Source organism: Colius striatus, chromosome 20 (assembly GCF_028858725.1).
Source record: "Colius striatus isolate bColStr4 chromosome 20, bColStr4.1.hap1, whole genome shotgun sequence".
Lineage (NCBI taxonomy): Eukaryota > Metazoa > Chordata > Aves > Coliiformes > Coliidae > Colius > Colius striatus.
The window spans coordinates 4,192,922-4,473,784 of record NC_084778.1 but is presented as its reverse complement, the minus strand read 5'-3'; the positions used below and the strand labels follow the sequence as shown (position 1 = coordinate 4,473,784).

At 44.0% G+C, this 280,863-nt stretch overlaps 17 protein-coding genes and 1 long non-coding RNA gene across 43 annotated transcripts in view; 7 read left to right on the top strand and 11 right to left on the bottom strand.

Moving 5' to 3' along the window:
- TRPV1 (transient receptor potential cation channel subfamily V member 1) overlaps positions 1–13,537 on the bottom strand; it is a 14,316-nt gene extending 779 nt beyond the window's left edge. Inside the window, exons 1-17 of the mRNA XM_010202359.2 lie at positions 12,750–13,537; positions 10,463–10,662; positions 9,430–9,460; positions 7,782–8,097; positions 7,088–7,254; positions 6,632–6,784; positions 6,107–6,247; positions 5,358–5,656; positions 4,578–4,754; positions 4,183–4,347; positions 3,805–3,900; positions 3,242–3,312; positions 2,658–2,823; positions 1,859–1,925; positions 1,129–1,445; positions 427–554; positions 61–176 (exon numbers count right to left, since the gene is read on the bottom strand). Of these exons, the coding sequence (XP_010200661.2) occupies positions 61–176; positions 427–554; positions 1,129–1,445; positions 1,859–1,925; positions 2,658–2,823; positions 3,242–3,312; positions 3,805–3,900; positions 4,183–4,347; positions 4,578–4,754; positions 5,358–5,656; positions 6,107–6,247; positions 6,632–6,784; positions 7,088–7,254; positions 7,782–8,083 (2,365 nt within the window). The 5' untranslated portion in view covers positions 8,084–8,097; positions 9,430–9,460; positions 10,463–10,662; positions 12,750–13,537. The remainder of the gene's footprint in view (positions 1–60; positions 177–426; positions 555–1,128; positions 1,446–1,858; positions 1,926–2,657; positions 2,824–3,241; positions 3,313–3,804; positions 3,901–4,182; positions 4,348–4,577; positions 4,755–5,357; positions 5,657–6,106; positions 6,248–6,631; positions 6,785–7,087; positions 7,255–7,781; positions 8,098–9,429; positions 9,461–10,462; positions 10,663–12,749) is intronic.
- A 154-nt stretch (positions 13,538–13,691) lies between these two features.
- Positions 13,692–23,080, bottom strand: SHPK (sedoheptulokinase). The gene is made up of 7 exons (XM_062012598.1): positions 22,270–23,080; positions 20,895–21,036; positions 18,025–18,208; positions 16,670–16,822; positions 15,231–15,406; positions 14,956–15,156; positions 13,692–14,109 (listed from the first exon to the last, which is right to left on the bottom strand). The coding sequence occupies exons 1-7, from the start codon at positions 22,444–22,446 to the stop codon at positions 13,715–13,717; spliced, it is 1,428 nt and encodes a 475-aa protein (XP_061868582.1). The 5' UTR covers positions 22,447–23,080; the 3' UTR covers positions 13,692–13,714.
- On the top strand, positions 22,870–30,600 carry CTNS (cystinosin, lysosomal cystine transporter). Its single transcript, XM_062012599.1, has 11 exons — positions 22,870–23,018; positions 23,456–23,529; positions 24,594–24,672; positions 25,872–25,956; positions 26,049–26,152; positions 27,123–27,254; positions 27,974–28,073; positions 28,168–28,287; positions 28,969–29,139; positions 29,302–29,419; positions 29,751–30,600. The coding sequence occupies exons 2-11, from the start codon at positions 23,466–23,468 to the stop codon at positions 29,879–29,881; spliced, it is 1,104 nt and encodes a 367-aa protein (XP_061868583.1). The 5' UTR covers positions 22,870–23,018; positions 23,456–23,465; the 3' UTR covers positions 29,882–30,600.
- A 392-nt stretch (positions 30,601–30,992) lies between these two features.
- TAX1BP3 (Tax1 binding protein 3) lies at positions 30,993–34,529 on the bottom strand. The gene is made up of 4 exons (XM_062012600.1): positions 34,420–34,529; positions 33,166–33,285; positions 32,797–32,874; positions 30,993–32,572 (listed from the first exon to the last, which is right to left on the bottom strand). Exons 1-4 carry the CDS (start codon positions 34,456–34,458, stop codon positions 32,432–32,434), a joined length of 378 nt encoding a protein of 125 aa, XP_061868584.1. The 5' UTR covers positions 34,459–34,529; the 3' UTR covers positions 30,993–32,431.
- Positions 34,530–34,809: 280 nt separating this feature from the next.
- Positions 34,810–35,672, top strand: EMC6 (ER membrane protein complex subunit 6). The gene is made up of 2 exons (XM_062012452.1): positions 34,810–34,959; positions 35,102–35,672. Exon 2 carries the CDS (start codon positions 35,144–35,146, stop codon positions 35,474–35,476), a length of 333 nt encoding a protein of 110 aa, XP_061868436.1. The 5' UTR covers positions 34,810–34,959; positions 35,102–35,143; the 3' UTR covers positions 35,477–35,672.
- Positions 35,673–36,347: 675 nt separating this feature from the next.
- On the bottom strand, positions 36,348–58,496 carry P2RX5 (purinergic receptor P2X 5). Of its 4 annotated transcripts, XM_062012167.1 has the most exons (16): positions 58,390–58,496; positions 57,494–57,595; positions 56,941–57,036; positions 56,230–56,340; positions 54,974–55,859; positions 53,620–53,851; positions 43,555–43,674; positions 42,580–42,655; positions 42,129–42,225; positions 41,686–41,766; positions 40,843–40,981; positions 39,895–40,031; positions 39,521–39,614; positions 38,951–39,016; positions 38,575–38,657; positions 36,348–38,091 (listed from the first exon to the last, which is right to left on the bottom strand). In XM_062012167.1, exons 6-16 carry the CDS (start codon positions 53,761–53,763, stop codon positions 38,016–38,018), a joined length of 1,113 nt encoding a protein of 370 aa, XP_061868151.1. In that variant the 5' UTR covers positions 53,764–53,851; positions 54,974–55,859; positions 56,230–56,340; positions 56,941–57,036; positions 57,494–57,595; positions 58,390–58,496; the 3' UTR covers positions 36,348–38,015. The 4 variants fall into 4 exon arrangements, with proteins under 4 accessions (XP_061868151.1, XP_061868150.1, XP_061868153.1 ...); XM_062012166.1 differs by having other exon boundaries at positions 53,620–55,859; XM_062012169.1 differs by having other exon boundaries at positions 43,603–43,674; positions 53,620–55,859.
- An 80-nt stretch (positions 58,497–58,576) lies between these two features.
- Positions 58,577–61,508, top strand: HASPIN (histone H3 associated protein kinase). The gene has a single exon (XM_010201014.2). The coding sequence runs from the start codon at positions 58,586–58,588 to the stop codon at positions 61,235–61,237; it is 2,652 nt and encodes an 883-aa protein (XP_010199316.2). The 5' UTR covers positions 58,577–58,585; the 3' UTR covers positions 61,238–61,508.
- On the bottom strand, positions 61,344–67,474 carry LOC133627400 (integrin alpha-E-like). Its single transcript, XM_062012660.1, has 11 exons — positions 67,372–67,474; positions 67,108–67,256; positions 66,440–66,568; positions 65,007–65,077; positions 64,216–64,351; positions 63,831–63,932; positions 63,472–63,548; positions 62,545–62,622; positions 62,023–62,089; positions 61,829–61,936; positions 61,344–61,349 (listed from the first exon to the last, which is right to left on the bottom strand). Exons 1-11 carry the CDS (start codon positions 67,472–67,474, stop codon positions 61,344–61,346), a joined length of 1,026 nt encoding a protein of 341 aa, XP_061868644.1.
- Positions 67,475–68,218: 744 nt separating this feature from the next.
- On the bottom strand, positions 68,219–84,571 carry LOC104556958 (integrin alpha-E). The gene is made up of 21 exons (XM_062012659.1): positions 84,532–84,571; positions 81,234–81,348; positions 80,217–80,314; positions 79,791–79,861; positions 79,199–79,316; positions 78,480–78,593; positions 78,029–78,150; positions 77,237–77,388; positions 76,456–76,606; positions 75,883–76,018; positions 75,245–75,355; positions 74,881–75,002; positions 73,766–73,917; positions 73,209–73,383; positions 72,040–72,163; positions 71,889–71,956; positions 71,609–71,744; positions 70,450–70,580; positions 69,797–69,937; positions 68,700–68,921; positions 68,219–68,353 (listed from the first exon to the last, which is right to left on the bottom strand). Exons 1-21 carry the CDS (start codon positions 84,563–84,565, stop codon positions 68,219–68,221), a joined length of 2,628 nt encoding a protein of 875 aa, XP_061868643.1. The 5' UTR covers positions 84,566–84,571.
- A 3,631-nt stretch (positions 84,572–88,202) lies between these two features.
- LOC104550585 (transient receptor potential cation channel subfamily V member 2) lies at positions 88,203–100,842 on the bottom strand. 5 transcript variants are annotated; one of them, XM_062012496.1, is made up of 17 exons: positions 100,138–100,842; positions 99,767–99,885; positions 98,114–98,409; positions 97,330–97,463; positions 96,874–97,026; positions 96,074–96,214; positions 95,305–95,603; positions 94,702–94,878; positions 94,159–94,317; positions 93,927–94,022; positions 93,389–93,459; positions 92,539–92,704; positions 91,749–91,815; positions 91,357–91,664; positions 90,929–91,047; positions 90,056–90,150; positions 88,203–89,323 (listed from the first exon to the last, which is right to left on the bottom strand). In XM_062012496.1, the coding sequence occupies exons 3-17, from the start codon at positions 98,350–98,352 to the stop codon at positions 89,193–89,195; spliced, it is 2,355 nt and encodes a 784-aa protein (XP_061868480.1). In that variant the 5' UTR covers positions 98,353–98,409; positions 99,767–99,885; positions 100,138–100,842; the 3' UTR covers positions 88,203–89,192. The 5 variants fall into 5 exon arrangements, with proteins under 5 accessions (XP_061868480.1, XP_061868482.1, XP_061868481.1 ...); XM_062012498.1 differs by having other exon boundaries at positions 100,528–100,842; XM_062012500.1 differs by having other exon boundaries at positions 89,230–89,368.
- A 6,165-nt stretch (positions 100,843–107,007) lies between these two features.
- Positions 107,008–109,123, bottom strand: UBB (ubiquitin B). Of its 2 annotated transcripts, none has more exons than XM_062012193.1 (2): positions 109,019–109,123; positions 107,008–108,315 (listed from the first exon to the last, which is right to left on the bottom strand). In XM_062012193.1, the coding sequence occupies exon 2, from the start codon at positions 108,307–108,309 to the stop codon at positions 107,164–107,166; it is 1,146 nt and encodes a 381-aa protein (XP_061868177.1). In that variant the 5' UTR covers positions 108,310–108,315; positions 109,019–109,123; the 3' UTR covers positions 107,008–107,163. The 2 variants fall into 2 exon arrangements, with proteins under 2 accessions (XP_061868177.1, XP_061868176.1); XM_062012192.1 differs by lacking the exon at positions 109,019–109,123 and adding an exon at positions 108,830–108,939.
- Positions 109,124–109,343: 220 nt separating this feature from the next.
- LOC133627347 (uncharacterized) lies at positions 109,344–115,162 on the top strand. 2 transcript variants are annotated; one of them, XR_009820104.1, is made up of 5 exons: positions 109,344–109,400; positions 110,432–111,859; positions 112,679–112,851; positions 112,935–114,520; positions 114,644–115,162. It is a non-coding gene; the product is annotated as an uncharacterized LOC133627347 (long non-coding RNA). The 2 variants fall into 2 exon arrangements; XR_009820103.1 differs by having other exon boundaries at positions 112,935–115,162.
- Positions 115,163–115,928: 766 nt separating this feature from the next.
- On the top strand, positions 115,929–119,152 carry CENPV (centromere protein V). Its single transcript, XM_062012517.1, has 5 exons — positions 115,929–116,173; positions 117,087–117,185; positions 118,007–118,076; positions 118,451–118,565; positions 118,892–119,152. Exons 1-5 carry the CDS (start codon positions 115,929–115,931, stop codon positions 119,014–119,016), a joined length of 654 nt encoding a protein of 217 aa, XP_061868501.1. The 3' UTR covers positions 119,017–119,152.
- An 825-nt stretch (positions 119,153–119,977) lies between these two features.
- Positions 119,978–178,310, bottom strand: PIGL (phosphatidylinositol glycan anchor biosynthesis class L). Its single transcript, XM_062012516.1, has 7 exons — positions 177,947–178,310; positions 173,650–173,749; positions 140,439–140,529; positions 134,642–134,709; positions 126,770–126,801; positions 121,684–121,817; positions 119,978–120,814 (listed from the first exon to the last, which is right to left on the bottom strand). Exons 1-7 carry the CDS (start codon positions 178,230–178,232, stop codon positions 120,716–120,718), a joined length of 810 nt encoding a protein of 269 aa, XP_061868500.1. The 5' UTR covers positions 178,233–178,310; the 3' UTR covers positions 119,978–120,715.
- NCOR1 (nuclear receptor corepressor 1) lies at positions 178,175–245,557 on the top strand. Of its 8 annotated transcripts, none has more exons than XM_062012509.1 (48): positions 178,175–178,294; positions 179,506–179,577; positions 192,840–193,017; positions 194,110–194,249; positions 196,288–196,483; positions 197,725–197,907; positions 199,662–199,775; positions 202,260–202,316; positions 202,770–202,822; positions 204,604–204,670; positions 204,866–205,038; positions 206,985–207,075; positions 207,610–207,788; positions 208,254–208,308; positions 209,082–209,183; positions 213,897–214,027; positions 214,514–214,731; positions 216,240–216,302; positions 217,003–217,142; positions 217,843–217,969; positions 218,863–219,418; positions 221,256–221,385; positions 221,676–221,871; positions 224,353–224,526; positions 225,428–225,588; positions 225,969–226,089; positions 226,194–226,295; positions 226,746–226,843; positions 227,634–227,802; positions 228,229–228,369; positions 229,745–229,828; positions 230,341–230,597; positions 230,941–231,301; positions 231,822–232,046; positions 232,285–232,494; positions 232,742–232,891; positions 233,441–233,614; positions 234,049–234,214; positions 234,488–234,984; positions 235,417–235,545; positions 236,052–236,209; positions 236,456–236,679; positions 237,115–237,252; positions 238,734–238,876; positions 240,115–240,168; positions 241,226–241,447; positions 242,305–242,487; positions 242,715–245,557. In XM_062012509.1, the coding sequence occupies exons 3-48, from the start codon at positions 192,910–192,912 to the stop codon at positions 242,900–242,902; spliced, it is 7,608 nt and encodes a 2,535-aa protein (XP_061868493.1). In that variant the 5' UTR covers positions 178,175–178,294; positions 179,506–179,577; positions 192,840–192,909; the 3' UTR covers positions 242,903–245,557. The 8 variants fall into 8 exon arrangements, with proteins under 8 accessions (XP_061868493.1, XP_061868497.1, XP_061868494.1 ...); XM_062012510.1 differs by lacking the exon at positions 178,175–178,294 and adding an exon at positions 178,342–178,525; XM_062012511.1 differs by lacking the exon at positions 178,175–178,294 and adding an exon at positions 178,631–178,913.
- Positions 245,558–246,516: 959 nt separating this feature from the next.
- TTC19 (tetratricopeptide repeat domain 19) lies at positions 246,517–250,331 on the bottom strand. Of its 8 annotated transcripts, XM_062012089.1 has the most exons (10): positions 250,243–250,331; positions 250,113–250,186; positions 249,929–250,039; positions 249,713–249,751; positions 249,109–249,165; positions 248,780–248,841; positions 248,131–248,225; positions 247,784–247,938; positions 247,345–247,507; positions 246,517–246,826 (listed from the first exon to the last, which is right to left on the bottom strand). In XM_062012089.1, the coding sequence occupies exons 3-10, from the start codon at positions 250,028–250,030 to the stop codon at positions 246,693–246,695; spliced, it is 807 nt and encodes a 268-aa protein (XP_061868073.1). In that variant the 5' UTR covers positions 250,031–250,039; positions 250,113–250,186; positions 250,243–250,331; the 3' UTR covers positions 246,517–246,692. The 8 variants fall into 8 exon arrangements, with proteins under 8 accessions (XP_061868073.1, XP_010194839.2, XP_061868067.1 ...); XM_010196537.2 differs by having other exon boundaries at positions 250,113–250,287; XM_062012083.1 differs by lacking the exons at positions 250,113–250,186; positions 250,243–250,331 and having other exon boundaries at positions 249,929–250,106.
- A 173-nt stretch (positions 250,332–250,504) lies between these two features.
- Positions 250,505–262,553, top strand: ZSWIM7 (zinc finger SWIM-type containing 7). Of its 3 annotated transcripts, none has more exons than XM_062012091.1 (6): positions 250,505–250,549; positions 250,981–251,066; positions 252,807–252,828; positions 256,368–256,470; positions 261,550–261,654; positions 262,275–262,553. In XM_062012091.1, the coding sequence occupies exons 2-6, from the start codon at positions 250,991–250,993 to the stop codon at positions 262,389–262,391; spliced, it is 423 nt and encodes a 140-aa protein (XP_061868075.1). In that variant the 5' UTR covers positions 250,505–250,549; positions 250,981–250,990; the 3' UTR covers positions 262,392–262,553. The 3 variants fall into 3 exon arrangements, with proteins under 3 accessions (XP_061868075.1, XP_061868076.1, XP_061868077.1); XM_062012092.1 differs by lacking the exon at positions 250,505–250,549 and adding an exon at positions 252,338–252,521 and having other exon boundaries at positions 250,978–251,066; XM_062012093.1 differs by lacking the exons at positions 250,505–250,549; positions 252,807–252,828 and adding an exon at positions 252,338–252,537 and having other exon boundaries at positions 250,978–251,066.
- A 3,304-nt stretch (positions 262,554–265,857) lies between these two features.
- Positions 265,858–279,651, bottom strand: ADORA2B (adenosine A2b receptor). Its single transcript, XM_010210929.2, has 2 exons — positions 279,147–279,651; positions 265,858–267,040 (listed from the first exon to the last, which is right to left on the bottom strand). The coding sequence occupies exons 1-2, from the start codon at positions 279,473–279,475 to the stop codon at positions 266,347–266,349; spliced, it is 1,023 nt and encodes a 340-aa protein (XP_010209231.1). The 5' UTR covers positions 279,476–279,651; the 3' UTR covers positions 265,858–266,346.
- Positions 279,652–280,863: the final 1,212 nt, after the last annotated feature.

The window sequence follows — 280,863 nt, the reverse complement described above, 5'->3', positions numbered from 1 at the left end:
GTGCTGCTTCCATCACCAGTCTGTAGCCCATACTAGGATTTATGTTCCCAAAACCCTCACCTCTGCCAGGCTTAATAGAGTAACTGGGATTTCGTTTGAGGTCCCCAGAGTACCCAGGGTCTTCGTTGATTATGCCCAGATTGGTATTCCACGTGGACCAGTTCACTTCATCAACCCTGGGGAGAGAACAACAAAACCCATATCTATTCTAAGGATCACCAGACGACTCCAGGATGAGTTTACATCACAAACTGCTTCCTCTGAGGCCTCAGATTTGACCCAGAAAACAGATTAAATTGACTACTGTAGACAGTGCTAGTGTACTCCTTTTCACAGTGCTCCAGGGAGAAAGTTCTGCTTCCCATTACCAGACACCTTAATGTTGTTTATAAAAGATTGTTCATTTGACTGATACAAACAGGTTACCTAAAGCACCATCTGTAATCATCTTGCCCATCAGGTGTTACCCCCACCAAGACTTGCTTCCCAGACCGGAAGGAGCGCCTCACACAGTTCAAGTAGCTGTTTTCAATATCCAGGGTTGTGATGGCTCTCTGCCAGGTAAGAGAAAGCAGACCACTGAGAAGCTGCTGTTCCACAGTCATACAAATCCTGAATTACTTTCAGTTACTTTAGCCTTTATTTTAAAACCCTTGACCTTTTGTCATTGTCACCATCTTAGAGCAGGCATCATACAACCATCTCTGAAACATCACCCTCTAACGACATGTCATTCAAAATGCTGCATTACTGCCCTGTGATTAGAACTATAATTTCCCCTTCTTACCTCAAACAAAATCCCCTTTTCCCCTTGCATAATCCCTGACTTCACAGTTTGATCAAGCTTTTACATCATCAAAGGCCCAAATAATTCTGTCTAATTACAAAAGTACTTCTTTCCTTAAATTCTGAACATCTGTGGAACACTGGGAACATCTGCTCAGGCAAAACACCAAATATGCATGGAAAAGGAATTACTATACTTTCTTTTGGAAGTGTTCAGGGGAATCAGAAAGAAGCAGTGAGCTGTTATGTAGAAACATGTCAGTTCCTGAAGATTCTCTCTGAAATGTCTTATCATTCCCCACATATTCTTTCTTGGAGAGCAGCCTCACAGAACCAACATACCTGGAGTTTCCAGATGCTCTTGCTTTCCTGTGCAATCTTGCTCACAGTTTCCCCCATGAGTGCAATAAGCATGTTGAGCAAAAGGATGTAGGTAAGGATGACATAGAGAACCAAAAGGATCACAAACACAGACTTGAACCTGTAGTTCTCTGTAAACTCCAGGTCCCCCATCCCAATAGTGAACTTGAAAAGCTCCAAGCAGGTGTAATAGAGACTATTGTAAGACGTGCGGCCTCGTTTCATGTGGCAGCATCGGGCATGTTCAGAGATGTTTGTGTCTTGTCCCTCATTGTCATCTTCAATCAAAGTCACCACAGCTGTTGCAAAAGAGGATTCACACAGGATGAAAATATAATTTGAGATTGTAATTTCACTGAAAGCAAAGAAAATTAGCATAAAGGTAAAAGACATTTTATCTTCATGGTACATTGTCCCCAGTGACATTGCTCTATAGAATATTCCCCATAACCGACACCCTCTCAGGTGTTTGTCTCAGTTTTATCTACATAGAATAGGATGACTGCTCCTCCATTCATCTGTGCAAAGGAGTACAGGGATGAAAAGTTGTATGAAATTATGATACATAATTGTTATGCTGAAGAGATTTTTTTTCAGTAATGAAGCGAATTTGTTAGTTTTTAGTTGGAAACAAGAAGTCTAAGCCACTTGAAAAATGTATTTTTCTGAGATTCTTGAAGATAACAAAAAGTAAGTCCAAGCATGATATTACCTGTAGAAAATCCCAAGAGGAACACTAGATAGACAAACATGAAGCGACACAAATCTCTAAGGATCATCTGTAACATGGAAAAAGACTATTTTCATATTGATAAAACTGGAATATAAACTGCAACAAAACTAGTAGGAAATACTGCTTCAGCTCAAGAAGGCATTTGCTGTGAAGTAGCTGTTCATGCATTGAACTGTGGTTTATCCTGCTGAGATATTCAACTTTAATACAGAAAACATTTTTCTCTGTTTATCATTCAACAGTTTACACACATATGCAGGACATATGCAAGCCAAACAGTTTCATCTTTGTGACTATAAACCACATTAAAACAGTTGCATCTTTCTTCTCCCTCTTGGGCTAGCTGTCTACATCATACACAGAGATTTATTAGCCAGCTACTGCCTCTTAGATAATTGCTCTGTTTGGTAGCATTTAAACTATACCTAAAGGAATTCTCAGCTGGTAGAAAGCTGTGCCATTTCACACCAGAGCAATCTGCACTGTTCTCAATCTACTTTCATCCATGCCCATCCAACTGCAGTTATTTGGAAGAAATAATATCAAGATTGCTATAAAATTCTATAGAGATGGATGAGGAGCAAGTGGTTTTTCTACACAGCTTAAATTATATCACTTCACTCAGAATATAATGGGCAACTGTACTAGAGTGATATGAGATTTCCCTATGGCATCATGAAGGTACATATGGCAACTTGTGCCCTGGAACTGGGGCTGTTGACAGCACTATCCTGATCTCAGAAGTCTGCTGTCCTCATCACCCACTCACTGGACTGACCTTGGCAATCATGACAGAGTAAATACCCATCTGCTGGAAGCCACGGGTGTAGTACAGCATGTTAGCCCAGCCCAGAGCCAAGGAGAAGACCATGGAAGCCACGTACAGTTCCTGGCCACAGAAGTACAGCACCACAGAGCTCAGGAGGAGCAAGGAGTGAACAAAGCTGAAAGACAAGCATAGTCTGAATGCAGAGTGCTGAGTTGGCCACAGGTGGAGGGAGCAGAGGAGCCCTACGAGGTATATAGCAAAATGAGGGATTCTCTAAAGCCCAAGAAGCCCCGGCAGATACATCCTCTCTTCCCTTCATTCTTTCCCTTCTCAAATCCTACAGTTCCAGTCCAGTTTGGGAATCTACTCCTATCTCTGCAGCATGACACAGTCACTTCATTTGCTGTACCTTCAAAGGACGTTACTGATCCAAACCCACTTCTTCAAGTGCTATGATGTCCACTGGCAAGTATTTTGTAAGGACCCAGAAAATTATAGCAAAGCGTCTACATGTTACAAGTGGCTTCAGCCAAAGCTACAGATCTCACACACTCATCTGTTTCATATTGAAATGCAAAGAGATTTGAGCTTACAAAAGAACCTCACTGTAGCTGTCAACTATCAGCGTCTTGAGTGACGGGCGCCTCTGCATGAAATACTGTATCTGAAAGAAAAAGAGAATGAAGGTCAGGGAATGAATGATGCATCCAGGGAGGGATTAGGCACTGATACCTATACCAGGGAGCTGGTACCTACAAAATATCTCCTAAGAATAGCTTAAAAACAACACTGGCACAAGATTTACGGAGGGCTCTTTTAGTAATGCTTTCTCGTGCATCTGATGTCTCTTTTGAAGACAACAACCTATTCAGTCACTGGTGTGAGGACCTGTGATCCACTGGACACTCTCCATTGTCTGCCAAGAAGCAGCAGGAGACTTTAAGCTAAGACAGTTAATTTTTAATATGAAGGCCTGGCTATTTGCAATACTAGCTAATTATTCATTGACTTGTAAGGATTATCTCTTTCATACAGTAGATAAAGCTATACCTTTAATTCATTAGCAACCTGAGAAATCCTAACCAGGCCAAGGAAATAGTTTTGTAGCTCCTACATATACCTAAACAATAAAAAGGAAAAATTTCAATTATCTTACCCCTCTGAAAAAAAAATAGAGACCTCCCAGGACACTCAGGATCTCTCCAGTCACTCGAAAATACTCCCCAGTGCTGTGACCAAACGTGAAGGGAGGCTGTGTAAGACAGGAAGATAGATAATATTCAACAGAACTGGAGCTAGGGAAGACCTGGCCTTTCCACCAGCTTAAAACAATTACATTTCTGGGGGAAGAAGTTAAGTTTCTGAATGTGCTGCAGGAAGGGAGTAAACCTGGAAAGCAAGCAGGGTCAAAACCTCCCTCCTGCCTTCAGGAAAGAGGAAAATTCTATTGTTAGGAGCACACACTCACAAACAGGAGGCAGACCTGGGATATCAGGCACTGGATGTTTCTTTGGTGTTCCCAGGAGTGACATACCTTTTCCTTCTTCTCTACAGGTCTGTAGTAAGCAGCTGCAGTGAGGATGGTGATATGAATGGTATAGACAAAGAAGTTGAAGTAAAATAAGTGTTTGACAAATCGGTCCCACTTGTCTTGCAGTAGCCTGTTAAGGGGTTCCACCAGAAGCATCTCATGACGGTTCTGAGTGGAAGGAGAAAGAGGAGAATCTCAATGGGATCAGTATGTACTGGGCTTTGAAAACAGCAAATGATATTCATCTTCAGCAAATGTTCCCTTTAGCACCCTTAAACTCAGGAGGGGAGATTACTGGTTTACAGAAACAAGGCATAAGATGCACTGTGTGGAACATGGAGCTCTTCCCTGAGAGTCCCCCAGCCTGTGACTAAAACACCAAACAGGTGCATACTCACTGGTGTTTCACTGCTGTAGGCAATAATCTCAAGCACTGAATTTTTCTCACATGTGTCTATACAGGACAAGTCATAAAGAGACGAGTGGACAGGTCCATAAGCCCATTCAGTGAACTTCCGAGACAAGTGTCTGCACTCAGGATCTTTGATCTCTCGTCTCAGGATGTAAGCAAAAATCTAATTGAAAAAGAACAATACAACCAACATTTCAGTGCTAATGGACTTCTAGTTCTTCAGTATCTTCACAAGACAGGATGGTTGATTTCTCCCTAGTTTAACTGTGCTGAAGTCAAAACCAATGAAGTGCTGCAGAGACCAAAGTCTGAAGTAAATACAATTAATTTTCTCACTGGGTGCTGGGAGATGAGAAATACAAATATCACTCACAACTTGCCATTATCTGTTTAAAAACTGCAAGAGAAAGGCAGAGATGTATGTCACACATCTCTGAGCATGCAGTCATTTTGAGTGGTGACTGACAGAAGATGAGTTATATCAGCCAGTCAAAAGTATAAGGCCTTCAGTGGTTCAGATTATAGCAGAGACTTTCTGTTTCCACTTGAGCTGCCTTGCATTCCAGTGATGATGAATAGGACCAGCTGGGCCCAGGCATACACACTCTTTAAGGACAGTTTTGTATGTCAAGCTGCAGCATCAGTTGATCTTAACAAAAAGGCTCTAGCAATAAGCAGTATGAAATTCTTCCTGCATAGCTGTTTTGCATGTACTCTGTATACCTTGATACAGTAATGGGACTGTTAAACACATTTGCTCACCTACCCCTATCTTCCCCGTTTTGGCTGCCAGAGTTAATGGAGTCAGCCCCTTCTTGTTGGTGAGTTCTTCCAGCTTCAGCATTGGATTAGTTTTGGCACCAAGGATCAATATGTTATTGTACATCTTGGTAACAAACTTGGTATTATCCTTAGTATTATCTGCAATCTCCACCAGTGTGTGCAGGACCATATTGCCCATGGAGTCCTCCGCAGCGATGTCGGCTGCCTGGTAGGGGTTCTCCAGGAGGAATTTCACAATGCAGAGCTGGTTGGTGCAGGCAGCCAGGGACAAAGGCAGCTCCCCTATGGGCAAGCAATGGCAATGAGGAACAGAAAGAAGATCATGTAATTCACATCTTTCACCAGGAGAAGAAGAGGTGTATTTCTCTGATACCGCACCAATTCTTGTGACAGATGTTAGAATCACATTTTCTCTGGTTTAACTGCATCACAGAAATGTATCTGCTTAAAAAGCACTGAAAGCACAGAGCTAACAGAGGGTTAAAACCTTTCAAAGGATACAGTGCCCAGAAAACAAAGGGATGCAGATACCAAGCTCACACTGAACACCATCAACTATCAACTGTGTTTCTTTGTAGTCTCAGCCTTTGGGAGCAAATATTTGGACTAAGTGGTGGAACGGCCCATCTGGTACTTCTGAGCCTCCAGTCTCACATAAACAGGATTATTTAACAGCTTGAGACAATGCTAGGATAACTCAATCAATAAAGGCCACACTGTGCTCACTCCTACCAAAATAGAAGCCAGGTTTCCCTTTGATTTTCCTGAAGAACTCCCCACAGGCTCTTGCGTGAACATCTGCTCCATTCTGGACCAAGAGCTTCACCAGGTACATGTTCCTCCTCTCAATGGCAATGTGAAGTGCAGTCTGACCTACAGAGACACTCATCAGACAGAAATCTTTTAAATTAAATTCAACATTTAATGCAGACTGAGAACTTTCAGGCACCACAATTCATTCAGCTCCATGTAAGAAGATGTAAGTGAGAGCTTTGTAGACTAAAAGTTCTAGAATTGAAAAAAAACAGATGGCCCAGATGGCAAATGCAAGTCCCCTGAACTTTCTATTTAATCACTGTACATAAAAAATGGAGCATATTGCACCTGACAAAACACTGGCCTAGCACAAATGCACTCATTGTTAGTCACACACTGGAACTTTGGGATGTTGCATCCTCAGCCATGAGGCCTCATGCACAAGACTGAGAGCCCAGTCCAACCCTCTCTTCAAACGAATACACCAGCTGTTTCTCTCACCCTTGTAGTAGTTGTCAGTATACTCTGCATTAACAAACTCTTTCAGAGTTCCAGTTTTCCTTGCAATATCCAGCAGCAAGGGAATGGTATCATTTTTCCCATCATGTAGATTCAGCATGGCTTTCAGTAAGCAGGTTTTCCCAGTTTCTGGCTCTATAACACAAAAACATTGCAGCTATAGAGAAGTGGTTACAATCCTACCATCTACTCCCAGGCATGCAGGAATTAATGAGGCTCTTTTCAAAAGACAAGAAAACTCCTTCAGGGTTTCACAGAATGTCAACTTTTCTGAATTCTCCTGTAACCTTATAATCACTGAGCTGCCCAATCAACAGGGAAGTACTGCCTATCACCTGGCCTTCTGCAGACAATACAATTATGCTTTGTTGTTTTCATCTCAGGGGCACTACTGGAAGAAGAAGAGGGTAACTTCAGGTATGTGACACTAAAGGGTACCTTTGAACTCATCATCTGTGAGATGCTTGAAGGTTCTATTAAGGTAGAGTAGCAGATCATCCAGGTCCCTCGTGTTGCCTTGAGCTACAGCATCAAAGATCCTTCTGCGGTCATAAAATTTGAAAGCTTTTTCTGAGCAGCCTGTGATGGAATCTGTTGATAGGAGCCTAACAAGGGTAAATTTCAGTTACTTTGAGTCAGATATTTAGCTGATCCTTTATAAATTAACAGTACTATTTTTCAACTGCTTGTGTGAAGTAGCCAGCACTACAGATTAGCATTACATGGATCTGCAAAGTTTACAAGATCAAAAAAGTCTGCAAGCAAGTGCCCTGCTAAAAGGACATCTCAGTTGCTGAAATGTTATAAACAAGATTGAAGACAGGCACTGAAGTATTGCCTGGGAGCCAGGCAATCCCAGGTACTCACTATGAGTAATGGCCATTCCCTGCACAGTCTCAAATTAAAGCCCAAGGCTAATTTTGGGCAAAATATCCACAGACTGAGTTTTCAGAGATGCCAAGTGACAACAGCTATTGTCACTTCCAGATGCAATACTCCTTATTTTGGCATAGAAAATAATGCAACTGAAAAAACAGGCATGCTTATGTGGAGAGGATAAATGCTGCTCTAAGAAACACAGTCTGCAGCTGTCAAACTGTTCTTTACAACAAAATCTTACGCGCAAACTTACTTGTGAAGTTTCCCCCTCTCCAAATTGGCATGAAATTTGATGACAGAAGGTGCCATCAGGTGATCCATCTGGTAAAAGGAGTCCATGGGAGCCATATCCTTGTCACTATCCCCCATCACAAACCGCCCACGTCTTGCAAAGATGTTGCTTTTGGGTGGCTGCACCTTGGTGCTGAGTGTACCCTGGAGGCTGTCAGGCATTTCCAGTGTGGAATCCTCCCCATCCGTGTGTTCATCTGTCATTTCAGATTCCTCCATGTCGTAACTGCCAAATTTCTTCATCTTCCCAAGAATGGAAGACATGATGAGCAGGCAATCTGTGAGGAATGATACAAACACCTCAAGTCAGCACTTTAGAGGGCCTTTTTGCCTAGGACTCCTCTCCAGAAACAATAGGGAATGAATAGGTTGCTCTCATCCCAGACATGAAACAGATGGACACATATTCACCATGCCCAGAGCTGGAAGAGTTTAGTAGGTCATTACCTCTATGCTGTTTGTTACTGTCCTCACTGCCCTTACCCATTTAAGAAAGCAGGAAACAAGCCAAACAAGCCACAGTGTCCTAGAGCTTGCCAGCCACCTTACTGCAGAACTGATTACTTCTGCTTAGAACTAGAGGCTCATGCTCCTCCAATCATTGTTAAAGCCTGAACAATCTCAAACCTGAACAATCTGGGCTTTTCTTCTAACCAGTTTATGCCACAATATAGCCTCAAGATTATATCAACCACGTGAAAAGAGTCTCCTTGTGCCATAACCATATCTCAGTGATGTTGAGCACAGAGGGCTTCCTACATACAGGAAAATTATCACTTAATGGCTTTACCAGAGTTAGAGCAGTGCTAGATGAAAACTGGGGCTGTGTGATTATTGGGAGATGAGTGTCACCTCAAACATGAGACACGGAAACAGAAAGGGAAAGGTTACCACAGATAAGAGATGACTGTGAGACCACATGTGTGATCCTGTCATATCTACAACCACAATGAATTTGACACAAGTTAACAAACGCTATACCGAAACTAGAGCAGTGGTTTGAGGTTCTTCTCCTTTCATATCAAACTGTTTTAATCAGACAAATGTTGGTCTTCAGGCCACTGAATGCAGAATACTCTGGAACTCCAACAGTGGAGACAAGAATTCATCATATTTGAACTGCTGCACAACTGGCTTTTAGAAAGAGCTCATCAGACTTACAAATACACTCTGAAGTCTTGGATTCCTTGGAAATTTTAAGGCTTTCAGCACAGGAATGTTAGAAAACTCTTTAAAAAATCTTCAGTTACAAACCAAATTAGAGTGGTCAGTAATCTTCTCTGTACATTCAGTGTGAAACCATCATCATACACATGCTTCAAGGCTGTTTGTCTCCACAAAAATATTCTGAGGGGTTGTCTGCAAACTTACACTGTACATTACAGATTTCCAGTGCTATGGACTACTTCATATTTACATTAAGGGTCACTTAGATTTTCCTGTGCAAGCAGGAAAGGAAATTGTCAGGCATTTACATTTTCTACTATTTTGTACAAGACACATGTAAAGAAAACATCCATTTGCAAATTTGTACATATAGAGTATGGAAGTAAACCAGGACAGTAGAGATAATATACTAATGACTGCAGTTTAACTCACTATGAGCTCACCTTTCAGGTTCTTTGTGTCCTCAGAAGCCCTCTGAAAGAATAACATAAGATCTTATTAACTGCATTGTTGTAGAAATAAGAAATTAAATACAGAAAAATACTTCAATTTGAAATATAATACTAAACATACAGAAGGAAAAACATTCCAGTGGCAACACTGTAGTTTTATTAAGAATGGAAAAAAAATACACTGGGAATCATACAAACACAGAATGGTGGGGGTTGGAAAGGACCTTTAGAGATCACCTAGTCCAAACCCCCTGCAGAAGCAGGTCTCACCTAGATCAGGTCACATAGGAACGTGTCCAGGCAGGTTTTGAAGACCTCCAGGGAAGGAGCCTCCACACCCTCCCTGGGCAGCCTGGGCCAGGTCTCCCTCACCTCAGCAGTCAAATAGCTTTTCCTTATGTTTAAATGGAATTTTCTGTGTTCCAGCTTCTTTCCATTACCCCTTGTCCTGTCACTGGATGCAACAGAAAAAATGCTGCCCCAACCTCCTGACACCCACCATTTAGATATTTGTAACTATTAATGACATCCCCCCCAATCTCCTCTTATCTAGCCATGTATCATTTTAAGGTTTTGTCTTATTTAAATTAAGGTAGATTGAGCCAAACATATCAGAGAAAATTGAATAATTTCTTTTCCACAGAACAGGTGCAATGTTAAAATCCACAGAATAGACTCAATTCTGCCTCCCCAGCAATTTGCTCAGACTTGTTTATTCACTGCATGTGCTTTTGTTTTTAAACCCCTTTGGTAGTATCTTCGATAATGAAGACAAGGACATGTTTCCTCATGATTAAAGCAAATAACACTGTAAAATTCTGTGGAAAGAGTCTTTAAAAAAACCCCAAATTACCCTAAAAATGCATAACCTACTTGAACTCTTTGAATCCTGTGCACGTTGAAGTTTGACACAATAAATGAGATACGGAAATATTTCTGACAGAATGTCTAACCACATCACAACTTAAAATACATTTACAAATAACTAACAACAGTGCTATTCAAATACACATGCAGAACTTACAAATACTGCAAAAAATCCTGTCTTCTGCAAAACAGTCCAGTCTCAGTAAACACTCTCTGATCTACAGGACTCTGGTGACGGATATTCCTCCTCCAAGGTGCCTGGACCGAGAAGCCCTCAGAGTTTGCTTCTTCACTTCATTTGTCTGCAAAAGTGTTCTATGTATGGGTTTGATGATTTTTAGAATCAAAGGTAGTTTGCTTGAAGAACAGAGTAATAAGATAATTAAGAACAATTCTGAAACCAGACCATCATTGTCTCCTATTCCCAGGAGTTTAGCAAAGCTCTTTACAAGAATTGCAGTAAGTTGCTATTGTTTTTCCCTCCCCTTTAATTGCATTTAGTAATGGATACACTTCTCCAGATTTCCTCTTTGTGAATACACTCAAGCTTACAAAAACCCCAAACCACCACACAACAATTTCTGTGGGTCACAGTTTCACTTCCATTTACAAAATTTTGTAAAATATGCCACAGAACTTCTCTGAGATCAGTCATCTTTCTGGACATCTTTCTTGTAAAGCCCCACCTAGCATTTTAAACATAAGCTGATTCTGAACAGAGCTGAGGCAAAGTCCTAAGGCCATTCTATTGTTCCATGTTACTACTATGTTTCATCTCAATAATATATATGTAACAGTCAGCTTTTAAATATTAATGTTTGGGGAAAAAAAATCTTGTCTAATTCAAGATAGATCTAACACCCTTTAAAAATGAAGAACCATGTCATAATTTACATAAGAACTTTCTGCCAAAAAGTAGTCTACAGAAAGGGCTTTTCCAGAGACTGAACTGACAGGCTGTTGCTGTTAGGCTGGAAGCAATCTCCAAACCTCTGCCTCGTGGGGTTTCAAGAGATTATCATAGAATCATGGAACGGTAGAGGTTGGAAGGGACCTTTAGAAATCATCTAGTCCCACCCCCCCCTGAATTATTCAATGAAATTATCTGGTTTATGTTTTGCAAAAGGTAACTATCTTTATAGCCTTGCCATCTATCCTTTTATGAAATAATAATATATTTGCCTATTTAATAGCAAGCTAATTATACTACTTAGAACACCCTACAGCATTGCACTCAAAAGAAATAAAACGCCTTTTTATTAATGCATAAGTATAGATTACCATTAAGGCAGGTCCTCAGTTGATGCTACTGGAGCTTTGCTGAGCAGAGCATCTCATTCAACATTACAATTAACTCATTCACCATTCCAAAAGCAGAGACTCAGTAAGAAAACTATATGGAGGGTCTCCCTTAGCCTCAAGCTTCTTGCTGGTCCTTTTTGCTAAAAGTTCCTTCTATTTCCTTCTTACCAGCAGCACTCCGTTGCTTTTTGCAACAGTTGTTAGACATATCATATTCCATATCAGCAGAGACATGGTTTTAAGGTGTAAGCTCATAAGAAGATGTGAGTGCCAGTAATAAACAAGAAGGAATTTATTCCTTTGTCTTGGGCCTGCATCCAACACCCTGCACAGGCCTTGTGCAGCTCCTGTGCTTGAGTGATTTTACCCAGAGAGCCTTCTCCATTGCTACAAATGGAAAAACACCAACAGATGTGCCCGAGACCTTAAAGATGTATCCAAAGTTAACCTACAGGTCAGAGACAGTCTGGCCTTCACTAATAGAACGTAAGAGCAAGCCACAATTTTACCTGCTTCTGGAAACAAATACCACTTGATTTCATCATTATCAGTAGGCTGGAATAGAATTATCAGCTCTTTCCAGTTACCCAATAAAAACAAAAGTAGATCTGCTGACACAAAAATATGTTAAAGCAACATAAAAGGGAAAATGACATAAAACAAATTCAGATTTTTTTGCAAAACCTTTAATCTACTCTATACTTTCCCTGTAATTCCTGTGTATGCCAACAGTTCCCTAAACACTTCATGGAATAGATGCATGGAGGAAGGCTGGAGGGAGACTAATCCATCTCTGTAATTAAGATCCTCAGAAGAGCTTTCTCACTACAAAACTGAGTCAGTCCTGATGTTGCTAATGTGCAAGATAGGAATATGCTTCCACAGTTCAGTCAAAATGTAGGCTTCTAATTAATAAGATTGTATCTACATAACAGGAACCTATCTTGCTTGATTGCCATTTGAACAAAAAAGGTGTACATCTATCTTGGTTTAGACAGGTAAAGTATAAAAGTTTTCATGTTAAAATGAAGAGTAGTGGGAGAAATCAATTCTAAGAGCAAAAGACAAGGGATAAAAACCTGGAAATTCTAGGGGAATTCACATGAGCAATACTTAACATTAAAAAGAAATTAGAGTCTAACCTGGCAGCTGCTGTATTAAAGCTCCATTTGATCCAATATATAAAGGGCAGAGTCGGAGTCATCTTTCAATCAAACACACTAAAACAGCTATGCACTTTATTACAAGAACAAATTATTTCAGGACCATCTCTCCAAATGTTAATTGTGCTTGGGCCTAAAGGGGAAATCAATGCTGAAAGAGATGAGAATTGGGCTTTTCTAACTCTGAGTTTGCCAGCTCCTCCAGTTTATCACAAATTCTGACCATTTCACAGGCCCTGATCCACTCCGCCACCTAAAAACCAAACATGAAATAATTATGTATGTTAAATAAGGAAAATAGTTACCTCTTACCCTAAAAATCTATCTTCCACTCATATTTAAGCCCTGCATTCCAGGCATCTCCAGTCATGGCCCTGGCCTAGCCATGCCTTTGACCCAGCCTAGGTAGACACAGAAGCAATCGTCTGTATTTTATTTTGATTGTTTTGTCAACATTCAAGCCAAGATTCTCTCTTTTACAGTGACAACATGCAGCGTGTAAGAACTGGCATTCCTCTGTGCAGGAGCCACCCAGCTCCCCAGACAAAGCCTATATGTATGTATATTGTGAGACAAGACATCTCTAATGAAAGCATCAGACTAAGTTACAGACAGCTAGTCCTTCTAAACATATTTCCTACCAGGAAAATGAGCGTCACATGAAGTATCATTTTATGCAGAAAGTTAATGGATCTCTCCTAGTCACTCAGTCAAATTTAATGTGATAATTACTTCTCATTTCACAAATGAGAATGACAGAGCAATGAGATGTGTACACCCAGAAGCAGACATTAAATGCAAGCTTTTTTTTTTCCCCACTGTAATGAGCAAGATGGTATGTTGAATATAACTCCAGAAAAAGGAAATGAAAGCAAACACTGTACAGCCAGGAAAAAAAAAAGGACACAATGAAGCTGCATCTCAGGCCATTCCAAACAATGACTTTATTTTGTGTGGAACATCACCATGGCAGCCCCCACAGCAGCATCAACATCCTTCCCATAAACCACAGGGAATGGAAAAATCCTTTCCACTTCCTGCCTCAGCACCTCATTCCTGGCGAGGGCACTCCCGCTCCCCAGAATCCTCCTCACTCCCATCTCCATCAGGCATTGCACAGGCAACATGGAACAGAGGTTTTCAACGATGCCACGGCACAGAGCTCTGGTTATGTGACCCAGGGAGAGGTCAGAGACAGCAATATTGGTCACTGATGCCAACTGCTCAGGAACGTGTCTCTCTCCAAAAAGGGTTGGGTGGATCGAGAGTTTGCTGTCATTCTGAGCCAAGGCTGCTTTGATTATCTTTGTATAGATGGCAGACTCCTGGACCTGAAGTCCTGCAGATGGGAAATATGATGTAAGATACACTAAAACCCCTTCAGAGAGAGACTTAAAACAGATACTGATCCATCTGTTAGCAAAATATTGCTTATCTTTTCCCGTGTCCCAAAGGTAATTGGTTTTCCAGAATTATGCACCACAGGTCTCCCATCCATCCACTTCTAGAAGCTGTGACACTAGAAATCTTTTTTCTGGCTACAGAAACTGCCTTTCCTGATGATACAGCTATTCCTCTTTGCCTATATTAGGCAAAGTTACACAAAACATCATAGACTCCATTTTCAGTGGCTGGATTGCACACAAATGCAAAGTTCACTTCAAGTACTCACTGAGAGAACAATTTCAGAGCTTATTTCTGTACTACAAAGTGCAAGAGATTATTAAAAAGTCCTGTGAAGACCACGTCTCGAGCACTTAGAGGGCATTACATGAGTTTGAGTCTTAAAATCCATTAGTGCTGCGAAGCATGGAGCAAAAGGCAACAGATCTAATCAAGGGACTCTTTTGGACTGCAGTCATACAAAATTAGAGGCTGTCTTCAAATTTGCTGCCATCTCCTTTTGAAAAACAACTAGCAAAAATAATTCTCTTGTGTTCTTAAAACAAAATAAACCCCAACACCCAGAGGCAATGCGAATGTGGAGTCCAGGCATGACTGTCTCAGCATGTTCATAAGCTTCAGCAGGAAATTACAGAATCTGGGAAGCGTGACACAAGAGCTACGTCCTTGTTCCCTATATGGCATGACAAAACAGCTCTAGGCTTGTTCCTTTGCCTTAGCTTCCTTTTACCTTGCTGATCAACCTCAATTTTAAGCTTCAACTGTCCTTGAAATAGCTTACCTAGCTCTTCTGTCCACCGTGCCACCATGTCCACAAATGTTGCTAGCACATTGCCTCCATTAAGTGATGCTGCCACTGCCAAGAAGTCACCATTGAAGTAGGGGAAATAAGTAACAGCTGAGGAAGGATCTGGTGTCTCTGGAGGCTGGAAACCCGGAGGCATTGAGATAGTCAGCTGAGCAGAAGTACTCATATTAAGAACTAAAACACAAAAGAAGATATAGAATCAAATCAGGAGGACGAGAAGACCAAATAAGATACCAAGATAATCATACCTGCATCAGTCCTCTCAGTCAGACAGGAATAAACAGAGCACTGGAAATCTCCCAGAGCAATTCCTACTTTTGCTCCTTTGGGTATTCCATGCCATGCACAGCTTGTCCTGCCTGCAATACTGCCAGGGTCTCCCACCTCTGGAAGCAAGTGGACAGGAAAGCCGGACTTTTCCAGTCTGCAATCAGAACAATACAATTGCAGGAAAGCACTCTGGGAATGTGGGGCATGACTACAGAGACCTCTTTGAAGTCACAGATGATTCTGGCCCTACACTTGTGGCTGCTGAATGTATGGATGTTTTCATCTATTTAGAAAGCTTTGTCTTGGACAGGGGCAGCATTCCAGTTCAACAAGCTGGGTAAACTACAGTAGTCTAGAAGAATAAACAGCTTTCCTTCATAAGCAGTCTGATTACCTGAGATTATACAGCAGTACACATTCAGCAAGTTGAACCTACTGCTGTCATATGGACAAGCAGTTCCAGGGTAAATAAACTATAACCAAAACGGGAAAAAAAACCCAACTTCTAAGTGTCACTTTAAGCTGTCATGCAGTTAGTGGTTCAAAACCAAATCATAATGAGTTAAGTTCAACAAACTCCTCACACAATCAGCTGCAAGATAAACTGCATTGCTACAGCAACCACAAAAGATTAGTAAAAGTTACGTAGGCCAAATCCAAGTTTCTGTCACTCTTTCATACCTTCATAAGCAGATCTTTTCACCTTGGAGTCCTGGCCTAACCTAAGCCCTGAAATACATAAAGCCTTAGCACTCAGCCCTGAAACAGCAAATCATTAAAATAAATAGAATCATAGAATGGTAGGGGTTGGAAGGGACCTTTAGAGACCATCTAGTCCAATCCCCCTGCAGAAGCAGGTTCACCTAGATCAGGTCACATAGGAACATGACCAGACGGGTCTTGAAGACCTCCAGGGAAGGAGCCTCCACAACCCCTCTGGGCAGCCTGTTCCACTGACAAACAGATTCCCTGTAAGACTCCTTGTAGCCTAATAACTCTCAGTTATTATCACAAGTAAGTCTTAGTAGTTATGAAGCAGTTCAGATGAAAGAACTGGAGAGTAAGAACTGTCTTTTACTATCACAGAGGTCATACCTTGCTTGCAGCATGCACTTGTCCATCCCACCACAGAAAGGAAAAGAACAGTTTGGTACACAAGGACTCATCTGTGTGTCTCTCACTTCTGCTGTCTTAGATATTTCTAAAAATACTATGCTAGATTTTATATCATTTAAACATATATACCTTACAAACCAGAGCAAAATCTCAATTTGGTACAAGCCATACCACAACTGATTAAGAGTAATTTTCAATCACTTTTTAATCTGTAGCATACTCATACCTAGGGCCCAAAGAGGTATTCACATTGCTTCACACAAGCAATGCACAAAACCCACAGAATGACCTTAGCACTTACATGTCAGTATTCCAGCTTTTGGTTCTGGAATTAAAATATCCCCAGCTGGCAGCATTCTGGATGGACATGAGTGGCTTCTTCAGGTCACACAACATGGCAACCACATAGTCATGGATAGTGCCAGCTGCATCATAGGACTTCAGAAAATCTGGACTTTTAAACAAAATATTTTAAAATCAAAACCAGTGAAGAGTGCTTTAAAGCAGTGGGAGCAGTACTTCCACTGCTACACAGAACTTCAAACATCTGCAGTCCCATCTGAAAATGAAACAGCCATTTCAGTGATCAATCTGCATTCTACTGGTTTGGTTTCTTTTTAAAACTGAACTTCCTTTCCTAGCTATTACCATGGCAGCAAGACCTATGTCCTGATGGAAGAGGGAAAGACCACTTTAAGGAACAAGTTGTCTATGTTCAAAAGCAGGCCATTGCAAAATTTATCAGCATGATAGGAATTGTTTAGGAAAAAAGAAATGTCACTTTGTTGACCCTGAAGCATTTGAGAAAAATAGGTAAATGTCTTCAGTTGCTCTGGGATCCACAAATAAAGTGAATGGAAATGTAACAAATGGTGAAACAAAACAAAGAAGCTGGACTCATGAGTTATACAGCTCTAAAGCAAGATCATGCCATGCTCCATATATTTGCTGGACATACACTGGAACAAACCAAGTTCTACCAAGGTCTTCCTCATTTATTAAACATGAGCTCACTGCAGAGGAAGACATTGGCTCTTTAAGAAAAATCATACAGCAGACGAAACTGAGCAGCAAACCTCAACGATGCCAAGTCATAAGTGAAAAATTATATCCTCTGCAAACATGCCACAACAAAGCAGATCATTCCTAACACCTCGTAAGGATACTGGGGTCTAAGGAAGGAAGGAACTGAAATTAATTTAGAGACTGTTTGTTTTAGCATCTGGCAGCAACCACACCAAGCAACTCTGTTACTGTTTTAGGCATGTTTGTACTTTTCACAATCTGTACAAGGCAAAATTGTAGGGTTCAAACTGCATTAGCAGAGCTCCTCTGAGTGGCAGGACAGCCTAGAATTATTCTGTGATATTTGAAGGCCACTATATGGTCAAAAGCTTTTCTTTTTATTGAAGAGAGATGTAGTATTTTTATGAGGCCAGAGGCTCTTGTGTGTTAAATGCATGTAGTTTATACTGAAAATGGCCATTTTAAATATTCCTTGACTACTCAATTAATACTGTGATTACACAGAAACACAGCCCCTCAACCTGCAGTGGCATTAACATGCCACAGGAATACTAATTGTCCCATACATTCAAGATGAGAAATTGCCAGGGAAACAGCCTGATACAAAAGTGCTTTTGACAAACAATGTACCTCTTCTTTAAATACCAGTAGACTGTGGCACATCCAAATCCTGTAGCCAAGCTGGTATGTGACTGTGGCAGAGGAAGAGAAGAGAGGAAGGCAGGACTGCAGCGGCCATCTTGCCAAGTAATCAGATGACTGACCTCCTCTGGCTCAAAGGCAGGGCCTGTGCCACACTCTGTCCACTTGCAACCTGAAATACAGTATCCAAGAGATCCAGTTGTTCCCTGCAGCATACTCTGCCTGGCATTTTTCATTTCTGGCCACTCTTGATGATTCATCAAATATATTGGGCAAAGAGCAGAAACAGAGACAGCAGTGATTGTAATCAAACTAATTAGTCACACTTTTCAGGCCTAGATAACATCATAATGCCAGTCATCCTCTGCTAAGACATGAAATGGTATCCAAGACCACCTTGCTCTATAAGCACTCCTAGTGCCTAAAGGAACATGCAACTTGCACCTTGAGATACTAATGACACAAGAACAGAATGGCTATGGGAGGTAATGAGCTGATAAGACAGCTTTCATACAAACCTTAACTGTGATTTGCCACATCATGACCTGGTAATAAACTGCCTAGGATGGATAACAGAGTTTAATCACCTTTGGAGCCAAAGCAACAAGAAACCTGGGTCTGTAAGTATTAAACAATGGACTGCAAAGTACTAAGAGTATCCCTCCCCTGTGCCAGGCAACAAAGCTTCACCAAAGGTAGACAAGGTTTAATTCAGTTTTCAGTTTTACCAGTCCAGCACATTTCTTTCAAACAGAGAACACTACACCTTTGATGAAAGCTTCACATTCTTTCATGTGAAGGTCTCAGCTAAATTATGGCAACTTCAGGAGAACCTTCTCAGCAACATCTGCTATTGCTGCGGTCCAGCACGCTACCTCCTGCCTCAACACGCTCACCAGGAGCAGTCTGCAAGGGCAGCACCTGGCCCTGTCAGGGTAGCAGATGAAGCAGAAGCTGAGCTCAAGCACTGGCAGATGATGTCCAGTAGCACACTCTGCTGGTAAAGCTTTGGCCTCTGACAGCCACCGCTCACCCAGGCGATGCCTGGTCACTGTGGGGATCAGCACACCGTTTCCAGCTGGCTCTGTAACTGAGAAACGTTTGGCTTTTCGGCTGGGGATGAGAACAGAGTTGCAAGCTGTGCTGTGCCACTTGTCCTACAGGTCAGAGCACAGGCCCATCTGCTTAGCTGACTAGCATAGGTATGGCTAAGAGAGTCTTTCTTGGACTGGATATAGGCATTTGAAGTAAAAAATACAGTAAAAAGTGGCTATGAAAAGCTGATAAGTACTATGTGAACCATGCAGAGCAGACAGATACTTTTTCTTCTTCCCTCAATTCCCTGTTCTATCAAGCCTGTTTGAACTGCATTTCCAATTGGTTTGCTATCCTAGTTTTAAATGGATTCTAAAACATGTTATTGACCATAAATCTAACCCTAAAGGATGCTATTAAAAATGTAATTTGTGTCCCAAAGTGCATGGATTCACTTAGTCTACTCAAAACAAATGAGAGCAGACACCCTCTTCCACTTGATAGAAATGAAACAAAACTAGCATGTGGCTTTAGGAAATAAAATATTAACCAATATGACATAAGAATCTATGTCTACCACAAACCCATGAGACTTTCTTATGCAGCCCTTGGGACAGCTGGAAAGCAAGTAACAGCTCCTTTGGTCCATCAGCCTTTTGATGTCTGTCTTTCTTTCTAGTCATTTTAGCATTTAACATAAAATTACAGCCAGTAATGAATAGTACAGTGTCTCTTAAAGCAATTAAGACCTTGACAACTTTTGACAGGCAGTGACTAGCACTTTTGGGAAATCTATTCTGTGGTTTACAATAAATCTTTGCTTAATCTGCATAACTCCTATTCTTAAAAGATTTGTACAATTGCTCAGATGTACAGATTGAAAAGCAGAGAAAGAAGCCATGAAACCACATTTGAAATCTAAATCTTGGACTTCAGTAGGTTTACAGGACTTCAGCCAAGAAGATAATCAATCTCTGTCTCACAGGGCTGGCAATCCAAGACCTGAACTTTTCCAAACAACCTCACCTTCACAAAGATAGTATCTGAATATTCACACAAACAAGCTTCATGTGACTACCTCCCCGTGGTTCATTTTGTTTCTGAGGCCCTCTATTCTACAAGCAGCTGAGTATTCAAAAATCACAACCATAACCCTTTTTCAGCTCCTGCTAACAGAAGCATAAGCAGCAAGAGAAATGCAACGTGACAGTTTGTAACTTGCAAGGAAAAAAATTATTTGAGATTCTTTTCCTTTGGGGGAGGGGGGGAAAGGAGTGTAAAAAGGAGTGAACACATCATTTACTGAACTTTAATTTTTCTTTTGTACTTTTCAACAACCTTTCAACATACCATGGCAAAATTCACTGTCACATTCTAACACAAAGTATAGCTTATTTCTCCATGCCTTCACAAAACTGCTAGTACTGCCACTGCAGAATCATTAGGTGGTATTGAGATACTGGGAAACAGCTAGCTAGCTGTTTTATGAGGTGAAGAACATCCTTCCCCACAAAAGCCATTCACATGACTCAGAAGTTCATCTGGCAGCACGTAGCATATGGTGGGCAACCAACAAACCACAAACAATTGTGCTGACTTTGCAGACATCTCATAAGTCTAAATCCTTCAACTGATCTGTGTACACAACATGGTTAAATATAGTCAGTAGCTGAAATTTCAGTAATTAAAGCAAAATTCCCACAGAAGAAGACCTGTTAATTCAGACCAAAGTGAAGCAGTTTCCTACAGACCATTTCAGGGTTAAAATTTTTATTTTCTGCATCATAATACTCTGAACAGGGATGAGAAAGAATTCATGTTACCTTTATCTCTTTTCCAAAATACAATCCCATGCATTTGTCCTGAAATGCCAATATGACTGACTCTCTGAAGCTGCTGCTGAGGTAGAGCAGCAAGGCATTCATTCAATGCTCTTATTATTCTCCAGACATTTTGCTCCATTCCCTGCAATCATAAAGCATTATTCTGAGCACAATACCATTAGGATTCACTCAGTGTATTTATTAAACAAGGCTGCTCTTGTCAGAAGTGAAGAACAGAATTCATTTAGCTTAATAGCATGTATTAGAATAGCATTCACTACTAGATTGAAAAAAAAAGAGCAAAATTACCCACAAAACCACAAGAAGTAAAATCAAAGGCCAAATAAATCCTAATTTCCTAAGTTACCATTCTCAACTACACCCTTTTAAAAAAATCCATTAACACTACATGCTTTCATTAGTTCAACTTGTACATTGCTCTGCCTTTTCCTCATAAAGATGATTATCTGTGTGTTCTAGCTGACATTCAGTCTCCTTCACACCTTCATGAAGCTCCTCTGTATCTACTCATTGTTGATTTTGATGATGCTGATACATCAATTCTGGATACTCCATTCCCAGGACTACCCATCAAACTGATCTACTTGCCAAACCGACCAAACCATGTCACATGAGAAGCTGTATTCCATTTTTTAACACTTTTGAAGATTCAGATTACTTTGTGACAGATCAGTATGAAGACTATAAACAAAATATTCAAAGGTAGTCTATATACAGATGTAAACTATTCTGCATGTACATACTTCTGGCTGCATAAACACACCTGTCGCAAGGAGGGTTGGCCTGTTTGGTACCTTTGCTTGGAAATTAACCCCTGGACTCATTACAATACCAGGCCAGAGAAACGTTGATACTTATTTTTTATGGTTCTGATTCATCCTTTGTTAGGCTGACCAACACAATGGATATAAAGACCTTTAACAGTAGTATATGTTCCTGGTTATTTCCATGGGGAGTTTCCAGTTATGCTTCTAATCTCACATTAAAGTACAAAATAACCTTCCAGCTGATAAATGGCTGCTGCTTCCTGACTGGAAACATCAAAGACTAGCTGATCATTCATGGGATGATAGTTTTAGATTGTCATATGCTTAGATTGTCTTTAGATTGTCTTATGTCCTTCAGAACCTAGATATTTCTTAAAGTAAGCAGCTTTACTTGACTTCCTTGAACAGTAAACAGAGAACATTTTAATTCTGCTTTCAGACACGTGCAGCAACCACCTCCATCATTCTAGGCTCAAAAATAATCCAGGAATGCCATGATGTCTGCATAACACAGCAACACAACCCAGTCATGACAAAGCAAGGTCAGTATCCTGAAATTGCTAGCAGTGCTATCTGCCACCCCTTACCTGTGGTCCAGCTTCCAGGCTACTGGTGTATGCCTGTGTCTCCCTGGAGCAGCTCTCTGCCACCGCCTGCCCTCCCTCTGTCTCTACCAACAGAGCTGCCTTAACCGACGTCGTGCCCAGGTCGATGCCCAGCACGCAGGGAGGAGCGGGCCTGCCTGCCGCCTCACTGCCCGCCATGGCGAGAAGGGATTGCTTTCACCTTCCTCACCACACACAGGCCTCTCTATGCGGTGGTCTCACCATACCAAGTCCCACACTGCTCCTTGCTGCCTCCAAGGCAACATCTGCCCCAAGAGCAAAGGGTGCTGAGGGCATAGAGCGCATGGGCTCCCACCCCAGCAGCGCGCAGGGCCTGAGCAGGTTGGGCCGGGAGCGCGGCCTGGACTTTGCCCTGTGGCTGAAGGCCTCTCCCCTCAGCACTGCCTGGCCACTATCCCTCCATCTTGAGCGTGACAAAACATCCCTTTCCACAGCCCTTCCCGGTGACCTGCGCAGACTTAAACGAAACTTCACCAAACGACGAAGGCGCGGCGCGCGGCCCGCTCCGCCTCGCGGCTCTCCCTCCCCTCAGGCCCGCCGCCGGCGCCAGCCCGCGCTGCCACACCCAACATGGCAGCCGGGAGCGGCCGCCGCGGCGCACAGCGCGCCATCCCCGCGGGGCGGGGAGTTGGTCAGCGGCCGCCTCACGTGAGGAGCTGAAGAGGGAACAGCCGGGGCTGCGTGGGACGGAGCCGCGGTGCTGGAAGGAGGTAGGTGCCGGCTCCTCAGCGCTCCTTCCTCAGTATTAGCGCATCCCGGAGCGTGGGGTGGCCCTGCTTCACCGCGCCTCCTCAGGGGAGACCGGTGGGGACTACGAGTCCCAGCGTGCACCGCGGCACGCTGCCGGGGCGGGGGGCTGCTGGGGGCGCGGAGGCTGCTGAGATTTGTAGTCCCGCGCCAGGAGGGGTAGAGGGGCGATTCCTCAAAGGCCGGGAGCGGAATAAGACTTGTGAAGTAAAGATGTCGCCAGGAGAGCCTGGGCAGACAGAGAGGCTGAGACTTGTGCTCTCTCGAGGGTGCTCAGGGTCCCTCAGCCGGGCTGGGGGCTGTGGTACTATGGAGAGAGCCGTCAGCTGAGCGGATGGGAAGGTGTCCCCTCAAAACGTGCAGGTCCTGAGAAAAGCCTTTTCCCCCACTTTTTCTGCAGTTTTTCCACCATGAGGATACAATACCTGGTCCCCACTCTGCTGTACCTCTCACTTGAGCTGCTGAGGCCTGGCGGTGAGTGTTTGGTCGTCCCAGCTTGGGCTTGCAGCTCAGGGCCAGCTCCAGACCAATCAGAAGTGGAAGAGGGCTGCTCTGTAGCATCCCTGCCATGGCTCTCTGGCGAGTCCTGTGCCATTCTCCCCATCAACAACTCTTTCACATTACCTTGGTGTGCTCATGCACAGATGGTGTTACACTGAGACACTGAACCTGATGAAGCGCTTGTGATACAAACTCACCTCTGTAGCTTAAACACTGCCTGTGCTGCTGTCAGTGAAACTCAGTTCTTCTGCACTTGAATAAATTTTTACAGACACTGTGTGTATGGCAATAAGAAAAAAGGTCTCCAGGGCAAGCTCTTTACCTCTCCATTTCTGAATGCATTTTTACATAGCTCCTTGTTCTTCCTCTTGTGTCCTTTAAACATACAGTGAATAAAATAGACTTGAATCCTAAATGTCAAAATTTTTGACGTGAACAGCTTGAAGCTTTTATATCAGTTGTATTGGCACTCATAATCTCGTCCTCTCTCAAAGCATGATGTAGTACCACACTGCTAGATTGCTGTGAAGTGTACTCAGTCAGTAATAGCAACATTTCATAGCACCATAGCAAGGTGCTTGTGATTCCCGAAGTGTTAAGAAAGTAAATGTATAATTTGTTGAACATCTGGGTACCTGGTTTGATTCTGTGACCTAAAAGGCAATTTTAATTTTTGGGCATGAATGACTCCAATGTTACTAGTGTCACATCAAGAAAAAACAGTGTGTGTTTCAAGTATCCTATAGCTTTCTCTCAGCATGAACTTTTCTTGCACTTCAAATATTTAGATTGCTTCCTTGTAACGTGTTAAAGCAACAGTTATTTGCTTCTCCTTTTAAGTTGTTTAGTTGCCTTGAAGTAAGCTGTACTTCCTTTGCTGTTTATCATGTGTGTAATCTACTGCTACAGGTATCAATGCACAAAATGTCTATATCTCAAAAGCAAGCAGGTGTTTCTTCTGAAGGAGCTATTCATCATTCACAGTAATTGAGATCTGTGTGGGGTTTTGGTTGATTGGGTTTTTCCCCCCCACCCAGACGGAGCCATCGTATTGTCTGTCCCTGAAGTGGTTTCATTAGAAAGTGGAAGTTCAACAAACGTCACCATCTCTCTGAGGTAAACCCATGATTGTATCTTTATTCTCTCTTTGAAAGGGGAGATGAGCAAGAGGGTAGGAGTTGGCTATATACTTAAAACTTTCCTACAGACTCAATTATTCATACAGAGTGAAATTCACTGATGTGACTGGTCATTTCTAGCCTATTACACCACTTAGTACCAGTATGGACCAAGTTAGCACAGCATCCTCACAAACAGCCTTGTATGGTTTGTCTCTGCCAATATCCCATGCCATTTGTATGGGAAGTTGAGCAGGAAAAGATGTTTTATACTCGCTGCCCTCTATTTGCTTATTGAACTGTCTCCATCAGAGAAGTTCCCTCACATCTAAAAATTGACACTTAAGAGGCACTTACACTTCCTATAAGGATCACAAAAAACCCCTTTTCCAAGCAACCAGAACTCACCATTTCTAGCAAAGAAATGCAGCTACTCCAGAATAGGGGCTGATGCACCTTAGCTTCATTGTTTAATACAGGGCATTGTTTATCCATGGTTTTGCTACGTCAGCCTCTTCCCAGGAAAGGATTGTTAGTCACAGGCACACCTCTTCCCTTTGGGAACTCAAAGTTTGAGTAAAGGGAATGGTCAGATGAAAATGGAAGAATTTGCAGTAAAGAGGAAAATAGTAAAACATGTCTGCAACAGTCCAGAACTTTTGCTTTGGCAAAGAAAGATGCAATACTGTAATCTCATTCAGGGACAAGGACAGGCATTTGGATCTTATGGTGTTTTAAATACCACTGTGCAATTAAACCTCCTGGACAAATGCCCAGTGCAGTTCTCTGGGAAAGCTGTGTGGGGCTACATCACTTGGAAGGTTTTTGTTGCTTGTTTTTATCTTCTGCATTGCTATAATTTCTGCTCCTCATCACCCCAAGTATGCTTCTGTCACTTCTGCCCCTCCTTACCAGCAAAGAGTTAATAAGCACAATGATGGGATGGCAATAACTTTGTTTTCCCACTTTAGTGGAGAAGAGGGAGGTAAAATATGGTTGTATAACTAGTTCATGTAAAAAGAATGTTATCATTCCTTGGTGCTGGTGTTCCCATGAGTACTAAGTAGGTACTGTTGTGCAGGGACTGTTTGTTATGTTTGCAGCAGCTGTGAGGATTTAGCCAGTACTCCCCCACAGCCCTGAAGCAATCTTTGTGAACTCCAGCACTGGTCTAACTTGTTGTTTCTGCTTTCACAGAGCTCCATTAAATGAGACCCTGGTGATAACTCTTAATATTACACACTCATCAAAGAACAGCACCATTATTGAGCTGCCTGATGAAGTAAGTGACAGAACAGACTTCTGACCTCGTGCAAAAGCTCACAGCTAGTGTGATGCAACTCTCCTCTTTCTTCCCTCCTCTTTGCCTTGCAGGTACAATTGCCAGCAGGTCACACTAAAGCAGACTTCCAAGTGAAAGCAGATGATGTTGGACAAGTGACAGTTTATCTTTATACCCTTAATTCCAACATAACTGGGTGAGAGACTGATTTTTAGTTTGACTTACTATCCTACAGCTTCCTAAACTGTAACTGTTCCCTCCTTATAGTTAAGTAGTTAATGGGACATGGGTGATATGTGGTTGAGAAGATGTTGTGACCCTCTAGCAATCTCCAAGGTGTTCAGATATATACAGGGTGTAGAAGCAGAGTGATAGTATCTTGGATTTCATTACTAGATGACTGTGAGTTCTTGTGACTCCTCAGTCTGGTTTCAATAACCCCTCCCAGCAGCATCAAAACTACATGTCAGCTTTTCTGATCCAGGAAGCATGTGGTAGTAAATGCCCAGTGGTATATTATTCTTCCTGTGCAGAACTTGGGAGTGCTAATGCCTTGATGCAGCTGTGTGCTTACATCACCACTGTGAGTTAGAGCTGTTTTGCTTTCTAGTTTGGGGAACCCTCTTGTCACAGATGCCAGTCTTCCCTAATAGGAAAACAGTCCAGCAAGATGGAGAAAGCTGGATTGTATTTCCTGGTTGCCCAGATGCTACTGAGCAAAGAAACTTCCTTGTTTCACTTCTGCTTTTAAGACTCAAAGCAAATGCAGAGGTAAGCACATGAGCTGCTCAACAGGACAGGAGTGATCATGGGGCTTCACTGGCAGAGTGTGAACAGTGAAACTCTGCTCTTGCATAACAGCCCTCGTGCTAAGAGAGTGGAAGCCATAAGCACAGTGTGACCTTTGTGAAGATTTCTGTGGTAGAAGAATGGAAAGGGAAAAGGGGGGCAAGGAGGAAGGGAGAGGCTGAGGGTAAGAGTGAGAGATGCCATAAACATAACAAGGACACTAAAGGAGAGCAACTCTACTGAAACTGGCTCTAATCTTTATCACCTTGTCTCAACACCTGGACTCTGTTTTCTCTCTCAAAGCAGAACAAGGAAAAATCTGCTGGAAAAGAGTGTGACCAGACAAATTAACTAACTCTGTTTGCATTAACCATCAGACCTAGGATTCAATTTCAAGTGATTCATAGCATCATAGTGAGATATGCTGATGAGGTGATTGGCTGGATCTATTTCCTCGCCTGGTCTATCTCCTTTTATCCTCAACTCTTTGAGAACTGGCGCCGAAAAAGGTAAAGAAACTTAAGATGTGTTTGCAAATCACTGAACTACTACTGCAAATCCTGTTCCCAGCTCACTTACATCCATCTGGGTTATTGGGAATTGTTCATGGAAAGATGGGGGAGGGAAAAAGGCAAGGATAAGGCCTGAAGGTATGCATCCCTAGGGAGCTTTTACACCTTCAAGTCAGAGGAAACTAAAGACACCCAATCCTATGGTTTGGCATTCAGTACTAATTTGTAAGAGAGGGGACTTCTCCATTCCCTCTGGTGTCACGTTGTAAATCATCTGAGCCAACTGTGATGACCACCTTCAAAGATTACTTACCTTGTAAGCTGCTTTTCAGACAGCTCCCTGTGTTGTCCTTAGGCCAGCTCCCTTTACACCAAGTGACTGAAAGCAGAAACATCATTATATATGAAAAAAAGCACATTTGTTTGGGTAAAGATGCACTACCTCTGCCATGGATTCAGGCTGGAATGGTTTTATCAGGCTATCTGAGCTCCTAGAGGGGCCAGCAAGGACACAACCTTGTCAGCAAGAGCTATTCCAAGTACCAGCACATGGCATATGAGGGGTGTTTCTCCTTGTTTCCACGTGGACTCACAGCATTGTGTTGTCACAGTGCCTGAAGCTCTGGCTCACATCAAAATTTGGCTATAAATGAGCACATTCTAGGGTTAAGCTATCCCTGTGTATTTCTCATCCTTTTTTTTGTCCCTTTCCCCAGTGTTGTTGGACTAAGCTTTGACTTTATAGCATTAAACCTTACTGGCTTTATAGCATACAGTGTGTTCAATGTTGGACTCTTCTGGATTCCCTTGATCAAGGTAGGGAAGATTCTCTCTTAATACTTGCCTGGGGATGGGTGTCTACAGAAGGGAGTTAAGGCATTTGGCTGGTTTTGGTTTCTCTTGCATCTAGGAGGAATTCTTGGTCAGTTATCCCAGTGGGGTGAACCCTGTGGCCATCAATGATGTCTTCTTCAGTCTCCACGCAGTAGTTCTAACACTCCTCACCATCATTCAGTGCTGCATCTACGAGGTAAGTCTCAGTGCTAAGCTGACCTGCCAACTCTGTCAGAACCCATTCTCCAACACCTCACTGCTCACCATCCACTCCTGGGCTCCAAAGTCCTCTTCCTTGCTGGTATGGGCTTTGCTGTTTCCTTACTACTTGGAGCATTCTTCAACCTTAGGGACTCCTGCAGCTCAGCCTTCAGCTTTTTTTTTCAACTGCAAAGGCCCTTTTATAGTTCCCACCCCTTTTCAGGTGAGACTGATGGTTAGGCAGGTGGTTCTTAATTCTCATTGATTGTTATGGTCATGTGGTTCTTGAATTCCCTTTGTAAAAATCTTCAATAGCCAATTTTCTCTAGATGGCAACTCATTGTCTCTTGTCATAGAATTGTTTTGGTTGGAAAAGACCTTTAAGACTGAGTCCAACCATTGCCCTCACACTGCCAAGCCCACCACTAAACCATGTCTCTCAGCACCTCATCTACATGGCTTTTAAGCATCTCCAGACATGGGGACTCCACCACCTCCTGCAGCTGGTTGCTGTAACAGTCATTTAAGTTTAAAATTCCTTTGTGGGATGAGCCTAAGTGATACACCACCAGGTTAGGACTGTAACCTTAGCGAGCCCTGAGCATATTCTGTATCTTGGTGTGTCTGGGAATGGGTGACCTAGGTCAGTCTAAGTATGTCTGCATTTCTGTTTCAGAGAGAGGGTCAGAAAGTATCCAAAGTTGTTGTTGGACTACTGGCACTTGCGTGGATCTTCACATTTACCATCCTGTTTCTTGCTGCAGCCGAGGAGATGACGTGGCTGCAGTTCCTATTCTGCTTCTCTTACATTAAACTGGCAGTCACACTCATAAAATATTTTCCACAGGTAAATCTGAACTTTTCTGTAGTATTCCTGTCACCCTAAGCCTGTAGTGTGTGCTCTTGGAAGTCTGACCAGACTAAACCAGCAATGATGAAGTCCTTTAGTTGCCAGAAGCAGCCAGAGCTGTTAGGCTGAGCTGCTGACTGGCACCTTGTCACACTCCAGGCGTACATGAACTTCCGTCGGAAGAGCACTGAGGGATGGAGTATTGGAAATGTGTTGTTAGACTTCACTGGTGGAAGCTTCAGCCTTCTCCAGATGTTTTTGCAGTCATACAACAATGGTAAGGCTGGAAGTGAGGTGGTGAGGCCTTTCTTAATGGGGTGGGAGAGTCCTGCTACAAAGCAGTAGGTTATCTTGGGAGAACGGTGGTTAATGTGGGTAGCTGCTCTTGTACTTAAAATAAAGAATCTGTTCGTATTCCTTCAAGACAGAAAATAAAATAGCTCTTCTGAAGAAACCACAGGGACAGTTGTTAACTGGCTTGGCATAAGATGTACACTCGAGTCAGTCTTAAGGTGTGACTAAGCAGCCCAGGCAATAAACATGAACTCTGTAGTGTGTATGGCATGTATGAGATGCATCAGTCTTAACTCTCTCATTTTGTTTGACAGATGAATGGAAGTTAATCTTTGGGGATCCAACCAAGTTTGGCCTGGGTTTCTTCTCCATCATCTTTGACATTGTTTTTATGGTCCAGCACTACTGCCTTTATAGGAGACGAGGGTATGAACCTTGTGAATAACATCCCTCCAGAAGACAAACACTTTCAACTGAACTTACCCCTACCCTGGCTGAGGGCTCTCAAGCTGCCTGCTGCCAGAAAAAAAAGACAGTTCTGATCTCTGTTTATTCTTCAGTCCTCTCTGGTGTGGAATATGAGCTGTTGCTTCACCAAATGCTGATTGCCAGGTGCCTTAAAGGACAGGAACCTCTCTAACCACCACTTGCAAAGGGGTGACCTGTTGAAGCTACAGACAGCTTAGTGTGAGCTAAGCAACACGTGGCTCTTTTTCCATTAACAACAGGAAAGAGAAAGAACAGAGTGATGTCTTTCTGATGGGAAGTGAAGTACAAAGAGCAGAGTTCTGGCTTCCAACCATGTGAGATCGTGTTTAGGCAACCACTTAATATCTCACTGTAATGAGTGAAGGCTGCCTGTGGATCTAAGTGCTGCTGCTGCCTCCTCACTGCAGAACATGACTCGGGCTGGCTAACAGCTGTAGTGGTACATAAAAGAACAATGAAGTGGGCAGCAAATACACAAATAGTAAAACCTGAACTCTTACTGATTATTATACTGAAACTGGATTACTACTGAAAGCTCTTTCAAAGGTGCCAAGACAAGGGCTCAGACTTATCTGAAGACTTACAGTGCACTAACTTGATTTTGCACACTTCTGCTGACATGCCTTCAATCCTAAATGGTGGATGGGAAAAAGTAAAGATCTATTACAGGGGTTATTTCTCAGTGGTTTGTTTTAATAGCCCTACGATTGAAGTTTAAACATGTTTTATTCCTGGGCAACTGTCTTAACTCCATGTGGTATGTTGTAGGTAGAGATCCAGAGGGTTAGTTACTTGAAGGTAAGTTTATACCCTTTAAAAGAACTCAAAGGGAACCCCTGCATTTGTCTTTGAATGCTCAAAAGCCAATATGTCTTACTAGGTGTACATCTAAGGAAAACTCTCCCCTGCTAGAGCCTCAGTGAGCAAATACCAGGGAAATGAGACCTTACTGACCTCTGACTGCATTGTGGTGATAGAGTCCACCATCTGCTTCAAGCCAGAAAAAAAAAGGTCTCAGCTGGAGGCATTGAAGTCATGTGGCTTTCTTAAATGCAAGGAGAAGGAGGTCAGGAAATCAAACGTTTATTGTGTGTAAAATCAAGTGAAAGAGCAGTACAAATAGCAGTGTATCTTTTATAGTAACAAAAATAACTTCAACTTGAAAGCCTTAAAATTTCCCACTGAATTCTTAAGTTACAAAAGTCAAAAGCAGTATTGTGGTAATTCCATAGCTATAAAAACAGTCAATAGGCATCTGCTGGAGTGTACAGAGGAGGCTGAGATGCATTCATTACAGCTTCTGTACACAGCAGAGCAGCAAGGTACTGAATAAGTTAGTCTGCCACCTCATCATGTTCTATTTACAACATCTTACCTGAAGACTGCTTAAGGAAAGGACAGATATGTATAAACCAACTGAAGGGGATTGAGCACTCCAGTTTTTGGATAGCTGTAAAGCTGTCTGGTTAACAAGCCACTAGGATGCTAGGTAACTAATGTAGTGTTGCAGCAACAATCTTAAATCCTGTGGCATGTTGGTCTGAACAACTTTGGACGTTATCAGAAGTTTCAATTTGGTCAAGAGGCACTTTGGCAGCTACTGGCATATTCATCTCTTCCATCCACTGCATCAGTGATTTAGGCAAATGGTAGAAGGCAGACCAAAATCCCCTCCTCTCAGTTCAAGTCTGATAGAAGTAGAATGAATAACTGAAGACTCCATGGCTGGGAGCAGCTCTTTTGGCAAGTTCAGCCACATTTCCTTTCCTGCTCCCCATTCCTTTCATTGAAACTTGATTAATTTGCTGTTACAAATCCCTTGGTAACAAGGAGAATTAAGGTTTTACTCTGATGGTGAAGCTGAACTGTAGTGTGCAGGAACTTTTGGTGTATTTACAGGCACCTCTGTTATTTGGATTTTATCTGAAGAGCCTGCTTTGTGCCAGGAATTGTGCAGTAAAGCATAATGCCCCAAACCTTTCAGCACTCTCTGTCTAGCTAGCACACAGTGTAAGGTTAGTACAGCATTTCTCCCCACAGCAGTGGGCAACTCTTCATTCTGGCACTTTAATGTGACAGCACAGAGGGACAGGACAACTTGCTTCTGAAAGCTTAAGCACAGCAAACCTTCTCAGCTTCTGTAGCAGAAACATTTCATCTTAAAATAGGAAGCTTTTGTGCTACAAAAGTATCTTGTCCAAGTTAAGGCTTCTGTGGTTGTTTCCTTAGAAAAAGAGAGTTTGTCCTGTCCTTCTGAAAGCCATGACTACAGTAAAGTCTTACCATGTACCTGCAGGGAAGACTTTAGAGCAGCCCTCTGCTGAGGGGACTAAAGTTTTACTACTGCCAGTTATACCAGAGGAAGGAAAGGAAAAAAAGTGTGTTTACCACAGTTAGGAACATGCACTCCTGCCAGCAAACCTGTTCAGGCCTAGTATTTGCTTCCTTGCTTGATACCCATCAACAGATCTCCCTCCCCAACCCTTCTCCCCAGCTGGGTGATGGATTAGGGGGCCAGCATGGATTGTTGCACAGCCTTCTGCAGAGATTGCCTGGTCACCAGCAGCCGTACCACTTCTTCATTCCTTTTTGTCAGCCTCTTCCTAGCTTGGTCATGGGTCACCATTGTCATGTCCCAGCCATTCACCTGGGAAAAGACCATGAAGTGAGGCAGGTCTGTGGACTCATGGCTGTCCTGTGCCTGTTCCATCCAAACCAGGCAGCAGATAGGCTTATGGCACAGCTCAGGTGGTTCATAAGCCCCACAACCTGTCCCACAAAGCACGTAGAACTCAGTGTTTCCCCCAGAAGAAAGTTCTCTGCAGCATGCACTCAGCTCTGTATTAGCATGTGTCGTATCTTGGTGCTCACCTGCATGATTTTATCTCCAATCTGAAGTCCTGCAACTTCTGCTGGGCCTCCTTCTGTCACCCTTGTTACATAGATACCCTGGGGGGGGAAAGATATTAAAAATCAGTGTTTATTTACTAAATCTGGAAACATTAAATGCTCAAAGGCCTTTCTGTTGCCAAGGCAAAGATACTTGGTGAGTATAGAAAAGGTGGAAAGCAACTTAGAAGAAGCTTAGTCTGCAAATAGTGTGGCAAGTAAGTAACCTCTTGGTAGCCAGCAATGTGAGGGGACAGACTACAGCTGTGAGGGCATGGAGCTCGCTGGGGGAGCTGGATGTGTGCAGCCTTTTGCTGAGAAGGTTGCTACAGGAGACAAAAAGCATCTGACCTTGTCAGTCTTGTCTTCAGAGAAAGGATTCTGAGTAGGATCCTGATCAATGCCACCTCCAATGCTGAATCCCAGGATCAAATTGTCACCTTGACGGAGTTTATGTATTTCAATCCTTTGCTGAAAAGGGATAAAGAGCAAATTGCTGAGCATGGTGATCACTGGAAGGAGCTCAAGTGTGTCTCAGCCACAGCTACTGCAGATTGTCTTTCACAGAGGTACCTTGAGCCCACTCCCACGGGCTGTGGCATGTCTCAGTGAGCTCACACACCCTGGTCAGGCAGCTCCAGCCCCTCAGCAGCACAAGCTACTACAGGGCATGTGCTGTCTGTACATCCCACGCAGCCTGGGTGCTGACAGCAGTTGGCTCTGCACTGTTCTCAGCCCTACAACCACACGGCAGGACAGGCAGCCATCTGCAAGCTCACACCAGGATGCAGCCAAGCTCCTTGATTACTCAGTGCTTTACCACTCCTCAGAGCTATAAAGGGAATAGACTAAAACCAGAGCAGGTCTCTTCAAACATGAGTCACGTCTTGATAACCAGCAGTCGCCCACAGCTAGGCTCAACTTGTCCTTCACCCATGTGCCACGTCTCCACTGCCAGGGCTGGGCAGGAACAACAGCCTGTTCTGAGGACAATTCATTTTCAAGATAACTTATCAAAATGCTTTGGTAATCCCGAGGCAGGTTCCTCTGGCTGATGCCCACAGGCAGCTGACAAATCTTATGCGTTATCCAGGCAGGGTATAAATACGGGTGTGTGCCAAGACAGAGCCAAGACCTAGACTGAACCAATAATCGCTCCCCAGGCCGGGCCCTCGCTCGGACCCGCCTGTTTGGGCGCCTCAGGGCAGCGCCCGCACCCCGGGGCCGTGCTGGGGGCTGTGTGCTCTCCCACGGCGAGTTAACGGTCACCGCGGCGCAGGAGCCGTTACGCTCAGCCTGACCAGGGGCACAAACGAGCGCTCCGCTCCTGGTTTCCATCCCGCCCCGCGCCGCGCCCCGGCCGCCCCGCGCAGGTGCGTGTCCCGCTCGCTGCCCCGCGCCGCGCCGCGCCTTCCCGCTTCTCCCGCCCGGGGCCCGACACGCGGCTCCTCTGGAGCGCCCGGCTCGCCGCGGGCACCGACACGCGCGGGCACCGACACGCGCGGGCACGGAGCGGGCGCGGCCCCGGGACCCGCCCGCGGCACCGCCACCCCCCGCCAGCCCCCCGGCCCGCTGCCGGCCCTGCCCCGTGCGGCCCCGCCTCACCACGACGGCGGTGACGGGCTGTCCCGGCACGTACGACATGACGCTGCCGCCGCCGCCGCCGCCCGAACAAAAGCGCCCAGCCCGGCCCCGGCCCTCCGCAGCCACCGGCCCCCGCCAGCCAATCCGCTGCCGCCTCGCTCTCGGCTCCGCCCCCTCCGCCGCCGCCGGCCCTCGCCAGCCAATCCGCTGCCGCCTCGCTCTCGGCTCCGCCCCCTCCGCCGCCGCCGGCCCCCGCCAGCCAATCCGCTGCCGCCTCGCTCCCGGCCCCGCCCCCGCCGCCACCACCCGCCCCCGCCAGCCAATCCGCCGCCGCCTCGCGCCGGGCGGTGCCGCGCGGGCCGGAAGCCTCTCTTCCGCTGTCCCGGCGGCCCCTCGCGGCAAGATGGCGGCGCGGGCTGTCCCGGCGGCGCGGCGGCGGCCGTAGGTCGGGCCCCGGCGGCCGCTCCCGAGCGCGGTGTCCGCGGGCAGCGCGGGCCGGACGCGCCACGCTCGGGCCCCGCCCAGGGCCCCGCGGAGCCGGCGCGGCGACGTGCATGAGAGGTAGGGGCCGCGGCGGGCGGGGCCGGGCCTGTCCGCGGAGCTCCCGCCGGGCCGCGGGGCCGGGCCGCGTGGGGGCGGCGGGCGGGGCGCAGCCGCGCGGCGCGGCCCGTGCACCGCGTGTGTGTGTCTGTGCTTCCCGCAGTGCCGCCGGCAGCGCGGAGCCGCCCGAGCCCCGCTGGGAGCCATGGCCGCGGCGGTGGCCAAGCGCGACGGGCCGCAGTTCATCAGCGAAGCGGCCGTGCGAGGCAACGCCGCCATCCTGGACTATTGCCGGACGTCCGTGTCGGCCCTCTCGGGAGCCACGGCGGGGATCCTCGGCCTCACCGGCCTCCACGGCTTCATCTTCTACTTCCTGGCGTCCGTCCTGCTCTCCGTGCTCTTGGTGTTGAAGGCCGGGCGGCGATGGAACAAGTACTTTAAGTCGCGGCGGCCGCTGTTCACGGGCGGGCTGGTTGGCGGCCTCTTCACCTACGTCCTGTTCTGGACTTTCCTCTACGGGATGGTTCACGTGTACTGAGCCTGGCGGGAGCCACCTTAGCTGCGGGGGGTGTAACGAAGCAGCGGGACTGTTGCCAAAAGTCACCTACACAACTAGGCCAGCTCACCCTTCAGACCCTTGTCCATCACTTGTATTGTTCAGAAAGCCCCTAAATTATATCCAAGTACAAACGGATCAGTAGCACTGTTCTAATTAAACTCAATGTGAAACGCTGCTCGGGTGCCTCCTGTGAGTGTTTGTTTGGTGGTTAAGGACAAAAAGAACCTCTGGCCCTCAGTGCAGGCAAGACACTGGGGGCTGGATAATGCACTCCCTCCTCTCCTTTGTGTGTTGGATAAGACACAGCACTTAAAATCCACCCTGGATGTCCCTGCACACAAATGACTGATGGAAGCAGCATGTGACACAGCACTCTTAAAAAGAATTCCCTGGCAGGAGGAAATGCTGGTCAGGAGCATGTGATGAAGTGTTTGGTACAGAAATGTCACTGAGGTGCTAGTGCAAACATTTTCTTCTGCAATGGCTGTATGTGCACACCCTGCATGGATGAGATTGGCACACAGAAAGGTACAACATGATGCTCACACTCATCAAACACTGAAACACAGCCAGGCAAGGGCAGCATCTTGCCCACTGTACACGCCCTGGCACCTCCTGGGAGGGCAGTGCTGTGGTTGCCTGGGTCTCTGGCAGGAACAGAAAGGAAAATCACCCCCCACACAGGTAAAACCTTTGCTTGTGCAGCCCTAAAGGTAAGTCAATGCAGCACAAGTACTGCAAAGAGAAAGTGGGGTGTGCGACCTGGGAAGCACACTGCAGGGGAGACCAGTGGCCTGCAGGGACACAGTTTATTGCTGTACATCAAATACAGGCAAAAAATAAAGAAACAAGCTCCTGGGCAGGGATGGGGCTTGTGTTTTATTAACAGCAGTGGCTGTGGGAGCTGTGTTGAACAGGGAGTACAACGAGGAGAAGCAGTCAAGGGACTTTTGGGGGCTTGAAGCCCCTGAAGCCTTACATTCAGGAAATCACTTTGGTCATCTGACACGAGAACGTTGCTTTTTCAAGTTGAAGTGTTAAGTTTCAGGAGAGCAGGCTCAGCTTCATGGGCCAGGATGAGCTGCTTGGTCTGCAGCTGTGCCCTGACCTGATGGCACCTGGGGGGGTCACCCTGTGTCTCAGCAGCTGGAAACAATTCACACAGAAGGAAGCTCTGACACTCACAAGCCTGGGTCTGGTTACTGAGTGTCCTAACAGACCTGACTGGTGCAGTTAAACCCTGGGTGACCTGTGTTTGCTTAGAGGAGAGACTTTCTGCCATGAAGGGAGGAGGCTTTGGCTGTAATTATCACTTCAGAGGTACACAGTGTATCCCAAATTAAGTCCACTGTGTGATTCTATTTTCTAGCTGAACATTTGACTCAGTAATCACTGGCACCTGAACAGAAGCAGAGGGAGGGGATGAGGCTGCCTGGAGTTTGCCACTGCTAGCAAAGGTGAATGTTAATTTAGAATCACCCTGTACCTCAGAGTAACCCCCTAAAAGTGGCCAAAGATCTGTGTGTAACCCCCAGTCCAGCAGCTCTCTTCACTGCCACTGTCCTGGCAGCAGACCAGTGTGGAAACCTCCTGAGAAGGAGCCTCCACACCCTCCCTGGGCAGCCTGGGCCAGGGCTCCCTCACCTCAGCACCAAAGGAGCTTCTCCTTGTGTTCCAGGGGAACTGTTTGTGTTCCAGTTTCTGTCCATCAGCCCTTGTCCTGTCACTGGGCACCACAGAAAGAAGTGTCACCCCATCCTCCTGACACCCACCCTCTGGGTACTTGGAAGTGGTGATGGGATCCCCCCTCAGCCTTCTCTCCTCCAGGCTGAACAGTCCCACAGCCTTTCCTCATCAGAAAGATGTTCCTTTTCCACCACAAAACCATCTGTCCCTGCCTTGTTTCACCATTCTCTGCCTGCTCTTACCTCTTCTGAGATGGTTGTGTGGGCCAGCTGGGAGGGGATGCAGTGGGCAGCACCTGAGACAAGCTGAGCTCCTTGAGCTTTTCCTGCAGGAGCCTCAACAACTTCACCTCCCCCGAGCAATGGGAGTTACAGCCCCTCTGACACAGCAGCCCTTTCCCCTGCACTTCCCTGTGTGCCACACAAGCAGCAGGGGCAGCCATCCCAGGCTCAGCCCTCCTGGAGATGGGGTTTTCCACATATCCCAGCTCTACCATGGCTGGAAGCAGAGCAGAGCTGAGGCACAGCACTGGCAGAAGGATGGACACAACGAGCAATGGATAGAAAAACATTCACTTGGTGCCTTCTTTTTCCTTTGGATAAAATCCTCCTGTAAATCCATGGTGAGGACACACTGTTGCAAGCTCAGGACGCCAGAGAGCAGCTCAGGGAAAGGTGAGTGTTCTTTGAAGGACTTTTTTTTTCCCCTCTGGAAATCCCAACAATAGCCAGCAGAGCTGATCTAGGGCAGCTGCACCTCCCAGTCCTGCTGTGATTACACACCTCCATGGTTCCCTGGAGCATGAGTCCAGCTGGCAGAGCCATCGCTGTGCCTAGAGCCCACCCAGCTGCTCAGGGCTCTGATTCCCATTCAGTGTAGGGCTAGACAACGACTTCCTGGAACTGGACCTGAGGAAAGAGGCAGAGGGGTGAGAGATCAGGCAAGCAGAGGTGAGAGATCAGGCAAGCAGAGGTGACAGGCAGGCAAGCAGCCTGTTTCAGTTTCAGGAAGCAACGTGGGCAAGAAGTTGCCACCCAGGCCTATGACACCTTACCACCCTCTGTACAGCTAAAGCCTGAGTTCTCAGGCTTGTGAAGCTCCAGAATTCTTGGAGCTGCCTCAATTCCATCCTCAGTCATTACAGACCAATAGCATGAGGCTGTTTCTAGTCCAGCCATGAGACAGCAGCTTCCTTTGCTCCCCAGCTAACTGCAGCAAGGAATTATGGCAGGAGGGAGTAACTTTAGCTAAACTCACTTGGAGGAGTATAATTTCCTGGATCTGGCCTTTGTTTACCATTAATATTCACTGTGTTCCCCTATCTGCTCCTGTATCTGTTAGTCATCACAATAAAGCCATTCCATTCACACACCACAGCCCACCCCACTTACTTTACTTCCTCGTACTTTTTGCCTCGATAAAAGTTACTCTTTTTAATCAGATACAGCAGCACCAGGTCACAAAAGAAAGCTCCCTGCAAAGAAAAAAGAACCTGTGTTTTGTCTTTAGAAGAGGAAATGTTGTGGTCTACTTAAAAATGAGCATTAATTAACAAAGATTAACTTGTTTTCCTTCACACTTCACGGAATCTTCGGGGTATTTATACCAGAGGGTACATTAACAAATGCCTTAAGACAGGACTGAGCAGTAGCAAAAAGCTCTGCTGGAAAAGACAGAAACCAACTATCTCATTTTCTCCTTCTCCCAGCTAAATGAGGGGGGTCTGAGCCCCAAGATGTTACTTTTAAGAAGACACCAGTCACTTACCGCTCCCATGAGAGCGAGCCCCGAGCCGATATTGATAATGGTGGGAATGATGTTAAATTTCCCTGCCTGCAAGACAAAAAGGTCATGAAGCAGCTGCTGAAAGGACACAAGAAACAAAAAGTCAGGGGCATTGCACAGGGGCAACTACTCCTGCCTGTGGGTGTGATTCATTAGCAACAGGGACACACACCCAGAGCTTTGCAGTGAACACTTGGAGGCTGAAGGTCCGTGTGTGTCTCAGCCCTGACTGTCCCTGGCTGCATTTCTGAGCTTGTGTCATCCCTGGGTTAGGCTGCTTTATTTTTTCTGCAGCACATACACATGGAGAACAAGTCTCTGGGGCATATTTACCTGTCAGACTTTACATGAGGCTGGTTTTAGGCAGAAGAGATACAGATTTACTGCGGGGCAGCTCCGGTAGGGTTAGTTCCACATGAAGGGATGGCAAGAGCCCTTTCCAACAAACCAGAGAGGCTTTTCTCATCCCAGAGTTGCCTTGCCACTGAGAAATGTTCCTCACCTTTTCCTCCCCACCTCCAGGCTCTGAAACACTCTGCCCTGGGAGCTCACCTTGCCGTTCACCATCACGTCGAAGCGGATCCCATACGCCTTGATGAGCGTCCGGTAGTCGACGCCCTCAGCATCCCGGTAGTATTTGGCAAACCTGGAATACAACAGTGCTCATTTAACTCCATCCCCTGTGTCCCCAGCACAAGAACCCATCTGTATTTCTCCCATCTCTTCCAAAAGATCTATTCCCCCATCCAAACCAGCTTTATCTTCCCCAGAGCACAGCTCCCTGCCTCTCCTCCCCTGCGTAGCAGTGTGCTTGGCTGGGGCAGGGCCTGGCACACCCTGGTACCATTTCCCTGCCAATCTCCAGTGCCTGTGAGTGAAAGCAGCTCAGCCCAGCTGTGCTACTGCCTTGTGTTCTCTTTGCTCACCTGAAGTTGTACCCAGAAGAGATGGACTTTTCTGTAAACTTGTTATCCAGTCGGCTAAAAGAATATTGAGGGTTACATTCAGATGGGGCTTTGTCAAGATCACAGTTCCACTCAATCTGAATTCCTATCACACCACCCTTAACAAAAGAGAGAGACAGTGTGAGTTTTTGAAGCTCTGTTCAATTAATATGTCTTCAAACATGTCATATCCTTGGGAGGTGTTCCCCAGGGACAAGAGCAGCTGCACTTCTGGCCACAGACATGAGCACAGACACTCTGCTGAGTTTGTGCTTCTGCTGCTAATCACACTGCACCCTCCCTAAGCTTTCCTTATGCTGGTATCCTAGGAGGAGGGCTCTCATCCTAGGACACTGATTTCATTAAGTGGTTTTAACATAGTTCTGTGAAGAGGCCCTTTCATGCAGGGATGAAGTTCATGAGTGCAGGAGCCAGCACAAAGCCTGTACTCTCCTCACCCTGTGCTTCCTGAGATGCCTCAGATTGGCCCCATCCCCTCCCCTCTGCTTCACACTCTGGTCACAGCCCGTTTGGTGCTGCAGCCCCAGGGCTCCATGCACAGGGTTTGCACAGGGAAAGCCTCCTGAGGTGTTCTCTGAGCAGAGGAGCCCCACTGACCTTCCAGTTCTGGGTTTAAACTGGTAGTGTAGTATTATTGAAACAAAAGCAGAGACAGAAGTCTTTCTGGCAGAGCAGCACTTTGGGGAGCCCTGAGTAACAGATAACTGACCCAACCAGAAGACCCCCATTGTCCTCCCCACCATCCCCTGGGGACAGGATAAGCAGCTGTGATTTGAAGAGCCAGCACCTCTCCCCTGCACCCTGACCAGGAGGCAGTTCCCTGGGCAGTGGCCAGTGGCTCTCCTCATGGCCACCTCAGCCAGGGGGCAACCAGCTGGGAAGCCCCAGGAGCCCCAGGGCCCCTCCTACCTCCAAGGCCATCTCCTGGAAGTCGCTCCCAGCCCAGCGGGCGATGCTGCCCAGGAGGAAGATGGGGCAGTAGGGATGTTCCCTGCTGTAGCGGCAGCTCTTCAGATACGACTCGTTTTTGGTTGCCAGCACATTTGTCCTGTGTGGAGGGAAGAGGGAAATCCACCTTGTCTGTCTCTTTGCTTGCCTGCACAGCCTACACCACCAAGACTGCAGAGGCAAGAGGTTTCTCCAATAGAAATGGCAGCTTGGCCACCAGCCCTGTCGCCCCACGAGCGTCTCTGTCACTGGCATAGGGAACGAAGCCTGCTCACACAGAAATGCCCTCCAGGCCAGACAGGGCCTGAGCCATCTGAATCTGGGCTCAAGAAAGGCCTCATGTGGAGCAAGTTACCCAAATGCTCCAGGGCCAGCTGGTTTACTCAGGGAGAAAAGAAATCAAGATGCAGAAATGTCTGTCAGCCTGGGAGCAGAGCAAGAGCAGACTCCTTTCTACACTTGAGTTTGCTCATGTTGTAGCAGCAAATGCAAACAAGTGGGTTTAAGTTTGCAGCTTCCCAGCCTTGTCCAGACACCATTTTTATGGAAGAGGAGGAATGTCTGGGAGGAGAAGCAGCTCTGCCCTATGCACTGCCTGCTGAACAGAGCCCTCTGCTGAGGGACAGCCTTACCCCAGTCACTCCCTGAGAAGCTCCAGGCCCTTATCATCTCCTTGTTTCCACACAGCATGAAGCCAAGAGAGAACATCCACCTCCTCACCTCAGTCCTCAGGACAGTGGAGCAAACTGAGGTTTGCTGAGGTTCTGTGCTGGAGAGGACAGAGATCTCAGCACCTGCACTTACTTGGAGAACTGAAACTTGGGGAAGCGGATGGAGTTCTTGATGTAAACAGTGAAGTTTTCTGCACTGGCCAGAAGTGGTTTCCTGGAAGAGAGGGGTTTCTTATCTGTTTTAACATTTAAGTTCTGCCCACATGCTAAAACTTGAACTGCCATTTTAGAAGCAGGTAGGCTTCATCCCATGGTGCTAAGCCAGCCATGCCACTTTCCCCACAGTGCCAGCCAGGAGTTGGTGAGGAGCGTGCAGGGGAAGCACTGAGAGCTGGGAACAGCCCTGAGACAGCCAGTGAGCCAAGCAGGGGGAAGCAGGGACAAGTCCTGCCAGGGCACTATGCAGAGCTCCCTCCAGCACTGGCATAGCCACCATTCAAGCAGGCACCCAGAGAGAACCCAGAAACCACCCTGAACGACACACAAGCTGAGCAACAGCACAGGATGGGCACGTACTTGGGCTTGGCTCTCTTCTCCACTGGGCACCAGGCCAATACCTCACAAGTCCCTCTGGAACTGTCCCTGTCTTTCAAACAACGGCCAGTCCTAACCCCTGCAGCAGAAACATCACAGAAAAGGTCACAGAGAGCAGCTGCCTCCTCTCTTTGCCTACAGGGCACACAAAAATCAGATGCTTTTCACTGCCACCCTAAGCCCTCCTCCCTGCTGTGAAAGAGCCTCTCAGCTGCAACAACCACTCTCTTGTTGCCTCTCTGAGCAGCCTGGGGTGCTCTGACCCAGCCCCAACAGAGCTGGGAGCAAGGCATCCATCCTAACAAAAGCTGACCAAGGAAAGAAAGTCCTTGGCACTCTCAGTAATCAGAGATCGGGGCTGTAAGCAGGCTGGTGCCTCTGAAGGAACCTGCCTGTACCAGGAGGAGCCCGTGGGGAGGGTCCCTGCCCTTACCATTGCCAGCCACCACCGCCTGCCCCGGCGGGCAGTCCCCGTCCTCCCAGCACAGGGCGTCAGGGATGCTCACGCTCTGCAAAGGGGAGAAGGACAGGAGTGAGACCTGGGACAGGACACAAGGCTCAGAGGGGTCAGAAAGGGCTGCAGGTGGGGGGTGAATCCTCTGCAGGATGGTGCAGCTCAAGTGGCAGCTGCAGGGCACGTGCTCGACAGCATCACAGCACCAGCCACCACGTCCTGCTTTTGGGCTCTGCTCAGTCTGGAGAGGGACAGGCTGTGGAAAAACCCAGCCACCACCTACCACTCACCAAACCGAGCAGGAGGCCACAGTACTTCACCTTTGATTGACATTACAAGCTCTCTGAGCTCAAAATCACAGCTAATGCAGCCACTAGAGGCCAGCTGTGTGCTGACCAAGCCAGCCGTGCTCCGGGCCTGGGCTGCCCTCTGCTTGGCACGTGGAAAATCGCCTCTGCTATGTGGACACAACATTGCCTGGATGGGCAGTGCCCTCCTCCCCCAGGCTCCAGCCCGTTCTGAACCACATCTCCACACATGACATTTCAACATGACACAGAAAAGCCTCGTGCCTCTGGCTCATAAGGCACTAAACACCCTCCCATGTCCTGAAGGTAACAGGAGTCTCAATGTTCCGCTGTCCCCAGGATGAAAATCTCCTCTGCCCATAATGGGGCTGAGTCACTTCAGAGCTGGCTTCCTATGGCCTTCTCTGACCCTGAGCAATCACTGCTCTGGACTCATCTCCAGCTGGGCAGATGGCCAACACCTTCAACTGAAGTCAGGAAGGCTCTGCATCATCAGTGCCTCTGGAGATCAAACCTGGACCCCCCTCCAGATTAGCAGTAACCCATCTGCTTTCCCCAGCTGATATCACACTAGAGAGAAAAAAAGCGTTGGCCTTCCGTCCTTCCCGTGTTTGCTGCTCCCCAGGTGTCCTCTGTCAGGTCTTACCCCTGGTTTTGTAGGGGTCTGGGGGCCAAGGGGCTCAGTTCTTCCTACCTCAGGACACGTGGCTTGCCTCTGGTTTGGAGTCACGATCAGATTTGTCATGACAAAGAAGACATTTTCACCCTAGGACAAACAAAGTAAGGCAGGGAGTTAGAAAACCTCTTTCACTCTTGAAGTACCCATCAGGAGGCTGCAGAACACTCCTCTCCCTCTCTCTCTTTCCAGGCTGAGATACAACAGCGGCTGTTTGTTTGGATGGGGTCAGTGGGTCTCTGTGGCTTAAGGGTTCTGCTCCAGAGGCTGTGTCTGTTTGGTGAGCAGGGCTGCTGAGCCTGGCTGCCTGCTCAGGGGGGCTTGTCCTCCCTTTCTGGAAGGACATGCTGCCAGCTCAGGATCCCAGTGTGTTCCCAGCAGGGTCAGCTGTGCTGTCAGAAGCCTGAGCTCAGGGAGCAGGGCATGGCAGGGGAGCAGACTTGGTGCAACACAGTGGACATGTGAGAGAACAACACAGAGCACATCCTGCAGGGCTGTAAGAGAGAGAACACACACTCCTCTGTCGAGCCATGGGGATGACTGACTGTCTGAGACATGCAAGGAGAGCCTTCACTGCATTTCCATCCCTCAAACCCTTCTTTCTGGCAGTGTTGTGTTTCCTCTGTATCTACACAAAGCCACAATAAACATGTCTGGCTCCTGCTCTGAAGCCTTCCTTTCCTTGCACACTTACAGCTTCTATTTGGTCCTTTCCCCCCACTCAGCAAAAAAGTTGAGGTAGTCAATTTCTCCCCTTAATGGTTTCCCCAACCAACCAGCAAAGGAAAACACAGCTAAAAACGAGCCTGAAGCCAGTTGTAGAGTCAGCAGGAAGGAAGAGAGAGAGCAGCTTACCGTGGGTGGAGGCTGGAGGTGCAATGAATGCTGAAATAAACCCAGAGCTTCTGCCTTTTCTGCTCCATAGTGTGAGCACATGGGAAAGGGAGGAGGGTCAGTAACAGCACCAGGCAGCAGCTACAGAAAGAGGGGTTGTCCCCTGACAGCCCCCAGCACTGGAAGCCTGAGCCCAGCCATGCTGAGGGGGCACATGGGACCACTGGAGCCAGCCCATGGTCCTGTGTGAGGCTGCACAGTCCCAAGCACCTCAGACAAAAATGCTCACCCACAAGAGGAACTGGAGCAAGCCTTGCCATGTGGAACACTGGTTGTGTGGGTGGTGAAATACCTGATGAGGAGCAAACTCTGGACCCCTGACCCCACAAGGCTGCTCTGAACTGGGACAGGGAACAAGATGTTTCTGCAAACTTGTCAGAGAACAAGCCCCAGAAGGTAGGGAGGGAAGGATTCACCAGGTGAAACCCTCCTCCACATTAAGCTTAACCCCAAAGTGCCACTGGCTCACCCTGTCTGAGGGCATTCTGAGCCTTGAGAGTGAATTTCAGCACACTGAGTGTCTGCTGTTTACTCCACAGCCTCTCAGAATACCTCTTCTAACACACTAAAGATCAGAGATCTCAGGTTTCCCTCCATGAGAGCAGAGCTCAGTGCTCTCACACTCTCCTGGCTCACTCTCCTTCCCTCCTGCATGGATTTACCCCACATCCCACCAGTGCCCTGAGACACAGATATGTCTGACCTCAGCACAAGGGATGTGTTGGTTGGCAGCTGCACTGATGGGCTCAGGAGAGCTGCCCAATGCTTTGTGGAGGAGATGGGGTTTCTCTCAGCCCTCCTGCTCCTCCTAAATACAAACCAGCCCACTAAGCCCCAGCAGGACAGCCCAGGACTCCTCCTCCAAAGAGAAATGAGCAAATCACTTAATGCACTGATAGGAGGCATTGAGATACTGCTAAAAACCCACACAGGACACATCCCACAGCTGACCTGAGATGTTCAGCAGACACAGCTATGGGGCAGGAAAGTTCATCAAAGATCTACATTTACACTCACAAGTTGCTGAGTTTCACTGTGAGCCCAGGGTTTAACATCACTGTGGTTGATGGAGGCTGATGTATGCCAGGGCAGACTGCAGCAATGCTGCACTGAACATTGTAGCCTGGTTGCACAGTCGTGTTTAGCTTCACAATGCCCCATCCCAGACACCTGTGTGCAGAGCACAGCAGCCCAGAGGCAGAGCTGGCCCCATTTACTCAGCACAGCATGCTGTGAGGCCTCCCAATCAACACCCAGCAACAGCAGCACTGAGACCATTCACAGGAGAAACATCTGACAAGTTGAAACATCTGGTCAGCATCACCGTGTAATTCCTGGGTGTGCACACCAGCCACCTGCCAAGTGTCCCAGGGCTTCCACACAGCCTGGACTGAGGCCCCACAGCACAGGTTGGGCTGACACTGAGGGTTTGCATGGAGCTGCAGATCCACAGCTCTGCAAAGCCATGGGCTGCAGCACAAGGAAGGTGAAGTTTTATTCTTATGTACAGACATTGTTCTATTCATAGCTTTCTGTCTCCTGTCAGCTCAGGACCCTGGTTTTCCCCTCACACCTTTCCATGCACACAGTGGACACCAGCAGGGAAAGCACAAAGAGCCCCTGGCAAGCACAGCTGGGCCATTTCCAGCCTGGTGTTGGGCCACATCTGCTGCCATCTTTTCCCCTTAAGCACCAGCTAAGCATCTCACTTCATCCAGGCCAAGGAAGCAGCAAGGCAGGTTTAGCCAGATAGATTCCAAGCCTGATCACTCCAATTGCACCACATTTTCTGCCCATCTCCCACCTGCTCTGGGCTGCCTTGTGCATGCCTGCTCTAGCCCAGGAACACAGACAAGTACTTTGCTGAGTTGAACAGTTCCACTGAAGTCCACAGGACTTCTGCCTGCAAGGTTCAGCTTGCCAAGTATCACAGACCTTTGTGAGAGAGACAGGGCTGCTTTGATATTTGCTGGAGAGACCTAAGAGAAGGCACAGCATTGCTTTCTATTCACAGGAAAGCCCTGGTGCATCACTTCAGCCTTTGCACCACAGACCACACTGGGAGATGTCTCTTTAGCCAAACAGCAGATCACAGCAGAGGGGTGATGCCCACCTGGGGAGGGATGACGTAGTCTGCAACATCCCACAGCCTCTCTCCCAGCTCTGAGGTGTTGGTGAAGGCCACCCCTTTCAGCTTAGTGATGACAGAGCTCTGGAGGGATGTGTCTGTGTCCTGATAGCCTTTCTTGACAACAAACACCCATCTGTGAAGACACAGCAGGCAACAGCATTAGCAAACAGGCTCAGGGAACAAGTTAACCAGAGAAGATTTACACTGAAGCCAAACACTGCTCATGGGCAAATCAAAACATGCCAATGACACCAAACCCCTGCAGCTAATGCTGCACTTTGAGAATAAACTTTTGACACAAGCTGTGGAGGAAAGGTCAGGACCAAGACCCCACTTACAGGGAAAGGTGTAATGACCATGGGGTAAAAAAGCAAACCTCCTGCCTCCCTGTGCTGGGCTACACTCAGCAGCCTTGATGGAAAGAGGGGAAAGCAAGATGGAAAATAACACAAACTGTTGGAAGTTGCAGTGAAGAGTGTGGTTGGTTTAGCAAATCCATGGCTGGCTCCCACTTTAGCAGCCAGGCACCAGCCCAGCCACAGCCCATGGCTGAGGGGGTGCAGTTCTGAACTGTTTGTCCCTAACAGCAACCTGCAGAGAACCCTCTCAGTGGAGTGCAGGATCTTCTGTACCCCAGCATGATGGTAACAACCTGAGTGCACCCAGGTTCAGGTTTCTGAGAGCACACCTGGACTTGCTGCTGGCTCACCAAGCACTCCAGGGAAGGGTGTTGCTTACTTCTTGCCACTGGAAGCAGCAAGAGCTCCTTATCATAGGGTGAACCTCTCTGAGTGCAATGAAATGCCTCCAGCTTCTCCACAGCAGTGTCAAAATCACCTGGCAAGACAACAAAATCACCCAGACCCTTGAAGAAGCTCAGGCTGCCAGGGCAGGTTTTGGGAGAGGGACACAGGCTGTTTGCTGGCACAGCTCCCCTTTGCAGAGCAGCACTGCCTGTGGGAAGGGAAAGCAGCAACCTCAGGATGAGCAGCACTGCCAAATGCTGCCCTTCACCTGCTGCTTATGATAAACCTGAATAATCCCATTGCCCACCCCTGCAAAGTTTCCTCCTTTCCTGTTTTGCCTCAGAACAACGTTTTTCTCTCATGATCATGACTCCTGAGGCAGCCTCTGAGCAGGTCCAGGTACATCATCACCATCAGAGGTGAGACTAACACTGACCACCTCTGTCATACCCAGTCAGGAAGCAGCCACTGCAGTCACCTCAGTGATGGTGGCAAAGGTTTGTGGAAGGCAAAAGCTGCCCAGGGGAGAAATAAAGCCTGTGTGGCCCAGAAAGTCCTCCAGCACTCACAGTCACTGGTTGTGCTGTATCCCTCTTGGATGGAGGATGTGTCCTCAGCAACGTTATCTGCAGGATTCCTCCTGTAGCAGCTAATACATGCCAGACTGCTGAGACTTGGTCTGTGCCCTGCTAACGAAAGCAGGCTCTGGAACTGTACACCTGGCTATAAATAAACCCAGCACGTAAAAATGACTCTGCTATATTTAATCAGGGAAAACACGAGCTACAAGAAAGGTGAAGCATGGCCAGGGAGGGTAAGGACCTACCAATCACACTCTGCAAAGCTTCAGAAACTCAGGAAGCAACGGCACAGCCACCACATGGGCTGGATGATGCCAAGTCTGACTGCAAGGAGTATTGCTGTGTCTGTTGTATGTCAGGGTGACCAGCTTCTTGCAGAATTGGGCCTTTTCTGAGAGGCCCATATTCTTTTCCCTAGCTACCTCCATGCCAGCTCACCCTGCTCTGACACAAATGCAGGGCACACAGCTCTTATGCTGCCCCAGCCTCCACAACCCTGGCTGCTGCACCCCCCTCCAGCAAACTGCCACCTTGTGCCTGGTTCCCTCTCATTTAGACTTGAGCATGTCACACAGCCATGCAGCCAACCCAGGTTTGTCCCAAGGCTCAGCAACCGTGTGTGTAACTGCTATTGTTTGTAAGGAGTCAGGTGTCAGGGTCTGGCACCGCTCCCACGGAACCCAGAGGCAAAGGAGTAAATCGTGCAGTGCAGAGCCATAGTGCTGCTCCATCTATTTTTAACCCAAGGTTAATGTGGAAGGTAGAGCTGAATCTAGCAACCCCCAGCAGGTGAAAAAAGAAACCCCACCAGCTCTAATCTATTAGACATTACAAAATCCAGCTGTATAAAGAAGCCCAACTCTCTGCCTTAGAAGCCCAAGGCACAGCAGGCTGTCCCTGGAACACAGAGCATCCTGCGTTCACCTTCAGCACAGCCCAGCCAGCGCCCGCGCCCGCAGCGGGAGGAGCTTCTTACCCCACCAGGTAAGCCAGGATGGAGAGCTGCACCACTCGATACAGGATCCCCACCTTCTTGTTCTTTGCAATGACGTATTTCTCCGTTTTATAATCAAAAAGGGACAGGAACAAGCCCTTCCAGGCCACCTGCCCCATGCTCCCGGCGCGCTGCGTGCCGGCGGCTGGCGCGGGCGGTGCTTGCAGCTCGCATTATCCACACGTGCTCTGTATGGAAACCTGACACACCAACCCCTTCAGAGAGAGGCTCATCTCCTCCCTCCCCGCAGCTGCTCGCCAGCAACGGCTCTCAGGTCGGAAACCAGCTGCTGCACTAAAAGCAGATCCTTGCTTTGCTGCTCTGCAGCTAACTCCTCCTGTCTCGGCTCTGCTCCCAAGCTTCGCTCCCTCCCCAAAGGCTTGGAATAAAACATATCGTAGCATGAAGCTGTGTTACAGCATCCAAGGAGATACAGCTACAGCCTCTCACTCCTGGGCATTAAAGCCTTTCTCCAGACCTGACATGATGGCAAAGCACTTGGTTACATGTTTAATTTCTTAAGCATTCACCTGAGCATCGAGACCTCGGTTCCTGAGCAAAGGACCCGCCTGGCTCCTGCCCCCCCAGGCAGTAAACCCTGCCTGGGGTAAGGGGTCAACCACCATCACACCTCACCTGAATGCACAGTGAGTGCTGAGCACACAGTGAATGCACAGTCTGATGAAATACCACAGGGAGAGTTTAACTCTCACTGAGATAACAGTTGTTAGGCAGCAGTGTAAGAGCTGAGTCCCAGTCTAACAGAGGCATTTGCAAAGATACAAACATTGCTGAAATCAAGAAGGGTGAACACTGTCTCCTGGCTAAGGAGGGAACAGAATGAGCTCTGAGGTGGAAAATGAAGCCAGCCAGGATGTTCCAACAGCCTGGGTAAAGGAGACAATGTACCTCACCCAGAGGAGGTCCAGCAGCAAGTTGGGATCCACCCTGGAGCATGCTCTTCTTGAGGGATCCCATGGCTGTGCTCTGACAGGTCTGGATCCCTATGGGGGGAATCTCTGAATGGGAGTCTAACAAAAACCTAATCATCATCACTCAAAGACAAAAACACAGTAGTTTCCCTTAGTCCTCCTCAAGGGACTGAGGCTGGATCTCTTCTGCAAGATATCTCCCTTCTTGAGCCCAATATTCTCAATTTCCCATGGAAAAAACCCATTCTGCTCCTTTCCCATGAGGGCTATTTGCTCCACCTGGAAATTCTCACAGGGAGGACTTCTCCTCCAGTACCAAAACTCAGCCCAGTCACAAGCCCATAAATGCCACGTAAAGGGATTGTGGATTAAACTTGAGACCTCTGCCCTGACACAGTGACATGTGAAACACAGCAAGGTCCCATCTGTGTCTCTATGGTATTGTAGCATACAAACATTTCAAGGTCAGCCTGATAATGTCTTTAAATTGCACCCAAAAAACCCCACATGTTTTCTAGGCAATGGCAGACAGCCCTGGCCAGTACAGAGGTGATTCACTGGTGACTGACCGATAAAAAACTGCTGCTCATTTCAGGCCCTTGTCTTGTTTGCTCCCAGTTCCAAACAACCACCCCCAGGCATCAATTCTCCCAGTGATCTCCACTCTGTCCTTTACTGATCTATCGAGTGCAATAGAAAACATCATCTCCCAGACACATGACAGCTGACTCAGGAGGTGCTGAGACATTTCTCAAGTGCTGGAAATGCTCCTGCAGCAAATGCATCTGCCTTTAGAAACAGGCGCCAGAGCAGCTACTGAAATAGACAGGAGACAAGGAGCAGGGGATGTAAACAGCAGATAAAGCATTTTGGCAAGGAAATAAACAGTGGGAAGGGCAGGGGTCAGCTCTCTCCATTAGTGGTTTTTTCTCATAGCATCATACTTGTATATCAACATCTAAAAACCCCTAAAAACAGAGGAAGAGTTGAGCAGGTTGAAAGAGAAACTTGTTTTGAAACCACAGCTCATGCACCAGGAAACACACTGAAGCCAGTAACAAGCAGCAAAAGCTGCTTTCTGAAATGATGTGTTTGGGTGCAAGAGTAAGGAAAAGTGTGTGCAGCCTGTAGTGAAAAATGCTCTGCTCAGCTTCTCCTTTAACCCTGCTGGGACTCTGCAGTGTAAAGCAGGTGCAGGCTGCCACTTTGTCCTCCTCAGAAGCACTGCTGCACACCCAGCACAGCCAGCCACGGTGCAAAAGGAAATCTCTCAGGGGCTTGTAGAAAAATGGGTGGTTTATTTTTGCCCAGAAAGGGAATCTTTTGAAAGAATCTGTCATTATCCACAGGAGCATCCAAACTCATCTGCAAGAGAGAGCAATGGAAACATGACGAAGTTCCAGAATATATTCCCTCTTTGATTCAACTCATCATTTCCAGGAGAGTCATTTTCAGCCTCTGAATGTTTCAGGTTGCCCTCCAACTCTTGAATCTCCCATACAGTGTGTGAGAGGTCTCATTATCCTTTGCTGGAGTGTTTATCTGCTCCCTTCCTCCAAGCTGAGACATTAAAACGCTTGAGGAACAGGACCAGAGAGGAAATAAAAACACTGCACATCTCATGAAACTAATCCATTGTGTTCTGCTCTGAGAGCTGGCACTGCATCAGAGACCAGCAACTAAATAAAAAGGCAGATAAAGCATTGCTAAGAGCTGGGTGCTGTGGCAGCTGGAACAGCAGTGTTATGCAGTGCTGTGTTGCAATGTTTTCACCCTCAAAGTCAGACAACAAAATCATCATCGAGGAACAAGAGGAGAATGTTAAATGATAGCCTGAAAGCTGAAGAGCTTTAATAAAGCATGTATTCACATTAGTCAGTGAGCTGAAGGTGAAATCTTTCTCTTGAATATACCTGACATCAGGTTTTTTTTTACTTCTTTGCCAGTGTGTATCATTCCTGAACTGAAAAGACATGAACCTGGCGCTGGCTTGAAAGCTCTATCAGAGCCTACCTTGCTGCAAGTGCTGAGGAGACACCTTCATCCCCTTCCCTAACCTTCCTCACATAAACTGCTAGAAAGTCTAGGCTGAGGCCTCTGCCCTTTCCTCCCTGGAATTACCAGCTGGTAACTCTTTCCAGCCATAGACTACTACATCTGCTACTCAGACTTGACCCCCAGAGGAAAAGGTTTCATCAGCAACACTCTCAGCCTGGCACCTGACCTTGTCTCGGCTCCAGGGGCTTCTGTGTTACCACTTGCATGAGGCTGCTGTGTCAGAGCCCTGCTGTACAGATACCCTGGAGTCAGTTTAGCCAAGCTGGCTGAGAGTTGGAGCAACCTCCTTGCAGCAGCACAGCTCCACTGCAGCTCATCCATCCCATTATAAGAAGAGCCAGGAAGTTTCTGTTTAGCTGCAATCCAATTAGCCTCCAAATAAAACTGCCCCAACAGGCTCTCAAGCCCAGCAAAGCACTTCATGGCTCCTATCTGATGCTCTGCTTTTAATAACAGAGAACCACTTATGCCCTTTTCCTGATAAGCTTTCCTGAGCAGCAGACTTCCACTTCACTTTCTCCTAACCACCAGGCCACCACACTCCCACATGAAGCTGTCAGCTTCTGAGCACACTGGGGGAATTATAACCCAAGGGTTCTGAATCTTCCTGGCATATGAGAAAGACATAAGCAGCTGGCCTCACCCCTGATTAAAATAGCATCACAAAATGCATCCTGTCCTCCCCTTCCAGGATACAATTAAAACGTTATCTCAGATACATCAGCTCTTGTCAGTCAGCATCCACCTCCTCACTCCTGCCTCTGGGTCAGATCACCTCCAAAGATAGCCCAGATGAATTGGGCCAAGCTCACCAACCAGAATCTAATAGCCAGACCTGGAGTGATGGAGCTGAGCTAGGAAATGGATGATCAATCATGGATGACCCTTACAGCTCAGAGGCCTCCAGGGCATGAGGAGAGGAAAAGGCATGAGGGACAGAGGAGAAGGCCTCTTCCTCTGCCCATGACACCTGGGCCCCAAACAGCCTGCCAACACCTTCGCCTGTCTGGGGCCAGATGTTTAATGACTCTGAAGAGCCATTTGCAAATGTTCTGTCACTCAGGGAGATGGCATAGCTGCACCAATGCCAGAGGGCACAAAAGTCAGGGCCACACAGCGAGACCACAAATGTTGACAAGGCTTTTGCACAGGGGATTTTATTCAAAATGCAGACTGCAAACAAATTTAGCAGCAGACACAGCAAGGCTTCCATGGAAACAGCACAAACCCCCAGCTGTGGTTTGGATGACTGCAAGTCTTGGCAGTCTTAGCTAATCCCTTAAGTGCCATCCAATTACTGCAAATGTGTTTGGCACCTACTGCAGCAATTGCAAAGAATTAAATGGTGGATGGCACTCCTCGGAAATGACAAGTCACAGAACCCTGTAATGCATTTAAGGAAAAAGCATCTAAAAAGGAAAACAGCATTACCCATTGCAAGAGCTGCCCTCTTTCAGAGTCATAAGGGACAAGAGAAAGGGATCTGAGTAATGAGGGAAAGTTAATTCAGAGAAGAAACAAGAAAAACAGAAAGGAGGAGGGAGAGAATCAAGGCTGAGTGAAAGAGGTGAGTTCAGCCTTGAGAAGACAAAGCTCTCCTTGCAACACCTTATTCTTAGCACAGCTTCTACAACTAACATTCATCCCCTTAAGAAAGCAATCAAAACACTACAAACAGCTTCTTTGTGCCCAGACTTACCAAGTGTGGTCTGATTGTAGAGATCCCCAGGCGCTTCAGAACAGAGCAGGACTTTGGTGTGAAGTGGAGAAGGTCTAGGAGGGAGGATGGGCAGCAAGGGCCTGCTGTATGTGCAGTCCTCAGCCCAGCTATTCTGCTTTCCATGTACTTGATCCCACAGGGACATACAAAGAACAAGCTGGTAACACTTGTGCCAGGGATGGAGAGCAGCCCCAGTGACTGGTTGTGTCACCTGGGAGAAAGTATAGTAAAACCCTCAAGCCACCCTCTGCCAGCAGCTGCAAGACACAGTCAGGCTTCTCTTGCAATAACTGATTTTCAAAGAAGATGCAACTAAAAACACTACAAAAAAACCCAGATGGTTTACACAGGGCTGGTGACAATAAAGGCATTCAGACCAGGCAAAGCACATTTCTTTACAAACAGTGTAGAGCTGTTATGACCCCAAAAAAGCCAACACAGGTGGTTCTTTGGTTCTGAGCTCTAATCTAGGAAGGCTCATTACCTTAACCTCTGGCATTGGGGAGCAAATCTGGAGCTACTCCCTCTGTATGCAGCCCCAAGGAGCTCTACAACCAGCCAGGGAGGAGAGAGAAAGAAATTCAAGCAAGAATGGCTGTAGCCACCGACTGAGTTGGATCCCAGCAGGAGACCTCTGCTCCTCTCTCTCTTGAGAGTCATACACGGGCCCTGTATTACTGAAACAGTATCTTGCTGTGCTAACTTTCACTTTTGTCCCAGGCAGGCAGGCCAGTGTGCTCAGCACCTTTAACTTCTGCCTGTTTGACAGCCAAATTTAGAGCTGGGACACACCCAGGCTTGCACAGCCTGTGGCATGCCCATCCCATGAGGAAGGTGATCCCTGCAATAGCCTTGAAGACATGTATAAACAGAACTATCTGGGTACCAGGCAGGAATTTTACAAGAAAACTTCAGTGAAGGTCACAACCTGTTTAACTTCAGCTTTCCATCAGGCAACATTGGTTAAACCAAAGGAGACAGGAACTGTTTTGCCTTCTGAAGGTCTGAATGAAAAATCTCTGTTTAACCTACTGCAGTGTGTAAACACACCTTAGATCTGTGGGGTGCATGGTTAGCCACACCTGACAGAAATAAAACTACTACATCATTAGGGACAGAGAAAGCCAAAGAGAGGAACAGCACCAAGTGTCTGTACAAGTTCTTCTTTGGAAACAGCAAACACCTGAGATCATTTCATTGCTCAGGAAAGAAAACATGTGGTCCTGGCTCAATCCAGCCCCAGGCCTTGGCTAGGCACCTTCCTCTCCCAAACCTTGTAAACTGCAATTACTGATAACCTGCAGCTGATAAACTGATTTTGCTGCTGATTCACCTTGCTTTCTGTCATACATCCAGCAGGGAGGATGGCAACACTGCAGCTCAGGCTGGGCTCTGCCTTTGGTTCAGGTGTGGTGAACCACGATAACCTGGGGAAGTATCTCCTGGTGTAGGAGGAGTTTGTCTGAACTGGCAATGAGGTCCATGATACAAGTTCTTATTTGTAATCAAATCAGGACTTGAAAAGAATACAAAATGAGAAATAAAACTTGAGGTACAATAAACTAATTGCCACATATCCACACTTCTGATTCCAAGACCCAGAGACATCAAGGGATGTATTTTACTGTATTAAAATGCACAAATCTCTATACATGTACACATACACACATCTGTATATGCAAAATACATGTCTCTCCATTTTCACTGACAGTAAGCAGGATGGGAAGCTTCCCCTAATCCACGTTTACCAATCCATTCTGAAACTACTCAGTCCTCAGATCAATTTAGGAACCACTCAGCATCACAGCAACTAAGACTGCAATCCAACACATAAACCTAACAAGGCTCCAAGATTAACTTTTCCTAGCAAATCTACATTAAAGCAAAATTTCTTATGGACAGTCTAGTTTATCAACAGCAGGCAGCCCCTCTGTGATAAACAGTCTGTTCAAATTAAACAAGTAGGCAATAAAAAAGCTGAGTCCCTGTGGTCAAAACAGCAATTTGGGAGAATCCCAAGATGTGGAGTGCAATAGCTCTAAAATGGAATGAGTTGTTTTCCATCTTAGCCAGACTTTGACTCTGCCAAAGACAGATTCTCCCTTTTTTTCCAAAAAAACAGAGAAAGAATACAGAGCTTTCTGCTTTGGCCAGCTTAGTCTTCAGGAGGTGTCTTCTTGTTCCATCATAGTCTTATATTTTCTTCTGAAAAAGCCACACTAGGAGAAAAAAAACATGACAAGAACTTATTAAGTCTTTGCTTTTTCTTTAAACAACTTAAAATGTCAAGTTTTTCCTTCTCAGGGTTGCAATAAGTGAATGAGTGACTCCTGGCAGAGCTGTAAACCTCAGCACCTACACTGTTCAAAACTCTTCAAAACACCTAGAAACCCTTTGTAACATTCAAATGTTCTGCAAAGTACTTTAAGCAGGACTGGAGAGGTCACACTGCAACGCTAAGGACGGCTCAAAACCTGAGGTTTAGCAACAGGAAGCAGCAGATGTCCTCCAGTGCACATCTGAAAAGAACACTTTTGTTTTCAAATAGCATCTAACAAAACAATTTCTGGCTTGGTGTGTGATACCCACTTTCCAGAGGAGCAGAATAATGAATGCCAGCAAGAGAAGTGCAGCAACACAGCTTCCTATAACAACAGGTAAGGAAACATCCACTTCATCTTTCAGGAAGACAAGAGTAATCTGGAACAGAATGAAGGATAACTTAGCATACACTGAAACCCAGTGATTTTCTTCTTGGTTAGCTTTTAACTGAGAAAGCTGAATATCTTGTGCTAGTGTTCAACCTTTAAACTACACTAGATGCACCATCAACCTGCCCATGCAGGTACTTTGCAATACAAGATGGCATTATTTCATCACAAGCCCAGTCAAGAGAGTTAAATTTACTGAGTCTTCTTTACAAGCCATCACAAGTGACAACCTTTCAGATTAAAAAGAATCATGAATTCACTAGGGAGAGATGGAACATTCATGTTGAAATCCCTGAGGGAACAGGGTCTCCTGTGTTAGCCACAAGTGTCTGATACACAGAATCCAATACAGAACTCTCAAAACTTTTCTGATGTGCACTAACAAATATCCTCCCTTTGCTTTCATCCTATAGTCAAACCCTGATTTCACTAAATTCAGTAACAGAACACATGTTTGCTTCAAAAGGTCCAGAATTTAACTCTGGGAAATTGATCAGTTCTCTAGATTCAGATGGTCAAAACCATCTGAATTTCTTGCTTGTTCCTGCTCTAAGAGAAGGACCAAGCTACCTACACAACACTCTGATACCTCAGTGTTATGGTTCTCTTCATTCAGGCCCAGATATAGTTGTCTGTCAAAGGTGATTTTTCCAGGGACCAGCAGAACAGTTCTGCTTTTTAAGAACTACAATAAAAGAAATAAAAGGAGCAAAATATCAGTTGCTTGTCAGTTTTTTCAGAAAAAAAAAAGGAAGTTGCAACAGCAAACTCTTATTCAGACAGTAAGAACCACCCTGTACAGTGCTGCCACCAAGCTGGGTCTCGTGTATATAACCTCATGTGTAACTCATGAGAAATCATTTAGAGTGCTGAAAGCTTGTGGTACTGCAAGAGTTGTTGCAAAATGAGTAATTTCTGAAGGAAGGGAGAAGTCTGGAGCATCTCTTCAAAGTGTCAAGTGCCTCCTGGGAGACATTGCCATGAGTAAAACAGCTCTCTTGCACTGCAGGGTCAGGAAACAGTATCAACGTGTGGGAGAGCAAAATTTGCAAAGGGATGCAGGAGAAATCCTTACCCTGGACCTCTGGCAGGTCACACATTTTAGCAAACAAGGGCAGTGGAGCATGGTCTTTGGTGTATACCTGGTGCGTGTTGCTTAAAGACAGTTCTGCTTCCACGGTGATGTTGTCTCCGTCGGTTTGGAGGGAGCAGTGCACATACTGATACTGCACATCCTCAACACCCTACAACCACAGCATCATTTTGGTTGGAAAAGACTTTCATGATCGAGTCCAACTACTAACCTAACACTGCCAAGCCCACCACTACACCGTGTACCTCAGCTAGACGCTTGGAAACATCTCCGGGGCTGGGGACTCCCCCACCTCCCTGGGCAGCCTGGGACAGGGGCTGATAACCCACTCAGGGAAAAAGTTCTTCCTATTGTCCAATTTAAACCTCCCCTGGCACAACTTGAGGCCATTTCCTCTTGTCCCGTCACTTGTTACTTGGGAGAAGAGACTGCCCCCCACCTCGCTATGACCTCCTGTCAGTAAGCAAGAAAGTCTCCCCTCAGCCTCCTCTTCTCCAGGCTGAACACTCCCATTCCCTCAGCCCCTCCCCAGCACACTAGTGCTCCAGCCCCTTCCCCAGCTCTGCACAGCTCCTACACCTCAGTGTCTGTCCTGTAGTGAGGGGCCCCGCACTGAACACAGCCCTCGCGCCGCAGCCTCCCCAGGGCCCAGCACAGGGGACAATCCCCGCCCTGCTCCTGCTGCCCCCCAACTGCTGCTCCCAGCCAGGCTGCCCTTGGCCTTCTTGCCCACCCGGGCACGCTGCTGGCTCACGTCCAGCTGCCGTGGCTCTTTTCTGCAGGACGGCTTTCCAGCCCCTCTGCCCCGGCCTGGAGCGTTACATGGCGGTCGTTACAGCCCAAGGGCCCGGCACTCGCCTCTGGGCAACCTGACACCACGCAGCACACGGCTGTAACTCGGGCCAGGCTGTGTCCGCGGCCCCGGGCTCTGTGCCCTCCGCTCACCTGTGGCTCCGCGGCGCCGGGCCAGCCGCGTGGCGCCGGGCCGTGCCTCAGCCCGCAGCGCGTCCGCACCTGCAACGGGACGGGACGGCGCCGTGACCGCGGGACCGCCCTCAGCGCGCCGCCGAGCTCTCGCGAGACTTGGTTTGAACGGGCGGCGGGCGGGCGGCGCCGAGGCCGGGCCGGGGCCGCCGCCGCGATGCCGCTGCAGCCGCGCCTGCTCCGCACCTACTCGCGCCGCGGCGGCCACCTCCGGCCCCTGCCGCCGCCCGACCGCTGGATTTCACCGCCTCAGGACCGCAAGCGGTTCTTCAGCTCCACCTCGGCCGGTTCCAGCATCACTTCGGCCGGTTCCAGCGCTTTCTCCGCCCATTCGGACGACCCCGATTTCTCACCGCCCGGTAAGCGCCGCCGGCAGCCGCCGGCCAAGCGCCCCGCCCGCCCCCGACGCGTGCGGGCCCGGCGCGGCGGCGGCGCGGGGAAGGAGCGGGAGAAGAAGGAGCAGGAGAAGAAGGAGCAGGAGAAGGAGGAGCAAGAGAAGGAGAATCGCCCGCCGGCCGCCGCCTCCCCCTCGGCCGCCCCGGCCCCGCGCGCCGCCGGCCGCCACCGCCAGGGGCCGCTGTACGCCGCGCGCCGCCCGCTGCTGTGCAGCACGCCGCAGTGCCCGCCCGCGCGCCCGCGGCCCCGCCGCCGCCGGGGCTCGGCGCCCGAGCTCTGCTCCCCCTGCCCGGCCTCGCCGCCACGGCTCTGCTCCCCCTGCCCGGCCTCGCCGCCCGAGCTCTGCTCCCCCTGCCCGTCCTCGCCGCCCGAGCTCTGCTCCCTGTCCCCGCTCCTCGGCTGCCCGCAGCTCTACACCCCGCCGCGCCCGGCCTCGTGGGGCAGCGCGCTGAGCTCGCCGGCCTCATCGCCGGAACACGCGGCCTGGCAGCCGCCCCTACCCACGGCTGAGGGCGCGGGGGCTGCTCGGTTGCGGCCCAACGGCTCGGGCAGGAGGAAGGAGCGGAGCCCGGCGTTGCTGAAGGCTGGCAGGGTTCTGAGGGCATCGGTGCGGGGAGGCCGCGGGGCACAGGCTGCGCTGTCCCCACACGCAGCCCCAGCGGCTCCTCGGGCAGCGCTGGCACCCGTTAATGGCGAAGCGCAGCCCTGTGTGAGGGAGCTGAGGAGAGATGCACCCAAAGCCAGCTTGTGTGGTCAGAGAGGCAAAACCAAGACCATGACGCTCACACCACAGGTGGTCTTGGATCCTCACGAAGTGTCAGTGTTGCTGTCACGGATGAAACTCAACAAGAAGGCAGAGCCTGAGCCTGTCTGCCAGCAGCCAGGATCTCCTCCACGCCTACAAAGACTCAACCATAACAGAACTAAAGTTGTTGCTGGAGAGGGAAGTACCTGTCGGAAAGCCTGTATCAGTGGCTTCAGTGCCAGCCGCTGGGGGAGGCAAATAAGGCTCCGGCCAATAAGGCACAAAAACAAGAGACAGCAGCAGCCTGCTAACTCCTTTGTCAAACCACAGAGGAGGCAAAAAGGAATGAAGAAAGGTATTCTAGAGCTGTCTGGAGGTGTAAGAGACAATGACTATTCACTCCTCAATAGCTTCTGTTCCTGGGGTAGAGTTCGAGCATCTTTGTCTTTCCATAAGAAGAAGAAAGTTACCGCAGAAGAGAGTTTCTGCAACAGCATCCTCTCTGTCCCTTCACTCAAAAGCCAGCTTTCAGGGCACCAAGGAACCCTATCTGCTGGTAAGGCTCAGGGTGACATTTGGTCTGCTTCCTCCCTGATCCTGCTGGCTCCCAGCCATAGCTCTTCTGTCCTGGAGCTAATGCTTACAGACGCGGAGAAGGTGTTTGGGGAATGCCAGCAGGAGGGACCTATCACTTTTGAGGAATGCATTCCTTTAGATAAGATGAAAGACTGCAAGAAAATTGGAGAAGGGGTGTTTGGAGAGGTCTTCCAAATTGACAGTGAGAGGGGACCTGTGGCCTTAAAAATAATTCCCATTGAGGGGACTGAGAGAGTGAATGGTGAGGCTCAAAAGAGCTTTGGAGAGATTCTGCCTGAGGTTATCATTTCAAAAGAGCTCAGTCTTTTGTCTGAGGAGTCTGTAAACAGGACTGTTGGGTTCATCAGCTTGTACTCTGTGCACTGTGTTCAAGGGGCCTATCCTAAGTACCTCCTGGAAGCCTGGGACAAATACCACAAAGACACGGGATCAGAAAACGATCGGCCAGACCTTTTTGGGGACAAGCAGCTCTTCATGGTTCTGGAGTTTGAGTTTGGAGGCAAGGACTTGGAGAATATGAGAAAGAGGCTCGCCTCAGTGGCATCAGCAAAAAGCATTTTGCACCAGGTCACTGCCTCCCTGGCTGTGGCAGAAGAGGAATTGAACTTTGAGCACAGAGACCTGCACTGGGGGAACGTGCTGGTAAAGGAAACAAATGTCAAGGAGCTTAATTATGTGTTGAATGGGGTAACATACACTATCCCCACAGCAGGAATACATGTCAACATCATAGATTACACCTTGTCTCGGCTGGAGAAGGATGGGTTAACTGTATTTTGTGACCTTTCCACTGATGAAGAGCTGTTTCAAGGCACAGGGGACTACCAGTTCGATATCTACAGGGAAATGAAAGCAGAGAACTCCAATAGCTGGACTGACTATCACCCACACAGCAACGTCCTCTGGCTGCACTACTTATCAAAGAAACTTTTGAAAGACATGGTCTACATGAAAAAGGAATCAACTGCTGCCATGAAGAAGATAAAGCAGCAGCTCCTCAAGTTCCACAGAGAAGTACTGGCCTTTGAGTCTGCCAGTGACACTTTACAAAACAGCAGCCTCTTCCAGTGAGCAAGAGGCTGCAACGATTCCAAGGGCTCACCAATCCTGCCTTTCTCTTTTGCTGGTTTTCTGGATGATCTTGTGAAATGCTGACACAGGGAAGTGTTATGATGGGTCACCCCTGTGTATAATACCTTAACAAAAATGTCTAAAAAAACCCAAACCCTCAAAAAGTTCCTCTCTGTAGTGTCTTCATCTGTTCTGCTTTTGAAGGGAGAAGGGAGAGAACAGTTGGCCTTTGAGAAGGAAGATTTCTTCATGCTCAATGTTTTAAAGTTACACAGAAGCTTTCTTACTTTTTTCAGTCTTGGACTATTAAAAGTTCTTTCCTTAATATGTTGTCTTTCTTCCAAATTATTTTTTAAAGAATAAACACCCCCCTCCTTCTGGATAGTGAGGACAAAGGCAAATATTGTTAGTCCAGGTGAGGACAGAGGGGAAAACTCACCCTTCAGTTTGGCAAAATTTGGACCTGTCACGACGCTGCAAAACGCAACGTTTCTGTAGTGTGGGTTTTAAAACCACTCTGGCCTGCAATGTTTTGTTCCCCTCTCTTAAGGGCCAATGAAGAGGTATTTGATTATAAAAAACAATGAGTACCTGTGTTCCTGATGCATTTTTGACTGTTATGATGTTGTGCCCACACACACTGACAGGAACCCAGATGTGTAACTCGATGGTAGCATTAAAGCGATTTTCTCCGTTTATCTACAGAAGAAAATGCACAAGGTCATCAGTGCTCTTCAGTCCTGAGTGCAGAGGGGTCACATCACCACATTTGAAGCTATACTTACATTAAATCTGAATTCTTTGTTTTCAAGAAGTCCCTCGCTAACATTCACGTACATTAAAGGAACTGGTCTAAAGAGAGTGGGAAATCAAGCTTCAGTGAAAAGGGAATTAAATGGTTATTAAGGAATAGTACATCCAATGAGTCAGATGCATTAAGTAATTAAGAGCTGCCATCATCAGATTTATTAGAACTGGGATGCTGTCTGCGCAGTCTGCCAATAGATGGGTGTATATATGCAGTCTGTCCACTAAATGCATCTTTGACCCTATCTTGAAGTCGAATTTTTACAAGCTAAGCAGTTATACACCTTAGGTACCCCCCATCTCTGATGCAGTTTTATTGTTCTCTCTTCCAGACCCTTTCTTTTGCTGTCTAGTACCACAGGAATTGATGTGACAGTCTGCAGTGCTTGAAATTATTAAGATGGAAATGGTATTGGAATCTTACCAGGCATCCTCTCAATCATTTCCCCCCTCTAATTGCCTGAAGTAATGCAATAGAATTGAATGTTCTTCAAACTTACTTGGTGAGGACTGCAGTCAGTGAGTATCTGACATCAAGGATGTGTTCTTTAGTCAGAATGGTGCTGTTCTCATTTATGCTTAAAAAAAAAACAATGGATGACACAACGTTATTTATGTGCCTGTCTTGGTGCTCTGTGATTTGAGAACTGCCAGTGTTGGCTGTACAAGAGGGATGGGAACAGGATGGCAGTAATTAGAGAGGTGCCAGCCCCCTCTGTGACATGGTAAGTGGTGTTGGAATAGCCCTGTAGCTGCAGATTTTGAAAGCTGCCATTCCCTTGAAATGCCTCCCCTGCAAACCAACAACTAACCTGTGAGTTTGTGGCACTGCTTTCTTAAAATGTAAAGCTTCTACCCCTCACAAACCCAGACATTCAATTCTGAGAGAAACCTTTGCCTTCAGCTGTGCTTGCAGGGAAGTGTAGCTGCCAGACTTCTCGTTTCCTTTTTAGAGATGATCTCTAAGTGCTGTGAAGTTGTCTGTCCCCATACATTTGAATGGGAGGTGACAAGAAAGGAGCCTGAATGGTAACTTGCCCCTTATCAAGAAAAATGCCCTGAACATATGTTTTCATCCCAATCAGCTAGAGTGAAAGCTTTACTTGGATTATTTTAGTCATCTGTTCTCTCTGCTAAGGAAGGAGGATGCCAAACCCAGTTTGCCATTTCAGAAAAACAGAAGCATGTACTGCACTTTAATTAGGACCTCAAAGGGTGCCCCATCTTCTGCTGAAATAATGAAGTGTGAGCAGAGCTAAAATTATCATGAGGGAAGGAAAGATTTGTCACAGGGATCCAACTGCTTTAGAAGGCTGAACAAGTATAGTTTGTGTAACCAGTGGCTGAAACAGTATGGACATCAAGTAGGAATTCTGCTGTTTCCTCTCTAGTTCAGTGTATTTTGTGGTGAAAGGATCAATACTCACTTAGTGATATTAAGGGTGATTGCAGCCTTGTTTTGGAACATGCGTTCATCTAATTGCCAAATCACTGAAAATGTTGCCTGTTTTGAGGGAAGAGGAAGCAAATACTCTTTAACTCACCAGGATACTGTTAAAATGTGATGTCTGACATGTTTTCTGCTTGTTGCTCCCTTCTGGACAAATTAGGCATTAAGGCAAGTACAGGAGTATGAAAATTCTCCCTTGCCTTGAGAAAAGGCACAGCAGCCATAAGCTAAATTAGAGAGAAGAGCTGCTCTGACCTAATGGTAGAAGATACAAGAGCAGCTACTCAAAGTACCATTTAGAGGTAGTGAAAAGGGAAAATAATGATCTCTACTTACAGTTGTCTTTTTGAACACTGGATGCCCAATTCTACAGTTACAGGATAAGACTACAGAAGTTAATGGTACTGGTTGGCCACAGTGAACAGCAGGAGAGGATGGCTGCCAACAGAAGAGGAATGCTCTTAATGTTGTGTAAAAACAGACCATGAAATTCATCTCAGTGTGTGCCTGCTCCCATAAAAGAAATTAGGTACAAATAGCCCAATAAAAGATTGGAAGTCTTAAATCAGATAAATCCAGTATTCAGTCTCTAGTTTTAACAACTGAAATGTTCCTTCCCTGGACCTTATTTCAATATTTAGTTAGGTAGTAAATTAACAGGAGCCTGCCCTGGCTTTTCTCCTGGCAGTCTGCTGCTAGCTGCATTGTTCTACAAACTTACCTCAACAGTCACCATCTTAAAGTGGAGGTTTTTAGGATAGTTCACAACCATAGTTGTCATGTATGAGTCATCTCCACTGTTTGTCAGTGAAACATTCATGGTCACTTCTGTAGTCTGGCCCACCACTAATTCCTTTCTAGAAGCAGATAGAAAAAGAGATGAGTGACACATCATTTCTAGGGGTTGTCATTGGATAAGAGGCCCAAAGTGTTCTGGTAATTACAGTCTGGAAAATGCTTTCACACACAGGATAATGCAACAGCCCAATTAATTATTCAATAGTCAGGGTGGGTAGGAAATATGCTTCCTTAATATCAAAAGCAGTCATCTCCAAACTGTATGTAACACTTGATCATTTCTGTTTTATTTCAAGATAGGCTTTAAACACTGTTGTGCTTGATGAGCTTTTCAGTGAATCCCCAGGGTAAATCCACAATGAAGCGATGCCTACTGCTTTGGCTAGAGCTATGTACACTGAGCAGCTCTGCTGGAGTGCTATCCTGTGCATCTGCCTAAAACAAAAGCACATCTTGACAATTAAATGCCAGAATTGTGACTGTAGGATGATGGTAGTTGTTTAAACCTCAGTCTTTCAGATTTCCCAGCAGCGCCCATGGAGGCAGAGCAGTGCATGAATGAGTGTTACAGACAGGGTGAATTGGATGGGAGGTAAGGTAAACAAAGGGACAGCAAATCTCTGAGAATTTCAAGAAAAGGTCTTATACAGCAAGGTGACATTTCAATATAAAAGCTACATGTAAAATCTGGATCATACAGCTACTGTGACTCACTGAATCTGACTTGTCAAAGTTAAGTGAGCGGTACAGACGGTCTTGTCGTTGCAGTCCCTCTTGTAAGGCAACTGAAAGCAAACAGATCAGGTCAGATTTTCATAGTCTGAATTTTTCTAAGGTAGCAAACTCAGAGTGTCTTTATGTACACACACACATTGTCTGAAAAACACAATTCCCATGAGCTCAGTTGAGGAGAAGTTGGATCTAGAGACAAAACTGATGTGTCCTAAATCGATGGTGTTTTGCAATTCAGCTCCCAGCAGAAGGTCTATTAGCAATGACATGAAAAGTCTTCACTGGGGACAAGACCTTGTTAAAGAAATGCCAGTTGTTTACCCCTAGATTGCCATAGGGCCATCATATTAATTTGTTTTCCAGAGATTATAGGGGTTTTTTTTCCTTGAGTAAGTATGTTCACATCCTGTGCCACCTTATAGAACACTATTTTGTACAGAGGGGGTGACTTCCTTTAGCAACAGTTTTATTCACAATAAAAGTCTACTGTTTGTGGCTGATGTTTCTGGAGAAGTTCAATGATATTTAATAACCAGATGTTGGGTGCATAAACACCAAGCAATGCTGACCAGCACTCAAGGATCTCATAAATTATTCTTAGGAAACAAATGTACCATCAACATCATAATCATAAGAGTACTCTGACTATAGTAATTAGTGTTCATTATTGCCCTAACTTCTCTGCCCTGGGCTTTATGGACAACTAATTAAATATTGAATGGTGGTAAAGACTTCTATTAAGTAGCAAAAAGCTGCTTCTTCACAGAGCTTTGTAGATTTTTTCCCAGAAGCTGTGCTTTGGATTTCAGACTAACTACAAGTCAGCTGGGTTAGTTTGTAGGAATCCTGCTACTCATCTGCAAGAGAGGAGACAGAATAGCAAACTTAATCTTGTTAGAAGTTTGCAGCCTCCTGAATATTGATTTAAAACAGACAACTAAACCAAAACAGGTCTACATGATCAGAAGTCATAACAATTATATTTCATCACAAAATTGTACAGTTGTCAGCACCAAATACAGCATTCAGGTAAGAATGTGAGTTCCAATGGAGAGCTCAGTGTCTGAGAAGTACTTCACAACACACACAAACCATCTGCCTCCTTCACAGGTAGCATCTAAACTTATTTTATACAGAGGCACAGGAGAAATGTCATGGTTAAAAGTAAAGCAGTGTGTAGCAGATCTGAGGTTGGACCTTAGAGGTGAGATTCTCTTGACAAGATATGAGAATCTGCTGGGAGAAAATTTGTGCCTAAAGTCCACCTAGATTACAGTATGGGCAACTAGAAAAGGAGCAGAAGGAAGAAGACAGCGTGCAAAGGCTCAGAAAACACTTTCAAAGCCCAAAATAATAGTAAAAGCTTTGCATCCTGGGAAAAGAGAAAGCTCCTTGCCAGTGTTGTGTTTTGTTACCTGAAAATGCGTTTCTGATGGCTGGTATCTGTCCAGCACAGGAACAGCAAACTCCAGGTTATCCTTTTTGTTGTAGAGTTTGTGTTTGACTCTCAGGAAAACACTGGAAAAACAGTCAAAGTCACAGGGCTACAAGAAAGGAAGAACAAGGAGTTGAGAAAATATCTGGGCATTAAAGTGCAAAAGCTTTCAGACAACATCTGTGTTGCAGCTTCTATAACCTGGCACATTTAGGGACCTTCTGGCTCAGATGTTTTCTCTGGGCCACTGTTTAATAGCCATCAATGGACCATAAGCTTGTCAGGTTTTTGGGGTGATTGTTTTGTGCATGACTCCCATGACATGCCCTGAATAATGTGTTTGGGGATTCACTTCTGCATGGTGAAAAACTGCTTCCTTCTGTTTGCTTTAATCCCATAGAGCTTCCTGCCTCTCCCACAGTTCCAGGATTAGAAATACTTTACACACACCCAAATGGTTGAAGGCAAACCAAAATGGTCCATGGCATCTCCTGCCTCAGCTGTAAAACATGCTCAACCACACTGAGAACTCTCCACCCCACTGTCGTACTTTTACGTTTCAAGGACTCATCATCATGCAGATTGTGTCACAAAATCCCATCCTCTCAACCCTGCTTTCTGTAGTAAAACCTGACCAACGTCACCTACCAGAGTGTGAAGCTGCAGCTCAGAGCACATGTGCTTGCTGACCATCAGCTTTCCACTTGTAGTGCTGTTCTGATCTTCGAACTGTACTCTCTCCTTTGCCATTTTCACATCTAAGTCCACCGTGTAGAGAATGTACAACTGTGAAAACACTGCGAGGTGTTCAGCATCCTTTGTTGGATGCACCAGAAACTGTCCCCAGTGCCAAGTCTCCGAGGACTGGCTGGGACTGGAGATTTCAATCTGATCACAGTTCCCATTTCTTACCTTGTTGAGACACTGGTAAGGCTGAGATTGTGTCAAAACACAGTTTTGCTGTAACCACGCTGCTATTTTGGAGAACTGGGATTCTCTCAGGGTTGAATCTCATGCTGCTAAGAAAGTGGGCAACTGGTCTCGAGCTAGTCAGTGAAGAAGAGATAAGGAATAGAGTGAAATATAACTCTTTGAACTGAAACATGACAGGAATCATGTTTTAGGAAAGCCTGGCAGCAGGAATAAGAACTGCTCAGTGTTTCTGTGGCATTTCACCTGGACCAGGCTGGCCTAGTTACAGACATTCCACTTGCTGCTGGGAACATTCAGAACACACCAAATCCCAAGAGTCTGAAGGAACAGACAGCCAAAATACACCACTATGGCTAGTTTCAGAATTAAACACGGGGTTTATCTTTCCATTAGATAAACACATTATCTGGCAGCTCAGATTCTCCATCTACAATTTGTTTTCATATACAAAATGCACGAACACAATCCAATCTGTCTGCCATGTCTTGGCTGTTGGGAACTGCACAGGTCACTCAGCTACCAGATGGCTGATTGAAAATGAGGCACAGTATGTAAGGAGGTTGCCTTAGTCCTAGATCTGTGTTAATCAGTTGATCTATGTTCACTATTTCCTGTTTATTCAAAGCTTTGGACATACAAAGGCCAAAAGCCTTGGCAACTTGAACTAAAGGCTTTACATTTTACATCATTTCTAGCACTAGGAAAGGTTCTTTTTTCATGTCCCTCTTATGAATTAAAAATAGAATGATTACCCAGAGCTATTACACAGATGCTTTATCTGTCTTTGAAGCATTTCCCCAGCACACTAAAAAATATCACTTATTACCTACCGGAGCACAACCACGTTCTTCAGGGATCCCACTGTGATATCTTGGAGACCATCATTAGTGAAGTCAAAGCCACCATCAATGGATTGTCCAAAATACTGCAGTCCTGAAGAAATTTCAGAGGCTTTTACTCTCTAAAAGAGGGAGGGAAACATCAACAAATATAAGCCAGGATCTTTCTCCTGTCCTTAGGAAAACAGACTTCAGGAGGCTGATGGGAGGATGGTTTTGGAACGCTCCTGAGATACAAAATACTGACTCAGCTTGCTGTAATGGCCAGGCAGGCTTGCAAAGGCCACACAGTTCTACAGGCAGCAGCTAAATCCAGCTCCTTTGGCTAAACAGACAGGTGAATGATCACATTTGAGGTGAATAATTACAGTTAAGGAGCGGCTCAGCTGCAGAAACCCATGGAATTGCATATGCACAAGCTTTTCCCTCTCAAGGTGCACTAGAGCCAGTTCCCAACAAGACACTTACTTGAGAAAAAGAGCTCTTGATGTTGTCTTTATCACCATTAAAGATGTAAATGCTGCCAAAAGAGGAACTGTTTGAAAGCTGATCTTCAAGGGGGGCTCCAACTGCAATATCCTCATATCCATCCCCATTGATGTCTCCAATGGTAGCCACAGTAAACCCAAACCTTGCAAAAGGAGAGGTCACCTGCACATTTAAGTGTCCTTGCAAGGTGAATAAACCAGTCTGAAAAACACACAAGAGGCAAATCCATTTATTGCAGATGGAGCATGAGTAGCACTTGGAAAGAGAAAAGTCTTATTGCACACTTGTAAGGCTTAAAAAGTGAACAATAAAGCTCTGAGCAATGCGATACAAAGTTCAAGATGCCAGCTGGCTCTCAGCTCAAAAGCTTCATCCTTCTGCATGGAGAGCACACACATTTTGGCACGGAAGCAGTGTGTCTACAGCCCTATGCAAGCAGACACGGTGAAGCACTGTCTATTCTGAAATGAACAGGAGATTGAGCCGAGCCCCAGCTGCTTTCACAGCAGAAACCATCCCGTCTGCTCCGCCCTAGCTCACAAAGAAGCCACGAGAGGGGGCACGATGTTTGATTTGCAGCAGATGCCCAGACTGGTTTTCTGCTCTGAACGCATTTCAGCAGCCACCAAAGAGGCTTTTCTCCTGCTCTCATTCAAAATGACACAATGAACGTATCTCCTGTATATCGTGTAATGGATCCTGCCCACAAGACGTTTTGTTTTCAACAAGTCCCAGGAAGCAGGTTCAGCAGCTACCCATGCACACTTTTATTGCAAAGAGTACTGCTTGGCAGAGCAAGGTCTGCAGCAGCAAGTTGCCTCCGTGCAGGGGAAAGGCAGGGCTGAGTCCCACAGTGCTGAGAGCACACCTCAGCTACAGAACAGCTCCATTCCTTTAGTTATTTCTCTTTTATATTCTGATGACTAAGAAAGGACTGCTGGCTTCAGCCTGCAGTCCTCTACCATACAGGGAGAGCATATCCAGTGAGAGCACAGAGGAGGAATGCTTTATTTGTCACTGCTTAGGCACGTTGGAAAATCCCCAACATGGAGTGTTTACGCTGCCAGTGTTTTTACCTCTGTCTCCAGGCGATAGACGTAAACCCTTCCTTCTTCCCCTCGGACGTGGTAAAACGGAGCTCCAACAAGGAGAAGATCTGTCATCCCATCATGGTTCACATCAAGTGGGCAGAGCTCAGATCCAAAATAAGATCCAACCTGTACTCCAGAAGAAGACAAGCAGCCCTTTTCCCTGGAATTCTCTATATATAGCTCTGTAGAATTGGTGTCCTTTGCAGCAGTAAGGCAATTTTTAGAACAAAACATCACTTATCTACTTATATGTGGATCATTGCCTGTTATTTATTTTATTACAGCCATCCTCAGGGACAGATCCTGTAACCAGTTTAGCAGTAACTAAGTCATTATTCAACAGTTTGACAGAGGAAAAAGAGTACCACTGCTGCTGACCTCTCTCCCCATGAGCCATGAGAACACAACAGAAATACACAACACTCCACTTAGCTACATTTTTTTCTCAGCCTTTTTCCAACTTTCAGCATTGTTTCTGATGTTCCCAAAGCAAAAAAACTTATCTAGGTAGATCAGATGCTTGTGTAAATGTGTCTGGAGGAGAAAATGCAGTTGCTGCTTGAGCAAACGTGATGTGCAGGTCGCACCTGAGCCCTCTTCCCTCACCTGGCAGCCCCTGGGTGAGGGAAGCACAGTACCTGTTCTCCTTGCAGGGTTTGCTTTAAGTGGCCATCCTGAAACACCAACACCTTCCCTCTCATGCTGTGTCGTGGAGCTCCAGCCACATACAAGGGTCCATACTCTGTGTGTGCCACTGCCACGCTGTACCCTGGTGCATTCACAAGGGAAGCAGAAGGAGGATACATTAGCAGTGTCACACCTGATATCTGAAGGAAAAAGCCCACAGAGTCTGGTCTGAGACCTAGACCTACATATTCAGTGAGGCCCAGGAGTTTGCACCACCTCTAGTTGATGTGGCTCATGGTTTTGATCACAGACCATCTCATAAGAGCACTGATTAGGACAGAGCAGGTAACTTTTATAAGAGCCAACAAACCCAAGGTTTCCTTCTCTGAGCAGTTTGGAGAGTAACTGAATCAATTGCTGCTTTGAAAAAAAACACATGCTTGAACTCTGGGTGACTTTTCTGAGCATTTGTCACAGTTTCTGAGTGATTATCCAGCACACATGCCTGTTTTGTTTTAACTATTATATCTGCAGGCTGGAGGGTTTATCATACTTCACAGAGGTGAAGAAAACACTACACTGTGTATCAAAAGCAAAAAGAGATCTGTTATGATGCTTCTGTAACGTGGACATATGGGAAGAAGGATTATCCTGACACCAACAGTCCACAGCACCTCATATTACCTGGCAAGGCTTTATGGCCAAGGCTACAGTCAGAAGATACAGAGCTCATGAGGTGCTACAAAGCACGGGGTGAATAAGCAGAGCTTTATTTGTAACCAAGCCAAGAGCAATACTGATTCACAAGCTATTTCTTCTGCAGACACAATGAGTGAAGTATTTATCCTTATCAGCTCTCAACAATCACCCTTCATTACAAATTGTCTTGCAGAGAGAATCCAAATGGCATATGCTAACAGAATGCCACAAGGCATCATGACTCATAGGAGAAAACAAGTTGTATCTTCCCCCAAATAAGAAAGCAAGGAGTGTTTTCATCAGAATCTATCCCCCTGCTAGAGAAACTATTCCCAATCCAGTAAGATGCTGCAGGAGGCGGCTTTCTTCAGGTAGATGCTGTCAGCATCATCACACAGCACTAAACACATACAAACTAAGCAAAACCACACCAGATGGACATTTGATCTCAGAGGAAGGTAAGCTGATTACCTAGGTAACTGTATTTAGCTTTTTTGGCTTCTTCTTTAGATTCATTCAGGAAAACAGCAGTGCTGGTTGCCAGATCATACAGCAGAATGCCACCAGACCAGTCGAAGGCGCCCACCGCACCAAACACCAAGACTTGCTGCAGAAGTAACATACTGCAAATTAGAGGAGATGGACACAGGGCAATTGCCTCTAATACTCTGTAAAACACTTTAGGAAGGAGCAATATTTTCTGGCTTACAACTCCTATACCACTGAGCAGGGTTAAAGGCAGAGCCCTCACCTTATCCAAGATCTGCACGTTGAAACCAGCTTGTGCAAGCTCAAATTCCAGAGCATCACCCTGGGTACCTGAGGGTGCAACAGAAACAGGGTAAGCTACTCTCTCCTCCTTTCTCAAAAGGTGCTAATGAAAGAGAAAGGTTGCTGTTTACCTTCTATACCAATAATACTCTGCTGCAGGGTTGAAAGCAGCCCATCTAGGGCTGAATAATTGGTCACCTGAAATACATTAGAGTCATCTGGACCAGATGCAATTAACCGCAATTCATTTAGGGCCTTTGGTTTTTTGAAGGCATCTCCCACCTGCAGAAGAGATGTAAATCAATCAAAAGAGACAGTCTTTAGAGTCTCCTTACCCTCACCTACTTCATTCAGCAGTTTATGCTAAAATCCTCAGCTTCAGCCACTATGTATAAACTCAGAGTAGCAATGGTTTGGGACAGTGAGTTGGACAGTGACAGTGTCAGCATCTAGAGCTGAAATCTGTACAAAGCCTCTTCATGTAACAGGCTGCTGCTGCATTCAGTGTCTCTACCTTTGTTATACCAAACAAGTAACTTTGGAAATCAACAAGACAGGAGATATCATAAAATTGAACATTTTCCTGTCCTGAAAGAATGAAGAGAGAGAGCAGAAAGATTACCTGAGGAGACACAGTGCATGTGTGAAACCAAACTCCAGCCTCCAGGACAAAGCCTTGTTGACCAACACACACAGGCTACTTTGCTGGCCAAGTTAAGGATATATCAGAAGTTTTGTTCTGGAAATAACCTTAAAAGCCTAAGCATATAATTCATCTCAATGGCAGCTTTAAATCCTGGCCTAGTTCTGGGTCAGGGTCAAAAGCAAGCAGTGAGCCACAGCCCCTCATTCTGCTGCTTTGTCCTTGGCTGGGTTGGTCAGAAAATGTTTTCCTTTTTATTTATCACATTGGCAATTCCCAGAATAACCAGGGTAAGGAAACACAAATCACACCCTGTGGAGCTAGGCCTGACTGAGGTTTTTTGCCACATTCAGTCATTCTAGGAAGGTTTTTCTTCACTCTGTGCAATGAGGAATGAGATGGTCTGAGGCACTGAAAGCATGGTTCTGGTCTGAAAAGGCTGAGAGTAAGCAGATACAGGGTGCTGAATGTAGCAGGTGTAGGAAGGAACAAATAGGGACATATAAATGACACAACATAGATTACAGGATCAGTTCTTACTGCATTTTTTCCTTTCACTTCTTTATTTTATACATGCCTCTTCCCTAATTTAGTGCAACCACACATGGATCCGTTTCTCCTTTTCTCTGCCTCCAAGGAAGGGAAGGAAGGTAAGACCCAAGTAGATTCCCAACTCACCCCGATGGCATAGCGCTTGATTCCTGCCATTTGGGGTGAATTTATCACTGTTGTCAAGTTCATTTCATCCAGGAGTATTTCCCCATCTGTAAGCACAACCATGACCTTGGCTGCATCCCTGCGGGACCCGTGACTTTCAGTGAAGATGGAATCCCTGGTTAAACATCAAAATAAAGAGCTTGGGAGGAAAGTTGAAGCTTCTTTCCTTGGGATAAAAGGAAAACTCTTGTTGAATTATTGCAGTGAACAGCAAGAGGCATGGGAATTTATTTCATGTTTACACAGCTTAAAAGCAGCAGGTGCTGCCTCCCTTCTGTTGCTTCCTGAGTGCCCTCACACCAAGAATTAGGCACCAACCACTGGCTACAATAACCCTCTAAAACATGGCAGGGGAGCTGCTCCCTGCCCCTCAGCCACTGCCAGATAAATGGCTGCTTTCAGGAGCTCAGTGGCCATACAAGTTCCTCTCCCTTACTCACGAAATGCCTCAGAAATTCATCCCTTTCACTTCCCTTGCTCTTTTCTGTGTAACTCACAGGACATGCTGCATGGCAGATGCTGTCTTTGTCACGTTGCACACCTGCACAATATCAAGGACTTTCTGGAGGGTGGCACGAGGATCCAAGTTTTCTCTCAGGTCAAACTCGGTTCTGATTTCAAACCCATACTGCACCACTGCAAAATCACACTGCAAAGAAGGAGCAGAAAAGCACCTGCTTGTGACAACTGTTGATTCAGAGAAAGAGAGTTTTCTGTAACAACCAGCCCAAAAATCCCAACAGAAACATCAGCCAGATCATGCAGAAAGGGAGGGGTTTTCAGGAGAAAATGGCTTTTAAATATGCCCAGTGCAGACAGAGACATTTGTATCACAGGAACATGAAAGCACTGTCACTACACACAGCAAAAAATGTTTTGGGGAACACTGATTTGTTTTTAAGGCCTTGCATTTCCCTGCAGTGTTTGACCCATGTGCAGGCTGCAGAGAGAAGTGTCTGTGATGTTATTGAATTGTCCCTTTGCTGCTCTCTGCTGCACATTTTCTTTCCTTGGAGTGCTCCTATTCCACAATGACCTTATTACCAAAGGCTGCCTGGGAAATGGAGCTGTTTCTTCATTTTGTATTTGCACAACACAAAACATCATGTTTCTTCCTTCCACTATGGAAAGAACAAGTTAATATATGCCTGGAGCATCGGAGAGGCAGAGGCTTTCCTAAAGTGGGTGTGTGGGTCACAACTGAGCAGCAGAGTGTCCTCGTGCAGAATCCCTGAGTGGAGCTGCTGAGGCACGTGGCTGAAGAGACAGGTTAATTGGAGCTTCTCTCATTACAAGAGAGGAATAGAGACAGGAGAGCAGGAGAAAGTCATAAAGCAGAGGTGGTGTTTTCTGGGCTCCAAGCATGGCAGTGAAGCAGAGCTGGGTATTTCTGAGCATACAAATCAGACTTTTTATACCTACAGTGTTCTTGGGGCCAAGGCTGGGAGTGTGCTGCTGGGATGTAAGCAACATTATGCTGGGAATACATTGAGGTTGTGGAAGTGCTTTTCCATCTTGATGGAAACAAACTGCTTAATCCCACATTCTAGTGAAGAGGCAGCTTAAAGAGCACAGCACACTCTTTAGTCTGCTAAAGAAAGTAAGAGAGTACCTCAAAGCACTTCTTATACAGCGTTTTCATCATCTTGTGGATGAATGCTTTTGCCCTTTCAAAATCTTCTGGTGTAATGCTCCCTGATCCATCCAGGATAAAAGCAATCTCTGTTCCAGAAGCTGCCCAGGATATGGAAAGTAAAGGAATGAGGGGAAGGCAATTGTCAGTCTTGGGCAGGACCAAGTTCTTTATCCAGTGTTACCAAGCAATGTGCAAGTAATCTCACTCAAATTAACAACCTAACTGCACCAAGACTGCTCAGCTGCCATTTCAGCACGAGCTCCAGCTCAGGTCTGGAGAACTGCAACTCCCCAGACTCTGTCCATGGCATGATTCTGTTAAAAGCTACTTCCCCACGTACGCAGGTCATCTTCCTCCTCCTCCTCTTTGTCCTCCTCCATCCAGGGAGGGAACTTGCTGTCACCACTGTCAGTGTCTCCGTGCTCTGGTTCTTCAGTTGGAATATTTTCAGCTGAAACAAGACAAGAGTTTGAGCAGAGGACAGGGCAGTGGGAGAGAAAGCAAAAAGTGAGCTAAACCCTCTCATTATTGTCCATGGAGTGTTCCTGAGCCTGGCTGCTTGACAGCTGAACTCTTCCTCATCCCTGCTGTCAATGTTGCTTTCAAATGCAAGACTACAGATGCTATGGAAATACCTGTGAGCTGTGAAAGTTGTTGGGATCATGACTGCATCTTAAAACTACAGCCAGTGCCCAACAGAAATAAACTGCCCTGAGCACACCCAGAAGTGTGAGTAGCAGAAGGTGTGTGTTGTAAAGCACCTATTTCCACGCTGATGTTATGGCTGCAAATACGACCTCTTGTCCTCATTGTTGGCTGCCTGAGGAGCAGATATCACTTTTGTTGTTGCTGGGCAAGTGACTATGAGAACAGGCAAGATCTGGAGGTTTGTTTCCATTTCTTGAGCAATGAAACCACCATCAGAGACTCCCTCTGTAAGTTACAAAGACAGATGTATCAAGAGTGGGATTTCTCTACCTGGATCACTCAGAGTCTCTCTCTCCAACTCCAGAAGGAAACTGTCAAAATCTTCATATGTGGACAGCACCAACCAGTCACCTCCAACTTTTTGCAGCTCTTCTGGGACCCACTTGTTGCTTATGAACTCTCCAATCTTGGGAGAAAACCACCAGACAGGGAGATGGACACATTTCTTACACAGACCAAAAAACAACAATGCCCAAATTGCCTTTAAAAGCTTGGAAAGAGAGAGGGGTTTCCTGAGAGCTTGGTAAAGCAACCCTGATTCCATACAAAGCTCTCATTTGCAAAGAAAAAACCCACATATTACTTTATCATCTTTGTTTCTAGGCTATATTCCTTAAGCTCCTTCACAGTAAGCTCTCTGGCATCAAGAAGATGGAGGCCTGTGTGAATTAAAGGAGCCAGGGCACCTCAGATTGGACATCCTGCAAGTCTAATGCATTGCTACCTTTCTGTCACCCTCTGCTACAGTCTCAGAGCAGACACATGGGATGCACAGAAACAGCACTCCCCTACATATGTACTTTGATGCAAAAGGGTATGGCTTTGCCAGTGCTTCACACTCACCCCAGGAGCATAGAGTTTGACCAGAGCCATTTCCAGGGAGTTCATCACATTTCTCAGCCTATGGTTTTCCACAAATACTTGCCCAGATGCCATGACAATGATAATCCTCTCAACATTCTGGCTGGAGCTGTGGCTTTCAAAGACTTTATCCCTGTAGAAACAGAAGCCTGGAAGTATTTCATGGGACAAGCCATGGCTGCAGAGCTAGGAACGGCAGTGTTGGTGGCAGGGTGCTCTCAGCCCACATAGGGATGTGCAAGGCGAACATGCACAAGGATTTGTGCTTTCTGGGGATATTGGCTGTCCAAAACTGGTAGCTCTCACTTCATGAGCACTTTCACAAGGAGCACATGGGGCATGTTTATGTTTACAGTGCAGGTCAGTACAGCTCCAGTCATGCTACTGAGAAGAGAATGGAGGCAATAGGAAAAGCAGACTCCCAGAGATGCAGCAGAGCAGTGAGAAAGATGGGAAAGATCTACAAATGAATATATGCTTAAAGCAAGACCCAAGTGACAGAATTTTCATTCTGAAGCCCCAGTGTCAGCCAGGAATTGCCTCTTGGCAATTTTTCCTTGTAGACCTGATGGCTCCTCAGCCAGATCCGTCCACAGGCCTCAGCTGGCAGAGCCTGTCACTGCGAGAAGCAATGGAAAAGTGAAGGCTTTGAGAGCATGAGGTAAAGAAGAGAGGAGGGGAGATGTGAGAGGCTGGGCTGATGCACATGGAACACAAGGGATGAGGTGAGTGTTCCTGGGCTCCTTGAGACAGGTGAACTCACAACACATGCTGCAGTGTGGCTGCCACGTCAGTCCGGGAGCTCTGCTGCTTGATGTTTCGGACTTTGAAGAAGGCACTTAGTCTGTTGCAGCTTTCTTGCAGGCTCAGTTCAGTTTGGATCTGAGCTCCATGCTGCACCACAGCAAACCTGACCTGGGGAAAGCAGATGGCAAAGCCAGAGCTGGTTGGACAAGACCTAAGGCAGGATCCCTACATCGCTCAGTGTTGAGTTTAGTCCCAAACTTTGCAGCACTAACACAGAAGGCACACACTGCCAGTAACAAATATATCTGTTGTCTTTATCTTTCTGTCTCCATCACGCATTTGCATTCTGGTAATCCCTTTTGGATCAGCTCCAGGAACTGACTTCATCTTCTTTGGCTCAAGACAATGATTTCTCTGTCTGAAGTTCCTGTATTTATCTATCTAGCCAGACCTTGTGTGACCACATGGCTCAGCCTCACTTTGTCCCCAGATTTGTTTAAGTAACTGAAAGTAATGGTCTATAAGCCCCATTCCTTATTTTTGTGTGTACTGTTTCAAGCTGCCCTGAGAGATTTGTCTGGTAAAACACCTAAGCACGCTTCTCATGCAAAAACCCACTCCTAGCTCTTCCACTTCCCTCTTCAGCTTCTCCTCCACCTTGCCTCACTACATGTTGACTCTTGCATGAGAGTGCAGAGAACCATTACCATTGTCACTGTGCAGTTTGAAAAACAATAATCAGGAGACTTTCCATCAAGCTCTGATCCACCCTGCCCATCAGATGATGAGACTGAGGAGGTTCACACACCTTTGAGCATTTCTGCCACATTGACTTCATCAGATTGAGGACAGAGGTCTTGGCGTTTTGGAAATCACGGGGCTCGGTGTTCTCTGATCCACTCAGAATGACAGCAATCTCTGCTCCCACCTCTGTCAATGCAGTTAAATACCAAAGGACATTTGAAGGACACCTAAGCAGCCTAACACTTAGCAAGGGTTCAGGAACATTGACATATTATTAACCAGCCAAAAAGTTGACTGCAGCACCATGCAGCCGTTCCAAAGGCAGGTCTGGCTGGTGACGTGTGTACACTGCAGTGACAGGCTTCATTAGAAAGACTCAATTAATGATGACTGTAGCAATGACTGAAATTTACCATTACAAATAACCTCCAAAACCTCAATGTCTTCGCTCCCACCAGCTTCTTCAAGCCCAGCAGGCACAGAAGCAAGCAATGCTGGCTCCTACCCAGTCATACCTTTGCAGCTGTGGTTGTTTCCTGTGCTGCCGAAGAGCTCACCACAAGCACTGCTGCTGCCAGCAGTCTCCTCGTTGCTGGGTTTCCTCTGAATGCCATTTAGTTTGGTCTCAACTGAAGCATTTAAAAAGCAAGGAAAAAAAATCCACTCTTAGCTCTTGGCAAATACTCAGGATCTAACTCAGTGCTGACTTAAACTCAGGATCTCTCCACCCGAGTTGCTGCATTTGAGGACTAGACTGTCAGCAGCAGTTAGAGAACTGAAGGTGTAACAAGAGCATCTAAGTGTCTGATTTAAACTTGTGAGCTTCTTTGCAGTGCCAGCAAGAAGCAGAGCAAGGCTGGACAATCAGCTCTCTTCTCCCTTGATGGAACACCCAATACCCCAGTTAAGTTGTGGGAAAGAGACTGAAGTTTGTGGATGCTTGTCACATCCCTCCACTAAAAGTGTCAATGCTTCTCCAAATTCTAGCTTAAAAGGTGGATCTTTTGGATGTGTGAGACACCCCAGCAGGAGATCTCTGCTGCTGTGTGTTAATCTTCGAGGCTGAACCTTGTAACCCTGTTGAGTTCACTACAATACATGGTAAAATCCATCTCTAGGTCTCTCCCTGTAGACAATAGACCTTTGCTGGTTAGGAACTCTGCTGTTAGAGCAGAGCCTTGTGCTGTTGTGTCTGGCCCTCTCTGAAGGGACAGCCCTGGCTGTGCTCCTGTACCCATGTTGGTGAGGTTGAGGAAAGCCGCGCTGTGCAGGTCGCTGGTGAGCAGGGTGCAGACTCCGCTCATGTCCTCGGTCGTGGTGAAGGCTCGGCGGTGCTTCTTCTGCAGGCAGGCCTGTGGGACAGCCACGGGCAGAGGAGGACTGAAGATGCCATCTGGCAAACATTCAGCATCCCCTGCAGAGCATCAAAAGTCTAAAGAGACTGAAAAAGCCCCTTCCCTGATGGGAGCCCTCCCACACCAGGTCGCTCAGGGCTGCAGCTCTGAGCTGAGGCAGAGTGGGGGCTCACCAGGCTGAGGTGTTACCCTCCAAACCAGTGGCTGTCCTAAGCCTCCTCTGCCAATCCTCCCTTTTCCTAGGAGTGAGGATGGCTGCAGTGAAGTCCAAGGTCTACTGCAGTCCTCAGCTGATGAGAAGGGCCCTTCTCAGTTCTCCCTCCTGGCAATGCACCAGCTGGCTTTGCAAGCAGCCAGCAGCCAGCCAGGAGCTTGCAGCCTGTGTCCTTCTGTCAAAGCTGCTCATCTGCATTTCCCAGCAGTTTTGGAAAATACAGTTGTTCCCAGCCATGGATATTTTCAGTCTCTTACCAGGATCCAATCTGAATTCCTGTCAATAGCTATGCCACCATCCTGGACATTTTTGGAGCCTTTAATCTTTCCTGAAATGGGATGAATCAGACAGACAGAATGAATGAAAAAGGAGAATAGAACTGAAATGGATATGGTACCTGTCAGCCTTGGGCACACAGAGCAAATGCAGAGAAAGGCTACAGCTACTGAGGTCAACTATATCTGCTCTCCTAGAAAGAGGGCTCAGGGTTAATATTATCAGCAACTGTAGCAGTAATGGATGTTGGAAACAAAAGAGTTTGCCTTGTATTCCAACAGGGTTTAGGTGAAGCCTTAAGCTGTGGCAGAGGAGGTCTTGCAGCGTGTCCACCTCTCCCAGAAACACTCAGCCTCTGCATCTCCTCCTGCCTGTGGCAGAGCAAGTCTTGGGAAGGGGAACTGTACCTCTCAGAGGTATCTCCTGGCACTGGATCTCCTCCTGCAAAACAGTGCACTTCCTCAGCCTGCCCAGGCCTCTGTCTACTGAGGAAGTTGCCAAAATCCTGTGGAATAGAATAAAAAAGGTAGAAAAGAGGGAAGGTGGCACAGCCAGGCAGAGTCCTTTGACAGTGCAAAACGATCATCTGCGTGCCAGCATGGCCACCCATTATCCTGACAGCATCTCCTAACTAACTGGGCAGCAGTGTGGTTTTGAGCTGAATCAGCCACTAAGAGGAAAACAATTTTCTCCTACAAATCATCATCCTTCCTGTTGTCTGAACTATGAATTCAGGGGAGCTCTCCCAGATCAGGGGAGAGGTCTGGAAGTCGCTTGCCCCTAAGAGAGTGGGAATAAAGGGAGGCTGGAGGTGCAGTGAGGGAGTCCAGCCATGGTGCTGGGGAGTGGCAGCACTGCTGTGTGCAATGGAGACTGTTCTGTGAGCCACAGCTTCTGCTCAGGGGCTATAAAAGTTTCCCAGAAACTTAAAACGTGCTGTCTACTACACAGCCTGAGCCATCTGCTCAGCCTGATATAGGTTATCCCCATAGCAACCACTTGTGGTTGGTTTCTGCTCACTAGCCTAACCATCCACTTCTCTTCCCCTGCAGACCCAACAGTCAACATACAGCAGCTTCCAACTCTTTATGGTCTTCAGACCAAGTTCACAATGTAACTCTTGCCAGCTGGTGGGTGCTGTGGCTCCTGCAGCCCCAGAAATGATGCAGGATGGCAGGAGGTACTGCAAAAACCCACCTGCCTGTTTCTGCTGTTTGGTTAAACCAGCAGACATTCCCTCTGTGCAGGGCCATGGCTGAGCATTAGTCAGGGGAGAAGCACGGTGAAGGCTCCCAGGCCAGCAGTGCTCACCTCACACTGAAGCTCTAACACTGCCAGTCAGCCTCTGAAACTAAGGAACAGTTCTGTTCTAAATGTCTGTGCTAATAACTGTGGAAAGGGAGAAGCTTCCTTCTGTTCCTTACATAGCTGTGTTCCCATCCGAGTGCTGAAGAACCGTGGGCCACAACAAAGAGGCCGTGTGTGGGGTCATCCACGTCTTGCCAGTGTCAACATTAAAGCTCCTTGAGGGCTTGACCACTGAAAACAAACAAACACATGAGTGCAGACTGTGATCTGTGAGTTAGAGTCAACAGGCTCTTGAGCCAGCTATCCCTGAACCCTGCCCACCACGGCAGCAGAGGCACTTGGTGAGGAGACACCAAGCTACAGACAGAGATTCCACAGACTGAGATGAACAAAGGATGTTCTTGCCCAGACCAGTGAAAAAGAAAGTAACACAAGTCCTGTTATTCTGTTATCAAAGTTCATCTTGGATATCACAAAACATTCCTATTACTTGAAACTCTAGGCAGGAGAGGAAACAAAACTCCAGAGCTTGTGCAAGTGATGTGCCCCTCATGTCAGTGGATTCACTTCTGGTAAAGCTGGTATTCAACAGACCAGGGCACTGAGACCCCTTAGATTAGAGAACAAGCAGTTTAGGTAGCAGCAGGGCTTGTTCTCCACAAGAGTAGCATTGCTGTGAACCTGGTAAGAAAAGGAGGACATAGATTCTGTGGGATGTCAGCAAAAAGCTCAAAGCTTGGCAGCAAGGGAACAAGCTGGGGCCAAATGGGATGGGTTTGCTGCTGCTGATGCAGGTCTGCTAAAAGTCCAAAACCTTCTCAAAATGGGTGTAAAGCTGCCACCAAAAACCCTCAGCAGCTTCTACCCATTATTCACAGAACTGTGACTGCATCAGCATCCTAAAGGCAGCTCTTTTCTACCCATGAATTCACTTCCTTCTTGCAAGGCAGCCCACAAGAAAAGGGGCTGACAGTGGTGTTTGAGCTGTAAGACTCTGTGGCAAACCAGCCTTTATTTCTGTTCACACCTCAGATCTTGATTTCTGTAAGTGTGTTAACACTTGAGTAAATGCACAGCCTGGGAAGAGAAATACACTTGAATCTGACAGACTGAAAATGTCACAAAGCAGGATGCATGAAAGAGAAGCTACTGTGCTAAATGCTGTACATGTGGCTGATCCTGTTCCAGCTGAGCTCTGCTGTATCACCACACCTCTGCCAATCACACAAGTTTGAAAACTTAACACTGCTCTCAGTGTTATTCTCAGGAATAAGCCCAAGTGATGCTGATCACAAACTCTGTCCCTGCTTGAAGCTAGAATAAAAGTACAACATCTGAATTTTACAGATTCCTCCAGCCTAAAATCCTTGCCCTGAATGCCCAGCCTGCACCTCTGCCAGCCTCAGGCTGAGCCTGCATTTAAACATGCAGCCTAGTGACTTTAATAAGTCACAGCAGACATCCCTTTCAAAGTGTGAACAGACCATCCTGAACTACTGCCCTGCTTTGCCAATCCCACTTCATCAGTTAAAACACCCAAATTAACTCTGAGATGCTCCCAGGCATCTGGGTGTGTTTGTACTCTAAGAGTATCGGCCTAACGAGACCATGCACTTGAAAAGGCTCCCAGCAAACAGCTTTAAAACTAAACCAGAACTCCAGAGATGCTAGAACAAGCTCCTTGGAAAGTTCATTCCTCTTTGAAGCAAGAGATAATTCTCAATCAGGCAACAAAATGAAGAAAACCCCAAGTGCCAGGGGCTGACGTCACTCCTGTGCTTGTGTGGCATTCAGCCTGGGAACCAGAGGCTCCCCAAGCCTGGGCCAGCCCACAGAGCTGAGCTATTTGAACCCAACTCCCTGCTCCCAGGGACGACTCAGGGAGTTTTAGCACTTTGGTAACTGAAGTTAAACTGAGAAAAAGTGTGTGTTGCTAATTATAACCAACTATACAGACAAATTCTCTGTAGAGGTTAGATCAGTATAGATCTGTTAGATTCATCCTTAGAATGTCACTGAGACCTGCCAGGTCAGACAACTGCATTTTTCTGTGCTGCCACTTTCATCAGTAAAAGCCACAAATACACACACACACCCCAAGGCTGCTGGAGAAGAGTGGTAGCAAAGATCTACAGAAACACCCAAGGACAGCAGCCTCCCCCAACGATTCCACCTTCGTTTTGCATGAGCCAAACGCAGAAACACCAAGATGTGAAGGAAACACCAGTAGCTTTTGTGTGCATATCTGTTAAGGATTGCTGTGTTTGCAAAGGTAGAAGTTACCTAATGTAGCAGCAAACAGGAGAACAAAGATATTAGCAGCAGTAGTGCATCATCACACAGGGGGTACAAGTCCAGCCCAAATAAGGAAAAGAGTAAAACATAAAACCTTGATGTTAAATCTAAAATGTCAGCAAAGCAACCTACAGAGAGCTCTGATGGGCATCTCATTCAAAGAATACAACCAATAACTGTGTTATTTTCCCAAACACATTGGAAGTGAAAAGCTTGTCAGGAAATTTGTGAGGCTGATGAGTGCATGAGGTGAATACTTAAAGGATACTCTTTCCACACAGACACAGCAGGTACCCACAGCATCGAGCCTTTCCATAAGGGAACCAGACAAACAGCAACTCTGTCATATGAAACCAAACCAGCATTTCTTTGTGAAGGGGTTGGAAGAGAGGCTAGTAACATCCCCAGTGCAGCTGCCCATGGCATTAGCTCATGGAGTGGCAGTGTAGGGCTGTTACTTTTCCTGGGAGAGGGAGTTGAGGATGAATTTAGGGCAGAGTTGTCCCCAGGAGGCTGTGGGACACGATGACGTGTGTCATTGGGACACTGACTCAGGAAACATTCCTTCTAATTTGTATCTGTGCATTACTTCACACAAACTTCCTCCCAAATAAAGGTCTTCTGAATGTTAATAAATCCTACATCTCGTCATGGAGATCAACAAGGCAAAAGCTGGTGGGTATTATATCTCTGACAGCACAGGCTGCTTAAGCCAGGAGTTACCTAAATGATGCTAGAAAGGGAATACAAATAAAATTCACCCACATTCCATGCTGTCCTACTTAACTACAAGCAAACAAACAAACATAAAAGACCAAATGTAGCTTGTTAGCTTTGTGTTAGAGACTCCAATTTCACCCAACAGTCTTTTTCCCTCACACTAAGGACGAACTGTAAAACTTTCTCCACCCAAAGGTACGGATTTCTCTGAAACAGGAGAAAAACACAGCACAAACTAAGGACTTCTCATACAAGTCCAAACATCCTGAACTTTCTACATCAGAATCATTTATTGGCTCACATTAAGGGACCAATCTGAGACTCCACAACTTACTTTGTTTCCAGACTAAGACTTTCATTTTCTAATATGTGCAAAATAAGTATAGAAATACGACTCACTCATTAGGAAGAGCAGATACAGGAGCAATCTCATCGTTCCCAGCTTTAAGGTGAAGGAAGGAGGAGGAGTGGAGACACTAGGCAAAAGCTGCTCTCTTCCTCTGATGGTTCTTCAGATCTGCATGTCTCATGGTGCTTTCTGAGACAAAATGACTATTGTGGATTTCCTAGCTGAGGTTACGGCGTACGCCGGTGACTTGTAATGAAGCTGCAGATGCAAAGACCTATTACAAGGTAAACCCATGTTACTGAAACGTGACCCTGAGCTGTGTCTCCATTTCTGCCCATCAACACCTTTACTGTACCTAAAACAGCAGGGTCTGTCTGGAAAAGCCACAAGGGTCTATGTCCACCTTGTCCCTTGGTGGTTGCCAGGTGGACGTGGCCCATCACATTGAAATGTGCAAACAGATTGATTTGAGTGAACTCCCAGCAGGGATTTAAGAGAGACATCAGCTCTCAAATACTCCTCATAGGAATTTTTTAAAGCAAGAAGTTCCCTCCCACCCTCACACACACACACACAGAGCACTTGGTGTTCCCCTTTTATTTTGTGTATAACTGATGTCAGAAACATTGACATTTCATGCCCAGGGTGTGTTAAGGGATTCTGCACATCTCTTCACCCCTCTACCAACAATTCCTTGGTGTCTATTGGTACCTTATTTCTTTCTAGTATTGATCCTAGTGTGGACTAGACAAGCACAGAATTACTCCCTAACAGCTCACACTATCAGAGCACCAAATCTCATTTGGATGCAGTGTGTTGTCATCACAGGTGCTACATGAGCTGAAACAGCAAATGCCAAGCAATCAGAGGAGTTAACAGCAAAGCAAATCACTCAGGGGAGGTGGAGGGGGCCAGAGAAAGCCCTTTGAAAGACACAGCTCTCTTGGCTCAGGAAGTGTGCACTTTCCAAGCATTCCCAGAAAAGAGTGCAACAAATCACAGGCGTTTTCTAGCCACCCCCAACTCTTTTCTTCTAAACACTCCCTGTGTTGAACAACCATGCTCACAGTTCAGAAATACTGTAGTACTTCACATCTCATGAATCTGACCTGAAACAAAGATTACATCAAAAGAGGAAGTGAAGAAAACACTCTCTGCATCGGATTTCAGTACCAGGTAGGTGCTGGCCGTGAGGCTGCCACAGTCACTGCTTTCTGGGGCTTTGCCTGGACTGGTCCAGCCCCATTTTAACTTGTGCTGCTGAAGCAGATGTGAGGTTGCAAAGTGGAACAGTCTTCTTTTGAAAGGGCTTTCCCCCCACTCCCCAGCTTTATTTTTGTCTTAGTCCTGAAGCAATAAATGACATTTCTCAAATACAGCAAAGAATAAAAGCAGCCAGCCAGGCCCAGGAGCAGAAACCTGCCAGCTGCAGTGCTTCACAAACAGCTCTGTGCAGCTTATGTGGACTTACAGAAAGCATCTGTTCTTTGTCTGAGGCCTTTTGCTTGTCACATTTCAAAGGCTCCTTTTGCTAGCTACAGAGACAACGGAAAGTATGCTCAGTTGCAAGTGAGGTCATAAAGAGATGAAGAGAGAGAATCAACTGAGACACAGATACACTTCCCCATACTGGCTTCAGCTTCTGAGCACCCTTTGAAAACAACCAACCACAAAACCTGCAAAGCATTTGAGGAACAAGAAAGTCTTGCTTCCACCTACAGCCCTGAGGAATATGGCCTTACAGGGAACTGGCAACCATATGAACCAGATATGATGTTTCTTTTAGCAAAATTACACAGATAAGAGGCAAGACAGATCACTGTGCAGCGGGAACAATCTGGAGCCTCACCAAGAGGCCACAGAGAGTAATGACCAGGCAAAGTGTGCTTGAGTAGAGGAGGGTTTGGGAACAATAAGGTCTGCATCCATCCCCCAGCCCTGCCAGAAGCCAAGCAACTTTGACCAAATCACACAAGGGTGGGTTTGAGCAGCTGTAACTCTGCATTGGAAGTAATGAGCTGCTGTCTTCATGGCATGGCTGGGCCTTCAAGAGTCTCCATGGCTCCTACACACAGAGGAGAGAAACTGCAGCTATCCCTTCACTGACATTTGTGAAAGGTTTCCATCTGCTCAGCTGAGAGCCCTGCAAAGCCTCTCCATTGCATGGGGGTGGGTTCACATGCAGGTGGGGTTACCCAGCACAAGAGGCAGGAGGAGAGAACAGGTCAACTGTTGATAATGTCCTGTGGAAATGACTGAAGTATTTCCTGACAAAACCTTATGATCTGTTGGAAGTGGATCCTAAAACCCTGTTGGGCCTTCAAAGCTATGAACCAGCTTGTAAGTCCTTCCTATTACAAGGAACTGCAGACACCTCACAAAATAAACCCAGCCAGCCTTCTCATTTGTAACGTGACCAAAATGGGAAGTGGTTCTGATGGTGAAACCAAACAGGAGCCATGTGCACTGACAGTACAAAAACCTGGGAGGTTGCTGACATTTATCTCAACAGTGCTGACTCACTTCTCACTGCACAGAGGTGGTAACTCCTCAAAAATCGTTCTTTTCCATAGCACAAAGTAGTGTACAACTGCCTCGGCACTGCTAAATCTTCGGACCAACCTGACATATCTGTGTGCAGCATGTGCCTGTCTCTGCTGTCCATCATCCTTCATTCAGGAGCTTGAGGGCTGGGATGAGTGGTCTGTAGCATGACTGTTGAAGCACAGGGGATGCCAAAGCTCTGTTTCACAGCACACATTAGATGCTTAAGAACATTTCTGATGGGGATCAAAAGATAAACTAGCACTGCAAGCTTTAAAAGGGGATTTAAAGAGCAGCAGGTTCAAGGAACAGCTGAAGAGGCAGGTTATCTTGAAAGCAAGCTGTCACAGCCCACAGCTATCAAAAACACTACCAAGAAGCAAGATGTCTCTTTTGTGTTGTTTATTAGACTCCAGACAGGGATGGCAGGTCTGACTCTGCATTGAGAATCTCAAAGTGTGCCTACCACAGCAGTGCATCAAGCACAGCAATAGATTACCATATGCTAGATGATCTTTTAGTGCAATATGAGCACCTTGCCAAATCTTGGGAACACTCAGGACAAAGCCATAGATGGAAAAAGCAGCTGAAGGCTTCCCAAAGCAAGGAAACAGCAGAAGCTGAAGGGAGAAATGTTACTTGCAATTCAGAGACCCAAAACAGGGCAGCTGCAGAGGGAGTGGCCCTGCAGAGGGAATGGCCCAGCACAGGGAAAGAGCCCATTTGAAGTGACAGAGTAAGTTTTACAAGCAATGCTTCTGCTGCCAGGCACAGGGAGGTAGTAAGCAACAGGATGACAATGACTATCTCCAGAAGTCAAACCTTATAGCTTCACTTGCTCAGGGTAGAAATGAGAGACAGGAGTTGCATAGTTTATCTTGGTGGAGGGAAGATGCTGCCAACAGGTGTAGTCAGTCTGCAGCTTTTTCAAGGTTATCACTAGCCCTTCCCTATATGAAAGATGCACCAAATGCAACATCAGCTGTTACACTGTCAGATGTGGCTGCAGAAACTGACATGAAGTCATGAAAAACAAGAGTTAACTCATGTTGCAGTGAGGTCAGCACAGTGGTGAGTGAAACATAGTCAGGGATTTGATAAGGCTTTATAATTCACACTGATCCCATCTTCTCCTTTTCCAGAGGCTGAAGAATGAGAATAGATGCAAGGATGAACATTTTCAATAAGGTAAACTTGATATATTGACAGTTTACAGAAGTATTACATGTTATTGTTTTAAAATACAGGCAGAAAGGGAGACAGCTCATTTTTATCTCTTTTCCACAGTCTCAAGTTTGCTTCCCCTCCTGCCTGAGGCAATGTGCATGTTACAAAGAGCCATGAGGTCCTTGCAGTCGGTTACAGTGAGACAGGATGCCCACCAAGACTGACAGGAAGCATTAACCACACCATGCACTTTGGCCCATCTGTCTCAGAAGCCATGTGCAGGATCCTGCTGCTGTTTTCTACCGAGACAAAGCAACCTGTGAAAGACAAGATGTTTCAGCAGTTCACTATGTGAAGTTACAGGTCCAGGAAATCCACATCACTTTTGTGCTCTTAAGCAAAGGTGCACCTTGTGTAAATGATTTCATTGTAATGCTCTAAGGCAGGAATTCTGATGTGGGTGAGACACTGAGCACAGCAGGTGCTGGCACAAGGACTCTGGATGGCTCTTGATGACTGAAGACCATTTGTCCACTCGTGTCTCACACCCACAGTGTTTTGCACAGAAGACAACTCTGTCCTTGGTAAGTTTTTATGCCTCTACAACACTCTTTATTCCAAAGCACTTCAGTGCAGTCTCTTGTGCACAAAAAAATAAGTCAGCCCATTCCAAGATAGGTCATTCATCTTTTGGTTCTCTATGGCAAACAGCATCATTCCCATGCAGCTCAGAAAGCACTGTCTCCCCATTGCCCTGTGGTCTTGCTCTTGCACCTTTAGACATAGTAATAAGAAAGTGTCAGGCAGAGAAAGTTGAGTAAAAACAGTTTCCCCAGAGGAAATGAATGTTTAAAGTGCATGAAAATACTTAAAGCCACAGGCTGAACCAGAGTCTTTGATGAAATGCACTTCAATACTGATAATGCCTTCAGTTCTTCCAGACACTAGAGGAAGAACTAATCCTTTGAAGATGAAGCAAGGTTGCAATCTAGAAAACCTACTAAAGGTTTCTGGTTTGTCTCTCTAGAGACACCATCTCAGTTGCTGATGGCTGGGGCTGCAATAGTGACTGCTCCTCTGAAATAGCTGATCTCAGTTGCTTCTGTGGCATCCGTTTCCATGATCTTGTCTCTACAGCAGGGGACACAAGAAGAGCAGCCCTCTGTCAGCAGGAAGCTGACAAAGGGATCCAGTTTTTAGAAGAATGCAGGTTTAGGGAAAACCCAACACACAACAGAGCATTATAAGTGTTGCAACCTCCTCACTCCTAGAAAACTGGCATCTAGAAAGAACCTGGTACAGCTTCTGCCCAGGCTCTGCCAGGCTGAGCAAAATATCTCTAGAGAAACTAACAGCTCTCCATTTTCCACACAAAGTTGCTTCCCAGGTGTAATATGAGAAGCTATCATGGTCATCTTGGGCAGAATTTGACAACAAAGTTGTCAGTGTCAATGCCCTGATTTATGCTCTAAAAGTCTTGTGATTTTAACACTTGAATGGGCCTTAATTTCACCCTTCTTAGAAAAAGCATCATGGACTTGGGCTACTGAGCAAAAGGGAAGAACAGCCCTTGCTCCTCTCAGCAGTGTTTCTTTCCCATTTCTAGCAGAGGTAGGTAAGGAATGGCATCTCCTTTATTCTCTTTTCCCCAAACTCTGCTCAGGTCCATACCCACTCTAACTTTTTATTTTCCACCTCACAAGTGATGCTGCTACTATTGAGGGATGCTGTGTGGAAGCAATCTCATGAGCAAGTTGGCCTGCCTAAAATTTCTGCTACCAAAGATGCAGTAACATGCCAAGAGCAGTTGCTGAACAGGAAGCTAAAAGGATACTGAAGACCTTTCTTCACTGTTTAATTTACCTTCTGGATTTATTTCTAAATCACTGTTGTTTCCAGGGTCTTCTTTAAGAACTCCCACATCTTTTGCCCAACTTGTCCATTTCACCTCCTCTACTCTGGAGAGACAAAATGTAACAGACACTGATGCATGGGGCACAGCATTTCAACCTAGATCACATTGTCCCACAGCATCCCAACTCAGCTCATCCTGCCAACACAATCCTAATCCTGGCTGTAGCAACAGCACCCTAGAGAGCTTTGCTTTGAGTAAAGATCTTATGTAGTTTAAGCTCCATGAGGTAAAACCCCCTGCACATTGTGTGCTGGTTTATGTTGTTCTAAAACACTCCAGTTCTTCCCTAAGAGCATACTGCATAGAAAGGAGGTTCCCAGGTTCCACTTTCTAGACATGTTCTGTAACATCCTGGAGTGACAGAAGTGCTGCTTGCAGTTGGGTTTGCTGGGTGCAGAAGGGTTGACCTGCTCTCTGAGCCCTAAATGGGAGGAAGAGTGCTGCCACCTCCTGTTGCACTCCAGTTGCACGTTCCTGAGTGAAGGGGCCACCAGCCCTCAGCCCTCCCATCACAGCCTGCTCTGGGCAAAGCTCTGCTCCAGCAGAAGAGGAAGCACCATCACAAACACCCTGCCACCATAACCACTCACACAGCTGTGGGTTTAACAGGACAACCTTTGGTGACAGCATGTCTTGGGGACAATGCTGGTGGCTCAAGTCTCTCTCAAACTTCCAGCATTGCAAAAACCAACCAATCTTCATGTATCCAGTGACATGTGGTTGAGTCAGTGCTGAAATGCCCTGTGGTGGTTCAGGGTTACCAGTTGTGAGTCATGGCAAGCTGTTACTAGGCTGAAGAGGTAATGGTACATCTGCCTTACCTGAAGCACCACCTCTCATCTTTCTTCTCACGGCCCAGTGACATGAAGTTGCCAGTTCTCCTCTTCCCACCTTGCCGCCAGAGCCAGGCCTTCTCTATTTCTAGAATAGCAATAGCCCTCTGAAAGAAGAAATCCATGTCAGAGAGACACAGGGTATACAGAGCCCAGGCCCTCTTCTCCATCCCACCTTCCCAAACTGGCCAATACATGGTATCTCAGTCCCAAAGTGCTCCTTAGCTTAACAGTACTCGTCAGTTCCTCTCTCCAGTTCCTTATGCACGTGGCTCTGGGCTGAATGGCAGCCATGCAAACAACATGAGTTTTAAATACACCTAAAAATGGTGTTAGGATTTAACCCCAAGTGATGTTGTGAGGCTCAAGTAGGAGTTTAGGCCCCGACATAACCGGTGAGCAGCACCATCCCTCACCTGCAGCTTCCAGACGCTTTTGCTATAACCAGAAATGTCTGTGACAGTCTCACTCATCAGTGCAATCAGCATGTTGAGCAAAAGGATGTAAGTGATGATCACAAACAGAAGCAGCAGGAGCATGACGAAGTATCTGAATCTGGCATGCTCATAGAAATCCAGGTCACCCATCCCAATGGTGATCTTGAAGAGCTCCAGGGAGACGCTGAGCAGCCCGCCGTACATAGCGTGGCTTCCAGCACCCTCCAGATGAGCAAGAGACTTGTTCTGAGAGGCTGAAGGAGCATCTCCCATCAGTGTAACCAGAGCTATGAGACAAACAGAATTTGAATCCTCAGAAAAACTTACTTCTTGCAGCCCAGCCTACAACATAATGCTGAGTAAGTCCTCACCTGCAGCAAAGCCAAAGAGGAAGATCATATAAACCAGGAGGAAACGCAGCAGATCCTTCAGAATGGTCTGAAACAGAGCAGGAGGAAGCACCACTGCTTATCTCACACGAAATCACCAGCATGGTCTCCCATTCTCACGCATCATAAACCACCCACAGTAACAATAATGAAAGCAAGATGGAAAATGGTTTTATCCAGTTTAAGAAACTAACACATATGAAATTACTTCCTCAGGTAACATCAGTGGTGGCTTAGTCTGAGAGCACTCCCTTGACATATTTGTTATGTTTGTATGAGTAGGTTCTTTGAAACAAATATCATGTCAGTTCCTCGGTACAGCTGTCCCCAAATTGTTTTGACACACACCTCTCTCTCTTTCATCTCTACTGGGCTTCACACAAGCAGTGATTAGAATTCTTTCCTGGCACCTCATTTCACCTTTGCTTTGTCTTGTCTTTCTAGTCCCAGACTCCTCTATGGACCTGGAAACACTTGTCAGTGCAAGCATCACAGTTCCAGGGAACTCACACTGGTTTTGTCTGCTAGTTTGGAGTTGTTTTATAACAGACAGGGAAGTGTCAGCTGCTGTCACTTGTTACACTCAAAGATGGCAAACTAGCAGTTTTCCCCAATTGTCCTTCCCTGAAGACACTGATCTAATCTCCTTCTGCCATATCTTTACTTCCATAGTTGCTACACCACTGCCATTTATGGTTTTCATGGTCCTGAGAGAAGTCTTTGCAAGACTTCCATTAGTTTCACACACACAGAGTTTTATCTGAGAGCTGACCTTCTGTATCATGACACTGTAGATGCCAGTGCGCCGAAAGCCCCGGGTGTAATACAGCATGTTGATCCATCCCAGGAGCAGGGAGAACACCATCACTGCCACGTAGTTTTCTGAACTTGCACCATAAAGGACTGCTGACAGTAGCAATGAGAAAGCCTGGATGAAGCTGGAGAGAAACAGGAGTGACACAGTGACTTACCTCAACAAAAAGGCCCATTTGCAGATTTGTTCTGTTTTGCAAGGAAAAGTGAATACATTTTAGGAGGGTGCAGAGGCATATACATTGGCAATTAATCAGTTTCTATAAGCAAATCCTGTTCTAATCAGACCCACAAATTGTTGCAGTTTTGTTATGAACTGCTTTATCTCACAGCATGGAAACTCTGAACTGCTTGATGTAACTGACATGAGTGGCATTAAATGGGAATCAAAGGTGACAGTAGCCAACACATGCAGACATACATGCACACACATGTACCTACTCACAGCAACAGAGATGTTATTTTCCTTTCAACCAGTTCTGAGCCACAGCAATAACATGATTAAGAGCCTGAGCTCTTTTTCTTACAAGCATGTGTGGAATAATTGAGAGTCTGCCCTCCACTGTGCTCTACTACAGCTCCAAGGACAGACTCCCTGGTGAAGTCTGTTACAACAAAGGGTTATGAGAAGATGCAGCAGGTAGGAGAAGCAAGCAGGGGAGGGATGTGAAGAGGAGACAGTGGCAGAGAATCAACCTTTTCTGCTCACCATCTCTCTAGTAATGTTAGGGAAATTTAGCTGCACACACAGCAGAGAACCAATTTCACCCATGCTTTCATTGTGCACAAACCCCCTCAAGAGGACATACATCAAGATCTCAATGCAGCTGTCAGAACACATAGTCTTCAGGGACTGGCGCCTCCTCCGCAGGTACAGACTCTAACAGAGAAAAATCAATGGTAGCCATTCATCAAAAAACCAGGGCATGCTAGAGTGATTCCTGCCCAGCACAGCCTATTGCTCAGGGGAAAGGTTTGCTCCATAAGCCCCTCTTCATGCTTTCATATTCAAGATCCTAAATTTCAGCTAGTCATCCTTCCAAGATGAAAGAAAAGGCCATAAAGGGCAAGGATAAACAAGGGCTGAACCATGGTTCAGCCCCATGCCTTTATTAATAGACTGCTTTAAATGCCAAGGGTGCATTTTAGTACCATAAATCACAGAAATCTCTCTTGTGTGAACCTGTTCTTCCTCTTGCCCAGCAGCGTGGCTTGTGCCACACTGACACTGTAAGTCTCTCAGAGCAGGATTCCCTCCTGACATCTACTCGTGCACATCCTGATGTCAAAACTGAATCTGATGCCTCCATCCTTCTTACAATGAAATTAGACAAGAGACACCCTTACCTGAGCAAAGATTAGGTAAATGCCTCCTAGCAAGATAATGATCAGTCCAGAGACCCACAGGAAGCCTCCAGCTGTGAACTCCACTGGAAACTGAGGCTGCAAGATAAAACCAAAACACTCACAACCTCAAAACATTGAAGACAGGCAGAGACAGTGATGATAACCACCCTGCAGCCTTCAAACTCAGCTCCATCCATCCAGGCCTTCCCACATAAAAGAAGACTGGGCCTACCTTTACCCGTAAGGGCTGATAGTATGCGATGGCTGTAAAGATGATCATGAAGGACAAGTAGGAGGCAAAACTGAAGTAGAATCTCTTGGAAGCAAATTTTTCCCATTTGTCTTGAAGCAGTTTGTTAAGTGGCTCCAAAACTACCATCTTGTACCGATTCTATGGAAAAACAAACACCACAAAGGTACCCACGTGGCCACTGGGAGGCAAATCCACCAGAGAGTTGTCTTTTTCAGGGTTGGAGTTCAGTGGCTCCAACTGGGGTATATTCAGGGTTTATTCAATCTGGCCTTTCAAGGAAGAAATCAACCATCCCCTAAGAAGCTATTTCTGCTCAGCTACATCGAGGTATTTGGACACCTCCAGGCTTAGAACAAGCACAGGATTACAGACTATACCAGGATGCCTATGAACAACAAAGCATGCAGGTACTGTCATCAGGCATTTCTCACGTGAAGCACCACAGGGACTTGATGTTATTTGTATCATTTTAAAGCAACTCTATATATTTGCTGCCTTTGACTTTCAGTTAAAAGCACTCACTGGTGTGTCACTGCTGTATGCCAGAATCTCCAGCACAGAGTTTTCCTCGAAGCTGTCTATAGAGGACAGGTCATAGAGAGACACGTGGATGGGTCCGTAGGTGTATTCGGTGAACTTGCGGGACAGGTGCCTGTACTTTGGCTCTTTGATCTCTCTTTGGATGATGTGCTTGAAGATCTGAAAATAGATGCATACCAGGAAAAAAAGGTGCCTGTAATGAAGGTGTAGTATGACAGGAACACAGCCTGGCTTTCTGCATTATGCACTTTGCTACACCCAAACACCAGAAGACTTGGCTAAAAGCAGGCAATCTAACTGCATCTTGTATCAGCTTTTCCAGGAGCAGAGCCAATTTCAGTCCACACCAGCTATCTTGGCTGGGACAGAGAGCAGCAGCAGCCAGCTGGGACTCTGTAAAAAGCTAAACTAGAGTGGCCTGGATGAGACTACCTTCATTGTCCTCTGTGGCACTGCCACTGTCAGCAGCATTACTATGGACTGGGTGCAAGATACTTCCTAAATTAAACCCTGATGCTATGATGAGGATGTATTCTACAGCCTTGTTTCTCAGCAACCCCAGGGATTCCCTCCTGTTGCTTTTACCTCCACTTTTCCTGTCTTGGCAGCAAGCTGCAGAGGATTCAATCCATCGTAATTCGCTATCTCCTCCAGTTTCCATGTTGGGTCAACATTCACACCAGCCTTCAAGATCTCCACATACGTTGTGCTCACAAACTTGGTGTTCTCCTCTGTGTCATCTGCAATCATCACCAGGGCATGCAGGACTGTGTTGCCCTGTGTATCTTGCTCCTGGAGCCTGGCTTTCTGGTGGGGATTGTCTATGAGATATTTCACCATCTCAAACTGGTTGGTACAAGCAGCCAAGGAGAGAGGAAGTTCACCTGAAGAGATTAGGACAGTATTTGGAGGTGAAGCAGAAGGGGATGAAAAAGAATCAAAGAGGGGAAAAAGTAAATCTAGGAAAATATATTTAGCCCATAGTTTTACCACTGAAACACAGACCAAGGGTTGTTTTGGGGTTTTTTCCCTCAGAGTCTCTAGATTCAGAAAGGGTTTTGCAGTAAACAGTTACTGGGGGCAGCTGAAATACTTTTCCAGACCATTAAATCGGCTAAACCAAGTATTTGTCTCTGTATGAAGCCATTCAGGTGGCATTAAATACATAAAATCAAAGATGATAGCAAATGCTCATTGGACACCTCAGTCTGTGAAAGGATTTTGCCAAGAGCTTGGTTACAGGGCAGTGGAGATGGCAACCCACACACAGAGGGACAAACCCACCTGGGAATTAGTGGCATCACATACAGTAAGGCAATAAAAAAGCAAAGGAACATGTTCCATATTGACTCACCAAAATAAAAGTAAACTCCTTCTTTCTTCTTCCTGAAGAAATCACCATAGGCTCTGGCATGGACATCAGCTCCTTTCTCTACTAGAAGTTTCACTACTTCTAGGCTCCTTTTCTCTATGGCAATGTGGAGTGCTGTCTGGCCTAAGGAAACAGGCAAAACTCGGTACCACCATCAGAGGGAACAGGCAAAGGACCTCTCAGGAAAGCTCCATCCCAATAACCACTGTGCATTCTGCACACCGATGCCCAGTTCTGGGCAGGGAGTGGGAGGCAACTGGTGACTTTCCACAACATTCATTGGAAATGCACATTGCAAACACTGAGTCAGAAAAGAAGCTGCAAAACTATCAGACATTCAACACAAGACTGGGCAATTGCCCCTGCCTGGCATTAAGATCCCAGGTAGCTATGAGAGGATAAAGACAACCACACACATACATGACTACACTGCAAGTCTGCCAGTAAAGGAATAATGCAATAATACATTATTTAATAGTTACATACTATTTCTTTTTCACTTTTAGGCATGCTTTTTAATCTTCTCTAAGCCAAACCTCTCATATTCTTGAGTCATTAAACACAGATCGTTTCTGCTTTGTAGACTAAGAACAAAGTTGCAGAAGTATAACTGAAGGCTGAAGATGCAATACCAGACTCAGAAATGCAAGTTAAGTCAGCTGTTACTGTAACTGTTACTGTACAGTGCTGCATGAGCTCCATTTCCCCTCTTTTTCCTTGTACCTGCACAACTCTCTGAACAGAGAAGCTGCTCTGACACAGCATCAGAACAGAAACCTTACCTCCGTATTTACTGTCAGAGCATGCCACATTGACAAGAGGCCTGGGATTCTGTGTCTTTTGGTCTATTTCCAGCAAAAGTGGGATTGTGTCATTTTTTCCATTTTTCAAGTGATACAGGGCTTTCATTAAGCAGGTCTTCCCAGTCTTTGCATCTAGTAGAAAAAGAGCATTGAAAGGGTTGTGCTTGTACTTTGCACCCTGCTGTATTACTTGATTTGGAAATAAATTGCCACTGCAGGACAAAAGAATTATTTTAAAGGCCCTTCTCAGTATTTTTAGTCTGCAGCAGAGGCAAAAGCCTTAGGACATATATAACTATGCCATCCTCCATCCTTGGGCTGACATTAGGGAAACTAATGGACAGAGGGCTGGAGAAAGCAAAGAACCACAAGCAGGTTCCTCTACTTCCCTCCTACATCAACAACCCTGTTATGGACAACTGAGCAGGAATCTACCTGTGTATTCAGAATTGGTGAGAAATTTGGAGGTCCTCCTTAAGTACTCAAGTAAACCATCCAGTGCCTCAGGGCTGCCACTTGTGACTGCTCTGAAGAGCTTGTCTCTGTCAAAGCGATTCGGGTCCTTTTGGCTAGGCGAGAAATGCAAACTGTTAAGGACTTCTAGAGAGCAGAAGACAAGAGCATGCAAGAAGTTCCAGTGGGACAGTGTAAAAGGAAGGAGGCAGAAAAGTTTTTCAGAAAAAAACCCAAGTACTTTATTTTTGAGTCAAGGGAAAAATAGAAACAGTTATTTCCCAGCATTCTCTTAAGTGGCTGCTCTTTCCATCAGCTGGAGCTCTTCCCAGATTCAGTCTGATGTGCAACCCTGGAACACGTCCAGAGCATAAAGACAGAGAAGCCCAAGATAGCTGCAGGACCAGAATCAGTCCCATAGTCCCATCACATGGTGTGAAGCACTCCATGAGCTGGTTTACATCCCTCCCTGGCAAGAACAGTTCAGTTGTATAGAGCTCCATGCTAAGCTCCTCTTACACCCAGCTTGGCTTATTTAGTGTTAGTTCAGACATACACCACATACACCACGACACACACCATATATGTGTCTTCTAAGCATAGAATGAAAGGGCTAACATGTCCCCTTTCTGCTTTTAACTGCCTCCCATCACATGCCTGAATTATTGCCACTTTTAGTATAGACTTAGTAAAGTCTACAGGCCCTTACTCACAGGGATCAGTACAGATCAACAGGGATCACACCCTTACCAAATACCCAACTCACTTGCTGATGAGACCTGGCCGATAGTTCAGATTAATCTTGACTTTAGGAGAGAAGTCACTGCTTTCCTTCTGATAAGGTGTCTCCAAGGGTTGTGACTCTCCTTTCTTTCCATATCCCGATCTTTCTTCCTTTTTACTAGATGCAGGTTTGTTTTCTTGGACACTGTCATCTGTTTCCAGCAATCCCATCAACCTGTTCCTCTGACCTGGGCCTGGACGCCCATTTGTGAAGTTATCCATTTCCAGCAGAGGTGGTCTTGCAGATCACCAAAGACGTTCCCCACTGGGAGAAAAAACCTGTAAGGGAGTGGAGGAATTAACACAGTTTGCTCACTAACTTAGAATGTGTTCAGTGCAGCACAGAGAGGGAAGCATGCTTTGCTAACAGCAGGTCCAGTGGTGCCCTCCCTCGCTGGCTCCTTCGCCAGCTGTGTCTGGAAGCTATGTCCACACACTCCATGAAACCCCTAGACTGTTTCCTCTCTGCAGTACTGTACTTCCAGCAAATATCTAGTAAGTTGAAGTCTTCCATAAGAACAAGGGCTAGTGACTGTGATACCTCTCCCAGCTGCTTAAATCTCATCCTGGTTGGGCAGTCTGTAACAGACTCTCACCATGATATCTGCTCGCTGATCTTTCCCCTGCCTCTCACCAATAAACACTAAACCTTGTTGTCACCACCACGTAGCTCTAGATAACTGAAACTGAGACTGCCTCACCACCTCTTTTTTTGCCTATCCCTTCTGAAGGGTTCTGTGAGTCATCCCAACATGTTCCTGTGATGGCACCTTGGAGAGTTTTCCTGCTGCACGATGGCTTCCAGCTCCTTCTGTTTGTTGCTTATGCAGCGTGTTTTGGTGTAGATGCACTTCAGTTGGGCTACTGATCCCACTACCTTTCTGTGGGGAGAAACCTTAATTCCTACGTGACTCTTCTCAGGCACTTCCATGGCTCCTGGCAGCTCCCTCAGCTTCCCTAGGCTCCCCTGGTTAGGGAAATCTCTCTGTGCACCATGCTGCAGCCCTCCACTGCAGGTCATGCCAGCACTGGAACTGCTCACCTTGGCATTTGCCTCAGCACAGACAACACAGGCTAATCACCAAGTGGCCAAAAACGTTAAGATTAACTGTAGGTTTTGTCTGGAACAGAGTGATAAGTTCCTGTTCTCTGTTGGTAAGCATTATGCTATTTCTACAATAGAGAAAACACAAATTATTTCCCCTCCAGCATTCTTGCACTTCATCCTGGAGCAAAACCAGTGGGATCTCCCTGATGTTTGAGGCTGTTGGCTCTCCATGTGAGCACAGGCTTTGAACTTCCAGCTTCACAGCACAGGCAAACATATCCCCAGCTGCCATGTGGGCACTCATAGCCCTCAGAGCCAGAACAGAGCACAGTTCTCCCAAGATCAAAGCTGGATCCAGATCTGCTGTACAGAGAGCATCAGTATTCATCAGAGCACTCAGCCAGCCCATTTCTCTCATCTAATATGTCCTGTACCCCCTTTCTACTCTTTTCAGACATCTCTTCATATCTATCTGGATACATCTCAGATCCACACCCAATACAAGCTATCTGGAGTCAGCAGTCAGCATTTGACTGCAGTTTCACACACAGTTTGTGAGGCAGCAAGGAAGCAGTCATCATTACCAACCTGAAGCACAGGGGTTTTTTAACAGCTCTGTCTTATCCACATATACTCCCTCCAAATGGTTAACAGGTTTTCTCTGAAGAGAAATCTCCCTTGCTGGGGCTACAGTCAGACTCCATAGCCTGTACCAGTAAAGAGGTAAATTGACACAGCACTCTGTCTTAGATTAGGATGTGAAGAAAAATAGTTCTAGGCAGAAAACAGCCACAAAACATATTTATGCAGCTCACAGCAAGTGCTGACTTAAAGATGAACCATTATGATAACTCAGCCACTCAGTTTAGTCTGCACTCTAATGACAAACATTCCTTTGCACACATAGCAAATACCCTATAATCTCATTTCAGACTTATTTCCTCCCGCAAAACACTTACTGGTGTGTTTGCTGATCCTTTAGAGGGCTATTTGTACTTCCATAATAGTTTGGTTGTGTTTTTCTGTCTTCCTTTCCCCCAAATCATTTCTCAGCTGCAGTTTCCATCTCTCCACGGTGCTTGAGAGTTATTTTTTGTCAGTCTTGTACAGACAGACTGTCTGGTTTAAAAGCAAGAGCAAAACGGTCCTATAAAAACAGGACCCTGCAATACATACATCCACTTTGTGTGTCCCTGGGAAACACAGAGAGCACTCTGTCTGCCAGCTCAGCTTTCACTCCTCTACTCAAGAAGCCAGATGTTTCTTTCTGTGACTTTACCAAGCCATTTTGAGTAGTGCAGCACAAAAAAGAAGCCCCGCTGTCAAAAGAGGAAGGGCACAGCACTTACCACAAGTTGCTGCGAGCTCCACCCAAGAACTGATGTGACAAGAAGTCCCAACGGATCTTTCAGAGGGTAAATAAATCTCTCAGTCCACACGAAGTGAAATACCAACAGGAATTAATAAGTGTGAAAGCAGATCCCAAATGATTTACATCCATGGGTGAGAGTTCTCCTGTTCTGCAGAGACCAGGCTCATGTCAAGCAGTCTATTCATGGCACAGCGTTGAACTCCTAGCTGGTGCTGATCCATGAGGGAATCCAAGCTGCCTGTGAGAAGGAATAGCCACAGATTATTTACTCAACTTTACAGCTTTTTGCAAAGTGAAGAAAGGCTTGCACAGGAAATGACTAGATAGATTTCTCAGTAAAACAGAGCCAATGAGTGCAGTGCTCTTATATGGGAAAGCTGGCAGGCTATCACAAATTCATAATGCTTAACCCCTGCCTGGACATACAGAAGCAACATGTCATGGCTTTCAACAAAAGCCCACTCAGATTTCAGGGGAAGCAGCCGACAGGCTGACGGGGTCAAAACCCTGACAGTCCTACAGCCCGTGGTTTAGTCGTGAGGTTTGTCACGAGGCTCCCTCAGTTAGCCCCAGGACAAGCAAATATACATCAAAATATCTGAGGCCAACTGTTTCCATGGGAAGGCTGTTCTCCTCCTAAAACTCCTCCTAAAACTTCACACCCCCCAGTTATGAGACAGTGCAATTTGTATGAGACAATAAACGAGCCAGAGTGTTGCTCTACCAAGCACAGCATCAGCTGCTCATCACAAGCACAGGAGGCTGCACAAAGCAGCCCTAATTCCAAAACACTTAGGCCACTGGTTACTCAGTTTACAGTTAGTGTCCATTTCTTAATGGGTTACTTCTCCAAAGGAGTTCAAGTCTTGGAGTGGCTACTTGTGTGAGCACAGACTGGCTCTTCCTACAACTGACTGTTGCTGAGACTCTGCACACACACTAGTACCACTTGAATTACCACTCACAAAACAAGATCATTGGGAAACAGAGGACACCAGCCCACAAGGTGTCTTAGCTTTTTCTCTCCCACTCCTAAGAGAACTGTGGCCTGAGGAGACAGCGTGATGATTCTTTCCCACAGCATCAGTGCAGGATGACATTCAGCCCCCACAGTCTCCACAGCCTTCCCCAGCACAACGGTGCCACTGAGAGATTCTCATCTGTACTCTGTAGAGGACTGACAGTTTACAAAGGCATTTATGTGATTAGAGCTCATCTAGAGAATCTCAACAAAATGGTAAAGAGCTCTTTCCAACCAAGAGCTTGATTCCAGGGGCACATTCCATAAGAAATCTCAAAGGTTTAGTTAATCGTTGGTCCAAAAACACTGAGAAGGGATGTCACATTGACACACTGAACTCTGCCTGTGGTTTTCTTCTTATAAACCTACTACAAGCCAAAAGAGAATCTGAAGCAATCCTCTGTTTGACAGGACTGTAAGATGTGAAGCCTCCTGGAACGTGGTCGTCACCCATCGAAACATTCCCAGATGGCTTCGACTTTGAGTCATATACAGCCTAAGAGACAACCTCCCTATAAATACACCCTTTAAATGGCAGGCTGCCTTTTCCTCTTTCGTGGTTTTGCACAAGATCACAAGCTTATTTCTCAGATTCCTGTGTTTCAAAATTAAGCTGATCCAAGAACAATGCAAAGCTACTTGTTTCTAAGCTTAATGGTTTATTAAGAACCACAGAGAGCTCTACGAAGAGCAAACATGAGGATAAATGCAAGACCAGATCTCATCTCTCCTGTTCCCCATTCCAGCCTTGCACTGACTTGGTTCAGTTAGCTTTAGCTGTGTTACAGTTGATTTACTGTGATATCAACAGATAGATTCAGCAGTTTAGCTCAGACTTACAGGTTTAAATCCTCTGAGGCTTTCCCCCCAGCTTTCAAGGGAGTCAGTCCATCATTCCAGCCAAGGAATGAAATCAGCCCACAAAAGTGCATCATAACAGAGCTCTTTCTGTGCAGCTGGTTTTAATAGCTTAGAGGAAGGAGAATGTGCAGCTTGCTGGGAAAGGAATCACTGCCAGCTGAGAGGTCACCACAGCAAAACAGCTACATGGAGCTGCTGAGGGAACACAGAATCGTTGGTATGCAGACACACATGCGCACACACTCTCACAGGGAGCACATTAGGGTATAAACACTTGCACTTCCATTTCAGAGAAGGGAAAAGCAAGGCAGAAAAAAGGACAAGATCTGTCCAAATGTGTATTTGCCCATGACAGTGTTCTGAGGTCAGTAATGGGATGATGTCACTGCTGTGCACTAGCCAGCTGGGCTGGTTATGATGCTTAACAAGCATCTTGACACCACCATTTAAAACCCTGATAGCCGTTAGGTCTCAGTAGAAGCCATACAAAGTGACACACAGAATAAAAGCAGCAATTTCACTCCACCTATCTGTCAACCTGAATTTTCAAAAGCAGTATGTGATTCTGCCTTTTGAAACTTTTGTCTGGGGGAATAAGAAGGAATTTTGCAATTGCTCAAGTCTTATTGATGCAAATGTGTCTGATGGCTTTGAGTTTCTGCTGACAGAAAACCTTAAATCTGGGGAGAGAGACATCAAACTGTTGACTTCTAAGTGAAATGTTAAGTCAAGACAATGATTTTCAATTACTATTACAAAATACAGTCATTCAAATTATGATATAATTACTGATTATATATGAAGGAGCACAGTAATTAGTGTCAGGAAGAGCAATGACCAGAACCTGCCTAAACAGAATGCAAAAGGAAGAGTGAGGAGGATGGCACTGTAAAAAGCAGCACATTTCCCAACATAAGCATTCTGTTCACATAAGCACCCATTTTTAGCAAATATTGAAAAACTGTAATAGTCTGATGATGGCTGTTTTCTGTATGCTGAAAAAGCAGATCAAAGCCATGTCTGTAGTTGAATTATAGCCCTGATCTACAGCTACCCTAAGGAGTAGCAGCATAAGATCATCTTCACAGGAAGAGGAAAAAGTCTGTAACACAGTACCCAAGGTGGACCATTAAACTTCTCTCCAATAGCACAGGGAGGGCAGTGCTTCACCCAAACCTCGTGAAAGCCACGTGGTTAAGAAAATAACGCTTCTTTTAAAGGTGTGCTTTCACACTTGGAAAATACCTTGGCACAGGTGGGATCCTACACCTCTGCAGGTACCAGCCAGTGCTACATTTAAATACAAATATTCTTAAATATCATTCCTTGTCAGAACTTGTCTGACAATTAATTTACATGACAGTGTTTCTGTAACGAATAGTTTTATAGCACTTAAAGGTTCCTATATATTTCTCATGCCTTTGCAAGAACCGTCCAGCTCTCTTAGTCCTTAAATGGAAGTATCTTTCTACTCAATGTATTCCTTTCTGTAGGATTCCAGGCTGAAGGAAGGAGTGCTCCTCTGACAATCAAACAGCAGCAAAATCCGAGAGCCAAGGCTGTTGCAAAACACTTGTGTGGAGAAACAGTGACACCGAGCGGCCAGAACTAATCCTCAGCTGCTGCCGGTGACTGCCTCGATGGGAAAGCCTTCAAAGCAGCGAGAAGAGAGTTGCCGAGTGTATACTTGTCAGAATCGCAGCCTTTCGCTTACTCTTTGTATCAAAATAATTAAGAGAAGCTTGTCTAATTTAAAAACTCAAGTTCCAATAGGGCTGGGTTTGATGATGCAGCAATGTTCCATAACGAAAGAACTGTGCAGACAGGATCTTTGAATGCAGCTCCTACTCTGGAACTGCAGACAAGACTGCAAAAATGTTGCTGTGTCTCCAATGTTTATCTGCCTTAACCCTCACTTTCCTTGTATTTTATTTGGGGTAGTTGCTAACAGAGCAAAACACTAAATGTTTTCAAATCCCAGCATAAAAGTGTTGTTTCATTTGTTGTGTTTAAAAGAGAAGCATTTTAAAAGCATGTGAGACAAAAATCCTGAGATCTTGGAACAGACTAGAGACTTACTGAAGCTGTAAGGAAAAACCAGAGGCCAGTCACAAAGCTCATCTTGCAGGAGGATCAAAAGATATCAGAGTCTGTTGTGAATATGGGAGCATTAGGATTATGCTTTTTTAAGAGCATGTGGATTCTGGCTGAAGCCTGTTTCATTCTTATTTTAGTTATGAATAGTTGGCTTAAGCAGATTGAAATGAGGTGCTATCAGATTGTAAGGAAAACAAATGTTGTATCTTATCAACACCAATTATTCATATTGCCTGGTACCTCTGTCAGTTGTTTATAACTTCCTCAGTGTGAACAATGCATGTTACGCAAATTCATGTTTACATTTCCCTGTAATTTATGTGATTTAAGGAAATGGACGTAACTTAAGGTAAATTGCAAAGATTTTTCTTTATTAGTGAAGAAATCTCTTGCAGTCATCTCTTCCAGCTGGTGACTGCCATCTCCCCAGTAGCTGCAGGATGGGAACCCTCAGTCAGTAACAGCTCCTACAAGAGAGGCACAAGCCCAGCACAAGTGCCCCTGTGTCCTCGCAGGGAACCGTCCCAAGTGTCCAGCCCCACACCTCACCAGGTGCTGCTGCAACACTGCAGTGTCTGAGGATTTCACTCCTTGTGCTTTGGCTTTAGGGATATGCTGTTCTGTGCTATCTCTAGTAAGCCAAATGCTGAGCTAATTAACTTTCAGCAGCAGCCTCACCTAAGGAATCTTCCCACAGGGCTGGGAAAAAGGCACATACACACATTCAATTTCACACTGTCAGCCAAGGCTGCCTAAACTAGGCCTGAGCTCTTCCTCATAATCACGACAGGCTGAATATTCCTCCCTCTTCCCACTGCTTATTCATTACCTCAGGTGCAACACACAACTGAAGCAGGCTCCACACAGGGCTGATGGCCCATCCCCGCACAGGAACACCAGCAGAGGCGATGTTCAACACAGACTTGGCTCAGGCTGAGCAAAGCTAGAGTAAGCACTGGGAAGCTGGTACACACCTACTCAGACAGCTACACATCACCTTCCCAGGGTCCCTGTTTTTGCCAAGCAGACCAAACCCCAAAGACAGCTCTGCACAAAGCCAGCTGTACCTAACATTGCCTACAGAGCCTGAGTATACCGTATTTGAGCAACACTCCTGCAGTGGCTCTCCTTCAGAAACTGGCCCTGGAGAAAGGCTGCCTGCCATTTACAGATTCATATTTACAGGACCTCAGATTTCTGCTGGCACAGCCATGTGTAACACAGGGAAGCAAGCCCTGCTGCTAAAACAACCCATCATCACTATAACCATCAAAACCACAAGGAACTTAGTTAAAATGTGCAGTTTTCCATGAAAACAGCAGTGAAACTTTTTGGCCAGGACTGCATCCATACTAAGAATGTGCTGCTAATGCAAGTGTGTTACTTACCACAGGCACTGAGTAAACCCAAAGCTGAAATCCAAGAGGAACAAACTCTCACAGCAACACTCCAGCAGATAAAAAAACCTCAAGTGAGATAGTGTGTAATAAAGGGTTGTCAGAGGAAAGTGAGTGCACAAGCACTGAAACACTGTGCACACAGAACCCCATTTCAAATTAAGCAGCTGTCAAAATTCAACAGATTAAGAGATTGGCAGTCACAATCCCTACAGCCCAGTTGAGTGTCTGTGAGAAGGAACATGGATGATTATATCCACCTTTTAACACCTATCACTAGGCAGCTGAACACTCTAACCCCTCACATTTGGCCAAGTTTAACCCACCCCATTAAACAGACAACCCCAACCTCAGTGGGAACTCCCTAATTTTGTTATAAAATGATTGTGTACAGACCCTTTACTTGCAGCACACCAGGAAATTGTTGCTGTGCTCAATCCTCTTAAAGGCAGCAGCTCCACCGGAGTCCACACACAAAAGCAGCCCTCCCATCACCTGCCCCACACACAGCCCTTCCTCACTGCACCAACCCTCCCCAGATTGTGTGTTCAGCCACCCACAAAACACCCCACAACCACTCCTGCAAAACTTACTCTGAACAGGCTGTCACACAGCTTCTCCCACTCTAAAAAAACACAGCATTACCTTTATTTGCTTACATAGCCCACCCCAGAGCATACTGAAGCTCAAGTCACTTCACGGCAGTGTCAGGCAATGAAACCACTCCCTTACCCCAGGACTACTAGAGTCCATCTAAATACACTCAAGTCACATTTAAACCCACCCTCCCCTGTATTTATAACATCCCTCCCTTCAGTTTGTGCCCACCCTGGGTATCAACAATCAGCTCTTTATTCAGCTTGTGACTTTGAGGTCTTTATTTCAAGGCGAGATCAGCTGAAATTGTATTAGAACTCCAGAAAGAATCACATGGTATTAGTGCTTAAAGACTTTAATCCAGATCTACTTCATCCACAAGTCCTCATTATACATGCAAAGAGGCTTAAATTACCATAGAAGAAAGCTAAAGTATGTCACTTACATACCAGTTTTACCAGGTTGAACTGAGACAGACTACAGATTGTAATGTGCAACAGAAAACTTTATTAGCATTTCAACTGACACGTCAGCAGTTTAAGCTTCCATTAACCTTGCATTTAACTTAAGACATTGAAGAACTACAGTGCAACCACAAGTGTTGTTGGAAATCTTGTTGTCAAGCAAGATGCACAGTAACTTAACAGCCACCCCTCAGGCGCAGCACAAGGTGGAGAGTGGACTCCTTCTGGATGTTGTAGTCAGACAGGGTGCGTCCATCTTCCAGCTGCTTCCCAGCAAAGATCAGCCTCTGCTGGTCAGGGGGAATGCCTTCCTTGTCCTGGATCTTGGCCTTCACATTCTCAATGGTGTCACTGGGCTCAACCTCGAGGGTGATGGTCTTGCCAGTCAGGGTCTTCACAAAGATCTGCATCCCACCCCTCAGGCGCAGCACAAGGTGGAGAGTGGACTCCTTCTGAATGTTGTAGTCAGACAGGGTGCGTCCGTCCTCCAGCTGCTTCCCGGCAAAGATCAGCCTCTGCTGGTCAGGGGGAATGCCTTCCTTGTCCTGGATCTTGGCCTTCACATTCTCAATGGTGTCACTGGGCTCGACTTCCAAGGTGATGGTCTTGCCAGTCAAGGTCTTCACAAAGATCTGCATCCCACCCCTCAGGCGCAGCACAAGGTGGAGAGTGGACTCCTTCTGGATGTTGTAGTCAGACAGGGTGCGTCCGTCCTCCAGCTGCTTCCCAGCAAAGATCAGCCTCTGCTGGTCAGGGGGAATGCCTTCCTTGTCCTGGATCTTGGCCTTCACATTCTCAATGGTGTCACTGGGCTCAACCTCGAGTGTGATAGTCTTGCCAGTCAGGGTCTTCACAAAGATCTGCATCCCACCCCTCAGGCGCAGCACAAGGTGGAGAGTGGACTCCTTCTGGATGTTGTAGTCAGACAGGGTGCGTCCATCTTCCAGCTGCTTCCCAGCAAAGATCAGCCTCTGCTGGTCAGGAGGAATGCCTTCCTTGTCCTGGATCTTGGCCTTCACATTCTCAATGGTGTCACTGGGCTCAACCTCGAGGGTGATAGTCTTGCCAGTCAAGGTCTTCACAAAGATCTGCATCCCACCCCTCAGGCGCAGCACAAGGTGGAGAGTGGACTCCTTCTGGATGTTGTAGTCAGACAGGGTGCGTCCGTCTTCCAGCTGCTTCCCAGCAAAGATCAGCCTCTGCTGGTCAGGGGGAATGCCTTCCTTGTCTTGAATTTTAGCCTTCACATTCTCAATGGTATCACTGGGTTCCACCTCAAGGGTGATGGTCTTGCCAGTCAGGGTCTTCACAAAGATCTGCATGTTGAACTGCAAAATATTCAGAAGACTCCCTTTTAGCTTCTTACCGATTTTTTAAACACAACCTCTACGACTATTACTTTACACTACATTCATACTGGTTCTCTTTTTCCCCTACGTCACCCAGTTCTTTACTCTGAACTAGACCCCTCTGAGCCTCCCTTTGCTTTTCTCCCGTAACCGATTCCCCGCAGCCGGCGGAGCCCCCGCTCGCCCCCCCGGCCCGGCCGCAGCTGCGGAACCTCCCTCCCAGCGGCCGTTTGCGACAGCGGCCCCGGCGCGCGGGCAGTGACTCAGCGACCTGCTTCTGAGCGAGCCAAACGCCACCTCCTCACGAAAACCCCCTTTTATCCCTCTACTCGCTGCTCCCGCTCTCAGCGACACGGTTGAGACACGCGACTTTACACAATCGCTCACTCCCTACACAGCCAACAAAAAAATACCGCAGCTACACCGCCTCACTACCTCCAGCCCCCCCAAACCGCCGCTCCTGTGCCCCCAACCCTGCCCGCGCCCCACTCACGTCTCTGGCCCTGGGCTACGCCGGTTAACAGCTCCCGTCTGTGACGCCACAGCCAACCGCTGCCGCAGCCCGCGCACACGCCTATTTATGCGCTGCCGCGCGTACTGACCCCACCCCTCTGCACTGACGTGCCCATCCGCCTCCCAAAGTAGTCCCAAGGAAAAGACCCCTTTTGCGCCCAGCACTCGCCTCTTCCCTGGGCGCTCTGTGCCGGCGGGCGAAGCGCTCCTGCAGGCTTACTGCGGCCGGCGGACCCGCGCGGGCCGCACACTGCTGAGGGCGCGGATGGATACGGCGGTGCAGTGATGGGTAGTTCGGCCTCGGTTGCTGCGTCGGTTACGAAAGGCGGGCGCTGATTGGTCGGTTTGGGGGCAAGCTGTGCAGAAGGCTCTGGAAGATTCGCGCGCTGCTCGGCGCTGATTGGCGCGCGGTGACGTCAGCGCTGTTGCTGGGGCGGAGCCGCCTGGCGGAGGCAGATTTGGGGGGGGGGTGAGGCCGCAGCAATGGCCGCCGGGGGAGAAGCGGCCGGAGGGGGATGGCGCGGGCAGTGCGGTGCTTTTTTTAGCCTCAGGTAATGCTTATTACAGAGTCTGGCACAGACTGAAGATAAAGTGCCAAGAAGGAAAAAAGAGATGACCCTTGGTCAGACCAGCGTGTCTGCCTGACCCTTCCCAGGGGTAGCAGCAAGCGTTTATGGCAGAACCTGGCGTAGTCTTTAGGGCAAGTCCTGTCCTGTGTGGCCGTGAGTTAACAAAGCTGGGAGCTGGGCAGGTGTTGGTGACTCCTGGTGTGTCACGCTCGCTGTGGGCTGAGTGTGCCCTTGATCATGTGTCCCATTTCCTGAGCAGCCCTTTGAACCAATTTCAGCCAGCTGACAATTTAATTCCTTAATGTGAGGTTGCAAAACAAGCCCTGTAATGAAATGCTGACATTTGAAATGCAAATGGATGTTTACTTGCCTCAGAACAGGAAGCGTTAATCAGGTTATACAGCAAGTTCCTCCTGTGAACTTAGGTGGAAACGTGCTTTGTGTTAATTAAGCTTCATTATACTTTTCTGACGTTTAATATCTGGAGTACACAAAATCCAGAAAGGTTTTTATGTGGTAGTGTTGTTTTTATGTGGTAGTGTTGTATCTACTGCTAGCTCCTTCAGTGAAGCCAGATGAATTTGCTATTAAATCCTGGAGTCTTAAAGCATAAGTGTACATGTGAATGACAAGATTCAGTCCAGAGCTACTCAATTTCCTCCGTTAAAAACAACCAACCAACCAAACAGAAACTGCTCAAAGAAACCCAGCAACAACAAAACCCTTTTGCTTTCCTTTCTCCTAACAGGACTTGTGTCTGCTAGCATCTCCTTGTTTACAGTAAAGAGACAAATCACCCCAACAGTAATTATTCACAATGTAGAAACAAAAAGAGAGTAAAATCATAACTGGAAAGCTCAGAGATGGCTCCATGGCAATACCCAACCTTGGAAATATTATTCAGCTACATAAATTTATGATAAAAGGCAGATTTAGGCAATAAATGTGTTTTCCTTATGCTGCCAGTTTTGGTCAGTGTTTCCAATAGGTTTGTTTTGTTTGTGTGGTGTCAGGGTGACTGTTTGCTCCAAGGCTGGCCTGAGTATGCTGCATATCCCAGGCACTGCTCCAGGAACTGTGTCCCGCAGCCAAACACCACCATGGAGTCCTCAGAGGAAGGCCACAAGTAACTAATATTTACAAATATGGAAGGCCACGTCTGTTAAACTGGAGATTAACCACAGGCTAATCTAAAGTCTGGTCTGTGTTTGAGCTCATCAGATTTGTATGAAGGTTTTTTGTGTACATGTCTGGTTTTTAATATCTGTCTACATGCAGAAGGACACATTTCTTATTTTTTTTTCCCTTTCTGCATTAACCAGGAAACATGGGGAGCCCTTCCTTGTTTTTTCCTATGTATGGCTAAACCCCATGACTAATCTGTTTTCACTGTTGTTGTTCAGTTTTAAGTATTCAAAGCAACAGATCAGAATATAGTCCCAGTGAGTTGGATCTACCATGTTAATGGATCTACTTTGTTAATAATGGCTCCTGAAAAATTAATTCTTCAGGGCAATGACATCACCCAGAGGAAGTGCAGGCTGTAACGTGCTGACATAAAATGCAGACTACTTTAAAAACAATTCTGGATTAAATTCAGCAATCCATGCAAAAAAGCCTCATTATTTTTCTCAGTTATCCCCCTGTCAGAGGACAGAAACAAAAGCATTAGGCTTTGTGCATACAACAAGGCCAAGGCTGAGCAGAATTAATCTCCATAGCCTGTGAGCAAGGTACTCGCCACAGGCTGTCATTGGTATTTTGCACTGATTGGATTCATTTAATTCTCTTCACTGTTAATCTGTGATAGCCAGCTACATGCCTGTACAGAGCCCACCTCTTGTTTCTGGGAGGGCAGGGAGGCAAATGGAGAGCTTCTTAAATACCTCTTTTCCCGTCCCATGTTTTTTTCTGTGTGGTAAACTTAAGCTTCATATCTACATAAATTCTTTATAATCTTCAATGATCATTATTATCAAGCTGAAAGGTACTTCTTTTCAAATCCAGAATGCAGTATTTATATATAGTGGGATGGGTTCTGCCCCATTTTCACATGTGTGCAAAACGATCTCCCAAGCTAGAGGCAATGGCCTTGTGACGTAATTTGGTGAATTTCAGCTTTACCTCTTTTCTCTAGAAGATATTTGGCTACCTGAATTCGATACAGATTTAGGAAATCTGTTTATTCTTAAATGGTGTGACTGCTGTGGTTGTACAAAGCCTATGTATTTAACATACATGCTGCTCTTCTTCCAGTAGCTCCTGGTGAATAAGAAGCACCAAGCAGCTGACTGTGAACTGTTTATAAATAAATGGAAAGCTGAAAAAAACCCAGAAATCTCTACCTTGTGACTGGCCTAACTGCACAGGTGGTTCCAGCCCTTGCCAGGACATGGGGCCTGCAGTTGAGAGCATGTATTTATTTCCAAGTGGTTTCAAAAGTAGGTCACTGGGCAGTAGTACAAAGCTACCTACTTTCAGAACAGAAGAATCTGGGGTCAAAGAAATGTTTCTAATGAATCTGTACATTCTAGAACACAAGCTGGGTCTGTTTTTTATGTACACTAATGTCCTAGCAATAGCATATCATTTCTGCATGAGCAATGCCAAATGAAGCAATCTGTTTATCTTTAGTTACATGGGTTTAACCTGGGACAGCCATCCAGTCAGGCGATTTGAGTACGTGTAGAAAGTTCAGTACTGTTCCTTTGTTCAAGATAAAAATAGGACTACTTGCCACAGAGAAAAAAACAACAGAGAAAAAAAGAACAATTTATATTCCTATTGCATAATATTATACCTACATTAGGTCTCCCTCACTGTGTATGACATAGGATAATTATAGTTACATATTGACAGTTGTAGAGATAAATATTTTGTCCCCAAACCTGTAAGACTACAATAAGGCCTAGTCTTTGCTGAAGTTCCAGTCACAAGACAAATAGAGCTGTGGCATGTTACTGCTTGTCCTTGTACTGCCAAGCTCAAGGGTTACAAAAATAGTAAGTCACAATTCAAAGTACTGTGAGATTGACTGTAATATTATGAGATTACCAAAAAAAGATGCCCGAGTTTTGTTTTTTAAGTCTTATGCTAAAAATACCTTAAATTAACAAAGTTTTTAATAAGGTACCAAGTTCAGGAGCTGAAAGCTTAAGAAAAAACAACTAGATATCCAGATCTGTAGCAAAGAGAGTAAAATGAGCAAATAAATACCCCTCTGTCTCCTTGTTTGTTTAAAGCATATTTTGACTTTGTAGGACACATGGAAAACAGCTTTAAGATGTATCCTGCCATGATAAACAAGCTTGGGCACACCCTTCTCTGTAGGTCTAAATGACCTAGAGGAGCATGTGGCAAATTCAGTGTGCTTCTGATGCAAAGAAACTTCTAAAGGCCATTTTATAAAGATGCCATCAGCCTAAAATCACAGGTTTGTGTCTGCATGTTGTGCCAGTGAAAGCAACAACTAATAACTAGGTCTGTTCTAAAAATTACTTGTCTGCATCGTTTCAGTCTGCCTCCTGCCTGTGAGTCCTTTGGATCTGATCCAAGCTGCACTGCGGTGAAGGAGCTCTCTTTGTTCACGTTCTCCCTGCTGCCTCTAAGCTGATTTCCCATGTGGTTTCTGGGGTGAGGTTTTTCAGTAGGATAGCAAAGAAGCATCTTGAAAAACAGAAAGACAACAGAAATAAGTCCTAAAACACTGTTAATCATGATGGTTCAATAGAACCTCTCTAGCAGTAAACAAAACCAAACACTATCAAGGCCATTCTGAACAGCCTCATCCACTGGCCCAGAGGCAATACCTCCTGTATTTTGTTTTTAGATCCAGCTTGGATCCCTTGATAGTGAGGACAACATCCAGAATGCTTCCCCCTCCACAACAGTAAGACTAAAATCCAAGCACTGACATTGTTCTTTCCTTCCCAGACTATGTAGTTTTAACTATGTCATTTCTTTTAAGTGTGATGTTAGCTATACACTACCTCTAGTTCCCTGCTTATTAGCTGAAAAACATCTACAATTCTCTTTAACCCACAAACATGTTGCTGCTTTCCATGCTGCTTTTGCAACGAAAATGCCCTTAGAGACAGAATCTCAATGTGGGCTGCAGGCCAGCTCTGCAGAGCTGAGTCACTGTTATACAAGCAGAGCTGAGATAGCACAGAAAACCACCTTTGTACTTTAACATTAAAACATCAGCTGTTGAACTTTGAATATCACAAGACACCTAAAGAGAACAAACAATGATTTACTGGAATTTTCCTTCTGCCCATCCCATCATCTTTCTGAATACTTCTTCCTTCTTCATTTTGTCTCAGAAGCTTAAGAGCAAAAGCATTCTTCATCAGGCTGCTGGCTGTACCAAGTTTGGCAAACGTTGCATAGGATTTGGAAGTAATGTGAACGCTGTTAACTTTGTGGGCACTGGGAAACATCTGCTGCCCAGGTACACTGATATTACAGCCTGCAACCACTGACACTTGAGGCTTGCAAATCACTACACCCATGACATTCAGCATCAGCCAGAGATCCACTATAAAGCTCTTGAACTGATTATTTATGTGAGACTTAGTTTTGAGCTTTAAGAGTCATTTGTAATACAATACAAAACAAACAAAAAGGGGGAAGAATGTCTTTACTACAGCCTTCTGAAACAAAACTGCATTCCCTTCTTCTGTTTTTGCCTTCCAGTTCTTTATCATGAAATGTCACAGGGGAACAGAATTCTGCTTCTCAAAATGCTGTCTTCATTTAAAATGCACAGAACTACTTGTGGAGGGGCACAGAAAGTGATAGATTTGCAGATATTACATGAACTACATATTCTGGTTTTCTCACTGGAACTACTTTTTGAGAGTGTACATGTGCTGTCGTTTGTGTGATCACTAATAAGCTCCTAAAGTATGTTCTGGCTTTCAGTTTACTAGAGTTAACTGTTTTTGGAAAAGGACTGACCATGTAGGCTGAAACCTGCAACTGCTGCTGGTGATGCCCTGCACTGAAAGCAAGTGAATCCACGCTGTGAACTGCACAGGCTCAGTTTCAGGTTGTGGTGTCCAGTTTCACGTCGGTGAATTTTCCTCCCAAAATATAAGGTGACTAACATGAAATCTAGTGTGACTAAAGGTCTGGGAGTGTCTCAGATCAAGAGCTAGAAATGAACATGCTGACATGAGCCAGAATTTGTCACATACAATGTATTAAAATGGTTCTTCTAGGATGAGTAACCGGTACAAGAGGTTCACATGAGGAGTAACAGGAAATAGTAACTCAGTGTCCTTTCCATCATCAGAGAAGAGATGTGCTGAGCCACAGGATTGTTATGCCAGTCCTGGTATGTGCCATCTCAGGAGGCAGCCTACACACTATAGTCACATGTTTTCAAAGCTGTTTTCCAAACCAGAGAGTACTGATAGCTGTTTCATCATTGTCCAGTTGCTTTGCTATATTCCTGGCTGAGACATGACCAGACTGTCAGCTCACTTGTTTACAGCTTCTCTTCTTCTTGAGAAGAGCAAGACATCAAGTCATGTTGAAAGTACAAATTCTTTATTATTACTCAAACAAAATAAATTTCCAGTCAGCTAACACTGGGCACAAAGATTCATCCCTGGAGTGATTCTTTTCTTTCCTCCAACCGAATGGGGTTGCACTAGATGATCTTTCAAGGTCACTTCCAGCTGTTAAGATTCTGTTATTCTTTGATTCTGTGAAATGTGATTTACATGTCTAAAAGTGTTGCACTGCATGGAATACTTCTACTTGAGAAACAGCATTGTCTTGGAGATGTTCAAGAATAACCTTTTCTAAGATATTTACCACTGTATGAGTGCTTTCACATTTTCTTGGGTTGGGTTGGGTTTTTTTGGGGGGGTTGGTTTTTTTGTTAGTGTTTTTTGGTTTGTGTTTTTTTTAAGGTCTGTATTATCTGGATTGGTTTTAAGGCTTTGGTGACAGAATTTGTGAAAATTTGTCTAGTGGGAGGTGTGTTAGTACCCATTTCTCTCCTGATTTCAAGCCCTAGGAAGGCCTCAACACGCTGTGGAAGGTGCATGCTGACAGCCTGCTGCGTTGTTCAACAGCAGGGTCAGTACCAGGTGAGGATGGGTGCACAGCAGAGACATTAAATAATAAATACACTTTTAACAGCACCTCAGGTCTCAAAGCACCTTGGCACCTTTGTGTGAGCGTGTTTTATGCTATGTTTATCATCAGAGGAAGAGCCTCATGCTATAGCTTGCGGGCAGCTGGCGTTTCTGCCATGACAGGCGGGCTGACAAGGCAGGGCCGAGCCTTTCCTTCGGGACACACCGGCTAAAGGCGTGCGGCGGGAATTGCCCGCGATGCCTTCATCCCCCTCCACCCCCCCGCCGCCCGTTCCCGGGGCACAGGGGCCGATGCCGCCGCGGCCGCCGCTAACGGCGAGCCCAGCCCGGGCCGCCCCCGGGCCGCCGCGGCGCTGCAGCGCCCCCTGGCGGGCGCGGCGCAAGGACGCGGCGGCGCATGGGGCGAGCCACGGCGGGCAGCGCGCGGCGGACCCGGCGGGGCAGCGCGGCCGCCAGCTCCCCCGCGGCCAGGAGCCGCCGGGGCCGAGGGAAGGCGGCGGGCGGGACCCCGGGCGGGCCGGGGGCGCGGGCACAGCCCCCCGGTCCCTTCGATCTGGGCGCGCAGAGCGAGCGCTGGGCCGCCTTCCAGGAGCGGCACCGGCTGAGCTGCGAGGAGGCGGCGCGGCTGCTGCTGGACGCCTAGTGAGTACGGGGCCGGGGCGGCTCTTCCCGCAGGTTCCAACGGTGAGCCACCCGGCCCGGCCGGTCCTTCCACCGTTAGATCATCGCCTTCCTAGTAACATTTGCACAGCAGTAAACACGGGCTGCCGGAGCGCTGAAGAGGGGAGGGCACGCACCATGGAGAAAAAGCGTTTTCATGCTAAAGCTTCCTGGGTTTTAGGGCTCTCCCATCAAAAATGCCCTTGGGGGCACCGTGTGCGATCAGTCAGGCTGTTTCTGATTCTCCAGAGCACATCACAGCATTGCTTGTAATCTGCAACCGTAGGTGTGAATGGAGATGTGAAAGGAAACGGTTTTCTTGGCATTTTGCGTTTGCCCAGCACAGCGATCCTGCCCAGTTGCTACTGAGGTGTCCTAGGGGAGAAGGGGAAGCACAAACTCAGAAATTCATCCATCATGAAGTTCCTCTGCAATTACAATACAAAATAAAATGCATTTCAAAGGTAATGTAGAATCCACCTGTCTCCTGCTTTTCCCAGCTTTTAAATGGAGGAATATTATTGGGAAATTCAGTTCCCAGTTCCAAGAGGACTGTGTTCTGGTATGGACTGCTGTAGCCTGGGTCAGTGTTTTGACTTGGACTGTGGCAGGGGAGCCAATATTTCTACTGCATGCAGAAAATACTTTGCTTGAATTGTTGCTCTTCTTTCCTTTTGCAATTTTATTTAAAACAGAAAAGCAATTGCTGAGGAGGACAAAAGCCATTCTCTACCTCACCCTGGCATATTTCATTGGAATACATCAGCATGGGTGCATTTTCTATTGTTCTGCAATTGTTCAAAGCAAAACTGAATATGGAGGATGCAGCTTTACTGTTTTCTTGGCCAGAACAAAAAGTACGATCACAAAACCTTGCTGTTGTTTCCCTCTCCAGTGAATACAGAGGCTTGGTCAAACACACAGGAGGCTGTCACTGTGGAGCTGTCCGCTTCGAAGTCTGGGCTTCAGCAGATCTGCATGTTTTTAACTGCAAGTGAGTTGGTTTTTTGTTTCTGTTCTCATAGATGAATATAAGCTTGTATGCTTTTCGAGTCAACACCTTAGTGCTGAAAGCAGATAACACAACTGCAGAACATCCCCAAGTGCTTCCATAGGGTATACCCCTAATGATGTCCTGATCCAGTATAAGATCAGTGCTGGTGATTTCAGCTGCTGCTTCTTTGGGCAGGATTTCAGGTCTCACAACCACACTCACACAGAAAGTGCTTATGAAGAAATCTAGTGAGTAGAGGTGCTTCTGCCATCTGCTTTGTATTTCCTCTAAATGCAATGTGCTCAACGCACAGAAATCCTGTTTTAACTTGGTCTTCTCAAGTGAACGTTACATCTCTGACCATATGGGCTTCAAACTATGACACTGACTTTAACAGTGCTCTCCCTTTGCCTGCAACTATCTTCCTCCTAGCTCACAGGTACACTTCTGAACCTTACTTTGTTTCCAAGGTAATTAATGTTGACAAAATTGGTCTGCAAGATTAAATGGATTTCTCAGGACTACAGTTTGTCCTTGTTATATCTGTTGAGAGTTGTGCTTATGAAGAAAGAATGGCATATAATGTTTGGTGTAGGGGAACACCTTATCAGTGTACCTGTGTGGGTCAGGCCGTTCCATGGCTGTGCTCAGCCAGGCTACTGATACCCTGAGTCCACTTTTGCCACTTACCTCTGTGATGCCAACCAGGAACCATTTCAGCCATCAGTGGAATTTCTGCTGTCAAGAGGTCCATGCTAGATCCAACTGCTCTACTACAACTTGTCTACTGCTTCTAGAAAGGTCTGCTTTTTCTTTTTCAGTTGCAGCATTTGCACCAAGAAACAGAACAGACACTTCATTGTCCCAGCATCGCATTTCAAGCTGCTGAAGGTAAAAAAATGCAGTAAGAGCACGGTCATGAACACTGAGCAGTTTAATCCAGTGCTATCCTCAAAGATGCAAGGGGCAGCCAGTTTTCTGTCCTAAGTTTGTTTGTGGCTGGTTGGGGGAAATGGTGAGTGTGTTGTATCTTATTTGGTGAGCTGACCTTAAGAGCTCTTGCAGTTCTCAGGTGTGACTGCTATGGCCAGGTGTATATACAAAGCACAGGGGTTCAGAAAAGGAGCATGAATGCAGAACTCTCTATCTCAAGTAAAGACACAAAGGTGGTATTTTCTATTTTACACTGCTTAGTTACAGGCCCATGGAAAGTAATTAATACATCTATTTATGTGGAAAACTTACATTGCCTTTCATTTGCATAGGGTGATGACAATTTGACAACATACACCTTCAACACACATCGTGCCCAGCACACATTCTGCAAGACCTGTGGTGTACAGAGCTTTTATACTCCTCGTTCCAATCCAGATGAATATGGTAGGTAGAAAGAGTAAGCTGTGGTTTTGCTTTAACCACCAAGCAAAACTTGGATAGACTGCAATGGATGCTAACATGGCAGCATGTGTCATAAGAGTTTGTTCCTGAAGTGCTGAACGTCTGGAAGTGCAGTCTGAACCTGCAGCTCCTCTGTAAAGGTCTTACATGTGGGCTTCTGCTCACGACAGGTTTCCTGTCCAGGCTCACAGCAGTAGCTGGACTGAGCATTTGCTGTTCCCTGAGATGCCCCATCCACAAAGCAGTGCAGACATATGCCCCACATTACCTGCGAAAAGCTGGTTGACACATACTCTGTCTTTCTTCAGGAATAGCTCCTCACTGTCTGGATGATGGCACCGTGCAGACCACTGTCACAGAGAATATCAATGGCAAGGAATGGGAGAAGGCAACAAAGGAACATAAGACCATCAGAGACACGTCAAAACCCTGACACATCCTTCCAGCAGCGGAACTTGGAGCACTGTTGTGGAACTGTAGTCTGGGCCTTCCTGGGTGAGGGTTGGTAAAATAAGTCTCTACATTGTGGTTTTCTGTTCTCTGTTTCTTAAATAAATCTTTCTAAGCCACCTGTCCCACTCATTTTTGATCTTTAGTTTTCCTACTACCTGTGTTCCATAAACCACCCAAGGGTGGTTTGGTACTGGTTTGGTGCTGTTTTGGTACTTTGCCCTTAGCTGTGCTAAAGTCTGAATCACAATAAACAGGGCAAAATACAAAAAAAAAAAATCTAATCTTTGCTTCTGTGACTATTTCCCATGTTTCTAGACTGGCTTATAAAAATGTCCTATGTAAGATAATCTTTTGCTTAGGACTAACTTACATTGCTTTTTCTCCACTGATTTCAATGAATTGACCATGGATTTAAAAGGGATTTGAAAGAACTTAGCAGGCTCAAGTTCAGAAAGCATTTACACAGGTGCTTAGCAGTGTGCAGGAGAGGCGCCACTGAAGTTATTCATGTGATTCAGTACTGTTTTGCTTAAGCCTGGACTTCTGATCTTAAGGCTGAGTAGACATATGCTTAGGCACTGACTCATGGCCAGGAAACAGAGTTCAACTCATTCTCTTACAACAAGCATATTTCCTTACAACCAGGAACTCCTTTGTTGTCTAAAGGAGGGGGATATGCTCAAAGCAACAGATAAGAATCTGATAATTTGGGCTCTGATCTTGACTAGGCCACGAAAGATCCAGGAAAGATGCCTCCTATAGTCATAAGCCCACATGAATGAGTGCAAAGGCCTACTGAAATGTTGAGTATTGCTGACTTTGCAACAGAAATCCAGATCACTAGTAAAATCTTAGTATGAACCAAGAAATGAAACCACTGAAAGCTGCTTCACTTACTTTTTAACATAAAGGGAGAGGATCTTATCTCTTGCACTTGCCTTTTACAGAAGCGGAACAGCTTTTCAAATCTCATTTCTGTCTCCACATGGGTTCTATAGAAATCCTTACAGTCTGGGTTTCTTGCACCTCATTCTTGTGTCCTGTTGAGAGTGTTGTGAGTTGTTCTCGAGCCCCATATTCTGAAGCAAAAAGAAATGCTTATGTTCCATGACAGATGCTCTGGAGAAGTAAAGCCTGCAACACAACATGTGTATGAAAGAAGCAGCAGTAGCAGCAAAGATGAATGCAGTATGATTTCTGATGTTTTATTCAGTGCTTTGGCATTTTAAAGTTCTAAGACAGGTCTTGTGGTTCTAGTTTCATCTGTGGAGATGGCAGAATCTTTGAAAAGTTATTCCTGATATCTGGGTTTTACAAAAGCACCAACAGTCAGTAGCCAAGCAATCCTCACAGCTGTCTTCCTGGGGGATAACAGTTTGTGCCACATCTTCTCTGATGCAGAATAATCCTGCATTTTTACTCCAAATTTCTTAACCTATTTAAGTTTCTACAATGAGAAAATAGAGTATCTGTTAAACCTTGTTCATCTCAATGTATCAGGCATCAAGATTTTCAGAAGGCAGTTCACACAGCCTGTTTTTTGTAGTCTGAAAGAATGCTACACAAAAACAATCCTGTCCTCTTGAGCATGTAACAGGTGAGTTTTCTTCAGTCCTGGGCCTGGCACACTCTTTTTTTTGCTCATTCTTTTACTCCCAAAGTGGTGAATGATGTCTCCTTCACAGAAGGCGGAGTGAATTGACCACCATATAGCGTGAGAGCAGGATGTAGATGTGTCGAAACCAGAGGAGCTGGCTGCGATGGCACCGCATGGCTCTCTAGATGGGAAAATAGTTGAGAAAGCATTACAAGAACCTTCCAGACCTAACATGAGGGCAGCTTCCTAGGCCTCCTCTGAGGCTGCCTGCAGACTTACAGGACAGCCTGTTTCCAGTGAGCAGGAAAGAAGGAGTAGGGGGTAGAGGGCTGCCTTCGCTATGGGGCCAAAGGGCAGGGAGAAGCCTATCTGCCCCTGTCACTTGCAGTGTGCTGCCTAGTGTTTAGAGTGGTCCTGATAAAAAGAACATTATCAGCTGCAGATTGGTGCTGTGACAGTTTCTTTGTCACATATAACTTCTTCTGACTATGTGATCTCACGCCTGGGTATTCACATGCTGGGGAAGCAGAAACCTGATAGGTGTTCTGCTTCCGATCATACGTTGCCAACTGAAACTTTATTTATAGTGCACTGGCTCAGAAAGGTCACATTTCAGAAACAAAACCCACAAGGGAATAATGCCACCTCTATCAGAGCAGTTTCTATATGTAACTCTATCTTTTAGCAGCCTCAAAAGCAGGAAAGTTCTGTAATTTATAGATTAACAGGAATATCTCCTTTGAAATACATCCTACATCCTGGACACAGTAACAGTCAGTGCATTGTGACTACTGAAGATCTCTGAAGTGCAAATCTGCTCAGTCCTATCCTGCTGTCCACACAGCTCATGAAGCAACCTGTCTGGTCCATTCACGTTTTACAAATCACTGAAAATCGTTCATTAGTGACATTTATAATTCATGTATATCATTATTTATGAAGTACACTGGTACTTCATAAATACCAACAGTACACATAACACTTCTGAATAAAGACTTCACAATGACAATGAGCTATTCAAACAGGTTAAGCAGGTACCACACAGCTCACCCTGGCTTGTTCAGTCTCCTCTTCTGTGAGTATGAAGAGTGCATCTCTGGGCAGGAGGCAGGAGATGGGTATGTCCAGGATGGAGATGTACTTCCGGAAGAGATTCACTGATTCAAGCACCAGCACATGGCACCCTAGACAGAGAAAGAGGACAGAGATTTCCAAACAACACTATTCTTGTAAGGTGTTCATCTCCCCAGGCTCGGCAGGTCTTTGCAGAATTTCCTCTGTTGCTGGCCACAGAATACTGTGAATACCAGAGGGTTTGTTTGTGGGTTTTTTTGGTTACAATTTAAATTACTCCTGCACAGTTAGACTCACAGGAAAGAGCACAGATGGCTCTCTGAATGCTGGCACTATATCAGAGAATGAAAATCTGAAACATCAGTCTCTGGTTCAGCTATAAAAATGAAATTTTCTCTTTTTACTCCAATTTTTACCTACAGAAAAAAAAAATATTTACAAGATTCAGAAATGGCTGCATCAAATATTAACTCAGGCAAGCAGTTACACTTTAACAGAGTTCCAGAATTGATTGCTCAGATGTTTGTGATAAAGAGGATGAAGGTGACATGTATAAAGATTCCACTGGTGTGCATTTTTTTTCTGTTTAAAGAGACCCTTGAACTTAAAACTTAATTGCTATTTTTTTTTTTACCATGGCTAAATTGTCTTCACTGATGAGCTCAGAGCTACTGATTGTCACCTTAAGAGTCTGTACCTCTCAAGGGAGCTGCTTTGGGATTTCTTAGGGCTTGGAAGCTGCTGAGATTATGCTCCACATTTCAGACATTGTATTGAAGTTCAACAGAAGAGGCCAAAGTCACCACATAGGTGGTCAGATACGCAATTAGATTTGCAACAAGATTTCCTTCAGTGTGTCCTTAAACAGTGAAATGATACAAAGGAAACAAAGAACAATGCTGAATTGCTACAAAGGCTGCCAAATGGACCTTTTTAGTGTGTGAAGCCTGTGCTCACATCTAATATTGCTTAAGCTGTTATGTCCTGAACACAAAAGTAAACAAGTGGTGCTCAAATACCTCTTGGCCCTAAAATGTTGGTAGGACTTGTGTCTTCCTAAAGGAGACGATTCTCCAGGACAGGGGCAGAAGAAAATATCTTCTTCTAAAGGAGATACCCACATGAGGTGGGTTTCTGTGAGAGAGCTGAAGATACCTCTGCTAGGAGTCCTCTGTGCAGATCTGTTCATGCTCAGGAATCTCATCCCACAAGGATGTGAACAGCTTCTACCAAGCACGATAGCTCATTTCACTGCAAAGAAGGCTCTTGTTTTTATTCCAGCCAAAGCCTCCAATGGCAGGACACGGCAGCCCTGATGGACTCCTTCCAGCACATCTCCAGGATCTTTCAATTCCTTTCTTTCTTCTCCTTCCTTCAAGAGAAGGATGTACAATTTGTTCCATCCTTTCAATAGCCTTTTCCACTCTAAAAGCAAAACTGGTGACTATTTCAGTATGACAGAGGGCTCCTGGACTACGACCCCCTTCCGTACCTGTTTCTGCATTGATCCTGGGACATGACTCCCCAGCAGGGTGGACAGAGCACTCAAAGGAGTTATTTTCTCCTGTTATGGGCAGCAATGGGCAGGGTTAGAAGCCTAAAGGGAAGTCACAGCTGTGCCAAGAACCAAAGGAAAAGCCCTTCTGAACCTCCTGGCCCTTGGCTGCAGGCCCGGCCTGCCCGGAGCTGCCGGGAGATGGCGGTGTCCGCCAGCCGCGGAGCCCCGCCGCTTCCCTTCCCCGGGCCGCCCTGGGTAGGATCCCTTTTGGCACCCCGCTGCCTCGAAGGCCCTCCTGTCTTAGCTATGTCCGTACTATGTCCCTGCTCGTGTCCTCCTGCAGCCTCAGCCATCCAATCCTTGCAAGGTCATTGTGCCGTCCCTGCAGAGCAGCAGCTGTGCAATGCCATCTGGAAGGAGCGTGGGCTCCCTGCAGTCAGCCCCTGGGACGTGCGGGAATGCAGGCAGCTGTGTGAGCAGCGTGGCCTGGCCACTTCCTGCTGCCAGCCTGAGCCGTCTCGCTCACAGTCCACCTTGACAAGTGACAGAGCAGTTGCTGTTTGGCTGCCATAAGGTTTGTTATTGCAAAGGATGCTCTGCAGTGACAAGTGTTACAGTTGCACACAGAAATGCCCTGACAGTTCTTTTATTCCCACTAAAGACTATTCTTGGTTCCAAGTAGTAAACTTGGAAGCAACCTTGTGATGAGTAGGGGAACCACTGCCCCTCCTTTTCTGCAGAGATCCTCTGGGCTACTTTGCAGGCCCAATCTGGTGCTGGGTAGATTCAGAGACAAAAATGAGTACAGTGTTGCACTACAGCACAGCAGAGGAAAGGAACAGATATGGATCCCCTTGCTCTCCTAGTCAGCATTCCCATCAACATCTGTTTGCTTTTCAGTACTTACCAGAGAGGACTTGGGGACAAATATGGGACAAAGGGTCTTTCCTTTCCTGGGTGGTTAATGGACCCTGCAACTGCCACCTGAATTCCTACCTGCAATGATGGGAAGAGAGGCCTAGTGCAGGATTTACCCATCAACTTCTGATGCTTGGGCTGCTCTGTGAACAAAGTGTGCTCTCTCTTTTCTCATATATTTTCTCTAAGAAATATTAATTAATACAGCAACTATGTCCTTTTGCTCTACAAAGCTCAGCAATAAAGACTCAAACCAACTGCAAGTGGTTTAAATATTGATCAGCCTGACCTCCTGGGCTTCCATCGGTCAGATCAGGCAAAGCAATGGCATTCAAGCATCACAAAATGAAGAGCACTGCAAGAGTCTCCCGTGTTAGTGATATGACAAGGATCTCCACATGCTGACAGCAAAGGCTGCTCTGCATGGGAACTTGAGATGAAGTGAAACAGCAAAAGAATGCACAGTCTAGGGAGAGATGGAAGAGTATTCAGAGAAACAGGCTGCTACCTGCCAGGCAGGGTAAAAGAAATGCTGCCATTGATGAGTCTACTCCTCTGACACCAGCAGGTGAAGCTTTTCAGAGCCTGTTGTGACTGTGACCTGGGCAGGATGGGATTAACAGTGTAACACAACCTCTCTAGACTGGCAGAAAGGCCAAGATCAATATAGCTAGTGGATTAGCCCTAGAATAGACGTGCATGAAGCCTGCAGCCCATTCGGCTTGGCTTTCTACTTCCAAATCACTTATGCAGCAAGTATGCCTAGAATGAGAAGATTATTAGCAGAAATATGTGTGCTCTAGGCTTGCACTGCTCCTGACAGAACTCAGCACACCAATTCTTTTGGAAGAGCACTGGCTCATCCACCAGTAGAGGTGGATGCAGATCCAGCCACTTTCTTGGTTTCTTGAAACAAGCCTATCTGTAAGCTTGTGCCTGGGCTGGAGAACTCAATCACAGATTATAAAAAGTCTGTTGTGTTTATGCTGGCTAAAGGCATTAGAAAGCAAAGCAGGATATTTAGGGTGCTCATTTGCATATCACTGAGGCAATGCAAGGCTTAGCTGGCTTTTGCATTTACAGAGATTTTCTGTGGATCCCCTGATCACATGGGCTTACATAGGTTCACCCACAAATAGTTCCCACCTACCGAGGAGCAGCACATTTCCATGGCCTGAACATGCCTTTCAGCTCTATCCAGATAGCCTCGATCCCAGCATCACTCTTGTTTCACTAAGCCCCTCTGATGCACAGCCCTGCATGCCTGCCAGATCAAATTATAAATACTGGGAATTTCAATGAGACTGGAACTATATTTGGAAAGGCTTAGTGTAAGCAGCAGCATGGGAGCTCCCCGTTCCTTTGGTGTTTGTAGGTCATGTCAGATGTGATGTAATCAGAGCAGCAAGGCTTTCACATCGCTTCAGGAGTCTGCTTGGGAGAAATGGAAATGTTGTCTACACATGAGTCTGTTTCAAACCTGAACCAATCTGAGGCACAGCCCATCTTCAGGACCACAGTGTATCTAACAAACCTGCTGGAGCAGCACACAGAGGTGATGTGGTCTAGATAAGGCCTGACATCTGGCAGTGACATCCACCACTGCAGTTCCTTTTTCTTTCCCTGTACTACACACAGAGCTCTTTGCTGCATCCCAAAGCGGAACAAAGAAAAGGGCCTAGGAAATAAGTTGGCATCAATACTCCTCTTTCATAGATGAGGGAATTGAAGGGACCAGAGTCAGAACTGAGTTAGAGGGCATTCTGCCATCTTGGCTCATGTTCTTTCCATCAGATCGTGGTCTTCAACTTGCTGCTGGCAGGGAATTAAAACTGATTTGCTGTGACACATTCAAGTCCTACAATGAATTGGGAATTAGCATTAAAGAAACAGTCCAGATGACTGCTGAGGGAACAGGAGGTGGACTGGGTGGGCCTGGTTGAGTCACCGTCTGGCTGTCCAAGCAGCCAACAGCTTTGTGCTTAAACTAGCTCCTCAGTTTCTCCTGGAGTCAAGCACTGTTTGCTAGAGATAGGAGCAGCAGATGCACTCTGGGACAGCAGCTAGGAAAGGGGGTCAGGAGAAACCTGCTTCTGTACTTTGCTCTTTCTTTTCCCTACTTGTACTAAGAGTTTCTGAGATACATGCTCATTTACAGGTGAAAGAAGACACCCCAATAATTTGTTGTGCCAGTGAAGGTTTCACATACCCTTCCCATACTGACCACATTTGAATGGAAGCTTAGATTGGTAGATGAAACCATTTTTGGCTGAGCTGGTTATGGTTTATGAGGCCCTTGTCACAAAAAAAATCAAGCAGGCTCATAAGGAAGATGTGACCAAAACCTCTGGGACTGAGCTGAAAGACCTGGAAACAGCACTCATATTCACACAGGACAGCAGGAGGCATAGGCCAGACACTGAATCACACCACTGAGATAGCACAACCCCAAAGGACAGAAGCAACTGTGGAGAAGCCTGAGCTGGTTAAAAAATGTAAGGAGATAAAAGGGAAAGGAAGAGTTCAGCTTTGGGTTTCATTTGCATTGCAAACAGAGGTGAGTTAGGCAGATGCAACCCCAAACAGAACACTCATGTAAAGGACTGCCCAATGCCTGCAGGAGCATGGATGCCTAATGTGACATACCTTTAGGTAATTTCCCCTCCGAATGCAGGTACCTGTGAATGAAGACATACATGGGAGTAAACACTCAAGGAAGTTAGACAAATCCTGACTTTACAGATATAAACTCTGTATGCTGAATCAATCCTTTCTTCTTAATACATACACACAGATTTACAATGGATAATCTTATAAGCAAGTTCAGGAGCTGAGGCTGGAGGCACACGTCAGGCAGTGTTAAGCCTCATTCCCCACACAATTCTGCCATTACTTTCCTCATCCTGGCTGCTGGGACACAGCACAAATAAAGTCCACAAAGCCACCTTGCTATCAAATTTCTTATGTTGCACTAAGGGAAATTGCAAGAGCTTGCCAAAGGCTATTCACCTCTGAGAGCACTGGCTCTTTAAAGCCTCATGTCTGCTGACCAAGGACATTGCCTTAGTGATGGTACTTCCATCAGGAAGTGTAAGCAAGTGATCCTGATCTGGTGAAAGCATCAGAGGGTATTAGCTTCAATTCCTTTTTAATTCTCTTGTTTTTCCTGCTCTAGACTGTGGTTCATGGCTTCAGAGCACTTATGCTCACATCAGTGTTTGCATCACCTCCAGATTTGGCCCATTGCAGGTCCCCAGCAGATGGCACTCAGAGCTGTCCCACACCCAGGCCTGCTCTTCCATAAGACAAAAAAACCCATCCAAACAATGGAACATTTGCCAAAAGGGAAAGGAGATTAAAAAAAGAAAAGTTATTTAACCCTGTGTAATATTTAAAGAGATTTTTATCATCTTATAGTGGTGTATTTACAAAGGACAATGTGACAGTTCATGTGTAAATCAACCAGGATAAAACATACATTATATGTAAACTGCTATGTTTCTCCAGGCACTTTCAAACTAGGATTACCTCTGGCTATTGGTTAAGTTCAAGGAAAAGGATTAGCTACACAGATGTAGACAAAATAGGAAGCACGGAGTAATGAATACCCAAAGCAACTCAAAGCAAAAGTCAAGCCAGAAATGCAGGTCATGGCAGAACTCAAACAGCAATTAGAAGACATATGCCTTAAATAAATTCTCCTGCCAATGGTCTCCTCTACTCCAATGCCAAAGATCTGCAAGAGACACCATCTTCTAATGAACAATGGCCTTCTAATATTGACTTGGCCACTTTCTACCCCATCACTCAAGTCCTACTGTTCTAACAAAGTTGTGAAATGTTGCCTTGTGAGCATTACCAGCAATTTTGGGGGTGTGGGAAGAAGGTTTAAATATCCACACTAATGTCTGCTCTGCTCCTCTGACAGAGATTTCTTCCCCCACAACTAGAGCATGGCCACTCAAAGAAGTGATTCAGCACTTGCTGAAGCTAGCAGGGTGGGAACTTTTAAAAACACACTTGGAGAGATAAAGCAGTGAGTAATTGTACATTTTGGTGAACTATGTGAAGTTAAGTGTTCTGGGTGTGCTGCTCTGCCACAGAGGGACCTTCAAAACACTAACTGACAGCAAATTAAAGGATGTGAACAGCTGCTCTAAAAGGGATCTAACAATAACCATTCTGGGCCTCTAGAAACAGAAGCAAGGAGAGATCCAGTTAATATGGAAACATCTCAGCAGGAGCAGAGAGCATCTTCAGCAGCAAATTAAGGAGCTAGTGCTTGTATAAAGGTTCAGGGAGTATTTTGGTTACTGAAAGGTCCTCAAGGCTGCTGTCAGGCAGACCCGACACTGATGTGGAAGAACAGGCATGAAGAATTTGATTCTCTCCTCATCCTTTTTGTCCTGAGCCAAATGCTTCAGTACTCAGCCTCAGCACAGAGCTGTGGGAATGGGCTCCACCCAGCTGTAACACAGCCTCGCTCATTTGGATTTCTCAGGCAAGAGATCGCAACGAACTCTGGTTGCAGAGAGAGGGGGAGAGAAGGAAACACAAAGCTCTACCTCCTGCACACGTTCATAAAATTAGCCAATCCTCTCCCAAATCAACCTTCTCACTCCCATCTCCACCCTGCTGGAGCTGTCTCCATGGGACTCTTCCAAGTAGGGGAGAGGTTGTAGCTCTCTCTGTTGTTGCCATTTTGGGAATGTTGTTTTATAGATTGGACTTGCTGTGGTTTGGGTGAAATGAAAGAGTTTGGCATAAAATCTCAAAAAGTCAAACACAAACAGGCTCTTTTTCAGGACTTTTTTTCCATGTTTTTTTCTTCTTTCTGAAGAAACATTTATAAATTCTTTTTAAACATCCAGTGATCTCAGGTGGCTTGTTCCCACCCAGCAAGTGCCAGAGGCCAGCTGATTACAGGGCACCTCTCACAGCACCCTCTTTATTATGTCTGTGGTTCAGATCTGCATTTAAAGGAAACTGAGACTCTCTGCAATGAAGAACTTGCAAAAGGCTGTTAGATGTCTGATGGCACATTTCTGCACAGCAAAGACTCAGTACTGGCTTCTCCCTTCAAGGAGCAGCTGCTTTGAAAGCTATTGCTGTCTGTAGCTAACAGCTATATCTGCTCAGCAGAGAAACTGAAATGGTCCAACAACCATCATCCTGCAAATGGCAGGATTGCACTAGCTCCCAAACTCCCTGTCTTTGTTCAGTCATCCTCAAGTCAAGACACCAACAAAGTGTGGGGACTAGCTCCTAACAAGCACTGAAACCTTCCCACGACAGCAAGAAGGAACAAGTCAAGATGGAGCTGAAACCTCAGTCTTGGGGAGCATAGAACTCCTTGGGGGTAGAAGGAGTGACATCCTGATGGGTGGATTACAGCTTTGGTGATGTTCTGTTTGATGAGAAATCGTTCACTGAAATCATTGACTTCACTCTCCAAATAGTCTCCTGTGCCAAATGCAAAACCCTTCACTGAACTGACTCTACTGGCTGCTGTAGAGCACTGGGGAAACACAATTTTGAGGAGCATGGCAAAGAATGGATGTCTTAAAGATGCATTGGGGCTCTATTTAGGACCTTAACCTCTAATCTGACCAATTAATCTGATGAAACAGATGTGAAGGAGGAAGAACAGACAGTCTCCTAGGAATCACAGAGATATTAGAAGGATATACTTGCCAGATGTTGAATGTTTGCTATCTGGAAAGCTTCCTCCCTCCCTAACCAGACTTTCTGGCTTCATTTCCATGCACCCTGAGCTACACCATGTAGCAACATGCAGTTTGTAAAACACTGTTCAGGCACTCGGTACTCACGTGTATTGCACGGGCAAAAGATGGTTCTGCCAGGCAGAAAATCAAGGTGTCATGATTCAGAGACCTTCCAGTCGACAGAGCTGCTCCGTGGCTCTGTGCTTTGGTCCCTGCACTGTCTGGGAGAAGAATGTGCAGTGTCACTGCTCCACTCACACTGTTAGCAGTGTAGTGACGCTGGGGAGGACATTCCTTGAGGCTGTTTCTTTGGAAAATGAACTTCTTTGGGGAGGAATCCCTGCAATGCTGGTGCCCTGTGCTCAACTTTATCCTAGCAGCTCTCAACAGTATTATGGAAGGGCACTGGGATGAATGAAGATAGTCAAGTTAAAGAGGGAGGGAGCAGGGATGAAGGAATGAGATAAAATCTGGGACAATATACCCACCTATGGGATATATGCTAGGCACGGGGCAGAGTCCTCTGAGAGGAAGGGACAGAGTCTCAAAGGGTACTCAGAAGAGGACAACTCTGCCTTGACCTTATGGGGGCAGTCTGGGTGCAATTACAGCCGCTACTCATAAGATCCCCCCAGGATACTGAAGATTAATAGAACACACCACCAGAAGTGAGCTGGACTATAAAATGACAGGTTGATACTGGACCCTGTTATTTCTTCAGTGCTCTCCTTTATTTTGCAAGGTAACCTGAAACTCCAACAGGGGCTAGAGAATCACAAACCACACACACATCAGTGACACAGGAAATCCTTTTCCAAGACAGAGGAAATAATAACCAGTTTTGAAAAGAGGATTTTCAGGGAAAAGGCAAAGGGAAATACAAAGCAACACCCTGCTTTAAAAATATAAATGATGCCACTCATTTGAAAGGCACAGCCTAGAGCTGCTGAAAAGGAGAAATCAGAGTTCCATTCTAGCACCACACTGTAAGGTGGCATCAAATAAAAATGGTAGATGGGATACCATTCACTATCATCAAGCTAATCACTAAAAAATCAGCTTCCTCCCAGCTCAACACATCCTTAAAGACCTGGCCTTGGAAATTCAATACAGGCAGAACTGTGCTTTGTTGGGATGTAATGCAGTTGATGGCTTTTGAGTACCCACTGAGTCTGTGGGACATGGCTGGACAATGCACTGTTCATTGTTCCAATATACTTATTTGAAACTGGCATTTAATCAATCCCAGTCTTCCAAGGAGCCTCAGTGCAACTCTTCTGCACAATGCTACATCCTATGGCATTCATAAATGGGGCATTCAGTAGTCAGGCTGTGATATGGAAGTGCAACAAGGTATCAGTGGCACTCAGTCTGCATCATAATCAACTCAAGGGCCATAAAGCATTAAGCTCCTAAATATTACCTCTGCACAGCTTCATTTACAACCTACCACTGAGTTGGCAAATGTTGAGAAACAACCTGCAGGACTGAGAGGTGTTTTTCCAATTGGAATTGATGAGAATAGGCTCAACTAATGATTCCTTGATGTAGCTTTTTATATGGCATCATTGATATAAGGTTTATGGATGTGGTTGCTATAACAACATAATGCAGAGCAGTTAAATATAGCAGCTCCTATTTTCCACTCAGTTTGCTCTGCCCTAAGCAGACAAGGACTATTCTTTTCAGTTCTAGCTGGGATGAAATGGATTTGATAGCTCACTGAAGAAAAGAAATGGTACAGTTGTCCCTCCCCCCTCACAAAGACCATTCCTCTCCACCCTAAGCAAGCAAGCAAACAACAAAACCAAGCCCCCCATTTGCTGGGCTACTGGGCAAGAGGTCTTGTTTAAAATCAAAATGTACAATGACTCATGCAAGGCTAAACCACCTCAATATTACATGTGACCTCAGTGCAAACACTGTAATTTCAAAGTGCAGAGAAGAGAGGTTCTCAAATATTCCTGTCACGTAGTATTTACCATGCCTATTGCCAGAGTGCCTGGGGACTGGCCAAATGCTGGGAGGGGCATAAAGTGACCTTGACATCACACAAGACCTGCTCTTCCTTGTGGATGTGTGGAAAGGATCCAGCCTCTCTTGGCCACAGAGAAAACTCCTGTTCTGAGGATAACAGAGAATGATGTTGTCAAAACAAGGTGACAGGGAAAGATGCAGAGCTACAGAGGATTGCTTCTAATCCTCCCTTCTTTGCTACAGTGGGATATTCTTGGGTTTGGGTTGGGTGGGTTTTTTTTCCGTCTGGAAGCCAGAATTTAAATACTTCCAGAGGAGACTGAAATCAAATAGCCATTTGTGTTTCTCTCTCATCCTGTTTTTTCTCATTTTTGCCTTGTAGAAGAATAAACCCACCCTCAAACCTTGGCATTTCACAGCTCCTCCCAGATCTGAAGTCTAGACACATAGCAGCAGCTGGACTCCCTGCAAGCTGTCAGGAGGAAGGTTTGCTGCAAGGGTAAAGGCACATTTCTTCTGAACAGTTCCTGCTCCTTTGAATATAACCTCTATTCCAGACTCTAGGAGGAATATTTATGCCCCTAGAAGATAATACTGAGCATCTGCTCAGTTATGACCATTTCCTGAACTGTTTTGTTCCTTGAAGCTGTTCAATAATTTGCACCTCCTGAAGGGAGGAGTTGGGGGATGGGTCCCACAGCTTATTCTACCCCTGCTCTTGCAGAAAGTGTTTCCTCTCTAGTCTCTGTGTGCCAGTGGACACAAGTCTATCTCCCACAGACTAGGAGCATGCCAAAGAGCTGCACCAGTCGTCTGCTTCATCCTTTCCACTTAGAGCCACTGTGGAGGCAGAAACCTGCAGACCTTGTTTAAAGGTGGTTAATAAATACATTACACATGATACCTGGAGGGAAGAGTTCATTTGCCTTTTTCTTGCCATGTAGCACTGTGGCCCCAGGGGCAGCAACGGCTGCTTTGCAAAGCCCTCCTGGCAGCAGGGCCGTCAGAAGCCTCAGTGTATGCTCCCAGCACTGCCTGTACCAGCCAATATGTGAGAACTCATCAGGGCATTGAAAATCAGGAGTGATACAGTCACGCTCTACTTCCTCCGTGACACAAACTGAAAAATAATGAGGGCAAGCAAGCCACTAAAAATAAAATTAACCTTTCAGTGGCCACAGTGTCACTCCTACCACGTGCAGGTGACTGGGCCACCATGCTTATTTCTGCTGATTCAGGACTGGAAGAGAGACAAGATACAAACCAGCTCTTAGTTAATGAAAGTTGCTTATACTCTGGTGTCCCTGTCAGCATGTATCTCATCACTCCAGGACAATGTTTTGCTGTAGGCTAAGAACTAATGCAAAGGTCTGAGTTCAAGGGGCTTGCAGATAATGAATACTTTCTAGTAACATACTGTGAGACAAGAAGAGGGTTAACACCCCCACTGCACACACAGGAAATCTAAAGCACAAAGGTGGGAAAGTGATTTCTGCACAACCACAAAACGAGACAACAGTAGAGCTGGGAACTAAATCAAGAGTTTTACTTAACTTTCTCATATATAATTCAGCTGCCACCTTGTTTTCCCTGTATCCCTGCAGGATGTAGGAGGACACCTAACAATCTGCCCTCCATTTGTATTTGCAAGCTGTACAGCACTGACTGGGCAAACAGAGGTGCAGGCAGCTGGAACCTCTCTAGACTCTCTGTGTCAATGATGTGAGAGCGTCGGTCATCAACCTCTGTTCCCCACTCCCTCCTCAAATAACACTGTGCCGGAAAGCATTCCCTGCTTAGCCCAAACAAATACACTGTTTGCTTTAACTCCCCCCCTTCTTCCTTCTCTGTTGGGCTATTTCAGAAGTTGCTGGGAAAAGCCATGATCCTCTCTAACATTGAATTCCAGCCATCAGATAGCATCAAAAGCTTTCAGCATCTTCCCAGAGGAGCTCAGTAGGTCACACTGCGGGTTCTGCAGCACTGCAGCTTTCTCTAGGCAAGTGAGAAAGGCAAAGCACTGTAATGTTGTTAGCAAGGAGAGACAGAGAGTTATTGCATTGCACAGATGATTCAGAAAACAAATGGGTGCTAAAAATACAAGATATACTAGCAAAGAGTTCTTCTCATGCCTCAGAAAGGCAGGGACAACTCTGGAGAAGATCTCTAGGACACAAGGAGGGCTGAATGTGCAGAGGGTTAAAAAAAATACAGTAGCTGCCTTGCCAACAAAATCTGTGTGATTTTAATACAAAGGATTTTTGTCTAGTAACTTTCCAACATCACAACACAGAGAGAGAGAGGTTCTCAGTATGTAAAGAATAAAGTGGTAAACAAATGAATTTGCTTAGCAAGAATAGGGACAGGTCCAGTGAAAAAGCAATGTCCTTGGGTCAGAGAGGTAAATTCAGGCAGCAGGACAAGATGGCAAGATCCTCTGGAACAACAGTGCAGAACTTTCCAAAATCCAACTACCAGCTCAGCATCAGCTACTCATACACAGCCCTCAAAACAGAAGACTAAAGTGACCTGTGGCATATTTTCGTGCAAACAAGGACAGGGAGAGCAAAGAAAGCTCAGTGAGAGGGAGACTGGCAAAGCAGCATATGGAATAATAAAGGATGCTGTAGGTCACTTACAGAGCTGTAAGAGTTTCTCCAAACAGTATCACATTCCACAGTCTGGCACTTAGTTGTATCAGTGAAGTTAATACTGCTTTGGGCTTTAGTTATTAGTTTTCTGCTTACAAACAAACACCACATACACTGTGTAACACAACAGTGAGACATTCAGTGAAGTGTGCAGAACACTGTACCTTAAAGCAGTGTAAAGAGAAATGTGGTTAGCATGGCCACTCACTCCTCCAGCATCAAAGGTTACCACCTGCAATAAAAACACAGGATAACCACTTAGAAGAAGGAGACTGTTATAACAAGAAGTTACCAGCTTTGACACCTAACACAGCACTGTCTCAACCCATCCTATCTAGAGTTGTTTTTGTGTTGCACAATGAGGCCTCTTGTGTAAACTCATGCTACAGAAATACGACTAAACAAACAAAACACTCTGGAACTAAATGACTAAACAGTCTAAAGGCTTGAACAACAGAAAGATGACAACTATCATGTTCCCACTGGCAGGATGCACTTGTTACTTATTACCAGGCCAAAAGGTTACTTTCACAGTGATCTGTTGCAAACTTGTTCCTGACCCAAGAGGTCCAGCTCTGTGAATCACTCTCGCTGGGATCTCAGGAGATACTAGAATGCTTGTGGATTACAGGGTGAAACTATAGTTTGCTGCAGTGTGAATCATGACCTACTGCTTTTGTAAATCAAGACATACTGCTTTAACAACAGCAACACAATCATGTATTATTGTCCTGGCTGCAATGAGGCTTCACCACAGTAAAAAAATAATCTGATATGAGAATGAGCCTTTTTAAAGAATCAGATGACTCCACCTTTTGTACAATCAGGTCACACTTTATGCTGAATGAGAAGATAATATTGTTTATTGCTTCCCTGCAGGGAAAAATGGGAACTTCATAATGCAGAAGTAATGCATGAACACAGCACTAACCAGTCCCTGTCCAAAGCACAGAATGCCCTTGGGTCCCTGCCCTGTGAAGTGGCTACTTAAAGGCTCCCCCTGCCAACCCAGCAAACAAACTGGCAGTGCAAAGTGGTAGGCTGGTAGGCTTTCCAGATGGTGTGACAGTCCTTGGACAGTCTAAAGTTAGGCTTCTGCTCTGGGAGCGGATGGGAGCAGAGCTCTCCACAGCTCCATTCTCTATCACTAGGAAGAAATCATAACCTCCCCATATTTCAATCAATGTCTGCTTCCTTGCCAGCTTGCTCTGTCTTCAGGGAAGGAAATGCTACTGCTGTGCTTACTCACCACAGCTCTCTTCTGAAAACCTATTTTATATGCAGGGCCTGAAGTACTGGGTTAAAGATCAAGGGAAGATCAAAAGCTGCCCTGCCTGTCCTGCAACTTGCAGCTCCACCCTCCCACAGGAGAGGCCCTTTCAAACGCAGGGGATATTGTGTAAAGAGGGAGAGGAAATGCAAATACAGTGATAAGAAATACTTCAAAACCCACAAACTCCAGACAAGCCTGCTTATAAACCCATCTACCTAGTACAAGTCCATAGTTAGACTTTCCACTTTGCCTAGTCTGTAATACCGCTGCCACCAAGCAGTGGGGTTATTTATTGCTGGCAGGAAGTGGTGGGACCCAATTTGGCTTTGTTCAGGTACAAACAAGTATTTTCTAGTCAACCCCTGTTTTATAAGGAGAAAAAAAATGTCTTCAGCTTTAGCTGCTTTTGCTGTACATCAGCATTAGCTGAGAGGCTCTCTGCAGGGACTGTGTGGCTCTGACTTGGTGCTAAGCTCTCTTCAGGGATATCAGCTTTTGAGTAACTCATCTGGGAAAGACATTATTAAATTCTGTACCACTCAGGGAATGAGCATAGCACCCTGCATTTTACAGATAAGGAATAACATGCTCTGAAGTCACTTCTACCTAGAGTGGCACTTTCCTAAGATGACAATGTATCCCATGCACTTCAGGCTGAATAAATTCCTATGTAGGTCAGTAACAGGGGGAATCTACTAAGGACTAGACTTGAACCTTTTATTAAACAGGGGCAGAGAGGGGGGTTGTCTCTTCTGCCTGGTCATTTATTTTCATGTAACCTGTACAAACAACATTTTTAAGATTACTACTCTGCTTTCAAATGTGGTTGAAATCAGCCAGTGGGCTCTAAAGTCTTTTGAAACACAAATATGCCCACACATATAAATACAATAACACTACTCTTGTTTTCTTAGGAATCTAAGCTAAAAACTCCAGGCAAGCCAAAACACACATTCTGCCTTCTATGGAGGGTACTAGAGAACAAACTAGAAGACCAAGATAAAGAGACTGTGGTGAACAGACTAAATAAATTAATCATTGTTTTGACAAAACTGGCTCAGGCCAACTGTGGGAACACAAATCTAGATTAGGAAATATTCTTGACATGGAAATGATCTGTTCAGAAACACCTTTGGAGGTTTTTCTTCTCCTCATCTGTTTTGAAATAGGAGCTGCTGTTTTTAGTGCTGCTAGGCTTATGTAACATCTGAACTAGCTGAAGAGACTGCATGGAGTTAATTTTCAATTGATGTTGTCTAACTTACTGTTAGGACATTTGCAGCTGAACTGCCCTTCTCTTCAAATACACAAACCTGAAGTACAATTTCCAAAGTATCTGCACACAGGACCTGGCCATGGTGGCATTCACTTTTATTTCCAAAGACACCAGCTTTGAAATATCAGCTCTTGACTTTTAGAGATCCCTCCCAGCACACAGGCTGGCTCTGATACAATAGTGATGCCTCACCTACTGAGATATGATAAATGAGATTTCTCATTTATAGACCTCAAATCTCTATCCCCAGGTACTATTTCATACAAGCATAATTTGGACTTTGAGTTGAGTGATGAGAGAATTACAAGCAAATGGTTAAAAGTAAAAGTGCCACTACTCCCTTATCTGTTGTGCAGACACTTGTGAGCAGGAGGCCTTTGAGATCAGCCTGAGAAGTGGCTGAGGCAGGGAGCCTTAAGGGAGCCTTCAAGTGGCAAGACAGTTGTGTTTTGATTATAAATCCTGAGACTGTGCAGCTAAACAACTTCCAAACAGTTTCAGCAAGGCCACAGTGCCTCAAGTGAGATCATTGCTCCATTAACTGTGAAAGGAATATTACAGTTAACACCTGTTAATGAGCTAAAAGGGGTACATGGTGAACATACGTGACCATGTTCCTCAACTCTCCACCCAAATCCTGTGAAACGTGCCCTTGCATTGCAGCACTCCAGGGACAGGGGGGTTCATTTTGCTGTAAAGTATATAAGGACTGTTCTTTCATTTTTCGGGGTGCATGCATCAGGAGGAGAGATTCCCCCAGGTACCCAGTGCTACAATAAACTAATGTCAGCTTTCTAAACTACAAAACCTGTTTTGGAGAGTGCTTTTCTGTTACAGATTTCAGTAACAATTCTACAACAATTCACAAGCACCCAGCTCGTGACTTAGAGCAGGCATTTGTATGTAAATCTATTCCTCTGGCTTCAGGGATTCATTTCATTGCTAACAAATCTGAGTTTCTTTCTCACATGCTGGAGATATTTTCACATGGGAGTAATTGCTTCTTCCACATGGTGCAGCTAGCTGGTGTGCTTGCTTTTACACATAACCTGAATGAGGTTGATGACGAAATCAAGCAAACAGTCAGGGCAGGATGAGAAAACCTGAACATCTTGAAACTGTCTGGGTTAAAAACAGGCGTAGCCAGTTCTGGGAGCAAAAGGCTGGGATAGGAAATATACTTGATGTGGAAATTATTGCTCAGGGAAATCTTTAGGGCAAGAGAGAGTTCCCTCCCCACACCTGTTCTGAAATGGGAGCTGTTGCTGTTGGTGTTGCTTGGTTTTCTTCTGGGTGACCTTGGTATTCAGGAAATGGAGCTTTCACTAGTGGAAGCCAAAGCAACAGCCAAGACAAACAGGTCCAGAAATCCCTTCCGGAGGGGAGAGAGCACAGAGGAAATTACTCAATTACTAGCAGAAAAGAAAAGTCCTGAGAGGTCTGGAGTCCACACTCCCTCTACACACCATGTGCATTGGAGGAAAATGCACTCAAAGGTGTGGGTCTCCCTTAGTCTTTCTGGCATCATCCCAGTGCTTCAGAGCACACATCTGCTCAAGACTGGTGGGGATAGAAATGGCTCTTCCCTTTTCAAGAAGGGCCATCCCATAAAATACCATAGCAAGCAACTCCATTTCTAAAGGTCTTCCTCTGAGAAGTTTCTAAGAATGTAGCATTGCTGAATTCTGATCTTGGCACTCCATCTGCCCCAAACACAGTCTGAATATCACCTCCTAATCCAAGCTCTGCTATAGTCACACTAGAGACCTTGAAGAGTAGGATTTCATAATCTAGAGTGTGCCTGAGGCTCACATAATACTATGTAGTTTCTTTTTTTACACACCAAATACTTTCTAATCTGGATTGAGACAGACTATCCTTGGCTGCCTCTCCCAGCAACAGTGGCTTTTGCTTATAAATCCATCAGGCAGGAAATTATTTCCAAAGACTATAAATTAGTTTTGGCTTTGAGTACACCAACTGTTAATTTCTGTGTCTGCACTATATAATGTAGAGCTTGGATGAAAAATGTCCCCGTAGCTCTCAAAAGAGATTGAGTTACTCAAAGACTTACAGGGAAATTGAGGAAATTAGTAACCATGCAATGGAACAAAACTATGCAATTGTGTTAACTCCACTGAGTTAGCTTGTGTTTGAAACCCTGTTAGCTTATGTTTTGATAAGGCTCTTTTAACACTTCAAATCAATTTTATCAATTTCAACATTATTCAACAATAGACTCAGTTTACCTTTCTGGGCCTCTGTCTAGAACATACCATAATGAATAGCATTACAGCAAACATCGGAGACCCTGGGACACTTAAAATAACCTAAGTTTACAGAGTAGTCATTACCACTATCCCCAACAAGCTGCTTCAGTTGCCTTTGGTACTGCTGGTGTGTTCTGATACAGTAATTCGTCCTCGCTGCTGCTCAGGGAAGTGCTGAGGGGAATACAGTGGGCCCTGCTGCAGTGTTCCTTAGCACAGCTCCACCTGACAGCTGCAGCACAGCAGGGACACTGCTCCTGATGGTGCATGGTTCTTCCTTTGACAACCCCACACTTTATTTTTCAGCTCCTGCTATGTTAGTGGTAGACTCCTGCTTCCCCCAGCACAAACAGCTTGAGTTTCATTTTCTCTTAGGCAAAGATCTAACCCTTTCTAACCATCTACAGGAGTTCTGTGTTTTCATCATTGCTACCAGCGTTCTGGTATGCTTGACCTAGTGCCTGTGAGAGTCACAAACACGCAATACAAATCCTCTTGTGCTAGGAGCTTTCAGATTAGATAAAAAGCTATCTATTCATGGGGACAAAAGACACAAAAGGACTCAGGGAAAACTGCATTTATCTCTGCACAGCAACAAATTTCATGGAAAATTAGCCTCAGAATCAATACAAAGTTGGATGCACGATGCTGGGTTTTTGTGCTTCTGGGGCTTTCATGCTACAGGAGATGTGGTTTCTTGTTTTGTGAATTGCTGAAAAGCTTTAAGAGTTTTGTGATTTTGCTACTAAGCAGTGTGTGACAGTGACATGCCTGATCACAGCAGGGTTTGAAAGAAAAGAACATAACCTTTTCCATGCTTAGGCCCTTATTCCAGTTCTGTGGGAAAAAGTCCAAACTGTAACAGTGGTAGGAAAACTCCTCTGTTAAATATTCTTCATTGCCAACCTATAACCCTGCTAATCTAACTCTCTAACACAGGTCTGCCAATGTACTTCAAATCTAAGCCCAAATGTAAGTCTAAATCCCAGATGGGCCCTCTTCATCAATTTCACAGAGACTCCAGAAGCAAAATCCTAACTTTGAAGACTTTGAAGAAAGCTTTCAGAGGGAAAGAAAAAGCCTAGAACACTATCTAGAAAGTAATGTAGAAATTCCCTATGCTGTAGAAAGTTTCACATTACCAGGTTGATGTTGTTGGTTTCTATATGCTTCAGCACCAAGGTGGCAAGGAGGTGTGTGTCCCATTCAACAGCAGGATTATCTGGAAGGTCCCTGAAAATGAGAAATGCAATTAGTCATTTCACTGCTGAGAACTTTGGAAAGACCATGCTAGAAAAAAAGAGATCCTCTTATCAGAGAGTGAAATCAAGATACATTTATTTACCATATAAAACCACTGAACTGTACTTGTAAGACTCATAGAAGCTTGTATATTGGAGGGTAGAAAGGGAAGCAGAAGTTCCGACATCCTCTTCAGAGATTTGCCAAGGTGTCCCTTTCTTCTTGCCATTAAAGTTAGACTTTCTGATTGCTTTACTTTAAGCAACATCTACTTTGTTCAACAATTTTTGTTTTCTATTCATTTCAATCCAATTTCTTTCTCTCTTTATTCAAAACCCTTTTTAAAACAGTTTCCTGGAAGACTTTTCAATCATTATCTACCCGTGAATTATATACAAGAAGTAACAAGCAAATCCTGCTTCCATTAACCTCAACCAGAGGACAATGGAGCTGTAATTATATTGTATGGATTTGACAGTAGTTCTTCATCTGTTTATTTTATGCTTTGCACACCAACTGGGTATGCAAAGCACACTGTGACTGAATACTCTGCCTGGGTATTTTAGATTGCAGGCTTCTAGGGGCAGGGACCATGAGCCAAATGCAAAATAACACCAGAGAGCCAAGAGAATGATTCCATATTTACACAACTGAGAGTTGAATTTGCACCATCCCCCCCATGTATGAATGATGCCAAGAAAACATTGCTTGCAAAGTTCACAAGGTTATTGGTAACAATACGATAACACACAGCTGCTAAAGACTAGTAATGACACGTCTTTTTCTCAGGACTTTTTCCCCTCTGATAGTCTCATAATTGCTGTGAGGTGGTTTACACAGCCTTCTGACATAGACACACGGATTTGGATCTGAACTGATCCAGCTGTTCGATGCAGAGAGCAGTGGAGCTTCCTCCCAACACTCTTCAGGTCTTGCTGACTCCCCAGATAGCAAGGACAATAAATCTGCAAAAATCAACAGGAAAATGTCTCCTTGGCACATTCCAAAGTAAAGCTCAGCCTGGGTTCCCATGAGAGGTCTTCTGGCCACCAATTTTCCCACTGCTGTTAACAGTAGTTGTAGTAGAAGAGTCTAAAGTAGAAACTGACCATCAGCATTTTACCCATTGCATTACATACTCCCCTTCAGCACAGGCCAAAATGATGTGCTATTAGAACCCTCAGCAACAGGGAATTCTACATCAGTGTACACATTGCAGCACAACAAAAATTGTTGTTGTTCTTTGCAATTATCTCTTGTATACATAGCATCTTTGCCTGCTGCATTTGAGGTAGCTGAATTTCATCATAGGAGAGATTCTTTGGTTCATCTGGTGACTGTATCTTCAGCTTAAGAAATCTGCATCTCATCTGCTCAAGACAAAAGCTTCCACATCTCATGTTTGAAGAGGAAGTGTCCCTGGTGACCTCAAAGGTATCACAAGTCTCACTGACTCAAGCAAGCTTTAAATCGAGCACATTTTAAAACTACGCTTCAATCAAAAGACCCCAAGCAACAGGCACTCTGAGCAAAGCCAAAGTGTCTCAGCTGTTTGAATGGTACTTTTGAGGTTATGTTTAGTCTTAATCTGATAACAAGAAAATAGTAAATTGTGCTAAAAGGGACTCTTCACTGGCCACTTAGAATGCAAATATCATTTCCCTTTTTGGACAGGGGTTAAATGGAGCTGTGGAGGAAGTGAAGAGTCTCATTACAACAGGAGGAGTGCTGCAACAGTGAGAGGTCAGGAAAAAAGTAGGGCTTGGAATTTATGATGTCCAGGAGGCTTTGGTGTCATAGTCACTGCACTCAGCTTTATTGGGCTGTCTCCAAAAAGGCTGCTGGGTAGTGGAGCAGGTTTTAACTAGTTTAGACAGATAAGGATCACCCTCTTTCAATGGAAATGAACAGCTGGAGGCAACGGTTTAGAATCCCTGGAAACAAAACAATCTGAAGGCATGAGCAAATTAACTCCATGAACACTGAACTGATTAGGCAGGAATATTCTGAAAAAAAATCTGCTTTTACCCACTTACTGATCATGGAGAGACCACTCACTCCCAGTAAGGAAAAGGAATTATTTTTCTTGCATAATATTTGTCAGGCACCAAAGACAGAGAAGCTCATCTTGCCAAACAAGACACACACGTACATAAGCACATTCATAACTCACTAATAGTCATGATGGCTCACTGAAGTATTCTGAGCTCATTCTGCAAACACGAAAAGTGACACACAGGTTAATGACATGCTCAGTCATAAGCAGAACTGGCAATACACAAATCTACATTGCTCCAGGAAATTACTTCTTTTTGTTTTTGGTAAGATTTTGTAGACTATTTTGCACAGTCAAAAATGTGTTCCAATGACAGTAGGGGCCCCACAGAATGCATGAGCACAATACCTTTCTGCCTCTGCTCTGAGTATCAACAGTTGGGTCCAGGTAAGGAAGAAAAGGTGACTAAGAAAAACAAGTTCATATACACTATATAGCAATGCACACAAGATACATTCTTATAGGAGATCTAGGTGCCCTAGGAACTTTCTAGAGGCACACAAACTTTGACAACTGCTACAGTTCACAAAATCACCTACTCAGTACAGAATATTTTTCTGATATCCTAAATCAGTCCTTACTAAACCTAGAAAGGTCACCGACTTGCTGCCCTATTAAAACAAGTTGCAGTCACTGGTTTTTTACCCTCAGAACTTAGTATCCGAAACATTCAGCATTTAAATGGTTAACTCCACACTGCCTGATAAGCCTGAGCTCAAGGTCAAAAGGGTTGAGATAAAGGACTATAAAGGAGTGAAAATTAGCACATTCCCTGGAGCAGACTGGAGCTCTTCCCAGGAGATATGGTCCCTCGCCCATCCTCCCTGTCCTTAGCCCCAGAGAGCTACTTGTTGCTGTTGTCAGTCACTGTGACAGCTTGAGGTATAAATCCTGCACTGGAAGTCTCTCAGGTCATACTGCTGGAAGGTGCTGGTGGGAAGGGTAAAGGAGTTTGGTCACTTGGCCTCATTTTGACCAAACTATTATGATCTGGAAGCGATGTTTACAGGCATTCCAAGGGAGTGATAATGCAGGTGGCTGCTTGTATGCATCCCTTGTTGACCAGGGAAAAGTAGGGAGATGCACAGAAGAAAACATAATGGAATAAAGCTCCAGAAATATTGTTTTCCAAGCTACTTTCAGTGAAAGACATGCTGTGCACTGTACAGAGAATTTACAGCTGTGACAAGGGATCTGTGGACTGAAGAGCGAGAGAAATGGAGAATTACGGTGCTGCAGCTGCTGCAGTATGGAGTAGTGACAGAGAAGGAGCTCACTGATTTCAGCAGAACCAGTCATGGGAAAAATTGTGTTTTGGAAACAAAAACCTGCACCTTTCTATTTATCCATCCACTGTTGGTAGTGAGAAGTAGGAAGGACGTCTGATTTTCTCCTCATCTCCTTGGTTTCCTCCTTGCTAAGCTGAGCAGACAGGCCGGACACTGGCATTTGCAGTTCTTCTTCCTAAGGTTTGCACAGGAAGAACATGGTACATGTCCTGGATGCCCAGCCCAGGCACCAGAGAGCTACAAGGGGTCCACAGCAAACCACACCAGCAGGTTAAACCAAAATCCAACCTTGTGCAAATCTTGCCCAGCAGCCTTACAGCTGTCTGAATGAAAGAAATGTTTAAATCACTGCCTGATGACAGCTCCTCTCTAGGCCTCCTCATCTTGCACATTGTGGGCTGTGGAGCATAGATCTTCTTATGCCTCAGCCCCGGCCACTAAAATACTGTGCCAGTTGCCAGTAATGTTATCCCTGCCAGTAGCCTGGACTGGGTTGTCTTTCTAGGAACGTTTGAGCTCAATAGCTAGGTTCCTGTCATTTGGAAGGTCTCTTTTGGCCATAGAGATTTCAAAACTTTCACAGAGATATACTGCCAAGTTACACCCCTCTTACATGATACACTGCTCAATCCCTGTGCAATTTTCCACTGCTCATCTTCCACAGATCTTTCAGCAACAGCCAGTGCATTTATAAGCACAATCTTCTTTCAAAGCCTTCCGAGGAATTTATTCTGCTCATGAACTAAGCTCTCATGACTGCTCTAAAGGTTAAGTTAAACCAAACAGTTAGTCCATGTGATGTCCACGTGGCTTAACAAACAGCAAATGGGCTGTCCTATATGGGACACTTGCAATTTGAATAACCTTGAGATCTGTCCCTCCTGAAATTGTTGAATGGGACAATCCCCAGGTCCCTGAGTGCATTATGAAGCAGTGTCTCTCATTAAGCGACAGTTACTCTGATGGGGAATGGCACGCACCCTCTATGCCTTGACATCAAGCCTTCAGAGGTGGCAATAAGGAAGAGAGTGGAGTGGTAATGGAGTTCCTTCTAGAAGACATTCAGGTTTCTGTTAATACATTATGAGACAGCAGGGAAAATCTTTCAAGGTACTAATGTGATTTTCCATTCCTCTACACACCAAAAGGGTCAAGATCAAAGAGCTTTCCCATTTCTTATTACCTTTTTATCCTGCAGCATGACCTTAATCAAGCCAAGGCTAGGGACCAGGAAACATTTTTTTGCATAATTTCTCCCCCTTATCCCTCCACTCTCCAGTGAATGATTTTACATTAAATCAGGACAAAGGTCAGTAGATTGATGGTGGATTACACAGGAAACAGGTGAACTGCTGCACACTAGGTTCCCAGCTGAGCACAATGACCACAATGTGTTTGTTGGAATAAAGGATACCCTTTGTATGAAGTTAACTGTATGAAATGAACATCTGTGCAATTGAGACTGGACCAAAAAGCAAAAGATTCTATAGAATAAAACAACATGAGTGCACAATTAGTGAAAAAGCCATGAGATGACTAGAGGCAATCAGTGACCTTTATATCATCATATCAGAGTAATTGAAAAAACTAGGTAAACAAATTATTTCATGCTCTCTGAAGTTGAGCAAAGAATTTTTATTTCTGAGATTATACAAAGATAAGTTAAGACAGGGTAGCCCTAGAACTTGAATCAGATCCTCTAAATCCTTACCATAGTAACTATTTATAAATTGCTCTTCCTATAATGGCCAATTACAGAAAGGAGGGAAATATTGCTGCTAATTAGACTTCGTATACACCTCTGATTCAACTGAAAAAAGCCCACTTAGACAAATGATCAGCACCTTGCAACATCATGTTATACAGAGAACAGATAATGTGTGCTTACTGGAACATAACAATCTACAATTAAGAAGATAAATGGACTAATCCAGGATGCTAACTGTCAAATGAAAAGCCACCTACGATAGAGAAGCTCAAGCTGCAGTTTTTACACCAGCAGCTTCCTCCTTCTCCTCATAGTAAAGAAACCCTTAAAATATTCTAAGATGTGTATTTTAGGATTGGAACTATGAATCTTAGGTTTTGGTGTAGGTAGAGGGTAAAATAAATGGTGAAAATGTCAACACCTCAAATATATCACAAAAGAAAAAAAGCAGAATAAATATAATCCTTTTCTCCCATCCCTAACTTTTGTAATGGATAAATTTAGACCTACTTTATACAAATTTCAAAGGTAAATAAATGTAGATGCCAGGTAAGTGCTGACATCATTAATGTGGCCATACCAGGCAGAAATTGTGTGTAAAGGGAAAGAACACAAAGACAGACAGCACACTGTTTAGCTTGCTCAAAAGTCCAGGCAAGCTGTGTACGCCTCTCCACTGAGCTGTGTGAGCACAGTGCACCTCTGATAGACAATATTCCAAGTACCTCCATAACTCCAAAAAGGTAAATAGTAATTATATCTCTAGTGAACAAACTTTTTGACTTGGGCATGATCATGGGTTTCTGATTTAAAAATAAGCATCATTTGGGCTTAAATTCAAAGGAATTATTACAGGAACACAAGACTGGTTGTTTGCAAAGACCTATCCAAATGTCCCTGGACTCTTTTTTTTTTCATGAATTATTGATGATTTCTCAGCAGAGACTGATGTCTATTCAAAGAGATGACACAATTGCTTATCATAATTTGAAATCTGGTATTCATTTGACGTCTGTGCTTCGGTGCCTTGTTGATAAATTACAGCACAAAGCTCTGTAGGAACAAGTTCATATTCAATGTCTTTAAACAAAAACAATTGATGGTACCTTTCAAGAACAGAAATGCACAGAAACTACAGAGGAGAATTCTAGTTTTAAAAAGTAACTTTTACAAACTAGTTTGGAGAGGGCATCAGGCCCTGTTGTGTAGACAGGAATAAAATTCAGCTCAACTAATTCTGAGTTCATCACTGATTTAGTCACAACTTTTTTATCTTCTACTCTTCAGGCCTGTAAAATGGAAATAATTACATCTTCACACCCATGTACAAAAGTTTGAGACACTTTTAAGGAAAATGCTACGTCTGTTCTCTGATTTCTAGATTGAAATCTAAAACACGTCTCGTCAATCCTGGGTACTGGGAACCCCACAAACCTGTCCTTTACTCTGCATTTTCTTCCTACGGAGTATTAAATCAAGTTCAACATCTTAGTCCTGTCTTGAAGACTGCATAAAGCTCCAAAATGATGAATACAGTGAACAGTTTTGTCCATACGGTGCAGAGGAGCTCTGCAACAAGGATAATGTCTGATAATGTCTTCTCAAGCAGTTAGGACTTCCTTTGGAGGCAGCGCCAAGCAGTGACCAGACTGCCAAATCAAGTGTCATCAGAAAACACTTTGCTTTCAGCTGCAAATACCAGGAATACTCCTTGGAACATATCTTTTTTAGCAGAAACGGTAATATTTAAAGTTTAAAACTCCCCAGACTCTCCAGAGCACATAAGAAAGCTGAGATGTCTAGGCCAAATGTTATCCTAACAATGGAGACCCTGCTTGCCAAACCACATGACAGGGGTTTGGGTGTGTGTCATCTACTGGGCACCTTGCTCTGGTCACGTAGTGGCAAGGTGGCCCCATGCAATACTGCAGCTAAGGAACATGATCATCTATGTCATGTCATTTACACGTCCCTGTTTATTCCATTAACTGTCCCTGACAGCCATTATGTGACCAGAGTACACTATGTGCCTGTCACCTGAGTGGGACCCACAGATCCCACATCAGTGACACATTTTCAGCCAGTCACTTTTTAGTCTAGCACAACCAGCAGTTCTCAGCACTACAGACTGCCAGCAGTGACTTGCCAAGTATTGGGCAAGAAGCCTCCCTTTCATTTTATAGAAGCTGGACTTCTGTGACATCTGTTGGAGGCCATTAACAGAGTTCACCAAAAACATCCGTCAGAGGCCAGACTAGTAGTCTCATGACATTTGGGGCTGCCATGCTGAATTATGAGTCGGTAGTTCTGTCTCTGGCCCACCGAAATGTGGTTTGGGCAACAGACAATAGTGCAGTGTGAAATGTGGTTTGGGCAACAGACAATAGTGCAGTGTGAAATGAAGTAAATTCCTTTCACATCTTGAAGAGGTATGAAGGAAAGTAGACCATTATAAGTCCCTACCTGGTTCAGGAAAACATGAATTCACCAACCTTTTTCTGAGTATCTGTTGGCAAAGTGCATTTCTGGTATTTGTCTCAAATGACTGACAAAGAACAGATCTATTAGCAACATCTGGCAATCTCTTCTGTAGACCTCTAATAACAGAAACATCTTCAAACATGTAACTGTCTGCAATCTTAAAGCAATAGCTGGGCAAAAGTATGTATGTAGCAGCACTTCAACACGTTCCTAAGGCCAAGAAGATGTCTGATGGAAACTGTCAGCGGAAAGCCTGAACAACACACATGGACTTTATAGCAGTTGGTGGCCTTTGGGAATTTTGGAACAATATGCTCTTGTCTGTGTCACCTCCCAGAGGAGGGAGAAACTGACTTGAAACCAAAAAAGGTGGACTAGCCTCTACTACATCTAGTTCCTTGATTTAAATTACTTACCGCTATGGGATGAGTCTGGCCGCTCTGATATTTCTGACAATAACAGGGAAAGAATACAGAACACATTTTTCCAAAAGTACCACCTGTGCTACAGGGAATGAGCATCATTAGGCCTTTATGAAATGATTGGGCAGTTCCCAGAACATCTCCTAGCAGCACTCATTTCCTCGTTAATATTATTGGCTTTGCCATAGTGCCTAGGAATCCCTCTGAGGCCAGACAGTCTCAGTTGTTCTGAGTGAGAACAAAAAACTCATCAATCCCACAGTAAAAATGTATGTTCCAAAACCGAAATACAAATCACCAGCAAAACCAGGATGCTGAGAAGCAAACCACAGGACTTCACTCATTTATTCATTTCTTTTGTTCTGTAAAATGCTTTGATAAAAAAAGGACATCAAAGAAGGACACAGCTTGGGACAGAGTACATTAACCCATGCAGCAAGAAGCCATGTCCAAGTAATGTAAGTCCTGGCACCACCAGTTCAAGAAGGATAGCCTTCCAGTTTCAAACTGCTGGGCAAGGAAGGGCACAAACCCAAGAGGATGGAACAGAAGGTCTTTCACAGCATCCAGAAAAATCCTAGAGGCAAACAACTGAGATATCTCAACCTGTACATGCCAAATAAACCTAGTGCTACTTCATCACAACCTTAATATTAAATCTGTTTCCTCTTGGAATGATAAATACATCATAATGTAGAGGCAAAAACAGCAGTTCTGATTCTGGCGTGGGTAAGTCAGACAGAACTTTGCCACTGACTTAATGGTATGAGCCAGATCCTCAAAGAGAAAGAGCCAAAAGCATAATTGCTCCTACCAAAGAGATAGATCTTGGTTTATTCCACATAAAAAATAGGCTGTGGTCAGAAACCTCAGGAGAAAGTTTGTAGCCAAATCACTCCCTCAGCCATTTTAATTAATCATCTAAGAGAAGAAGGCACGTAATAGTAACTTCATGTACATCTATTTCTCATGCCAAAACTTATGTAGATACAGATCCACTTCAGCAGAGATCTCAAGAGAATGATGGCCTGATTCCAAATGTAGCTTTCCATGTCACAACATTCCAGCTTGCCTTTACCAATTCCATCCAAAAAGAGGTTTCCTGACAACTCAGCCTCTCACAATCACCTCCTGCAGTCCATTTGATCTATGCAATGATATGGGAGCATTACTTCTTGAAGTCACAGTAAACCCACCATTTATAACACTAAGGGTTCTGATGCCCTGAGCTCTCTATCTGGGTGCAAGTTTTATTACTACCATCAAATCACTTCCTTTTGTAACACAGCTTGTTATCTTAACTGTGAGATTGATCCCACGAATCTCACTGACATGCAAAGTTTCTACTCGTGCAAACAATACTCTGGCAGGCACTGTCTTGCCAGCCCCATTCATGTGAATGCCCCAATTACATGATTACATGAGCAAGCTTTGAGCCAGGCCCCGCTCGCTCTCTCTGCAGCCCGTGAAAGCCCGCACCAGCTTCCACAGCAGCCCAGAAGAGACCCATGCTTGGAACTCAATTTGCAACAGCTAAGCGGGACTCGGCAACAATGAATCAAAGCAGTATAAACGCAACGACCTTTATTGTTTAGCCTTCCTCTCCTCCCCCTCTGCTTTAATGCGAGTTATGCAACGGGTTTGCTATAGCAACAGCGGGGGTGATCGGCAGTAACCCTGGCGCTGCCTGCTCAGCCGGCGCTGCTGCGGGGCCATGATGCAGCCGCTGAACTTTGGCCCACTAGTCAGCCTCCCACTCGCCCGCAGCTGCCAACCCGTTTACACTGCTCACATGACTGGTGAAAGAGAGGCTCTGGCAGCAGACAGCATCCATTTCTAGGACCAGGCCAAGGCTGACAAAGGCTGGGAAGGATTTAACTCTTGCAAGCAGGGGCTTCACACTCCAGCAGTCACCTGCAATGGCTCAGGAGAAAGGCTGCTCAGTACAGTGTGAGGGGGGCTTCACTCTCCCAATACCACTGCAGGAAACCAAATGGGAGGCATTCAGCAAGAGAGAGATAAGGAAATCAATAAGCTTCAAAGAAGGGAACAGTATCAGGATAATGAACTGGAGCTGGGAACATAATACCCTCATCAAAAGCCATGTGCTGTGAATCGCGTGTACCTAGGTTACATGGCAGTGCATGAAACTCCTCCAGCAGCACAGAACTGTGCTGGTATAGCATCCCAGTCCTGGGCTCTGGAGCACCTTGGAGACAGGGAAACTGTGCTCTACAACTACCTTGCTAAAATGGTTATTTAATGTTACAGCACAATCCTGTAAGAAAATGTTGCAGTTTCCCAATGTGCAGCTGTGCCATCACTGCTTGAGCAAGACTGCTACTACTTCTACAGCATTAATTTCCACACATTAACAGACGTTCATTAACTAACCCCCCTGTGAGGTTGGTATGGGGAAGTAACCAAGTAATAACTGCCACATTTTATAATGAGAGATTTAAGAGCTCAGGTAAGTCTCCCTTGAGGGCCTGAGGCAAGAGAGCTGAGTCAGGGGCAGAGCCTGGAATTAAGCATAGTTGCTCCCAGCTCATAGTACAGCCACAGCCCAGAGCTGTATCACCCACACTCACTCCAGGAATATGTTTTATTGCCTGGGGCAAATAACAATCCATTTTTGAACAGGCCTCTTATAGGTTGTCTGCAGAGCCTCATATATTTCTGGGTACTTGGGCTGAGCAGAAAACACATTAACAGTTGCAAATTATCCACCATTACACCAACATCACAGTAGCTGCTTAAAAGTAGCACCTCAAAATGTATGGATAGCCAAAGTATTGACCTCTGCATCACCTAATTGTGCTCTGGACTGCACTGGTATGACACAACCCTGTATGACTCTTTCTATCAACATTCTTGGCTGCTTTTACTTTTGTGTTACTTAGGAGTAGTCTATATAAACTTGCATTCTCTAGTAAAACCTTGTTATTTGAAGGATGAAGTTGGGTGGGTTTCTTGTCTTTGTTACAATAGCAACTGCGCTGTAACAAGAACGGACCCTGCAGACACAGCACTGAAAAGTTGGTATGCCTTGGTATCAGAACTCCCTTTGACAGCTTCATCCACAATTACACATAGATGCAAATATAAATACCTCATAAAGATACATGGAAAGGAAATTTGGTCTGTCGAAAAATCTAAGCACTGAAAAAGTTCAAATGAAATCAGTAACTCAGCTTCATTTTTGCAAAATCGGGAACATTGCAATAAACTCTTCTCTGCCCCTTACTGGTAAGACCAGCTGAATTCTCTGATATTTGCGTGAGCTCTCTGTGTAGGACTCCTACTCATGCTTCAATCTATGAGCACAAACTCTGCAAATCCCTTACCTCTCTTCACCACAGATCAAACCTCTGTCTGCCAATGTTTTATCTTGCAATATTATACAATGTCTTTTCCAAGGGAAATGATAAACCAGCCTTGGCAACCCATCATGTGGCTACTTATGAGAATAAGAAATGCTGATTATTTGGCTTATGAAACAGAAATACAGGAAGAAAATATTTATAACAATGCTACTGTTTAAATAAGAAAGACCATAACTCATTACAGATGTGACCTTTCCTTCCAAAATGATGAGTTTAAATCTTGCTGATGTTATATAATGACATTTAGTAGAACGAACTTAATGAAGAATACATCCAACTTAAATTGTGAATTGCCCTGCTATTTTGTGCCCCAAAGTAAGCATAAATTATGCTTCTTTCAAGCTAAGTTTGCCAGACTCTTCAGTGTTCAGAAGTTTTAAAAACTGATTTGCATTAAAACATTCATCCTTCATCTGAAAACAGACTGAATGCTTACACACAATGAAATTCAGCTAAATATGAACTATTAAAGAAGAGAAAATGGCACATAGCTCAGATAAGTTTGTTAGTCACAAAAACTACAAAGCATGTAGAATGTATGTGCATGGAGGGAAGGCTATAAAATGAATTATTTCAATGCAAATAGTAATTGTAGAGAAATCAACTAAGTATTGAAAGCACTGTAACAAGGGTACAAGAGCATAGTTACTACATGACTTTTACAAGAGGGCATGCCTTGCCATAGAACCATAATCAAACTTTTCATTTAACGCTTCAGTTGGTACAGAAGTTGATCAGACAACAAAATATTCATTCCAAATCCCATTTCAGTTTCTAAAAAAATATTTCAGCTTCCTGCACTGCAGTAAAATATCTTTTCTTTTTAACCAAAACTGATTGAAGAAGGTACACAGGAGGCAAAAGATGCTCAGTAATGTCCAGCAAAGCATTCATTTCATTGTCCCTGATCTCATGCAATAAAAATCACATAATGGGTCATAAAACACAACCCATATTTACAAAATCCAGTGTACATTAAGAGAAAAGGTGAATACATGACCAATGAAAACATACATTTCCTATTAGCTTCATCAAGTTCTGTCTTGTCCTTTTTAAAAAGTTGGTGTTGCATGATCAAAATAGCTAAGGTTCTTACAGAATAAATTATCTGAAGTGCTCAAAATTGGCTCCAATCTTCATCAAGAGTAATAGTAAAACTTCATAAGCAAACTAGTAAATCCCATCCAACTACTTTGACATGGTATCTTGAGTATCTTTTACACTGTTTTACTCATTACCATAAAAATACCTATATATTGTTTTTAACAATTTGTCAGCATTACTTACCTCCTAATAGAGTATGTTGTTCTATTCATAGCTGTTGTATGTTGGGAATTCTGCATTGCTGACATTCTTTTTTGGTGGGTTGAGTTTTCTTAAACAGAGTTCCTGTTAGGTGTGGGGGTTACATTAAACACACTCCCAAACTAGCAACTGTCCCTCCTTTAAGGAATTTATCCTTTTTTAGCAGTTTGCTCTAATCTGAATTAATACAACCAGCAACTTCTAAGTCAAGCTTACAATAGAACTGAAAAACTTTGTAATTTCATGTACACTGACTGAACTAAGGCCACAGGGAATAAAACCATTTAACGTTCATGTGAACTCAAAAGAAGAAAGACTTATTAGGCAACATAATTACAGAGCACAGATCTGCTAAGAGGAAATGAACTACAGGGATTTATATGATTAGACACTTTTTCCCTTTCCTTTTTAATGATAGCTAGGGCTCTCTTTCACTCCTTCCAGTGTAACAGCATATAATAAGGACATTCTTAGCAGGCAGGAACTGGGACTGTTACAGAGAGATGTTTCAATGGGACATTGTTATGGGGTGGAATATGTCAATGATTTTTTCATGAGGCTCACCATCCTTCTTTTACCTACCTGCAGCCCTAACATCTTCACAAAACTGACTAAAGAAATAAGTAGTGCCCGTATCCTCTTTCTAGTGCTTTGTTTTTCTGGCATGTTAAAGAGATTATGGCCAAGTACATACTCTGCTGTTTGGAATCTTTGTGTGGTTCCATCCAGTCTAGTTTTGAGTGTGTCATCCATTTTGGTTGTTGCTGCTGAGGAGACTTTCAGCTATATCAAGAGCTAGTTGGTACCCGGAACTGAGGTTCTGTTCCATCATATCATCTTTTCAACACCTAGACAAAACTGGAGTGGGAAAATGTGAGCCAATTCATGCTGCTATATTCAAATGCTGCCAACACTCTGGGTTGTGGCAGGTAATACTGAAGGGCGGTTACTAGTTTACTTAGTTGTCTTGGTAACATTGTGGTTGACCTAGGTTGACCAGATTGGTGTGACTTAATCATTGTAAGAAGGAGGAAACAGCAGCAACAAGTGGCAGAACTAATTAATGTAGGTTCCTTCACTAAATGGACCTTCTCAAACTTGTGTGTCTCACGTTCCCAACCTTTGGCCTGCCCTAGCATTCAAACAACTCTCAGTGTAGATAGATACCTGTGACAACCAAACAACCTAGAGCCATTCACTGTGCACTATGTACCATAGATATGTACATGTTGATTACCTGCTCACTCTCTATAATTCACAAGAAGCAGTCAGGTTATAAACACCTATTTACACGGCCAATACTCTAGGATGTCTACTGATCGTCTGTTTGTTACAAGGTACAATGTAAAGTCCATGTTTTACTTATTGTCTTTAAACTCATTTACCTAAGCCTGTTTCTCTCTCTCTGTACAATACTGCAGCTCTGGAGATCATCTGAAACACTAAAACAAATAGTCCCCTGTGCAATCACATGAGAGCTGCAGGAAGGGCATTTGCAGCAAGAACCCTGACAGCAAAATCTGCTTCTGTTTAAGTCTGACTTGTTCTCCTAGGAGAAGCAGTATGACAATGTTTTGCAAAAGATTTGCATTCATATGCACAGCTGTCAGTTCTAAAGGTTCCTCTTTGACCTTATAATAATTACAGGGAATCTCAGTGGAGATGTTTCCTAAATTGAAATAAATAGAATAAACACAGACTAGAGTTAACTGCACTGTCACACTGCATGAATAAAACACACTGATGGATACTCTTGGCTGGTATTCAACAGGGATTTGGTCATTGCTATTGCTATGCAGACTGCATTTTAAATGGTGTGCTAGCAGTTTAAAAATCTCTTTTCTGTCTAACTTTTATCTACCATTATTACCAGTAACTCCTAGGATTCCTCAAATAGAAAGAGCTGCATACTTACCTCTGTCACACAGCACAAATGGAAAAAAAGGAAACTGTTCAGAAAATAGGTATTTACAACTGTAAAACTGTAACACTGGATAGGGATCATGGGGATAGATATGATATAAAAATTACACAGCATATATTTACAAGTTAACTTCTGATCACCTGCATTTCTTGTATGTATTTCTCTAGCACTAGACCATCCTTTTTTTTTATGGCAGCCTGATGAACTGCTACAGTAAAACAGACTCCTGGACCTCCACTTGGTTTTGCAGTTCATATATCCTTTTGAGTTGCTCACAAAATGACTGCCAAACTTCTAAACATGGTCACTTCCTTTATCATCCCAAACAGCCAAAGGTTGCTTCAGTTCACTGCTAAAGGAACTGAAGCATCTACAGGTCTCATTTGATTACAGGGAGCCTGTAACGCCCTGAGGCAGCAGAGACTGTCAACACAGCTGTCCCTGTGTGCTAAAACAAATGTCCTAGTGGGCAATCCCTGAATCAAAATGGAAACACATCTTGTGAAATGGATAGGGGTAAGGACAAGGTGCAAAGAGGGCAGGAAGCCAGGAAAGTTTGTAAGGTATTATTAAAGGAGTTTTTATTGAGTTGTTAGAAAGTACCTTGACCCTGGCTCTGTTTTGCAAGTCTAAGTATTCTTATGTATTTTATTTCTCTTGTCACCTCCTGCTAGCAGAAGTGTATCAAAATTAACAACTTATGAACCTGTTTTGCTTTAGACACACAAGACCACACAGTTCTGGGACCCTCATGAGTCATCCCTGCAGGGCAGTACCCCTCCACAGCAATCCTGTCTCCCAGTTTTTGTAACCCCTGAACAAGATCATCTCCTGAAATTAAACACTGAGGGTTAAACATTCCCAAACAAATTACTGTTAATACAGATCACTTTAAGGCCAAACTAGTATGGATGACATTGTTTAAACTTTAGGTTCTGCAGGTTCCTTTCTCTGATCACTTTTTAAACTTTTCATTAATTTTCGGGTCATTTGTGGCTTAGAAAATGATTGAGTAGGTATCTACTCCAACTGCTGGGATCTCTTTAAAAAACTCACAAAAATGATGAATCTTCTCCTATACAATACTTTATTGCTTCCTATGTCCATGCTTTTGGTGTTTTAATCATAACTAGAGGCTCATATACTCACATCTCAGCATGTACAGTACACTGGATAAGCCAAAAGAAATACTTGAAGTTGAAAGGTTGCCTAGACATCTAATACCTTATCACAAAAATCTGACATTTCTTTTACTGTGAGTCACTGATAGAAAATTTACTTCATGGAGCATTTGAAGAGAGGAGGAGAAAATAAAATAAGAGAAAGAAAACCAGCCGCATAAATCAGGATCTTTAAAAGTACTGTTGGAGAGCTTTTCCCTTCCTGTGTCTCTCAGGTTACTCAAATGGCCAGTGAGTGTGTGCCTTAGAGGCAAATTCCAAGAAGGCCGTGGTAAGGACCTAAGGCAGCAACTATCCAGGTGAGGATGTGCCACATTTCATTTACAAGGAAATTCACAAATGCTGGGATCGCTGCAGCAGCACATGACCAGCAAAATTCCTTCCTACCTCTGCCTGCAGTGCAGGACAGGTTGATTTTAACTCACCCATTTTAAATAAGTGATTTAGTTATTTTTAAACCAACTCTATAGCTAAGCATAGATTTTAACTTGTACAGTTTATTGTATTAACAAGCATGGAGTTATAAATTTTTCCTACCAATCAATTTTTATTCATATTTTCTGCAGTGTTGAGATGGAAGCTGGAGCTCAAAATCCTTAGAACAGTGTTTTAGAATAATTTTCCAACAACTAGGTAAATGATATTAGAATTCCTAGAAATATAGGAAAAAGTTTACCAAAACACAGTACCAAAAACTAATAGACTCAGTAAACAAAGACCATATTAAGTGTAGTTAAGGAGATCAAGCAGTTGCTTTCCAGATCACACATGCTCCTCAGGCATCTAAAAAAAATTAGTAAAACAGACTTTCACATCTATTTATTTATTCATAGACCACAAGATGAAAAAAGCCTTCCTCCTTCAATTTTGAATGAGCTTCTCAACTCTGAATTACTTACTTTCTGAAGTAGGTAAGACAGAACAACTAAAACAGAGTTGTTCATTTTTAAAAAGCCTAGTGCTTAGACAGAGACCTCCCATCAGTTCAGTGGGTTTACTTTCTCTTAAACTTTGTCAGGAAAAAGCACACTGTCTGCCTCTTTAATTTTAAGTTATCTTATTAGACTACTTGAAGCTTAGTTCCTTGTACAGATGGTCATAAATACACATTAATTCATAATGTTTTATTTTTAACCATTTAATATAATAAAATATTAATAATTGCAATAAAATTTTATCTGTTCTGCTTCAGTGGCTTTTGGTTTTATAGTGGAAAATCAGGCTTACCAGCTAATTAATTCTTATGATTGATCACAGTTATTATCATTGTCATAGATTTTTAAAGCCAGTAGGGACCACTGTGGTCATTATTCTCATATGACATGCTATGTTACAGCTCAAGAGACCCCATCCAACAAATTTCTTGCCTACGTTGATCCTTCTGTATCACATCAAACCATCTCATAGATAAAGCAAATAGCTTAAGCATCTTAGCCATTATTAGGCTTGTTTTCCACATCTTTAAAATGTTAACATCATTTTGGGAATGTAGATTTTATACCAAAATACTGAACAAGAGACTCTGAAACCACACCTGAAGAGGAAATAACGTCTCCTACCTGTTACTGCTTTGGTCACACAGTCCCTGGGAGCTGATGTAACTGGCTATCTGCAGTTACTCCCTTACAGATTCTCAGTATCACTTCATACCTCTGGGGATACTTCAATAACTAATTTGTAGCAAAGCATGAATGACTTTGTATCTGACTATAAATGACTACACACATTTCTCAATATAGCCACTTTCTCATAGTAGTTTTTGCTATTTTTAATTCAGTAGGTTGCTGATTGGTTCCCACCTTCAAAAACTGGGAAACACAGGTGCACAGGTGAAATGACACAGCACAGTATTCACCGAGTTAGGTTTGGCTTTACAGAGAGGAATCTTGGCTCTCATTTCCACATACAGGTTGCTGAATACACTGCTTCAAGCAAATGAGTGTGTAATAATCACTTCAATCCCTTTATCTGTTTAAGTGCAGATGAAGAGGAAACAGCACAAAGATGCAGCATCAGCAAATTGGACTGGTACCAACTGCAGCCATGACATTCATTTTACTGGTACAATAAAGAACCAATACCCTTGCATTTGCCCTCAGATTCTGCTGAGAGGGCAAAAAGTGCCATTGGTCATTACCTTTCCACTACTGAACTCACTCATATGGATTCAGGATTTGCCCTTGAACCGGTACAGGCTGTATTTGGCAGTCTGCTTTTAGATCAATATGTAACCCAGGCGTAATCTTATCTGTCAGGAACAGGGATATTGGGGGGAGGGGGGGGAACACAGCCTCTAGAGGTGAGGAGAGCAGCTCTTCTAAATGTTAATGGGTTAAGAATAGAAAGATCAAATGCCTGTCTTATCAGAAGGCCCCATGTGCAAACAGGCACCAAGCTGCAGCAACCAGAGCACAAGCTGGGTATAAATGTCAGGAGTTAGTTATTGTGGCTGTAAACACCAAAAGCAGAATGGCGGAACTGGGAAACCTCCCAAGACACTTCTGGCTCATATAGGTCAGTGGGAAAGTCCAACTGCCAAGACTGGATGGAGATTACTCAAATATTATAGCTGCTGTGGAGCCAGAGATCACTCGTGAGCTGTGTGAAGGCCCCAGCACGGGTGATATGGAAGGATCCTGCACGTGTCAACAGAACAAGTCACTGTGAGAGAGGGTATTGAATGCATTGTGTATCAAACATCCTGACTGGCAGAGCGCTGCCTCAAATTGCTCTTGCAAGAGCTCATCTGTTCTCCTAGAATAAAGATATACAAGGATAGAAACAAAAAGTCTTTCCTTATCTCCTTGTAGACACAGAGGGCACTAAACACAGCAGGTTGGATGAGCACTCTGTACAGAGGGTCTTCAACTCCACAGTACCTCTTTGAGCATAATGCATAAAGGATTGGGAATAAGAGGTAAGATAGCACAGGAAAAAATATATCTCCTTTAAATACCAATACATTTTTAGCCCTATTCTAATTAATCTTCCTACTGGCATTCAAAGAAAAAGCCTAAAAGTTTTATCACATTAAACAGTAATCTTCTTGCAGGTATAAGCAATCAATCTGAAGCAACAACAAAGTGTACCAGCATGCATCACCAGCGTTTTCAGTCTGGCACTTTTTGCCTGGAATAGCTGTCAATAAAATTAATCAACCAACCACTTCCCATTCTCAGAAAAGATCGCCGGTGAGCAGCCATGTTTAAGATTGTTGTTCCCTCTCTCCTGGTACAGAGATTGCCCAAGGAGATGCCTATCTGAGTTTGGGAAACAGATACAGCATAGCTACCTGGCACAGTTCCTTCCTTACTGCAGACAAGAGAGGACTACTCTTTCAGCCTGTTCCAAGCTGTAAATAACTACCAAAGGATAGGATTAATTACCAGATAAAACACCAAGAGGAATAACGACTACAAATAATGCAAGACTAAATATACTTTATCCCACAAAAGGGATAAAGTTTGTGCTCATAGCTTCGAGTTCATATTCTAACCATTAAAAACCTACTATAATTGGTAAAGATAAGGTTACATTTAAAAACAAAAAAGGAATGCTCTCATATGAAGCCATTGCTCTCTGAAAGGTGATTTTAGTTTACTGCCTTCATGTTTGTTCCACAAAATGACTACTCTGCAGTTAACTGGTCTGGCTTCTAACCCCAGCCATAGGGGAGAACATCATAACCTACTTAAATTTCCAGGTTGCATCCTTTATGCAGCAGAGCTCCCAAATAGGCACAAATGGCTTATTTTGTACGCCAGCATTACTCGTCATCTGTTTATCCCACAGTTTTCTGCAAGCATCTGTTCATTCGCTGACACACATGCACTGCTCTTCTGCATTACCAACCTCACTTTCAGTCTAGAAACTCTTGAGTTCATTCTGAAAGAGCACAAATATACAGCAGCAGACATTTTTCAGACACATGGCACTACTGAGTGCTATTAACAGTTGCTTTCTCAACCCAGAAGCTACTGTATTTTCAGTGACAGCTCTGATATGCTAATGATCCACAACATCCCTAACTCTTTTGGGGAAGAAAAAGCCTTTATAAAGATGTAGGATTTTACTCTTCAAATTCATAGTAAGAATGGCCAAACTTATTTATCCTATGAGTCACATGCCAAAAGCTTCACATGGCTGACAGCCTCAAGAAATGTAATATAAATTCTGGAGAGCCACTATAGGAAAAAGAGTGAGTCTTTTCCATCTCTCATTTCTTGAGCTAAGAGTTCAATTCAACTTGGTTGAATTTTGGGAGTAAGGAATACGATCCAGGTCTTCCAGCAACACAGTGACATTTTCTGAGTTGCCACAAACTTGAATGAAATAATTCATCATCGCTGAATGAAGCTCCAGAGATTCTCTCACAACCTCTTCTGTTTCATTATGTAGAAGGCAATTTTCAAAATGCTGCCTCAGCTTGGATGTTTAGTGTGTGTACGTGTCTGCCTGCTACAAGTCCTCTCTATGCCTCTCATTCTGACATGCACTGTCACTTCTTGGCTCTCAGTCACAGATATCAACAGTGTAAGAACACAAAGCTATTACAGAAATATCAAGTTTCTTCATCTTTGTTTAATATGTTCAGATTTCAAAAGATGACTATAAGAGCACATTTATTGCAGCTGAAACTGTTTAAAGATTCAAAAGCATTGGACAACCGAAATGTATAGCCTAACACAACATCAAAAGCAAGTTCAGGAGAGAATGCATTTTCTGACCTGTATTATTTCTATGCTGCCATCATTTTGAGGCATTTGATATGCTGCTCTTTGGTTTAAACCCAAGAATGAGATTTGAATTTTTACCATAATAAAATTTATCAACAGACTTTGCATTTTCCTATTCTGTCCATGTAAGCCATGAGGATATTTTTCCTCCCTAAATGTTCAGTTTGCAGGGAATAGTAGAGAAACGCCATTATTTCCAGGAATTGCTGGCAACCTACAGCTGTCTGTTCTTCTCAGCATTGCCTGTATTTTCCTTGTTCAGCTTTAAAAGCCAAACTTGGTTTACAAAAATATCTGGGTTTCTTGATGCCAGATCTGAATAAAGACTAGAACAGGACAGAATTAGATGGTGTTATTACGCTGAAAAGCCATCAACTTCCATTAAAGTCTGCAAAACAAGAGTGTAAAACTGGAAATTGATGCTCTGGCTTACATCCTATTACTCAGAAATTTTCCTACTCATTACCAATAGCCTTTCTAAGCTCCATCACCTTTACCTCATCCCTACAATCAAAACAATTTTTTTTTTCTTTTTAAATTGGATTTTCATTATTCAGTGAAATAAAAATAATCTGTGGAGAAAGGCTGCCTGAATTCTGCAACATGTGTGACGTCTGACACAAGCTGGCCTTCAACAGGCAGAAGTAAAGAACACAGACATCTATTTTCAGTTGCTCAGGAAGAGAATGCATTCCAGAGTATACAGTCAAAAAAGCTGGAAGTTGTGAAAAAGATTCTGGATTACTCAAATCTTTCATCACTCATGATGGTCCAAAAGTTAAAATGGAAAATTCCCCATCTAAAGGTTATCTGAAGGATCACAGTGTGATATCAGCCACAAATTATATCAGCAGTAGCTTCAGAGAAAGCAAGGGAATTGCTCCAAAATTACTTTGGCAGGCTCAATGTAAGAATCTGACCACATCCAAACAAAAAAATAAACAATGCTACGGGCTATGAGAGCGATCATCAATAGATGGGTGTAAAAACAATAAGATCTCTGTGATTCTGACTGAAGCACTTCAGTGACTGAAAAGATTCCAGCCCTATTGTTTCTCCTCTCCCAAATATTCTGTGACTTTATTCTGTGATCCTGAGGCACTCCTGACAGACAGCTCTAAAAACGTAACTAATGAACTAAATTGCCTGAGTTTCTCCAGCTAAATATTCTCTCATGTTCAATTTGGGGAAGCCATAATGTATGGAGCAATGTCTGAGGCTGCTTTCTGGGAAGAGGAAATCAACCATACACAATGTCAACCAAGTTCATTCCTAAATGCAAACCACATTGGGCTGTCGAGCAACGATAATAAAAACCTGCTGACCTAGTTTCCTGCAGAACAAAATCCTCTATCTTCCCTCCTCCTGTGCCAAACCTAAATCACATCTCCTTCTTTGGAGAAAGAAATTAACCCTTTGACTAGCAAGGAAAACTCTAATAATGAATCCTGATGCTTACACAGCATTTCACATTATGAGAATACGTAAACAGTAATTAGTCCATCCCCACAGCTTTGCAAAAAGGCAGGATTATTAAGAAGATAAAAGTAAAACGTAGAGATGTTCAGAGAACTTAGCAGAGTTCAGAAGAGAACTTAGAATTTCTCTTCCTTCAAAAGGATTTTGAAGTGTGAATCTCTGTGGTCTGACAACTTTGCCTGGTAACCCTTCTGTATTTGCTCTATTCAAATATAAAACTTTCATTCATGATGTGGCAAAAAAATAACAGCACAGCTCAGCTTTTTGAAAAACTGCATCAAACTGCTCAATAAAGGACTATTGTTCTTCCCAAATTTTGCAATGTCAACTTGCAAGTCCATTTCTGGTAGATGAGAGCTGACTGTATTTGCTCCAAGTGTTTGGTGAAAGGATTCACTTTTAATGGCTTCACTTCCTCAGTGATGCAATGTTTCATTTGAAGGGATGCCTAGGGGAACTTCAGAATGGACACAGAATGCAAAAATAACAGGGCATGTCACAACAAACTCAGTCAAGAAACTACAAATGGGAATTCTCTTGCTGGAAGATGCTTCAAAAGGCAGCCCTGGATCACACTGCTGCAGAGCAGCACCCCACTGAAAAGTATTTGAGGAGCCTCAGAATCTAGACTGCTGAGAACACCTTTGCTGGTTCACTCCAATATTGTCAACTGGAGGAGGTTTCCATCATCTGCCAAATAGGGTTCTATTATTTGAAAGAGTGGAGAAAACAAATGCTGTGCCTAACTGCTACATAGCTTTACCCGCAGTCTTTTACAATGAGGTGGCCAAAGTGCAACCTGCAAGCAAAATTGCTAACAGAGCTCTCTACTGTGGTCAGAACCTTCACCACCGTTGTAAGACCCTGCATGAATACATTTCCATAGTGCATTGCTCCCTTATGAATGGAGATAGCTTTGCCTACACCCAGACAGTACTGCAGGACCTGAAACCTCTCACCGTGTGCACCACTGGCATCTGTCTCACAAGGTGCAGCACCCAAATTCCTGACAAGCAACCAAACAGAAAACTCTGCAAGCAGCCTAGTTTACTAATATACTATTGGAGAAGAGACTGAAACAGAGAGGTGGTAAGTAATAGGTATGCCAGTACCATTTCAGCTGTGAAGAAGCTACTGTCTCTGTCACTTTGTCCATCTGGAGAGACTTTTATGTTAAGAGAGTACAGGCTTATAGAGCAAAGACAGTACTTAACAGAGCATACCCTTCAGGGAATTTGAAAGTGAAGAACAAAGAAGCTGGACTACATAGCACTGCAAAGGTTGTCCTAACTATGTCTATTCCCTGGATGCTGCACCTTCACAGGTGAAGTCTACAAAAGCTTCTGCTCCAGCTGTGAAATGAAGAAGACAAAAGTCTGAGTTCTCACAGACTTATTACTAGCATTGGCCAGGGTTAGAAATGCGATGATGGAAAAAGAGCATCTTATTCATCATATCTGGTCCCTGCGGGGTTATGAGTGTGTATGTGTATTTTATTGACACAAACAAGTTTTAACTTCTATTGTCTTGCAGAGGAAGAGCAGGCTGAATTCAATTCTGGCTCACACATCATCTGCAATTCTAGCCAAATCCCAGTCACACAAGTTTTATTACTGGGACGATGTCAGAGGCAAAAGACACAGCTGGATGTCCAGATCCTAGACTGAGTTTTGCTGTGCTGGCTGTTAGACAAACCAGCTTTTGATTTGTATGTAAACAGAGCCAATCTCAACTGGAAGGTCATTAAGAGAAAACACATTTTACACAACATCCATTGTGCAGTTGCTTTTCCAACTTTCTCCATACTAACGCTGTTTTTTAAACAAGACTTTATCTTCTCTTGTTGACTGCTTCAATGACAATTTCTGGTCCTCTGAAGTCAATGGCCAACCCCCACTGATTTTGATGGGACCACAAGGTGGCTCTGAGGAAAGACAGACAGACAGCTCCAGTTCTACCACCTATGTGGAAGAAGTGGGTTGATGTAGACCCAAAACATACATTGTACAAAAACACAGAATTTATAAGTCAACTTCCTCACAAAAATTCCACTGAGTCTTTACAGTGTCTGCAGTTCAAACACTGCCATTCCTAGTAAAAATAAAACATTTCAATCAACATGAAAGTAACTAAGCTCTTTTCATTACTCAGGAACGATGTCCACAAAGTTGGGGTTTTTTTTCTATCTTGACACTGTCTTCTACAAAGGAGCCAGAAAGGTCCCCACTGAATACTCTGCAATTTTTTTTAGGAGGACGTGAAATTCTTGGGATTTTTCTTCACTCCATGGTCCTGTCCCAAAGGTTCCAAGGACACTCTACTTCTGTATCTCATCATCTCGGGGATGCTTCCCACTCATTCCTCAGGCACTATATGCACTGCTTCCTATATTCTCTGACTAGCTGCCAGCACAGGAGATGCCTTCTGACTTCAATGGGAATTTCGAAAACTCAAGAAATGAGGATTATATTGCTGGTATTCAGCAAGAGAGTATATCGTGGCATTTGAAGTGGTCCAACAGCCTTTGACACTATGCCTTGTAATTGGAAACATTCTGTCCTTAATGAGCCTAATAAAGGTTTTGCTCCCATAAATTTTCTACTGATTGTCTGAACTAGCAGTTAGATGAAGGGAATAAGAATAAATCAACAACTTGTTTTAATGTCATGAGGTCCCTGGACACACTGAAACTTCCTGTCTCAGACAGACTGAGGCAACTTGGAGGAAGTTACTACCATTACTTCCAACTGCAGTGTGAGCAGAGGTACATACTACCTGCTGTAGCTACCCAGTACACCTAGGATCCTGATCTTTAGGAAAAACATGAATGGATGTAACTGCAATCCTCTGAATTCCAAGGGGAGTTTGACCAAGACAGGCTCTAAATCCCTTTCCTGCATAGTAATAACCTGACCTGCAAAAAATGCAAGTACATTGCAGATTTAACTGAACTATATTTCCAAATCATGTCATAGGTTCAGATCTAACCGCATTGAGACACTCACTATTTTGTACTGTAACTACAATTAAGATTATGAGAACACACAAAGAAACCACAAAGTTCTTGTGAACAAGCCGTTCACGCCCAATCCATTATTGTGTGAAGGCTTTTAAGAGTCTTTCCAGTAGAAATAGGAATATGTTTTCTCTGAGTAAGCTAGGAGGAATGCAGAGATTCAGAGGCTTAAACTGAGTCCCTGATAGATTTTTTTTCTGTTTGTTCCTCCTCTCTGATGAACTTACTGGGACTATTTGATATAACTATTACCCTTTAAGAGTTAGGCATTTTCTCTTCTCTTCTCTTCTCTTCTCTGATAAAAGAACTCAGTCTGCCTGTAATTAACAGCAAGGCCTCTGCAGCTGCACGTTAAAATGAGTGACTAAGAGATGTTGCTGGGCTATCAAAGCAGGGAACCTTCCGGGGCCAAAGGGGCAATGCCTGTCATTCTCCATTAGTTCCTCAGGGTGTCTGTTGGCAAAACACATGGTATTGTTCCACCGTGTAGCTAACAAAATAAATAGCTTGTTATAGTTTGCCATGTTTAAAAGGGGACTCTTGGGTATAACTGTTAAAAACAGTTTTAATCTAACGACTATATCTTTCTATAGTTTACTAGCATCAGGAAGAAAGCATGCTGAAGATATTTTAATATGAAACCCTGAATTTTATATTAGAAACCAGCAAACCCAAAAGACATTTTCTCTGCATGGACACAAGTGTTCTAGTAACAGGATTGCTTCAGTCAGTATAGCTGCTTGTGTTACCATGAGACAGCAAAGCTGGGACATGAACTACCTGCAAATTCAGGATGGGTCATTGAAGCTTTCTTTGCTCCAAAGAAGATGCCTGTCTTCTGTAGGGAACTTTTAAAAGCCATTAATGAAAGAACAGCAAAAGGCACTTACAGTAAAACATTAGAAGGTATGAACTAAGAAAGAACATTAAAAAAAAGATCTCTAGTGAATTTCCCTGTATTCGGCCCCTGCCAGTTTTCTGAGACTCCCAAAACACAGATATTATACACAGCCTTATTTATTTTCTTCTTATACCCTACCAGTGCTGATGCTTTTTAAGTTGAATCAAACTTGCATCAGCTTTGGGGGATGGCTGAGATCCCTATTCCCATCCTTTATGTTTTGAGACCAGTATATCATTGTTTTTACTCTGCTAAAATAATCTTGAGTATAAAAAGTATAAAACTCAATGCTTAGTATTTTGATTTGATTTCCATAAAGACATTTTGTCCTTTAGCAGTACTCCTTCATTTCCCTCTGCATTTATTCAGAGCCCTTGGCTTCTCTAGCCAAACTCTTGCTCTTAATCAAACCCTGCTGTGACTTCACTTACATGATGTGACAGGTCTCTGTTGACATCTGAAGGAGAATCCTTGAATGTTTTGAAAAGAACCATTGCTCGTTGCTCTACAGAGGTAATCTAGGGGACATGCCCCTTTAACACTGAAAGGATCATTTTCCCTTTCACTACAGACCCTTCCCCCTTCATGTACAGCAAGGCAGTCAATTATGCTAGAAAGCTGAGAAAGGACATGGTTCACAGAAGCCCCAGGGGAAAAAAAAGGCAGATTTCTTTATTGAGGAAAATATTTAACTTAGGACAAAATAGCTAAATCTAACTTACTGCAATACAAGTCTTTGTTTCAGAAAGCAGTGTTCCTGGAGGGCAGAGAGACATCTCAATCCCCAGAAGAATTTTCTCTTAAATTATTGCATAGAACAACACTTACAAAGCAGAAGCCAGAAGGCAGACTTTGATATAATCCTTTATAAAGTGTTCTGATGTCCTAAAATATCAGCAAGAGCTGCCATGTGGAAAGCATTTGGGAAAAAAAAATCTCTTTATTTAGAAATTTAAATTAAAATAGGTGGCCAAATATTTTATTGTCTTATTGTCTTCTCAAAAAGAAAACAATTTAAATTTCAAAAATTATACTAAACAGAAGTAAAATTTAGGTACAGTGACTACATAAACATCAAGATACTCATCTAACTGACAAAAGCCTTATGCCTTCTTGTAATAGTAAAGCATGTTGATATTCAGGAGGATTATATTTGGTTCAAAAGATGTAGGTTAATTTCCCTGTAATGCACACTGAATGTGTGACTCATTTACCTCTAAGATTTTCTGATGCCACAAATGCCATTCTTAATTAAAGAATATTCTGGAAAAAAATCAAGACCTTTGCAGGATTGCTGGGATAAGTGGGATGAAAAGAATTCCATCACTTATTACTGAAATACACAGCTCTTCTAGAATAAAGCATAGTAGCAATTTTAATGAGCACATAGATCAGTTTTTTAGAACTAACAATAAAATATCAAACTTTAGTACCATGAGGTACTTAGGATGACAAAATATAACTAATTACCATGATTATTTCAGCAGAATTAAAACTATTAAATAATCATCCCAAAATATGAAATATGAAAACACGGAAAAAATAAATTTGGGGAATAAGATCACTTTTCTGGTCAGAAACATGTAAGAAAGAGAAACACATTTAAAAAAAAAAATCTCATTCAGCAACATGATACAAGTCTGCAAATGAGTGAGTCAGAAATGGATATGAAATCACTGGTATCTTTGTCACCAGACTTGATTGAGGCCAGGATTTTATCTCTGCACTTCTCCCAGTGTCCTCAGTTTTCAGGCCAGCTTTCTTAATTGCAACACCTCTTTGCACTATATAGTTTGCATCTTGAGCTTTCATGCACTCAGAACCCTGCACTCAGATCAATAAAACCACCAATGAACCACCTGAGTACAGTAAAACCGAACTGGATCAGTGAACTGCACTTCTTAACTGTCTGTATATAGGTTTCTAAATTCTAATAAAAAGGTACAACTTCCTAGTTATACATTTTATTCTCTGAAGGGTCTGAGTGTTGTTAGATCTTTCTGATCATCACAATGAGACACATGCTATTTATTTAAGGATATATTTTTTCCCATGACCTTACAAACTCACTTCTCTGAAATAAGGACCTTGTGGAAGGAACTTTGTTAGAAGTTACATATGAGGAAGTGCAATAAAGCCTATTTACCTTGTAGGAGGGAGAAAACAAGTCCAACAGCAAAGAATTATTATATGAAAAGGAAAAAAAAGAGAATGTGAGATTCTCTGCAGCCTCCTAAAAACCCTGCAGCTAGCCTGTGATTCTGCATGGGCACCCATCCTCTCTCCTGTGCGTTGTCTCATTGGAGCCATTTTGGACTTGAGTGAAATAATAATAAAAAAGTGAATGGAGTGTGATTTCCATGGAAACTTGGAAACAGATGCACCATGATTTGCAGCCTGCCTTTGTACTGTGAATGGAAAATTTTCTAGTTTACACAAATCTCAGCTATTATTTTCTTTGCAGTGTGAACTAGGGCCAAATATTTTGTTACATTAAAGATGCAAATAGACAGTTTTACTTTCTGTCCAGTATGACTGTGCACAAAAGCTTCAGGAGCTGCAGTAAAATGCCTGATATTTATCCTTCTGTGAACCCAAAACATATTAGAAAAAGAGAACAACTTGGGCTTCCTTTTTGCTTATCCTCTTCAGAAAGAGAGAACAGCTTAGAAAGCATCTCCTGTTTATGTGTAACATTACAGACTAGTAGGCAGCCAGAGCATTGACAGATGTGCCCAATGTTATTTGGAGTTTAATTAACTCTTAATATTAGATAAATTGGATACTAACAACAGATTAATTACAGATAATTTTCTCAGCTATAACTAAATTCCCAACAAAGTACTTTTATAAGTCCAAAACCATAGCAATTCTTTGTGACCTGATAACTGGTTTTGGAGACTACAGCACCTTCATCTCACTATGTTCTCAAAATGAGACAGAGCAACAGTCAAGAAAACATGTATCAGTGCTACATCAAAGGAGAGCATCCAAATCAACACATATGTGAACATTTTTTCTCTTTACATTGTTACTGAGGCATTCTTTTCTGCATAGGCTAAAGAAATGGAAAGTGAGAAGCATGTCCATAATTTACAATAAGACAGGAATAACTTTTTACTCGTTAATAAGCTCTCCTCCTGCTAAGTTGAAGCTTGTTTTTGCCATACACTTCAAGTGCTAATCAGTTACTCAGACTTGTTCTTCTCAAGATGGAGGGAGTTTTGCCCTGCTCTGCAAGTACTCATGTCCTTTAAGTGGATCATTTGCCCATACATTACCAGAGCAATGTAAGTAAAAATTGGCAGCAAAGTCTAAAATGCCTAAAGAACTCTTTTTGTTTGCCAAATTAGATTCTTCTGCTACCACAGAAATGTCCATCAAATTATTTATCTACTATTTTAGACACATCCTCATAGTAGATTTTTCAGTAGAGTTAGTCTGTGTTTGCATTAGAGGTATCTATACCACTCATATTTTAGATATGTTTATTTTACTTTCACTGCAGAACTATACCAATCTTTGTGAAAATTAAGTACTAGCTTAATTAATAGCAGCTTATACAAAGGCTGGACTCGATGATCTTAAAGGTCTCTTCCAGCTGAAACAATTCTGTGATACCAGTCACATAATTGTTTCAGCTGGAAGAGATCTTTAAGATCATTGAGTCCAGCCTTTGTCGCAGCCCTATCAACCACTAGACCATTTCCCTAAGTGCAACATCCAACCACCTCTCAAACACTTCCAGAGATGGTGAATCCACCATATCCCTGGGCAGGGGAGTAAAGGCACAGTAAGGTAAAACAAATGATCTCTCATTTTTGCAGCTACAAAAAAGTTCATAGTTGCAGCATGTAAAATGATAAAAATGTATTAAAAGCACAGACTTTACATAATTAATAAAGCGGCTCCTACCTTACATGAGTTGCAGACCTGACTCTCTTACTACTCTTCTCTCACTCCACATCAGGAATAATTATGACAGTACAGGAATTAGCTTTGAACAATACAAGTCATAGCTTGTATTGGAGCTGGGCTGCTCCAAATATTAAACCCAGTGTGAGAACTGTAACAGAAGTGGGCTGTAAAACTCTTCTCCCTTCAAAGCAGCTGTTCAGTTGGTGTAGTGTTGAAGCTATGATAATTACAAGCCAGCTCAGGGGACACCTCTGCAAATCTGGTGCCTTATCTGTACAGTTCACAAGTCAGAAGAATCCAGTGCTCTAATCTAAAATGGTCTGGAACAGGCTGTCTCCATGCCCATCTGCCCATCCAGAGTAACTGTGGGTACAGTTTGAGACCATGTTTGTGCATAAAATTTGAGTTGTCTTATAACGAAGGTAATAAACACAATGACTAACATCAAACACCTTGCTGAAGAATCAGACTAAAGCAGTTGTTTGATAGAGACTGAGCTAGTCCTACCCTAGGAATCCATGCTATACTTGAGAGAGTCATTGTTTAAGGTAAGGGAAGGGACAGCTTAATAAGGACTTGGTGTTTAACACAGATTTCATCATAGGCTGGCTAAAGCCTTTTCTTTTTACAAATTCACATGCAATTCAAAATGTCATGTTGGCTTTATACCTGCCTGGCCAAGTGACATTACACAGTAAGTCAATCACCTTGCTTTTCAGATGTATTTCCCTTTTTACATCTTGAAAATTCTACTCACTCACTTGTAAATCATATAAAGAAAGAGGAAGCAGCATGACTCAGCTCCACAGTACAATGGCTGGAAGAGTTCCAGACCTAGCAGTCCTTTGGGCTTTCCTTACCAAAACACAAATTTGCAGCTTGGATAATGTAAAGCATCCAGTATTTGCATAAGAAATGGTAGATGGGCAGCATGCCAGGAGCAATCTTTAAGCAATGTGCTAGTTCTCTACATTGATGAAAAGTTACCTTCTGAAGAGTAAGGAAGGGAACAAAAAAAGCCAAGGGGCTCTGATCTTAAACAGTGCCTACAGAAGAGAAAAATGCTAAAAAGGAACAACCTCCTGAAGTGCATTCTATAGACATGAATTTACATGGAAATCTAGCTGTAGATAACGTATTAATTTAGTAAGTTTCACATCATGCCATCCTGGCATATATTTTTGTATAATCTCTAAAATATAGAGGTCATAACATAGGCATAGGAAAGCTACTGACCTTAAGGAATCCAGGAACTTTAAGTTTCAAGAACCCTAAGGTCCAGCACTTTGTCTAAACTGCTGGAAAACAGTATTCTGAAAATTAGCTACTTTAAAAATTCACTGTCATCTAGAAATTATTCCTCTACCATTTTGCTAACACCTGATCCACAGATGTTTTTCATAAAGAGCATCCATATGGTGACTTATTAGAGACAATAATGCACTGTAGACACACTTCACTGTTCAAACAAACTGAGCAAAATTCAGCAAAAGCTTCACTTGAGTCCACTCCCTAAATGCACAACAAAGTTAAATTATTTACTGGTTATCCCATAGCAATCTAACCTCAGATAAAGACCTCAAATCTAAACCTGTTCCTTAGAACAGTGTTGTACCATTCACTGGGGGAAATCATGTATCAGTCATTACATACATAAGCATGTGTAATACTCATAATGAAAGTAATAAATAGACATGATCAAGTTGCTTCTCTGAAATGACTCTCACCTTCCTACAGAGCAAACCAAAGTAACACTTGCAAAAAGCAGTCTCTGGACTGAGTACATTGGGGGATGTTTGAGCGGGGTTAGGAAACTCACATCACATACTAACCAGCTTCACACTGCCTCAGAGCATGAAAGGCCAGGAGGCTTCTAGGCTCCGTGTTAATGTCAAAAGAGGGTTCATTGAGCCGACTTTATTCTTAGCAAAGTTTAGCAGCTTTTTTCCTTATCCCTCCCCAAAATCTTTTGGGCATTGTCATATTATTGTACTACAAAACTTGAAGTTATCCAAAACCAGTTCATGAGAAGTGAACAGAAACATCTCTTCATTCCAAAGGAAAAACAACTCCTATGCTGTTTTCCTAAGTGAGCTGAAAACTTGGAGAGAAACCTAAAGCTAAAAAAAGAAAAGAACTCAAGAAGATTCATATTCTGGACTGTGGTTTCTGTTGCCTCAGCTCAAGGGAAAATATGTTCATGGGAAAAGGGCCTGCCTGGAGCCAGATTTTTTTCAACTCTGCCTTTTCCAGTTGGCGTGGCTTTAAATCAATATGTTGCTATTAAAGTTATTTCTTCATAAACAAGAATTTTCTTTATGGATTGTAACACAGTTGTTTATAATTGAAACAACCACTTGTACCATGTTTCCTAGCAATCAATATCTACTTCAGCTCCTAGATGGATAGTGATTGGGCAATTACAAGAGGCCCTTGCAAGGTCAGTTCTGAGTTTCACGGATTCAAAGTATTAAATCATCTTCCTGGGAGTTCCTAAATTAATCCTAAAACAAAGAAATGTGAGCTTTATCACCTACCTTTGTATGTACACATAACTAAAGAAAACATTTTCACACCTTAGAAAACCGGAAATCTTTTATGACTTAATTTGAAAGAATCTTACTGTCATGTATCTAGCAACAGGACAAGGAGTGATCGGATGAAGCTGGGACACAAAAAGTTCCACTTAAATATAAGAAAAAACTATTTCACTGTGAGGTGAGGGAGCCCTGGCACAGGCTGCCCAGAGGGGTTGTGGAGTCTCCTTCCTTGGAGGTCTTCAAGACCTGCCTGGACATGTTCCTATGTGACCTGATCTAGGTGAACCTGCTTCTGCAGGGGGGTTGGACTAGATGATCTCTGAAGGTCCCTTCCAACCCTACCATTCTATGATTCTATGTTATTATGAACTGTCTAAACTGCAATTCACTTTTGCCTTTAGCCAGGACTAAATCAGATTATAAATATATACTAACTCTGTAAAGACTAGCCTACAGAGAAACCTACCACAGGCAATTCAGAGAATTTGTAATTGCCTGTATAGCACTGGAACAACCGTAACAAAATGTGATCATGGTCCCCAAAGACACTGTGCTAGACCCCAACAAGTATGGTGATCATTAGGGATTATAATCCCCATTATACACCTGAATTGTCTTCTGCATTAATTAATGTTAAGAGTTAATAAAACTCACACAGTCTTTTTTGAGATTTCTCAAGACTTTTTAGAATGATACAGTAACCTTTCAGTGAACTTCCTCCCCTATTTGAAACTGCAGTGAAATTATGCTGTTAATGAAAGCTGGTTACCTGTGATCAACGACTGTTACATTGGAAGCAGGAATCCCCAGCAGAAAACAACTCTGTTCCAGTTCTTTTTTACGAATCTCTCCTTGATTGTAGTAATTTCCTGAAAAGAGCAAGCACAGCAACACCATCTTAGTTTACATTAGCTTGGAAAGAATTCCTCATGTCTTACTCAAAGCATTACATGTGACCATCACACATTGAATGAAAGGGTGTCATTTAAAGAATATATATATTGCAGGGGACAAACTCCATAGCTTCAGAAATTGCTGTATCTAATCAGAGCAGTGGTCCAAGCTGTGCAGTATCTTCATCTTAAGACTGGCCAAAGTTAGATGCTTCTGCCAAAGACAGAAGAGATCTTATAGACAACAATTCTGGAATTAATTGCTTGGGGAGCTGCTTCAAACAACTGGTTTGCTTAGCAGATGTCTTACTCCTTGCAACATCAACACTTCTAGCTCTTCTGAGTTTACTTGGGCTTTTTGGTTTATTTTGCTATATATGCCATATATATGCCTAATCTACTTCTATATATTTTAAATTTTTTAGCAAGATTTAATATATCTTTTGGTGAATTATTTAGGCATACATATTGTCTGAATGGAAGTAATCAATATACTTGTGTACAAGAATTAAGCAAGATCTTTCATCCACTGAGGAGAAACTGTCTTTGCAGAGAGGTGATGCAAAGCTGTTACCACTGGCAAATTTCCAGCCTGTCTCTATGAAAGAGGTTATTGGGATCTTAGTCCACTTTTATAAAACCAAGTATACACAACAAATCAATAATAATTAATCTCCTTAGGAAGGGCCAAAGAGTCACTTCACTACTAAACATGCTGAATGTGAACTCCCTCTGGTACTCTTAACAGCAAAGGCCCACAAAGCCAAGCTGGAGTCCAAGTCCAAAGTACTTCTAAGAGATTTTTTGAGATAATCCATGTGAAGCCTGTCCTATGGTGTATTCTTCAAGCAATTAAAAGTTTATAGCATAGTTTGACCCACCTCTAATGAACAGTAGTTGTCATATAACAACAGGGCACTGCAATATAATACAGTGGTAGAACTAAAACGACTTGAAGAAACGAGGAATTCCATCACAACAATCTCTGGTTTAAGACAAAGATTCTTCAGCAGTCTGCACCATTCACAGAGGAAATTGAGGTAGGAACTAATATGGCGAGATTGCAAAGAACTTACAGAACTAAAAGATGATAGTAAACCTTTTTCAGATAAGGCATTTGGGAAAAGTTACAACAGACTGAGACTAACAACTAATAGGGAAATGATATTAATTATCTTAAAACACTGCCTTCTTCTTCACTGAATTACTTTCTTCTCATCTTGCTTCAACATTCCCTTATTTTTTCTTGGCATCAGCCATGCAAAGTCTATGCCAGCACTGTGATGGCCCATGCCAGAATGCAGCCCTATGCAGGGCAGTACTTGCAATCCAATTTTAACTTTGAAGTAAGAAAATGAAGAAAAAAAAAATTAAAAATACAGCCAAGTATTAAAGTACAACTCAAGTCTGTAGTCAGCTGTCTTGAATTACACTAGAACTTTTCATTGTTGCTGGTGAGTCATCTAAATCTAGCATTTCTTTTGAGCAGTGTTGTAATCTGAGCCATCACTAGCAAGCTTTGTAATGTTTTCAGAGAGAAAGAGCAGCTAGGAAAAAAAAACCCAACCTTTTCTTGCAGAATGTAAAGGAATGGTTTTAAGAGACTGCAATAATGGTTCTCTATGGGTTTGCTGAGGAACACCTCAGCTTGGTAGTCTGCATCTTAGATTGCAAGTTTCAGCTTCAGCAAAATTAATTTAAGGTACACCTTCACTAGATGGATTATGAGTACAGCAGGGTCTACTTTAGATTGATTTTTTGCAAGGTCATTAACAACACTAGTGTTTTACTGTAACATTACCTTTTGCTGCAGTGCAATGCAATAGCTGACTGCAGGTGACGTTTTATCCAAACAGTACTACTGTTCTCAAAATCCATAACTTCTGCTGGACTCAGAGGAACACATTCATGTTCCACAGCTTGAGAAATGTGGCAGTATATCAGGAATATATAAATGTTAACAAAAAATGCTCAGAAAGCTATTGAGAGCAAAAACAACTGAATGGCTTATGCTACTGGACTCCATGCATAAGCATTCACAACAGAGTGTCAACTACTACAGAAAGCAAAACACATTTATACTGAGTGATTCTTTCAACTGAAGATTACTTAAAGTGTAAAAGACTAATTTTTTTTTTCACAGTGCTGTAATTCTAATTAATTTCTAAGTCGTTTTGATTGACATCTGAAAACTGCAAGTACAACAGTTTCTCAATTTTGTCCTGGTGTTACAATTTGCAGTCTTTGATCAATTCACTTGTCATCATCAATCATACAAACAATGAGAGGATGAACCATCTGCATCACCAAAAATCACTAAAAAGAGGCAAAACAAAATCTACTAGCTCAATAAATGTATTCTCCTACAGGGGCTGGTAGTTTCATTATGAAGACAAGTAAGACTACCTAAAAGGCAGTGTCAAACACAGCGTTTCATGTAACTGAATCAGGAGTAAATTAAAACAAAACAGAACAAAACAAAAACCAAAACCAGAGATACAATGCTTCTTTGGAAAGTTCTCTAGCAGCAGGAGTGTATTAGTCCCCAAAAATGAAATGACAGAGTTGCACTTTGGTAATCTCACCCAGCTGTGAAAAAGCTACATGGGATCTGCAGACCTTTGTTCTTCAGCAAAGACAACTGAAAGCTCTGCATAAATCTTGAATGGGGGACATAGAGCAATCCAGAAAGCCATTAGACCACTGGATTGCAACAATAGCTTAAGTCCTGTCTCCTCACCTAGATGGTCTGTTATGACAGAAAACATTGGAAAAAAAACCAAATAGAAAAGTTTGCAGTGAACTCGCTGGAGCTTTCAAAACCACAGAGGGCTCTTTTTCCAAATGTAAGTAGCTATCATTTTAAGATGTAAATGTTTGTAGCCTAAGATACTCCTCCCAACAAACATTAAAAAATTATCTTTAATTTACACTGTAGGCTCATGAATTCTGGTATAGCACTTTAAAGAACTTTTCCATTCTATTCAGTCCCAGAAACGCCTCAGCAAGTGTTGATTCCAATTTTTTATCACTGGGCTTCAAAAAAAAAACATGTGAATCAACTGGAAGAGCCCTAAAGGGAGCGATGAGAATGATCAGAGGTTTAGAAAACATGAGCTATGAGTAAAGACTGCAAGAAATAGCGTTGTTTAGTCTGGAGAAGACAAGACAGGAGAGAGGTAGATAACAGTCTTAAAATATATGTGGTTGTTACAAAGGGACACTGATTTCCATACACATGGTAAACTGGAAAAATAAACAAGATCAAGTTACACTAATGAGTCAGGAAAAAGTGGTTTTGAAGAAAAGCTAATGTAGCACTGACACAGTCTGCACTGGCTGAGGAACCTCCCTGGCAGTTCTGAAGAACATCTCCGCAGCAGATGATGACATATTGATGCTGCCTTCAGGTCAACTGATGGGATATCATGACCTCGGGTTCCTTTCAGGACTATTTTTCCATTATTGGATTGTTACACAACTGTTATTTTTAGATGAGTTAAAACAAATGTATCATGATGACATTAAAATTGGATCAGAGATGCCAAAAGGCTGTGCTAAGCAGCATATCTTCACAGCTTACTGATGCTTCTGCACAGTTTGAAGGTACTTCAGTGCTGCAACAGGAAGCTGGATTGCCAAACCTCTGTGCAAGGTGCAGATGTAGAGGGAGAATTTGCTACTGATTACAGCTGCTGCAATGCTGCATAAAGGAACATTTTGAGCAGAGACGCCCATGTGGGGCAGCTCTCCACAGAGCACAAGATGTTACAACACTGCACCATGACCCATACCTGTGATATCAAACTGCAGAGGGATAGCACAGCATCTCCTCTGCTCCCCGCGTACAACACGGTGGTGCCCCACTGCCCCGGCTGCACAGGCCAAGAGGCTGTAAACCTCAGCACAGCAATGGCATCACGTGCCGTACCACACGGTGACATCGCACACGGCATCACAGCTGCGTGGGGTCACCCCACGGCACAGTCACCGCCTGCTGATCTGAGGCACTGACACGTCGTTACAGCCCGGGCCTTACGTCACACGGTGAGGCCACACACTGTCAGGCATCATGGCGGCCTTCCCCTGAGTTCACGGGCGGGAAGCGCGGCTGAGGGCGGCCCCTCGCGGAGGGGGGGAAGTCCCGCCGTTCCCGGCCGTGTCCCCCCTCACCTGCGGAGCAGCACAGCACCGCAGCACAGGCGCCGGCCCTGCCCAAGCCCAGCACGGTGGGGGCGAAGAACATCACTTCGTCATCGGGGTGCGCCGTCACCAGCAACGCACGGACGCCATCGCGGACGCCATCGCCCTGCGCCGCCGCCGCCGCCGCCCTTCCCCTCAGGGAGGCGCGAGCCCGCCCGGCCGCGCGACGGCGCCGCAGGCAGCGCGCGCCCCCGAGCAGCAGCGCGAGCAGCAGCGCGAGAGCCGCCGGCCCCCAGCCCCACGGCCCCGCTGCCATAGCGACCGGCCCCTCCGCGCTGCTCCGGGAGGAAACGGGAGGTGCGGAAGGAAGGTTCCGGGGTACGAAAAGATCCGTCTTTCCCCTCCCTTTTCTTCCCCGCCTCGGGGCGGGGCCGCTCGGCGGAAGGGTCACGGTTCTGATTCTGCGGGGCTGCCCTGTAGAAGGGGCACAGCGCAGGCCTTCTGCCGCTCCGGGCCCGGCAGGGTCCAAGCTGGGGAGTGAGGTATCGCTGCGGGCTTTGAACGAGGGCCCCGCCTGTTGCCCGAGCGCTGCACCAGCTGACCCTGCTGGTACGTTAAGAAAGAATAACTAGACACTGACAAAAGTTGAGCTTTTCAGTGGATAGTACCATTTTAGTGGATAGTACCTTTTATCCCTGCGCTGTACTACTGCAGAAGTGACGTAGGTTAAAGGAAACCTCAAAAGCAGGGCAAGAGCAGCTTATCTTCTGACACATTCTGCTATCTGCAGATCTACTTGCTATCCCAAGTGTGGCTGCAAGGGAGAAAAAAGTAGTTTGGATACATCTGAGGAGTCAGTTCAACCATGGGAGGTTGCAGAGGAGAAAGAGATGGGGGAAAAAAACAGCTGGATACATGATGGCTTGGAAGCTTTGCTTCGTAAGACAAACAGGCACTATGGAAGCGTATTAAGCCAGCAATGGTGGAGTGTGTTTGGGTAGGTTTTAAGTATAAAATGGTGAAGACAATTTAGAGGAATTCAGTATCTGAAGGACAGGTAAAACCTCACAATGTGTATGGCTGACTTGTCTTCACAGACTTTTATTTGGACACCTCTAACTTACAAGCAATTAGCAGCACTCATCAGTGTATGTTGAGATTAGCAGCTACAAATGCTTCAGCCTTGAGACATGTCATGTCACCTTAGCACTCACAGCTATTGCAATAACTTCACACTTAGTACAATACATGGCTTATAGGTAATCCAGAGGGTGAGCCCCTGCTTTTTTAGTCTGAATAACTAATTCTGTGGGCACATATCCCGCAAATGTGGGGTATGACCTCTCATAGTTAATGGAAACTTTAGTAACAATTAGGTGATTTAATCTCACCATAACGTGGGGTTTTTTCCCCCTATAGTAAACCTGATAAAGACATTAATTTGTGATTTGGAATTACACATTTGCAGGTAAAACGCCATATGGCTTTGAAATACCTTTCTGAAGAAGCAGGGAACAATTTACGAACTCCTCGTTCGTGGGGGAGGAATACAAAGACATTTCAGATTTTAAACCTCTCACATTTTTCAGAAGCCATTCGTCGCCAGAGGCAGAGGCACGACGTCAGTGACAGCGCGGGAGTCTGAAGAGGCCCTGGCCGAGGTGCCGCAGCCCGGGGGGCGGGAAGGGCACGGTGGGGGCCGGTCGCCCTTCTGGCGATGCTTCGGGCACGGGATGGGTTCCCGCCTCTTCGCTCTGAGGCGTCCGCGGCTCCAGAGGCCCCATTCATTGTCACGGCCGCGGCCCCTCTGCGCGGCCGTCGTCAGTTATTATACATTTATATCGATTTGCCCGTAATGCGGCGGGGAAGGGTGGGGAGTGAGGCGGTGTGGCTCTTCTGCGCTCCCACCCCTCCAGTCAGTAGCATCACCGGGACAGCAGCCGGGCAGGGCCCGCGGGCAGCGGCGGCCGGCGGTGACGGGACCCGCGCTCGCCTCATGGCGGCCGCCCCCCCGCCCCGCCTCGAGCCCCCTCAGCGGGGAGAGGGGGAGGGAATCGTTCCCCACCGCACCGGACAGTGGGTCCTGAAAGGAGCATAGCACTCCGCCTTCTCACCGCCGGGCCTGCCCGCGGCTTCTGGCGGGCTGGCCCCGCCTGGGCAGAGCCACACACCGGTATGGCGGGACGATGGGACGAGCCCCCACGGTCGGAAGAAATCACCGAGCCACCGCGCTGTCGTTTGTTTAGTAGCTGCCAGGACCTAGCGAGAGGGGGCGGAGCCCACCGAGCCGGGGGAGGGGAGGCAAGATGGCGGTGGCGGTGGCGCTGAGGTTGAGGTGAGAAGCCGCGACCGTCCAGCCCCGCCAAAGCACTGCCGCCCGGGCCGCCCCAGCGCCGCGCCGTCGGTAAGGGCAGGGGGCCCGGCGGGGCGACGCAGGGGGGTGGCGAGGCCCGGTGGGGCAGCGGGGCCTAGCGCCTCCGCTGTGAGGAGGAGGAGGAGGAGGGGGAAGAGGCGGGGGCCCCGACCATCCTTTCCTCCTCCCCCCTCACCGGGGAGAGAGCCGCTCTCGTCCCCGGGGGGAAGGCGGGTGGGGGGTCCTTGGGGGAGCCGCCCGCGGGGGGAGGAGGTGGGCGGATCAGGTGAGGGCTGGGCTGGGGGGTGCCCGGTGCCTGCGGGGTTTTTTCGCCGTTTAGGCTGTTGGCGTGAGGGAACGTCTGGAGGGGACGGTGGGGCCGAGGGCGGCCGTGAGAGATGGCCCTTGCGGGGAAGTTTTTGGAGAAATCCCAGAGCATCGGTGCGTTGGGTGTTGATCCTTGTCCTGTAGGAAGGAGAAGTGCAAGTTAAAAAATAATAATAAAAAAAGGAGGCCAGTTCTTCCAAATCGGCCACTTGGACGCTCGGCCAGGAGTGCGTGGGTTCCTGAAGATATCCTGCGTTCAGAGCTCGTGTTGGAGGTGCATGCGGCCGCCTGCTCCAGCTCCGCGTTGAGGTTGTCAGTGGTGGGGAGTTGTTGCTGATGCTGACGCTGAATTATTCATATAGGACCTGTAAACATCCCCAGCTCCTGTCATCTCTGGGCTGCTGGAGGGCACAATGGAAGTGGCTTTTTCTAGAATTATTCTAACTTTATGGTAAAGAACTTTGTACTTACTGATTTTTCTCTACTTAAAAAAACCTGTGGGTATCAGGTTGTTTCCATTAGACAAGATTCTACATGGGCATATGTACTGTTAGTGAGTGTTAGGCTCAAGTAAGTAAGTAGGTAGTCTGAACAATCAATAGTTGTCCAAAACCTGTTTCTTCTTGAATCACAGATGTGATCTTAACAAATGCATTGGTTTTCCATTTATTGTAAATATTGGTGTAAACTAACAATAATTTTTTTTAAAGGACGACTCATTACAGTGGGAATGGGATGTCTGGTTTTGAAGGCTTGGTTTTGTGACAACATTCTTGTATTATGCAGTGCTTTTAGGTATAGCACTATAGTTAGGAGCTATAAGAGCTTGGGACTGTGCAGATCTGCTGTGATTTTGTGCTGGAACTTTATTCTGCAGAATGTTGTTATTCCTGATTAACTAAACAACCTTGACATTTGGAAAGGAAGTATGTAATATTTGAAGTGGATTTCCAGTTGGCTGAAATCTCATGTCTTGTATTGGGGCATGAAAGACCTTCGTGCTTATCCCAAGGATTCAAAAGTTCATAGGAAACAAGCCAACTGCAATGACCTTTTTTGCGAAAGCATGGTTAATTTTTTTCTTGACGTTGCTTTTCTTTGTGATGTAGCATAGACTGCTAAGGAAAAAAAGTTCTATTGTGCTTTATGTGCAGTATAATTTGCCTGTTTGAAATATACTGTTTGATATTGGTCACTAAAATACCTCAACTTGTTACTGAAACATGGGAAAGAGCAGCATTTTGGAATTATCTAAGAGTTATAATGGGCATTTTTTAGTGTGTGGAGATTATATTACAAGTGTTTGCTTCCACAAGTGGTAATTCTGTCTGGGTTGTTACTTATTGTATGAATCAATTAAATGCAACTCTCCAGGTTGAAATTACATGCACAGAATCAGGATTTATTCACTTTTCTGTATTGTGCTGCTGCTGCTTTATTCTAAAGATGCATTACCTCCTACAGCTACTCATTTTAGTTGCTCTTTCTTGACATACATGTTATTTTGTTGTGATATAAAGGAGTCTAGAAAACTCTCTCAAAAACTGTATTAAAAGTTGGGACTGACTCTAAAGCGTCCTTTCGATTTCCCCCTCTAGTTGCCTTTCACAGTTCTTGTGGTTCGCTAAACGCATCTTCAATGCTATTTCATTTCTTAGTTACAACATGAGTGAGAAATGCTCACAGGGAAGGGGAAGCTCACCATGCTTCAACTACTGTTAAATGCATAAAAGGAACTGTAAAAAAATATTTATATTAGAGGTTTTTTTAGGGCTTTTTGATATTATGTTCTTAATATGGGCATTAACTTACTCTCTCAGCTGAAGTTTTGGTGAAATATTTTATTCCTCTTTGTTTATGCCTGCCTACAAGCTTCTTTCAGGACCAAAAACACTATTTGGAGGTTTATTATGTGTAGCTATTTAAATTTAAGATGTTAACAATTGTTTAAGCTGGAAGGGATCTGTGCCATGTGCAGGTGCACTGCTACACAGTACAGTGTTGAGAACAGACTAGTAACCAGACAGTGGTTTCATAATGCAAACAAACATTTCCTGGATGCCAGTCTTCAACTCTTCAAGTAATTTATGTTCTTTAGTCAAATCTGAACTAATGTTTCAAATGACAAGCTATTAACTGAACGTGTTACCTTGTCTCTCCACTGTAAATACTCCAGATAAAAGTTCTGACCTATGCAGGACTGCTATCTGTAAATATTTACTTTGTACTATTTCTAAATTATGTAAATAGCCAGGAACTGCTGAATGTATCTTCCATTTTAGTTTCTCTCTCCTTCAATGACTCTTCATCTAGTAACAATGGTTTGTGATGTTCCCTTCCTCTCTGTGCTAGTTTGGTGTTTATCTGTGAAATGAGCACCACGGTCTTGGCCTACAGGGGCTTAAGTTTAATGAGCTGGTGTGTGGATAGAAAGCTCAATCTTACCTTGGAGCTATGTTTCCTCCCACTATCCCAAAGAGATTTCTGTATCTTTGAATAGCTTCTGGAAGTTGCCACTTCCAGGGTGATTTGATATGCAATTTTTTTCTTTGGGCTTAAGCAGGATATTGGTCTATGTGGTTTTGAAGTGAGTGACTTCACCTGCTTATGATTACAAAGGATATTGCAAAATTAAGATACTGTATTGGTACAAAAATGCATCAGCCATTTCTGAAAAATCCTGTTGTTTATAACTTACAGCAGGAAAACATTTTAGAAATTATTTTTTTATGCAGACAGGTTACCTGGACAAACTGTTGACCAGGACTTAAAAGTTCTGTGCATGTCAAGTGACTAGTCTTGGGTAAAACTGAAAATGAAAATACAGTCACAAAGATGGCAAGGGAAAGAATGCCTAGAGATGAAAAAAGATGAAGTATAAAGTGGATTTGGCTAATTCTCTTTCTGGTCTTCATGAAGTTAGAGGTGTGCTTGTCCCATGAAGAGTTGAAAACAGTCACAGTAGCATTCGAGGGCTGCAGGGCACAGGCCACACTCTCCACATGAAACAGCTGGTGGGGTTCCTGGGTAGGACCTGAGGCTGATTTGAAAAATGGATCAAAATGCATTTGAGTTTCAAGCAGGATGTCTAACAAAAGTGAATATAAATCAACTAGGAAACCTACTGATTCCTGTTTGTCAATGTCAGAAAGTTAAACCTATGTAAGTTCATTACAAGTTCAAGTGCTGTTCAGCAAACTAGATAGGTATGTTACTTCAGTGTAGCTGTACTCCTCACCTGATAGAGAGTAATTTTGTAAAAAAATTTAAATAAATAAAGAGGAAATAGTAAAAAATTTTTTAAAATGTATATATATTGTATATCTATTTGCTATCTGAAATGCTGTATTGACTGTGAAGGGGTGCCTGGAAGGTGGGAATTCTCCCATCTAGTCAGTGTCATTTCACGGTTTAGCTTTCTTGGAATGTTGTTCCCTAAACCCAAAAATGTTGTCACTTACCTTTTCCATTACAGCCAGTTGGTATCAGTGGTAACGTTTCACTCTGGTCTCAAGGATCAGAATTCTACATATTGGGAACCTTGAAGGTGGTTATGGTTTGGGGTTTTTTGTTTGTTTGCTTTTTGAAATATAAAGGTGTGGTTACACCTTTCGTTGTCCAAGATCTCTGCCTTTTTCTGTGACTTTCAGGCTGTTGTGCAAGTCCCAGTTGGAGATACATTTTTATACATTGTTGCATTCCCTGTGAAGTAGAATGTCTCAAACTTAATTGTAAGTGTTGTAACAATAAACTGTGTTTCCAGAAGGCCTTGGTGTGTTTCTTGTGGAGCATCTGAATAGACCCAGTCATTGCTCTTAGGTACAGGGCTGGGTTTTTTATTTTAACATTGTATTTTTGGCTAAAATCTGGACTTGATTATATCAGAACCCAGTCAACTGAAGAGACCAATGAGGTTGGTAGTTAGTTTGTCCCATACCTCTCTTTGTGTTACGTAGTTTCTCTTATAATACATTGTAGTTTGTTGAGATTCAGGTTTAGTCAGGATGGATTAATCAAGTTACGTTTCCTTTTCCGAACCAAAGCTGCTTTCAAAAGCTGTCGCTAAAAACCGACTCCATAATTTCTTGCATGTTAGATGTCAAAAGCAGTTTTGTGTGCAGATGGGTTAACAGGAGGAATAAATTCACGTGCAGTATCTGTTTTTGAAGTGCCTATGCTTTTAGTCCAAGAGGGAGAAGCAGAAATTGTTTTGAAATAATATTTTATGTATGATATATGTGAAATCTGAGATTGTCATGGTTATTTCTAGGTGAAATGGGAGGAAATAGGTGAATTTGCGTAAAGCTCAATGAGTTGTTGGACTTGTGAGTGAAGATGTCTTGCAGAGGAAGATTGTCATAGTTCTTATCACTCCTTGTGTAGTATCTCTTGAACCTCTTGCATGCCACAAACTGGTGCATTGGAGGATACTTGGGTTGGGTTTTATTTTCACCTTATAGTTCTGTGGATGGAGTTTGAATGCTTCACCTGATGTTTCATAACCAGTTGTATTACCCCTATGGAAGCGATAGGGTAAGGTGGATGTCTGGGGTTTGGGAACTGCTGCAGTTATCTCTTGTGAATGAGAGACCTTGTCTAGCTAGCATTTGGACTTCGTAGGATTTGCTTTGGACATTGAATTGTGTAGAATTGATTTTTGGTGTCTGGCTTGTGTATTTTGTGTAGTGTATGTTAACTGTGTGGCATTTGCTATATTGGGACAACCAGGAACAAGAATCTGGTGTTACTCAAAAGCCAAAAAGAGTTTTAAGTGTCTGTAGGAAATAAACTATCTGCTTTTATATTATATATTTTTAAAACCAGAAAACCTTGCAAGGCTCATACACTTATTTGGTATAAATAATTTCTCAGTGGTAGTTTTAGTCAAGGAAATGTCTACATCCTTAATTTTCAATTCTGAACAAAGGACTTCCTCCTACCTCTTTTGGATAGTTTTGGCATTATTGTGACCCTCTGTGTCAGAGGACATCTAAAGAGACTCCTTCACAGTCAACTATTCCTCAATAAAACTCGGAAGAGGAGGTTTCTTCCCTCAGAGATTCTCTGTACCCTGATGTGTTAATGTGTTAACTAGGGAGTGGATGCTGAAAATATGTACTCTTATTTGAAATGTATGTGCTCAGCACCCCTCCTTTTTATTTTTCTTTATGAAGTGAGTAGCTGATTAGAAACTTTCTAAGATATTAATGTTGAAGAAATTAAGAAGTTTTTCCTGTTGTGAACCCACATATAATATAGCAAAGTTGTGTATAGCCTGGGTCTTGATATGATGTATTAGCAACTTTTCTTTAAACTCATAAATTATGAGAGAGATTAAAATAGAACTTCCTAGAGAAGAGTATCTTGTCAGCTGAATTTGATCGACCCCATTTGGTAGAGCACAAATTCTGTTTGTATTTGTAGTTACTTAGCAGGAGACAGTGAGAAAGTGTTATTTAAAGATGAAGTATAACAATGAGATCTTGAGATTTGGCAATATTTCAATTGTAAATTACATATGCAAGTATGCAATCAATATTCACCTTTTGAAATGGCAACAAAAACCCATTTTCAAGTACTCTTTTAATACTTAATATTTAATGTTCCAAAATCTATTACTTAAGTACTTGAAAGAGTTGGTAGTCTGTTAATAGAAAATCTTTTTCTATTAAAATTTGAAGAATAAAATCCTGGTTTAATTTTTTATCTGTCTTGATGCAGATGGAAAAGTCTTGGTAGTATAGAGTAAATGTGACATCTTGAATCAATGGTTGTAATGCTCCTTGACTTCTGTCACTTCTGTAATTGGCTAAATTAAAGTATACTGTTTCTCCATGTCATGTAGAATGAGTAAGATGCTGTATAGCATAATTATGAGTTAATGCTTAGGACATTCAGAAATGATACTGTTCACTAGTAGAAATTACAGAGTGTGAGAATGGTCCAACTCAGATATTTGGTCTTATAATCTTTTTTTCAAAGAACTCCTTTTGCTATATATATATGGCTTGATTCATATGACATTAGTAATTAGTAGAGAGAATATTACTTAGTGTGGTTAGTAAAACACAGCCTTATAAATGGAGCTTTTTTACCGTATTTCTAGCAGGGATAGAAATAGCAATTTTTACGTCAATAACCTTGTGAGTAGAGGGAGTGCAACTATGTGAAAGTGAAGTTCGCAGGAATTCATGGTATATCTTAAATGTCTGTTGCAGAAGAGGTGGCATTCCAACCCTACCATTCCATGATTCTGTGATTTACGTACATGGAATTGTCATGGAAAATTCAGCAGTTAGTTCTCAACTTGGAGAAGATATGTTGTTTCCTTTCATTTTACTGGCATATGCCCATATGCTTTGACTATGAGCTTCAGAGTATTCTGCAACATAAGGCTGAAGGGGAAAAGATTTAAAAAAACTGTGCAAGGGGTCCTGAGCTTTGAGGATGATGTCTTTGTTCTGCAACAACAGCAAGCACAATATTCTGGAATGTGTTTAAATAGCCATAACTTAAATAGTCTTTAATTTCAGTGTTGATCTATTAACATTTTTTGCTTGTAGCATGCAACGAATCTTTAATGTTTTGTGGGATGTGCCCAACAGATTTTAATATTTGGAAGCACACCTGTAAGCTTAGGTATTGTAGCTGGAATACACCTCCTTCAAGTCTTGTTTTAAAGCACAACATGATCTTAAATGTGCTCAGGCATCAACCTTCTGGTAGGTTCTTAAATGAAAGATCTGTATCTCTTAGGACTGTCATGTCTAATGATCCTGTAGTTAATTTTCTCATGATTGCATTCCACAATACTCTGCGGAACTTTGAGTAATCAGACTTCAAGGGCTAACATCGATCAGTCTGAACCCAAACTTCTTTTCTTTGTCACTGCTTTTTTACTTTGTTATTTTTCTGAATAACTGTCATATGATTATGCTGGTAACTGGACATTAAGCCAGTGACTGAAGGAGTAGTAACAGCTCTTCAAGTGTTCAGTGCTTTTTGGTTTAGAGAGTGCTAAGTCAGTCCTAATTTGTAATGGTATTGTTAATTTTAGATGATAAGTAATATTTAGCCTTTTTCTGTGTCTATTAGTTTGAATAAATAACTTTTTATATGGAGGTTAGGCCTATTATTTCTGTCAGAAATCTGTGTTAGTATTTTCTTGTGTGTGGCATATCCCCAAGATGGAAGTTTGATGTTTTTGCTTGTTTGTTTGAACAAATTCATTATATCCGTCAAAATAAAAATACTACCAGGAAGATTCATTTTTTAATCTAACAATATACATGAAGAGTTTTATTACGTGACTCTCAACGTACAGTTCTGTTACTATGTGTGAGTTGGAGTGTTGTGTCTTGAAGGTATAGACACAGGTCTGTAGTTCATGAAATCTAGTTATTGTGGGTTTATAGGTTGGTCCTTAAATACAGTCTGTTTTGATTTGATTTTTTTCCCGTCAGATGGTATCATTACCTTTTTATAAGGTGAAATCGCAGAAAGAATTATTCACAAGTATTGTTACCATGCTGTGGATAAAGCCTTTCTTACCACTGCTGAAACAGTCTCTCCATTCTTAATTTTCTTGCCAGAGTAAACTTTGAATAAATATCCTTAAATTAATTTTATGATTCATTGTACATCTCCTGCGTAAGGCAGAGTCGTCCTCCTTCTGGTTTAGGTTGGTTACATCAGAGCTCCATTTACTAAGGCTGATGATTTAAAACCAAAATCCTCCGACTGTGTTTAAGCCTTATACGACTGTAATCTAATTCTTTGCACTCTTTTTATATCACACTTAGTTTGCTCAAAAACAAGATGAGGAAAATTCCCAAAAGGATGTGAAATTTAATTAGCGAATGTTGGTTAAGTACTTCAAGATGGCATAAAAATGACTCTAAATGCAAAAGTGTTAGCTTGTTTTGTTTACGTGAAAAAAAATTGAGTCTACTCATGAGGCTGGTCTTTTATTCATCAGGATGACTGTAAGAGTAGGAGACAGAGTACCCCAGCATGCAGGGCTGTTCTTCCACAAATGGCGAGCTGGTCGCTCTGCCGTCCCTCTGGCCTCTTGACTCCTTTCCTTCTGCTGGCGTAAACATTTGTGTGGCCATGCGTTGAGTGGTTTTGGAGAACTGGCCTGCTAAAAATAGTCACGGTTTTTAACCTGCTGTATTTTCCCAAGTGAGGAACTGTTTTTTCTCAGGAAGTGCTTCTAGCTTATACCTGCTTAAAGTACTGCAGGACTTAAGTTTTGTTTCTAATTCAGTCATTGACTGTTTCCTGGGTTGTCTTTGATAGATTTCTTAACCTTTCTGTGACTCGTTTTCCCATGTGTCTGCTGAAGATAGTATGTACTTCTGCTGCTTTCCGAAGCATTTTCAAGTTTTGAGATCAAGAGATACTGTTCAAATGAGTATTGCCTCATAGAAACCAAATCTGAAATGACTGTTGCCATTATAATATCCAGTTCTAAATTATTTGTAATTTGTTTGAGATTCTTCTCATATGACAAATGCAAGTGCAAACAGTAGCTTTTAAGGGGAAATATGAATTGCATCTGTTCAGTAGTTTGAGCTGGCCAAAGAGAAAAAAATTGTCATATATTTAGAAATAAACGTTGTTAAATCATTTCCCTGCCTAAGAAGCTCAGATTAACACAGGGCCAAGTATCTTCATGGCTCCCAAAACTGTTACACTTGTCACTGTTTTTTCTCAGCTTCAGACATAACAGTTTCTTTTTTGACACTTTGCTCCTACTTCTCCTATAAGTTTTTTTTTTTAACATATCCATTTGACACTACTGGGTTTCCTCCATCCATTATACGTTTTACCAGAGCCTGAGAATGTCTAAGTGGGACATGATAGCAGAATGGACTGAGTTCTGAAGTACAAAACAAGAAATATTTCTTTCTGCCCATTATAATTGTCAATATTCAGTGAGACGGACAATTTACCAGCCTGGTTGACAGCTGTATGAAAGTATTCATGACCTAACTTTATCTTTGTGAGACACTGAAGGCAGAATTCCAAAGTCTGTAACAGCTCTTGTAAATGTTTATATGAAAAACCTAAGAAACTTGCAGAATAATACGAAAAGGTATGAAAATACTTGTCTGAAAAATAGAATCTTGCTGTCATTGGCTGAGCAGACTTGGAAGACTATTTCTTGTAATTTGTCAAGGGTGCTGAAAATGAGGATGAGCAGCCTCTGTTCTGGCAAGGAAGGAATCAGCAGAAGAGTCTGAGAGGCAGGGAGAGTTAATAGTGAGGAGCTTTAAAGGAGGATTCTGGTTGGATTTGAGTAGAGCAAGACAAAGCTTATCATGACTAATGAAAGGATACAGTGGTGAGGAAAGCCTGGATGAGGTTGTTTACTGTTTACATAATACTGTTATACTTTTTTACAAAAAGACTGCTGTACTTAAACATAATCTGAATACATGGAACTTAGAGAGGTTACAACAGGAATCTGGCATTGCCCTCACTGACGAAGAAATAGACTGACGAAGAATAATCTGTGTCCACTGGATGCATGTGAACAGATGCTGAAGAGAGAGGCAGATACTTTTAGATGAAAGGTCATAAGATTGCCTGCAGAGAAATAAGGGTTGAAGTCAAGTACTTAACATCCACAATTGCAGAACTAAGATAAAACAGGTAGAGATGAGCGGAATGTTCATGGTGATTCTATTGGCAAGGATTGGCAAAAACTCCCTCCTCCATATGGCATCGAGTGTAGACAGGCTCATAGTGTAGGAGATTGGCAAATAAGGTGAGGTCTGCAGGGCATGTAGGAGAGCATGCAGGCAAATGTGAATGTCTATAACAGGAAAAGGAGGCTCATAGGGATAGAATATTGTACTTCAATGTCATTTTACATGCTGTTATACTACAGTGGGGATGTTGTCTTGAAAGAAATGAGATTCTAATATGTAATTGTATATTTTCCTATACCGTTTCCTCCCAGAAAAGCTGATGGCTTCTCATGCAAAGTGCCACTAAACTGTAGAAGTTCTTGCAACAAACAGTTGTGAATGCTGAGAGTTTACACTAGTTCAGAAAACAGCTAGACAAACCAATGGGAGAGAAAGCCATTAAGAAATCTGAAACAGAAAGGCTCTGACTCAAGGAATTCCTGAGCCCCAGGCTTTGTCTCTGGGAGCCACTGGAAGGCTAGAGTGTTTGTTAGGAAAGTATTGGTATGTTCTTCCTAAATGCCTGGTGCTGGCCATCATATTGCATAAGAACATGGTGAAGTAGCACAGGTTAGGGCATCAGCAGTTCATCAAACTAAGATTTGTGCTTTTGTAACCTTAAATGTTTGGGCATCCTTATACCATGGAGACCGTTTTTCATTAATTATGAAATGTTCACCAGCTTGTGATGGGAGTAGTTATCACATGAGTAACCATTTGACCTGACAACTATATGCCATAGCTTTACATGGACTTTCACAGAAACCAAGAGAGAAGAAGCAAAGGTTTTATTTTTACTGTAGCCTGGGCTTAGGAATTTGAGTGTTCAGTTGCTACAGTTTGCAACTATCACAATGTATATTAGCTAAAATTGCTTGCTTTTTGACACTGTTTTGTAATTAAATGGATAGGATATGACTCAGATCTGTTAGACCATCACATAGTTGATAAAGATGTACTCTAATGAATGCAGTATGAATGGTGAAGCATAATAAATGTTAATGGTGAAGAATTCTATATTAGAACTTGTCACTTAGATATGAATGACAGGTAGCTTAATAGATATATAGATACTGTAAAACACACAACCAGTGATCTGTAGCATTGCTTTGAAAGATAAACATTAGTTTTGTCTTTGGTTTTTCATATCTGAAAATCAGGTTTAAGAGGTAAATCTAAATTTGTCTCGTTATTCTGATAGTCCAACATGTAAAACTTGTTGTTTGTTTGATGGAGAGGTGAGGAAAAAAAGCTCACCCAGAACAGAAATGGTGAAATACATAAGATAAACTTTAAGATAAAAAGAGAAAAAGATCCTTTTGATATAGCTTATGACATCTGATGCTTTCCTGAGTTGATTTTTGCTGTTGACTATTAATAGAAAATGCAGTTAAGAAGTATAGCTTTACATGTGATGTTTGTGAAAGGCTGTAGGTTAATGCGCTTTGAAATGAAGCCATGTAGGCAGGGATCAACAGTTGCTTTATTTGAATGTCTGATATGCCTGCTAGACACTGGACCAGAAGTTGAGAATTTGCTACAGGTCTGATAGAAATCTGTATTTAATACCTAGGCTCCAAGGATTACATCTTTTGAGCTATCAGAGAGAAATATCTTGTGTTTAAATAATATATACATCCTGCTCTCTTGGTTAGAGCAGTAATTTACCTGCTTAAAGCACTGAGGAGCACAGTGTCTTCTGATCTTCAGCAGCTGAAGCTATACACAGCTTTGTAGATGCTTGGACTTCATTAGTGAACTTGTCTGGAGTTTTTCAGTATTTAAAGTCTTCCCCAGATCAATTTGCATTTCAGTGTTCACTATTAATCTGTAGCTGGAAAATACAATAAAGGTGATATAGTCATCAGATGTCAACTAAACAAGATTGTTTTAAAGCTCCATAGTATATTCATTTTCTGGCATCCTATATGAAGGAAACATAGTCGGTTGAAACAATGTTGTTTTTTTTTTTTTTTCCTTTGTGACTGTCTTTTTTACTAACTACTTCTGTAAAAGTGCTATAATATGGTAACAGTACTTTAGGGCCTGACTAATAATACACTGTGGTTTACTGAACTATAAGTGGCATGGAGTAGAGCAGCTCTAAGACTACCTGAACCTGAAAGTTAAAACCAGTTAATAGAATCCAAATACTCCGTAGAAGAAACGAAAGTGAACTTCATGTTGTGCTAAAGAAACTTACTGTAAATAAAGAGTCAATAAGTAGACTATTATAACTTCTTTGATATCTATTTTTAAGTGACCTACTTTTCTTTTGAAGTCCTACCAATTCAACTGGTAACTGGTAAAATGATGTATTCTGACAATATAATCCTCAAATCTTTGTGTTGACAATGCTGACATGTCTCATTTTGAGCCCATTTAGGACCCGTTAACATGTTTCAGACTGGAGTAACCTATTAAATAAATACATCAGGAAAAAGCTTTTACTGGTAATGGTTGTTTTGCTTAGGTGACTATGGCTGTAATGTATTGTGAGTACATCTGGTTCTTCAGTGCTTATCAGTGATCTTTTTTCCTTTAGGCGGTTTCCTAGAAACATGATTGCTTGCTGGTCTTGATCTCACAGCTTTGTGAAGACTTCTTCTCTGATAATGTCAAGTTCAGGCTACCCTCCTAACCAAGGAGCATTCAGCACAGAACAGAGTCGTTACCCTACTCACTCTGTCCAGTACACCTTCCCTAGCACCCGACACCAGCAGGTAAGGAGACACAAGGGATGCAGATCTAGCAAGAGTATAATTTCTCTGTGCCAAATGGGATTTAATTTTTTTTTTAAACCAATGTCATACAAGTCATGCACATTTGAAAACAGTGGAGTTGCAGACCAGTATGCCTTGTTGAGGAGAGCTGCTGTTGCTTAGGTAGATATCTGTGTGATGGTTTGGTTTGGCTTGGCTTAACCTTCCTATCTTCTGAAAGAACTACATTTTGCTTCAGAATTATATATGTATCTGCCTTTTACTTGGTTTTTGGCAGAAAATTGAGATTTAAAGTTCTTTATCACAGGGAATGAATATAAATGTCTTGGGTTTATCATTGGTTTCTGTAAATTCACTAGAGACTGTTCATAAACTCTTGTTGCAGTTTTGCTTTAATTTATTAATGTTTAATCATCATACTACATTTGTCCAGTGTGAGTACAGCTGAGTCTGTATGCATTGATGGTAATAATTTTTCAAGAATGTGCAAATAACTGTCTACAGTTAGTATACATTTAATGTGAATGCCATGTTCTGGTTATAAAAAAGCCTTTGAGATATTGGGCTTTTGAGGGGATTTTTTTGGAGAATTAATCTCCTATTAGGCCCAGGAGCATAAGAAGTGAACCCATAATTATTCATTCTTCCTCCTCTGTTTAAAAAGTATTGCACTAGATTCTCTCTAAGCTAAATGTAGTGCTGGACAAAATCTGTGTGCAAGGTGGAGAAAGTAATGGATTTCTAAGAATCTCCTACTTGGTCATTTCTACTGAGCATTTATTCTGCCATCCTGTGGCATGGTAGGCCATGGAAGACTTGCTGTTGGCTTTAAAACAGCTCACATTTCCCTCAGTTTCATTAAATTCTCCTCCTGCTACAGTTACTTTAGGTGTTTCATTCTACTTGCAGGTTTGCAAAAGGAAATGAAAGCCTTGGAGCTTTTTTGTTTGCACCGTAATTATTTTTAGCTAATTTGTAAAAATGAGATCTTATGGGTAATGACCTAGTGCATGCTTTACAGAACAAAACATCTAAAGATTCCTGTCTTCTATACCTTTGTTCTTGTTAACATCAGAATTGTGTTTCATTTAGGAATTTGCAGTTCCTGATTATCGTTCGTCTCACCTGGAGGTCAGTCAGGCAACTCAGCTTTTGCAGCAGCAACAGCAGCAGCAGCAGCAACTTCGACGCAGGCCTTCTTTGCTTTCTGAATTTCACCCAGGCTCTGACAGGTGGGAATGCTGTTTTTGAAGTATGTGAACATGAATCTTCTGAGTCTGCGACTTCTGCAAAGTTAGTTTTAACTTGTGAATAGAAAGGTCTTTAAGTATCACAGCTTTTATCAAAGTACTTGACTTTATTAATTGCTCCTGCATTGTTATAACAGTGTTGGTCTCCTGTGTTTGAGTGTTGTAGCTGTTGTGCAATTCCTTAGTCCCTTTGTTTTAACTAATGTATTTGTTTCACAGTCGGGAAGTGACAGTCTGCTTCACTTTTCCCACACCTCTCCTAACAACAGTGTCAGTAAACTGCTGAGAATCCAAGTGCATATTGCAAACTTTTTAATGCTCTTTAGGCTAGAAGTATGTAAAGCTTGTAACACTGGATAATTTAATCTTGCAGAGTAGAAGTAACAAGTGCAACAGTTACACAGTTATATTCCCTGTTATATTTCCTAGATTGGGCTTGCTTATTCAACAGGTGGTGTCTGTATGGCTGGGCAACAGAGCAACAACAGAGCTAATTGGGTATTTGAGTTGCAAGAGTTGTAAAACGTTGAAATGTGGCACAGGGAATGAAATTGGAGTGTGTGCTACTTTTGGCAAGATGCTTGACAGCTTCATATCATTTGTTCTAAATACCCTTGTTGTCAGTTCCTGGTACCTCTCCTGTCTCAGATGCAGTTGGTCTGGGACCAGTAGGTTAGCTGAGGACAAGTATAGTGGACAACTACAGCGAATCCATTGTTGTAATTTAGTTTCAGATTGGTGATATCTTCTCAGTAAAATGTGTTAAGCATTAATTTGACTGTATACTTGAAGAATATTGGATGTACTCTGAAAAGCAAATTTAGAGAGTAAAAACTCACAGAGATCAGAATAAAATTAACTGGATTGTGGTAATTTAGGAAGAATATGCTTCTGTTTATGTGAGAGGTTACTGTATGATTTATACATATCAATTCTTTAGCATGTTAATATGCTGAGGTACAGTCATAAGCAAGTTTTATTGTTTGTAACAACCTCTCTTTTTTTGACTCTTAGTAAGTATATCTCTTAGGAGCAACTTTATATGCTGGATTAATGCTAGCAGTTTATTTTGACCATGACTGAGGTATCTGGTTCTGAACCAATACCAGTGATGAATGTTATGTAAATACTGGCCTAAGTTAATATCCCATTAGAATATGCCCAGAAATAGCTTGATGGGAGTGAAATCTGGGGCTTGCATATTGCCATCATCTAGTCTCACCAAAATGTCACTAAAGCTCTGTTTTAGTGCTGAGAACCACAGTAGATTTTTGAGTTTTCAAAACTTGAGTTTTTTGCAGAAATAAGTCCCCCCTTGCATTGTAAATTTGTAAAAGCTTATTCAGTAGTTCTGGCAGAGTACAGGAAACTACTGTCATCTCTTCAGTGGCACTTCACAGGAAGATGTTAAAGCACATGAAGCTCTTTTATGGACATCCTATGCATTGCACTGTAAAGAAGCTAGTGGTACTGTTCTTTTGCATTTTTCTGAGGAGGAGTTTTTGAATGACTCATGGTTTGAATGAATGACTGTTTCTGTCGTATAGTAGCATTTTAGTAGAGATCAAGTTCCAAATAGACTCACAGCTCATTTCAAGCATTCTGTGAATATTTAAAAATTATTTGACTGCAAAATTGAAATAATGAAGCTGTTGTGACCATCTGTGTTCAGTGAAATATAGTACTATATTTATCTCATGGATTTTTGGTTTTGTTTATGAATTGAGTCAAAGCTTTACAATATCAATGTAGCACTGGTAAGCTTCTTTAAGGGTTTATAGTGATAGGTGTACATTTAAGCAGTGTCTCTTCGGGCAGTTTAGAATTAATTTCCTCTTTTTTGGTAGAATTTAACTGTTGTACTTTTGGATATCGTACTTAAAAGCACGTCTGCCTTACTTTTTAGAAGAAACTTCACTAAATTGCTATTCCTATATATCTCAAAAAGGTTGAGGAACACCATATAGTTTTCTTGTACGGAAAATTTATGTTTTCATAATTTATCTTTTGTGTATATTAGGCCTCAGGAAAGGAGAACTGGATATGAACAGCAATTCCATCCAGGTCCATCTCAGACAGATCATGATTCACTGGAATCTAAGCGACCACGTCTTGAACAAGTCTCTGATTCCCATTTTCAGCGTGTCAGTGCAGCTACTGTCTTGCCTTTAGTACATCCTCTGCAGGAAGGGTTGAGATCTGCAGATATTAAGAAGGTAAAGCCATTTTCTGTTGTGATGCTGAAGGTGTAACTTCCAATGTTATAGTGAACAATTTTTTTTCTATTAAGTAGTTGTATTTTTAATTTATATTCATTCCTTAATCCTAGAAATTTAATTTTACACATGATCATAAACTGCTCATGAGTCAGTGTTACTCTCTTATAAAAACAAAAAGAAGGTAATTCTGCCTCAAACATGGTAAAGAGACTGGAATTCTGAGTTGTCACTATGCTCTTAAAACATTAAAACCTCAGTTACAAAATGATTATAGTATAGTGCATAATATATTTCTGCTTTTCAATTGAAAGCTGCTGGCAAATGCATGCAAATCCATATTTTTCTGTAATTACTATTTGTACTGAATGGTCAAAGTACTCCCCTCCACCTCTTTTCCCTTTTAAGCAATTAAAATTAATGTTTGTTTACATAACACTAATTATACTTGTCACTGTTTCATTTTAGGCAAATCTAGGGCAGTCTAGTTCAGTGTGGATATTTTCTATTGTAGATTCTGAATATTGATTAGAGCTATTTACATAGAGCAGACAAATGTCTCTTAAATGAATCTTTAATATCTTCTCTCATGTCCACACACAAGCACCTAGGTAGTCATGGAGCATGATGGTCTGTGAACACAAAGTACAATGCTGATGTTCAAACAGGAGGAATGTTAAATAGGTTGTTCGGAAATAGACAAAAAGACAAAAAAAAACCAAAGTCAAGTGAATAGTGACTTGTCCTCTCTTATATCATCTTCAGTTCGAGAGGACATTTACAACCACAACTAATTCCAGATGCACCTTATCAGACTGGCCATAGTTATCTTCAAGAACATCCTTGTGAATGTATGTGTAGAGTATTGAGGACTGGCTCTCAATCCTTCCTCTAAAGATAAAAGATAATGTTTACATTTATGAAGATATATCTTTTAAAGGGATATGTTTTGATCTTATTTTGCTTTCAAGGTAAATATTGAACTGTGCTGTTAAAGTTTGACTTTGAAATTGCACTATATACTATATCATAAATGGACTGTCAGTTCTAAAAATATTTAGAATTAAAATAATTAATAAATTGAAATATTAAACTTGAACTAATCTGTACTTCTGTTGAGGAGGTACTGCAAGTTCTTTTTAATTCATGCATGCTAGTTTGGTTACTGAACCCTCATTTACATGTTACCAATAAAACTGATTCCTCTCAATCTCCCTCCATCCCTCCCCTCTCTGTGAAAGGACCCAGCTTTTGGAGGAAAGCATGAGGGACCATCTTCTCCAATATCTGGTCAGCCTTGTGGGGAGGACCAAAATGCTTCACCTTCAAAGCTATCAAAGGAAGAATTGATACAAAGCATGGACCGTGTAGATCGTGAAATTGCGAAAGTTGAACAGCAAATCCTTAAACTGAAGAAAAAGCAAGTAAGCATAGCAGACTCTGCTGTTGTTATCTGACAGTGAAAATAGTGTGGAAAGACTTCATGTATTCGTGGCGTTGGTGCTGAATTTTTTGGTTGCATGAACCAAATGAACAAGTTAAAAAGAGAGAATATGTATATGGTTTTGGTAGAACATGTAAATAGGTTGGACATATAGTGAAACAAGGGCACTATGACCGTAACTTCAGCTTTAAGGATGACTGCTGGGTGAGGGGAGGCTATCACCTTTCTTCTTTTGTAGCATGTGCAAGGAGAGAATCCCTTGCATACATCTCCAAAAAGCCTCATGATCATCTGCTTTCACAAGGGCAGGAGATCCTAGCATCTGGAGCTAAGGTCAGCCTTGGAGAACATGTAGTAGGACTGTATTTTTGGTAGGACTGGCTATGCTTTTTGCAGATGGCTGCACTTCGGCCATTGGAAGCAAAGGAAATGTTTGGTGGCAGTAGTTGTTGTCTTCTCAGTAGTTGTGGCAAATTAAACTCACTCTTCAATCTAGGCGTCTTTTATTCTTTGGCACAAAGTCCTTGTCTCCTTTTCCTTTTGTGATTTTCAAAGATCCAGACAGAAGCAGTGCCAGCTTTACATTTTTTCATAGTGGGAACCTTGTAGGAAATGAGAGTTACACAATAGATTTTGTTCACTTGTAGGACTGGGATAACTAATAGATGACTCTCTGGGGTGGTATGTTTTTATGGTGTGGAAGCATTTAGTTATGTCTGAATCTTAATGACCTCTGACATGACCTTCAGCAGAAAACCAGAAAAAGATATCACTCAGTACCTGAGTGTTAGTGATACTTATCTTTTTGTTTGTTTGTTCACTTTTCCACAAAATCAGCAAGTACTATGTATATTATCCCTGTAGGTTCATTTGTGCACATTTGAATTAAAAAAATTACCAAGCTGCTGTTATGTACAATAACTGAACCTGTTTAGTGTGGCTTTCTGCAAAAACTGGATGTTTTGAATTCTTATGCAGTGCTGTAGCACATTTTAACCAGTATTGTAAGACAGGCTGGATCCCCAGCATCAGTAACTCTTTGTCCTGTGTCTGTGGCAGACATGGATGAAGGATATCTACAATTAAAGAATGAAGATGTCAGAGATACAGATTTATTTGTTGTGAAAGTAAATCACAGCAGTATAGTAGCTAGGAAAATATTACCTTTTATTGCTGCTGCTATGTTTTGCCTGTTTGGTGTTGTGACAGTCATGGAACTTCAATACATGTGGAGTGGTTTATTTCTGCTGTGGAGTACATTGAGGGTTATGTTCTCTGCAAAGTGTTCGAAGGACTTTTTTACCTTTTTAGACAGTGAGACAGTAGTAACAGTGACACTTGAATAGCTACAATGTGGAGATGTAGCTGTGTGGATTACTTCCTCTGTGAGAAGGCAGGTTTGGTTTGACTGCTCTCTAAAGTTAATATTTTTGTTCAAAGTTAAATAGTGATAAATTACAATGAGACAGTAGCTTTAAATGTTAAGCTGGAAAAACTCTGATTGAAGGCAGGTGAGTTTTGTAAACAGTTCATTTGGTTTACCAACAGTACAAAAAATAGTCTTGTTATCATCTCTGTTGGCATTAAAACCATTTCATTCATTCCTTGTCAGTTAAAAAGGGAAATAATGGGCAGTGCTAACTGTTGATCTGATGCATATTTTATCTCTGGTGACTAATTACTGGTAAGGGCAACATGGTGCGGATGGCTGATTTTCTTTCTTTCGTCTCTTAGCAACAACTTGAAGAAGAAGCTGCTAAGCCTCCAGAGCCAGAGAGGCCTGTCTCTCCTCCTCCAGTGGAACAGAAACACCGCAGTATTGTCCAAATTATTTACGATGAGAATCGGGTGAGTGCTTTTCAGTGGCCGAGTGTAGCCGTGAATCTGACTCAATGTGCTAAAATGCAGCATATCTTCATTTACTTCCAGGGGACAATTTTTGCTTCTCCTGTTTTATTGGTTTGCCCACTTCTCTTTTAGTACTCATTTACTTCTTTAAATGAAAGACTCTTGCATGTCATTTTTATTCTTGATTGTGGGATTCTTCTTCTATCTTGTAAACAATCTATGGAAACACATCTCTGGGTCTCATTCCTAGACCCTTGTTTTGAGATGGATGGATATAAATGTAAATAAACACAAACACACACACATATATAAGTGTTTCCTTGTGTGTAGATAAATTTCTGAACCTTTTTTTTATATCTATCTTGAATTCTCTTTTCATAAATGCTGACAGGCTTGGCTGAAGACCCAACATTTAAACTATGAAAAGGAAAAACTGCCTATGTAGCAAGACTCTGTGCCTTCCTTTTCAACTCTGATTTCTGGCACTTAAGATGTGGATAAATGGACAGATATGAAGAAGTAGTATATAGGTGAATTGTGAGCTTTTGTTGTATAAGTGGTGAGAAAAGCTTAGTAATATTGCCAACAGTAGCAAAGTGTTTCCTGCCATTATTTCCCCTGGTAGTTTGAGATTAGAGAGTTGGATATCTGCTATTTTTGAAAGTATTGTGGTCTTTTTGTTAAGAGTGGTATATGTTTGTTTAATTTCCCAATTGCAGTTTTTAGTTTAGAGGAACAGCTAACTTCTATTACAATAGACTGGTTTTGAAAATCTGAGGTGGTAAAAAAAATGCAGTACAATCGTAGATTTTATTCAGCAGAACTGTCCTGAGTGTTCCATGCAGCCTGTTCTCCTCTTCCCTCAGATGTCTGTAAAATTTGATGTATTTATAGGACATTAGAGCAGTTATGTTGTAAAAACTAACATAGCTGATATACAGCAATGTATTTACTTCTGGTTATAAACCAGTTTTAAAACATAAAACTCCTTCTCACTATAATGTAATTCAAAACTATTAAAATCATACAATCACTTAACAAGACTTCCTTGAGCTGAGTTGCATGTTGAGTAGGAAGCAAAACTGTGCATTTGAAGACGTCTTAGCAGGCTGCCGTGCAGCTCTTTCTCTGCAAACTCTGGTTACAAATGGGTTTTACAACAGTTTTGAACTTACCATTGTATTCCCCATGTTGTATATGTACCAGTAGATGGGGAAAACTATTTTTATGGGATGGAGTAACGTGTGTCAGTGTATAGCTACCTATTAGCTCCTCCTATCTGTGCAGCTGTTGACACGGTATTCTCGCTACAAGGAGAATTACCAAGCCTGGTGCATTTGTATATCCATTTAGCACTTGATTTGAGTTCTCATATCAAGAAATAAAAATACTGTAGAATGGCAATATTGATGTGGCTTAATACAAATAACACATGTCAATACTGACTGTCTTATTAAAACATTTTTAAAAGATGTATTAAGCCATTAGTTTACATGGCACTTAATTGATACATTTTCTTCTGCAGTTGTACAAGAGGACAGTCCCCTTGGCAACTTTCATCTTGAAACCATGCTTTATAGGATAATTACTTCTATTATTGAACTGCTGTTGGCTAAAATTCAGTTAAAGTAATAGAGCTTGAGTTCAATTTTAAATGTTTTGAGACCAGAAAAACCATTCTGCCAGAGTCATGCTGTAATACTTCCTTGCTACATATTTTGTACAGTTGTGAGTTCCAAAAAATTTCTGAAATTTGAAATTACATGGAAAGAGGTTAGAACTTAGCAGAACACTTTCTAATAATAACTACAGCTTTATGGATTAGTTTGTCCTACATTTTTCTCTGCAGATGTCTTAGGCCTAGCACGTAGGACTATTGAGGGGAAAGAAGCAAGTTTAAAGTAGTATGTTGGGTCATTTCAGATAGCCTTTGCTGCTGCCAAAGGGCTTTGGAAATTGTACAGGCTTGAAATGAATTTGTGAAAGCCAGCTGTCTTATCTGATGCTGCCTCCTTTAGGGTCAGAATTACTTTGAGGTCCTCACCTAGTGTGAGGAAAGGAGGACCTTTGCCATGCTTCTCTGTGTGTTTATGTAGGCATTGATTCACACTCTCAGACTTGGCAAATGGAGAATTTTAGTCTGTTAATTCCATTTTTCAGAGGTAAGCTATACTTTGTTTTAGTGGATACCTTTCTTCCTCTTAATAATTATTTGCTGTATGATTCAGTAAATGCATGTTATTTAGAACTGCAATGGTCAGTTTCTGCTTTTATGCTCTATCGGCTTCCAAACATGGAGATCAGACTGTGCAATTCAAGTACAGGTTTCTTGATTTGCTGAGGCAACATTGTAGAAGTAGGTTAAGAAGGATATAGAATGGTCATAGAGGGGTTTAGCAGACAGCACAAGTGGAAGAGTTCAGATACGCTTTTGACAGTAACTTTGGATGATTTACATAGACTAAAAAAAAATCTTATTTGCAGAAAAAAGCAGAAGAAGCTCACAAGATATTTGAAGGTCTTGGTCCAAAAGTTGAACTGGTAAGTCATGAGTTTGGGTGGGGTTTTTTTGGTTTTTCTTTTTTGTCCTATTTTGTGTGTTGACAGTTGCTGTAATTTTGCTGTAGTAGACAGATGTAGTTCTATGTTTATATATAAAGAAATGTGTGTTTAAATGCTTTGGAGAATTGGGGCTGGAGTGAACTAATTGGCTGCATAAGTGTAATTTTTAAAATAGATTTGAATCTTTTTGAGAGAACAGTTTGAATTATGTACATAACTGTTTTGGGTTTTTTCATAAGTAGTTACAATCTAATTTTAACTAATGGAATCTGTACTTTGTGTTAAGTATCTTCTAGTCCCTTCAGATTGCTGCATCTCAGATTGAATGCAGTATGAGCAGAATACTAAACTAATCTTAAATACATTGCATATACTTTTAGAATTACATACATTGAAAAGTACTAAAGCTACCTTTCTAATCCAAAATTATAGCCACTTTACAACCAACCATCAGACACAAAGGTCTACCATGAAAACATCAAAACGTAAGTGCTTTCATACTTTGTCATTCTGCCGTTTAAGGGATCTAGACTTAAATATTCATGCAATTTTTTCACTGCTGTGATTTCCAGATAGGATCTGTGTACTTTAACCATAATTAAAAGCTTCTAGTCCATGTAACTTTCAGGTCTCTCTGTTGCAGAATAGTGCTGCAAAACATGAGATTCAAATGTACTGAAGGCAGAGGGAAACTGTAACTTTTCATTTTAACTTGTTTTATGATCTATTTTTGTCTTTAAGTTGTTAACACTTGTGTTTTACAAAGTCTAAAATACCAGATTTGACCTAGATAGATCTAGTCAACTTTTCCTGAATGTACTGTTCAAAGTGTTTCAAAACTTAACACTGGCAATAAACCATAGGAGGAGTCTTGTTATTTTGATTATTATGATGTAATTATTTATTGACTTAACCACATACTCATTTTCTGTCATGGACTATGAGTGCTTACTGCATGCTACACTTGCTTTTTATTTAGGGCAAACCAAATTCAGTCATTTGAAATAAACTGGTTATCATCTTCTGGAAGGAAAGTAGCTTTTGAGGACAGTAATTTTTTGTTTCTTTTTTAATGTAGAAATTGTTTCTCAGATTTGTAGAAGCTGTGTGTTTTCAGTTCACTGAAAAAAATATTGCTTATAAATTGAAACAAAGGTTTAATAGATTTATTTTAAATGTGTTCAGTTAAGCTTACTTGGACTCAGTTTTAAATGTCTGTAAAGGACCTTCTCTGTGGCATGTTTTTATTGCATCTGATTACTTATAACATCTCAGTTCTTCAAAGATGATGAGAACTAGAAGATGTATCGATCTTTTATTGATTTCCCTCTATAGCAATGTTATAAAATATTAAAATAGTGATCACTTCATTGTAATGAAAATCAGCTGGTTTTGGAAATATATATATTGCTACTAGACTTTGGTGAAAATACTTGAGCTGAATTTTAACTGTCATAAAAGTGCACATTTCTTGCAAATCTTCTTGAGGAGATCCTGCTGTTTTTAACTATGAAGACCAAGGCCTTTTCATGGCTTGTCTACAACACTGACTCAGAAGAAAATGTTTACTGTCACATCTCACTTTGAAACTCAAATACTGGTGTTTTTGAGACAAATTTTACTTCTGTGCCACATTTATTCTGGTTCAAATTTTTTGAAGAAAGTTACTGTCTTCATAAGATCTGTTTATTCATAAGCAATTTCTGCACTACCATTTCCTACAAAAGACCTGAATTGTAGGTTTCAGGTGTGAAGAAATGCAGAGTGAGTTACTGATTATTATTAAGTGCTTTAACTTTTACTGGTATTTTATAATATTTTGTAAGCACAGAAAAAGCACAGATGCTTGTCCTTTAAAACCCTTAAAAAAAAAAGCAATTCTTGACGCACTCCTCCTGTGTTACAGTATAGCAATTCCAAAAGACTTAATTTTGGAGTAATATATTGTGAAACTATTCTTACAAAGTTGTTTGGGGTGTTTTTTTTGCCAAAGAATAATATTGCAAGCCAAATTTACTCATCCTAGCATATTTTCTCTCTTATGGCAAAGGAGAGACCCTAGCTTGAAATTGGAAGCTTTTCTGTCCAACTGTCTTCAACAATCTTTCCTCTCATAAAACACAGTATTAGTTAGATGATGGCTCATCAGGAATTTTCTCTGTTTTCTACCCCTGAAAATATTTTTCATACTAATGATTTGCATCTAGAATGTTGACTAGTTTGTGTCTTATGTATTTCACTTTTTTTTTCTGATCTTGTTTTCCAGAAACCAGGTGATGAGGAAGAAGCTAATACTGTTCTTTAAAAGAAGAAATCATGCAAGAAAACAACGGGTAATGCTACTATGTTTTTGTAAAAAGAGCATATGGTTGCTTTTCTGTCTGGATCCTTGACTTGCATTCCCAAATTTGTCACATAAATACTATTGATAAGGAAAATGAGATCTGAAGCTAAAATTCTGTTGATTGAAAAACTGATCACTTAGTGTAATTTTGTTTAGTTTAAGATTTACTTTTGGAATTTAACAGGAACAGAAAATCTGTCAACGTTACGATCAGCTGATGGAGGCATGGGAGAAAAAGGTTGACAGGATAGAAAATAATCCACGCAGGAAAGCTAAAGAGAGCAAAACAAGAGAGTACTATGAGAAACAATTCCCTGAAATCCGGAAGCAAAGAGAACAGCAAGAACGATTCCAAAGGTATTACCATGGATTTGAAATATTCTTACAAAATGCCTCTTAGGACTTCAGCTGAACCAATTTTATTATAAATTATTTAAGAACTTAACAATTAAGTTTTATCTTCATCACTTTATTCCTTAAAAAAATAATATTAGTATATCATGCAGCATAAACTAAAATATTCTTTCATTTCTTAACTGTGTTTCGTGGCACTGAGATGAAGTTTCACTTTGCATCCTAAGGATCTTTGACTCTCCTCCTTGTATATTCACTGTCTTATGTCTCACTGGTTTTTGTCTCTCCCTGTCCTCTAGGGCTGCTTTAGTGGTGTCCAAATTGTGCCTTTCCTACCCCCTATTTCAGAGTTGCCATAAACCCCTATATTTTCCAAAAGATGTACAGAAAAAGGGCTAATTAGCAGAGACTAGTTAGGTTGTGGTGCTCAGTGAGACTGTATGAATTAAGCTGCTCAAATGCACAAAAAGGTTTATAGAGTTGGTCTTAAGATAGTTGGAGCATCTGCTTCAGGTGAGCCTGTTCTTTTGGGGCCTACACCTTAATTTATACTTAGTATTTTTCTGTCACTGGGTATCTACCTGACTCTGTGTTTCATAATCCCTATATAAATTAGCCTACACATTCAAAAATATCATTTGGCTTCAGTTAGCAATTTGAGCACTTTTCTGTTGTTTTTGCCATGTAATTTTATTCCAGACATTTCTTCTTTCTGAAGAATGCAAGCTATGATAATTAAGTCCCTAGTATTTAATTTTGATCTATCAGACATTTGTTAAATGGAAACTGTATCAAAAAAGTCTTAAAAGGAATGAAGTGCAATTCATTTGAGACTTCACTTTATGATACCATAGGTAGTGATTGAAATTCGAATTAGCTGAAGTTTGATTCAGCTGTGTTGAAATCTGTTTATCTGATGTTTGAAATCATTTTAGCACACCTTTGAGAGTTCAATCTCTGTAAAGATTTCATCTTATTATCTCTTCTGACCCTCTAAATCACCTTACTTCATAAAACATAGGTAAAGCAGATAGTTTGCAACATATTATGAAGGCTGCAAGACCTGTCTTTATGAAATCAAGGAAAGAGGAAAAGAAAATGAACTGTTAGAATAGGAATAGCATTCCTATCTATAAGAAGCTTTTACTTTAAGAATATATCATGTCTCTCTAACTGCAAAACACTTGGGCAGGGACCAATCTTTACATTGTGTTCTATAATGCAATAGCATCTTTGTCTATAGCTGTGCTTACAATATAATTGCCATGTAAATACTAAGGGTCGGTTTGTCAGATTTTGTGCAAATTGATTACTTTAGGAAAATCTTTGAGCAAATGAAAATGTTTTGTCTCTAATTATCAGTGACTTTTATCTCTGAAACCCTGTTTGACTCACATGCTGTAATGTGTTAGAATGTTCTTAAATGTAAAGATCACTAGCTGAAAAGTTCTTCCAAATTACAGCTCTCCACATCAATGCAAAAGTGGAAAATTTCCCTTTGTTGTAAGGAGTCTCAGTGCTGCATTAGTAACTTGAACAAATTGATGAAAGGCAAATGGAATGTGCTTTTTTCTTTAAAAACATGAAATCTGTTCACAGTGTATAATTTCTACTAATTAAATTGGTAATTTCTGTGCCACTGATGAACATTTCTCATACATTACTATGTATCTGCTGAGCATCTCCAACATCTGCTTGAAATGGAATCAGTGGTAACACTCCAGCATGTCCTTGCTGAGCTTTGCAAATTCACCTGTTAAACTGAGCAGTTTGAAATTGCAGTGCATGAACAGAGTTTGTACTCTGAAACTCTTATAAATGAACAGTCCTAACTAATTTGGGAGACTGTTAACAGTGTTTTAAGGCTGTCATTGTTATGCACAAAATCTAAAAATATATCTGTTTTTCACCATACTTTCCTTACTACTTCTTTTTCCTCCTCATTCTAGAGTTGGTCAAAGAGGGGCTGGTCTTTCAGCAACTATTGCTAGGAGTGAACATGAGATTTCTGAAATCATTGATGGACTCTCTGAGCAGGAGGTGAGTCTGTTTTCTGTACTTGGCTATAGAAGCACAGCAAATGACTTGACATCCTTTTATTCTCAATGAAAGGTCTCTTTCGAGGGTTTGGGTTTTTTAATAAGAGGATTTGGGACTGGTTTAAGAGAATCTGGGTGAGGTTTGGCTTGAAATAGGTCTTACAAATACTTTTTTTTTTTACGGGTTATACTGCATAATTGTATCTGTCCTAGATTTTTCTCATGTGTCTGTTCATTGCAGGCTTGCTACAACCTAGTTTTTTACAGTTCTAACAAACATGTGAAAACTCTTCTTGTCTGAAACCCTGCAGCATTTTAGGTTTTCAACATTTGCAACACTGTCTCCTTTAGCTGACTGTATAGTGTTTGTTCACTGAGATACTGACAACTTCTAGAGGAGTTAAGGAGTAGAAAAAAAGTTTCAAACTAGCTGTGAATGTGTAGTGCAATGGAGCTTAGAGATTTGTGTAATCCAAGAACTGTAAATGTTTAGCAACTTTTTGTATTTACCTTTTCTTTTATTCTTTGCCCATAGAATAATGAAAAACAAATGCGTCAGCTCTCTGTCATTCCTCCCATGATGTTTGATGCAGAACAGAGACGAGTGAAGTTCATTAATATGAATGGTCTGATGGAGGATCCCATGAAAGTGTATAAAGACAGACAGTTCATGAATGTCTGGACCGACCATGAGAAAGAGATTTTTAAGGAAAAGTAATGGTCTTGCTTATCTTTTATTTTCATTACATTGCAAGTCACAGTTAACTAGGTAACCCCACAGTAAACGTCAGGCAAGCTGGGAATGCTGAAGCTTTTGTACAGTTAATATTTGATAATGCTCTTAGTTGGATGAATGAAACATTGCAAAAGGTTTAGATTTCACTTATTTTTCAACTGAGTAGGCTCACATGTCATTTAGTCCTTCGTTAAGGAAATCTCTCAGAAGTATTTTAGTTCTACAGTAAGATGCAAATGAGACGATTGGTATATGATCTCATATCAGCTACCAGCTAATTTCAAGGGCTTAGACCTAAATTTGCACAATTTGAAAACTGGGCTATTTAGACTCATTTCAGTTGTATAACTCAAAGGCTTGCTGATGGAACAAACTGTTTGGAAGTCTGCTTATTTACTCATTAATTCTGTTGTTAAATTTAAATAATTTCTGATTTATAAAAGGTTTGTCCAACATCCCAAGAACTTTGGTCTAATTGCTTCCTACCTGGAACGGAAGGTAAGAACTCTTTTAATATAAGTAGAGTCTAGGGTGGGATCCCTAACTTTCCAAATGTAAGTCATTTCTCCCAGAATCATTTTCTCTTTCTGGAAAAAAAAAAAAAAGTCCAAAAAGTTACTGCTTTGCCAAAATTTTATACTATTTGATCAGTAACACAATTGGTGCATGCAAACATCTTAAAAAAGTTAGTGGAATGGCACTGTTGGCAACAGTAAATAGCACTTTAGTTTTGTTCTTATTCGCTTTTTGAAGCAGGTAAGCTTCTTTAACTATCTCACTGCTTAGGTAAGGACATAATTGGCTGTACTGAGCCACTTTGCTAGCTTATAAGAAATCTTGCCACCACCTTTCAGGTCAGTGGGATCCTACTGCTGGCTGAATTAGTTTTTAGAACTAATTTTAGTCTTTAGAACTGATTTCGCAGAACTGACGTAAGAAGTGACAGAGAATCAGGATTTGTTAAGACAACAGTCTCGAATACATACAGTTATGAAAAGCAGAAGCTTTCAAACTTGTATATTGTCTAGTGTAGATTAAATCATGCAGACTGAAGTAGCTGAGGGATATTATAAATACATGAGATATTTAATTTTATGCATAGTTATATTGTTATATTTGTGTGTGAATTCGCTTCCCTGCTGAGAAAACAAATCTGATAGAGTTTTATTTTAGTCTAGAAGATGAATAGTTTAAGTGTTGAGAGAAATTAAATGCTAAAACTGTGAAGTTTTTATGACTAAAACCTATTTTTTTTTACTTTTTCACTTTAGAATGTTCCTGACTGTGTACTGTATTATTACTTGACCAAGAAAAATGAAAATTACAAAGCTCTTGTGCGAAGGAATTATGGTAAACGCAGAGGAAGAAATCAGGTAGCTTAAATTTATTCATCACTTGGGTCTTTTATTTCATTTTTTTCAACAGTCTTAGTGTCTGATATAGCAAGTATATTTTATTTTTTCCATTTTAAAATTTAAGTAGTCCTGACCTCAAGGATGTTCTTGGTCAATTTGTTTTTGATGCTGTGGACTGTCTTTCTTCTTTCCACATTTGGGCCTTTTTTTAGTATGACAATTCATTTTATTTGAGGACCCTGCCATAGACATTGAAGTTGAATCCGTCATTAAATCTCCTGTTGGAACCAACAGAAGTTAGGTTTAGCATGTGAGACTTCCAGTGGAAAATATATAATCACTTCATAATGTCAGTGTTTGTCAAGAAGCAGAAATTAATAGAACTCTTTATTTGGTGGTCAGGCTCAAAATCAAACTGGAACTTCTTAGCAAGAAGAAAGAGACCAATGTAATGTATGTGAATTAAAAATTCTGATGATTCAGGAAGTATTCTCTTGGAAGTTTTAGAAGTCTTTGGAGGAGAAAGAACAGCATGTTATCTACAAAAAGCATATCAATACGTTTGCTAGGCCCCCAGGGTTAATGTGGATATTGGGGAAAAAAATACAAATGAAACTTTGTACTTTTTTTTAAAAAAAATCAAGCAGGAGGTATGCTGTGTATCCACTGAACATCTCCCATGTTCCCTGCTTTTCCCATTCTGATTTTCCCTTGCATCTAGCAGGTATTTTAAAAGTATGGAAAACAGAATGAAAGAGATGCCAGTGACAAGGTTAGGAAAGGTCATATATGAAATAAAGTGCATGAACAGAGTGCTAGATGTAACAACAAAGCCTGCAGGTATTTTGAGTTGGTATCCTTAAGATTAATTTAGTATCTGGAAAGTGGTTTAGTATTGATGTGCTGCAGAAGTACCCAGTGCTTTGTTGGAGCTGAAGCTTGATGGGAGCAGGAGAGGAGGGTCTCTCAAATTCAAGGTTTTAGAAATCCACAGACCTTAAAATCTAAAGAGCTGTGGGCTACTGGATTTATTCATGTCAGCAGTGATGCTAAAGAGGATAATTATTGAGACTGAGAGATTGTGACTGCACAAATCTGCACTGAATTATTAATAAATAATTAGCAACATCTATAATGGATAGTAAAAAAGAACTTGAGTGTTAAACTGCCTTGCTTACTAGGACTTTTTATCTTACGGTTGCAGAATGCAACGCATCTCCCTTCTCCCTCCCACACCCCAGCTTTGTTTGAAGCTGATATTTTTCATATCTCTGAGTAGCAACCTGAAACTTCCTTGCTGATTGGCAAACACAAGTCGTGTAAGATTTATGATTTGCTCCAAGATGTGCTTATGCCAGTAACAGGTGCTTCAGCTTAAACGCTTAATAGTTCATATGGTTTTGTAAATTAGAAGGCAAGCAAGTGAAATATTGCAGTGGAGAAGATACTGATCATGGTAATGATGCTGAAATCCTTCAGAGAATGCAGTGACTACAGCTTGACTCAAGTTTCAGTGTGGGGGCTTTTACTTTAGAGAAACCGAATACTAGATTAAGGCACATCAAGTTAAGAGGGTAAAACTTGTTAAATTCTGATAAGTTTTGTCCTAAAATAGATTTAGAAAGGAGTTTTTATAATATGCTAGCCCAAACAGTTCCAGAATGCTCACAGAGACAACTAAACAAGCACATCTTAAACTAAATGTGACTTTTCAAATGGAGAGGAAGCTTTCAACATAGTACTGGAAGAAAGCACAGCTCTATGATGCTTTTGCATTAATTATAGAGAAACCCCTGAGTAACTCATTGAAAGGAGATTCTCTCCAAGTAAAGTTTTTCATTGAAACTTGGTAGCAAAGCAGTAGATGGTACAGAGTGTGTTTCTGTGGTGTCGCTGCCTGGTCAGCAGAAACACTTGTCTGTGTCTCAAGCCGTGTGCCTTTGCAGCAGGTGCTGCTGTCCAGTGATCTGACTAGACAGAAATTTGCTGTATGTCTGTGAGGGCCAATCAAGCTGAGCTCAGTGGGGATTACCTCTGGTGACTCCGGCGAGATTAGAAGGTTGTATGTGAGATGGACAACTCTGCTCTAGGCAGCTTAAGTGGCAGAATGACACCATTTCCTGGAATAAACACGTTGCTGGGTCAGGCAGCCTCTGCTAAAGAGCTGGGTGATGTCGGTTCTGGTGTGGCTTTTGTCCTTTTGAATTGTACCCTGAGTTAAAGCCCATCCCCTTGCCTGGATAGTAAAAGCTTTAATCAACTGATGAATGTGCAGGTACGTCGGTGACTGAGGCTTCAGCTATTTTAAGGTTTGTGTTTAACCTGCACTTGACCTATTGATTATGCATGTTAAATAAATTCACAGTGAAATAGAGAACTCTGGCTTTTATAAAGTGTGGTGTTTAAGTTGGCAAAAAGAACAAAGGATTTTCAGCAGCTGTTTTGTAATCAGATTATATGTAAAATGCAGGATTTATTTCATTCTTTTCTTCTTCTATAAATGAGGTTTTAAACTCTTTGCTTTTGAGGCCAATCTCTCTAGCACAGTGAAAGTAATTTATTTTAGCATGTCTCTGACATCTTACTTGAAGATTTTTTGCATAACCAAATAATGCCAGCATCTTAAATGCTAATAATTTCCAGCCAGATGACAGTGGTTAGTGTTTGGAGTTTCTGCTCCAGTTCACACTATTAAAATGTCAAAACCAAGTCCTTTTTGTGACTATTTCCAGCCTCTGTTTTGTTAGTGAAACAGTGACACCTGCTGCTACACTTATAGGAAGGTTGATTCCTCTCTGAAAAAGAAAAGCCTGTTTTGAGGAATTTCTCAGCAGACTGTGAAAATGAGTTAATGAAGTCCTAGAACAATCTTGTCATTTCCTGTCCTTGTCTTTCCATGGACTTCAGGTGTTTGTTTGAATGTCACCTTTATAAAATGTTACATGTATTTTTCTTTTTGAAGTTGATTTGCAGACTCTAATGCCCAGTAAGGAACAAGTCAGTTCTGCACACCCAAATCTGAGTGGAGAGCATATGGGTATTGCAGTTCTGCTGAGTGGGGAATTCAAATGAGGAGGTGGTTTGTTTAACCCATTCAAGCCTCGTCAGTGTGAGGCCTGAGAGTCACGTCTGACTCCCAGCTCTGTCTTACTTTCCCTAGTTTCTTATAAAAACATATTTAATGCAAATTTCAAGCTGTAGTCATGCATTCTGAATTAAACTTATGTATTTTCAGAGAGGAGGAAGAGTTCTTCCTGCAGCCTTGGGCTGTCATTTCACATTCATCTTGTATGGTGCCTAGTATAGGCGGCTTTTCTGTGGCACTCAGAAGATCACTTTGCTGTATATACTAGTTAATATGATTAAGCTCTAGGTGTTTGATGTGAGTTGCTGGCTTTTGAGGCCCATCAGGAGAATTCATGTAAGGGTTCTGGCATTCTGGGGAGTGGGTTACATGGTTTATTTAGAGGCAGCCAACTACGGCTTGGTGTTTTAACCTGGAGAGGAAGGAGCTTGCAGGCAAGCTATGGACAGAAATGTGGCAGTGTTGGAAAGTGAGGTATTTTGGCCATGTGTGAAAAAGCAATATTTAAGCTTCTAAATACATTTAGGGAGAACAGACATACTGAAACTTAAGGAAATCTTTACTGTAGACACATTTGTTAGATCTTTCCTAATACTTTTTTCCCTTTATATGAACAGTGTCATTTTTCTAATAGCTTTCTTAAAACATCACAGGATATTTGGCTTGTGTGAAGTTAGGCCACAGCTAACAGCAAAGTCAGATAGGGAATACCAAGGCCTTTATTTTTTAGCATTATTTTGTGTGTGTGGCTGATAAGGTTCAGCAAAGACAATGCCATAAATTTTTCTTACATGTTTTAGCCGAGTTTTTTGTTTGGTGAGGGTCTTTCTTAGTTTTTATTTGAGCAGCTGTAAGGAACCCTGCTGATAATTCAATGTGACCATATTAAATAACAGAAATTTCTTCCATTAATTCCTGTTTGAAGCAGAAATTTGATCTTTTGGAAAGTTAATTCCTGACCCAATTTTTTGTACATTTATATTGTTTAATTACTAACTACAGTTTTCAGAAGGTGACTTAGAGTTGGCCATAATTTTCATGCTACAAGATCTGCTTCCAAGTTGTAAGCTATCATGTTTCACTATTTTAAAACAGACAACATTAAAAATAAAATCTGAGAAGATCAACAGCATTACTGTGCAAGATGTTGGTCAGACCTCTCTTGGCACTTTTAAAATGTAGCTGTTCATTTTTAGTGTGGCATACAACAGCAGATGTGTTTGTTGACTCATGTATGTGTACATGATGACCTCTGTGCTCATGCTGCAAAAGAAGCCTGTATCTCCATGGAATTTATAAGACAAAATACCATATCTGAATGAGACAGATGACCAAAAGAAACACAAGAGAAAATAAAGTGAGAACTACTAAGGATAAACAGCTAATATATAGAAACTGCACATTCTGTGGCAAATGGAGCTTCTGAAGTCTGGGAGATAATGTCTGGAACATCACATAATTATGATTTCAGGGTGTAGATAGGTGTTGCAGTTTTTGGCAGAGACATTTTACATTGACTAATGTGCAGTGACTGTAACTCAACCTGTTATCAAGTGGGAGACAGCATCGACGTTTGTGCTGCTTCAAGTACAAGTTGCTGCAACCTTCTGTGATCAAGTTGTTATAAAATGTAAATTTCATTTCAGCAGCAAATTGCTCGTCCTTCTCAAGAAGAAAAGGTAGAAGAAAAAGTAGAAGAGGAAAAATCAGAAAAAGCAGAGAAAAAAGAAGAGGAGAAGAAAGATGAGGAGGAAAAGGATGAGAAGGAGGAATCTAAGTAAGTACATATACTGAAAATGTGATAATTCACCTTATATTGCAGTTTATTGCAGAGATCAGAGCAGGATTGGAATTAGCCTCACAGTGAAATCTGGGCTGAAAACTGTTCCTGTTTAGGTTAGGTTTTGTGCTTTAAGGAATATGTCTGAATTTCTGTGTCTTGCTGAACTAGTTAGAGCTATGGAAAAAGCCAAAGGGATTTTTTTTTTTACACATGCAATGATTTTCATATCTTGTTGGTTTAGGCTTTTTTCATATGTTCTATCACAGTATTTGTATTTTCTTTAAATTTGATACTGTCATGTACCTGTGTTCTCTAGCAACTCTGGGTCATGGTCTGTAAATTCTGTTTTTAAAGGCGTCTTTTGGCTTCATGGAGTTTTGTTTGATGTTTGTTCGGGGAGTATTTCTACATTGATAGTCAGGAATATATGCCAGTAATGGCTATCTGAATGTGACTGAATTGTATTTTAACTACTCCCAGAGAGAATACCAAAGAAAAGGACAAGACTGAAGTTGCACCAGAGGAAACAGAGGAAAGGGAGCAGGCCACTCCTAGGGGCAGAAAAACGGCCAATAGTCAAGGTCGTCGTAAGGGCAGAATCACCAGGTCAATGACAAATGAAGCTGCACAAGCAAATGCTGCTGCAGCTGCAGCCACTGAAGAACCACCACCACCTCTTCCACCCCCACCAGAACCTTGTGAGTAGCATTTACAGGACACTTGGGGACCCATCTAGTCACCAGGCTCTTCACTGACATAAGGCTGTTTTCTGTGCATCCAATGCACTTTTATTTTTTTTTGTTTAGTATTACATCTTTATTGTTAGATCTGCTTATGATTTTATGACTGTGTGGTACTGGTAAACTTCCTGAGTGTAACTTCACAAATACAATGTATTTTATCAGTTGATGCTTGTTCGAAACATGTGTGGTACAAAAAAAAAAGGCAGTTCTGCTATTCTATAATGTTTTCTCTCTTTGCAGAGTTAATGATGAGTCTGTAGAGATCCAAATGCCTCTGACACAGATTAACCTACTGGCTGTAGCTCACAGAGGTTATTGTTAAATAGGGAGGCTTGATATTTGAGTACTTTAGAGAGTTTCATAATCTGAAATAGATCCTAGCAAGTTGTTTTTGTTGTTGTTCCTACATTAGATGGCAAGAGGCTTCTTTAAAATAATGTTACCTTCTTGACACATATGGTTAGAAAAGACTACACCATCGCTGGCTTCACGTCAGAAAAAGTGAACATAATTTGTGGTGGTGAAGAAATACTGGCAAACAGAAAACCTTGTGGCTAGTAAATAATTATCCAAGATGGTGAGGCAGGTTTTGTATTTGGTTTTTTCTTGCAGTGCTCTCCTGTAGCAAAGTTTGTTGCTCTTAGCTTTTCAATTGGGTAGTTACAGGCAGCTGCCATTCTAGAACTTGTAACAGCTCTTGTTGCTCAGATAATCTAGAGGAGTGAATGAGAAGTATTTTGCATTGAGTCATGCTTTGTTTCCTGCATGTTTTTAGTTAATATTTTCTTTGTTTTACTTTATTTTTCTCCATCTCTAAGCAGTAAATAACCATTTTGGTACTTTCCACATAGCTTATAGTGCATTGGATTGCTGCTTTTAGTAGTTGATGGTAATTATTGACAGTTTAAATAAAATGTTAGTGTTGAATACATCTTAAGTTACTTATAAGTCTTCCTTAACAGACAATTAATCATAGTTTTGTAGTCAGAATACTTTTGAACAACTTATTCTGCTGAGATTGTGGTGATTCCTACTATAGCTCTAACTTAGTTTAGTGGAGACTGACTGCTTCCCACCACCAAGAACAGCTTTCCCAAGAGACTTGAAGAAGCCTTAATGTGAATAGACTAGCTGACTGTGGGATGCATGATTGGTGCCATAATAATGAATCCTGATCCTTTCTCTGATCAGTGTCTTTGTTTCATAGAATCATAGAATGGTAGGGGTTGGAAGGGACCTTTAGAGATCATCCAGTCCAACCTCCCTGCAGAAGCAGGTTCACCTAGATCAGGTCACATAGGAACATGTCCAGGTGGGTCTTGAAGACCTCCAAGGAAGGAGACTCCACAACCCCTCTGGGCAGCCTGTGCCAGGGCTCCCTCACCCTCACAGTAAAATAGCTTTTTCTTATATTTAAGTGGAACTTTTTGTGTTCCAGCTTCATCCCATTGTTTCTCTTTCAGCTTCTGCAGAGCCTGTGGAAACATCTCGCTGGACAGAGGAAGAAATGGAGGTTGCTAAGAAAGGTAAACCTTGTAAAGCTTTTGACCTACTTCTGAATACTGTGTTTACTGAATATTGTATTTACAAAATTACAGTCATTGACTGAGTTACTCAGCACCAGTGCTGTGATTTATTTTTCTGCAACACTGCGCTGAATCAGTAATTTGAAATTTTCTGTTGAATCTTTCATTAAAAAAATAAAGGGCAAACATCTTGAACAGACAAAATGAGGTTTTTGAGGCTTGTGTTGACTTTTTTCATATGGACTACTTCAAACTGTTTGATGTTGTACTTGGTTTATGGAAGTCTGTGAAGCAGATGGGAAGGTGTGTGTGAGGTACATGTACAAAGTAATGTGTTTGTAAGTTACAAAAATTCCTTTTGTATAAGACATTTTCACAGAAAGGATAATGTTTATAACTTGTCTATTCATTTGTCAGATACTGTTACTTGTAAATTTTATGCATAAAAGAAATGTTTGAGCAGAGGTGTTACATATTAACAACAGCAAATGGTTAAGTTGGAAGACTTCAGAAGCAGACATCCAGGTTGACACAGCTGGTTTTTGTCCCATGAGTAGTTATGAAATACATTGTCATAGCGAGAGTTCTCTTAAGGACAAGAGTACTTCTATATCTTACCTTCCAATAGGCACTGTTGTCTCATGTATTTGGGTTTGCATAGCTGAACTATTTCACTGTTCCTTCTTCTCTCTTTGCACAGGCCTAGTGGAGCACGGACGGAACTGGGCAGCAATTGCCAAAATGGTCGGGACAAAAAGTGAAGCTCAGTGTAAGAACTTCTACTTCAACTATAAAAGGAGACACAATCTGGACAGCCTCCTTCAACAGCACAAACAGAAGGTAAGTGAGGTGATCATTGACTATTCTGCAGGAGAAAACTTGGTATCTTTCTGAAGTCATTCATCATGCTTCACTAAAACTGTTTTGCAGTCACTACCTGTTTCTTTTGATTTGTTTTATGTTGTAACATAGATCTCCTAGAAAAGGTGACCAATGCTCACTGATCTGTGATACCAATCACTTCTTATTTTAAAATGCAGTAGGTTTTTTTTCTCTCAGATAGGACACCCAAGCCTGGAGAATTCTCTAGTTCCTTTTCCCTACGCCAGCAACTATGGAAGTTCAGGTCATGACTGTAGAACAATTACCTTGAAACACAATGAGCACTAACCTTACAAAATCGAACAAAAGAATTAGTAGAAGGTCAGGAACTGAAAGTTTTTGAGCATCTAAAGTAGGATCCTGAGTGCTGAAATCCTCTAAACTGCAGTATTGTCCTAGTCTTGAAGAGCATCAGTGGCTGTGTGGGTTGCAGTAATTCTGTTGTCCCCCAAACATATCTTGAGATAGTGGTTTGTTTCCTAACTTATTTTTAATCAAGAGCAGCAAAAGCTGGCCTGAAGGTAAAAGACTGCCTTTGTGAAAGAATCTATGCTAAATAAAGATTCTTTCATTTCAACTTCAGGCTGATAAATGAGAATACAGGTAAAAGCAAATAATACAGATGTTCAATGTCATGTAAATGCCGTGTCTTTATCAGTCCTCACGAAGGCCCCGCGAGGAGCGAGATGTGTCCCAGTGTGAGAGTGTAGCTTCAACGGTGTCAGCTCAGGAGGATGAAGACATTGAAGCTTCTAATGAGGAAGAGAATCCCGAAGACAGTGAAGGTATCTTCTCTGGGAAGGAAACTTGTGCGTAGATAGAAAGGGCCAAATGTCTTGTGCCAATTCTGTGCTCAGAAAGCTGTGTTTTGCTTCATAATGTAGTGCTCAAATACAATGTTACAATTGGACTTTAGCAATTGGAACTCACTGGATAGAAGAAGCATCTTTAGTTTTGAGCAGCCTTAAAATGCTGTTGCTTAGTATTCTTAGATGCTTTGACTATGTTATCACCTATAAGGTAAACAGACAGCACCTGATCAAAGTATTGGGGTGTGTTTGAAACAAGTTGAATAAGAGATATATGACCTTTGGTAGTTGTTAGTCTCAGTAAAGCTTCAGATGGGCAATTTTAAGTGGTGTTTTTTAAAAAAACTGTGTTGATTGCAACTGCTAATAATTATAGGCACACACCATCATTCATTTTTGCCAGCCTTTTATGGAGCTGCAAGCAGTAGAATTCATAAACAGTGAGTGAAAGAATACAGCTGTTGAGCATGTTGGTTTGTAGTTGTTGGTGTTTTTTTAAGCTGCTCTCTGTGTGTAATCCAGCAAATTGTCCATTCCTATAATAAGTAAAACTTAATTATTTTTTTTAAAGATGGGTAGGTTAAAATTGATGGATCTTTATTACATCCATTTATTTAACAAACATTGTTAAAATATCAATATGATTCTAAGGAGTTGTTGTGGTTTAAACTCCTTCCCCCCATGATGGGATGGGGAATAGAAAAGATGAAGAGTGCTCATGGGTCAAGACAAGGACAGGGAGGACCCTCTCACCAGTTATGGTCTGATTATTCTGTATAGTATGGTTATTCTGTAGAAGCAGTTAATTGAAGCCTAGTTAGGTTTCATCAATGTTGACCCTTTATGCTAAAACCCTTTTTTCCCCCCAGGTGCTGAAAATAGTTCTGATACAGAAAGTGCTCCATCTCCAACTCCAGCAGAACCTGCTAAACCAAGTGAAGAAACTCCACCTGAGAGTGCTGCCTCAAAAGTAACTACTGAGACCATAACAGAACAAGAACCTACCATTAAACCTGCAACCAGCACATCTCCCTCCTTAGCAGCCCAGAGTGTATCAACAGCTGAAAGTCAAGCCCCTGAGCCACAGGTTAAGGAAGAAATAAATACTGAAGCAGAAGAGCCTATGGAGGTTGACACTAGGAGCCATGCAGTTGAAGCTAAGCCTGTGATTACTCTTCCTGTGCATACCAAAGTAGAACCTGTAGAGACTGAAATGAGGCTGCCAGAAAATATTCAAGTGAAAATAGAGGGTGATACCAAAGAGAGAGAGATGGAGAAACCCAAGGAAAAGTCAGAACCAGAGGAAATGGACTATAGTCTATCACAACAAGTTAATACAGCAAGACAAGAATCCCATTCAGATAATGACTCGAGTGCCACTTGTAGTGCTGATGAGGAAGTTGATGGAGAACCTGACAGACAAGGGTGAGTTTCATTGTTTAGCATTCAAATATTGTCATCTTTAACGAGTTGTTTAAAAGGAGTTTTACTTAAGTGATCAAAAACTGTCAGCAATAGGGACATTTTTGTGATGAATGTCTACTGGGGAAAGAATCTTTTGTGTAAATGCAACAGAGGGAAATGTTGATTTAAAATTTTGATGAAAAGCTGGAAGAAGGCTCTTCTAAGGCAGGCTAAGTCAAAATTCCATGGTGATAGGCTATGTAGATGGCAGACTAGCACAACTACATGGAAGTTAGAGAATGAGGAAATTCTGGATCTCTTGAAGGCTTTTAATGATAGAGTAGTGAAAGTATTTCTCACTCTGTCTTGGTTTTGGCTGGGATAGCATTAATTTTCTTCCTAGTAGCTGGTACAGGGCTACATTTTGGATTTACTGTGATAACAATGTTGATAACACATGGATGTTTTGGTTGCTACTAAGTAGGGCTTATCCTAAGTGAAGGACTTCTCAGTTTCCCATACTCTACCAGTGAAGATGTACACAAGAAACTGGGAGGGAGCATGGCCAGGAAAGCTGACCCAAACTAGCTAAAGGGCTATTCCATACCATAGGATGTCATGCCCAGTGTATAAACTGGAGGGAGTTGGCAGGACGGGGCAGATGGCTGCCGGGGCATCAGTCAGCAAGTGGTGAGCAACTGCATGGTGCATCACTTGGATTTTCTTGGGTTCTGTTTCTCTTTGTTCTATTTCTTCACATTATTATTGTTATTTTATATTATTATTGTTGTTGTGATTACAGTTTATTTTCTTTATCATAGTGTTTTTCTCTCAGCTCATGAGTTTTGTTGTAGGGCTTTTTCCTCTCTGCCTCACTGGGGGTGGGGCGGGAAGTGAATGAGCAGTTGCGTGGTGCTTAGTTGCTGCCTGGGGTTAAACCACAACACACTCTTACCACTCAGTGTCTGCATTAATGGGTGAATGTCCTGAGAAATGGATGACCCCTTTCTCCAAAGCATACAGTTTCTTCATGCAAACATCTTAGTTCTTGGGAACTTGACCCTAAACACTGTGGATAAAACATGTGGATACATGAGTATAGAGGACTTTAAATGGACAGTGCTGCATGTCTTTGGAATCATTTATCTTTTGGAGGATGGCTGACACCACTGATGATATTTAAAGTATTTTTAGTGTTCTGTTGGTGTGATTCCTGTGTAACTATAGTGTAGCATCAGAGCCTTTGCTCCCTCCCTCTCTGCAGTCTTAATATACACACAGTATCAGGGATAGATGTTAAATGTCAAAAGTATCCAGTATCATTGTTCTGCATGTGGTCTTTAGAAGAGCGCAGCTGATGGTGTTTCTATTGCCTTTTCAGACATCATCTTTCCACTTCACAGATGTATTAGCTCTCCATGTGGAAGTAGTCTATTGTATACTATTGCTTATTTATTTCCTGTGGACTAAATATATCTAGTACTTCCTATCTTTTTTTTCCTCCAAAGCATTCTTTATAAAGAAGAGTGCATTCTTGCAGTGCTGTGCACATAGAAACTGCATACATAAATGTCTGCCATTGGCAATTCTGACCTTTTCTTTTGGTATTTCTATGTATCATAAAAATGCAGCAGCATCTGTTGCCTATTCTACCAGATGTGCTGTGGGACAAAACCCAACATGATGCTGATTTTTCAGCTATTTGTCCAGTGTATTAAATGTGGTGGATTTTTGAAGTTGAGAGGCATTGTTTTGCCTGTAAATTTTTAGAGATGTTAAATCTTGATCAGAGATACAGAATCATGGAATCTTGGTCTTTTTGGTGATGTTTTTCCTTTCCTTTTCTCTCTTTTTCTAGTATCTTCAGCAGAGAGTCAAAGCCCTCACTATTAAATCCCACTGGATCAATATTGGTATCATCCACGATAAAGCAAGGGCAGATGGACCTGCAACAGCTTCACCACCGAGCTGCTGTCATACCACCTATGGTATGGGATGTTTTAAGTGATATTTGAACCTGTGGTCCCTTAAACTAATTTCAACACTAAAGCTGCAAAACAATGTGAAACAAATGAGGAAATACACCATTTGCTTTGTCTCATGCTTTTGAGGTTGGGAAAATGGGAAAGTTAAATACAAACATGTATGCAAGTGATAGCTTAAGAACAGGTGGACCATTTGAAACACTCACTGTAGACTACAGCCACTGGGCAACATAGTTACTTTTCTAAGTACCTGTATTAATGCACCTGTTGTTAATACCTTCCCGTCCTTGTAGGTTTCCTGCAGTCCCTGTACTGTTCCTGTTGGAACCCCAGTGAGTGGTTACGCCCTGTATCAACGGCACATTAAAGCGATGCATGAGTCAGCTCTGCTGGAGGAGCAGCGCCAGAGGCAAGAGCAGCTGGATATGGAGTATCGAAGTGCTGTGAGCCCTTGTGGCCCTTCCAAGAGCCCTAATGTTGAGTGGGAAGGTAGGCATTTTCACATGTCATGGAAGTAACCCGATGTTTTATGTCCATATGTTACATTGATGCCTCATTTAAGAATGACAGTTTAGTGTACTGATAATTAACTGTTGCTTTCTGATAGCACTTAATTGAAGGAACTTGTCTACTATAGAGATCCTGCTGCAGTTACAATGTTTGAAAACTACCTTGTAGCCCCTTTAGATAAGGCAGAAAAACTGTCTCTATTTGGGTGAAATCCAGAAATAAGTTGTTCCTACAGAGTCAGAAGGATTAGGTGTCAAGGTGAGAGGATCCAGATGACTTTGTGTGATGACTTCTATTTGAGAAGCTTAAGGTGAAGATGAGAGAGAATTGCTAAAGGAGTATAAGCACAATTAAAATGAATGTTTTTCTGCACTGGAGTAAATATGTGGACTTGAGCCCTAGAGTAGGGCACAAAGGTTTGGTAGAGCTGTCATACTCTGGTCTGTCTGCTCACAGAAGGGCTGTGGGAAAGTTTCTTTCTCTTGGGTATGTAATAGTTGATTGCTTTTGTGTATATAGAGGATACTTGGAGGCAGGGTTTGAACTATGCAGTCTGAACCTCTGTTTCCTGAATGTGGCTCTTCTGTAGTTGGGTCACACCAAGGTTGAAACTGCTCACAGAACCTGTCTGGGTGACTAAATAAGGACATATTGTTACTGTTGCTGCTTACAGGAAATTGATTCAGTGTATATGTTACATCATCCAAAGTGCTGCATAATAGCCAAAGGATGCATTTATTAGTTTTAATTAGATATTCTTATTATACTTTCTCTCTCTGTGTATTGGCTAGATTTTCATTCTTTAAACTGAAATAATTTTAATTCTATCAACAGCTTGCAAATTACAAACAGTTTAGCAGAACATTGCAATTTTTTTTGCAAGAAAAGCATCTCCTTGGAGGAGTCTGAGATCTGTACTAAGTGTGTAACTTTTACTTCAACTTTCTTTACTAGAAAAGAAACAGGTGCACAAACTATAGATTGTAACAGGGAAATAAGCTGAGATTAATATGATGAATGTTACAATATTAAGAATATTGTCATAGTTGCATAATCTTGCATTTTTAGCTTTTATGTTCTTGTGCTTTGCTTCTATTGTCTCCACAGTATTAGCAACATGGACTCTCATGTTCTTTGAAACTCAAGTCTTCTGTATTTAATATGCTTAACAATTCTAAATTATGTTATGAAAATGACTTACCTTAATTACTTTGACCAAAGTAAAATGATAGAAACGTAATGGTTTGCCTGTTAAAATAGTGAGAAGGGAGTTTGTAGATTTGTGGAGGAAAGGGTAAGGTTGTGGTTTTTGGAGATTGCTTCTTTAGGTGTAAAATCTGAGGTTGCTTAAAAGTAACATTTAACTAAAATATTACTTGGATAACTCCTGGCATTGGCAGTGTGGTATTATGAAGTGTGGGAAAGCTCTGAAGTGAAGTCTCTGCCAGCAAAAATCAAGGTGGTTTTTGAGGTAGACAGAGAGGGAGGGATAACATCATAAATGTGAATGAGTTCTGCAAGCCTGGACATCTTGATCTGAAGACTAGAAGGGGCTGAGATGTCATCACATCATTGCAGCAGCTGCTTCCTAAGATGTACTGTGCAAATGAATCATAGAATCATAGAATGGTAGGGGTTGAAGCTTGTCCACCAACTGCTGTGTGCAGCAGAGACCCCACAGCCTAAATGAAAACCTTGCATTGCATATATTAGAACTTGGCCTGTGTTGTGAGGCACTTTGTCACACCAAAGGGCCTGTTGTTGAATTAACTTATGGCAACATACACAATACCATGAAATAATCCTTTAGAAAGCTCTTATGGGATGATTAGTGCCATCTGTATTTGACTACAGAGGCTTAAAAGTATAACTTTACAGCTGTTGGAAACTTGTTCTGGCTTGTAATTTTGAATACTTGAATTGTCCTTTGCCAAGGAAAATGAATTTGTGTTGTTCTGGTGCTGTATTTTTCATTCTTCTAAATTCTGAAATCAGCATTGATGGCTAATATCGACATTTGAAGTTTATAACTTCTCTGGGCAAGCAAACAAGGAAGGGAGGCCTTTTGTCTGGGAGGATTGGTGTCTAAATCTGCCTGGACTTGCATGTGAACCTGGAGATGCACAGGATTTGGAAAGGAATCTTCTTTAAACTAAATCTTTTTCAGTAGCAGAGTTTTCACTCAAAGGAACTAAAAGAACCAGATACTGTTTTTCACATATAGGAAATATGAGAAAAAATGGGTGTTTTTAAAGCTTTGGATATTAAAAGTCCAGGCATGGGAAGATATTAAAATTAAACTGTACCTTAATAGTACTTTTTAGTTGACACATTTGTACCTGGTGAGTACATCTGACATTGGACTAGGCTCTTTGTTAAAATCATGCTGTAAACTAGACCTCTTGACTCCAATTTCTAATCCAGGGTTCTTTCCTTTCTGGTAACTTTTAACCTTCACAGGAAAACCAGTGGCCTACATGCCTTATGTTGAGGTGAAGCGAGCAATAGAACAGGAAGCACAAGTGCAAAATACAGCAACAAGGTCAGCATCACCATACAGGCTCTCCCCAAGAGAAGTCAATAAAGCCTCTCCCCAGCCTGATATGAATGCAGCTCGCTATAGTGTCCCACCAGGTAAATAGTTTGTTACCAATCATAGCAATTTGCATTTGCCTTTGGAAGATGGACTTCTGTGGCTTAATGGATTAGCAAGTTATTCTCCAAACAATTTGTGAATTAACAAAAGAAGAAATTAGGTTGTTTTCTGTGTGTGCATGTAAATATGTGCTCAGTACTTTTCTGGCTCCAGTGAGGTTGTATTTTTGTCCTTCATTGCTGGATAACATGTATTTTTTTAAGCAAATAGATTCATCTGAAAAGTGTTAGAATACCATAGGGATAAAGTCATCATGAGTTTTTCAGCTTAATAAAAATACCATCATAGTCACAGATGGCCTTTCTTTTGAAGGGAGCAAGTTGAGGTAAAGGAAAAGCTGCTGCTATCCTTGGCATTAGTTTCTGACTGTAATGGCTTAAAATTATAGTCTGAATGTTTTATAAAATAGTGAAATAACTCACAAATCTTAATTCTGAAGCTTGAATTTTTGCTTTGCCCTTCAGAGTATAATGCTCTGCTAAGAAAAAACAAAATCAGAAAAGCTTAGATTAAATTTGACTTGGTTGCATTCTATTTAAACAATTTCTTTAAAAAGATTAAAACAACAAACAATTTGAATGCCCCTGAGACTGCTCTTTTTAGAAGCTGACTTTTCAGGACTTGCAATTGTACACTGCAGCTTTTGCTATTTTTTTAACCTTTATGCAAGGGTAGTTTCCATTCCATTTCTGTGTATAACATACACTTGGAGGTAGTGAATTTCAGAGTTGGAAATGTAGCTAGATAGTATTTGGGTATTACGAGGCAATTCTCAGCAGAAATTATCAGATGAACTGTACTGTCTCTGTTTTTCTTGGCTGCAACAGCTCACAGAGCTGAAACGGATGGTAATGTTTATTGTACATTTTTTCCCCCAAGTTCTTCAGCCAGCACCTCACCAAGTGATAACCAATATACCTGAAGGAGTCCGCCTTCCAACAACCAGACCCACCAGACCACCACCACCACTCATTCCGTCCTCCAAAACAAGTGTGCCATCAGAAAAACCTTCCTTCATCATGGGAGGCTCAATCTCACAAGTAAGGAAGTTATGAATCAAAAAGCTGTGCTTAGATCAATTTTTTTTGCCTTTTCACCAACCTTCAACGTCTTGTGCTTGGTTATGTGTTCACAGCATCAACACTTGAGACCTATACACACCATCTCTATAAAAATCCAGGAAGTCCAAGTGCCTTAGAAAACAGAACACTTTGCAGTTATTTACATTTAGTAGCACAGTTGAGGATGTCCACTTTCGCATCTCTAAACTAACACTACACTCATGATGTTCTGCACTTTGATTCATTGCAGTGGTGTACTGTAGTATTTTAAGATAAGATCATGGTAGTCTCTTTTAAACATAGATGTAAATCTTCATTCCAGAAACAAGAATTAACATATAATGCATTTGTTGTTTCAGGGCACACCTGGCACTTACTTAACATCCCATACTCAAGCTTCCTATACCCAAGAAACTGCTAAGCCATCAGTGGGTTCTATATCTCTTGGGCTGCCAAGGCAGCAGGAGTCAGCCAAATCTGGTAAGAAAAGCTGACACGTATTTTATAGAGACTATTTAATGACTCATAATTACAAGGAAAAAAACCCCTAAACCAACATTTTTCTTTTTTCTTCTTCTGAAAAGCTTCCTTGCCCTATATAAAACAAGAAGAATTCTCTCCCAGAAGCCAGAATTCCCAGCCTGAGGGACTCCTGGTCAGGGCACAACATGAAAGTGTGGTTCGAGGTAAAGTCATATAGATTAGGAAACATTGTCAGAGCCTGAGAAAACTGAGGGAATTAACTTGCAGAGCTCAAACTGCTGAAGTGTTATTTTTAAATATTAGATGATTAACTTCTTTTCCAAGGCTTGTGTATTTGTAGGTACCTCCTCTTGTCTGCATGTCTCATTTGTTTCAAGACATGCCAATTTCAAAATGAAGTGGTTCACCAGAGCAGAGGCAGAGAAATATGTGGGAAATGTACAAACACATCAAAAGAAACTAAATACTGTGTTTAATGCTGTAAAAGACTTTTAGTCTGTAAAAGACTATGTTAAAAAAGGAAGTAGCCTAACTATCTCAAATATATTTTAGTACAAACTAACAGTTCCTACTGGAGTTTTTAATTATTTCAAATAAAGTAACTGCTTGTAAAAAAATCTTATTTATCAGGATGTGTGATTATTTCAAATCAGGTACCACAACGATACAGGAGGGAAGTATAACACGAGGAACTCCAACCAATAAAGTTTCTGTTGAGACCATTCCTTCTTTGAGAGGCTCCATAACTCAGGTATTTTTCCCCTTACTGAGAAAGCTGTGACAAACCAGCATATCTAAACTATCCCTGTGAATGTATTTGTAAATTAATATTACAGAGTAGGAACTGCCTTGAAAAAAGAAATTTTAATACAATCAGATGGTGAAATCCTGCTATTGCTGAAGTCAACATTACAGGGTTTCATCTTTATATGTATGAGTCTTTACACTTTTTACATAAAACCCCCAGAGGAGTACATAACTGAAAGCTTGTTAGCAACTTCCATGAAAATAACATCACACCTGAGCTCAAATGTAAAGCTTGACTGTAACCACTCTTCTACATATGCTGTTTAAAGCCAAAATGGTAAACTGAGACCTTTTGTCACGTTTAAAATGCTACTCTTTGTGCTTGGTTTGGGATCTCTAGTTAGTGAGCAAAATTCTCCTCTGAAAGGGTAGTTTTCATTACTTTGGATGGAAATAAAACCTAATAGCACCATTATGAGTATATGTTATCTTCATTCCAATTAGTATTATAGGAGAAGTGTCCTACGTCATGAAATACTTCTGTAATATTGTACTCCCTATTCTTCTTTCTGTATTTTTTTAACAAGGTAGCAAATTGCCTACAAACCTTACTAATATTTAGATTAAATGACTAATAGCACAGCTTGAACTTCTGCCTCTGTTGTTTGATAAGCTAATTGGTTTTCTAGATCTAAAAACATCTGAGTTTGGTTCCCCCCCCATCCCTTCATTGCTCCCTGTTCTCTTAAATAAATACACATGTTCTGAGTTATATTTGCTTGATTTAAATGCAGGGTACACCAGCTCTGTCCCAGTCTGGCATAGCAGCTGATGCATTATTGAAGGGAACTATCACCCGGCTAGCAACAGAAGACAGCAGCCCAGAAAAGTGCCGAGAGGAAGCTTCAGCCAAAGGCCATGTTATTTATGAAGGCAAAAGTGGTCATATTTTATCTTATGATAGTGAGTATTTGTATATTCTACCTGATCAAAGTCAAGGTTGTTGCAGGTTCTGCTTTTGTAATTCATAGCTGAAATATATCTGCTTCCAAGTGATAAGTATAAACCTCAGTCACTGGGGTGCTGTGTGGGAGAAGTATTGCCCTGCACGTGTGTCCTGGGTTCAGCTGACATCAGCAAAGTTTAAAATAATCTCAAAACAAATGCATCATTTAACTGTGAACTCTAATTGACATACTGATCAATGAGTAACTGTTTGAACAAAAACATTTTCAAGCAAACTAGAAAAGATCTTTTCCAGGTTGAGATGTAATGTTATTATATTGAAGTTGTTGAAGTATTAGTGACATGTTGTCTCATTAAATGTAACACTCAGATGTCTTTTTTATTGTCCACATTTCCTAACAATACTCTTGCAAATTTTGCCAGCTATTAAAAATGTTCGTGAGGGAACAAGGAGTCCAAGAACTGCTCATGACATTGGCTTAAAGAGAAGCTATGATACAATGGAAGGAAATATAAAGCAAGGAATGTCAATGCGGGAGTCTCCAGTTTCTGCACCACTGGAAGGTAAATCAGCAACTTCCAAGCTGGTTTGTGTTTTATCCAAACCTTTTGTGTTGATGTAAGAGTACTTAGAGTTATTTTATGGAGCTGACTGAAAGGGAAATTAGATTTAAGTCTTATACTACTAACCAAATGCACATAATAACCACCACAACCTGGGAATGTGACTGGAGTAGACTCTTGTTTTCCTGTTCCTTTTGCTGGTATGTTACCATAACTGCAGGTCATTCAGCTAGCACCTATTCTTCCCAGTAGATCTGACCTATGTAACTGACTCTTCACAGTCCCAGTGGGTTGTCCCAGGGCTGAAACAACACCGTGTCAGACTAGCAGGGCTTCCACTGACACAGCATTAGTTAAATATTGGTCTCGGCCACAGCATGGTGACTTGGGAAACACACTGGTGTGACCTTCTGCGTTCCTGCAGTAAACCTCTGCGACTATGCCAAGCAGAAGATGTGCACAGCTCCTGCATCCAGCTTCAGGGCATCTGTAGAATGACTTGGATTTAATAAACTATAATCAAACTGAGCCTGCAAAGGTCACGTCAGGCCATTATATAACTTTTCTAATTGTTTATTACTAATATGAATGCAAGGAAATCTTTCATGTCTAAACTGTGGAGCCTTACTGCTTAAGTGTATTTTGTGTGAGCTTTGGGTAGCCTTTAAGGGCTACTTTGTGTACATTTTCATCCAATGAAACAATATGACCAAGAGGTTTCTAGTCTGTGTATTGAAAGTCAGTGTTGCCTTTAGATTGCTGGTGCATTTGGCTCATCCCCAGGCTCTTGGCATATGAGAAACTACTCTGATACCTTTATGCTTTAGGTTATCACTGACACATTTTCTGTCCTCAAACTGGAAACTTATGATTTCTTTGGGGGTTTGATCTGGATTCCTACTGTAGGAACAGTAAATACAGCTCTTCCCAGATGATTCAATATGAACTTTCAGTAATTCTGAGGATGCTGAGTTGTATCTTGAGGTGTTTTTTATCTTCCTGTTTCAACTTCCTGTTATGAATACCTTTATTTAGTAGGTAAGGAAACTCAAGTGGTGTGTAAGAGAAGCAGTGACTGCTTTTGGGACAAGAGTTAGGCTTAATTATAAAAAATACCTGTGTTTTCTAAGTATGTTAAAACTTGCAATCACTGTAATAGCGTGAACACTTGAACTAAAAGGTTTTGGTTTAGGACAGAATGGTGTTTATAGCATGTTGGTACAGTGACTAGCATTCTGAGGCTAGGCCCTCTGGGCACTGAGATGCTACAGATAATATCTGTAATCTGTGTGAGAAGGAGGAGGGGTTTTGTTGTTTTGGGTTGGGTTTTTTAACACTTGTTTAATTATCTAAATTATGTTCATTTTAATTTTAGGTTTAATATGCCGTGCACTGCCTAGGGGTAGCCCACATGCTGAACTGAAAGAGAGAACGGTGCTGTCTGGCTCTATCATGCAAGGTAAAGTATTGCAAGTTTAGAAGGCAAGCATTTATTATATCCTCAGAAATCTGGATTTCTGAGCCTTAAAACTGTTATTAACAATGGCAGCTGTGTTAAAATTGAAGCTCATTTTCTTAAGCTTATGCTACTTTGGAGCATAAATCAGCAGCTTTCAGATATGCTGCATATAAAGCTACTGTGTAAACATAATATCTTATTTCTTTTTGGAAAATAGACTTTTTAAAATATGAATACTGTCTAATTAGCACTTTTTTAATGAACACTGGCAATTCCTCAGATCTCTGAAGATATATGCTGTTACTTTCAGCATCTGGGATGCTTTCAGTACTATATGAATATTTGTTCAGTATTGTTTTTGTGGTGATTTTGGTTTTGTCTTCAGAACATGTTATCATAGACTAGAGCAAATCAAAGTTCCAGTATCATGACATGTAGTTAGTTACTGTTTATGTAAAAAGAGACTTAGTAATTATTTATACCAGTAGTGTGACTCTTTCTTTCTATAAAAGGCACACCAAGAGCAACAGCTGAAAGTTTTGAAGAAGGCTTGAAATACCCTAAACAGATTAAGAGAGAGTCACCTCCCATAAGGACATTTGAAGGAGCCATTACTAAGGGGAAACCATATGATGGTGTTACTACTATAAAAGAAATGGGTCGTTCCATCCATGAAATCCCAAGACAGGACCTATTGAGCCAGGAAAGTCGCAAGACTCCTGAAATGGTGCAGACGACCAGGCCAATCATAGAAGGCTCCATATCTCAGGTAAATACAAAAAGCACTACCAGACCCATGCAGTTGCCTTACAGACTCAGTAGTGAATCAATTCAGGACATGTGAATGATGACAAATGGGAGTAGGGGTGTGCTCTTTTAGGAAAACTACCAACTTACAAAGCTTAAAAATATTTACTGTGTATTAGAAAAATCCTGACACTTCACTTGTAAGGAACACACTTGAAAGCAAATGTGAGAAAACTGATTGCTAAGATCCACATATATTCTGTGCTATGATAGAAGCAATGAACTACAATGTCAGCCCTGTGAGTTATTTAGCGTGAGTCAGACCTTGGCAGGGTAACCTTAACTGATCTTTCTCTCTTTTTCAGGGCACACCCATAAAATATGAAAGCAACTCTGGCCAGTCTGCCATCAAACATAATGTAAAATCTTTAATCACTGGACCAAGCAAGCTACCCCGTGGAATGCCTCAGCTGGAAATGGTGCCAGAAAACGTGAAGGTGGTGGAGCGAGGAAAATACGAAGATGTGAAGACCGGGGAAGCAGTACGCTCCCGTCACACGTCAGTAGTCAGCTCTGGTCCCTCTGTTCTCAGGTCAACTCTTCATGAAACTCCCAAATCACAGCTGAGCCCTGGGATTTATGATGATACCAATGCTCGGAGGACACCTGTGAACTATCAGAGCCCGATGTCCAGGAGTTCACCTATGATGAACAGAGTTAGTGAGGGTATGTTATTCCTATCCACAGTAAGACAAGAAGTTTGAATAATTGCATTTTAAACTTACTTTTAAACTGTTTTCTGTGATCCATTCTACTTTCTTTTATTCTAATGATTTCTCTCAATTTGGAGGGTGACTAGGAGGAATCTTAGAAAGCTGTAAGCTGTTAATTGGAATAAGAAAAGGAAAATCTTTCATATTGTAACGTGGAGGTGGGAAGGCAATTTGATCTCAATTTACATGTCATTATGGATCACACTGAAAGTGTTGCCTACAAGGGTAATGTTTGAAGGGCAGAAGCTATTCCTGAATTATACAGGTATCTAGAGGTGGTGAAGTATAAGCAATTTTAGGTTTAGAAGTTAGATTTTCACCAGCAATAGTTTGTGATATAATAGTTTGTGATTCTTTGTGGTTTATTGTATGGGATTGCAGAGTTGTCTAGGATGTTCCTTTGGAGCAGGTGTATATCTGGAGGTGAATTTTCTATAGACAAATCATTAATTTGGGATTTTCTTTGTTTTTAGCTGGAATATCTTCTGGCAAGCCAACAAACCATGAAAGGAAAAACACACTTACTCCAACACAGAGGGAGAGTGTGCCAGCAAAGTCTCCAGTCCCAGGGGTTGATCCTGTAGTGACCCACAGTCCTTTTGACCCTCATCACAGAGGAGCAACTCCTGAAGTCTACAGGAGTCACCTCCCACCTCATTTAGATCCTGCTATGCCATTTCACAGGGCTCTGGATCCTGGTAAATAAGTTTGTGTTGATTCTTTTTTTCAGTTTTAGAAGTATTCAGCTTTTTCTGTCTGCATGCAATGCATCAATTCAACAAAACATCAATATTAGAATGCCATTTCAGTTCCTTTGGCACTAGCTAGAGATAATTGATATAACTTCTCACTGAAGCTATATAAACATCTGAAACTTCGATTCTGTATCACCCAAACTGCTTCCTAAATGTCTTTTTTCCCCTCCTTCACCCTCAGCTGCTGCTGCTTACCTGTTCCAAAGGCAGCTCTCACCCACCCCAGGCTACCCAAGTCAGTATCAGCTTTACGCAATGGAAAACACCCGACAGACAATCCTAAACGACTACATTACCTCACAGCAGATGCAAGTCAATTTACGTCCTGATGTGACAAGAGGGTTATCTCCTAGAGAGCAAACTTTAGCTCTCCCATATGCAGGAGCAAGAGGTATGCTTCTGTTTTCTCTGGTGTTCTTTAAAGTGTGTTTTGTACATGGTTTGGTTGACTGGTTTGTTCATTGTTATAAACATGTATGTGTGGTGGACGGATGGGTGCAGGCAACCAAGTGCATATGTATAGATGTATTTGCAAATGAGTTGTTATAAATCTAACTGAGTTTTGTGGAAATAAAGGAATGTGTGGACCATTGGTCTGTCCTTGAATGGCCATTCTTACGTTTGTCATCTCCTGACAGGAATTATTGACTTGAACAATATGGCTCCCACTATCTTAGTGCCTCATCCTGGAGGAACAAGCACCCCACCCATGGAGAGAATCACATATATCCCTGGTACCCAGCTTACCTTCCCTCCTAGGCCTTACAATCCTGCTTCTCTGTCACCAGGTAAGAGCCCTTATGATTTGATGATGTCTCTAATTGTCTGATGTGCTGAGATAATTGAGCATCTCTATTTAGCTTTTCATTAATGTCACATTTTGATGTTTTCTCACGTGATGCTCTTTGCATGCACCCCTCACTTGGATAGCCAAGGTTTTCCTAATGATTACCTTGATAGTTGCATTAGCAGCTGAAGGAGCACTGACAAATTCAGAATTTCTTTCATTCTGCCAGGCCTTTGTCTGTAGACATTAGATTATTATTTCACTACCCTCATGTTACATGTATTAAAGGGTGGGGTTTGGGTCTATAAGCTGTCTAGTTTCTAACTGTATAGAAATCACTTCAGTAAAAAGCTGTTGAACCTTCCACTGTTAGTGGATGTTAAGACTTTGTCTGCCAAGGTTAAGTGGATAGTCTTGAGTGGAATGAAAATGTATTTGGGAAATTTTACTCTAAGTGGATGGCAGAATATATTGGCAAGTGTTTACATCAAATTATGCTTAATTTGAATATCTCTTTTTGCTAATACATTTTATCTTGTGGATCTTCCAGGACACCCTACACACCTGGCAGCTTCTGCAGCTGCAAATGCTGAAAGGGAACGGGAAAGGGAGAGGGAGAAGGAACGGGAAAGGGAGAGGGAACGTGAGCGAGAGCGGGAAAGAGAACGAGAACGTGAGAGGGAGAGAATAGCTTCAGTCCCTGCTGAACTTTATCTTCGACCAGGTGAGTGCACATTTGGATCACTTGTCTTGTAGACTGTAACTCTGTAGCTGCTCATTTTCCACAGCCACTGTTAGCAATGTGCGGCTTGCTAATAACACATTACACAGTTGGGTTATAGTCTGCACCTAAGGCAGGTTCCTGTTACCCAGCAGTCCTGGTCATAACTGCAACTGCAGCAAGTAGGTTTCTTGGTCTTTCTCTCATAGCAGTGTAGCACCCAGGGAATGATGTGAATCCCAGTTAGTGATAACATAACTTGCTTGTCATTTAGAACAGAATGCTACCACTTAAGCCTTTGATACCTGCAATCACATCTAGAGTGGTAGAGACAGCTGGGAAAGGATGTGAAAGGCAGCATGGATAAATCATTCTGCAGTGTTATGAGTGATCTCTATAAATTTTTTGTTTGTTCCCCTCTGCTGTATGTTGTACAGGTACAGAGCAGCCTGGCAGACCTGGCAGTCATGGATATGTTCGGTCCCCATCCCCTTCAGTTAGAAGCCAAGAAAATATACTGCAGCAAAGGCCTAGTATTTTTCAAGGAACCAATGGGACAAGTGTAATCACACCGTTGGATCCTGCTGCTCAGCTACGGATCATGTATGTTTTACAAGTTACTGTTGCAGAGAAATATGTTCTAATATTTGAGTTTATTAAAAGGTGCATTTAGCCTGAGAAAAATACTGCAAGGTGAGGATATACCACTCTCTGTTTGCTCTCAGATTTGTCAGAAATGATGCAATGCATTTTGACCCAGTCCAGGTTGACTAGTAATTGGTGTCAGAAAAGCTTTGCTTTGTTGTATGCATGACATGGCTCTAGTTGGGTTTTTTTCATGTGACGTAATTCAGAATATTCAATGTTTTCCAACAGGCAGCTCACCCCTGGAGCTCCCTCTATTACTCAGGGGTTGCCAGCTTCCCGTTACAATACTGCTGCTGATGCCCTCGCAGCACTAGTAGATGCTGCAGCCTCTGCTCCTCAGATGGAAGTTGCCAAAGCAAAAGAGAACAAGCATGAAGGAACCAGGATAGAAGAGAATATGGGACGCCGGTCAGCTGTGGTTACTGAACAGCAGCAGATGGAACAGAAGACACTGGAGGTAGAAAAGAGGCCTGTCCAGTGCCCTTATACATCTGCAAATTTTTCTGGTGGCAAGTCCCAGGGACAGTCTTCATCAGTAGTCTATTCAGAGGCTGGTAAAGAGAAAGGACCTCCTCCTAAATCCAGGTACGAGGAAGAGCTGAGAACTCGAGGAAAGACCACAATTACTGCTGCTAACTTCATAGATGTGATCATCACTCGACAGATTGCTTCAGACAAGGATGCACGAGATAGGGGCTCTCAAAGTTCAGATTCTTCCAGTAGTTGTACGTATCTTAGTAACTATCTACTTCTTTGCTGTCTGTCTTAGTCTTTTAGGGAGATAACATGCTGTGAAATGATTCTGATGTTTAGTGATAAAATAGCTGTGCACAGTAGAGACACTTCATAAGCAAATACAGTTTCTCATGTAGTGACCCAAGATTCTTGCAAAATCAGAGTTGTTTGCTTTGTTCACATTCTATACTACAACATGGGATGCAGAATAATAAAACAAACATCAGAAGTCAGAAAACCTAAGAGTCCACTTATGTTGGAACTCTGCATTGTTTGTTTCACCATGGATATCATGAGGGAAAAAAAACGGTTTTGACTTTCATTTCACTGGTGTCATGGAAGCACTAGTGTTGCTATATATAGGCAACAAAAATCTTCTGTGATATTTACACCTTATTCCACAACCTTTCCTTGATATTCAGTATCCTCCCACCGTTATGAAGCTCCTGGAGATGCCATTGAGGTGATCAGCCCTGCAAATTCACCTGTACCTACTCAAGAAAAGCTACAGCCCTATCAACAAGAGGCACCTAAACCAAGCCAGGCAGAGAGTAAGTCTATCTGCATATGCCAGTGTCCTCACAATTATCTTGCTTATATTTACCAGCTCCATGCACTCATAATAAAGTTTAAATAACCCAGAAGTCTTTAAGTGACTGCTTACCACATTCTTAACTGTTCAGAATTTTTTGTTGGAAGGATGTTGTTGCAGTGATCTGTGGAAAAACTAGAACAAGTGTTTTGGAACATGAAAACATTAGACAGAGCTCCTTCACATTAGTGTGTAGCTGATTTAGTAAGGCATTTATTTTCAATACATTCTTTAAAGTTACTGCATGTTAGTGCTGGTGCCCATGACTTTGTACATGCTAGTAAAGCTCTAGCCATTACAGTACAGTCTGCAGATGAGAAATGAGCTGAAATTCACCTGCATTATGGAATGAAGCTTTATTTGTCTATTCTAAATTGTGGGGTCTATATAAGGAGCACAGAATCTTCAAACCTTGAAGCTTCAGTAGTCCCATCTTAACAGACTGACCTCTTCTGCTTCCACTAGGTGACCCAAACAGGCAATATGAGGGGACAATTCACCGCTATAGGACACAACAGGAACCCCCTTCACCCCAACAACCTCCACCTCCCTCTTCCCAAGCAGAAGGGATGGCACATGTGCCCAGGACCCATCGACTTATCACCCTTGCTGATCACATCTGCGTAAGTTTATTCCCATGCATCTTTCCAGATGAGAAAAGGTATATTTTTAAGATGAAAGACACATTTTGGAACATCATACCAAATCTGTAATCCTTAGTTTTACTTGAGGATATTACACAGTAATGTGTCTGAGCTTACAATACTTAATTTGTTGCAAACAATCTCGTATTGATCTGGTTCATGAATACTTACGCTCTGGCCAGTGTCTGACCTAAATCTCTTTTCTATTTTTTTGGCCACTATCAGCAAATTATTACACAAGATTTTGCTAGAAACCAAGCAACTTCTCAGGCCTCTTTGCAGCCTCCCACCACTACATTCCAGAATTCCAGCCCTGCTCCAACGCCTCTTTCTACTCGGGCAAAGACGTCGAATCGCTACAGCCCCGAGTCCCAGTCGCAGCCCGTCCACCACCAGCGGCCAGGTGCTCGAGTGTCACCTGAAAATCTGTCTGACAAGTCCAGGGGAAGGTAACTCATGCCTTCAGCTTAACTGCAGATTAAATTAATGCCCCAATATGTTATTTATAGAAAAACAGCACAGTGATCTTGACGTAGATCAGAAAGAAACGAGGGATCTTATGGTCTTTTTTTAGGCAGCATCTGTCTTGCACTATTTTTGACAATTGGATGGCTCCATAACATAGCTTATAACTCTTTTTCCTTCACTTCTTATGCTTCCTTCCCACTCTGTAGAGGAGTGAAGATGTTTAATTACATAAAACTTAACAGAGTCATTATGGACAATTCCAAATAATCTTTTTTGAGTTCACCAAGCATCCTAAAGCTTGTAACATACATAACTAAACATAAGTAGTTGTGTAACAACTGGAATGCAATTACATGTGTTAACTGTTGCTTTACATGCATTAAGAGTAGTTATCTGTCTCTGAATTATGGATGTAGACCTGGAAAATCTCCAGAGAGGAGTCATGTCTCTTCAGAGCCCTATGAGCCAATCTCGCCACCTCAGGTCCCGGTTGTACTTGAGAAACAGGAAAATGTTCTTTTGCTTTCCCAAAGAACTGAGCCTACTGAACAGAGGTATGTGTAAAACTGAATTTTAAAAACATCATGTTGGATCTTTGTACTACAAACAGTGTGATAGAAAACATTATAACGTTATAACAAAACCCCTTGTGGGTGGCAGTTCTATGAAACTGAAATGATTTTCATGACAAGTCCACTTTCTCTGTTTCTTTATTGAATATTTCAGACTCCTCTTGCCTGACTGGCTTCCTGTGTAATGTTCTAGTGAAGTGTGGAGGAACTCAGACTTCCAATGCTCATGATTCTAGAGCAGCTTATCACATAAAATATCACTAAGCCAAGGAGATTAATTTCCAGGGGGTGTGAGGGTGGGGTGTCAGGAGGTCCATGCATCGAGCAGCCCTGTATCCCAGACCTGGCTGTCAGTCTGCCAGATCTGCAACATAAAACTCCAGGAGATCCCTGGCAGACTGTATCAGTGCTGGTGTCTTCAAACGTCTGGCAGATGCACATTGGAATGGATGCTTCTGTCACTTGCTCTGCTGCCTGCTGAAGAAGGAATAGCATCCAACATGCTCACCATGTACTTATTTAAGGCTCATGCTGGTGGAATGGATTAAGTTTTTGCCTTTATTTCCTCCCTCCCCTTCCACTCTGCAGTTGCTGGCAGGGTTATTAAAATCCACAATGGATGTTAACTAGAGGTGAAGGGATTTTCAGGAACATAGCAGGGAAGATTTAACTTTCTAGAACGTTAAGGATCTTGGCCTAAGAAACCTGGAGTCTTTGTGGTTTTTACTTCATTTTTCAATGAATTTTTAAACAAGTATGGAGTGGGTGAGTTGGCTTTTTTAAAATTAAAGCTGATTTGCCAGATTGCTGCTGCTTAAACTAACTCAAGTATTCCAAGTGCCACAGAGACAATGAATTACAGGTGATCATTTTAATTCATTATTTAAAACAGTGCAGGCTGCTCATGGCCCTGATATTAACTGATTTCTTCACCTGAATTTCTTCATGCCTTGGAGTGGTTGGTCTTGTCTTAAAACTCAGCAATTGGGATACTAGTGGTTTTATCATCTTTATAAATAGACTAAAATTTGCATCTTTCCAGACTGTAGATAAAATGAGAAGAAGATTATAAGTAGGAGGAGCAGCTGGGATGAATATTTAGTCTTCTAGCTTAAACATTTCATCACTTACCAATTTGCAGTGCAAACCTCAGCCAGCATTGCAGGTTTCAAGGCAGAAGTAGGCACCCCTGAGATAATTTGTAAGAGCATCATCTCTATACCATACTCCAGCACAATGATGTGTGGTTAGTGCTGTCAGGTATAGAATCTAAAACCCTGTTACCTGGATAAAGCAGACGTTCTTGCAGAGTCTTTAGTCTTGTCTAGTCCCCCAAGAACAGGCTGAGGAAAGACTTAATGTTTATATGGATGTTGGTGGTTTCTCCCTGATTGCTTATGGAAAGATTTAAATGGACATGTTGAAAAACATTCTCTCTCTTTGACATATGTTGGTCTTGGCAGGACTGACTCTCGCTCTCCAGGTAGTATAAGCTACCTGCCTTCCTTTTTCACCAAACTTGAGAACACTTCACCAATGGTGAAATCCAAGAAACAGGAGATATTCCGGAAGCTGAACTCGTCAGGTGGAAGTGACTCTGACATGGGTATGCAGGACTTGCCTCCTCACTGAGTTTTATCAGCTTAAGCTTTATATGACTTTTATCCACATATCTCCTACCCTAAATATCTTTCATATAACATGTTAGTGAATAAAACTCTGTGAATATAAACCACTTATATAATACTTTATGACCAAAGAACTGGAAGTTTGATAGATATTTTCCTTCAATGCTGGTACATGCAGGACTGTCACATTTAAGGTCCTTCATGCTTAATTTGAGAGATGGAAGTGTTTTCTGAAAATCATGGAAAAAACACATCATTAGTGAGACAGTTGTTAAAACCTGACATTATTGTAGTCGACTTTGTGTCTGTAGTTTTCTTCATATCAGCATTAACTATGACACACCTTTTATTACACCTTTTGGAAAGGTGTCTTGAAACTGAATGTTTTCTATTTTCTTGGCCCTTATGACTATGGCAGTTAAAAAGACACATTTCAATATAGTTTCAATAATGGATACTGACATGGTGGAGCTATGTTTTGGGGTTTTGTTTTTCTCTTAGAAACCTCAACAGAACCTTGTCTCAAAATTAACAGTAGTGAGAGTTTTTAGTTGTTTGTGAACTCAATACCTAGTAGAGCGTATTTATTTGAAAGTTGCTGCATACAAATAATCTCATTCTGAGAAACAAGGCTGTGTCAGGAAGGGTTGCAGTATTCTTTTCATTGGATCCCCATTGTGTTCATGATAAATTTGCTCTGAAAACTTCATGTGTGTGCTTGGCCTACAGGCATGCTTTCCATTGCTGCCAGTAGTATTTCCCTTTATAAATTGAGTTCAATGTTATGGTTTAAAGCTTTTAGTCTCAAATTAGACATAACAGAGGTAATGGGAGGCAGGGGATGGTTTAGCCACTCCAAGTCACTGCCATTTCTTTATTATGCAAATAGATTCATGTTAAAATTTGTATTAAGCAGATCAATTGTCTCTTTGCATTTTAAAGTACATAAATGGTGACATTTCAGAAAGTCAGGCTGCTTCTGAAAGCAGCATCTTTAAAAGAAGGTTTGCCATAACCATGTAAGATACTTTTACCCTGGTATAGATTGTTTCCCTGAGAAGACATAGATGCACATTCATCTTAGAAGACTGAGAAAGAAAAAAAGGAACATTGAAAATAGTTCAAAAGTAATTCTACTCTGTGCATTAGGACTAGTAGTGAGCACTTGTAGCGACCACCCGTACTGGAAAACTGAAATGTCGTGTTTTAATTGCAGCAACTGCTCAGCCAGGGACTGAAATATTCAATTTGCCAGCAGTCACTACCTCAGGTAAGTTTTTCAGTAAAAGAAACAACATATGTTTCAGAAAAAAGTAAACTAATGTACCATCTTTTATTGATATGCCTTGGGGCATCCATGAAATGAGGAAGATGACGAGAATCTGAAAGGTAATGTCCTACATGAAAGGCAAAACGACCCAGGGAGGTTTCAGAAAATATTTTAAATGGAAACTTACTCAACAATATTGTATTTGTGTGCTCTGCAAGTCATAGGCAGAGGTAGAAGTCATGGAATTGGTTAGCATCTCATTTAAATAAATGTGAATACAGTGTAGTTCAACAAAACTTGAGCTTGTGAGGTCATGAAATGTAGTTGGTTTGAAATACCTACTGGTATTTTTTTTCCATGATTCAGAAATAACACACCCTGCCCCCAACTTTACATGAGATGAGGAAATGAAGTATAGCCCATATTTTTACTGTGTTAAAGAGGCAAGTGAGGCGGAGAATCAAACTTAAATGTGGGTGACAAGAACTGCTTGTTCAGAATCTTGAATTCTACCATGAGTTGACTTTACATGATTTTAGCCAGTTGCTGCCCCTTCTGGTACAGTGCTTCTAGCTTTCAAACGGAGGAAGTACTGATCTCCATTAAGACAAGCTTTTGGACTAAGCATTTGCCACGTTTCACGCTTCATAAGACAAGTTAGTATGAATTATTGCTGAGAGAAGTGTTCTTCTGATCTCTTACAACTGAATAATTGCTGCAGATTGTACTTAATATGCCATCACAATCATGCTCATCTTCCTTTGCTAGTTAAAAAATAAAACCCAAACAACAAACAAACAGTAAAATGTAGCCTCTTGTAGAGAGTCTGACATTCAGTGGCACTGCTGGCAGCTCTTCAGTGTTTGCTGGGGCATGTCTCACTTGCAGACATTTTGGAGCATGGAACTTTGTGTTTAAAAAAAAATTCATCTTTGGTTTTTTCCCCACCTTTCTGCCTCTTTCCAAAATCTTTTTCCATATCTCTTTGAAATTTCTCTGAGATATGGGTTTTGCCTCCCCTCCCACCTTTCCCTGTATGTTTTCTTTTATCTCCCAGGTGCAGTCAGTTCTAGGGGTCATTCCTTTGCAGATCCTGCCAGTAATCTGGGTCTGGAAGACATTATTAGGAAGGCATTGATGGGAAACTTTGATGACAAGAGCGAGGAGCATGGAGTTGTAATGCCACAATCTATTGCAGTAGCACCTGGCAGTTCCAGCGCTGTGGTATCAGCAAGTACTGAGCCGCGTAGGGAAGAAGCCAATCCGTCACCAAATTCAGGTGAAGTATTAGAGACTGAGGGGGGATCTGATTAACATTTACAAATATCTCAAGGGTGGGTGTCAGGAGGTTGGGACATCCCTTTTTTCTATAGTAGCTAGCAACAGGACAAGGGGTGATGGGATGAAGCTGGAACACAGAAAGTTCCACTTAAACATAAGAAAAAACTATGTCACTGTTGAGGTGAGGGAGCCCTGGCACAGGCTGCCCAGAGGGGGTGTGGAGGCTCCTTCCTTGGAGGTCTTCAAGACCCGCCTGGACATGTTCCTATGCGACCTGATCTAGGTGAACCTGCTTCTGCAGGGGAGCTGGACTAGATGGTCTCTAAAGATCCCTTCCAACCCCTACCATTCTATAATTACAGTTCCTCAATATCTCATGGTCTTTAAGGGTTTGAATCAACTTGGTGTCACTGAAAATAACTCCTTGCTCTGCAAGTGAGAGATGGTGTTTCCATTCCCTCTAGCTGTCCTGGCTTTCAATATGATGGAGGGAACTTCAGGAGCATCAGCCAGTATTTCTTGGAGAATGTCAACACTGAAGGGATAAGGGAGGGGATAACAGGGTCTATTAGATACTGCAACTCCTCAGTGGTTTGATGAAAATGCACCTATAAGGAACATGTGAAAACGTTTCTTTTCCTAAAAATGGAATTGTAAGTCTGTTGTGATGAGATGGGGATTTTCTAGCAATGCTGTGTTAGAATAATAGCCTACACAGTCCCTAACTGGAGTAAATCAGCATTCCAAGAGACACCAGTGTGAAACTCCTGTTTGTTTCTATGTGGTAACTTTCTATGTGGTAACAAACATACAGCAGGGTAAGGTTTTTGTAAAGTCTGTCCCTTCTGTTTCCAGGAGGGGGAGTCGGCAAGCAGAAGCTAATCGGCAAGTCAAACAGTAGGAAGTCCAAGTCTCCGATTCCTGGACAGGGATATTTGGGAACCGAAAGACCTTCTTCTGTCTCATCTGTACATTCAGAAGGGGACTACCACAGACAGACTCCAGTGTGGGCCTGGGAAGATAGGCCTTCATCAACAGGTGAGAAATGAGTTTCTTTCAAAGTTAACAAACCAGATGTGGTATTTGTAGGAAGGGCAGATGTAGACATGTTGCAAGTGGTAAATTGGTCAAAAGTTTACGCTGCGTGAGGATTCTCTGAAATCCATTTTCTGCTAGTTGTCACAACCAAAACCAGGCTGTCTTTGAGATACAGATCCCTTAGAGCAGCTCATGATTTTGACTTGGAGAAACTCTCTTTGATTCAGGCTCAACACAGTTTCCTTACAACCCGCTGACGATGAGGATGCTCAGCAGTACACCACCGACATCCATCGCGTGCGCGCCGCCGTCCATGAGCCAAGCAACCACTCACCAACAGAACAGGATATGGGAGCGAGAGCCTGCACCACTGCTTTCAGCACAATATGAGACTCTGTCTGACAGTGATGACTGAACTATGCAGTTTTGTTTTGTTTTGTTTTTTAATTTGCGGGTCAAAAAAAGAAATCTATTTTTGACTTGGGCCCGTAGAGACTTTCCAAGAGAGCGAGGGCCACACAATGAAGAATTGATGGAGAGTCCATTAAATGCCTTCTGCACAGGCCATGTGTTAGAAGATCGTGATGGAGAAGGTTGACTTACTAAAGATAAATATGTAAAGAGTTTTTAAAAATATGGACTATTCCTGTTCTACATCTATTTGTAAAGAAAACCATAATGTCTTTAAACCATTCTTCTGTAAATAGAGAGTACTTTTTGCAGTGTTTTTTCCCTTGCTATAGTATCTGGTGTACTTATGTTCAAATTATTGCCTAAACTTTGGGAGTCATTTTGTAATTTTTTTTAAGCATTTTCTCCAGTGTAGAGTACTCTTCATAACCCTGACCTCCCCCCAGCCTAGCCTAACCACAGCCCTAGCCTCCCTCCCAGCCTAGCATCATTGCCCATTTAATGCCATGCCACTTCTTGCAGGCATTATGCTTTTATATAATTTTTCCCCCCTCCCCCAGACACACTTTCTCAGTGGTGTTCAAGCTCTTGTGAAAATGTTGATTTTGAAGCCTGACCCCGTGATGAATTCTGTACATTACCAGAGGCCGGTTGGCTGGAATAAGATCATCTATTTCTTTTGAATTTTAAATTCTGCCACATTGTAAATTTTTGGTGCAGTTGGTTTTATTTAGCAACACTGCAGAAATATTATTGCATGGGTATGTTATGGTTCATTTTTAAAAGGAAAGAAAAACAAACAAAAGCAGCTTCTGGAGGCATACCTCACTGTTATGCACACTGGGAATTTTAACTGTGCCCCAGAAGCCTATCTTGGTGGTTTCTGTTTCTGCATTGTATGCAGTCAGAACAGGCTACTAAATTTTACTGTTGTATTTAACCACAGCAACTAGCTTATCTGAAGAGAGGGTCTGGGTGGGTTGATAAACCCCTTAAGAAGAAAAACCTCTACGTCCCAAGTTGAAATAAAACAAGATGCTTTTCTAGAATGACTGAGCGACACGCGAGTCAACTACTTGGCTTCTGTTACCACCAGTTTGCAATAGGCACTGTGATTTTTACCTTGCTCCAGTCTGGTTTTAAAATCTTTATGTAATGATTATTTTAAAGTCTGCATCCCCATCCCTGGCCCTATAAGCAAGCTTTTGGTGGGAGTCCTTACACAGGCCTGGCTGAACTCCTCAAGTGTGCAATACTCATCGGGCTGATTTTCATTTTTAAATTGCCTATGGTACGCTGAGAGTCTCCTTTAATAATTCATCTATTAATGCCTCTTATGATATGCTTGTAGCTCATGTATACATCCATCTGGCTAGTGGTATCACAGGGTGTCCAGACATCCATCTTCAGAAGCGTTTTATTTTTTGCTGCACTGACCTCAGGAAGTGAATTTAAATCTTCCGAGGTAGAAGGACTGATTTACAGATAGCACTGAGCTTGGGGGGATATGGTCTGTCAGATTCCAAACTGCTTTTGCATCTCATTGATGAACAGAGTCTTTGCCTTTGAAGTTATTTTCCAGTCAAACTATTTTTAACTTAACACTGTATGTGTGACGAGTTGTATGGAAGGTGTAATGCAGCTGTGTAACCTTAAGCCTTGGAAGCTCTCCAGCTCATGCAAGGACCATAGTCCAGTTACAAACAGGAGGAAGTACAGAACTATTTATCAATAGCAAATTTGAGTATTTCAGGGGGAAGTGGTTTTTGCCCTAGGTGTGGGAAAGAAATAATCCAAAGGACCTTATTGGAAACTTGACACTGTGCAAATACAGAATTGTTTTGCCACTTACTTTAAAACGCTGCATCAGGGTCCATCAGTTGGCAGTCCTGAATCTCCTCACACCCTTTCTCTAAGAAAGTCCTGTCCTTCACCCTTCTGGCTTAAGTAGTGAAGTTTTCATCCTGTTTGTAGACCTGTGCTCTTACTAATATTTTTGTTCCCACAGCAACATATACTGGAAAACAAGTTGATCTGCCCTTTTTGTAGGTTTAAATTTGGAGTGGAGAGTTAAGTTCCATTCTAAAACCCACTTGTTCTCACTTTGTTAGTGTAACAAATTCAACGTGAAGAGGCATGTACAGACAACTGCCTCTAACTGTACAGTAAGTAAAGCATGTTTATTGCAAAGCTTCATGTTATTGCTGCTGCAGCAGCAAGATATCCAAAGTAGGATAGTCACTTTCTCCTAAGATACAGCTTGAGTGGCATTTGCACATAAGATGTTGCTGCTTTTTTGTTTGTTATCAGAGTTCTGACTTTTCCAACTGTAAAAAAACCTCTCCAGAGCCTAAGTTAGGGTTTACCACAATTCCAGCAATCTTCAAGTATGGAATTACATCTGACCTGTTTCAAACAGGAAGGTGTGTGTAGTCATGTTTACAAAGTGTAGTTTACTACCAATTTTTAACTGATTTCTGGTCAGCGCTTTCACCCTGCTTTCATCTTGGTATGTTTCGTGATTCTGATATGAAAACATTTAAAGACTTGAAAAACCCATGCATCATAAAACTCAACTTCTTTTTCTTTTCCACACAATGTCTTCAGTAGACAGTGACTTCTGGATTCAGACCAATCAATAAAGGGGATCAGTTCTCCATTTGTTTTTCCTGTGTCTCCCTCTTGTTTTGCAGCATCCAGCTATGTTTATGAGAACAGGCAAAACACTTCCCTGAGGGGGTGCTGCAGGGCTCCCTGATAATGCTGCTGGAGTGTCTTTAAGCTCTGCCACTTCAAAACCAAAACCCAGAACTTTCCAGAAGATTGGTTCTAATGTGTTAGAGCCTTTCTGTTAGTACAAGCCTGCCTGTAACAGTCATATTTTTACTTCCTAGCTCACTGAGAACAAAGGAGTATGTATGACCATTTTTTCCAGCTTCAATGAATGTCTACTCTAGGAAACCTGCATGCCTCCTCTTGGCTCAGAGCTATGCAGAGCTGAAGCCACTAATGCTACTACTGTAAGTAAACTGACATTGATGCCATTAACATAAAGGTTTGTACCAAGTAATCATAAATGAGAAGTTAATATAATGCTTGCTTAGTGGCAGAATTAGAGTTAGTTCTACTACCTGAACTAAATACAGATTTGGTAACTTCTGGTTTAATTCTCCTTTGTCTTCAACATTAGGCTTCCCTGCAGCACAGAACTGAAAAATTCTGTTGTTAGAAGCCTGATCATACTAGATTCCCATGAAGGTATGTAGCTTACAAACATGACACCCTGTACATACCATCTTTTCCAACAAGAGCCTCAGCATTCTAGCACTGACCTGTCCAAGAAAGGAACAGCAGCACTGACCCAAGTAGATCCTGTTGTGCTGCCCAGCACGGAAGGAGTGAGGCAATCCCCACCTGTTCTCTTTTTCATCATTGAGGTTTAGTAGAGTCATGCTTTGAAACTGAATACTTCTGAGAACAGGCAGGAGTAGCAAGTGACCTCTCCTTGACTTAACTGCAAGTACTAATACCAGGCTAGATTCACACTTTGCTGGCAGTCAAGACAAATTATTAGCACAGTAGGTCACTCTAACCATAGATCACACCACAAATGGACAGTTGAGATTTCACAACTTTATTCTGGGCTAAGTTGTTAAGAGTGTAACAGCCCTTCTTGTTAAGCAGTCCTTAAAACTTGTCTTTCCCCCGGATTGCACCAAACTGGTGCAAGGCTGCTTGTACTGACCAGCCCTTGCTGCTGTCATCTTCCTCCAGGTTGGACTCTGTGGCTGAACTTATTTGGAGGCTTTTCTCCTCTTGGCCAGCTCAGCTAGTTCTTCCTGGATATGCTGGACAGAAGCAGCATCTCCCTTCTGTTGTGCCTGCTTGAGAGCTTCTTTATACACTTGTTTTGCTTGCAGGAAGTCTTCTGTAGCAAGAGAAAAAAGGGCATGGCCAATTACAGTGCTCATTTTCAGAGTTCCCTCCTGAAGCTGACCACATGCGAAGGACAAGCAAGGACGACTAGGAACATATCAAGAAGTGGGGTGTTTCAGAAAAAGTCCAGCAGTGAGTGCCAACTATGAGAGCTAGAAATGATGATGGGACAAGCAGGGATGATGGGATGAGATCCTGCTTCAGCATTAAGATCTCTGAAGTGAGTCTCCAGCATGTCTTCTTCCTTTTGGAACTAGTTATTGTACATCCAGGACAAGAGAAACAAGATCCCTTGGCAACCTTTTGAGTCAGGGGCACCAGTACCACACTTATCTTGGGATACTGCAGCAGCTGAATTCAAATTGAGCACAACACAGCTTGCCTACAGAGTCAGCAGACCTGCTGCTTACACTGGAAATAGTAACACAAAATTAACACTTCAATCCTACAACACAGGTATGTGCAGTCAGCTCAAGCACAGCACCATAGGCTGGACACTGATTTACCTACCTTTGTGCATCAGAATTGCTGCCAGGTTATTCAGCACCATGTGCTCCTCAGGGTGTTGAGTCTCCTTTGCCAGCTCGGCTGCCCTCTTCACATAAGAGTAAGCCTCATCATAGTGCCCCTGAGCATCCAGTACAGTTGCCAAGTCATTCATCAGGACCACAGTCTGCACCAGGATAGAAAAGGAAGCCTCATACAGAAGTCTGGGGCAGCAGGAGCACCCCACTCATACTACTTCTACTAAGGTTACAGGTATTTCCCAGAGAAGCTTTCAGCAAGGAAATGTCTTATATATCAGCATGCTGCATGCTCCTTCTTCCTGGCAGGAAAACAGAACCTAACGTAGTGCTGTGTATTTCTGGTGCCAGTAAAGCTGCTTTTAAGGCTGCCTCAGGCCCTAGGCAATTAGCCCTGGTAGTCCAACTACTCTTGCACACATCACCTGTGGATGAGTCTCTCCCTGAACATCATTTGATATCTGCAGAGCCTTCTCATACATTTTTTGGGCTACTGAGAGCTGGTTGAGGTTTAGGAGATAGCGAGCATAGGAGTCCAGGCTCATCCCAAGCAGGAGACGGGTGTTGGCCTTTTCTTCAGCTGCAAAGAGAAAGAAGTGGAAGTGATCATTTCTGGAAGATCAAGCATGAATCTCCATCCTACGAGAGTAGGAAATTCAAGCAGTGTGAAGACAGTGAATCGACATGAAGACGATACCTAAGCAATGGGGACATCAAGGACAGGGAAATGGAGAAAAAAATGGGACTACTTTGGCAGACAAGGCAGTCTCACCTGGTAAGACATCCTCAGGCAAGTCCTTCTGCTTGGCAATCTTCTCCTCTAAGGTCAGGATGCAGAACTCATAACCAGCCAGAGCTAACTTGTGCCTACAAAGTACAACTACTGAGCAAAACAAGGCAAGGCTCCTTCCATCCCTGAGGGGACAGAAGTGAACACCTTCCATCTATAGAGCCTGTAAGACAGCTTTTCTTCTCAGCCAGACCCTTTGTGCCCTTAGTGCTTTCTTCTTGATCATGACCTGGTCCCTTCTCCTGAAACATGGGCAAAGGGATCCAAGAGGTGGTGAGTGTGTGTGTGTGTCCCCACCCCACCTCTGATAAGGCCAAACATCTTGTGCCAACGCCCCACTGAAAAGTGAAGCTACAAGTTACCGGCCACCATCTACTTCAAAAGCCACCTGTCCCATGAGGTGGGGATTTAATGTGAAAGAGCTATGTTCTCTCTGGTTAATTCTGCCAGTCACTGTGTTGTTTGACAGTTGGCAGACAAATACCATGCCTGGAGAAACCTTTATGTTGATGGTATCTTGTCATGTCTTCCTCAGGCACTGTGTTCTTAAGAGGAAGGAACCTCTGCTTGGCCACCACTGCCACTGTGAAGCGGAGATGGAAGCAAAAGATGCTTTTAGCAGGGAACTCACTGTTTCTGAGCAGCATAGATACTGGCCAGCTTGAGGGACATCTCAAGGATTGCATTGTCATCCTGTCAGGAGGACATACAATGCAACTGTTATTCTTCTTGCATCTCCCTGATAAAAACATTACTTTGTCAGAACAAACTTAGACCTTAAAAGCCCCCCATCCTCTTGTCTCTAAAGCTGCCATCCATTAAAGGAAGTTCCTGAGAAGCTGGCAAGCTCAGAGCTAGTATTACCAGTTTCCAGTAGGAGGTGTTACAGCACAAGAAATACACTGAAAAGTCGTGTGCCCCAGTTAGTACTTCCAGATGAGAGCCTTTATCAGAACATACCTCCTTTGTGTCCCCTGCAAGCAAATAGCTCATAGTTGCTTTGTAGAGCTTTTCTGCCTGAAATGAGAATTTTGAAGAGAATACAGAGGAATGATGGCACAATCTGTACCTGTTACAGAGGCAGACTACTGGGAGAATCCTGCCTCATGGTTTGTGTCATTTACATTGTATGTCAAGACCAGTCAGAAGTGAAAGGCTAGCCAGTGCCCAGCAGTACTGGCACTAATGAGTCCTTTCACTTTCTACTTTAGGCCTGCTCCACCAGCCATGAGTTTACTACATCTGTATCCCTTCAAGGGCTTCCCCAGATTCTTCTTGGGACAGCCATCTACATGCCTGGCAATGACACTTGACAGTAAGTAGTATTCCTTCCCTTGCACATCATGTTGGAGCTCCAAATTTACCTGTGGAGCACAGCAGGTGCTCCATGGGACTGCAGTCCCAGGGCAGATTATTTTGCTTTATACAGAGAGATCTGTGCCTCGCCACTCTCAGGGTGCTGCCTGTCACAACATGCCACACTCTCACAATCTAACCCAAGACCCTGCCCACAGTGGCAGCCTCTTAAAGTTCAGAGGTGAGGGGAAAAAACACCGTTACTCACATTGTCCAGCTGTCCCTGCATGAAGGCCACGTTTGCCATCTGGAAGAGAGAGACAGCACTGAAGCTCCACCAAGGCAGCAGGACCAGCCTCAGCACAACTGCTTCTGCTTCCACCAGCAGCTCCTGCATTTGTGTCAACACCCCTCGAAGGGCTCTGCAGCCCCACGGCGACTGCGCTCAGCGGCGCGGGATGGGCAGCGCAGGGCTGGGCCTCACCATGCTGTAGGTGTAGATGATGGCTCTCCTGTTATCCGACTCGTGCGACAGCCGCAGGGCTTGGTGCAGGAGCCGCTCGGCCTCGCCCAGCTCGCCCTTCATGACGCTCAGCTGCGGAGGGAACGGCCGTGAACCCATGGCCCGGCTAAGGTAAGACATGGCCCCGCAGGGGATGGCTCCTCACCTTGGCTTTCTTCAGCAGCAGGATGATGGCGTCTTCGCCGTCCTCCTCCGCGTCCTTGGGGAACAGAGAGAAGGCTGCGGGGCGGGGGTGACGGCCGCCCGCAGCGCCCTGCCCGCGGCCCGCGCCTCACCTCCCAGCAAGCACAGGCTCCCCGCGGCCGGCCGGGCCCAGCGGCGCCGCGCCGGCCCCGTCCAGCCGCCGCCCTCCGCCCCGCGGCGCCAGGCCGCCCGGGACAGCGGCAGCCCCGCGAGGCGGCACCGGGCGAGCGGGCGGCACAGGCCCCGCGGCAGCGCGGCCGCCAGCATCCTGCCCGCGGGCCCTTTAAGCGCTTGACCCCGCCACGTGACCGGGGCCGCCACGTGACCGGGCCGCCGCGTCACGCGGGCAGAGGGCGCCGGTTGCCATGGAGACGCGCCCTCATGGCCGCCTGGCCGCAGGTAGGCCCGGCCGCGGCCCTGGGTCGCCGCCCCGGCACCGGCGGCGCTAAACAGCTCCGACGCGGCTCCGCTGGACCCAGGGAGCCTGCGGGGAGCTGCCGCCGTGGCTGTGCTGCCGAGGCCCGGCCGCCTCCGCCTGCCCTGGCGCGGGCGGCGGCAGCCTGTGTGTGCTCTCCCGGGACGCCCCGGGCTGCGGCCCCGTGTGCCCGCCGTGCCCTTCCACAGGGATCTGCGCCCACGCGGGGGTGTCTGAGACACCCGCGTGGCTTTGGGAAACCCCTCACTCTGAAAGCATTTCAGAGTTTGCAGAGGATGCCCACCCTTGGCCACGGTGCAGGGCTGACAGAGTTCTGCCCTCAGAACTGGTTATAGCGTCTAGAGTGGCCTTAATGATTCCACACCATCTCCTCTTCTGTCTTGCTTCCCACCAGCGCTAACAAGATGGATAGTACCTTGCCAGCAGTAGCAGAAGAGCTTTTGCAAGAGATCAAAAAGGCTTTTCGGGAGACCTCACACGGTACGTATAGAAAAGCCGAGCCCCGCCAGCAGGCCACGGGCCAGTAACACTGGTGCTGTCAAACCTTCTGGTAGCCATGAGGGTTGTTGGCCTCCCCTTGTTGGAATCTTCTGCTGACTCTGTCACATAAGGTGTGGCTTTTGCTTTGAGTAGTGGTAAGTTGTACTGGGGAGTTCCAGCTTTTGTGTCCCCGTCTGGAGACAACACAAAGGGGGTTGAAGCACAGATAATGGGGAGCAGCCCTCTTCTAAAAGTCAGGCCCTCTCAAAAATTAGGATTTGGACACTTTTATGAATATGAGGTTTACTTAGAGGTTACAGTGTCAGTTGTTACATTTGAGGGATGTTGTAGCCACTGTAATGCTGTTTATGTAGGCTCACTCATTTAAAAACCAGAGTGCAAAGGGAAAACTTAATAAAACCAACCATGTTTCATCACTGACTGGCAGAGGCTGTGGTGTTAGTGATCCCAGGGCAAAGAACAGCTTTCCTGTCCTTGAATGAAACAAGCACAAGCCAACAGTTCAGTCTTGGCCAACTCTAGCAGCTAGTTAAGAAACAATTACCTTCCTTGCGCCCTGGATTGCTAACACAGTCCTGTAATCTGTGCTGAAAGAATACTGCTGTTTGTGTTTGCTTGATAAGTAACACAGAATGGTTCTTTCTAATAAAAGTGTCTGTTTAAGGAATATTTTTAACTACAGGAAAACCAACCAATTAAACATTCAGAGAGCTCTGAGCTACTACATTTGAGTGGGCAGAGACTTGATGTCTAAACTGTCAGAGTAACCACACTGAGAGCATTTTGGCATGCTTGCAGTGTGGCTCCTGTCAGGTTAGAGTAGATCCAAAATCTACATGTAGCTTTTTAAAAGAGCTTTTTTAATCTTGTTGTGAACTAAGGGGGGAAAAAAAGGTCAAATTGCTCGTAAGGTGTACTTAAAGCACCAAAATAGCACTGAGACATACCTGCAGAGACAAACTGATTGATCCCTTTGAAGAATTAAATTAGAATAAGGTTGGAAAAGCCAAGCCAGCAGCACAACTCATAGAGAATAGTTGGAATTGTTGAAACAAAGCATTTTGAAGTCAGAAGTCTTCATCTTCCAGTGGAATACAGAGACATAGTACACTGTGTCCCGTTAGTGATAACAGAATGATCAGATGAGATGCTCAGAGCCTAGGCTGCTAGCTACAACAGACTCATTTCCCTAAGTGTAGCTTTCCATCTTAACAGGAAGTTCCAATATTTCTGTGTTTCTGTATTTAAAGCTATAAACCAGTGGCACCCTGCAAGACTGTGCTGGGAAAAGAACATTTTTAAAGCTTTAATGCCAGAGTTCTCAACTCATGCCAAGAGACTTCCAGGGAACCCAATAAATACATATTCAGCCAAACTCTTAAAGTGGCAGAGGAAGATGTTGAGGGAGCATGCCTGTCCTTGCATGCTTTAAAAGTAAGATATTATACAAGTAAGTATATCTGGGCCTCTGCATTTCTTCTTAAAATGAATCCCTGTGTTTCTGATTGCTGTACTTGATAAGCGCCTCAGCACCAACACCACGGATCATTTTGCTGCTCTGTGTTGCTTTCTGGTGGCTAGAGAGGAGATGGCTTGTGCACTGCAGTCCTGTGTGGCCCCTGGGGGCACGTTGGGGAGGCACTGGCCTCCCTGTGATGTTGATGTCTCTCACAGTGGGGAAGTTCAGCAAAATCATGCTTCGTTTTCTTTTTGTTGCAGTCCCAGACGACCTGCTGCTGGGGTAAGTGTCTTGTGCTTCAGTTCTTGTCCCAAGTGTCCTGCTAAGGGCAGGTGATAATCTGCTGTTTTTTTCCTGTGTTGGACCAGTAATGTTTCTCATCCACAGCTATGTGATTTTCCTGATAGTGGAAAGGAAGGTCCAAAAATATGATCTCAAGGTTTTTTCCAGAGCTTCATGAGTTATCTCAGTATCACAGAATCTCCTGTGATGACTTCCTCTAAATTGGGTGGATTACACATGCAGAAATCCAGAATGTTTGACCTGAGCTCTGAGTCCACCCTCGGATCTGGAATGAGTTCTGTCAGATGGGCTGTGTTTCAGAGTGATTCATACTGCTGGAGTGCTGCATCTCCACTGTGTTCGTATCACTGTGAGCACAGCAGCATCCCGAGCATCCCTTCTTCTGTTTGAGTCATGGGTGCGTGTGATAGAATTTCCTCTGCTTAGAAGCCCAGGTTCAGCTTCCTTACTCACGTTGACTAAAGGTCATCAATATTTCAGTCATTCCCAAGGAGTGTCCTAAGAGATCCAAGTTCTGCAACTTCCATGGCCCTCCCTAATTGGTGTTGAAGGTAGAGAAGGGGCACCAGCACAGTGAGAAAGTCTTTTCAGGTTCACCTTTGTGTTCCTGCCTGCCTGCCTGTATTTTACCCAGGAGAGGAGATCACTAGGAACCCTTCAGGCCTTAATATCTTTGGGCCTAAAGCTATCTAACATAGCACTTGTGAAAGGTATGCATGCTGGTTCCCTCTCCTGGAACCACAATGACCTTTGAAGGGTGGGATTCCATTCAACAAGTCTGGTAAATTTTGTTTCCTTCTTGTCATAAAAGAAAAGAGGAGGAAAGAAATTCCTTCCTTAAGTTTAATAATGGTTGGGTGGTGACTCTTGGCAGTCAGATCTCCATCAGTTCCCTGTGACCAGTGGCTCAGAAGTATTCTGGTTTCATTTCTGAGTCGCTTCCAAATCTCTAAAATCTTTTACTTTCCTTTGGGCATTCCCCATACTTATTTCCTGTTGGACTGATCAAATTCTATACCTGGAAAAAGAGCTCCCCAAACCTGAAAGAGTTACTGAAACTCTAATTAGGCTCAGCCCCCCTATAGACCCAAACCTAATCATTAAGGAATGTCTTACATTGAGTGTTCCCCCACCCACCTCCTCTCAGTCCTCAGATGAAGCCAATCCTTATTGCCTTGAGTTTGTGCAACTGAAATTTTAGTCTTCCTGGAATAAATCTGTCTGCTTGGCTTGTTATCAATGAGATTGACTCAGAGGGGAAGGTCAGCCATGCTGCTGAGACGCCAGGGCTCTGCCCTGGCTCTTTGTGTCTTCACTGGAGTTGGAAATGTTCCTCTGCTTTCTCCCGTGCTCCTGCTCATGTTTTGTTCCATCTTTTCATCACTGCTGACTTTCTTGTTATTTACCCTTGTAATTCATCCAGACTACACAGATTTTTCTCAGTGGATAAGAGGTCTGTAACGTTAACTGAGTTGCCCCTGAGCTCACTGGAACACATTCAGAGCAGCTGGATAGACAGAATAGCTGTAATAAACTCTAGAATCACTTTTAAGCCTATGAGCTCTCTGGACAATAGGCTAAAGGTACAGATGTCCATATGTGTCATACAGCTTATCATACACCATTGCACAGCATCAGCAGGAGATGAAATCCTTGCAGGGATGTGCAGACGAGTATGTAGATGGAAATCGTGGTGCTGTCAGGACTCACAGCTCTTTATTTTTCCACTTGCTGGTGTGGGATTTTACAGCACTGAGCCCAGCAGCAGGCAGACAACTCCATGGCCCTGAAGCCAAGGAGAGTCATGTGAAGCAAATATGTACCTGAGCAAGCCTGGCTAACCTTGTCTTTACCCCATCCCAGGCATTCTCTGATCCATAAATGCTGTGCAGGAGTGCATCCCTGTATGGTGATGTGTCCTGCTTGGAAGGAAAGGAAAAGAAAGGGGGTTTTTAGGGAGAGTGGAGTGACATAAGGTATGTTCTGTCCCTAGGTGTTTATCTGGAATAAATTTGCTGTCTCTGGGCTCTGCTGGTAGCTGGATTACAAATGCAAAACTGCTGCTATCTGGTGGCTCCACGTGCACTGCAGTGTCTTAGGTATTTCCCTGATAGTCTTTAACATCCTACTGATGGTGGGTAGAGAAGGAATAACTTCCACCTCGGTTGTGACTGTGATAGAGGAGATGTGATCACTACAAAATGACTCATTCATTCTCCAGGGTTTAAACCAGTTTCCTTGGGATGAGGAAGGAGCCCTACAATTGCATTTCCTATTGCTCAAGGACCTATGTGTCATCCTTGCTCTCTCCTCGCTCTGAGGCACGATGGAAAGGCCATGGCTGGAGGCAGGATTCAAGACCAACTGATCAGTAACCTGATCCAGGACAGCCCATATGTACAATTCAGGTGTCCCAGAGCACAAGCCCCTTTTTACCCTTAGCATTAGCAAACCTGCCTCTGGTGCTCTTACCCAGTGCTGCCCCTACTGGAATCCCTGCTTATGCTCATTGTGCTCCTGTGGCAGTTTCAGTTTACTGCAGCAAAGATAACTTGGCTGTGTGTGTGACACTGTAACCTCTGCTGGGTCCCCAGCACTGTGCATCCCCCACCATTTCCTTCCTACATCTTCTCTTTGCCAGCATGTCTGGCTTTTGCTGCCAGAGATGCAGTTTCCTCTGAAGAAGACCTAGTATATTTTAGGTTGCTGGACAGAAGCAAACTTTCCAGTTTTAGAGTCTAGCCTCACTGTATGATAAATTAGCTAAACCTCAGGGCTCTGTGTACATGCAGTTTGTATCAGAAGAACTATGGCAATACTGTAGAAAAAGCTGGTCACTGTAACACAAAAGACACTGCAAAGACACAATCAGTGATTTGTAAAGTGATTGACAAGCCAGAAATGCTGCTCAAAGATAACTCCTCACCTGCATGGCTAACCCTGTGTCACACTCATCAAAACTGACTAAAAACAAATCTCACTCTGTCTCTTGGATGCACTTTGTCTCGTTTCAGTTCAGGACAGGAACCACTTCATGTCCTGTTTGTGCAGCAGGCAACCAGAATAGTTTTTGGGTCATAGTGCTGAAGAAACAACACAAAAGCTGTGTCCTGGGCAAGAAAAATCTTTAAAATGCTTTCTGAGTAAATCTGAGAGGGTTTCTGCAAAGAAAGGTGGGATTGTTGGGGAGCAACTTGGGAATTTGGGAGTTCTCTAAAGAATATAAAACCCCAGCTCCGAATAGCTGCCAGAGGAGAGGCTGTCCTTAGGGACAGTCTGGGATCTTCTCAGAGGAACAGGGTGGTCACTGGTGGGAACAGCAAAGCTGTGAGTGACAAATGCACTTCATTTCCTGCTAGAGTAATTACTGGAGCTGTAACTGGTGGGATGTCGAGGGGCAATGGGAGCTTTTGGCTCTAGGCTTTCTGGACACCATAGGGCTAAATCCCATGGACTAAGGCTAAACCAGATGGTCTCCTCTTGTGGTGTGACCTAACCAGAGACATGTTTTCTTTCAGGCTGAAGTTCATCTTTGGCCCATCTGCTGTCCCAGCGTTGGACCTGGTGGATCAGTGTTCTGTCACCCGCCTCAGCTCTCCCAGTGGAAGGACTGTATACCAGGTACACACTCCTCTTCACTCTTAACTTTCTGGTGGTTTCCAACTGACATGTGAGCCAATATTTTCCTAACTTGCAGAACATGGAAGGGCACTTGGATAAACATAGAGAGAATCTCAGTGTGTTAGGAACTGCCAGCTCTGAACTGGAGAGCAGTAGCCATGGACTAGAATTAGAACAGCATGGTACATTACTATTTTCTTTGTGGCTCTCAGCCAGTCAAAGACCATTTCTTTCATGTTTGTGAGTGCAGTCAGAAGGAAATTTTCCAGGGATTGCTAATTTTGCTTTATAACTTTCCTCCTATCCAACAAAAGCAGTTCTTCCCCTTGACAAACTGTACACAACAGAGCATTATCTGCCATCGCAGCGTTTCTCTCCCCATTGCACTCTAAATCCTGTGTCCTGAGCACTCTTGACCTCTGCTTGGCAATAGGATCCTTGCTGCCTGGGAGGAAGCAATGCAGGCCAAGTCTGTGGGTTTCATCCTAGTTCACTGTAGCCAAGCCTGTGAATAACAGAAACATTGTCATAAAATGGCACTTTAGAGAGAAGAGCTCACCTTAGCCCTAAAGATCAAACAGGCACAGGGTGGGAGATGGAGCTGGGGCTCATTAGGTGAAGAGAGGAGCCACTGGCACTTCTTTCTGACTTTTCTGTGGTAGGGACAATTTCTTGCTCTGCTGTGCCACAGCACCAGTGACATCTTTGCTGGGGACAGGCTGCCTGATCGTGAGCCCTTGACCAGCCCATGGGGTCACAGAGTCAGAAACACTGTGCTGTGCCCCAGCCAAGGCACTGGGACTTGGTACCCATACGATTTTGCTGAAGCAGCACCCAGTTTCTTCTCCTTAGCACTACACTCCCCCTCAGATAGCACAGCCCTTTCCTTTGCTGAACTTGGTGCTGTGCATTGTCACACATCAGAGGAAGAGGAACCTCTTTGCTCACCGTTGCAGCAGCAACAGAACGTTTCCAAATATCCTCCCTGCAAAGGGCCTTCTCTCTACTGGAGGTGCTATGGGGTCATCTAGGGTAAGAGAAGAGCCATGAAGCCAGGCCTGGGTAATGCCACAAACATTTTTCACATGATCAGAGCTTGCACTGCTTGATTTACACATGGAGGAGCCTTTATCGCTTCTGGGGCCTTGGACAGGCCATCATCCCCTCCAGAGAAGCATGATTTATAAACATGCCAGGCTCAAGAACACAGGCTTTGATTTGAGTTGAGGGCTTGCCTGTGGATATTTGGTAAAGCCTAAGAAGCACTGCTTCCAGGACCCTTAGACAGCAGCAGCCTCACTAACTGAATGCTTAAAGGCTTTCCTTTTTTACTGTTGTTTGGCTGAATATGCCACTGGGCAGAGGATGGTCACATTCTCCTTGCAGAGCTTTTTGAGGGGGACTGCTTAGAGCTTTTGGTCTTCCCAGGAAGCCTAAATGCGTGCTCACATGCTTTTCTGCAGCGTGACAGACTTATCTGCATCTTTAGAGGCCTCATATTCATCTTTTAGGTGCAGGAAACCTCATGAGACTCAAAGGAGGTCAGAGAACAGGGCGAGAGGGCTTTGGTGTGCTGGGTGCTGCCCTGACACTCTGTTCTGGTCTGGGCAGGGTTATTGCTGAGCAGTGTTACCTCAGACTGCCCATGTTGCAGCAAGGCAGGCAGCCCTTCCCACTGTCCAGCCCTCTCCCCACTGAAGTGAGGGACCAGAAATTCCTGCTGGAGACAGCCCTGCAGTCCCAGCCCTCCCCTCACCCTGCCCAGCCCACCACTAACCCACAGCCCTCAGCACCTCAGCTCCACGGCTTTGGGATCCCTCCAGGGCTGGGCACTCGCCCAGCTCCCTGGGCAGCCTGGCACAGGGGCTGACAGCCCTCTCAGGGAAACAGTTCTGCCTCAGCTCCAATCTCAACCTCCCCTGGGATGACTTGAGGCCATTTCCTCTGGTCCTGTCATTCATTAGCAGAGAGAAAATACTGACCTCACCTCCCTACAACCTCCTGTCAGGTAGGAAGGAGCTCCTGGACAGGAAGCTGAGGGCTGGTCACCAGGAATTCATGTAGGACAAACCCAGTCTTCAGCCAGGCACTTTGTGGCTGATGAGTGTGGTGAGGACAGTGCCTCCTGCATCACCCAGGGCCTGTACCTCCTCCTCTGGATGACAGTGCTCCTGGGCAGCATTCCTCTGCAGTGGAGCTTCATTGCTGATTAAGGCCGTGCTGATGAGTTCATTAACAGAGGAGTCTGTAGAGGTATTTTCTCTGGGGATGTGAGGCTGGTTGCATTGCAAAATTCTTCCTCAGCACAGCTGTCTGAGATGCAGAACCAGAGTAGAGCCTCCCCAGAGGCCACTGCCTGGAGCCGTGACAAGAACACTGGGGCCATGGAAACTGAAACACTGGTGGGATAAAGAGTCGCTGGGTCACAGCACTGGCTCTTCATTTGTGTGTGTGAGATGTAGACAGGTATCCCAGCCCTTCTCCCTCATGCCCAGTGTGGAGGTGGGAGACACTGTGGCTGCTGGACACATGCACAGTCATCCCTTTCACTTATTCCCCAGAAACTCAGCTCTGCCATTTGCACCCAGATGTGGTTGAGCTGGAATGTGAGGTGCTGCTTTCACTGTTCTTGTTGAGGCCATGAGGCTGGTCCTGTTGTGAAACTCCTTTGGGTTATGATAGCCAAAACTGAGGTGTTGATACCTCACAGGTTAAAATGCTGTTTTGTGTTCTGTATCACCCAGCACATCTTGGGTACGGCTTCAAGGGAAAATGGCTCTGCTCAGACAGGCCCTGGGCCTGTAGCTCAGGCAGCTCTTGCCCTCAGGAACTGAGATGGGAGAAGAAAGAGTCCTCAGTCAAGGAAAGCTTTGTTTTGTTGTTCAATGCTCAGGCATTAGTGCCCTTGCTACTTAATAGGGGAGTAGCACCAATGGGATATTCAAAGGCTGATTGTTAATCATCACAGAAGAGCTCATGTCATACTTGCCCACACTGCAGACTAAAGCCAACTCTTGTAATGCCAAGTCAGGAGTAAATAAATCTCACCTGCTGCAGAGGTGGCTGGTGGTGGAGCTGTGCTGGACTCAGCAGAAGTGGTGAGCAGGCTGGCAGTGCCTGAGTGGCAGAGCTGTGGGAGTGAAGCCAGTTAGCAGGGGGTGAGGCAGTGCTTTAGCCCTCCTGCCAGCTGTCACTCGCATTGCTCACATCCTGCACTTTTATTGCATTCTTCTTTTTTTAATGTCTCTTTAAATTAATTTCCTAGAACTGCATGGCAGCCTGCCCCACAGTGAGGGATCTGAGGATCAGGTGCTGGCACAGAGCATGGTGCTGCCCAGCTGGCACGGACACCGCCACCACGGTGATTTTTCCTCCGTGTGCAGCCAACAAGCGCCTGGAGATGAGGGCAGAGGAAGGAAATCTCACAGCATCTCGGGGCCAAGAGAGCACCCCAGTGCCTGGCTTGGCTGCAGCTGGCCAGAAGCACCTTTTCCTTTTGCTCTTTGGATTTTTAGATTCTGCCTTATTAGGCAGCAGCTGTGCTCTTGCCATCCAGGTCAGGATGGGGGAATGCTAAACTCAGCCCTAATCTGGCAGAGTCTCTGTCTTCCCCCCTCCTCAAAGGAAAACACTTCTGAAGGAAAGGCACCATCAGAATACTTCATCTTGGAAAAAACAATCAAAGGGGATAGAGAAAAACAAACTTATCACAAGTGAAACAAACTCAGCCTGGAGTATAAGGAGGGCCCAGGGTAAAGGCCAGACTGGAAAAAGAATGATTTACCCTCAAATGGGAACGTGAGTCTTGTGTCCTGAATCTGCTGGGAGTGAAGGGGACTGGCAGGCACAAGCACTTCTGTGGGACAGCTTAAAACTCTGGACGTTACCTGTTGGGTGAGGGGTGCAGAGAGAGCTCCAGGGGACAGGGGAGGGCTCAAGAGCAGCTCTGGGCCAGGAGGGATGATGTTGCTCTGGAGGCCCTGAGGAGTGCCAGGGGCATCCCAGAGGGGAGCAGGGCTCTGCAGGGCTCCACTGCCTTGTCACTTGTTTTGTGTTTATCTTCAGATTTAGGTGTTTGTGTGCCACAAACCCAACCAGGATCTAAAGCCTGGTAGGGGCAAATATTCCAAATACAGTGTGGGACTTGTGCTTTGGCTAGGGGGTGCACTCAGTTCAGGCCTCAGAGCATTAGTGAAATCCATGCTGTTGAGTGCAGGCTTTTGCAAGTGTGCTCTGCTCCTGCAGACCCTTCCCTTGCAACAGCAGAGCAGTAGCTTTCTAAAAGCTGTTTCCCAATTTTGCAGAAACCAAAAGAGAAATAATCCATAGGTTGGTTTTCCTGTACCATGCCATCAGCTCCAGCAGCTCACCCTTTGCCTGTCAGCTTCCCTGTGCTGGAAACAAATGTTTCCCTCACCTGGCTGCCTGTATCCCATGCCCGTGGTGCAGAGGGGATATGTCTCAGTACTAGCCCTGCAGAGGAACAGCAGCCATGTGGGAAAAGGAGGCAGTGCTGTTCCCAAACCAGAGGTGGAGCAGGGAGGCTTCTTCTCTGGAGACTTCAACTTTGTTTATTCAGACAAAACTGAATTCCAATAGCTGCAGCTGGCTTTGGGAGCAGAACAGCAAGTGCTTTGCAGCCTCTGGCCACTGGTTAGCAAAGGCCTCACTGTGAGTGCTCACTGCTGCTCTCCTTCCATCCCCAGGTCCGTGATAGCCCTGGATTCACAAGAATCTTTGTCACTTTTAACTACCCTGTGTCTGCCAGTACTGGGGGAGGGGCTTTGGGAGGACAGGGAGGTCTGTCCACTGCCCTTTTCCTGCTCCCTTAGCAGCAATCACTGGAGCTGTCTGCAGGTGTGGGGTGTGTACAGGAGAGGAGCAGGGAGAGGCTGTGAGAATGCTGAGGAGCTTCAGAGTTGGATGGTCGGTGCAATGTTTGGGGACACTGGTACTGCAGCACCTGCTGCATGCTGTGAGTGCTTGTGGAGAGGACCTGGGGCTAGATGGGGCTGAGTAAGAGAGATCAGAAGTGAGTGTAGTCTCTGACTCTTCCTGCTCCATCTGCCTCTCTTGCAGGTCCTTGGGAGCTCAGGCAAACTCTACACCTGCTACAGTTCCTGCCACTTCTGCACGTGTCCTGCTTTTGGTTTTAGTGTATTGCAGAAGAGTGAAAGCCTTCTGGTAAGCTGTCTGCATTAACCTGGGGCTGGGCCAGGGAGCTGGGGAGAAGGCTGTGCTCTGCTGTGCTCTGCTCCCTCATCCTGAGCAGCCCTTTCCAAGGAAGCAGACACGAGTGCTGTGTTGGCCACGCAGGCTGGGCCTGACCCACTGCATAATCCACCTCTGGGAGCCACAGCATTTGGGTGGAGCTATTACAGGGGCTAGGGAAGGCTTTTCTTCTTAATTACACAGTACTCTTCTGACTTTGAAGAGATGAATAATCTCTTGGACTCTTGGAGCAAGGGCTGTTGCCACTCTTGGCAATGGTGATGAAGCAGAGAGGTTCTCCAGTGAGGAAGGGCTCGAGGTGACCAATTGGTCTGCAGTTGTGGGGAGGGCAGCAGGAGCCAGGAACACTTTGCTGTGTGTCACAGCCCTCTGTTACATTATCTGGATGGCAGAACTGACCTGGAGCAACTGCAACACCAGCCTAGGCCAGGACTTTGTGTGCCAAGAGGGAACTGTGTTCCTGGGAGGGACAAGCACTTCATTAGACTCATTCTGGCCAGGAGTTGTGTGGCTTCCAGACAGAGCAGGCCATTCCTGCTCCTGCTCTAAGCTGCCTGTGCTATTATTTGCAGTGCAAACATATACTGGCTGTCTACCTCAGTCAGGCCATGGGAGCCTGCCAGGAGCTAACTGTGTCTGAGGAGCAGCTCACAAGCATCCTACTGGCTGAGGAAGAGGATGAAGGATGAAGGGTTTGGATTCTGTGTACCCTCCCAGCTCTGTGGCTGTCATTTTTCACGTCCTCAAGACTGTCAAATGCTCATGGTGGCTGGTAGGTTCCTTCCTGTGCTGCAGCCAAGCACACTAATTAATAGTAGCCTTGCACTGATAGATTCATTAATAAATGTTAAGAAGCCTGTGCTCACTCCAGTTTCCTTTGTTTAGGCTCTTCCTGGGATTTCTGAAGATGTTTGAACTGACCTGTAGCATTTTGTGCTTGTGCTGTGGGGCAGAGACAGCCCAGGGGGTCCCTCAGTGTTCCATCAACCCCTGTTACCTCTGCTCACGCTCTGACTCAGAGCAACTGCTGATCCAGCCCTGGCAAACCCGGACCAGGCACTAGGGCAGGGACCCCTCAGCACCTCGAGACTGAGCACAGGCCTGTGCTGCCTGTAACACAGGATCTTGGGAAGCATCACTCGGGTTGCTCTGATGACAAAGTGACCCGTTTCAGCCAAGTCAGCCACCTCATGCTGGCAGGCAAGGCAAGGCTGTCCATGTCAGAGCCAGGGGAAAGGAGGCTGCTGCTCCCCTGTTCCACACAGCAGCCAGTGAGCAGGGAACCAGCCCCCTCTGGCCCCGTGAGCCCCTGCCCGTGCTCGGAGCTTGGGCTTCTCCTCAAGGGCCTCGTGTGACCCCCCCTGTGAACACAGCACTGCAGGAAATAATGGGGCACAGGCTGAGCCAGGCTGTGTGAGGGTAAATGAAGCATTCTGTATGGAAATACCAGTTACTGCAAATACAAAATGTGAGCAACATGAGGAAAGCACATCCAGCCTATGTACATCGGAGCAGTAAGGAGGCAGCTGCAGGGCTCCAGCTGCACTCCCTGCACAAGCTCCTCTGCCACTGGACTTCACATTTTCATAGAAACCTTCAGAGCTTGTTTTGAGGGGGGCCAAGGGAGGTGTCCTGCTTTTGTTTTGCCTTGAAATGATGTTTGTCTCAGATCCACAACGGCACTTGATGTGCCTAAAGACCACAGTGACCCAGGCCACAGTGAGTAATGGCTGGCAGCTCAACGGCACTGTCGTACGAAGGATACACCACGTCTGCCTGCAGGGATTCTGGCTCACAGAGATGGGAGGAAGCAGTGGTGGATGCTGGGCTGCAGCACAGGCTGCCCTGTGCATGCTGGGCACTGTGGTGCATCCCAGCCTGTTCCTGCTGCCCAGAGTTCCTTTTCAGTCAGCAGGAGAGATGACATCCTTTGTTGTAAGGAGAAACGTGGCTTCCAACCACTTTGCAACAGTGCCAGACCTGCAGGTGAAACCCTGCTTGTTTCCAGCGGTGATTAACAGAAGGAACACAGCCAATGATAATACAGAGGGGAAGGAATGAAAGGAGAGAGTCAAACCCTGCCCAAATGGCAGGAGGTGGCTACATGTGGTAGCTGGACTGTGACCAAGGCAGATGTAGCAAAGCTGAATGAGGCTGTTAAAGGAGAAACACTGGGGACAGTAACTTTAACTTCAGATTCTTCTTGGAAATGCCAGTATCTGAGACACGGAGCTGCAGCTAAATTTGGACACTGCATAAACATGGAGGAAGTCATTGAGAGCCTACTAGTGATTCAGCCAGGTTTGGGGCTGGCTCTCACAGCGAAGCTGCTGCAGGGCTGTGAGTCCACGGTCATCCCTTGTGCAGTGTTCTGGCTGCATGGTGGGCCCTGAGGCATCACCTGCAGCTGCTGCCTGCAGGCCATGCCAGCTGGCACAGCAGATCATAGACTCACACAATGGTGGGGTTGGAAGGGACCTTTAGAGATCATCCAGTCCAACCCCCGCACTAAAGCAGGTCCCACGTACATCAGGTCACACAGGAATGTGTCCAGGTGGGTCTTGAAGCCCTCCAAGGAAGGAGCCTCCACACCCTCCCTGGGCAGCCTGTGCCAGGGCTCCCTCACCTCACACTGAAATAGCTTTTCCTTATGTTTAAATGGAACTTTTTGTGTTCCAGCTTCATCCCATCACCCCTTGTGCTGTTGCTAGATACAACAGAAAAAAGGGATGTCCCAACCTCCTGACACCCGCCATTTACACACTTATTAAAGCTGCAGGAAGAGCAGTTCTTCAGCTTTCCAGCTGAGTTTACACCAGATTCCTCACAATATAGAGAATGAAACTCTTGGGGTCTTGGATTACTCACCTTTGAGTGCAATGCAGTTAAACAAACAGCAAGGTGACTTCTACAGTACAGTTCATCAGGGATAAACTGCTCCAGGCATCAGTCTGTCCACTGGACCTGCTCTTCAGGAACTGGCTGTGTTTACATTTCCTTCCCTGCCACTGGGCTCTGAAGGTCCTGCCTCTGTCTCCCTGCACAAGTTACCACTGAAAACCTTATTTAATACACATCCTTACACTCAGCTTCTCAGTGGGGACGCTGCTGGCACTGAGTGTGTCAGAGAGGGTTCTGCTTTGCCATGTAGGGACCTTCAGTTTGTAAGAGGGCCAGAGCATGAGGGCAGCTCTGGGTTGGTCAGGAACAGCCATGTCTCTGTATCACAATCAGCTTTTGGGCACGAAGGAGGTGCCTGTTTGGTGGGTTCCCCTCAGTTGTGTAACGAAACTGCCCTGCTAAACAAAAGCCACACCAGGAGCACTGCACCTGCCATCTCACAGCCTGGAGACGTGGGGCTCCTACTTCAGCTTCTTTCTTCCTTTGTCTAGTTGTGCACAGAACAGTTACATATGAAATCAGGGGCAGTAATTACTGAGCTGTGGCTGCAGAGAGTTCTCAAGACTGCTCTGCTGCTGAGTGGGCTTTGCCAGGGCTCTGTCCCCAAAGAGCTCAGCCAAAATCAAGTGGCAAGTGAAGGCTTCTGAAGCAGATCAGCTCCCTTCAGGCTCTTCTGCTACTGCTGCAGGTCAGGATTAACAAAAAAGTAATAATAAAAAAACCACTATTAGAACAAAAAAGCCCCAAAAGAGCACTCACAGCTTCTGGGGTCACTGGGCTAGGAAGGAACCCCAGCACGACCAAGGAAGCAGGTGAGCTGCAGCATCCAGCCATCACAGCTAAACCCTGCGCTTCTGGAAGCGCTCCAGGGCTGCCCCAAGCTTTCACTCAGGAGCAAAAACCTAACAGTGGAGACTGTGGGCACAAACCTCAGTACCTCTAGACCAGCCTGGCTGAGACCAATAGAGCCCTTCTGCCTTTTGATAGCTGGAAATAGATTTGAAAGCAAACCTGGTCTGCACAATCCTGCTTTAAAGGCAATGAACCCACTGGTCTAAAACTTCAGGCAGCCCTCTTCCAAACCTTTTTCCCCTCCAGTGAGCAGGGCTTCCATCCTGGGGCCAAAAATAGCTGTCTAGTTCTGGTCTTGTTTTCCCATCAACACAGTCACGTCCCTCAGAGCCTGGAACACAGGATTCAGTTTCACACCAGCAACTGGGCTAGGTAAGGCTTTTTCCCATCGGAGAATACCAACTGCACCAAACAATTGACGGAATAATTAGGGTAATACCAAAGTGCTGTCGAGTGTGCACTTAAAGAACCACCCAAAACACAGATTCTTAGGCCCAAACGAATCCAAAGGGTTTTTTAAAAACAATAACAATAACAAAAAATAAAGATCCTGGGACTTGACATGAGCAGCACAAGTGGGGAAACACCCCCCAGAAGGTGGGTCTCACAATCAATGTCTGACCTGGAAAGGAAACACAAGACGATCACCAACACTCACTCATCTGGGGGTTACAGCCCAGGGTGAGTTGCACCCAGGCCCTCCCCCACAGTCAGGCTGTTCTAGGAGGCACTATGTTAATTACAAACATTACAACCAATACAATACAGCTGCAGATGTGCACAGGGGGCATCTCTGAGCGCTCCCCTAGGACTCAGCTGTAACTGTTCACGGAGGCACGGGGATGGGTAGTGTGTCAGGCTGCCAAATCCTTAGGAGCAGGATGTGCAAGGTCATACGGTCACAGAGGCTACTGGAGAGTTCATGTTGGTGACAGTCAGGTGCTGGTTGTTGTCAGTGGTGCACTTGGGGAGATCATCTGACTTACACAGGAGCTTGGAAATGATCTTGCGGAAGGTGTAGCGGAAGTCCCTGATCCTGTAGGCGTAGATGATGGGGTTGATGACAGAGTTGGCGTGGGAGAGGATGATGGCCACATACATCACCCACTCGGGCTTGGATTTGGAGAACTCCTCGTGGAAGAGAGTGATGCAGTTCAAGATATGCAGGGGAAGCCAACAGAAGGCAAAAAGTCCCACGATGATGGCCAGAGACTTGGCGGCGTGGATCTCCTTCTGCAGCGTGGTCCTGGAGTTGCCCATCAGCTCCATCTGATGCAGCTGCTTGCAGGCAACCATGAATATCTTGATGTAGATCCCCAGCATGATGACGAGTGGGAGCAGCACGCAGCCAAAGAAGTTGAAGTACACCATGTAGCTCATGGTCACCACGTTCTCAAAGAGGCAGGAGATGAAGCAGCCCTGGTGCTCGGCCCCAGCCTCAGCCCCTGTCTCATTGGTGGCGTTGGGACAACCACTCATGGCTTTATTCCAGCCCATAAGTGGAGTCAGTCCTATGCCAAAGGACAGGAGCCACAGCACAGCGATGAGTCCTCTTGCCCGCTTGCCAGTCACCAGACTATTATACCTACAGCATCAAGAACAAATCCAAGATAGAGACATTAAATAAATGAGGGCTCCTGACTTCCCTGCAGTGAAAGTCATCAGCATTTTGGCTAATGCCACAAGGACCCCACCCACACCCATGTGGGAGCCTCACCTCTGTGATCACCAGAGGGGCAGAAAAAGCCTCACCTGTGCTCTACCCAAAGTGATCTGGGGAGGTGACTCACTCACTGTTCCTGCGAGGTGCCAAGCACTGCCCCAGCCCACAAACACAGCAGGGAAGGACTTGGAGTCTTAAAAAAGGCTTTATTATCCCATAAGCCTAAACACACAACAGAGCAAGAACAGGGGGAAGGCTCACTCTGTAACCACCAGTTTACTCTCCTGCTCTAAGCATCCACTGCTGGGCATGCTGAGGCGTGCTGCTGGGCTAAGTGAACTTCTGGGCTGACCTAGTACAGCTGAGACAATGCTGGCTCTCAATTCCTCACTGTAATGGGCTGCTAAAGACTTAACCAGCATCACCACACACCTACAGCCTTCATACCTCAGCCAGCTTGCTTCAACTTGGGCTGCTGTTACGCCTGCAGCAATGTTGCCTTTCCCTGGAGATTGCAGCAGGCCCATAACTTGGTGTCCCTTCTTAGGTGGGAAGAACACACGTGTGTGGAAACCAGGGATCCTACTAGTTTCCCAAACAGTGCAGCTCCTGCCTTACATATGCCAGACTGCAGCCCACGCAAGCTTCTTGTGGCTGGATAACAAACACCCCGAAAGACTTCTCTGAGCCAGCATCTGAAGGCAACTGCTAATGATGGATTGCTTAGGAGAGGTACAAGTTAGGGTCAGTGTCTCTGTTCAGAGTCTCACATCCAAACATGGAGCTGGGGGCCAGGGACACTGGGCTCTTCTCCTCCCCCTATTTGTGTCCCTAGTTTCAACAGTGCTGGTGTGGACAGCTTCCCTCAGCTGCCAGGGCTGGTGGCTGCCACTGCTCACGTGTGTGTGACATGCCAGACACCCACCATTGAGCGTCTCTGAAGCCACACACAGACCCAGACTTGGCAGCTTCTGAACCCATCAGCGGCATTAAGCCATGGAGCTGCTGCTGTCAAACTGTGCCTGTGCTCTGCTGAGCCACCATAACTGCTTGTAAAGACGCAGGCTTCTAATTAAACACCTTCCATGGGCAGCTGCTGCTCGCACACAGGTTACAAAGCAGCTCTGTGGTGGCCCAGGGCCGAGATGATGCAGTGCTGAGGGGTGCAGAGCCACGTGCTGCCCTGCACCTCTCCTAACCCCACAAACTGGGTGCCATCATGTCCCTGCAGCACCCAGACACTCAGAGAACACAAATGGAGCTGGAACCTAGAGCAGCAGAGGTGCAGCTGGTTTGGGTGCTACCAGAAGAGATGCCAACACCAAAGCATCAGTCGATGGCGCTTTGGAGGTACAAAGAGCTCGGCAACTGCCAGCAAGACAACATGAGAAACCCATTACTGTCCTCTCCACAGCCAGTTAGTGTCTGCTGGCTGACATGTCCCCCCCTTCCCACACCCTTCTCTCAGTGCTTGTTTACTCTGGCTTGCCTGCCCTGCTCCTCCTTTCCTAAGGACGTTTGTGCTGGTTTTCTTCCGGCCCGTGCAGCAGGGGAGGGTTTCATTCCCACAGAACCGCAGCTGTGCCTCTGAATCACGCGCCGCTCGCCTCCGTGCGAGATGTGTGTCCCTCTCCTCTTGCAAGCTACAAAGGCAGGAGGGTAAGTGGTGGGTTTGCCAGCATGAACCAGCAGGCAACGAGGGGCTGGGGGGAGCACTCAGCTCCTTCTGTGTGGCCACCTCGGACAGGCCGGGGCTGTGGGAGCAGCAGCCACATGCAGGCGACGCTGAGCTGGGAACGTGCTGCGCAGGGTGGATGGCTAAAGGGTGAATCCAGCCAGTGAGGAGTTTCTCCTGCACTTTTCTCTCATTATTGCTAAGTCTCACCGCTTCAGAAGATGAGAAATCATCACCAGTGAGGCCAAGCCCATTGCTCTCAAAACCCTGTGTTGAGTTTTCAGGAGCTGGAGCTGGTCTGGGGTTTGGGGACTTGAAAACATCAAGATTTGATTCAGAGCAAGTTCCCAGAAATGTGATCACTTGGCAGTGTCTGAGCCTTGAGCTACAGCGCTGGCCAAGCTTAGTCAGTGCTGTAGGAGCACCATGAGCTGCTGCTGACCTGCAGCTCTGCACGTGGGAAGAGAAAACCACTCCTCAGCTTGGGCTGTTCACGCTTTGTTGGTCACTTCAGATGCATCTCTGCTGCCTTGGTCATGTCACAGCCCAAAAACTATTGTAATGAGACTGGAAAATGCAAGAAGGACTACTGTTCAGAAAGAGAAACTGAAGGAGTTCAAGAGGTTTGTGTGCCTGAGCCAGGCTGAGCGCAGGAACGTGGGGAAAAGCCAGCACAGCACAGCCCAGGCCAGTGGCCACCACACTGCTCCAGCCTGGTGACAGTCAGTGCTGCCTCTAGCTGAAAACATCACCCCAAATAAAGCTTCTTCCATCTGCTCTTCTCCTGAACTCTTCTGCAAAGATAAGGCTCGACTTGAAGGTTTACAAAAGCAGTTAAGAAGGTGCTTATGTCTCCAGGGGCTGTAGCAGTGGCGTGTTTGGTTTGTGTTGCTTGTCCCCAGCACACACCTCCCAATACCTCCCCATTCAGCTGACTGATGGTCACCAATTGATCCCAGGTGACGTGGTGCTTGCTGCTGTGACTACAGAGAAGGGTCTGTGCCAACACCTGGTCACTGGGCTACCAGCCAGAAGAGGCCAAAGTGAAACAGAATGGTTTGATATTCTAAAATTGCTCACTGCCTCGTTATTACCTTCACACACTGGGTGGGACGTTGCCTGTGGAGCCCTCAAGTTAATGGAAGCTGAGCATGTGCTTAAAAACAAAGAAGTGCATGAACAGTTGGACTCAATGACCTTAAATGGCTTCTCCAACCTCAATAATTCTGTGATTCGATGACTGTCACCAGACCAAAGCATGAAGTGCCTCGTTAGTGAGCTGCTGCACACAACTGCAACCCCTGTGGCAAACCACCACGGATAAAAAGCAGCATGGGCTGTGAGACAACTGAGGCAGCTTTTTTCCTAAGCTCTGTAAAACCTCACAGACAGGGAGGAACCAACAGATTTTTCACAGCTCTGAATGCTCCAGCAAACTCCTCCTTCCTTCTCTTTCAGGCTTAATATTATTAGGCAAAAAAAAAAACCCTATTAAAGTAAATTTACTCACCTGAGTCTCCTCAATTAATGCACAACAAATATTGAACCTCCTCTGTCTCTGCCCAGAGGCATCAAACCCTGCTTTAATGTAAATAACAGCTGAATATTTTAAAGTGATTTATTGAGATTAAATAACCTGGCAATGCATTAGTTCCATCTACACTGCCAGGCAAAGTCTCTTCACTGGTGTAATCATCATCTAGCAGCTAATTATCTCAGCTCCCACTCAGGGCAGAAGCTCGGATGCCACCCCCACTGTGCTGCCATCACAAAGCCATTCAGGGTTCTGTTCTGCTGACACACACAACTACACGTTTGCCACCAGTGTCAGTCCCACAGTCTGAGTTGCAGTAGATCAAATACTCTCAGGAAAGTTCAGCTGTTCTCACAAGGTGGCCCTGACCTGCTGCTGTTACCGTGTGCCAGGCTGCTGGGGCAGGGCCTGCTGAGCAATCCCCAAGTGGCAAAAGCTTCAGGGCACAACAGGGCTCTGACTGACACTGGGCCTTTGCTCACCACTGAGGCTGGAGGAGATGTGCCCTGAGCTGGCCTGTGGACTGGTGACAGTGCCCTTCACCCAGCAGACACTGCCATCACCTGCAGCTCCTCCAGCAACAGCCCAGCACACTCACAGCTTTTCACAGAATCAAAGAATCACTGCAGGAGGAAAAGATCAGCAAGTCCAATCACTGCTCTCACACTGCCAAGCCCACCACTGACCCATGGCCCTCAGCACCTCACCTTTGTATCTTTGCCATAGCTCCAGGGCTGACTCCCCCAGCTCCCTGGGCAGCCTGGCACAGGGGCTGACAACCCTCTCAGGGAAACAGTTCTTCCTTTTTCTGGAAGACCATCATGGCAACACCCAAGCATCAGCTGGGGCCAGCTGACGGGCTCTTGTGGGGAGGCTCAGGAGCGATAGCTGTGTCAGGGATGCTCGAGCAAGCTTTGGTCCCCTGAGCACACCCAGGCTATGGAGGGAGCCCTGGGGCTGCTGCTCCCCACTGCCCTCCCTGCTTCCCTCGCCATGCTGCCCATGCCCAGGCTGCCAGATGCAGGGAGGTGAGCAGATGGACACTTTGCAGCACTCGGGACCATGCAGGTGCTCTGACACAAACAAGCAGCGATAATTTATATGTTTCTATTTTAAGTGTGAAGGAAAATACACAGACACCTCCATTCACAAGGGGAAAGAGAGCAACTTGGCTGCCAAGCATTGTATCCTTGTCATCTACTTGCAGCTGTACTTTGCATCTTGCTCCTTTTTTTGCTGTTGTTGTTTTTTTAAGCTATAACAGCATGAAATTAGCAGCACTGCTGCCATCCTGGGTGCTGCACACACGGCCACGGCATGCAGCTCATACCAGCTGAGAGACCCTGGCAGGACACTTGAAATGAACCATAAACTGCACCTTGGAGACTGGGGGAGAAGGAGGGGGGAAAAAAAAGAAAGGAGAAGCTGTGCTTTTTAAGCAGGAAGGAGCTGAGGGGAGAGGGAGAAGGCTGAGGAGCAGCCGTGGTATCAGCCGAGGAAGCGGGACATCTGCGTCGGGACGGGTCCAGTTGGAGACGAATCACTTCCTGCACATCTGTCCCCATTGTGTGCAGGGGCCGGCAGCGGCGTCCGGGGCACTGCCCAGAGCAGCCCCCCAGCCCAGGGGAGCACTGGGGCTGCTGCAGGGGCAGGAGGCTGCTCCCCAGCACACACGTGCTCCAGCCCCTTCCCCAGCTCTGTGCCCGGCTCTGGCCACGCTGCAGCCCCTCAGTGTCCCTGTGGCAGTGAGTGAGGGGCCAACACTGAGCACAGCCCTGGAGCTGCAGCCTCACCAGGGCCCAGCACAGGGGACAATCCCTGCCCTGCTCCTGCTGCCACCCCAGTGCTGAGCCCAGCCAGTAAAGCCTAAATGGGGATAATGGCACAAGAAATGGAGCGTGAGGCCAATGCCTATAAATCACGGGATGACAGAAGATGCAGCTCAGGCTGCTGCACGGGGGAGGGTTGCAGAGCAGAGAGCTGGAACACCAGCAGCCCCCGTCAGGAGGACGTGGGGCTGTTCCTCACACACAACCCTTGGCAGCAGCACACCAGGAGTCTGCATTCATTGCCCTGGCTTCTGTCTGCAGAAGCTGTTCCCAGCCAGGGCCCACCCTGATGGGCTGAGACAAGGTGACTGAAAACTGAACTCAGACACAGGGGTGGAAGCAGGGTGCAGGGTAAGCTGTGGGCTCCCTGCCCACACCAAGACCCCACAGGGCTACCCCACAGGGCTGTGAACAGCCTGGTGCTGGGGGACTGCCAGAGGTGTGCTGAGGAAGGAAATGAGCTCAGCACTCCACACCACAGCTCTCACCCTCCAACAGAGACAGCAAAACCTAACAGCCACCTCAAGCCAGACATGTGCCACTTCATGCTCCTTCAGGTGTTTCCGAGACCCAGACCACAAGAACACAGTTCTCACTATCCAAGGCCACAGGGCTGGGGGAAGCCTGCAGCCCTCTGAGCTCTTCCTCAGCACCACCCTCCCCTGGGGCTCTGCAGCCTCAGGTCTCTGCCTCACAGGGCCTGGGGCTGAGAATTTTTGTCATCCCAATACACCAGTGGCTGGGGTGTATTAAGTGTGTGGGCAGCAGGTTGAGGAAGGTTCTCCCCCTGCTCTACCATGCCCTGGTGAGGCCTCATCTGGAGACTTGTGTCTGGTTCTGGGCTCCCCAGCTCAAGAGGGACAGGGAACTGCTGCAGAGGGCAGGGCAGGGCTGCCAAGATGATGAGGGGACTGGAACATCTCTCTGACGAGGAAAGGCTGCAGGACCCAGAGAAGAGAAGGCTGAGAGGGGATCTCATCAGCACTTTGAAGTACTAAAAGGCTGGATCTCAAGAGAATGGGGGGACACTTTTTTCTGTGGTGTCCAGTGACAGGACAAGGGGTGATGGACAGAAGCTGGAACACAAACAGTTCCACTGGAACAGGAGGAGCAGCTCCTTTGGTGCTGAGGTGAGGGAGCCCTGGCCCAGGCTGCCCAGGGAGGGTGTGGAGGCTCCTTCTCAGGAGGTTCCCAAAGCCACCTGGACACGTTCCTGTGCCCCCTGAGCCAGGGGAACCTGCTGTAGCAGGGGCTGGATGAGCTCTGCAGGGCCCTTCCAGCCCCCACCAGTCTGTGATTCTGTGAGGGAGGATGTGATGGGTGATGGGTGCTGATGCAGTGGTGCATTGGCAAGGGGTGCAGAGCCACTCCTGCAGGGACTGGGCTCTGTCCCTTGTTCCTGGTGAGGCCACCAGCTCTGGTCACGGTGCCCAGGGACACATCAGTGCTCACATGGCACAGCAGGGTGAGCAGGAGGGCACAGCCACACACCCACTGCTGTACTCACAGGTTATTTGTGGCTCCTGCCCAGGCCTGATGTCAGCCATAGGATTAGGAGATAATCTGCTCTTTGGCACTCACAAATTCCCTGAGCCCATCGTCTGACCCTGCAAAGCCGCCAGAGCTGCTGGGGAGGGGAGAGGCCCAACACATCTGTGGGCACAGCTGGGCTCACTCATCCCTGGCATCTTGTGGATCAAAAGGAGGAACAGGAGCCCCAACACCCCCCTCAGAGTCACTGCCCAGGGTAGCCCAGGGCAGAACACTCCTAAAAGACTGAGCTTTGTGGTCTGTGCTCGCTGTCAGGACAAACAGCAAATGCACAAAAGCCCTTAGACAAAGCCCCTTAATTAACAAAGCAAAACCTTTAACTGCAAAATAAGAGTTTGCTGTCAAAACATTTTGATTTAATATATTCCTTTTTGTGCAGAGAGAGAGGTCAGAAGGGCTCCTGGAGGAAAACTCTGACGGATTTCCAAAGCTGCTTTTTGTTTTCCATCTTAAACTTCACCTGTACTTTTAACCTGTATTTTCAACAGACCGAGTTGGCCAAAACTGAAAAAGCAAGCTCCTAAACACAAAGCTCTGGCTCAGCCCAGATGGGTGCCCTGAGCTCACAGCCTGGCAATGAAGCTTTCAGCTACACCTCCCCCAGCTTCTGCAGTCGGGGTCAGAGGCTCAAAGACAATTCATTCCCTTCCTGTAGGTATCTTTGCTTTTTGGGAGGGAAATGACCCCTGAGCAGGGGGGAAAAATATCCAAACTGGGACATGTGCTTTAAGGAAACCAGGCTGCTCACAATGTAAAAATAGCTGTGATTCCCCCTGCTCTGGTTGAAGGCCAGAAGGGCACATGGGATCATTCTGGATTGGTTTTTATTGTGCTTTTGTGTCTCGAAGCCCAGAGTGAGCAGCAGCTCTGAGACCCCTGGCAGCAGCACAACCCCAGCTTCCCTCTCCAGAGTCCTGCCTGGGCTGTGCTCAACTGACAGACATGAGCCTCTCTGAAGACCTGAGAGCTCTGCTGCTCAAAACACACCAACCTGCTGCCAGGTTTGTCGTAGGTTTGGGCTGGTTGATGGGTGATAACCTGGGACAGAGGTTACACAAGGCAGAGCATCCACAGCTCTGCTGGAACAAAGGCTCCCAAAAGCACCTGGATCTCAGGACTGGGCATGGAGTGAGCTGCAGATGAGCAGCTGAACGTGCCTGGGAGCTGGGATGGGAAATGCAAGGCTTTCCCTTCAGAAAGGAAATGAAGCAGGGACAGAAGGAGGAAGAGCAGCTGCAATTCTGCGTGTCCTTAACAGCATGCAGAAGATGGCAAGTGAAGACCAACACTCTGAAGAGGATTTTTCTCCCTTTCTCAGTGGCTCCAGCCCTCCCACCTGCCTCAAACACTCACCAGTTTGCTTTGCTGAGGAACAAGATGGGATTTGAAAAGAAGCTGGGAATAATTCTTTGCTGGAGAACAGAGGGAACCCTCCCCTCTGCAGCAGCAGGGCACAGCGAGGGCAGAGAGCCCTAAAGCATCGGCCAACCCACCTCTAGAAAGGACACTGCACAGCTAAAGGGACCAGACGAGAGCCACAACAATCCAAAGGGAATTTGTCCCCATAAGGAGAGCAGAAGTGAGCTGGACTTTTGTCTTCATGATTTCACAGGGGCAGCACCGTCAGCAGAGCAGCTCAGCACCACTGATGAGTCGTGTCTGAGCGTGGATGCTGTGGCTGCAGGGAGAGGGCATGGGCATGGAACATCAGTCCTGCACTTCTACTAGGGGTAAAATTGAAGAGGGGGAAAAAACTAAACGCAGGGAGGAAGCTCAGGGAGCTGGGGCTGATTTCCCCCAGGGGTCTCAGCTGGGGTGGGTGACACAGGGTGTTCCATTCTCTTTTTTACTCTAAATACACTCTTCTCCCTCCCTCATTCCCGGTCAGTGAGGAGTGGGGCAGGAAGCAGGACAGGGACAGAATGTGTTGAAAACATGAAACTGCATCCCAGTGTGCTGCTGCCCAGGGGAGAAGGGAGCCAGGGAAGGGCTCAGAGCTGCAGCTGCAGCAAGTGGGCAGAGCAGTGGGGGCTCCTCCACAAACAGGGAATTCATCAAAAACAAACAAACAAAATCAGGGCTTCAAGGGACAGAAAGAATTCGTGGCTCTGGGTCAAATTCAGCAAATATTTTTAGCCAGCAGAAGGAAAGTTCCAAAAGCATCATTTACAAATTTTGGTGAGGTTTTTGCTTTGCAGTTCTCTAGATGAGGATCTGTCAGATCCTTTCCCAGCTCAAGGAGCAGCACAGCAACGCTGCAAGGGTTAAGCCACTCAAACAAGACTCTGCCAGGATGGTCAGGATCACACAGCTCCACTGAAACCTCCAAACATTGCTGTTTCAGTTGGACTGAAACAATTTGCCTCTTCCCCATGGGATTATTACTTTTTTCTGGTTCAGCCACAGAGCAGCAAAGTCCATTCTGAGCCTGGCTGTGATGCAAAGCCCTCCTGCACCCCCAGCCTGCCCAGCCTCCCGGGGTGCCCAGAGAGCCCTGAAATAGCACCAGCGCTGCACAGTCAGTTCTCAGCGTCCCTGCAGAGGTTTCCACAGGGAGCTGGTGGCTGCAAAAGGGACACTTGTGTGCTCTGCCATGACTGTGTTATTGTCATTGACAGAGAGCTCTTGGGTACAAATCATTTTCTTAAATGTTTAATACTCCCTGGCCCGTTCTCAGCCTCTGCACTGGTGTCCACAATGAGGCTTTTAGTGACAAAAACCCAACCCTCTTGCTAAGGTTGTCATTCCTACAAACTGACAACCAGCTTTCCCTTTCGACAGTACAAACCTCCTTCCAGAAACAGCAGAATCTACCTGGTTCCCCCTTACAGCACAGTGGAGCAGCTCAGCCATAATGATGATGAGGAAGCAGCTCTAACCAAGCCTTGGTTGGAAAACCCTACTGAAACAGGGATGTGTTTTGCCAGAGTAGTTTTATAACTTCCTCTATCCTCTTTTGGTCTTGGCTGTACAAATAAAACCAACTTCTCAGTTCCAGTCCCTAAATCTCCTGCTGCTGAAGCAATGAACTGCCCAAGTCCCCTGTGCTCCTCACAGTGAGAAGGCCCCATCCTCCCAAAGGATTTTTACTCACTAGTCACCTCTGAGAGCAAATGAAATGGGTCTCAATGCCAAGATCAAGTTTAATCCAAACTTTATACTTCAGACCAGCCCAGGATGGGGCTCCTTGATCTCCACTTGCAGCTGAAGGGGCTGGATGTGTCCAGCCAGGATGTGCCCATAGGAAGAAAGATGGTTGTGCAAGTGGAGTAAAAGATTTGGCCTAAGATGGGGTGAAAAAGCCACATTGGGAAGGGATCCTGATGCTAGGCAAAACTGCCCTGGGATTTCATCCCACACAGGTGTATGAACTGACTTCACAGAGAGATGAGCAAACCTGCTAGAGACCAGGATTGGTGGGGGGGGGGTGGAAAGAGAGTGGAGAAAATACTTGCTGTTTTGTCAGTTGGCAAAACCACTTCCCTTCTGCAGACACGAGCCCCTCTGAGCCTTTCTGACCTGCTGCTCTTGCCTCAGATTCCAGCGGAGCAGAAACCCATCTCACCAAATCCAACTTCCTCAGCCAGGCACTGCAGAAAGCCCTCGTGGTGCAATCAGAAGGAGCTGTGCTGATGCTCAGACAGTTTGCTGTGGCAGGGAGTGTGAGGAAACTGAAACTTCAAAAAATCCAACCTGCTTCTGTGGCTGCTGCTGTGATGCCAGCCCCACAAAGCCCCAAAGCAAGGCACAAAGAGGCACCAAAGCATTATACAAGAGCCAGGAAGGTGAGCAACCGGGGTCAGAGGTGCTGTCAGCAGTCTCAACAGCTCTGCCCCTGCTCCCTCTGTGCAGGGAGAATTGCAGCCCCGCTCCCTCCCGTGCAGGGACAGCTGCAGTCCTGCTCATCCTGTGCAGGGAGAGCTACAGCTCTGCTCCCTCCCGTGCAAGGAGAGCTGCAGCCCTGCTCATCCTGTGCAGGGAGAGCTACAGCTCTGCTCCCTCCCGTGCAAGGAGAGCTGCAGCCCTTCTCATTCTGTGCAGGGAGAGCTGCAGCTCTGCTCCCTCCCACAGCCCCACTCAGGCTTACGCTGCATCCCGTGGAGTTTCCACGCACGCTGCTCCGATGACACACGCAGCCTCTCAGCAGCCTCTCAGCAGCCCACTACCAGTTCTTGTCATCTGTCCAATGACTAATTAATATTTGCCCAACATTAAGGGCAAAGTAGCAGAACAGAGCGAAGGGGGATTTTTTTAAGTCATTTCTGGTGACTTCATCACCCGCACAAGGGAGATACCAGAGATGAACAGACTAAAGCTGCAGCTTACACGGTTCAGCTGAGGTCCCTACACCAAGTCTGCCCTGCTTCCCCACAGCCTCCACTTCTGACCAGTGCCCTGAGCGGCCCTGGGCTCCCAGCACAGCTCCATCCATCTCTTATCCTCAGAGAGGGACACCAGAGACATGGAGAAGGCTGAGACTAAGGAACTCAGGGTATTTGTAATGCAAAGATGGGGTTTTCGTGCACTTAAAGCAGCTGCTGCACCAACTCCCTCAAGAAGTGCCTGTAAAATACACTCAGTGCATTTTGCCCCAGTGTATTGCACTGTCCCAGCAATTAGAAGGACACCAATTTGCACTTGGATGAAAGTCTAAACCACAGAACTCTGAAAACTGGCTTTTGAATCCTTTCTCCTTCCCTCTTCTCCTTTCACAGCGGATGCACAGAGCTGATGTCTTCTGATATTTACTGCTCTGGATGGTCATTCATGGTGAGCACTCGGAAGGAAAAGGTACACACACGAGCACTGAAATACCATTTCAGCATTTGTAGATGCAACAAATTGCACTTTCAGGTCATTCATTATAGCTCTCTAAAACCCAGAAGGCAGCCTAGTTAGGCTCTAGTCCTAGATGAAAGCATGAAATATGTGCACAAATTAAGATCTATTTGAGACGCCTTTCAGCCTTTCTGAAACCACCGTGACCTAAGCTCAGGAAGAGACAAGAGACACCCTGCACAACTACTTCTCTAATAGGCAGTGAAGTAGCAGAGTGTTTGCTCCTGTGTTTAATGACCTGAAAGATGCCCAGACACCACAACGACAGGGGCTGTATAAATACCTACATAGATTAGTGACAAGTCTCCCAAGCACACTCCTACAGCGCTGCAGAGGCCCCCACAAGAAGCCACCGACCCTCCCAAGAAAAACATCCTCAAAAAGCTGAGCTCCCAGCTGGATTTTGAAGGAAGAGGCAGAACACTGAAAACCTGATCCCAGTCCTGCATTGAGTGCAAAATCTCTGTTCACCACCACCTGTGACCAGCAAATCTCCTACGGCAGCACTAGAGGCTGGAAGCTCCCGCGTGCTAAGCCAAGGAAGGTCCCAAGCTGGGCTGTCAGGGAATGTGGCTCCCTGCATCCACTCCGGTCTCTTACCTCAGAGGGATCTTAATAGCCAGGTACCTGTCAATGGCCACGGCCAGCAAGCTGAAAATGGAGCTCTGGGTCAGCACCAGCACAAAGCAAGCAAAGAAGAGGCAGCTGTGAAAATCCACGTGGAAGCCGATGCTGATGGTGATGGCGAAAGGGATGGCCAAGAGCCCCACGGCGATATCCGCCACTGCCAGGGACACCAGGAAATAGTTGGTTGCATTCTTCAAGGTGCTGTTGATGGCCACGGCCCAGCACACCAGCACGTTGCCAGCGATAGACAACACGGCGATGATCAGTTCCAGCGCGATGTAGGTGGTTTTCATAGTGTCCATGGCGAGAGCCCGGGGCGAGCAGCCTGAACCGTTCACGAGAGAAAGGTGCTTTCCACCGGGCGCCGGTCCGCAGGTACCAACAGGCCACGGGGCAGCGCTTCCCGGAGAGAAACACCCATGCCCGGGCTCACCGCCGCCTCCCGCCCGGCCGCCGCGGCGTGGGGGGCCGGAGGGGCGCGGCGAGCCCCGGGTCACGGCCCCCCGCTGCCCGCACCGCCCGCCCGGCCCCCGCGGGCATCCGCGGGCCACCGCTCACCGGCCGCCAGCCGGCGCGGGGCCCGGCCGTTGCGCCCGGCGCGGGGCCATCCGCCGGCACCTCGGGGCGGGACGGACACGGGCACACGGATGGGGACGGGACGGGCCGGGCCCGCCGCCGCTCCGCGCGGGGGATGCTCCGCCGCTCCGCCCGCTCCCCGCGGAAAGCGGCCGCCGGTCGCGGCGGGGCTATTTCTGCACATGGGGCGAGCGGGGCGGGGAGTGCGCGGCGCCCAGGCGATTGGCCGAGAAGCGGCGGGCCCCGGGACGGCACCCCCGCACCGCCCGGCCCCGGCCCCCGCACCCGCCGGCATCCCCGCACCCCGCCCTGTTCCCACGGGGCTTCTGGGGGCGACGGGCCGCAGCCCGCCCAAGGACGCTTTGCCAAAGGAGGAATGAAAAGTTCCCCCGCAGGGCTGGGCTGAGCTCGGCTGTTCCAGCACCGCGACCAGGGCTCGGGTGTTGCTCCAGCCCGAGGGGACACGGCCGAGGGTATTGCCACACGGAGAAAACTCCCCACGAGCTGACCAGAAGTAAAAGATTTCACAAAGATCATGCCAGCACTCGGTGTGGGGACAGTTATCACGCAACGTGACATTTCCTGATGTAAGGAAATGGCAAAATACCCTGGATTAGCAAATGCTGTTACTCACAGGGCTACAGGCGTTAAGTTTAGGGCTAAGGAGCTTGGAAAGAATGAAAACCTGATGCAATCACCAAAGCAAGGAGTTGTCTGCACTGGTAGGTCTTAAAACCAGCAGAGAATATAAAGATAATTTACCTTTTCAGCACTGCTTTCATGCTTTATATTGTGTTCTCCATCAAAACACGTCCAGATCAGAGGTTGAACTTCACACCAGTTTTGTAGCATCCAGCAGTACTAAATAATCCAGGGCAGAAAGAAGAATCCAAACAATTAAGCAAAAGAAACATTCCTGTAGCAAACAGAAAAGAAAAGAAATTGCCATTGTTTTAAAACAAAGTTGGAAACGAAATCTATGGAAGGGAAAGCTTCCTGGGGATCCAGAGTCAAAGCAGGGCAAAAACCCGTGGGGAAGACAGGATCAAATGGATCATGGATCAAAATGGATCTATGGACAGAAATGGAAACACTCTCACTGATTGGCAATGCT

Excerpts from the sequence above, each read along its gene's own strand:
- EMC6 (XM_062012452.1), top strand. The coding sequence starts at position 35,144 with ATGGCCGCGGCGGTGGCCAAGCGCGACGGGCCGCAGTTCATCAGCGAA.
- HASPIN (XM_010201014.2), top strand. The coding sequence starts at position 58,586 with ATGCCGCTGCAGCCGCGCCTGCTCCGCACCTACTCGCGCCGCGGCGGC.
- LOC133627400 (XM_062012660.1), bottom strand. The coding sequence starts at position 67,474 with ATGAGATTCAACCCTGAGAGAATCCCAGTTCTCCAAAATAGCAGCGTG. Across the intron at positions 66,569-67,107 it reads AGCTGCAGCTTCACACTCTG|CCCTGTGACTTTGACTGTTT; the intron begins GTAGGTGACGTT and ends CCTTTCTTGTAG. Across the intron at positions 62,623-63,471 it reads ATCACCCTTAATATCACTAA|CATAAATGAGAACAGCACCA; the intron begins GTGAGTATTGAT and ends TTTTTTTTTAAG.
- LOC104550585 (XM_062012496.1), bottom strand. The coding sequence starts at position 98,352 with ATGGATAACTTCACAAATGGGCGTCCAGGCCCAGGTCAGAGGAACAGG. Across the intron at positions 91,048-91,356 it reads AAAGCGTCTGGAAGCTGCAG|AGGGCTATTGCTATTCTAGA; the intron begins GTGAGGGATGGT and ends TTCTTCTTTCAG. Across the intron at positions 90,151-90,928 it reads GATGAGAGGTGGTGCTTCAG|AGTAGAGGAGGTGAAATGGA; the intron begins GTAAGGCAGATG and ends TTGTCTCTCCAG.
- P2RX5 (XM_062012166.1), bottom strand. The coding sequence starts at position 53,763 with ATGGAAAGCAGAATAGCTGGGCTGAGGACTGCACATACAGCAGGCCCT. Across the intron at positions 42,226-42,579 it reads GGCGGTGGTGGCTGGCAATG|GGGTTAGGACTGGCCGTTGT; the intron begins GTAAGGGCAGGG and ends TTTCTGCTGCAG. Across the intron at positions 41,767-42,128 it reads GAGAAGAGAGCCAAGCCCAA|GAAACCACTTCTGGCCAGTG; the intron begins GTACGTGCCCAT and ends CCTCTCTTCCAG.
- PIGL (XM_062012516.1), bottom strand. The coding sequence starts at position 178,232 with ATGGCAGCGGGGCCGTGGGGCTGGGGGCCGGCGGCTCTCGCGCTGCTG. Across the intron at positions 140,530-173,649 it reads GTAACAGTCGTTGATCACAG|GGACCTTCCAGATAATCCTG; the intron begins GTAACCAGCTTT and ends TCTCATTTTCAG. Across the intron at positions 121,818-126,769 it reads GGAGGGGAAATTACCTAAAG|GGTGCCATGTGCTGGTGCTT; the intron begins GTATGTCACATT and ends TTCTCTGTCTAG.
- TAX1BP3 (XM_062012600.1), bottom strand. The coding sequence starts at position 34,458 with ATGTCGTACGTGCCGGGACAGCCCGTCACCGCCGTCGTG. Across the intron at positions 33,286-34,419 it reads AGCCCGTCACCGCCGTCGTG|CAAAGGATTGAAATACATAA; the intron begins GTGAGGCGGGGC and ends ATCCCTTTTCAG. Across the intron at positions 32,875-33,165 it reads CTGAAGACAAGACTGACAAG|GGTATCTATGTAACAAGGGT; the intron begins GTCAGATGCTTT and ends TTCCCCCCCCAG.
- CTNS (XM_062012599.1), top strand. The coding sequence starts at position 23,466 with ATGAGGATACAATACCTGGTCCCCACTCTGCTGTACCTCTCACTTGAG. Across the intron at positions 26,153-27,122 it reads CTTAATTCCAACATAACTGG|ACCTAGGATTCAATTTCAAG; the intron begins GTGAGAGACTGA and ends ATTAACCATCAG. Across the intron at positions 29,140-29,301 it reads TCATAAAATATTTTCCACAG|GCGTACATGAACTTCCGTCG; the intron begins GTAAATCTGAAC and ends GTCACACTCCAG.
- LOC104556958 (XM_062012659.1), bottom strand. The coding sequence starts at position 84,565 with ATGAGATTGCTCCTGTATCTGCTCTTCCTAATGA. Across the intron at positions 76,607-77,236 it reads GCCACACTGCAGCATGTGTT|GGATAAAGTCTTTGAAAGCC; the intron begins GTGAGTTCACCT and ends CTGTTTCTACAG. Across the intron at positions 69,938-70,449 it reads AAACCCTGCAAGGAGAACAG|GTTGGATCTTATTTTGGATC; the intron begins GTACTGTGCTTC and ends TCTGGAGTACAG.
- SHPK (XM_062012598.1), bottom strand. The coding sequence starts at position 22,446 with ATGGCGGGCAGTGAGGCGGCAGGCAGGCCCGCTCCTCCCTGCGTGCTG. Across the intron at positions 15,407-16,669 it reads AAAAGCTGGAATACTGACAT|ACTGGAAAAGTCCGGCTTTC; the intron begins GTAAGTGCTAAG and ends TTCTGATTGCAG. Across the intron at positions 14,110-14,955 it reads ACGGTGGACAGAAGAGCTAG|GACTTCAGGTCCAGGAGTCT; the intron begins GTAAGCTATTTC and ends TCCCATCTGCAG.
- TTC19 (XM_062012083.1), bottom strand. The coding sequence starts at position 250,087 with ATGTCTTACCTTAGCCGGGCCATGGGTTCACGGCCGTTCCCTCCGCAG. Across the intron at positions 248,842-249,108 it reads TTGCAGGGGACACAAAGGAG|GATGACAATGCAATCCTTGA; the intron begins GTATGTTCTGAT and ends TCCTCCTGACAG. Across the intron at positions 247,508-247,783 it reads AGGGAGAGACTCATCCACAG|ACTGTGGTCCTGATGAATGA; the intron begins GTGATGTGTGCA and ends ATCCTGGTGCAG.
- CENPV (XM_062012517.1), top strand. The coding sequence starts at position 115,929 with ATGGGGCGAGCCACGGCGGGCAGCGCGCGGCGGACCCGGCGGGGCAGC. Across the intron at positions 117,186-118,006 it reads CTGCATGTTTTTAACTGCAA|TTGCAGCATTTGCACCAAGA; the intron begins GTGAGTTGGTTT and ends TTTCTTTTTCAG. Across the intron at positions 118,566-118,891 it reads TTCCAATCCAGATGAATATG|GAATAGCTCCTCACTGTCTG; the intron begins GTAGGTAGAAAG and ends GTCTTTCTTCAG.
- ADORA2B (XM_010210929.2), bottom strand. The coding sequence starts at position 279,475 with ATGGACACTATGAAAACCACCTACATCGCGCTGGAACTGATCATCGCC. Across the intron at positions 267,041-279,146 it reads GCTATTAAGATCCCTCTGAG|GTATAATAGTCTGGTGACTG; the intron begins GTAAGAGACCGG and ends TTGATGCTGTAG.
- NCOR1 (XM_062012513.1), top strand. The coding sequence starts at position 192,910 with ATGTCAAGTTCAGGCTACCCTCCTAACCAAGGAGCATTCAGCACAGAA. Across the intron at positions 221,872-224,352 it reads CCCTAATGTTGAGTGGGAAG|GAAAACCAGTGGCCTACATG; the intron begins GTAGGCATTTTC and ends TAACCTTCACAG. Across the intron at positions 226,296-226,745 it reads ACATGAAAGTGTGGTTCGAG|GTACCACAACGATACAGGAG; the intron begins GTAAAGTCATAT and ends ATTTCAAATCAG.
- ZSWIM7 (XM_062012091.1), top strand. The coding sequence starts at position 250,991 with ATGGATAGTACCTTGCCAGCAGTAGCAGAAGAGCTTTTGCAAGAGATC. Across the intron at positions 251,067-252,806 it reads TTTTCGGGAGACCTCACACG|TCCCAGACGACCTGCTGCTG; the intron begins GTACGTATAGAA and ends TTTTTGTTGCAG. Across the intron at positions 252,829-256,367 it reads CCAGACGACCTGCTGCTGGG|GCTGAAGTTCATCTTTGGCC; the intron begins GTAAGTGTCTTG and ends GTTTTCTTTCAG.
- UBB (XM_062012193.1), bottom strand. The coding sequence starts at position 108,309 with ATGCAGATCTTTGTGAAGACCCTGACTGGCAAGACCATCACCCTTGAG.